The sequence below is a fragment of the Dermacentor albipictus genome, chromosome 6 (genome assembly GCF_038994185.2).
Source record: "Dermacentor albipictus isolate Rhodes 1998 colony chromosome 6, USDA_Dalb.pri_finalv2, whole genome shotgun sequence".
Taxonomy (NCBI): domain Eukaryota; kingdom Metazoa; phylum Arthropoda; class Arachnida; order Ixodida; family Ixodidae; genus Dermacentor; species Dermacentor albipictus.
Window position 1 is genome coordinate 7211197 of NC_091826.1, and position 237227 is coordinate 7448423.

Below are 237227 nucleotides of genomic sequence, written 5' to 3' on the forward strand. Positions count from 1 at the left end.
GGTGCTGTGATCAGTGCGATGCCTCAATATATCGCTAAATGAGAACACGTATAGAGCTGCACTCAAATTTTGCATTAGGGAGTATCATTATCATAGGTGAATTTTGTTATCTTCTCTACAGAAACTTTCCTCATTTGCAAGTGTGCGTCACCTGGCTGCACATTGGCCCATAGCAGCATGTGACTGTGAAGTGCAGACGGTGCATGCTTAAATTTGCCTCTTTGTTGAAATAACACACACGCATTAAGAAAAATTGGCTATGCTGTTATCAACTTGACCAACTGCCTGGCAGGTGAGGTAGGTTTATGAAGAAAGGGCTTATTCACTCTGGGTATTTAGTAGGATGGCATACAGAGAAAGAACAAGGACTGCAGTAAGTATAAGCAACAGTACAAGACAACAGGTTTACAATTCAAACACGATGCAGTTACTAAATACACTGTGTATAGACAGTACTAAGATGCTAAACATGTTGCTAAGCATGCCATTACGTGCAGAAATCTGGTTTTGCTCATACCAGCATCATCTCATCATTTTCTGTTGTACCTTTATTTTTAAGCTAAGCAGAAACAAAATCAGTGTTCCTCTACAGTCAAGGATGCCTGAATTTTGCTACACTTCATTTTAGTAACTTCCTGAACAGTGAGACTGTCGGCAAGGACACAGCTGCATGACGAGAAAAGGAAGAGACATGATTTATTGGTCGTCACCGCTCGAGTCGCCCGACAGGCCCGTGGACTGTCCCGTAACGCGGCAGCGGTGCAAAATGGCATTCTCGTAGGCCTTCTTGACGGCTTTGCGCTCAGCAGGCTTCTTTGACTCCACCAGCTTCGCCTTGTCTCTGGCCGTGTCGACACCCAGCGGCTCGAGCTTGTTTCTCGGCAGCCACTGCCTGCATTCAAGAATGTAATCGCACTCAGCCAAGTTAATTTTTCAAATGCAGCTGGAAAGCTTCGCTAATGTATATGTAAGTCACTATAAGTTAGGGACTACAATACACAATGATTCTGCACAAATACACTTTGAAATTTCACTCCATTTTCTTCCAGACAGTGCTGAAGGAGGGGGGGGGGGGTGCCTTTTGTTAAATTACTGACTGGAACACTAATGTCTTTCGTAACAATTTCAGGGCAAATATAGCTGAACTGGTGCTAGCCTCAAAATTTCTGCAAATGCCAGAGGATATTAGAAATTGTGCAATTAACTCCGAGTAATGCTCTAAATAAGTTAAATGCACAAGGTATACAACATATGATGTATGATGCAAATGTGGAATTGAATCAGGTGGCATAGGCCGTGGTGGCATAGGCCGCTCTAGTAGTGTCCAATAAGTAGGCATCTGAAGATCAGCTTCAGTTTTGGGACATCTCTCTGCAAACTTGCGGTGAAACTCGCTGGCACACCACTTACTGTTCTCTCGCAAAGTCTTCTTAATAATACATGGGACAAAGCCATGGAGCACCAACATACTTCATCGCACATTTCTGGGAAATATTGAAGCTGGTAGCAGTCTCTGGCTTCCAAACAAAGCGCTGGCCAACTTCAACTGTTAAACTGCAACACAGGCCTTAAAGCAGGTAATAAGTTGATATATTTTTAATTGACGACTTTGTCATCACACATTGTAAATTTCCTATGTTTGCAGGTGTGAGCGTCAACGTTGACCGCTTTCTCTCTCAAAGAAAAAACAAGCAACCTATGCTGATTTGTTTTCAAGGGACTGAAGTCTTAACTGAAGCGTATGGTATAATGAGAGGGAGATGGTGGGGGGTGGGGGCAAGCTTAAATGACGCAGGGAGAGTGTGCCCACCATGTCCGCTTGGTGTCGAAGAACAGCACGAGATAGACGGGCTCCGGGTAGCCTACTCGCAGGTCGAGCACCTCTTCGGGGGGCACAGGGATAGGCACACCATTTTGGGTGAAGCCGCCACGTGGCATCTCGGGGTTGATGATGAGTGCCGGGTACCATGGGTAGCCACGGCACTTGGCCCACACCAGGTCCAGTGGCTCCAGTGGAATCTCCGGCCGATCAGGCCCTGCGGTTTCCCGCCACCCATTCGTCTCTCTGTGTCCGTCCTTCAGGAATCTCCAACAGCTCGTACTACTTCCAAGCAGCCAGAACTTAGTACACTGCAAGCCTCTTATTTTCATGCATGCTATAGAACTTGGGGCAAGGAGTGGATTCTGAGCCAGCAAGGCAATGTGAAACCGATAACGAACTACCAATGGTGACCCTCGCCAAGCCATCAAAAGTCTACAAGGCATGCTTATCATTCAACGTGGCAAATAGCGCAGACAGTGGGACACGTTAACAAACAGGACAGACTCATTGTGCACCTGTTCTACTCATCCACTTGTCCTATCTGAGCTGTTTGCCATGTAAACCGAATAGCCCAATTTAGAACACTCATGCTTATCATGGCAACTTCATCCAAGTCATTCGACATTCCCAGTTTAAGCTCATCCTTCAGTGACTGCGCACAGGAAAAACCCTAACAGCCAGTGCAGTGCTGCTACATAAAGATGCTAGACCAACTACAACGAAATTTCACTTTGGCTAAATGTGTTATGACTCGTATATATCACTAAAGCAATCTTGGCAATGCTGCAGGAGTGGTAATTGTATAGTTTTATTGTGAGCCAACAGCACCTAAGCATACAATGCAGGCACCTGGCGGTTGTTGTGAATGACTCAATACCAGGCACAACACCTCCGGAATTTTTCAACACTGTTGCTGTCTTATCTCGGAGGTCATTCCAAGAAACCGCGCCCTCTGGGTCATGCTTCACTTCCGGCAAGCAGTAATGGCAGTGCTTTTTTTTTTCTTTTCCCCCAGTTTTGATATCAAAAACGGCTATTTTTGCTAGCTTTTAGCAATATTTGCGCTCTTATTCTAGACATCAAATTTTGTACAGAGGCCACTCTATATCTACACTATACTAGGCCTTCTCACACAGTCTACAATTTAGTTGCCATTGACCTTCAAATGCCTCCAGTGACACTTTTTAAGAAAGGTACAGAATAGGCCTGGTGTATAAAAGCATTGCCTTTCGTATCCTTCGCAACAAAATGTTTTTTAAGTATGTATTGTACAAGGGGTGTTATTGGAAATTAAATGTTGCCCCTGACAGACCCTTGTGATGGCACAGACAGACATGCCCATAATGTTATGCACCAGTCTGCAAGTGATTTCTTTTTTTCACCAGGCCTTACTATAACTATAAGCGTAATGCAGCTCATCTCGAATAATGCACACTATCACTGCTGCTAAGCAAGAACCAAGCTGATTGACGCATGAAAAAACTTCCTACTAATGAACAAGCTTTGGGAATGGTGCAAATTTAACTTATCAATAGATGATTCCAAGTTTTTGTGAGTTTCAAAGGTACAAAGGTACCGCAGCACGCAAATGTGCTGGACAGATAAAGTCGGAAACTTTGACCATGTTTACTTTGGAGGCGGTAGTACAATCATCACCACAAGTGCAAAATTGGCCTTTAAGGCTCTTGAGGTGAGAGATATTTATAATTTTTTACTTGACAAACTAGCATTTAACAATGACAGTACTGTGAAGTGGCTTTTGCTCTTGTCAGTGCTGTACTAAGCACTGATCAGTCATGAATTCTATGAAGAAACGGCCAACAGTCATTGTTTTTTTATATGTTGTCATAACAAGCTCGAAAGGTGGCTGGAAACTAAAGATGTTGCAGGGAATGGCAGGTGGTATTCTGCATAAAAATGGTAAGCTCCCTGCTGCGTGCGGAGGAATCGTACTTGGATCAGCCGTCCATGACAGCTTTGCAATCCATCACGCAAAAAATGTGTTGCACATTCTCAACACCTTAGCTTGGGTGTAACAGTAGATTCTTGTGATTGATCCGTAGGAGGTACCCGAATTCTCAAACATTGAAGTTTTGTAAATCCAAAATTTGCTAAAGGAAAGCAAACAGTGGATCATCACTGTGTAACACAGAGCCAGTTCTAAAAGCAGAGTTAAAGGCACACTAAAGACAATTATTAACTCAACATAGACTGTTAAAATACCATTCCAGAAACCTCACAGTGCTTGTTTTGTACCAAAAAAAATAACTTAGTTCCAGAGAAAATCTCGATTGAAGGGGTCAAATTCTTCTAAGGCAACTCAAATCGCCTGCCACAGGTGAAGCGATGGGACTCTGCATACACCATTGCCACCTTTTTACTACCATTGGTGAGTAAAGCTGCGCCCAACAACCAGCACTACGCTGGTTTGTGAAAGGATGTCTAAAAACTAGACTAAAATATGACATCTGTGCATTATTTTCTGCTGCTTGCAGTTAGTACGAGCTGTGCGAACCAGCAAAACCAGTGTAGCACTACACGATACTGAAACTACCAAAAATGTGAGCCATGCTGTGGTGGTTTAGTGGCTATGGCATTGCGCTGCTACGCACAAGGTCGCAAAATAAAATCCCGGCTGCGGCAGCCGCATTTCAGTTAGAGAAAAAATGTTAAAAATGCTTGAGTACTGTGCATTGGGTGCACGTTAAAAGAGGCCCCGAACCACCTCTCAAGCTTGGTGGAATAACAGTCTACGGGTAGCATATGCTGCTGTGAACATCTCAGCCAAGTTTTGCTGTCGTATGTAATGCGTAAAGCTCACAAGTGGATCGCTCATGCACCTTTCTCTCAAACGCTTCTGTTTTCAACAGAAGGCCCTGTCCTCACTCTCTTCTAGACGCATTATTTCATCATCGGACGCACCATTTCGTCATTCCCTCAGACGGCTGCTACTGGTCAATAGCTAACATCAAGCTGCGGTCAGCTACATGGCATAGATTCCGCGGTTGCCGTGGTATGCCACCAGGAGTTCACTGGCTAAGCGCACAGCAACTCGCTGAGGACAACTGTGTTCGGCTTATGTTTAGTGTGTCATAGGCACCAAAGGCTGAAGTCATGGCATCTATGCTAACATCCAAAATGAAATTTGAACTGCACGCCACAGTGACATATAGAAGGCGGAGCGTTGCGGGCATGCTCCACTGCGCCATAGCCTTCGGAGTGCAAGGCATTGAAGAAGAAACGGGAGCATAGAATAGGCTGTGTTTGAGTGCCAATAACTCCGCTTCAGCTGGATGCATTGAAGTACTTTTTGCAGCAAAGTATTTCTGAAATAGCCTATATTCCCTTCAAATGCCTTTCTCCACTTCAATAAAAAGTGGTTCAGGGCCCCTTTAAAGAATCCTATGTAGTGAAAATTAACTTGGAGTCTCCCACTACAATGTGTCTCATAATCAGATGGTAATTTTGGCAGGTAAAACCCCAGAAATTGTTTTTATTTGAGAGTGCAGATAGCGCAGGGTCGAGTGGAAACGAAGCCTTTTGAAGACGTGCAGTCGTTGCCAAGGACAACACCAGCAAGTTCCTTCGTTTTAGGGATGAAACAAAAGTGGACAAGTAGCAGTTTGTTCTGTATCTTAATGCAATGCAGGAACCTTATTATCGGTGTTTGAGTACCAGTGACACAATTATAATTAGGCGTTACAACATATCGGACTAGTATTAGAATGTCCCCGTAGTCTCAAATTGTGTCCTACATTTACCTCAATTTCTCCAATTCTAAAGCTCAGTTCACGATAATATTGAAGCCTTAAAACGTTTTCGAGCATTAATCGATCACTTTAGCTTGACTTCATATTTGGTTTTAATGTCATTTTGATATACAGTGGTTGTTGGCTTGTGCAGTCAGCAAGTCATTGGTGTCATTTTGATGGATTATGGATGTCATCTCAGCTTCTTGAACTAATACACGAGTGGTGCTTACCCTTAGGAGCAAGTTTCACAGTGGCAGTGAATGAAATTGCGTGTTATAGTTCTAGAAACATGCTAGAACCAGGCAAGCTTGACTTCACAGACTTCTGGCAGTAGCTGGACCATGATGGCAGTGCAAGAGAGAGCAATCTGCTGCATGTCAACTTGATCCGCAATGACCAATGGAAGTAATTAGAATAATAATAGTTTATTCACAAATATATGTACATTTTTAGTGTCAGCACTGTGATCAAACCCACTATGGATTCAACAATGGAATGTTACAAATTCTTTACAGCAGGAAAAAAAAAAAAGGGACACCTGTTGTGAATGAGCACAGTCCAATCTAGTTCGAGCACTCCCGCCTTATTTGACCTAGGCTGGCACACACACTTGCTTCTGGCAAGGGCTCTCGTAGGTCAACGAGTTGGTCGTCCGACAGACGGACTCACCAGGGGCCTCGTCTGGCTCGGTGGCTTCGTCCGATGAACTGCTTGATGCTGACTCGGAGGACTCGCTTGACGATTCTCGATCTGAGTCGCTGCCTTGCTCATCTGCATGTGAGAGTAAAGCATACCAATGTTAACAGAAGCAGACAGGAAAAAATGCTTAAGAATTTAGTCACCAAGGCAATCATGGACCATAGCTGGCCCCCCACTGGAGCCGCACTGCCTGAAAGTTACATGTAATTTCACGTAATTTCAGGCATGTAGTTACACGTGCCTGAAAGCGCGTACACATGCCAAGTGGCTTTGCTACTGTTGACAAAGGCTGGAGAGATGCTCACAAACGTTTTGAAAATGGTAAAGCAGCAAAAATGCTCCACATTCTGTTTGCTTTAGATGTTATTGCCTACTTATATGTGATGCTGTCTGGGTGCAGGACATGAAACTGAATGAGTTTCCACTTCAATGCCACACTTGCCATCACACCTATAATGCACCATGTTCTGGGTGCAGGTCAAAGTAACAATAAATTTATTGAGCAATAAATGTGCTTTTACGCTATAGCTCAGAAAATTGTTTTACATAAGTACAAGTGCTCCGTTCAAACAATGGTTGTTGGCCAGTGTTGTGTCTGCATCAGTGACATGCACTCTAAAAAAAGTTTGCACCTGTTTGGTCTTATCTTGTCCCCAAACAGTAACCCTCATTTGTGTGGCGTGCCTTTCCTTCATCTAACTCTGCGCACCCAGTACTTCCAGTTCATGAACGGCATGTTCATTATCGGTGACATAGCATTCTTGACAAGAAAGTAGCGAGTGCCAGGTTTTCAAAAAAGTACACACAAGAAAGACAGGTGATTGTTTGGGGACAAGATGTGCCCCAAAAGATGTAAACTTTTTTTGAAGTGTTTGCCTCTTAATCCCAGAGTTCCTATAGCTTGCATGTATACCCAATACTTGTGTGTACTGGCAAATGTGCTACTCACAGGAGCGATACACCTTGAAGCTGTCCGTCTGTGGTGGGAAGCAACCAAGCGGACCCGGGGAGCTGCCCTGACTCCCTGACCGGCCCCGTTTCCTCGGGCCTGCACACCATCGTGGCACTGTAGGCATTTATACCTTAAAGGTACGCTGAAGGCATGCACTGAATCAATCAAGACTGCCAAGCTGCCCCGATAGAAAACTTGCAATATTTCTTCAATGATTCAGCTACAGAGAAAACCAATGAATGGGCTCGGGTATCTTAGACTGTGCCAATGATGTCTGAGGTCATGCTCTGCAAGTGCTAAAGTTGAACTTTGACAACAGGAACAAATATATAACAAATCACTAAATTTATAGAAGTAAATCTCAAATTTGGTTGGTCATGCTTTAATGCAATGGAGTGTTCTGCTATAACTAAGTAAAAAATGCGATTCAACACAGTATTGGTTATAGCGAAGAAAATTTTTGTTTGCACGTGTATGAAAATATATATTTTGGCAGCAAAAATGTCAAAAAATTGCCAATAAATTTTTTAGACATCCCTGCGGCACTGCCACGTGTCCCTAGCACCAATGTGTAATGGCAATAGCAGAGATTTCGGATGCCGCTCAATGATTTGGGCATCAAGTTTGCTCTTAAAGTCACAAACAAAGTGGCCATGAACTAAGTTGACGCCATGTCAACTAGGCACGAGAACGCAACTTTAGTTGCAAGCTCCTGATGAAGCAATGCTGGTTAAAGGGACCCTAAAGGTTAATATTAAGTCAACGTAGACTGCTGAAATACCATCCCAGAAACCTCGAAACGCTTGTTTCATGTGAAGAAGAGACTTATTTTAAGAGAAAATGAATTCTGAAGCGTCTGCGTACATCTAGCGCAGTTCAAATCGCACGCCCTCCGATTGAGGAGTGGTCGCGTCATTGTCTCATAGTGACATTGCGCCATTGGTGGGTAAAATGGCACCCGCATACGGCGCTACGACTTTTCAGTGCAAAACGCAAACGCGCGGCCAGTAACAGAGCCAAGACAGAGCCAACAGCAGTGCGAAAGCAGAACTATAGTGTCTAGCGAAAGGGAAATCGCGCCATGATAAGCTGGTTCTTTATTTTATGACTCCAACTTCGACGCTCGTTGCAATGGACGACCCTGACAACAACACATTGGCTCGCGATGCTTGGCTCGACTTCAGTGATTTAAGCACTGATGAATGTGACCTCCTGCTGAGAGCTCACGCTGCCGGCGTCATTGCGTACTACTACGACGGCAACTATGTCATGGCTGTACATATTCCCACATTTGTAGCTTTTCCTTCGTGAAAACCAAATGCCGCACTCACCGCCCCGCTTTCGACCTGCAGTTGTTCTTGCGCTTCGGAAAGTGCAGGCAAGACTGACCGAACAGCACTACGGGAAAGCATTGCTTTGAAAGGCACTCCGCACGACTTCAGTAAGTCGGCGTTGAACTCGTAATCCTCTGGACGAAAGTGCATTGTGGCACACTATGCGATTTTTCGGCTATTTGCCAACACGCTGTGGCATAGGTATGGCACTTAACCACTTTGAACAGAGAGGTTCACTCGTTGACACACAGTGATAAGTAACGTTGGATTCGCCGCTGCAACTGCCCTTGGCCAAGTTCCGCGGACCGTTCGCACATCCCACGACATTACATGGACGTAGCATTCTCGCTGCTTGTTCCAAATGCAAGTTTCGCGAGCCAGCAGAACCAGCGTAGCATGACGCGATAACGAAACAACTGAACATCACATGGACGTGGCATTCTCGCTGCTTGTTCCAAATGCAAGTTTCGCGAGCCAGCAGAACCAGCGCAGCACGACGCGATAACGAAACAACTGAAGCTCCAAAAGTGCGTGCGGCACAGAGTCGAGCGAAAACGAACCCTTTTGACCACCCATACCACTCAAGGATAACGTCAAAATGTTATTTTTTCTTAGAATTGAATAGAAGTAGACAAGTAGCATTTTCTTCCGTCTTATAATCTAATGAAATTATCTTTTTAATACGAGTAGTTGAGTACTAGTGACATAAATGATGACGAGGAGTGCCTTCATCATCGGGCTAGTACCGGAATGTCGCTGGGGGGTCTCAAATCGTGTCATGCATTTACCTCAATTCCTCGGTTACTAAAGCTTCGTTCGCGATTATATTGACGCCTTAGACATTCTAGAGCATTGCTTTATCACTTTAACTTGACTTCATAGTAACCTATAGTGTCCCTTTAAGCAGTATGAGCAGCAGAATGGCCGGTGACAAGCCGTTGCGAGAAGATTGTGGTCAGTAGGTTTGCACTCAGACACCTTATAGGCGATCAAGCATGGAATCAGATGCACAGGCTAGACTGATGGCTGAAGTAGCAGAGTACGGATCCACATTCAGTCACCTCCAAAAAATCTGCTGGTTAGCAGTGGTGTTCCGCAAGAGCAACTTGAAATGGCACATATGAAATGCATTTGCATATTTTGGCCAGCTGCTTGGCTAGATTGGACTGCAGTTGGCAAGCCAACGTGCGAATCCCACAGGATAAAACCACTCGCGGAGTGTGTGTATGTAATTTATTTTTACCGTGCCTCATACTGGCACGGGAAGAAGCGTATGAGCCATCAAAATCCACAAGAGACCCATTGCTGGCCCATCTGAGGCACCCATCTTGTGCTTCTTTCGCATATACTTGACCGTCACTTTTTCCACCGCCAATATCACCGTGTATGCTTCCAGAGAACATCTGTTACAATGAAAATATTTTTGTGTCTGACATGACTTTGTATGATGAAATTTAATGGTACTCCTGTAAAATGTGCCAAAAGAGAGGGGCAAAGAGTTAGCATAAGCATGTCTTTATATGAGGAAAACCCAGTAAAATTGGTCAAAGTGCACTGCAATTAAACTTCACGTTATCAGTGATTGACTACAATTTACCTAATATAGAAGCGGCATTATCATACTGGGAGTTGGCACCAAATTTTCACAGTGGCGGTGCCAATTCTGTCCTATGTTCAATTCATTTTCTTGCTCAGATATTTCCATGCCTTAGACAGTACCAATTTTGGTCTGAATAGAGGCATTCAGTATTTGAGAAAAAAAATATACATAGAAAAAGAGTATGATGTACGTTGGAATAAGCACAGTATATTTGACTGACGTTTCAGCTGGTGGACCTGCCTTTGTCAGAGTATATACTGTGCTTATTCAACGTATGTCGTACTCTTTTTCTTCATTTTACTACCGAGGCCAGCGTGATTTCCTCAGCCATATATATATATATATATATATTGTAAGCATTTATGCGGACTTCATCTTCATCTGTACAAAGTCATCATCAATCATCGGCTCGTGTTCGTTTTTGCGTCGGCGCCATTTCTCCTTCTTGGAATAAAGCGTCGTCTCAACCGTGGTATTTCAAGTGGTGGAGGCGCTTTAAGATCCCTTCGACCTCAATCCACTTCAAGATCTCCCCTGGAGCTACGTTCGGGACGCCGCTTACGCCAAGAGGCCGCCATGTCGCAAGACCAGACCGCAGCATCCACCAGCTCGGTTCAAGTGCCAGCCACCCCCAATCCCAGCCCTGCCAACAACCGGTATCGCGACCCTGAAATCTTCTCTGGCTTGCCTGGTGAGGACGTTGAAGACTGGCTCGACAACTACGATCGTGTCAGCGAATACAACAACTGGAACGAGACATCGCGGTTAAACAACGTGCCATTTTACGTCTCTCAAGTAGCCAAGACATGGTTCCTGAATCATGAGAGAGACTTCCGGGATTGGTCGTCTTTCAGGGAGCAGCTACGGCGGATTTTCGGCACGCCCACGGTTCGTTCAGAAGTTGCGAAAAAGAGGCTGTCTGAGCGCGTCCAGCATTATGGCGAATCGTATACCTCGTACACTGAGGACATCCTCGCGCTCTGCCGCCGTGTCGACAGTGCCATGCCAGAACCTGATCGCGTGCGACACCTTCTTAAGGGTATCGGATCTACTGCCTTCAACGCACTCGCCGCTCAAAACCCTTCGACAGTGTCGGACGTCGTCTCCGTCTGTCAGCGCCTCGACGCCCTGCAGTCAATCCGCTTGCAACCGGACTTTTCCGACAACCCCCTGGCAAACAGTATTGAGCTCCGGTCTATCATTCGAGCCATAATTCGTGAGGAATTGCAAGCGCATGGCTCAACCCCTTGCAGCAGCGCTCACGTCCAACCTGCTTCTACTGACCTGCGCGGTATTATTAAGGAGGAATTGGCCTCCCTGCAGACCGCCCAGCTTACCAACGCTTCTCCTTGCCCACAACCGGCTTCTTACGCCCAGATTGCTGCAATGCCAGCCGCGCCGTCTCCAATTACACCATCTGCGCCTGTTCACGATCACCTGGCACCTTTAGTCACCCGAGCTCCGAACCCGCCTTACTACTCTGCCTGGCGTTCGTCGAGGCCTATCTGCTACTACTGCGGCTTTCGAGGACATATCTCCCGGTTTTGCCGACGCCGCCAGCAAGACGAACGTCGTGGTTACGCGGCCTTTGAACGCGATGAGCCACCTCCTCGCGTTTACCGCACTTATGACGATAATCCTCCTGTTCGCCGATCTCCATCTCCAGCCGACTTCTCCCAAACCGCACTCAACACACATGCCTCGAGACGCCGCTCCCCATCGCCGCTCCGACGTTCTGTTTCGCCACTTCGACCTGTCTCCCAACTCCATGTCCAGCGACCGGAAAACTAACCAGTGCAGTTTTTGGAGGGAAAACTGCATCACCGCGAAGTGCTCCAAGTCCTCCTGAACGTCCTTCGAACATGTTATTGGTGTCTGTGGAGGGTGTGCCTTTGTTAGCTCTGATTGACACGGGAGCAACTATATCTGTTATGCGTGCCGACCTGTGCTCTCGTCTGCGGAAAGTGAAGACGCCTTATACTGGATCATCCCTGATTGGGGCTAATGGAGCAATCATTCGACCATCAGCCCAATGTACAGCACGCGTCTTCATTGATGGTATCTGTCATCACATTAAGTTCGCGATTTTATTCCCGTGCGCTCATGAACTAATTTTAGGTTGGGACTTTCTCTCGTCAGCGTCCGCTTTAATCTCTTGCTGTCAACGTGTAGTCCATATGAGCGAGACAGTTCATTGCAGCGGGAGTACCGATGAGACACGACTGCGTTTTCTCACCGCTGCCGATTCTGTACTGCCTCCCGGCCACGAGCAAGTCATAAGTCTCTCTTCTACGGACATCACCAATGGTGACGTGTTCATCACTCCTTACGGTCGCTGTCTTGCCCGTGGGATTGTCTTTGCTTCCTGCATGGTGCGGTTCAAAGAAAGCTCTGCATTAATCATCGCTTTAAATGCGACCACTGAGACAATCCTCCTACCTCAAGGCTCCGCAGTGACCTGTTATGTGGATACCCAACCAGTCTCCCTGCTTCCTCTCGCCGCCTCGCCAGCTCTTCCTCAACAGGACAAATCTGCTTCATCTGCCCTTACTTCCGTGATAAGCCCTGACCTTACTGCTGCTCAACATGAAGCGTTGCTAAAATTGCTTACGAAGCACCAGGCCTCCTTGGATATGGATACTTCATCCCTCGGACAGACTTCCGTTGCCTTCCATCGTATCGACACCGATGGCCAGACTATTGTACGCCGTCGTCCCTACCGAGTCTCTTTGGCTGAACGCAAAATCATCGAGGAGAACGTCGCCGATATGCTGAAAAGAAACGTCATACGTCCCTCCGCCAGTGCTTGGTCATTACCCGTCGTTTTGGTGCAGAAGAAGGATGGATCGGTACGATTTTGTGTTGACTACCGTGCGCTAAACAAGATCACCCGTAAGGATGTATATCCGATGCCCCGTATCGATGATGCCCTTGATTCGTTGCAAGGCGCGCAATATTTCTCCAGCCTTGATCTTCGCTCCGGATATTGGCAAATCCCAATGCACGAAGCGGACAAAGAAAAGACCGCCTTTTCTACTCCGGATGGTCTTTATGAGTTTAATGTAATGCCTTTCGGTCTATGCAATGCTCCCACCACATTTGAAAGAATGATCGACACGGTTCTTCGCGGCCTCAAGTGGAAAACCTGTCTATGTTACCTCGACGACATCGTCGTGTTTTCCTCGACTTTCACTGACCATCTGCGACGCTTAGATGAAGTGCTGACATGCCTTTCTAATGCCGGACTTCAACTAAACACGAGGAAGTGCCGTTTCGCTAGCACAACGATTAAAGTCCTGGGTCATCTCGTTAGCAAAGACGGCATCCAGCCCGATCCGGATAAAATTTCCGCGGTGCTCAACTTTCCACGTCCACTTCGTGCAAAAGAACTGCGCAGCTTCATTGGACTCGCCTCATACTTTCGACGTTTTATCCGGAACTTTGCCAGCATTGCCTCGCCCCTCCACAAGCTCCTTGCTAGTTCCAGTTCCTTCGATTGGAACGATCAGTGTGAAGCCGCGTTCCAAGAACTCAAGTGCGCACTAACATCCCCACCTGTTCTTTGTCATTTTGATGACAAGGCGCCCACATTAGTGCATACTGACGCCAGCGGTCACGGAATTGGTGCCGTACTGCTGCAGCGCGACCACGAATTTCGCGAAAAAGTTGTTGCATATGCAAGCCGCACTGTCACTTCCGCGGAAAAGAAGTACTCGATAACCGAACAAGAGTGTTTGGCTGTTGTCTGGTCCATCCAGAAATTTCGTCCATACCTCCACGGTCGACATTTCACGGTTGTGACCGACCACCATGCCCTATGTTGGTTGTTGACGATCAAAAACTTGTCCGGGCGCCTTGGCCGCTGGATACTCCGATTGCAAGCATATGATTTCAATGTAATATATAAGTCCGGACGGAAGCACCAAGATGCCGATGCTCTTTCACGATGCCCATTACCACCATCATCGGAGCACATCACATCACCTTGTCAAATTGGCCGCACGGAGGACGCTTCGTCTCTTACACCGATTTCTTCCTTGACTTCACCAAACCGCCTTTCAGTGCTTTCCACTCACCAGCGCGCCGATTCCTATTGCCATAGTATCATCAATCGCCTTAGCGGTGTTTCATCTCCACCCAATGCCAGGCTACGGAAACAACTCAAACTGTTCAAGTTTGAAGACGACGTGCTCTACCGGTACATTTTTCACCCAGAAGGCCATCGATGGGTTCCCGTTCTACCGCGCTCTCTTCGCGCTGCAGTTCTGCAGGCCTCACACGATGACCCGACGTCAGGCCACTTGGGTTACAACAAAACACACGAGCGCATACGCAGCCGATTCTATTGGCCAGGCCTTTCCACGAGCATAGCTCGATATGTTGCCTCGTGCACGTTTCTCGCCTGAAGCCCTTTCATATCCGTTCCACTGTCTAATGTGCGGCCAGGCTGGCCGCTTCCGTCCACGGGGGAAATTAGTGTAAGCATTTATGCGGACTTCATCTTCATCTGTACAAAGTCATCATCAATCATCGGCTCGTGTTCGTTTTTGCGTCGGCGCCATTTCTCCTTCTTGGAATAAAGCGTCGTCTCAACCGTGGTATTTCAATATATATATATATGAGTTCAGCGCCTGCACTACTTTAATCTAGTCAGGGCTCCACTGACTAGATTAACCACTTTGAACAGAGAGGTTCACTCGTTGACACACAGTGATAAGTAACGTTGGATTCGCCGCTGCAACTGCCCTTGGCCAAGTTCCGCGGACCGTTCGCACATCCCACGACATTACATGGACGTAGCATTCTCGCTGCTTGTTCCAAATGCAAGTTTCGCGAGCCAGCAGAACCAGCGTAGCATGACGCGATAACGAAACAACTGAACACATATGGACACAACTGAACACACACATCTGTATGGCACATTAAATACCATCACTAGTGTATTTGATCCCAATCATGTTGCATTTGCTGCTTGGTTTTTGCTAAGATTTTACACAGAAGTTATATTTAAATATATAAAATCAGATGCCTGGAAAGGTACAAAAAAAATTTAAAATTTTGGCAAGAAATAAGAGAAGAAAAAAAAAGGCCCACCCATAGAACTATAGCATAAAGCTTAATTAAAGGTGTAGCCCACTTCCTTGTTGCACATTAATTTGGCTTTGTGTTGCTTTCTGCTAGCTAGAGCAAGTAAGCCAGAAAGGCCACTAGTGGGCCACGTGTACCATTACAATCTAGAGGCTTGTTTATATGATGTTTTGCACTCTCCCAGCGTGAACAAACCAAGGTAATGAACGAGAAAACTGTTGAAAGATAAGCAGCACAAATAAGAATAAGCATATGCTGTGAGAATGGTTTGCTTGAAAGTACAGCTTAGGCCATACATGAAATAAGTAGTGCTTAAAGAAAATGCAACATTTAAACCAATGTAAGAAGGCACATTCCAGCTAGTTATCTATATCATTGACGGCAGCAGAGGTTACGAAAATTTGCAGGCATGGCATGGGTTCTCTTAACACTGCACAGATCTTTAAGAGGAGGCCTTTGTCCTACTGCGGACAAGGTGTTGCAGCTGGTTTTCCTTTTCAGTGCAGCAAAGAAAGGCAGAACAACGTGGAAAGAAGTGCAACAAATTCATGACACCCTCACAAAAAAATCATTGGGCTCACCTGGGCCCTGGTTCGGTGTAAGGACAGCAGCGGCACTGGTGGTGGGAGGAGTGCCCTGGTCAGGCATTGGGTTGTCAGCAGCGGTTGAAGACGGGGTCCGACCAAGGCGCCCTCCGCGACCAGCTGGTCCCCTCCCCACCGCGCAGCGTTTTTTGCGAAACAGAACACTTGTTCGCCGATTCACGCCAGAGGGGACTGCAGATGGGACGGCTGCAAGAAAAGAGACACTCATTTCACCCGACCACTGCAATTTGGGACTGCCCTTACATCGCATCAAGGGGAACAAAAACTAAAGTGTGCATTTGCCCTGCATGTTTACCTGCCTACCTCTAGTATTGGTAAGCTGCAATTGCGTAGAGACAATTAGAAAAGGAACAGCTCCTGGTGAGCAGTGAGTGACAAGAGCCTTCTCACTCAAGTGTCTGGTGCTTTGTGGTGCTGGGATTTTAAGTGGCGGCCTTGCAGAAACTCATGAGCAAGAGCCTTCTAAAGTATTCCAATTCTGTATGCATGCCAACTAAGCTGATGGGTTTTATTTAGCAGCAATTACTGAGCACCACTCTTTCTGATCTTCCTGTTCTGTTTGTGCAAACCATGTTCCACTTACTAAGGTCCAAAAACTACAGCACGCAGCTTTCAGATCCTCTCTACTGAGGTGGATTCTCCGTTGAGAACTTCTGGCGAGGCAAACAGATACTGAAGATCACTTCATGTCTGTCTTCGAGGGAGTCTACTGTACATCCCTTCCCGGGTGCTTCTTACTTTGTAAGCACGGTCAGTTTTGATACAGAAGAGATGCTGTACACACACACACACACACACACAGCACTTGCCTTCTGCAGAAAAGTGTCCCCCTAGGTGCATTCCAGGCGAGCATGCCAGTGCTCTGAACATCTGCGTACCGTGGCTAGGGGGCCTGCCCCGACGCGCCAGCCCGGATCCGAGTGGGCGACGACCACCGCGACGATGGCTGCTGGCCCCTCGGCGGAAGCCTTCTTTGGCACTAGTGGATGATGTGGTTTGCAGCACTGCCGACTGGGAACCCAAGGTCGCTGCATCTGCATTACCTTCAGTTCAAGCAAAACCTCTTGTCAGATAAGTGCACACACAGGTGCATGATAGTGCAGCAGTTAACAAGTGGGCAGTCCAGTTGTAATGTAAATAATAAAAATCGTAAGACTAAGGGACTCTGCCAGCTCCAAACTCAATTATCGTGACAGCAATTACTACTGCATCTCCCACTGAACACCAACTTTCAGGAAAACTCCTGCAATATTGTGTGAGTTACCCAAATCTATACAATGAAGAAAACATGGCAGCTACAGTGACGTGACTATGCTGTCATAACAATGATGGCATGATAAGATGGCACTAAGACGATAACTACAGCAGCATAGTGATGATGTGACCAACCATAACCTACACTACTAAATAATTTGTGCATGGATCATGGCACAACAGCAAATGTCACTATGTAATGAAATAGATAGATGGACAGATTAACCCCTGTTTTGAAATTTTGACTGCGGTCACAGTAAGAAGAGAAACACGTTCAAAAGCAAAAGACAGCAGGGAGAATGTGACATCTGTCTCGCAAATAAAGCTGGTCACATTTGAATGGAACCCACATTGTGCAAAATAAAATTTTGTTGGGTTTCTTCTCCATTGCCTTAGTATTCTTATTCTGCAATGATACCATGCGTCCAGCGAAGGACAGATATGTCATAACATCTGAAAGGTGCTCTTTATGATCTCATACAGGCTGAATTACCAGTTATGACCACGGACGGACTACACAATCACATGACCTGCTGACCTTGACTGAACAGCAAACTGGGTGAGTTGGAATGTATCCATTGTATCAGTGTATAGGAAACAACAAACACATCAAAAAGCACGAGACACCATTTACATATTAGTGCTTAACATGACAAAGAGGGCAGCACTGGTAGTGATATAAACCTCAAAAGACAAGTTTTGCAATGTTTCCTTCAAGTGTCTGCTTTCCTTATCTTGATTTGGCAAATGTAACAGTGCTAACACATGCAACCACAAAGGAAGAAAGACGAGACACAAGCACTTGTGTCTTGTCCTTGTTCCTTTGTGGTTGCATATGTTAGTGCGGTTACATTTGTCAAATCAAGTCTGCACCAGCTTGCCCTGACAGAATTTTAAATGAAGTTCCTTATCTGTCCTTCCTGTCAGTTTGTGTGGCAGCCAGGCAGCTTCAATATTTGCCACATGAGTGCTTAATTCGTGTCCATTAATCCGTGAGCATGTTCACTGTTAAAGAATTATGGGATTTTACGTGCCAAAACCTGTGGGGTCTGATGTGGGATATCTCCCACCGTACTCTTGGGACAAAGGAACGACAACACAGTAGTGCAAACAATCACAAGGGCATTTATTGCACCTTTCATACATCAATGCCTGCTAGCCGAGTTGCTATCCACAAAACATGCCGATGGGCGCGCGACAAATCTAGAAGTCCGACTCACCGCGTCCTCGCGAGCGAATATGTTTGCTCCATGCTGGATCCCAATGCCTGGTCGTTCGCGTGTATAGTCACGCGAATCGTGGCGCGTTCGAAGGCGGCCATGCGAGGCGGTCTCGCAGATGCATCGGTCGCCACGCGCGCGGAATGTCCGCGCTGTTCGGCGACCCGCCGGGGAAGAGGGTTGCTGCACGCGCGGCACGTCCCGTGCTGCTCGCTGTCTCCCACCCAAGAGAGAGCGCCTTGTCTTTCCCGAACCCAAGTAACCGCGCAGCGGCGCGACGCTCGCGCCATCTCTCGGACTGCGCTTCAACCACATCGACCGCGCTGACGTCACGCAGGCCACGCGGCGAAGCGGGACCACAGGCGACGCGCTATGCGGAAAAACATCAGGGGAGGCGCGAGGGTCGCGCATCCCCACAAACCATGATCTGATTATGAGGCACACCGTAGTGGGGGACTCCGGAAATTTGGACCACCTGAGGTTCTTTAACGTGCACGTAAATATAAGTACACAGGCGTTCTCGCATTTTGCCCCCATTGAAAAGTGGCCACCGTGGCCGGGATTCGATCCCGCAATGTCCTGCTTAGCAGCCCAAGACCACAGGCACTAAGCAACCATGGCGGGTTTTTAGCCTGTTCGTATAATCACTTACACAGTACTGGAGGTGTAGACGTGAGCGGTAGCGCTGACAGGGACATTTTGTCACTCTACATTCAACAAAAAGCACGCTGAACTAGCTTTGCGATGACTGGCTATGTTTTACTTGGTCACTGTCCTAAAAGTGTTGGCAACAATATAAATGTACAGGAGCAATGAAACAAGTCGAAAATGTTTTAAATGTGTCATGTTTGGACAGATGATAAAATCTAATTACTAGCACTGCTGCTGCTGCTGTCTGAGTGTCTGGAATTTGAGTATTCCGTAAGTGATAACCGTGTATGAATGAGCTAACCCTTTCTATTGACAGGGAACAATGTTCCAGTAAAGCAATCAAGAGGGATCCCTACAATTAAGAGGAAGTTTCAGTGCTTAGCTTCTCTGTTCAAACACAGTGTTTTCAAATAAACTGGTCCAGCTGTTGCCAAGCAGGAGCAGTTGTGCTTTGAATGGGCAATTGCTGAACCATATTAAATATCTGTTGCATTAAAATAAATAAAAAATATTCTGAAGGCTGCAGGTAACAAGTTTGTTAATCAGGTTTTCAAGATTTAAATAAAAAATTATGAAAATTAGAATTGAAGAAAGACTGAAGCATGATGTTTCGAACATTATTTAATGCACCTAAAAGAAGCCAGCACTTATTGTATTAAATGTAGTGGTGTGCGAATACTTGAATATCACTGAATCGAATATCTACAATTCAGGGGGGCAGGGGGTAGCCCTTCAAACTGTGAGTGTGACCCTCCAAATTGACTTTCCAAATTTCAGATTCTTTGACAGGTGGAAAATCACGCCGAACTTAACAATGAAATGGCGTGGACAGTGCCTGCTCTTTACTGTCGGCGCCAGCTACGTGCAGAGCGGTGATCGCGTCAGGTGACACGGGGTCCTTTCGTCTGTCACGCAGATTAACCTTACGATAACCCAACTGCCATTATATACAGACCTTCATATGCTAGAACTGAGCAGTCATCAGTGCTGGCACACTAATTTGGTGTTCCCTTTAATAAGAGTAGACCATACAGCATATCTTGATTTCTATATGTCCCTAATTTAATGATAGCTCGCAACATTCTTGTTATGCATGGCTAGGAGACTGCCAAGCTTGTGCAGCACCACATTTTTTTGCACGAAATTTATAAGCAACATATTTTGTGAAAACTTTTTTTGATATTTGTGATTATTTTTTTATACGATTCAACATTCAATTCGATATTCAATTAAATAGCTACTATTTGGTATTAGCACACCTCTAATTGAAAGCTTACACAAAATTTAACAGACACTTTTCAATGTGCAATGACAGCAATTCAATGGTGGCAGTCCATGGTGAGCCACACATGTGCATACAGTTTTTCCAAAGCTGAGAGAACCCTGAACTTGGGCCTACTCACCTGTTGTTGGGGGTGGCTGGCTGGTCGCGGGGCGCTTAGGTGGCCTTCCACGACGGCCTTTGACAGGTACTGCAGGAGCTGTCACTGCAGCAGAAGGCGGCCCCCATATAACACAGCGTTAATGCCAAAAGAACACATGATGCTTCACAAATGTTATGCTTAAAGATGCCAAGTGCTCTCAGCACTTCGTGTTTGACGGACCCGCGCCACCACACACAATCATTTGCAAGCATGTGTTTTCTGCCGGTGTGATAATGGCTGTGGTTCTTGCAGACATGCTCTTATAATTACGTGTATGAAACCGTGGCATACATGCCAGGAATGTTGCATGTCTTTCATGTAGGTTCAGCTGGTGCTCAACTGCACACCCACAGTAGCAAGACTCGGAAGACACAATGTTCATAAAAGGAAATAGCTGTTAAGTTCATTACACAGTTGCAAGTTCATTACACAGTTTTTGGATTCTCTGCATGTACATGTGTAAACAATACGTATCACCAAGTACACCACCTTTAGGATTGGTCCAGTGCGCTGCTTGCAGAAGTCGATAGGGCCAGGATGGGAGGGCATTAGGTTACAGGCACATGTTTCCAGCAAAATTTCTACCACATTTTCATACGATTTAAAGTGTCTGCAAGCCAACACAGAAAATTTTGACAAAGATGCACAGTATACTAATTATGTGATTATAGCACGTGCTATTGTGCAAGGTTTCACATAATTTCAGAAGAATGCACACAAACGGAGGGAACACACCTACCTGTTATGTATTAATCGGTAAGCACTGACATGCGCACAAATCTGGAAGGTGGTTCTTTTTTTTTTTTTCTTTTCATCACCCTCAAGTGAAATGACGATGCTGAGAAGTTTTCCATTAAAACAGTTAAGCTAGTAATCGTTCCAGCTTTTGAACATACAAACTACAGCATCATTAGCAGCAGTGACGGTGGGTTGAAACTCGACCAGTTTATTGTGGCCCCTTCCAGCCTGACTTGTGTTTATCTCTGTCCTCACTTAAGGTATTGCAATCTCTGCTTCGTTTTCTATAGATCTTGCTACCTAAGCACAAACCACGTGGTTCTGGTCGCTGAAAACGCATCCCAGTCCGCTTTCCGTTCTGTAGCCCGTTCAGAAAGCTCACTACCGTGGCAGTGGTGAGAGAAGCACAAATCACTTACATGTGTTTTCGGGAAGGTGCATGCCAGTTATTGTGTCGTAACCACAGCGGTCTGCCGCAGCTCTAGCATGACTGATCACGGAATTTCCCTGCAAGCAGACACAACACAAGTCACATTGCCATGAATGACACATGCACACACTGTGGCATAAAAACCAGTACATATCAACAAAGGAGCAATAACATTTGTACTTTAGGCTGTGCAATGTGTACATTTCTGCCCCTACAGATTTTATCAAAGGCTAAAAAAAAAAAAAAATCATTGCCTTGACTGATGGTGAGCCACATGATGATACAAGGTTTGATGTAAGTTAAAAGAAATTTCAAGCGGTTAGGACAACTATATCTATGCATCTGTACATTAACATGTTTTGGAAGAGGCGAAGAAGCAAACACTGCCGAAAGTTAAGACCAAACTCTTTATTGGCCGAACTTGTACACAGAAAGATAAGTGACATTCAAATCACTATAACAGTGGCAAATACAGTTGTCTTCAAATCTAAACTTCATAAGGCAATACTGCTCACTATGTGTACAACTATACATTCCACAGTAATTGCTTGTGCTTACATTCGAGAATGTGCAACACTACTCACATAATATGCACTATCTGATTATACAAGACTCTTGCTATAGAATACGCAACAACATTCAAGAAATCTCGGACAGTAGGCGCATCTTGCGCTCTCAATAATGGAAAAAATCAGTCACCGGCAAAAAGCAAAGCAATTTATGCAAGATCATCACCATCACCATTATTGTCAATAAAATTAAGTCCAATGCAGGACAAACATCTTTCTTAGAGATCTCAACTACATCAGCTGTGAAAATAATGTGGATATTAGCTCTAAAATCAGCTGCAGCCAGAAAGAACGATGCAGTATAAGAGCTGAAAGCTGCTTGCCAGCTTATATGCTCACCTGCTCGCGCATTTTGACAGCTGCTTTGTAGTAGAGCGTGTCACGCGAGTTGTACGTCGTACAGTTGTCAACGATTAGGTGGAAGTCAGCTTCAAATTCTTCCAAGTTGGAGTACTCATGTTGCTTCAACTTCTGCTCCATTGTCCAGAAGTCCATGGGTTTTTTAATGTAGTTTAGGTAGTCAGGGACCTGTGAAAATCCAAGAACAAATCCCTCCTTTTTACACTGAAGACAGTTGAGAGCCTGCATGCGTTTACTCGTACCAGACTACAGCTAAGATTGCCACAATGAAGAGGCCATTTCAGCCTGCCCAAACCAAATGTCCAACACTTCAAGAGCAATCCCAGGCCAGACACAGAACTATTTCAACAGTGCTCACAATGTACACAAACATACACGGCGTGCAAGCCCAAAACCCCCACCAAAAAAGCTGCAGCAGGCGCCATGCCAACAACAGAAGTTTCAGGAGCGACATCAATGGGGCTTGCAGATCTTTTGTCACACTCTCAGCACAATGATGGAGGTATCCCTGAATGCTTCCAGCAAGAGCACAGAGCTCTGAATGAACTAGATGAAAGTATTCTGAGCACTTAATTTCAATCAGCAAAATGTAAAGCGTGTTGCGAGAGTGCTCAAGAACAACCAGCTGAATGTAGTACCACTTTTTTCTTTCCTTCTTAGTAGCACTTTGCCTCTGCCAAAGGCACCCTAAAAGCCCTGCTGTTTTATGTCTGTACGAGAGCGGTGTTAGATAACACCCTCTTACTGAGTTGAATAAAACAGTATGTTCCTTCTTGCATTAATACTACCACTTCAATTTTGAAACTCTCACTAAATGCAACAAATCTTTTGAGTCTAATGGATATATGGACAGAGCCTTCTTCCCCATCTGTGCCGAGTGCACCTCCACATCACAAAAATAAATAAATAAATAAATAAATAAATAAATAAATAAATAAATAAATAGGCATGAGGGCAGGGGTGCATAACCTCACAGTAAGTGGAGGGCTGTAACTGAACTATTTGTTGACATTAGTATTTGACTACAATTTACCAATTCTAAAAGAGGCCTCATACATTATATTAGCTGGTACCATAATTCCACAGAGACAGCTCACATCCTGTCATATATTTACGTTGTCTTCTCATTCCCAAAAGTTCTGTTGTTCTCAGCTGTGGTGCTTAGGTCACTTCTTGGATCACTTATCTGTCACTCTAACCTGACTTTATGCTTGCCCCTTGAAAGAGCTGCTCACCAGGCCCCATACGAAATACTTTTTTTACACTCGAAACTGTGATGTGCTGTCCAGGGAGCCTTCCACTGCAAGGATTTTTCAAAAGGGAAGGCATTTTCCCTGCACCAAATGTTCTTTCTCATTGCCTTGCTCGGCCCCCAAAAATGCCGTTCCTCCCATTTTCTCCCTTATTGAAGTTGAAAGTCCACTTCATGCCTATCTTGCAAGCCCAGCCTTTTTATCTGTCTCTCTCACTTACTTTCTTGCTGCATGGCCTTTCTGTTGGCAGTTTTGCACATTCTTCCTTTCGGGACTTGTGTTGCACATAGGTAGCAATCTTTTGCAGACACAATCATTACAGTGTGACCTATGCACTAGGCTTGCTTGTTTGCAATGGCTAAACCTGGTGAGGGGCCCTTTAAGCACCTCCACTTCTTATATCCACTCCCTTGTTGCCCAGTACTTAGCCATAACATCATACAATGTTGTCTGGACATCTGCTGTCTTGCTGCTTACCTCACTAAGGTTGACTGGCTGCGCAAAGATGTCCGTGGGATCAAGCTCACGCAGCTGGGCGAGCAGGCGCCGCAGCAGCACGTCGCGCGGGCACAGCAGCAACTCGGTGGCCAGCTGATGGAGGCGCAGCTGCTCGCGCTTGAGCTTCTCGCGCTTGCGCATCAGCTCGACGAGGAGGCGCGCACGCTCCAGATCCTGTCGCAGCCGCTGCCAGAATTTGAGCTGCTCGCGCAGCCCACCACCGGCATCATCGGCGTCGCGAAGCTCCCCTCCCCGCCGCCCACCACCAGGGTGTGCCATCTGCAACCGCCGCAGCAGGGGCACGCCATTGCGCGACTGCCGCTTGAGGGTCCAATAGCCCAGCAGGCGTTCGAGGAATGCCTGCTTGCGTGCCAGTGTCGTGAGCGTGGCTATCTTGGCCAGCCGATCGCTGGGCAGTGTCGGGATTGATACCACGGGCACGGCTGATCGCTTTTCGGCCAGGATCTTACGCGCCTTGCGCATCTTCTCCCGCGACTGTGCCTTGGCCTGGGCCTTGCGCACCACGTCCGCCTTGTCACCACTCTCAGAACCCTGCAATGGATTCATGGAGGCAAGAAATTACATGGTGCAATAGGCCTCTGCATTACAGTGGAGTGCCATGTTGACCGTTCAGGTTCATTTCTTTGAAATGGGTCCCAAAATTGGAAAAGTGGGTTCAATGCAAATGTTATGCCGCTATACATTCTAAAATAAGTGGAGCGAAGACTTCTAATGTAAGCCCGTATTAGAGAGTTGCTCCAAACAAATGCTTGGCACTTCAATGGAACAATGATTAAATACACTGTCATATTTTTGAGAAATTCAAATGCGAAACTGATGATACATAAACCGTCCCTAAAGCATGAATTAAATATGGACACCAAAATTATGTTTTCCTTTTCTGAGCAGTGCATCTTGATTCCACGAAGGCTCTATGCTAAACTGATGGTGGTCGCATTTTTCTTCCATTCAGGGGTGCTGCAAAGTTGCTTTGAACATGACAAATAAGCCTGCCCAGTTACTTGACAATGCTATCATGAACAAATCAGCTAAATATTATTCCTGTACACTTAGCAGAGGGCCTATAATTTTGCTGAGGAGTACTTCTGTTTGGGTAAGTTGGCAGCAACATGTTGCAAGTTAGACAGCTTGCTAAGACTGAAAAGACAAATGGGAGAGCTGGTCTTGCATCTACTGTCTTCTCTTTGTGCTGTCTAACTTGCAGCCTATAATTTCACTTGAAAGACCAGTTGCCCTTCCCAGCAGCTTGTTGAAACCCTTACCTTTTGTACCTATAGACCCCTCCTAGGATACATCACATAGCGCCGGCGACGTCACATAGCATCGGCGACGTCACAGTGTGACGTCATGAACGCACATGCAGTGACCCTGGTTGGCAAAACACAGCCGCTGCTGGCTTTCTGTGTGGTGCAGAGACGCAGTGCTTGGTGTAGGTGGGCACCAAATGGATGCGTGTTTTTCTTTCTTTTATGCGTTGCATATTGCAATCACTCAGTTCAGCCCTTGGGCACGGCCGGGCAGCCACCATTGAGGGTATGAGCCATTGTTCATTGCTGCGCGTCTCATATGTGGGTCTATTCTCTTTTAAGTTTGCTATGTTTGTTATTAAGTTGCTTCTATTTTTATGCGTTGCATATTGCAATCACTTAGTTCAGCCCTTGGGCGCGGCCGGGCAGCCACCATTGACCTTTAGTGCAACCACGTGACGTGACGTCACAACAGCCGGAGGAAAAGCTGGGCCCCAACTCGCGCAATATGCAACGCATTCTTGGCTTAACCAAGCTAAGCCTGGCCATTTTTTTTACGTGAACCTCCACAATTCTCTTGCCAGCCAGATTAACACTATCGTGTGTCAGAGAACATTGGTGGGTGGTAAACTGCGTGATGAAAATCTGGCGACCTCAGCCTTTTTTACTTGCAAACATGAACCACGTGGTAGTCTCTGATGGATTGTGCAATGAAGAATATCAGTTTTTCATGGAAGTATGCCACATTTGTTGTGGTAAAGTGTGCGGCGAAAAACAGCGACAATATTGCCCCATCTTTGTGTAGGGAAATGAACTACATTATGTGCTTGCGTATGTGTGGTGTACTACACGACTATAGAAATACATCTTGCTTCCGAGACTGGATGCGTGTTGCATGTAATAAGGCCTGTCATAGTGATCAGGTGCTGACAGAACTTCAGGACCCATAATTCTTAAACAGGTGGGAATAAATGAGATGTGATGATTTGTCAACGTACGTGTCTCAGGGCCATCTGTGCTGTGTGTAGAAAAGAAACAGAAGGAAGAAACCATCTTCTTCCTCATCACCACCATCATCATCATCAGCCTGTTTTACGTCTACTGCAGGACGAAGGCCTCTCCCTGCAATCTCTAATTACCCCTGTTCTGCGCCAACCAATTCTAACTAGCGCTTTCGAATTTCCTAATTTCATGGCTCCGCCTTGTCTTCTGCGATCCTCGACTGTGTTTCCCTTCTCTTGGTACCCATTCTGTAACCCTAATGGTCCAACAGTGATCTAACTGGCACATTACATGACCTGCCTAGCTCCATTTTTTTCTCTTAATGTCAATTAGGATAGTGGCTATACCCATTTGCTCTCTGATCCAAACTGCTCTTTTTCAGCCTCTTAACGTTATGCCTAGCAATCTTCGTTCCATTGCTCTTTGCGCAGTCCTTAACTTGTTCTCAAGCTTCTTTGTCAATCTCCAAGTCTCTGCCCCATATGTCAGCACTGGTAAAATGCACTGATTGCACACCTTCCTTTTCAATGATAATGTCAGGAGCTTCCAGTCAGGAGCTGGCAATGTCTACCGTATGCGATCCAACCCATTTTTATTCTTCTATGAATTTCCTTCTCATGATCAGGGTTCCTCGTGATTAATTGACCTTGGTAAACATACTCCTTCACCGACTCTAGAGGCTGACTGGCGATCTTGAACTCTTGTTCCCTTGCCTGGCTATTCATCATTATCTTTGTATTCTGCATATTAATCTTCAGCCCCACTCTCACAATCTCTGTTAAGGTCCTCAATCATTTGTTGTAATTCATCTGCATTGTTGCTGAATAGAACAATGTCATCGGTGAACCAAAGGTTGCCGAGATATTCGACGTGTATCCTTACTCCTAAGCTTTCCCAGTTTAATAGCTTGAATACTTATTCCAAGCATGCAGTGAACAGCATTGGAGAGATTGTGTCTCCCTGTCTGACCCCTTTCTTTATAGGTATCTTCCTGCTTTTCTTGTGTAGAATTAAGGTAGCTCTGGAACCTATGTAGATATTTTCCAAGGTATTTATGTAAGTGGTCTGTACACCTTGATTACGTATTGCCTCTATGACTGCTGTTATCTCTACTGAATCAAATGCCTTTTCGTAATCTATGAAAGCCATGTAGAGAGGCTTATTGTACTCTGCGGAGTTCTTGATAACCTGATTAATGACATGGATGTGATCTATTGTAGAGTATCCCTTCCTGAAACCTGCCTGTTCCCTTGGTTGAATAAAGTCCAGTGTTACCCTTATTCTAATGGAGATTATTTTAGTAAATATTTTATATAATACTGGGAGTAAGCTAATGGGCCTATAATTTTTCAGTTAACGTCCCTCTTTTTGAGGATTAGTATTATGTTTGCATTCTTCCAGTTTTCTGGGACCCTTGAAGTCGATAGACATTTCGTATAAAGAGCCACCAGTTTTCCGAGCATTGATTTTATCTTTGACTAAATAGACTATTATTCCATCTTCTCCTGCCACTCTTCCTTGTTTCATGTCTTGCAAGGCCCTTCTGATCTCATCGCTGGTTATAGGAGGAGTTTCTGTATCCTGTTCTTTACAGTTTCTAATTGAGGTATCCCGACTCCTCTGCGTACTGTACAGGTCAGTATAGAATTCTTCCGCTGCTTTTACTATATCTTCGAGATTGCTGATGATATTGCTCTGCTTATCTTTCAGTGCATACACCTTGGTTTGTCCTATGCCAAGTTTCCTTCCCACTGATTTCAGGCTGCGTCCATTTTTTACCGCTTCTTCAATCTTTCTCACCTAAGTTTTGAATATCACTTATTTTAACCTTGTTGATCAGTTTTGAGGAAGAAGAAACCTTCGTTTGAGCATAATCTATTAACTGAAAGGTATGACTATAAATGAGCTCCTAGCACGTTTTGACCACTGCTGAAGCTGCGTGTATTCATTTCACCACAGACGATGCCCCCAAAGGCAAACCAGTGAAATTATTGAGTTTTAATGCAGATCTCGCAGGTCTGAAGTAAAACTGAACATTCTTTTTTTTTTTCATTTGTTATACTCACCTTTCTAGCAAGGGCTTTACGCTGTGATGATGCACATAAACAAGAAAAATTTGGGTCTCATAAGGTTGATCAAAGGGAGGCAGCAGATACAGCGAAGTTGCCGTGCAACAGATTATGTGCTTATGTACACGTTTGCTTTGTTCCTTCACATGACCATGACTATTAAATACAAAATTAAGGTGCTGTAACATTCCTAAGCTGTACAGTGGCCTATGGGGGACACGGTAAGGAAAGGCTCCAGAATAATTTTGAACGCCTGGCGTATCTTAACGTGCTCCTAAAGCAGGGTAACAAGTGTTTCTGCATTTCTCCCTCATCTGAATTTAGGCGCCGCCACTTGGTACGGCTCCACAAAGCCACCATAATGGGTATGGCTGATAGTTGTGGACGAAGCTCACCTTGCATAGTGTTTAAAGATACGATGTAAATGGGACGTAAACGGGTACCTTCACGACAATGTATTACAAGTTTCTGAAGACCAGTCATTTCAGTGAAGTATCATTCCGGCACCATGAAAACGTGAATAATCTGTGATAAAATGTTCGCTTTCCAAGAGTTGTAAATTTTTGTGGTTGTTAGATCTACAGAAGAGGCACACTCTTATGAAATCACTACATGCTTACTTAAGGGAACCATACACTCAGCAAAAATGCTACGTTGTTATGCCAGTAAAACGGGAATCATTATATTTCCTAAGCACAGTTTGTAAATGCTGTCACTTAAAAAAATAGATAGGCCTGAATTACAATCACGGCAATTCATATACTAGCAGCACTCGTATGCAGAGAGAACAGGTCGCATGAACATTTTCTGCCAACTAGCGCCCACTTCAGAGGTGCGGCAGATGGGAGGGGCACTCATCGTGACGTCACGCTGTTTGCAAACAGGGATAGGTCTATCATGACAGTATTCAACACACACTCAAAGGGCACCAGAATTCTTTGATTAGACAGTGCCTCTGGTAAAAGCAATAACATCCTTAGCAATATTATTGTTCAATACAACTTTGCTAAATTTGAGTAGTAAATGTTCATCTTAATGTGCACAATAATTTCATTATTTTTCAGCAAGAATCAGTTTCGCTACTTCTTCCTTAGCAGTGCAATGCTATCATCACTGAGGTTTCACTTCTGTCTGTTGTTTTCATGCCCCAGTGCCTTCTGTGCCCGTGTGCGCCGTGGAGCTGTCTGCACATAGGCTGAGGTGTTGCAGCTCACTATTCCCTTGGCACATCTTATGTGCACTTATGCATAGTGTTCTTACTTGGGGTTGAGCAAAACACAGGTAATGTTCTTAATTTGGTTTGGCAACTAGAAATGCTTGCAGCAGTAATCTGCACTTCATGTAAAATCAGCTAAAACATGCCGACAGTTACAGTGAGGCTAGAAAAAAGAAAATACGAACAAGGCTCATCACTAGTGAAATGGTGGAAGGGAACTGAGCACCAATGCACCAATACCATAGTAAAGAAGCATTTTTTTGTGCTGCCGCTACTCTCAGAACACTGAAAATGACAAAAATGAGGCAAAACTTACAGCATGTTTGATTGCCAGTAACTATGATCATACAAAGCACATAAAAAAAAAAAATTGTGGAAACAGTTTGGAGACAGAAACCAAGAAAACCAGGCAAATACCACGATTTTCTAAAAAGGTGTTGCAAAGCCCCCTAAAGCCATATGATTTAAGAAGTGCAAGCTAGCTCCAAAATGACATTTTGCGCTCATATGGGTCTGCCTGCAGAACATCAGAAATCTTTTCCAATTTTGAGGCCACTTCCAAAGGCCCACTTGACATGCCACACCAATGCAGAGTGAGGATCAGTGCATGGGGGGAGGGGGGGGGGGGGGGGGTAGTGCCAGCAGGGTTAGCGCTGCATGCAGCAAAAGCAGGACTGAGGGCAAGGGTTACCGGGCAGTGGGGGCTTGCTGGCAGGCGGTGCGGGGGGGTGGTCGGCGGCGGCGAGCTACTCACAGGCGCGGCGGGCGCGTGCACGTCGCAGTAAGCCGCCTTGCGCACGTGCAGGCCTGTGGCTTCCTCGAGGCGCATGTAGAGGCCTGCCTGCTGGGCACAGGTCACGTGAAAGGCAGTGTAGCAGTTTGCACGGTGACACTGGATGCATGCACCGACGCCACGCTGCTTGCAGATGTAGCAGGTGAGCTTCCAGCGAGCAGCCGGAATGTTGCCCAAGCTGTCAATGGGCTCAAGGAAAACGGTATTCGCAAAGCACACCTCGGGCACCCAGAGAGCACACACTACATGCGCCCAGCGACCGTCATCTGTCTGCTTGAAGGCACCGCCTTTGTTGGGGCAGAGCACACAGTCCACGGCGCGTGATGGTGACTGCAGACACCGGCGGCACAGCCACTGGCCCTCGGGTATGTAGGGCACACCGTAGCACTCTTGGTGTACTGCCAGGTTGCACATGTCGCAGAACAGGATGGCATTTGAGTTTTGGCACTCGCCATCACTACAGATGGCACACACAGCATCCTCATCAATGGGCGGCCCAAGGTCACGGCCACTTGTCTGGCTCTGGAAGTAGGACTCCTTCTCGAGGCGGTCCATGAGGAGCTCAAAGGTGTCACAGCTCACTTCACCAAGGCCCTCAGCACGCCGCCGGCTGTTCATCAGCTGCAGCCAGGCACAGTCCTCCTCGTCCATGTCGTACTCCACTGCCTCATCGAGTTCCTCGACAGAACGCTCCATAAAGCGATAGTACGAAGCGGGCCTCGGGGGTGCATCAGGGGGGTCATAGTCCGGCACCAGTCGGAAGGATGCCTCAGGCAGTTTGGCCTTCCCACTACCTGTTGCACCGGCTGCGGGCTCTGGCTCACTTGCAGCCCCCGCCTCAGGCTCTGCAGCCACCAAGTCGAGTGGCTCACAGATGTTGATGCGGTGCAGGCAGCCATCGAGGTCCACCTCCACGATCTTCTGCAGGGCACCGCAAAGCACCGCGTTACTAGGCGAGCTTACAGGAGAGGACTGACCGCGCATGGAAACAAAAGATAGGAAGGAAATACACCATAAAGGAACAGACAAATACAAAGCAAATCACGACATACGCTTTCTCTCATGGCCTCATCCCACTGTCTTGCTGCACATGCTAATGTTCAAGCAATATATGTATGAATAATGTATAGACACAATGTCCTTACTGAAGCAACGCAGACAAAAACAGAGAGAACAGTCCAGCAATGGGCCAGAAATTCAAATCCCCCCCAAAAGAGACCATGAAGGCTGAAGAATATAGCTTTAAAATAACACACTAAACAGAGACTATATTGTGGACTGTGCACTTCCGCGGATACTTTTGCATAATGTAGCGTCTGGCATGTATTTCACTAGAGTAACAGGCAATCTGCACATTACTAAGCTGTTCAGCTTATGGGGAAAGTGATTGGCCAAGAATACTTCTCCAGGAAGGTTAATGCTTATACCCAGCGAAATGAATGAAACGATACAGTGATAAAGTAAAAAAGAAAAGTACTAACAGAATGGCTTTAGAAAAAGATTTGTAATGAGAAAAACAGACCATAGTAAAAGAAAAAACAACAGCAGTGTTTGGAGTCATGCCGCTTTGAACCACAGTTGATAGTCTGTCAAAACATGGGATTCACACTGTCATGGAAACAATGTGGACCAGCTTAACCCAAGATAAGTGTTAAACATAACTAAGGTTACCTGCTAGATGGCCACACTGATTCCTGCAGTTTTGGCCAACACAGTTTCGGTTAACACGGTGGCAGTGATGGCCTACATCATGTAATATGCGTCCATAGATACCTACACCCTCCAGGGTGTAACGCACTTGCACCTTGGAATGCCACTGCAATTACTGTGAGCTTTACCAAGGCACTCTTAATCCATTAACAGTAATAAAACAATGCTCAAAACACAGGACACAGAAAGGTGCACACTGAACGGGAGTGCACTCATCCCTTGTCCACCTCTCTGGGTCTTCTGTTTTGCACGATGTTTCATTGTTTCTAATGAATCCATTTACTGCAGTTCTCCAATGCTCTCAGCCTTCCTCCGGGACACTGGGCTGGCTTTGCCAGACACTTAACTACTTTCAAATATGTTTGCTTGTTTATGTTATATATGCATGCGAGTCTATTTGCATATAAGCGAATTAATACTCATTTGATCCGTTGCGGATCTTACACTGCAAGACTAGCCGCAATCGTTCCTTACGTCTGCGCCCTGTCCACACTGTCCAAGTGAATGTGGTGGGGCATTGGCAACGGCGGTAGTTAGTACAGGCGGCCGTGGTGCGACGAGAGAGGGCAAAATAGTGGGAAGGGGAAATGGGAAAGAGTTAAAGCAGGCTGAGAAAGCTCACCGCTGAGCCGAGAGCACACCGCCGCGACACGCAATTTACATGCTGCACATCAGTTCCCAAGCTCAAACTGTCGAGTGCGCGGTTCTGCCGCGTACGGCGCGTTGCATATGCGCAGCGGTTGGTCTCGGATAGGCGTGAAGCTGCGCGAATGTGCTCACCTGCGCCTCTGCGTATGTGAGCGCCTCGCGCGCGGCCGGTATCAGCCCCGGCGGCGGTGTCGGAGAGCGCCGATTCTGCCGGTGGTGCCAGCGTCCGCGCTTGTTCTTCTTGCTGCTCGGCGGTGCGCTACCACTACTGCTACTGCCGTCGTGCTCGAAGTTGTACAGGTGGAACTGGATGCCCGAGTAGGTCTTGTAGATTCGCCCGCAGTTGGACAGCGGACACTCGTACGGAGGCTTGGTCGCGCGTAGGTTTTGGCAGAAAGCGCGCACGTCGAAACTACTGTTATTCACCAACATGGCGCTCGCCTCCCGGAGTCCGCAGCACTGGCGGTCCCCGCGATGAGTCGTCCGCACTGTTCACGCCACGGTCGGAGACGCGGCCGCCAAAAGCGATGTAGCTGTCGTAGTGGCGGCGGCAGGCGATGCTGCTGCAGGCCGCCACCGCGCTGCCCCGGCGCTGGGACGTCGATCGCGGCGGCGCATTCCTGCCGCCACTCCACGGACAGGGCTTCGTCGACCAACGCTGCGCGAATCGTTTTCTTCCGGCCAGTTGTAATCAGCGTCGACGCCGGCAAGAAAAGCAAAAAATAAAAGAGAGAGAAAGCACACGCACAGACTATCTGTATGTCGGCCCTTGTTGATCGACTGACATGGCTACTCAAGGTTGCCGCGTTGCCGTATGCCTACAGGCCCAACAAGGAAGAGTCGCTCTCACCCAACGTTACTAGATTATGTGAATGTTGGTTGTTTTGTGATGTAGCTGCGATATAGCTGCGGTTGCTTACAGCCGCTTACAGCAGAACAACATACACAAAGTACAGTACAGCTCAAAATTTGTGTAATTTTCCGTCAAACACGAACAACCGACCATCGGCATGGCATACCACATGGGACGGGATTTTTCTTTGCAAATAACGCGGTTACGTATGAAATCCTTAACTAAGAGTAAAAGCAGTGGTATATCACGTTATAGCTTAATTTCGGAACAACTCTCGCCTTGCTTCTGACGCTATATTTTGGCGCCCTTTTTGAATTTCATTAGAACGACGTCGCAATGCTTTGCTCGGTCGCAGTGTACAAAATCAACCAAATGCGAGCCGTAGTGATAAAGAGTACTCCAATGATCGTGCGCAGTGTAAACAACAAGGCAACAGCTCGTTATCATCAGTCGCGTTTAAAGTGAGCTTGCACTGGTGTGTCTTGTCTAAAGCTGTCTAAGCTGTCACTGTATAAGTTTTTCGGTAGCCCTCTCATGTGGATATATGCGACTACAGTTTCTAGCTTCGTCTCAAATGCATGAGCACTTATAGCTCCTCTGTTTATATATATGCTGTTGTGAAGTTTTATGATTCAATACAGCTGGAAGGGGGCTATACAAACAGTAGAGAGCATATGGTCCACAGCTTTTCCACTCCAGATGTACTCGGGAGGTGTAACGTTCCTCGGCCTTTACCGTGTAAAGTCACCAAAGCTATGTGTGATGATTATCATAAAAACGTAGACATTAAATTCCCTTTCAATTCTAATGTTTGCTTTACTTCCAGTCGTGCCTAACAGAAACCCGCTGGAACCACGGAAAACAAAACGCAGGTCAAACTGTTTGCCATATCTGCAAATTTCTCTCGGCACAGTTTTTCTTAAAGTGAGTCTACTGTGCTCTGTATTCATATCAACGATATACTTTCTCTACATAAGTGACAAATAGGGTGCAGCTCACAAGTACAACATCCACTGCACCTAATAGCATCCTAATAGAAATTTATAAGCCCTAGCAAGCACTAAATACATGAGCGTACATACCACTGCCATTTGGGCAAAAGCCTTGGGCAACTCCTGTTCTGTCCCAAATAGCCTACCCTACTACTTAGTCCTTTCGCACATATACATGGTTGCTGACGAGAGCAGGCAGTGCCATGTTTGTACATGTGCTTTACTGAGCTCCTGTGCTTGTCCTCTTTAGCAACATGGGCAGTAGTTTAAAACCAAGGAGGTTTTAACCTATATTTATAAAGTGGAGACAGTGTCCCAAAAGTGAAGCCAGACCACCGGCACCTTAACATAGACACAAAAAAATGTTAGTGTGTGGTGGAGAGTATAGGAAGCGCATTTTATACTTCAAGCAGGTTTAAGATGACTAATTTTACCACATAGATCCTGCTTAATGCGTAACTTTGTGTCACTGGTTTTAGGTTGAAACTTGAATATTGCAAATTTTATGGGAGTTCAGAAACAAGATTTTTAGTTTTCAATTATGCTAGCATTTACACTCAAAGGGCAAGAACACTTGAAATGTGAGTGAACTCCAGGTTGCGCAGTTCCCTTTCAAGGGTGATGTAGAGAAAAGTGCTGACCTCAACTACGCCAGTATGAAGCTGCAGGGGCTCAACAGACGTAAAACAACAAATTGGTTGCTGCTAACCATTTCAACACATATTTGCTGCCGAAGAATGAGTCAAAGTAACATATACTAACTCTATACTGTTTTGCTCTTTAAACAGTAGCAAGCAGATACCTGTCTGAAGTTGCAAGAAGTGTTCCAAACACATAAATTTCGTCCTTACATTTTGCATAAGCACTGTCGTTCACTGCCACTGATACGTGATCAGAGATTTAGTAGTAATTAATGAAGTTTTACATCCATAGTGGATGGTTGCAGTCATTTTCACAAGCTGGGTATCCTTGGAATTTTCATAATGCCATAAAATATTTCTGATCTCATTTTTGTCCTGTGATCCTATTGCAATGCAGCTGCCATATACACAAAGTATGCTAGCAACCTCACACAAATCAACAATATGCCACAACTGCTAAACCATGCACTTTTCAGCAAGGCATTACTTGCACTGGTGGACATAAATAATTAAGCAATAATTACTTATCCCTTTAATTATCTGAAATTTACTAACCAATTCAAGAGTACGTGTTGAAACTGTGAGATCAAAGCAAGTTAGCCATTAAGCCTCGTCCGTCCACTTGGTAGGCATATTGAGACACAGGTTTCAAGATATCCATCTGCAGAATTGCAACAAGGTGCATTGGGAATTCTACTTACTTTTTTCCTTATAAAGCCTTTCTAATGAATTGCAGCATTGAACTCTGTGGGACATATATCTAAAGAATGGTGGCTATTCAGGATTTCTACTAAGTGTACATGGCCTGAACAATGAGCACCTTCAAGCCTACAATTGTAACATTTGTCTACAGTAACTAATTCGTATATTACTAAATGTTAGTTCACTGAAGCATTATTATACATTGCTCATGATTGCTGGTGCAAATAATGAATTGACACAAAAACCTATGTCAACCCACTTTTTTTTTCATAAATTAGTTCAGTTCCACTGAAACACCAAGCACATCCACAAAATGTACTTGAGCTTTCAAATACTGCCAATTGTGCAGCAAGGACATGCATGGACCCTCATGTTGTGAATCCCATGTGAATCACATGGAAAAAGTATGTGACCAATTTTAACTACCTTGTTCATAAATCCGATTGAATTAAGCCACCAGTGTTGGCCTCATGAAAGTAACCGATAGATTACAATAAATGTAATCTGTCCTTTCAACAATGTTAGAAACGAACATGACAGTATGAATTTTTTCATATTATTTGTTGTTATTGCTGAAACTTCACCAAACTATTGCTCTTGAAAGTTTTCAATATATATATATATATATATATATATATATATATATATATATATATATATATATATATATATTTCAGGTTTATTCTGACGAAGGCCGGACCCCCAAAACATCAAAAATGCAATTTTCGTAAGTGTGCGCCTTTGTTTCTTCAACTACCTATGCACGGGAAGTACAGAACATTTCCTTGAATTTATATATATTTACTTTTACAATAGCGCAGGAAATGCTTGCAATGTGTGCACTGGGACTGTGCTTAATATTTCACTACATTTTCATGGTATAATGGTATTCACTAGCTTTTCACTGCTCTCTGTATTGCCCATGTAAATATTTTTTAATGGCATGTGCTTAGGTTAACATGTTTGGATGTGAGGTTCCTGCACAAAACAGGCATCCACAAAAGGAATACGCACAAATATGTGTTTGTGTGCATTCCTTTTGCAGTGGTCTGTCTCATCCAAGGGACTATAGGTATTTACTGTCACGCATGAACCAGGCAATGACTAGCCCAGCACCATATTCTCCTTATGCTTGGGTATGGTTATACAGGTTTCGCTGCCATTTACATGAATTTTCGATCAGGAGAGAAACAATACATTGACAGTGTTGGCGAATAAGTTTGTGAAGCTGTAGTGCTTTTTACTTGCTTCTTAATTATGTAACAAGTGATAATTTATAGCAAATAACCTTCCACTAACATTACTGCTTAGGAAAAGCAATTCATCACCTGTGCGATAAAAATGTAGCTGTTTAGTAATAAGTGCATTGTAATGCATACAAGTATCATCATGTTACATAGCGCTACAAGTTGATTATAATGTGTCAAAGATATAAGGAAGGGGTAAATTAATTTGAGCTTTTTATGGGAGTAGAATATGCATGTCTTCTTTACACCATCAAAGTCTTTTATTCCGCAATATCTATAATATACTGCAAAGCCAGCTTACAAGAAGAAAGCCAAGCTTGCACTTTCTATGCTGTACACCAGGCATGTGACTATCACTGCTTAAACAGCACTGGCAAAATAAATTGTGCTTGCTCAATCTCCTCAGCTACGTGTCCATCCGTGTGTTTGGCTGTAAATGAAAGACATGTCTACGATCGAAGGTGCACGCTTTGTCACTTGGGCGTGCTGCTCCGACTGCTGTCGTTGCTAGCTAGAGAAACCAGAAAGTAATCGAATCACCGTGGATATTTCAATTCCAACACAGTAGCGTGAAAAACCTGCTCCTTGCGGGGCAGCTTAAAATATGCGCTGAACACCATTCTTAACGGCAACAGACTTATAACGTCAGAAAGGCTTGTTTTGAGACTGCACGAACTTTCTTGAGTTGCTCCACGCTGGATACGTGAAATGTCCCGCGGTTAGGGTCTTCGAACAACCGAACCGCGCATCGTCTGCACCGTGGCGGGGGCTACGACAACGTCTTTCCTAGAACGCTCGCCGTGGCATCGTTCAAGGCGCGACCTACGACTGTTGTGGGTTCGACGCTGTTCGCCGAAGTCGCCTTGGCGGGTTCGGTTTTGCCTGGCGCGGTAGCCTTCGTATCGGAGCTTCCAACCTGCGCAGGTTTCAATTTGGCGCCGCTGACCACAGCGGCATCTCCAGGTGGCGATGACGGGGGTGGCGGCGGTGGTTTCGGCGGTGGTGCAACGACAAATGTGCCGGCCAGCCTGGTCAGGTGCTTGATCTGCGCCTCCTGCTGCTCGACGCGCAGCTGCAGTTCCTTGACTTCGCATTCGAGGCAGAGCTGCTTCTCCTCCTTGGCGTTCTCGCGTAGCCGCTCGTTGCGCGCCTGGCGCAGGTACTCGGCAACCAGCGTGGCGGCGGCCGAGGCGAAGATGATCATCTCGCCGAGCAGCTCGGCGCCCAGCTCGATGGCCATCGCTTCGTTGAGCGGGGGCACTTCGGAGGGCTTGCCCAGGTTCAGAATGCGCATCTTAACGTTTACCTCGACCCAGTGGTACAGCTGCGCCGGCGGCATGCACACGTAGGTACGGAAAAAGGGGCTGCTCTTCGCCCCCTGCTTGATTCGGTTGGCCAGTGGCTTGCTCAGCTGCCGGAAGGCCAGAGCGGCCAGCTTAGCGATCGGGAATGCGGCCACCACCATGACGGTGCGCCGCTGGTCATGCCACACGAACCAACGTTACTTGACACGAACGAAGCAGCTTGTTCTTTTTTCTTTTTTTTTTTTTCAGCTGCCCCGAAGAGGGCTGCTTGAACACCACTTGCACACACGAGTCTCACCTCCGCAAGTGGGGAGAGGTCACAGCAGTCACAGCTAGTCACAGCACAGCACTTGGATTGGACTGGATTGACCGCGCCGCATCCTTTGATGATGATAAGAAAGTTGTCATTGCACGTGTTTGGTTAGCGAACAAACAATGCAAAAGTTCCAATGTGATCTGCTTGAGAGACGCAGTGCTTAGGCTAGCCTTCTTCGCAATTCCTGGAATAGCAAGGTTTACTTATCAATAAGCGAGAGCGAGCGACGAGATGGCGGGCGCCATAATCATCACAAAACAAAGTCTTCACCGCCATTTTTGGAGCACCCCTGAAAGAAGCCGTTATATATTTTTGCAGGAATTGCGGAATCCAGAGTTCACGGCAACCTCTCTTAGTGCCATATAGAGCTTTTTTTTTATAACTCAGTTCATGGTCTAATTTTTCTGCATCTATGGTTCAGTGTAATAAATTTGTTCAAATGATCAAGGCGTTCGAATCCGCATATTTGTCCGTGCTCTTTCAAAATTTGGTAATCCGGATTCAGAATCACAAGATGGTCACGTGAACGGCGCTCGCCTTACGGAATATCCGGTGGCGCCGCGACTCTCACTCATACGGACAATGGCTGCCGCCTGCAAAGTTGGGCCCCGAGAAAGTGACGCTGGCGCTGCTCTTGATGTTCCCGCGAGAGCCTCCGCGAGTGAATCGGCCCGAGCGAGTCAACAAAGCGTCCAGGCAGCGGCAACATCGGCGCGCGCCCATTGTACAGTCGAGTGAGCATGTCGTCGCTGTTGTCGCTGGAACCGCGCACCGAAGCAGTCGAAGGACGCCAAGCGTAGCTGCCGACGGGCTCTCCCCATTTCCTGCGGCGGATGCGACAGCTCCCGCGGCCCATTTCCTGCCCGACACGCCCGCGATCCTGACCCCGTCATGACGGCCGACTACAAGAAGTCGGCCGGCAAGCGAGAGCTGCTGGGCCTCTTCGAACAGCAGGTCAAAGGTGGGTGTGCGTTCTCGCTTCGACAGCAGCGGGTCCGGACCCCTGACACGGACTCCCTTTGTCCTCGCCCCGTGACAGTGATCGGCGCTAGCGCGGGTGGATAAGCGGGCCTTGCTTTGCCCGACGAACCAGTCAACTGCTTGTCTGGGTCATTCCTGTAGACAAAAGGGTAAATTCTTGGGCATGTCCGCGCTACTTCCTTGCTTACACCGCAGTCACAGTTTGTTGTCCTCGTGCTCCCGGGATTAGCAAACAAAACATAAATGAAACGTGAATATATGGCAGCGGCGTGCCTCTGGTAGCACCACCTGGATTGCGCTCGCCGCGAAACAAAAAATTGTGGAACGCTTTGGCCACTTTCAAGCGCCGTTCACTGTAATCGCTCAACCTCAGAGGGGGCAAAAAAAAGTTTGGGATGCGTGTCTTGACAAATTAAGCAGCAACACCCGCGTTTTACTCGCCGCGCGGTCCCGCATATGTCGTGCGCTCGGCGCGCTATTTGTGTGTAGCGCTTGTTGCGCCGCGTGGGTCAAAAATCTCTCTCCGGACGATCCAGAGCTCCGAGTCGGGGGCTGTTGCGCCATGGGGAGGGGTTCGCTGCCGCCTTGTGAGGACACGACTGGGTTCTATGTGACCGGCATGCGAAGACCCTGAAGATGCGAACATTGTTTTGCAGGGAATCGCTGAAAGTCGCCAAAACTCGGAGAGAAAGGACAAAAAATAATGCCGATTGATGTGGTTTCGCTGTGCAGACAGGACATGGCGTGCATTTCAAATGTATTCCCCCTAAAAAATTAAAATGCCAGAAAAAGTAATAATTTGGTGTCATCTCCAAGAGCTGTTCCAAAAGAGAAACCAGAAATATAATTTGTACGACGCTTGCTTGACGTGTGGTGTATTCTTGTGAAAAAAATGCTTTACTTCCAAAGCTTTTCTTTTTGGAGCGTGAAGAGGAGCTCCTGTCTGATTATTTGAGAGAACAGATAAATATTTAGGTCGGCATCCGCTGAACTAAATTATTATTATAACCATAATGTGTTGTTATTAACTGAGGGTCCCACTACAGTTCTTTCACTTTGGGACCCTCGTCTGTATATTTGTAATGTTGTAACCACTTCTTTTTTTCAACCAATAAATCTGAATCGGAACCTATTTTGATAAGATTTGTTGTATTTAAAAGAAAGGTAAATTTACCAAACGTTAGGAGCAGGTTCCTTTTGTAGTCCATACATTTTTTAATTGCCAAAAATCTAAATAAAAATAAATATGTGAAGTTTAAACTATTCAACTAAGCAATAAAAAAAAAGCATTTCTGTAAACTCCATCTATTAGGATTGTTCCAGTATTGGTATGTCACCCTGAATTGTACCACTCATTAATAAATGGGACTTTGAAAAATCATGTAAACAAAGTAACGATTTCGCAGAAGCTGTAAAATAATATTTTTATTTGTCCGCTTTAGACAAATTAACAGTGCAGTTAATAAAATTGTGAGCTCTGTTATTGGTGCAGATTTATGGTGTTGTTTACTTTCTGCTTTAATTTTAGGAAAATTAGGCAATGTTTGGAATTTTTATTCACCTATTGGGATCCTGGGTAAAAATTCTAACAATGTACACAATTTAGCAGATGCCATGCTGCATATTTTATTACGATTAGTTCATCATTTGCACAATGCAAACATTTATATGTTTCACATGTATTTCAGTAAGAAAATCAGAGTTGGCCACAAGCTAAAGCTTGCTCTTAAAGGATTCCAACTTATAACCAATAGTCTTGAGCTCCTGTTTTGACTTCCCTCATGAGATGTGGTTCTGGACCATCAAAAGAATTTCTTCATCGGAACAGCATAGTCGTGAGCAAAAGGGGACTACAGATGTGCAGACATTTTTTTTTTTTTTTTTTCACAGCCTAGGTGTGCCAGTTGAAATCTTGTGGCACAGCCTACATGTACCTGTTTGATCAGTGTAACGCATTGAGAAAATTGCACATTTTACAGCTGTGCTAGAATTTCTTGCTGATGCTGTGATCTCTAGACTTTTGCTCCTGACTGTATAGCGATTGTCATGTCTAAGAGAGTCATCTCACAACAGTCTCAAACAACGAGCCTTGTGTACAGTGTGAGCATAAAACTCTAGTGCCGAAGGGTAATGATATGGTATGCTTAAAAATAGAACTCTGCACTTAAACCATGTTTGCACTGGTGCGCCCCAATGTGCCATTTCATTCAATAATCGTTGCCCTAGGGCACCCCGGTGTGCACCGGTACATTTGTCGAATTCACCATTAGTATGGTGCACCATGTGGTACAATCCGCCTCTCGATGGATGGATGGATGAATGAGGCTCAACCCTCTGAATCGGGCGGCGGCGGCGTGCCACCTAGCCTTTAATGGTATTATATGCACGCATACCTATGTATTTACTCCTTTACTTTTGCATTGATATTATCCACCAATAGATACCCATTATCATCCCCCATTGTGACCCTTTTTCTTCCCCTTCCCTTACGTAGAGTAGCAGGCCAGATGCTCCATTATCCGGCCGACCTCTCTACATCTTCCATTCATTAAAATACTTCTTCTTCTTCAGATAGCCTCCATTTAGTTATTTCTACCTGTTCAAAGTCTATTTTACCATCACTGTCCTTAAAACCCGAAGCTTTGAATAGTTCCCCATTACGTTCACCTGCATGGTGAAGTCGTTTACAAGAAAGTAAACCCTTTCCTCCTCCACTCCACACACCCCGCACAACAAGTCTATCTCCTGGTATTTGACTCGGTATGTTTTAGTCCGCAGTACACCTTTCCTGGCCTCAAACAACAATGAGCTTCCCTTACAGTTATCGTAAATATTTTTTGGGGCTATTTCTTGTTTAAACGTCCTGTATGTCTCTAATGCTGATTTGGTTTGCATCTCTGTTTTCCACATGCCCCCTCTCTGTCTCCTTAACCTTCTTCTTGACAGATGATTCCTTACCTGTCTTTCATGTACCTGTGCTGCCCTCTGACGCACGCTGCTGGACATGTTTTGGAAGTGTGCCGGGGATTTCGCCAGTTGATTTATATCCCTGCGCCCATGTTGAGTGTACGTCGGTTGTGCATTTTGTGGATCGTGATTGATTGTTGATGGTTTCTCCAGGGCAGCATGTCGTTCACCCATCGTCTATACTGGGGGAACAGGCCCGAGTGCGCTGTTGTGGCAACAGTGCGGCCGATAAAGGCACGCTGAGTTCCGTCTGCAGATGCGGCTGTCTTAGAGTTCGTTGTTGCTGATTTCTATGCTTGGACATCGCTTTCTGTATTCATTTTACACATTCACTAAACATTTTGCATATTCAAGAAGCCTTCGAGCGCAGCTTTCCACGTCACATTTCCCAAAGCAGTGCATTTGTTTACATCAACATTTACAGCTTTGGATTGCTATTAGCTTCGGATATTGTAGAAACGGTGCATCGCTGATTCTCAAAACGTAGCAAAACATACATATTTGCGCATATTAGTCATATTCTTCTACCCTGAGACGACTCAGTATGAGCAGCCGGGCCATTTAAACAACTGCAACTGTGATCCAGACACATATATATTACGGGCTGTTACTGCTGATTCTCGCTTTTGTTTAACTTCATCATACTTACAGTTTGCGCGTACCATAAAGTATTAGAGAAAACTGTGCTCGGCTTGAGCCCTCGCTTGTAGGCCGTGTAGTTATCTCGCGAAAACGCGGATGCCATTGTTGACACCATTGTTAACTGAGCGAGTTTATGCTGCTGTACTGAATGCACTGTCTCTTCTTTTCTGTTTCATGTAGAGATAAAAAGTGCTTCTCTGGAATTAAGAAATGTGTCAGCATAACAACACACAGAGACCCACCATCCACGCGAATGCGACCGGCATCGTCGGGAATGGTGACCAAAGTAAAAGATGCTGGCACAGCACTGTGTCGTATCGCTGCTTGCCGCTTATTGTGTCGTGCGAAGTGAAGAGTAGCTGTCAAATCCCACAACTGAACTATAAGAGCGGTTTCCTTCATCCTGACTGCTTAATTTAAGTTCAGGTCCACGGGAAGCGGGTGCACGAACTCGATGGGGTGAGGCCTAACCCAACCTTCGCTAAACAGGATCAACATTGGCTCAAATTTCACGTGCGCGGCTTGAGATGACTGAAGCTTGTGCATTTCAACTTCGAAGGCATGTCGACACATTCTAAGCATGAATAATTATATATACAAGTGAATGAGCTGCAGCTGTTGCATTGTTGGTTCGACAGCTGATCACGTAGTGTTCCGTCAAGCTATCATGGTCGGCACGCTGATTTTGTTGGGGCCGTGGACAAGAAAGCCTGTCGCGCTGTATGACAACTCGCACCTGTCTGTTGCGTTGTTCTCGGCCTGTTATGATCAAATGGCCTCAGTGACACTGTGCTGAATAGTTGTCCAATCGTCGGCGTCAGCGTGTTGTTGGTTTCGTACCGACCCAGTATTACCATGCCTTAAATGAGTACGTGAAGTTGGGCATGCGCTGCCACCCCCAGCAAGAGTGGGCTGACTGTGCAAGAAGGCTGTGTCAGCAACATGTTTTTGAAGCGTCGCCCAAGTGTAACGCAGGGATTTATTGATAAATGTGACAGCCGTCAATGCAGGGCGGTAACTACGTGATTCACGGTGCAGTTGCAGTCTTACGCTGCGCACGTTTTCGGCACCGCACCAACGTCGAGCTACCAGTAGAGTTTCAATGCGGTACGCAGCACAAGTGTTCACTGCAGTGAGCGTCCGTGCGATTTTTTTTTTTTTTCCGGGGTAGTTTCCTTCTCGATATCTGGCCGCGCAGCTGCATGAGTGTCCCTTCCAAAATGTTTTGCGACTAATGCGTTAGGGCGGAGCGCATGCGCGGTCGCGCCGTAAAAAAGGTGGATTGTTAGCGTAGCCTCTGAGATTGGCTGGCGTACAGTGTGTCCTTGCGTGCGCCGCTGGCTCTTGGGGGCCATACTTTGAGTGGCTTAGTACGCTCAGCGGTACACTCTGCAGAGGCTTCCAAACTGTAGCTGCAGATATTTCCGAGGCAGTGCCTATGAAGTATATGTCAGTCTGGATAAAATTATGTACTATTAGACAGAGCTCTTGTCATTTGGAATCCTGCCATGTGCCTGTACAGTCTGTCCATTGTACTGCCTCTGCTGTGGGTCACTGATTTCTCTTCTGTCTGCTTTCCCCCAGAGAAGTTGGGTAGGTTTATTCACTGCTTTCTTTTTATTCTATTGTGTCATGTTGTGCATGGCTAAAAACAACATCGCACTGAAAACGAAGACAAAGGAAGACGTAGATACACCACAAGGGCTGTGCAATAGAGGATAAATGAGATGCGGCTGATCTTTAGGTCTGCTTGCTTCTTTTTGTGTTTGTTTGCATGAGCAACTTCACAAAATCCCTGATCCCCTCGCATGGTAACATCAGCCCAAACAACATGCGATGAAATTAACAAATGGTAATGCAAGAAAAGGTCAAATTAATAATAATTTATTGCATATAAACACATCAAATAAATGCACATTGAAAAACCATTTACTAATAAACACTACAAACTGTTTACATAGGTAAGAAAAGCAAGAAATGAAGGATTAGTTTTAATACAGCAATGAAATAGTAGTTGAAAATGATTTCTTTCTTTTCGTGACTTGTCACAAATTAGGAAATCAAAAGAAAGTGAATGAATAAATCATTTTAAGGAACTACAAAAGGGCCACACTGAGCATTCTCAAGACAAAAAAAAGATACTGTAACAAACATTCAGCATCCAGCTTGCAACAATGTTACCTACATCATGATAGCTTTTGGTTAGCGGGGTCTTTTATATTGTTCTTTCAAATGAATTCAGTGATTTTGCCATGATGTGTAATGACATAGATTTCATTGGTAGGTATGCTGTCTTTTATCAACTCATGAAGCTGCCTACTAGGATAACTAGCTTGTTAGCAAATATTTTAGAACCCGCTGCGGTTGCTTAGTGGCTATGGTGTTGGGCTGCTAATGCTAAGCACGAGGTCGCAGGATCGAATCTCGGTCACGGTGGCCGCCTTTTGATGGGGCCACCGGGTACTTAACAACCATGTACTTAGATTTAGGTGCACAGCTTTTTCTTTCATCCATGTGCTTCTGCGCTACTGTCTAAATAAAGTCCTTTTGAACCCCGTGGTCCAAATTTTTGGAGTCCCACTACTGCGTGCTTCATAATTAAATTGTAGTTTTGGGACGTAAAACCCCATAATTTCTATCAAATATTTTAGACCATGAACTGAAGACAGTTAAATACTCCCTGCTTTTACATCGGTGTGTGCGGTATTGATGGCACCTGCTGTCCTGACTGGGAGCTTACCGTTATCATTGAAAAGGAAAGTATATAATCAGTGCATTTTACCGGTGCTGACATATGGCGCAGAGACTTGGAGACTGACAAGGAGGCTTTAGAACAAGTTAAGGACCGCTCAGAGAGCGATGGAATCAAGAATGCTAGACATAACTTTAGGAGACTGAAAGAGAGCGGTTTGGATCAGAGAGCAAACGAGTATAGACGGTATTCTAATCGACATTAAGAGAAAGAAATGGTGCTGGGCAGGTCATGTTATGCGCAGATTAGATAACCGTTGGACCATTAGGGTGACAGAACGGGTACCAAGAGAAGGGAAGCGCAGTAGAGGTTGGCAAAGGACAGGGGTAATTGGAGATCGCAGGGAGAGGCCTTCGTCCTGCAGTGGACATGGATAGGCTGATGATGATGATGCTCATTCAGAGAAAGGGTGAATGAGCAAGCTAGTTTTTTTCTTGTATCTAAAAAAGATATAAAAAAGACATCATGGCACCTCCTGTTTTCAAGCCCACACCATCTCAGTTTCTCAGCAATTCTACTACGCCATGTCTCTGATCTTCTAGCAAATCTTAAGTTATCCTTATGTTACCTACTGCTAACTTGGACAACACATTGTAGCCACACAAAGTATTTACTATGGTGCAGTTCACTGAAAAGTGCATTTGAAAAATTGACTGGTTGCACTGTTATGGCAAATCTGTCAAGATATTGACCGTGTACTTGTTTGTCTTTGTCGGGCGACACGTTTCACTGCCTAACAAATGTTATTGCACAGCGCAGGATGCACCTGCATGTATCGGAAGTTTCTGGAATGTTATCGATGGTTCCATCCGCTGCCTGTGGCCGAACCTTGTGTAATCTGATTGCATATGTGCGCAACGGGAATAATGTAGAACTTTGTGGAAGGCACGCAGGTCCCAGCAATTACGCTGGAACATTTGACTACTGATGTATAAAAGCCGATGCGCTTGACCCGCTGATCAGATTTTGGACGATCGCCGACTGTGGTCACCGTTTTTGTTGAGCATTGAGTGTAGCCTGTTTTTTTCTAGGCACAGGTTCGCCCAATAAAGTTAGTTTTGCCATTCACAGTTTTGTTGCTGTGTCCTCAACTGTCACTACCACGTGACAGTATTCAAACGCAGCAACAAAAAGGTAAGAGTGCAATGGCAAATAAAGAGGAAATTAGCGAATGGAAAGATTTTTACCGCCACCACTTTTCCTTTTTTTTTGCCATGTGTTAATTTGTGTGTAGCATGGAAAAAATTTACAAGGCAGTAAATGAAAAGGAAGCAAGGTAAACGTTCTTGTAGTGAATTGCTTAAATTTTGTCCTCAATTGATTTATGTAGTCAAAAGTTTGTGGCCATTACTTGGATGTGCCACAGGTAAAGGTGAGCGTGGTACACAAGTGTGAGAGAAGTAGTAGCTGAAGGCAGGGTGTCAGTTGCCACTCCATTTTTGTGGCTACCAGAATGAGTCTAACAGATATCCATAATGGTCTTCTTGTTTGATTTGATGTACATGCAGGGTGTTCTGGTCCCAATCAGAATCTCCTGTCTGGATTGGTAAAAGCTGGCTCGGAGAGAGAAAGCCCTGTAATGAAAGGCAGAGATTTTAGCCGGGCGTATAGACCACTGACATGCTACTCTGCGTGGGGAAGGGAATTGGGGAGAAAAAGAAAGTTAGAGAGTCGCAGAAAAAAAAAAGGAATAAGCTAAAGATAAGCTGGCTCAGTACAGTGCAGTAGCCATTTGGTATAACCAAATTCATCTACCCAGGTTGATTTGCACACTTACTGCAAAGCACAGATGCGTAACCGTCTGACAAGTTGCTGCGTCAAAGCGTTTGCTCGATTCAGAATAACGTGCACGGCAGCACAAATGAAAAGCTGCATGTGGTGCCAGCTATGGTGTAACGGGTTGCACCCACTCACTGCAAGGTTCAACGGTGCACTGCACCGCGGCGGCGCCTTGGCTTGCAGCCCGTTCACTCGAGCACGAGGGTGCACCGCTGCACCTCGGGGAATCGAAAGCCTAGGTGAAGTGCACCATTAATAGGTGCAGAGAAACTGCAGGCCACGTTGTCTGAAACTGCTATGCCACAGCATGCTTGTGTGCCATGCCACTGCTTTTGTTAACGTAATTGGCTGTGCCTTTAGAATTTTGCATGTTCTGAAGCTTTCATCACGATCACTCTCGCACCTCGTACATCGTTCACGTTTTGCAGCCCACCTCCGTTTCGTTTGAAAACACAAACATAATAATAGCGGATATTTTCGTCCCGGATTGAAAAGGTAAACTGCCTTTCATCGCTCGTAATCGGCGCGGCTTATCGAGCAGACGACGGCTTTAGGCAACGCGCGGTATTTTCGCACGCCCGATCCGTACTCAAAAGCTTGGCGAAGCAATAAAGCCCGACTATTATTAGTTCCGCTCGCCGGCGGGGCCGTTCGTTTATCCGGCCGTCCTTTTCGCAGCGCCGTTAAAAAGCGCGACGCCTTTTGAGCAACGCGGTTTTGACGCGCAGAGGTGAAACACTGTCGAAAGGCCTGTCAGCGGACGGCGGTGCGCGCGCCGTCGAACAAAAATGGTGGGCGCAGCGATGCGTGCGAAAGTTCGCGGCGCCTTCTTCCTCTTTGCTGGGCCCGGGGGCTCGACGAGTGTCGCTCCATGGCTAGCCGCGTCGCGGTGGTTTCCCTCTCGTGGCCTGCGCGCAAGCCGAAGGGCGGGGTGCGCCCGTTAGCCGCGTAGCTCTCTGCTGGGGGTTGATGGCTGGGTGGCGCGGCGGGACGTTGTGACTCGCCCGACTTTGCTCAGCCGTCGCGGGGTGCGTCTCGGGCGAGGGACCTTACTCGGGCGGATGTCGAGTGTCTCGTGGCCCCGCGAGGGTCCAGCAACGCGCGTAATATCGCCCTCGGATGTGTCCCATCTGGGGCGCGATGCGTGTCGACCCTAGCAGGAAGGAGCGCTCGGCAAAATAAAAAGTAAGTGGTGGGATGCGGTTACTTGCGGTGGACAAGATACGGAAAGCCGACATGCAGGTGCACATTTATGCGTCCTTCTGTTGGCCTTTCTTTTTTATGTGCCTAATTTCAATCATCAAGCTTATAGACTTGGCTCTCTTTTTACACCCAAAGAAATCAGTCAATTTGATGGAGAGTTTTTCGACGCATTAAGCGTTGGTTTTAGAATTATTCCACAAGCAACAACACATACTGTACGAAATGAACAATGCATTTTAAATATTGGTTAAATTTAACTATTTTTGCCACATTGGCAGGAGGGGGGGTCTGGAAAGAAGTTCAACAGGAGATGTGGTTGCAAGTAGCCTCTGGCAATGGTTGCACGTCCCCTATAAAACAATGCAGAATTTGTGATTTGGTTGACTGGGCAACATTATTTTTAAAAGAGCAGCAGTGAGGACACGGAAGCTTCCATCGCATTATCTAATTTTCTGATACATCTATGCTGTTTTAAGAATGACTTAATAATTGGTACATGCTCAGGTGTGCAGGTTGTTTTGATCATTGCATTCAACTAATATCAAGTGCAACATTATGTTTCCCACTGTGGGTTCCCTTTATCCATCAGCGTTTCGACAGTGTATGCACAGCATATTAGGAGCAATTTTTCCTGCTTGTGGAGTTTTCACTCACACAAGAGCATACGGTCAATTTGAGAGTGACATTTCACAGAAGCTTGATTTATGCCCTTATTTATTGCTGTACAGTACTGCACTACAAGTACTGTACGAAGCGTGTGAAGGGTCTAGTGCTAGTCCAACGTGCACAACTAGGGCAGCTTGCTTGCACACAAAAGCTGATGGAACATAATAATCAAGTATGGGGAGAGGCTTGTGCATGCTTCTCAACCTGACAACCATTGCCTCGAGAGCCCAAAGAAGGAGTAAAAATTGAACCAGCTGTTGGCTACAATGGGTAAACACAAATGCTCCGTGCACCATAGGTGCTTACTTGCTAGTGCATTTGTAAGTAAAGCCCTGGCTCACTCAAGGGTGTCACCATGGCTAATATTTATGCCACCCAATCTGCATAATAATTTTTTTGCATGGTCTCACTTGCAGAAGCTGGAAACTAGGAACAGGGCGCATATATTGTGTATTTAATTTTTCTTTTTTTTTACTCTTGGTACTTATACTACAAACAGCAAATTAATACTGTCAATCTTGCTTCTTAAGGTACTTCTTTGAAATTTTCCATAAGAATTCTCAAAATCTCTTTGAGCAATTATTTCTGCTTTACTTCTATTTAAAACACGAGTGATCAGGATACAATTTAATTAAGAGTAAGTGATTGTCTGAAGTTTGAATAGGTTTTGAATATTACACACTAACTATTCGTATTTGTACTATTCAGTATTTTTGAACATTGAAACTAACCAAATATTTCACGACAAAACCGTTGGTTAAAGTCGGGTTACTGTTCTCTGTCTGCTAAACAAACCATCGCAACTTATCAAAAGTAAAACAAGCACAAAAGTTTTCGAAGTAATGTAGAAACAGTGGTAATGCAAGCTCTGTTCTCTATTTCGTGCCAAAACCTTACATGAAAAGCTTATTTTTGCTTGTTGTCTAATTCAATGTTTCATGCAGTCTAGTCATGTGGCAGTTTTTTTTCTTTTATGCTGCAACGAGTGAAGTTTTACTTGAAATCAGCACTCTTATGTGTGTCTATGGCACACAAGTTCTTCAGCAGTTCTTTCGTTTCTTTTTCCACAGCTTGTGATTTTTTTTTTAACAACCGTTCGTTTAGAGTATTTGGAAAGCTAGTCATACAACAACCATTCATTCTTGGAAATATTGCGTGTAACGAGACTCTAATGATGTTGAGAAGCAATTGCTGCAGTTAATGTATGTACAATTGAGGATCTTGTGTTTGACAGTGATCCTAATTGTCTGTGATAGTTGGCTGTCTTTTTTTTTTTTTCACTAGTCAGTGCAAGCGTGGCACCTAACTGTACCGAAATATTTGTGCTATAAATATATGTGTATACATTTGACTATTCTATGTTTGATGCTTATTATTTGTATTCTATTTGTATTCGAAAAGTTTGATATTCACCGACCTCTGAATTTAATGTATCTAAGTTGTGATTAATACGTCTGGAAATAAAACCTTAAAACATGAAAACATAAAAAATGAGCACCTTTCGAGCGGTAAGGATGGTGTGAAAGGATGCCAAGTGAGTGGGGTCTTTTCTGGAACCCGTCTTGCATTTATTGGGCAAAAAAGTGTGATTGAATTGAAGGCTTAACTTTCCATTTTAATTTTCATGCCCAAGTGTCGGCGCCAGTATATTTAATGAGAAGTTGCAAATTCTTTTGCGAGAAAACGTCCACAAAAGCTGCCTGGTTGACTATAGTTTTACTATTGAATTATATATGTAAACTTTTTTTTATTAACAAACAAATAATTGCTTTCATCCAAAGTGCACCTCAATCTTTAATGTTGTGTGAGAGTGTTTTGCTAAAGAAAGCTGCGCCACACGAAGAATAGTAGATGGCACATGCTTCCGTTTTGTAAGAGCGGTTGCTATTGGATCAGCCTTCGATGTTCAAACACATTGTGATAACTATTGTCTTGAAATGTCTAGTTTTGTGAAAAATAATAGGCACGAAAAAAGCATTTCAAACCCTAATTGTTGTAAAGAAGCCAAGCTTCCCTACATCTTTACGACTACTTCATTATTAAAAAAAGAAATGGTGGGGGGAGAAGAGCACAAGCTTTTCCTGATGCACCTTGTGCCACAGCAATGACTTGTAAGTGGACTGGGTAATCTTGGATGCTTCTTACCATTCCTGTGTTGAGTGGACCTCGTCCTTGACATATCTTTCAAAAATGCTGTGGGTAATTAAATTAAGAGAGTGTAAATACTTGCTTCACAATGTACAGAGCATGCAATTGTTAAAAGATTACATTCACATGCCTAATCCATCCTGGTTGGGGACAACTCCAAGATCTTTCTTTTGCATGTTTGCTTCATGTCAATGTACCTTTGGTGAAGTGCTCGCCTGTCTCAACATGCATTATTTAGATTAACCTTTAATTTCACGATGGCTTTTTACAGTTTGATTGTGCTCTAGCCATGTTGAATAAGGTTTTGAGGAAAGTAGGCACTGGCTGTTTTGTTGAGAGAAAAGGATTCTAGAACGCCTGAGGCAACAGTGTGAAGTGCTACAGAAACAACAATAAGAACAGGAGGTTGACAAACTGGGAAAATCGGGAATTCTCAGGAATTCTTAATAGTCTGGAAGTACTCAGGGAAAACTAGGGAATTTGTGCTTCTATCAGGGACACAAGTAAGTTTATGGAGTGCAATATGTAATAGTGCAATGACCTAGCCCATGCAACTAACAGTGCTTTCAAAAGTGACGGTTGGCTTTCTTAATTTGCTTGTTTAGGAGAGGAAAAACATTATGTTGCTATTTACTCTCATTGTCTATCTCAAATGTTCTCATTTTCTTTTTGCAGCCATGTTTTCTTAATATTGTTTCTCATAGCTTTTATTAAAAGACTGTACTGTTGGAGCTTAGATTAATTTGCTCAGTAGAAATGCATTAACTTAACAATCATACAGCAAGTTCATGGCATCATTTCTTGAGGTCTTGAGCATGGTTGCTGTGCAAGTGCCTAAACAAAAGTGCAAGTGCCAGAGCTTCTGTGCACAGTGTCAGAGTATGCAGGTCGCTGAGGTCGACACTAGAGTAAACCTTTACCTATGCATTGTGGCTATTGTAGCATTTCAAAGCTCAGATAAGCAAGCCCCCTGCCTCTCATGATCTCCAGGGTTTACATCACAGGAAATACAGTAGGAGCCTTGAACCAGCTACGTCCATGTGTACAGTAGGCTATATAGTTCCGACAAAGATTAGCCACAACGCAATCACAATACTGCTAGTCCTTTTTTCACAGTACAATTATATACTGCAAGTATAGAGCAGAGGGCATGCTTTCAGGCTAGAAAAGTGCAATGTTCTATGTGACTGTAGCCAATATTCAAGAGAAGAGTCTCTGAAGGATTTGTTGTAATTGTATCACTACTCTAGCAGAAAAACTGTAGGATATTCTTGACCTGTGCAGGAAAACTGCTTGCATACTGAGTGAAGCAAGAATGCTTCTAATATTTTTGAGAACCTTGACAGACTTTATGAGCAGGTTGAGTTTGTGTGGATGTATGTGTGGTCACTGTGTACTACCTACCCAACATCTGAAGTAGTATACCAAGCATCTATCAATCAGGCAAACAGCTTTCATTAAGGAATTAAGGACAGCACTCCTCAGGCCAAAAAGAAGCTCCCACTTAGGTGTCAATGTTGGGGTTTATAGTGACTTCTATTGTGTGTAGTGGAACGTGCACTTTGTGCCCCTTGATAGAAAAGCATCCTTGCTGAGTAGTTTGGGGCAGAAAGCTGTCACGGGGTTGTCTTTCATCCAAGTTTACTCGCGTGTGTTTTCTCGACATGCAGATATCCGGCAGCAGCTCGGGGAGCAGCTCAAGTGCCTGGATGTGCGGCTGGAGACGCAGCTGGCACTAGTGTCCGAGATGCAAGATTACTTCCGGCGCCGTGCTGAGGTGGAGTTGGAATATTCACGTACCCTGGACAAGATGGCGCGTGCTATTGCAGTACGCCACCGGTCTGAGCGACCTCGGCGTGAGCTCTGGCCGCTTTTCTCGTCACACGGTTGCTGGGAGCAGCTGGTGACCAACGCACGCCGCCAGAGTCGCGACCATGCTGCCCTGGCTGAGGTGTATGGCGCAACACTCGTGGCTCAGCTGGCGCACCTGCTTGAGGACGTACAGCGCATCTACCGCAAGTGCCGTGGAATAGGGGCTCAACAGCATGAAGAGCTGCTCAAAGTGGGTGCTTCTTGTACAGCTTCCTTTCAAGTCATCTGGAGCTTACACCCTTTTTATTACTGTAAAGCTTGCTTTCCAATTGGGCAAGCAAATGGTAGAGTAGTCATTTTTACATTTAACAGGTACAGGTGCCGTTTGCTTCTCTTATAACATGGGAAATGTCAACGTGTCTCTCGTAACAGAATTATGCACAAATAGTGTAGCCCATCACTGCCAGTTTTGACTGTTTAATACTTAGTAGGCAGTACTTTCTACTTCATTGACCCTGGTCATTGTTGACACTTTGTTGCACTCTATTGTAACACAACACATGTTTTCTATTTTGTAACTATGTGCCAGCATTGTATAATCAACTAACCTGTATTGCCATTTTGTTGGCCATTGTTGATATCAGCGCATTATAGTTAAATGTGACATAAATCATGAACCTGTTGAAGTCTGTTAGATTTTCTTTATTTTCTCACTTGTCAAGTGTATCCAATGTATTAAAGAAGGTAGAAGAAAAGAAAAAAGAAATCAGTGCGTTGTTTTGCTCAGGTATTGCATGAGCTGCAAGCGGCCATGAAGACGTACCACATGTACTGCACATCAGAGGAGCAGGCACGGGCCAAGATGGAGTTGGTGGCTGGCCAGAAGCGGCGGCTTGAGGCAGTCGTGGCTCGGGAGAAGCTGGAGCGCAGCAAGCGCTTCCGGGTGGTGGCCAAGGAGCTGGCCAAGCGGGCCGCCAAGCACCGGGAGACGCGCCTGCAGTGCCTCAAAGCCCGCAACGAGTACCTGCTTGCCCTTGGCGCTGCCAATGCAGCCGTCCACAAGTACTTCGCCGAGGACCTTTCAGACCTGGTCGATGTGAGTGGACTGTCCCAGCAGATCCACGGGCATGCACCCAGAACGGATTCAGAGGATGTACTAATTGCACTGTGAAAGGGCATGCTCAAGTGTGTAGCCTCCCGTTAAGACAAACTCACTTAAGATGAACCCTCAGTTAAGATGAACAGTAGAAGTCGTTTGTTTGGTTTCCCATAGAGTCAGCGCAAAAAAAAATCCGCTTAATATGAACTCTGCACACGCGCTAATCGGTTAAGATGAACTTTCACAGCCGGCTGCGCCTTACCCGCGCAACTTTACTCCACCATCCAAGCAGCACTTTTGGAGAAAGAAAGAAAAAGAAAGACAAAAATGAAAGATTTTCTGCGCCGTCGACCATCTGTGTGACGCGAGGAGATGAGAAGACCTAACCACCTCGATGTTCCTGCGAAGGTTCCGCTGCTCCTCCACTCCTCCTCTCCCACCCTTCCTCACTCACTCCTCTGTCTCCTCCCGGCCGGTTACAATAATTAGCTGTGCCCTCAAGTTCATTCTCTCCTTTGCCTCCCCATCGCCGAACTCTCCCCCTCTGCCCTGCATAGTGCCAATGCTATGAGCCCTTCATACGAGGCATTTTCAGCGCTGTGCTACTCCCCTCCCCCCCCACCGCAGCACTTCCCACAATGATCTCTCCTCTTTATCGCCGCAGCAGGTTCGCGTCGCGCTGGCTTTCTCCGAACTTGCAGACTGCAGGGAGGAAACAGGACGCAGAAAGAGAGAGAGAGAGACTAAGCGCGGGCTGGCCAGTAAAGCCAGCGAAACTCGGGGAAAAAAAAAATGTGAAGAGAAATAGGGAGAAGGAAAAGCAGTCAATGCTATTTCCCAATAGTGATCACGTGATAGTGCCGTCATGCCGGTGCTACCAACCTCCGTGCGTTTGCTGACCGCTGTAGGGGTTGAGGGACGGACTCCGGGATGAAAAGCCAAACTTGGGAGTATTTATTTTACATTATATACAAGAGGTGAGACGTCAATGAACAGTCGTACTGTCATTACGGGCCGGCAGCAACTCGGACGCTGCGGCCCGCGGCAAGAAGTTCGAGAGAGGTGAATCAGGGAATCAGGGAATATCCTGGTCTCTCTGGAAGGCTTCTTATAAACCCTTCGAGCACTGTAAGTCACGTCATGTTTGACCAATAGGAGAGTCCGCTCCGATGACGCCATTTTCAGCCAACGGTAGGCGCCCGGGCGATGGTGTCATACCCGGCGAAGAGGGTCTGCGCCTGGTCCTCCTCTCTTGATCACTTGATCCCGGTGCTGCGGCCCCTCAGCGGTAGCAATTGTCTTCTTCAAAGGCGATGAAGAGGTACGGTTGGGCCTTCCCGGCACGTCTGGCTGTCACGGCGCATTACCGCCGTCTTGGTTTGCACCTGTCTTGTGGCCTTCAACTTGTTTGCACTTGTCTGGTGCTCCTCTGGAATGTGCTTTCCTGCTTCTGCATTCCTCAATTAGCTGTGCTGCGATTCGAAGTGGTTTGGGGAACTCGAAGTAGGCGCAGGAAACAGCTCCATATCTAACACCGCCAACTACGCAGTAGGCATATCCCTTCTTTGTGGCATGCGGTCCTCGTGGGCGCAAATATAACTGGGACTGACAAACTAAGGTTGCTGGTGATTGGGAAGTCTAAAGCACCACGCTGCTTTAAAAACATAAAAAGGCTGCCGGTGACGTACATGGCTAACTTGAAAGCGTAGATGATGCAAGTGCTTTTCGAGCAGTGGCTTCAGGAGATCGAGCATCGCTTCCAGAGAGAGAAGAGAAAAGTTCTCTTTGTTGTTGATAACTGTCCCGGACACGGTCACGTCGCCGGACTTTCTGCTATCCGTCTGGAGTTTCTACCAGCAAATACAACTGCGAAGCTACAGCCCATAGGCCAGGGAGTAATCACCAGCTTGAAGAGGCACTATCGTCGCTCTCTGTTGCAGAGGATGCTAATTTGCATGGAGAGCAGTAAAGAGTACACAGTGAACCTGTTAAGTGCTGTCCACTTACTAACAAGTGCCTGGGGACAGGTTACTGAAGTGACCATTGCCAATGCCTTCGACCATGCGGGGTTTATGGCGCCTAGTGACAGCTCCAGCGCAGAATGACTGTAATATTATGAGTGAGGACTTTACTGTGAACTTGGAGGAGAGCAGCATTGTTTCTACGCTGAGCAGTAAGGGTGTCTCCATTGACATGAGTGCGTATATCAGCATTAATGAAGGTGTGCAAACATGTTGGGCTGACACACTGGAAGCTTTAATTGAAGAGGTGCTCGACCTGCCATCACAAACTGCTGCTGACAATGACAGCATGGATGTTGTGCCTGAATCTGCACAAGTGACCTGCAATGTAGCTGATGCTTGCCTGGATACTTCAGTGAAGTTTTTCGAACAATGCGAGGGCACTGTTGAATATCTTAGAAAATTAAGTGAGATGTCTGCATTTGCAGTAGCCAGGCGATTTTCTCGACAGGCACAAGAAAAATAAATAAATAATAGACTGGGTAACAGCAGTGCCTGATGCCTTACTAGGGCAATGTGTAGTATACCACTAGTAGTGCAATAAATGCTTATATTGCAGTTATTTTTTTCCCTGAAAGGCCATTTCATTCATTTGTTCTCATATACGAGGTATTTGGACACACACTGCATGCTCAAACATAATTTTTAGAAGCACTCCTGATTAGACGAACTTCTGATAAGACGAACACTTTTCATGATCCCTTGGAGTTCGTCTTAAAGGGAGTCTACTGTAGTTTCTTACAGTACTACCGAGAAGGAAATAATGCGTGACAAAGACTTGCACACTCAAAAAGCATTTTATCACATTTGCAAATAACATTTAGAGCAGGCTAGCTAGCCGTACAATCATGAGAGCCTCCTTGAAGAGAATATGCTAGGTTTACTTACCCTTCCAGTGCACAAACAATTATGGGATGTTTTCTTTGTGTCTATGCTTCTGACAAGGGCCCACTCGCATGACATGAGGCTTTGACGTGCAGGGAAAACAGCTGCCTTTGGGGACTAGGAATCCCACAAGTGCTGTCAGAATGAGTTTCTTTAGTGAAGCCACAACAATTCCAGGATATGAGAGGCTTGGCTTGTCTTGAACGTGACTTGGGCCTACAGCATGGTCAAGGCTGAGCAAATGAAGCTTTTTTAGAATTTACTTTTTGTGAGTCTTGCTTCTCCTGCATTATAAATGCAGTTATGTTTGCTCACATGTAGAATATGACAAGTAAACAAAGAAAAGAGAAACATGTAATTGGTACCGATGCACAGCAAATAAAGAGAAAGAAAACACTAAAGTAAATGCAGATTTCTGCCGGCGTGTACGTCACCATCTACATGCTACCTTTCATAGAGAACGGGATTGAAGACTGAGAGGCCTTAAGATGAGCAGAAAGGTGGGGAAAGGAAAACCAGAAAATATACTATCAAACGTGCACACAACCTCAGACGGCCTTGTTGAGGAGCATCGGCCGCGGCTGTGGGAGGCAAGTGCTGCCTTGTACATTCTTTCCATCTTCATGGGCACTGATAACATTGAAGTTTTTAATGTGTTCAAAATATGTAATGTGTAATAAAAAAACAAGTAAACAAGAGAAGATAAAACACTGTAGTAAAAACAAATAAAGAAAGGAAAGAAAAGAAAAGCAAGAAAAGGTGCCTACCGGTAAAAGAGGTGCAAGCGCGCTCCCTGCCTGGTGCTTGTCTTTTGTGGGACCACAGCACTTGGAAAGGAGTGTATTTTCCCCAACCCGAAGACGTCCTCACCTCTATAGGTGCATTTGAGGCACCACATGAAAAAATTGACACCATGGAAGTGACCCAAACCTCCTTGTCAAATTCAGTCAGAAATAACTTGTGTTGTTCAGCCATGGGTGCTGCAATGAAGGGTCCATACCAAGGAGGTTAAAGAAATACTGCTGGAATGGAGGGAACGCCCGTCAAGTGAAGCTGCTGCGTTGCCATCTTGCGGGAGCCAAAAGCATGCCAGTCGTCACAGCTTACGTGTTTCGGGTCGTCGTATCTTGCCCTGCACGGTGCAGTGCGGATCCCAAAATGTGCTAGCGCACTCGGGTGCTTCTAGGAAAGTTGGTGCGCAAGCAGTTCACATGTTAGCATTACCCTTCTCATTTAACTTCACTAAGTCCAAACACCTGTTCACATAGTAGAAAGTTAAAACACCTTTCTTCACATTTATTTCTGGCCATGGAGAGCATACCGGTTCAAAGAAATCAGTGAAACAATAAATAACTAAAATCAAATAGTATGGTAATTAATTACTACATGATTTGCTGACCTATTTATTAGTGAAAACTCTTTGGCATATCAGAAATGCTAGAGTGAGCTCTAATTGAGTTTCCAGCGTTTAAAGCAGAGTTTTTAGGCATCGAACTCAGTGTATCAAAAATGATATATTGGGCTTTGTGTAGTAAATAAAGTTGCAGGTTAGAATTGCCTTGCTCTAGAATAAAGGAAAATTTTATGTTCAGGATTACAGGAGACGGCCACCACCAAAGTTCAGAGACCTTCCATGCTATGAGGATGCTAAAGCACTGGCTACACTTGATGATAATGTAGATAATAAATACTTATGCTTGTTGCATATGTGCTGCTATTTCTCATGCTACATTTTAGTTTTCAATTGCTTTTTGTTCTGACAGCTTTCATGGTTGATTAATTTCTACACTACACTGAAGGTGAATAAACACTAATTATTGCAGAATTGTATTTTTCTACTTTTTGGCAGCTGCACATTGATGCCAATAATATGAAAAAATGCCCTAGTACTCGGATATATGTGATCCAGAGACCTCCAATATGACTCACCTCAAAGCCCACAGTGTTGCATTAGAACTTGAAAATCCGTTAAACAAATAAAAACCACTGGAAAATTATGCGAACAGCGCTGCGAAGCTTTTGGCAGGCTGCTTTTTGCCTCCCGCAAAATCGCCCCTGCCAGCTTCACCTGGGCCTATAGGCCGGTATAGGCGACTTCAACTACAGCAGTTTTTCTTTAGCCTTCTTGGTCCATACTCACATACATTGCAAACCACAAGGACAAATGAGACATGGTACACCAAAGTGTCGAGGACCAGGATGGCTTCTCGAATCTCGGCGCTGATAGTACTGTTCACGAGCTTTGAGGAGTGGTAGTAAATTCTGGAACTCCTGCTCATACTTCGCAATCTTGCTCAAGAATGCCGAGCGAAAAAGGTAGGGACCAAGGCAGGTGACTTGAATGAGGTGATTGTTCCCATCGTGAGGAGTTCCTAAGATATAAAGCCGACTCTTGGCATCCTCTAGGCTACTCTGTGACGAAGAGGCTAGGAAGTCCAATGACTCCTGTGGCAGCTGGACTGACTGGAATGACTCCCCGCACCACATGGTTGGGCAGCGGCCTCAAAATTTCCATGGATGCCTTTTCCTTTTTGTTAACAGTTATGTCAGAGCTTCTTGCCGAGTTCAAACTCTGGAATCTAATTAGGTGAATCATGAGTGAAATGCACCTAGACGTGCACTATGGAATGTTTCCCAGTCGCAGGCGAGACAAAGGTGATGGTGTTGGAGGATGCAGAGCAAGCTCTGAGCTTTCTCCAGGTCTTTTCTCTGATATATTTTCTCCAAGTTTAGCAGCCCGCCAGTGGTAATGTTCATATTTGATACAGCTCTATGGTCTAGCATTAGTGGCACACTTCTGCTAAAAAATTAATCCAGAACATTGATCATTGGTGATGCTTTCGGGGTGCTCCGCTCTCCAGTGATGATGCCAGCCTGAAGCACTGGCTTCCCAGCTCTTGAATGCATGCGTACAGTAACACCACAGCACTAATTTTCCCTTTAGGTAATGGTGAGAACGTGTAGCTCATGCACCATTACTTACAGAAGCACAGCTGTTGAAATCGAAAGCATGGTGAGCAAGTTGAAGGAATTGTGTTCTCGCGCTGGCATGCTCTCCATGTTGGTCTTTTCACCTGTGTTGACAATGGCATGCATTATGTTGCTGTGATTATTTTTGAATCAACGTTTAACTTGCAATTTGATACATTGATGCCCATCACAGTGTGATGTTGTTCTGTTTGTCATTGCTGCTTCAATGGGCATGTTTATTTAGGTTCTTGTGTTCAAGCTAGTGATTGCAGTCTGATGATACAGAGCTCAACTTTAAATAAGGTGTTGTATTTTGACCATGAGTGTTCTTGAAGTAACTGGTTGAAGGAGATCCGTGCTACGTGTATGATCGGTAGAGCACATATACAGGGCATTATTGGGCAGCCTTTAGTTGAAGCAAAATAAGCTTCACAGAAATATTGGCTGCAAACTAATTGAACCTTACTGAGTCACCTGACTGGTCAGGGTAAGCAAGCTTGTGCTCGGAATAAACAAGGCACTTGCATATTCCTAGGCCATTATCAGGCGTAGCAGCAAGAATGTGGTGGCTGTTCTTAGTTCAATACAGAGAAAAGCGATGATAGTGTCCACCCACACGTGCAGTGCATGGACTTTGGCTTCCACATGTGCCTGTCGCGGGCTCTACGCACCAGCTGCAGTGCGGAGGAGTGCTTGCAGCGGTCACTGCAGCAGGGATGCCAGGCACTGGCACAGCGCGTCTCCGACCTGGACTCTCGTGCTGACAAGCAGCGCTTTCTCGAGGGGCACCACAATGCCTTCATGGTTCCCCGTCGATTTGCCTTCCAGCCCCACCGTGCCGACACAGAGGTAAGCCTCCTGAAGGAGGAGTGAGCCTTTTTAAAATACAATGCATATTTATAATGGTCACATTGTCTCCTATGTGGAAGCCTTAATTTTCGTAGTTGTTTATGCCTAGTAGCTCCTCAATAATGGAAACTCTGCATGCTCCGAGTCAGGACATGATCCAGAAAGGTTAAAATAACAAACTTCTATGGGGAATAGGGGCACTGCTTAGTGCAATACTTTTCCACAGCATGGTTTGCAGTGGGGCTGTCTGCATTCACGCATATCCTGGCACAAAGTAGACAGATTCACTCTTCTTGTAAGTGTGGACCAGTCAGTGCTCTTAAATCAAGTAAAAAGTAGTAGTTCGTTTGGCAAACAGATACTTTCAACTGCTAATTAATGTGTGCTGTTGTCAGACACACTAAACATTGAGCTACTGCACACGTAATGACAGGCATCTTTTACAAGTGGAGAAGGATGGCCAGGAACGCTGCTGGTGAATGAAAAAAAGCAAGCAGATTGTCCTTTGTTTTGAAATAAAATAGCAAAAGGGAAAGAAAGCCACGGACAGGACAGGGAACAGCACAAGCTTTTAATTTATTCTGTATCATAAATCGACTTGGCCCAACAACACATCTTGTTAAGTTGTCCCTTGTGTTGTGGCTTTCACAGTCCCAGCAGGTGAGCTTAGAGCACCCAATGGAGGAGGAATTAGAGCAGCGGCTGAGCCAACTGAACAAGCGCCTCACTTCCCTCTGCACTGAGAACGACGAGGTGTGGAAGACGCTGGAGACAGCCGAGAGCTCACTCCTCGACATGATGGCAGCACGTGAGATTGACTGCCGGCCTGTGTTTGAGGATAGTCCAGCTGCACGACCCCCGCCCCAACCTGAGACACTGGCGCTGAAACTGCGGGCCGACAAGCAGGAGACCGAGGACTTCTATCTCGAGGTTAGAGGGTCATTAAGTTGTGATGTGTAATATACTGGTAGTGCCTGAAGTGTCTCGAAGGCTAAACAGTTTGCGGAGGATGCATTCTGTTTGGGACTTGCACTGTTACTGTTTACAGTCTTTTAAGATTTGCAGGGATTACTGAATTAACAAATGACACTTCCAGAGGTATTGAGCCTGTCCCTGCCAAATGCTGGCATTTCTGAACAGCAGTCATGTAGAAAGTGGGCAGTGTAGATTTTGTTTTCTATATTCACTGTGTTTCCTACATGCCACAAGCACGTGTGTACATTTATTGTTTGTGCTGCGATTGAAAGTGGCATGCAGTTAACTTTATCATTATTATTGTAATGGAATCTCATTATTCCAAGCTCCTTTGATTCGAACTTCCAGTTTTTTTTAACTGACGCTGTGGTCCTGCCAACATTATCTGTATTTCAATGTGCAAAGACTCCTCGTAATTAGCTTGTGACGGTTAATGTGAACCTACTGGGGCGGCACTTCTGCCCCGGCAGTGCAGCCACGCACCAGCTGCTGGTTCCATCTCTCATTGCAAGCATTGTACTTTGGTGTGTATAACCCGCACCAAGCATTTTTTAAAGGTTACAGTGAAGTCGGGGTGCGGGTTATATGCAAATTTTGCCTAGAAGTGGCTTCTTAGCAGCCCATGGTACGCTGCCCTGAAGTCGCACTTTCGGAACTCGTCACTTATGTGTTAGCTTTGTGCATAAAGCACCGCCTAACGCAGCGTCGCATGCAAGTCCACGATTCAATAGAGCTTCCTTTAATTCGAACCCCATTTAATTCAGACAATTTTTTGGGCCCCTTCGATTTCGAATTATCGAGATTCGTCTGTGTTATTATTGTTTAAGGGATTGGCCACAAGTCATATTTGGTAAGAAAGGTGAATGGAAAGGAGCATAATATGTACATGCAGCTTTGTATGATGCAGGTTCTGCAGCAATGAGTTTGTGAGTTGGTCATGCAGTTAAATGTTGCACTTGTTGTTACACTGGGCCTAAATGCACAGGCAGGCTGACCACATAAGTGCGGGTGAAGGTTGGGGGGGGGGAACACCTTATGGGACTGCTAATTATTCTCGTAAGACATCCACAGCATCCCAGAGAACTTTGTGCTGTGATTATTATGTGATAATTCAAACTTGCATAATTCAATATTCCTGTTACTTGAAGGTAATCTCACTATGTCAGTTGGGTGTGTTCTCATAGCATCCAGTGCCTGTGCTTTCAAGCCACACAATTGTGTTGAGCCTTACAATTATTCCAGTGTAGAAAAGTAGAAACATACGTATAAAGAAATGGGTCAGGCAAGGAGCCACAATCTCTCCAATGCTATTCACTGCATGCTTGTAAGGAACTATTCAAGCTATTAAACTGGGTAGGCTTAGGAGTGAGGATTAGCGTCGAATGTCTCAGCAACCTTCAGTTTGTAGATGACATACTCCTGTTCAACAACACTGGAACAAATTACAACAAATACTTGAGGACCTTAACAGTGAAAGTGTAAGAGTTGGGTTAAAGATTAATATGCAGAAGACAAAGATAATGATCATTAGCCTGGCAAGGGAACAAGAGTTCAGGATTGCCAATCTGCCTCTAGAGTCGGTGAAGGAGTATGTTTATCTAGGTCAATTACTCACAGGGGACCCTGATCAAGAGAAGGAAATTTACAAGAGAATAAGAATGAATTGTAGTGCATACGGCAGGCATTACCAGATTCTGACTGGGAGCTTACCACTATCATAGCAAAGAAAGGTGGACAATCACTGCATTCTACTGGTGCCAACATATGGGGCAGAAACTTGGAGGTTGACAAAGAAGCTTGAGAACAAGTTAAGGACTGCACAAAGAGTGATGAAACAAAAAATTTTAGGCGTAACAATAAGAGACAGGAAGAGAGCAGTGTGGATCAGAGAGCAAACAGGGATAGTCCTTACTCTAATTGACATTGAGAGAAAAAAATGGAGCTGGGCAGGCCATGTAATGCGTTGGATGGACAACCAGTGGACCATTAGAGTTACAGAATGTGTGCCAAGAGAAGGGAAACATAGTCGAGGACAGCAGAGAACTAGGTGGGGTGATGAAATTAGGAAATTTGCCGGTGCAAGTTGGAATCAGTTGGCGCAGGACAGGGGTAACTGAAGCTCGCAGGGAGAGGCCTTCGTCCTGCAGCGAACATAAAAATAGGCTGCTGCTGCTGCTGATGATGATGATGAAATCAAGTAAATGCTAGACGCATTTTTTTTTCCTCGTGTGGCCTGCAGAAGTTCAGAACGTACAGCCTAGGCTGCAGTGTGGCGGCACGGCTGGAAGCTAAGGCGGAGCTGCTGCGGGCAGCCCTGCAGCGTGAGGGGCTCGATACAAAGACAGAGACGTTGCAGCCTCACTCACGGCCTGCTGCCCGCAAGAAGCGCATTGGCCGCCAAGCTGCCTTAGCAGCCAGACATGGTGGCCAGCCTCGGCTGTTCGAAGGGAGCCTTGAGGAGTACCTGGAGGTAGGTGGACCAGCACACACACCGGCATCTTTTCAGCACTTGTTGCTGCCACAATGTACATTCAGTGAAAACTGAAAAGTGCAGTCACCGCAGTGTAGGGCATTTCGCAAAGTACATTTATCAATATGCGACTTTGGCTACAGCTCTCAGTGATACAATGTGAACTAACCTGTCATTTAGCGGTCTGCAAATACAGTGTGCTTCTGTTAAGCTGACTCTGATGGGACTTACAATATTGTTTGTTTACGGGCAGGTCTAATTAAACAAGATAATAAATAAATAAATAAAAAGATGCAGAAAAAAATTTCACAACGCACTGCTGATTCATTTGGCAGTATTCACCCTATTTTAAAACATCCCTGAATCAAACGCACTCCCACTTACAATAGAGACCTTTAGCATGTCCGGTAATCGGGATAAGCGCGGGCGGGTTTCCGGTTTAGCGGGGGCGTCAAGCGGAGCGACCAGATCGGTGGCGCCAGCTGGTGGCGCAAAGCTCAACCACACAAACACAGAGCTAATTACTATGTTCTGCTTAGCTGCTGGCGTAAATTTTCGACAGTGGCGTAATTGTGTTCACAATTACGCCGCTGCCAAAAATTTGCACGAGTGGCGAAGCAGGATATGGTGAGCTACTGCAGTTTTAGCTCTGCGTTTGTCTGGTTGAGCTCTACAACACCAGGCGGCTTCACCGCTCACGTTTACGCCCCGACCATCCAGTAATCCGCCCAAACCGCTCCCGTTTACCGGAATAGCGTACAAGCTAAACGTCTCTAATATGTCCAAAGTAGAAAACTAACTTAGAAGTAAAATTAAAGCTCCTAAACAAAGCAGACATTTAACACATGCCCCATTTTCTTTCTTTTTTTTTTTTCAAAAAGAATGGGCAAGGATGCGTATTGCACAGTGGCGGCGAGTTTCCTAAAATCAGTTTCACGGCATAGTTTTGCTTTAAAGCCAGCTTTGCTGCAATATGGCTACATTCAACACTCTCTCGTGGAACAAACATGTTGACATTGTCACGGCAAACTGCCTTCGAAAACTATTTTTCCTAAGACGCTCTCTAAAATTCGCTACGCCTCCTGTGCGGTTTCTTTCTTACAATACCATCATTCGACCAATGTTGGAATACGCAATTGTCATATGGGATCCCTTTACTAAAAGAAACATTACTAAACTAGAAAAAGTTCAAAAAAGGGCAGTACGATTCATATACAATTCGTATGGTCGCACTTCAGTTACGGAGCTTCTCAGGAGAAGTGGATTGCCACCTGTAACACAAAGGAATCAAACATGCCGTTTAAAGTTTTTATTTCAGCTCATAAAGGGGCACTACAACATTGATACATCACGATTTATCACTTTCTCTACTGGTTATGCTACACGTCATCGACACTCACAGACAATAACACCATTAATTACTAAAAAGAATTGCTTCAAATTTTCCTTTTTCCCCAGAACTATTGTTGAATGGAATAATCTTACTAATGACGTTGTAACTCAATGCTCATTGCCATTATTTGAATCGCACCTATGTTTATGTAGCGAGTGATTTACTGTGTTATTCAGTAACTGCTTGCATTTGTACATCGCGAGTGACCTATGTTATGTATCGCTGTATATTTACTTGGATGTTTTTCACTTTGTATCCACCCTGCTAAGGTCCTGGTAACAGGACCGCAGTATCAATAAATAAATAAATAAATAAATAAATAAATAAATAAATTATGCGTCAAAGTGCAAGATCGTCATGAATGCGGTTTTTCGCTCAATTTTTTTAGGGAATGGTGCTCATTGGAATTGCTTAAATAATTAATGGGGTAAGTACTGTTATTACTTGAATACCCTACTAGGGCAGGCAAAAAACGGGCGTTTTCAACATGAAATAACGTGTTTCACACATTCACTGTCCCCTAAGCACTGCCCAGACAGGCGCTACCGGTGAAGTGGTCACTTTTGGGGTCACCATATAGGGGTCGTGCGTGGGCACGCTGACTGGTGAAGTTCAAATTATCCGGCGAAGGCCAATCTTAGGAGCGATATAACGAAAATTTGGGCCCATTAAAGATGCACAGACACCGGCCGGGACCTTTGGTCGGCATCAAATTAACTGGAGTCGAATTAATGAAGGTCTGCTGTAATAAGGAGATTTTGACTGCACAAAGCCTTAATCACATCAGGTTTATATGGCAGTACGCATCAACTGGAACATCAGGCGTGAGTTTATGAGTGCAAACATGACCAATAACGTGGCATGGATAGACGAGTTTATGCGTTAAAAAGTGACTCATGGGTTCATGTTCTCATGCAGGCCACCAACCAAGAGGTTCCGCTGGTCATTCGAAGCTGTGTGCGGGTGATCAACCTGTACGGTGAGCCGTGCTAACAGCATGTTTAGCAGCACAGGTAGTTGTAGACAGCAGCTGAGTTTTCTGATGTGCCTTTTACAGGACTACACCATCAGGGTGTGTTCCGTGTGTCAGGCTCTCAAGTCGAGATCAACCACTTCAGAGATTGCTTCGAACGAGGTGCGGTACTTTTCCAGCTTTTACTTTGCCACTGCTGCTACTGGCTGCTCTGTGACAAAAGCATCTTTAGTGCATGAGCTTTCAAAGCTCATGCACTAAAGCAGAGCAGTATGTTGGGTAATTTGCTAAGTTGTGTTGCTTAATCAAGCAGTGCTTGTAACGAAGTCTATTTGCTGTCTTTATGACTCTGTTATAACGAAGGTTTACTTACTCCTTTGTGTTGTTGAATGTTCTTGCACATTGTTTTATTTTGTGCATGGAAAGTGCAATGAGGCTTTGCCACTGTGGGGAACTTGTTGGTGGCGGTGCATATTCAGTCCCTGCTTGGTGGTGCAGGGGAAGACCCATTGGCGGACGTGTCAGATGCAAGCGACATCAACTCTGTGGCTGGTGTGCTTAAGCTGTACCTGCGCGAGCTCCGTGAACCACTGTTCCCCATCTTCTACTTTGACCAGCTCATGGAGATTAGTCGTGAGTCACGCTCCTTTGACAGTGACTGCTACACATGCTTTCATGAGACCTCTCTTGCTGGCTGCACACTGCACAGTTGTAACTGGAAGAGCCCTTTTCAGCATGTGCAACAACTGTGTTATGTTCCCAGAATTGATAAGCTATCCCATTAGTGCAAGAACAGGCATCCTGTGTGTGTGTGTGTGTGTGTGTGTGTGTGTGTGTGTGTGTGTGTGTGTGTGTGTGTGTGTGTTTGCTTGGCAAAATCAGGGCAGTGTTGCATGTTAGTGTGTCTGCCTGATAACAAAAGTACAGTATGGTTCGCAGAAGAACAGTGATTTATCATACAGAGTGCCCCAACTATCATGCAGCAAGATTTGCTTGGCAAAATCAGGGCAGTGTTGCATGTTAGTGTGTCTGCCTGATAACAAAAGTACAGTATGGTTCGCAGAAGAACAATGATTTATCATACAGAGTGCCCCAACTATCATGCAGCAAGATTTAAAAATGGGTAAATGCCAGGTAGCTGGAGTGAACCAAGGTAATGTCTGCCGTTGCTAGGAGATAGTCAGATTATTTTTTGCATTCTGCCTAATTAGATAAGTAGGCTTAATTATCAACTTCTCAATATTATTAATTCTCAATAATTCGATGAAAAGCATCAATGAAAAAATTGTAGAGCAACATGAAAAACTCCCGATACAGGTTTCTGTTGCTCAATACGTGCTACATAAAATTGTTTTTCTAGTGTGAAAGAAGCCCGCTAATACACACAATGTATATCTGTATAATTTTCCTCGGCTTATCCACTCCTGCTACATCGCTTATTTTGCTGCAGTGCGTACAAATAAATAACAAATAAGATGGGCCGTAAGCGGCCAGTCGCATGGCAATTTGAAGTGTACAACCAGTAACTGGAGAATGATGTTTGGAAGACTTGTGCAAACAGCAATTTGATTTTAACTGCAAACTACTGTAAAATTTGAAGCAAGCGCTCCTACTCGTGAAAGCGCGCGCCCCCTACACTTTTGAGGGATTTGAAATACCGAGCATGCGCTTCGTGCATTTCTTCACCTTGTTCACCGCTTCATACATCTTCTCTGGACCGCTTGGCTATGGTTTTATGTCAACTTTTTACGAAATTGCATATTAAATTACAGAAAATTATGCAATTTAGTGAGAAAGAAATTGTTTAGCCCCACTTCTGCCGAGGCCTGGTAGTTCACCACAGCCAGGTATCTGCTTCGTCAGTCACCATTTTGGTAAAATGTGCAAAGTGCCACATGTGAATTAAGCGCAACACACATGGTGCGATCTTGCGTGCAATCCGTCATGCAACGCGTCGGACTTGCTGCATATTACGATTCTGGACACATTTATTTATTTATACTTCGCAGGCCCTGAAGAGCACTGGGTGAGGGGGGGGGGGGGGGGGGCATATCAATAGATATACAGTACAGAAGTAATAAGCCAGAGTAACGGTACAACAGACACATAATCATCATCAGCAGCAGCAGCAGCCTGGTTATGCTCACTGCAGGGCAAAGGCCCCTCCCATACTTCTCCAACTACTCCGGTCATGTACAACAGACACAGTAAAAAACAAATACACAAAGAGAATACAAAGTTGATTAAAAAAAGGTGTAAAAATTGCATGTTAACACGAAGATTAATATGCAAAACAAATGCAAAAATAGCCGAAAGAGATAACCAATTACAAGTGGAACAGTAGTACAAAATAAAACAACATTTAGAACAATACTAAAACGGTAAGTGCAGGCAGAGGTGGTTTTTGAGCTCTCCAGGGTCAGAAAAAGGGATCAAGTTGTCAGGACGATGATTCCAGAGCTCTAGGTAATGCAGATGAACTGATTAAGTTTTTTTCATATCCAGTAAAACCTCGTTATAATGAAGTTGAAGGGGGGGGGGTCATACTTACCTGGTTATAACCATTAGTTCTTTATAGCCACTATCCATTTCTCTCCACAATTGGCAAGCGAGAGAGGATGTATTCACCACCAAATCTCACAGCAGCCCGCCACGCGAAAAAGAAAATGGCCGTCGCATGAAAAAAAAACAAGCGAAAAAAAGACAGCAAGGAATTGCTACTTTATTCATGTAAACAGCTCATCACTGATCGATCAACAGCACACCAGCTGGCAGCTCACTTCGCATAAAAAAAGTCCTTGATAAATTTTTGCCTCGCTTTCTTCAGGCGAATGATGGCTTTTTCAGCTGTAGCCGCTATTTCGAGTCTGTCCTCGTCGTCATCATGAGCTCCGAAATAGCGGCGCAGCAGGTTTGCCGCATCCAGTGATTGTGCGGGCATTGGTACGTCGGGTTCGCCAATACAGTAGAACCCCGCTGTTACGTTCCTCACTGCTGCGTTTTCCCGGCTGCTACATCGTTTTCATCCGGTCCCGGCATAGCTTCCATAGGATCCAATGTATAAGGAACCCCGCTGTTACATAGTAGCTGTGAAAATGTTCTTGCATGATACGTCGCAACTTAGCACCCCGAACCCTCCTGGGCTAAAGTATGGCCACCATAGCTAAAGTAGGCAACGCGATCCAACCGCCATTTTGGCTTTTGATGAGTTTTGGCTGGGCTTGGCCGGGCTTGGCTATGGAACTGGCTGCAAGAAGCCACACGCCAGTTCGAGAGGCCGCCACTAAGTGGCCATTCGTGAAGAATGCTCTCACTATCATCACTGTGATTATGGTCACGGCATAATTGTTGGACAGGTCGACTCACGGAGGAAGGAAACTCAGGAGAGGCTCTGACGTCGCTCTTTGTGAAGTTAAAGTGAAACCGGAAGTTGGCGTTGCTCGTGGCGTTGCTCCGCCTATCGGACCAGCTCTCCTGTCTTGTTTACATTTCTCCCACGCCGCGCTGCGCGCAACCGGGCTGCTCGAACGCGCGCGCTCCGCAGCAATGCTTAACAATCGTTAGCATGTTACCATGATTACGCCAAAGAGGGCAAAATTTCGCGCGGATATTCCTTCGTCCGTTGCCATTGCCGTGGCGCGGTGACGACGAGGAGCATGAGCCGCATGATGCCGGGGATTGCCAAATCCTAGCTTTGGAGAAGCTGTCGTGGCTCTGGAGTTGCTCCGCAGGTACGTCGCACCTCACAGCGACGCTGACAGCAATGCGGCCTTCCAGGCTATTGAGAAACATGTGGCGATTTCTAGCGAGCGAAAGAAACGGCAAGCCACCATTCTAGACTTTTTTTTTAGTCCTAAGCGCACTCTGTGGAAATAAATTGTCTATAGTTGAAGCTGCACTTTTTTCATTCATTTTCGGAGTTTTCCTCGCTGGTGCGTTTTCCCGGCTGTTACGTTTTTTTTTCCCTGTCTGGTGAAAAACGTATGAACGGGGTTCCATTGTATTAGGCTCAGGGCTGTTGGCACCTTCGTCACTGTCGTCATTAGGCACCCTCGTCACCGCGCGCACAATTTCTGCCTCCGTTAGCTCTTCCATCGTCACCGCATCAGCATCGGCACTGACGTACGTGCAGTCGCAGTTGGGCACAACGCCGCCGTCAAGGAGAGCGTCCCACGACGCTAGGGCTTGGTCGCCCACAGCACCCTCATTGGCGGCAGCACCGAGATCTTCGCTGTAACTGCCGCTGCTGATGCCAAATGAGGCATGCTGGAAGCAATTGGTAATCGTGCTTGCCGGTACTGCCATCCAAGCAGCCTGTAGCATCTCGATTGCCATGTGCAAGTGGATCGTGGACTCGCAATTCATGCTCATATTGAGCAGAATCTGGTCGATCACACGCTTACGGTAGCCCAGCTTAAAGTTCATGATAAACTCCTTGTTCGAGGGGTTTCACAACTGCAGTGCAGTTTGATGGCAAGAAGCATAGCTCTATGTTTTTGAGCGCGGCGGCAGTGTGATGGGCCACACAGTGGTCCAGTATGAGGCATATCTTCCGGTTCAGCTTGCCCAGCCGCTCGTTCCACTCCCGCAGCCATTGTGCGAAAATTTATCTTGTCATCCAAGCCTTACGGTTGGACACATAACTCACTTGGAGCTTTCGTTTGCCTTTGAAGCATCGTGGGGATGCACTTTTGCCAACCACGAGGGCCGCACCTTTTCTGACCCATCCATGCTGGCACGAAGCAACATGGTTACGTGGACCTTGCTCTGCTTACCGCCCTGGCAGCGTTCACCTTTGACGGCCAAGGTTTTTTGTGGCAGCACCTGGTAGAACAGGGCTGTCTCATCCGCATTGAACAAATCCTTGGCACTGTATTTTTCTAGCAGCTGTCCAACGTTTGTCTCCACACACGCCACTGCAGCTTTGTGGTCGACAGACTGCGCTTCCCCGCTGACGCTGTCGTGACGCTCCTTGAAATGATGCAGCCAGCCGACAGTCGCCACAAAATCATTGTGCCCCATGATGCACGCAAAGTCCCTCGCTTTGCGCTGCAACAGTGCCCCACTCACAGGAGCGTCGCTTGCTCTTGCGTCCAAGAACCACTTGAAGATCGCCTTCTCTACAGCTTCAAAAGTGGGGGTCGCAGCTTCTTTCTGTCGCCTTTTACGTCACGTGCGACAGCTTCTTTGCTGCTCAAAATCGTCGACAGCGAGCTCAACGCTATGCCGAAATCTGCGGCCACTTTTTTCTTCGTCACGCTGGACTCAGCGGCTTTCAGCATAGCCATCTTCTGCTCGATTGATATCGTTTTGCGCTTCTGTTTGCTGTCATCCATCTCCTTTTTGGCGGCGGGAACTCGCACAAACAAACCAATGAAAACACTGATATCGTCGATGCGCACTGAGACAATGACAAATAACAACAAAACCGCAGTCGGCGCCACCCCACGCATGCAACGGAAGAGCGGGCGGGTCCACCAGTTTCACAGGAAAGGGGAGGCTGGGAGACGTGCACGGGAGACGTGAACGTCGCCCGCTATAAGACATTGACCTGACGGGTACCAAAATGGTCGGTAAATGCTCGTGGAAAAAAAGATTCCCGATGATTATGTTACTTCCTAATGAAAAATTTGAGCGTAGCTCTTCAGCTGTTTCAGCTTTTCTATATACTGAGGCAAATCATTCGACCAAGACATGTATGTACAGTTACAACCTCTTATTCTTCACTTCTTCAAGAAACCTTCCACTCCCAGTTTTTGATTGTCATGAAGGTAGCTTTGTGGAGAAATAGTTGGATATATGCTAGATTTGCTGCACCAATGCCTGGTTCGGCTTAGCGCACCTCTGGATTCAGGCGGCGTTGATGCCACTGACGCTGCTAGCAAGTCAACTGAAGGTGGCTTTGCGTTTCGGCTTGGATAGTGCGCACCGTGATCCGCTGGTACGATGTTTTAGCAAATCCAAAAAGATGGGATCGGTTTGTAAGTTATTATCAAGATTAGAATGGAGAGCATGAAGACAGATTGCAAGCTGCGTCTCGCACGACAAGCCTTTTCGAAATCTATGTTCGGACGGAGTGAAAAACCTTATTAAATCTAGATACTGCTTAACCTGACAGTACATGAGGTGCTCCACGATGCTAGTTAGTGAAATGTGTCGGTAGGAGAGTGGTGAATTTTTGTTGCTCGATTTAAGCACAGGAACGACCTTCCCCTCTTCCAGTCTTCTGGGATAACTGTGGCGAGTGATTGAGAAAACAACAAACATAGGAACTTAGAAAAAATGTCCTTGGTATACGTGATAAATTTTGGATTAATTTCGTTCATTCCATGTGATGATGAAATGTTTTAATTTATCAGTTATAAACAAAATGCGACGTTCACGAAAAATGATGGCTGGCATCGCCGACTCAGCAGTAGAAGGCAACGAAGGAAGTGGTTCTTCAGGTTAATTTGTGAATACTGATGAAAATGCTGTGTTGAAAATGTCTACACACACATCATTGTAGACAGTGTCACCGTTATCTTTGTAAAGGTGATGTCGCGCAATTGTTGCAGATTTTTCAATTGCCAGAATTTTCTTGGGTTATTGGTTGTCATTTTGGGTAAGCCTTGGTGCAGCAGTTTCCATAGGGAGGGTCAGAAAATTGTAAATACACTGAAATGTGTTTGTTATAACTGATAGATTGATACATCTGGGATCGTTATAAGTGGGTTCGACTGTATTTTTAACATTAGTATTGGATTCTTAATCTAGGCATTTGAAAATTTTCGAATATTCGGTTTGTTATGAGTACAGTAGAAGCTCATTCATACCTTGTGGAATAAAACGTGAGAAAACACTTACTAACTGGGAAAACATAACATCCAAAGTCACTAAAAAATGTGACACTCAACTGTAGTTGACATCCATGAAAAGCGAAGCGTCACACCAGTGACGCAGAGCTGGTGGGGCCTGAGCGTCCAAGACGCAAGTGGTCATTTTTGCAGCTTCAACAAGCTGACATTAGTGCTCCTAGAATTCGGCCAAGGTTAGCAGTGGGCCTCTTCAGTTTTTTCTCTCTACCGGTGAGCTGTCGTAGCCAGCCAGAGCGCCTTCATTTTTCTCGGGGTGCTTTTTCCGCCGTGCGTTTGTTTTACTTGGGCTGGATGGTCCTGGCTACCCGCGAGCTGCCAGAACCAGCCAGGACAATTTTGGTCTGGCTGCTCTCTGGAAGTTCTCTGGCTAGCAGACGACAAAAAGAGGCGATGGTCACTCGTTGCCATCTTTGTGGGGACTTCACGAATCGTAATGCGGGCACTTGAGGACTTTACCTCGCTCAGCCTGGCTGCCGTAACCTTCGGATTTCATTACTTCTAGTGTTATCTTCTAAGGTTCTAATGCACCGTTCTGCCTGGTGAGGCGGTGCGATACGAGCAGTGGCGAACCATATGAAGCTTTTTTTTTTTTTTCGTGTGTTTGTGCGTGCATGTGCGACATGAAGGCTTCTTCCCGGTTGGGAAAGTGTGCCTTGCTCTCATGCATGCATGCTACATCTGCATTGTGTCCCGCACAAGCTATAAACGCTGAAATCTACACATTGCGGCGCCTTTTCGGTTCATCTTCTTTGGTGGTATTCCTTTTCACATCTTTCGCATATATGCGTTGATATCTCCCTTTTCTGTAGTTAGTGAAGGCATCGAAGGTAGCCATTGTTTGCTCCATCTCTTCGTCGTATATTTGGGTGGCAGCTCGAAACTGGTATGTCCTAACTAGGCCGTTGATGCCAAAAGAATGCACTGGTTGAGTAATGGCCACACGTACATTATCTTATTGTTCTCATTATCGACCAATACAGTTTCTCGTGTGAAACTTCTCGCTAGTCACAGGCGGCGTGCATTTTCATGCGCCAGTCGCAGCCGCAGCTCCTTCACCACAAGGGCAAAAAAAAAGCACCACCAGCCGAAACAAACTTTCTGAAAATGAAGCCCAAGCAGGTCAGCATGAAATTTTATGTGTATGAGACATACCCAAGGCATGCCCAATATGTAACCTGCTTCTTCGTGTCTTGTCGAATGATGACAAAATGCCAGCTCACCAATGTTGCCAGTGGGTGTCATTGATTGAGCAGGCATCCTGAAGTGATTGCTTTTAGGGTGCGCACAGTTTCGCGTCTTCACATCGGATGCATTGGAGGCTGTTTGTTGCTCTGTGCAAAGTTAAAGTGGCCCAGTGCGCATGCTGTGCCAAGTCTCGCGAAAGTAATCATGTCCTCAAATGCAACTACGTATATATTCTCAAGGTGGTACCGCATAAATGGGCCGACTATGCCGAGCACGTGCCGACCCCGTTGGCCGCTGCCATGCTGGTAGCTTGTTTACGTTTATCCCTTGGCCAGGTGTCCTGGCGCTCGATTTTACAAACTTCGGGCAGCTTCGGGTTGTCTTGGGATCCCAACCCACCTGACTTCCTATCAGGACCGCGACTGGCTGGCTGCCGTCCAGCTGCCAGCAGGCTACTAGAAATCCAAAAATCAAAGAGGCCCAGTGTTTCTTCGAGCGCAGAATTGTGGCCAAGTTTCGACATGCCCCACTTTATGTGAATCAACGCGCCATATTGTGCCCCACTGCATTAAGCTCGGGGGGTCGACCTACCCGATACATATGCTGTCGTTTTACTGTTGTGTAGTGTTTTAAGAATGTGATGTCAAACTGAAACAAAAGCTGGTGCATGACGCTGGAATATGATGCCTACAATGCCGGCAGAGCTAAATGTAATGCTCACTTCGCGCCAACTGCAACAAGGAACAGTGGCGCGTTTGAGTTATTGCCTATTAAAAGCATGTTGTACACTTCCAACTTTCCAGTGGCACTGCGCTACAACACATGCTGTGAAACAAATAGTAGGTGAAGATGCTTATCGCAATAGGGTTGGCAGTGATAGCCGTGAATATGGTATGTGGGTGACCCAGGAGCATAGGCGTGGGGAGTTTTCATTTTCCCGGGGGGGGCTGACCAGCAGCCTTCCTAGCTATATGTATATATATATCTTGCACTTGAAGAAACTTTGTATGACCTCGAAGAATTTAGCGCTGAAGTGACGTCATTATATGAGTACAAGACCTCATAGTAGGAGACAGTTCGATTTCACAGCCCAAGCCCTCTCAGTAGTGTAACCTTCCTAAGTGTAATTGTCGTATACTTCGCTATCACTAATACTGCGTTGCCTTTCCAGTGAAACTGCAGCCACTCTTTTTTTTTTTTTTTTTCTGTGAGTCCAAGTATAAGCGCTGCTGCGCATAACTGCTTTTCATTCTGATTTCGAGCGAATCCAGCTTGGCCTCATTTTGGTTACTGAGTGAATTATACAGTGTTCCCCAACTATCATGCGCCAAGACTTAAAAAAAAGAGCAGTTGCGTTACTCAAAGCAAACCTAGTGCATAGTTTTTCCAGTACAGTGGAGTAGCTGCCAGTAATTCTTTCGTTACTGAGATTTAAAGGGACACTAAAGGCAAATACTAAGTCGACGCTGACTGTTTAAGTACAATTCCAGAAACCTCGGAACGCTTGTTTGGCACTAAGACTTAGTTTACGAGAAAATTGCACCTGAGGCTTCTGAATGCCATTTTAGAAATTCAAATCTCCCGCTACTCAACTGGAGGAGTGGTGACATTGCATGTGCCATGTAAAACCCCGCCCGACAGACGGCGCTATCGAGCCAAGACAGAGTTGTGGATTTGCCGCTGCAGCTGCTTTTTGGTAAAGAGGCATAGATCTTTCAGGCATCCGGCGACATAACATGGAACTTGAATTCTTTGCTACTTGCAGTTTATGCGAGTTTCGCGAGCCAGCAAAACCAGCGCGGCACTACGCGATAACAAAAGTAGTAAAACGCGAAAGCGTGGGCAGCGCAGAGTCGAGCAAAAATGAAACCTTTCGACTGCCCGCATCGTTAAGGGTAATTTCAATCAGTTCTCTTCTTTTTTTCTCAAAATATGAAATGAGTTGTACAAGTAGCATTTTATTTCGTCTTATAATGCACAGGATGTCTACCAACCGGGAAAACAGGGAAAACCTGGAATTCTCAGGGATTTTGAGTAGTCTGGAAAAACTCAGGGAAAACTCAGGGAATTTGTGCCTCATCAGGGAAAATTAGTTGTAATTTTATTGAAAGGGTCCAAAGTTGCAGTAATGCTGGCTCTAGTAACAGACAGGGATCGTAATGAATCATCTTTGACGCCCTGTCATTGGCTGTCGGAGTTGCCAGTGTACAGTCAACGACCGACTTTCCGGATTCCCGATAATTTGGACGGCTTTCGTACACCATAGAGTCAGTGCATCAGAACGTCTGAAATTTCGGCAAGAACTCTTCGCCGTCTGACTTTCGGGACATTTTGCCGGGACCGTATGTCCGAAACGGCATTAATCAAAGTCACCATCGCTGCCATTTTGATTACCTCACCGCCTTGAACCGGCGCTCTCGCACGCAGAGCCACTGGCAGCCGTAGCCACCACTGCGGCAACGCTAGGCCTAGCTGCTTCGATGTTCGCTATAAAGCTTCTTGCCATTGGGTGCTGTGTTCTTTATTGAAAGAATTCGCCTCTGTCAGCGATGGCACGGACTCCGCTTTTGTAGTCCTCGTAATTGGCTTATAAGCTTGGAAAGCACATGGCGTTGCATAATGCCAGTTCCTGAAAGTCAGCTTCCTCTCTGTATAGAACTGTTACTTGCAGCATACGCAAAAGTATTGCAGTGAAGCATAAGAAGCGTAGGCAGGGGCTATGCCACGGAACACAACATTTTAGGATAGAGTGATGGCCGATCTACTACCGCAAAATGCGCCCGAGCGAAACCTGGGACTTGCAGTACAGATCTTGCAGGCGGTAGGTGTACCACAAAGGGCGTTGTGATGATGATCGCGGTCTCCTAAAAGGCGTCATTCTAAATGAGTGTGGATTCATTACACATTTTTACTTCTATTTATAATCAAACATTTCTTTTTCATGCAGTCAAGTTGCCCTCTCCCTTCTTCCTGTAGTGTAGTGTATATAGTATATCGCATTATATTGGTGGTTGCACTATAATCTTGCGAATGCCGTACCTAAACAACAGTCAATCAATCTGATGTCTCACACTGAAGGAAAACAGCAGACGGGGCTTGTTGCACAAGCTGTGCTGCAGAAATCCTCCTTGCATGTGGAGCGAAACATAGGAAATAGAAAAGACAATGTTCATAAAGTTCTTTTTTAGGCAACGGTCATCCAAACAGTACAGCCTCACCTTGTTTTGGTTGGGTATGAGCATAGCTTTTGCCTTCCTCATTTGTTACTTATACAGCACCACGCCCAACCCTGAGCTTATTGCTTGACAGCAAATGCGATGAGTAATGGCTCATACAGGGTAAAATGTCTTTGAGTTTATAGGCATTTGATGTTTTATGAGGCACAACTTGGCAAGAGCAGACCACTAACGGGAATTTAAAAAATTTCCAAGTTAAAGTCATCCAAATACAGTTACACCTTGATATAATGAACTTCAATATAACGAAGTATTTAACTTTTCATAACCTATTTTCCATAGAACACCGTGTATTTAGGACCTCAATTTAACAAAGTGTGTTTGTATGTGATTTCAATATAACTAAATTTTGGCTCTGCTGCAAGGGAATGCCGAGGCAGTAAATGGAAACTTCTGGACGCAGATGGTCAAATGGTTGAATTACAAGCGGCTGCTTGTAAATGGACCTCTCCAATCGCGCGCTGTGGGACAAGAGCAACTGCCGAAGTGGAGCCGCATCATGTTCCATATAAAGTCCAAGTGCGATAAGATCCTATCGCGCCCCGCGTACTTACTGCTTTAGAGACAAGGGAAAGTGTACTTGCGTGAGACAAGAAAGATGGTGGCTTCTCGAGGGCCACTTTCCCACGCAAGCAAAGGGGAAGAGATGGGTCGAGCTTGCAGTAATGCGACCAAGCACGCGCGAAGGGTGGGGGAAAAGGGGCTAAGCTGGCGCACACCTCAGCCGTGGCTGCACATGGCTGTAAGCGCGGCTGAGCGCATTCACATCCGCCCACCCTGCTTTAGAGGTAATCTGCCTTGTGCGCAAATAGTGGGTGTGCCGAGATGGCGTGGCATCATGTAAGCTGTCTTACCGCGCGTATAGGAGGTTGCCTAATCTTGAGTTTCGGTGACCCGTTGGAGGGAGAGGCAGACAAAACATTCGCTCCCTTCTGCCGGCGCTTTTCATGATAGCGTCGTCGACGCTATCAGCCGCGTGAGAGGAGTGCATGCGAAAGTGTGGCTGGCTACTCGTGATTCGTACCGCCACCGATACGATCGTCGACGGGGCATGAAACCGTATCATCGTCGCCAACCCCCAAATTCATCAATATGAGTTGTTGTCTCATTCATATGTGCTTTTTTTTACTGCCTGATAAATAAAAGAACTCTGCAGCCCCTTTCAGTGTAAGAAAAATCTATAGGCGACTGTACTTATTTGCACAAAAGCTCAAATTTAAATACAACTTAAATTCGATATGATGAAGCAAATTGCCAGTTTTACCTACTTCATTATATCGAGGTTTAACAATTGGTATAACGTGTTACTAGTCTAGTTTTCTACTTTTGACAATGTAATTGCGATGTTTCGACATGGTAAAATAACCAAACTTCGTTATAATTGCATGTGCCTTCCATTATGCAATGTTCGAAAGTTTTGATATTCATACACCCCTACTTTTACGCATTTCACATGTAGTACAGTAGAACCTTGTTAATACGATGCTGTTTCTTACAATTTTGCGGTGCCAATGTTTGCGATCGAGGACACAAAAGAGGATCCAATACAGTTAAGCTTCTTTTTTAACAGTTGACATGTTCTCTGAAACACAATGTTTTGGCACCAAGTATATCACCGAACTACGATCATGTGATACGTTTTCCAGCAGCTTGATTCCATGTGAATAAGAAAAGGCGCGAGGCACATGCAATCAAGAGAAGTAGGCGTCCTCCACAGCAGCTTTCTTGCAGTACTCGCCCACCTGTGTCCCATGAAAATGCCAGCATGCATTCAGTTTGCTCTTTTGGTACCAGCAAATCTACTATCGCTGCCAAGACTACTGCTATAAGCATCTTCACCTGTCTGTTTCACAGTGCGTGTGGTATACTGCCATTTGATGCATACTGCATGCTTTTAATATAAAAAAAAAACAAATGTGTGACTGGTCCCTGCTAAAGGCCTGCAATGTGAGCATCATGTTTCGCTCTGGTGGAATTTTATTCCAGTGTCGCCTGTCAGATTGATTTTGTTTCGGTTTCCCATAAACAAATACTGACCAATAGTTTCCCGGTAAAACACTACCCAATAAGAAAACTACACAGTGCGTCTCTGGCTGCTTGGGCCCTACAAGATTGATGTGCATTGACTTTTCTTGCTGCAGTGACTCTTGCTGAGCGACAGCGGTATCTACCGAATCTTTTAGTGACTTTGGATCGTGTTTCCTAGTTAGTTCATATTTTCTCATGTCTTTTTTTCTGAAACATATGAACGACCTTATACTTTATTTGAAATATGGAATCACAGTTGGCCCTGATACAAAGCTTCCTCTTGAGTAATGCGATTCTCTTTGTTCAATCATTTAGAGTTTGTACATGTTGCTTTGCACAGAGCTCGAGTCCAAGGAGGAGTTTGTAGCCAAAGTACGAGATGTTGTCCAGAGCTTCCCAAGACCTGTATTTGTGGTGCTTCGATACCTCTTCGCCTTCCTTAACCAGTAAGTTGCAATACAGGGGCAGGTTGATGCTTGACTGACACCTACAGTGTTGCACCTCTTTGCTGTGGATCATATGTCTAGGCTGAAAAGTGTCTTTGCTATTGATTTACTCCATGAACTTTTGTGGGCAAGCATACTTACTGGTCCTAGTAGGCTAGCAAGGCAAATGTGTCCTCTATGCTACTGCTGTAGGTAAAATACCATCTGTACGAGCTACTTAAAGCCTTCATTTTCTTACTCAAGCAGGTCATGAAATGGGCAGCCGATGATATCCATCAGAGTTGTGTGTCTAAGCAAGCTTGTCCAAAAAATAAAAAGCTCTGGTGTCTGTGCAGCTAGTGTTGTTATTCAGAAACCATTCACAGTACAGGATAATTGTTTCATAGTATTGCTTGCTCTTTTAATTAAACCTTGTGGAATCCATGGCCGTGTGTGAATGCCGTCTGTTTTTTGCAGTTTGTCCGAGTTCAGTGATGAGAACATGATGGACCCCTACAACCTGGCTATCTGCTTTGGCCCAACGCTGATACCCATCCCTGAGGACAAGGACCAAGTCCAGTACCAGAACCTGGTCAATGAGCTTGTCAAGGGCCTCATCGTGCACCAAGAGCAAATCTTTCCCAATGATGGAGGGCTCATCTACGAAAAATACATCAGTGCTGAGGCCCCGGAAGACACGTGAGTTGCATGGTACTTTGGTCCCTTCACTGCCCTGTTAATGGGTGTTGCTTTGGCACACATCATGGTGCGTTCTAATGACTGGTCAGTACACCTTAACTTGCTGTGTTAGCTTTCCCTGTATGCATTTTCTGTTATCTTCTCAGAAAATATTTTTTAAAGAAAGTTTTCAAAAGAAAAAATTGCAAAAGGTGTTTGTTGTGCGAAGACAGAAATTCTAATGTATCATGCAGTTGATACTCTATCTTCCATCTGCAAAACTTTGTTTTCATGACACAGTGTCATATTTTTGTTTCTTTTATGTCATGTTGTGGTTTAATTTTTTTTAGCTCAAGCACCAGTAGCGTTTGTTATAGTAAAGTCAGGGTTTACTAGGGGCTGATAGGTTGTAACCAGCATGTCTGCATGCAGTACCAGAGCAAGAAGTTATACTGGGTGTATGATATCCAGAAAACTGAGACAAACCATAAAATGTGCAAGCTCCAGATGCAGAAGCAGAATTTTCCTAGTTTGGTTGCACAGATTTTGTGTTAGGCAACACTGACCAGCAGTTATGGTGTTAGCTGCTGGCTGACCGATGCTGGAGGCGCACCTGTACCCAGCATTTACTACAAGCAGAAGGTTGGGAGTGGGGCTGATTCTATTGTGTGCCAGTATTGCTTGACAGCTGGCAATATTCCATAAACTTTTTTCAACTTGTTGCTTATTCATGGCTGCTTTGCATATTGTGGTGTGGTGTGAAAAGTACCCAAGGGCGTCACTTTAAGGCTGTTGCCTTATGTGGTGAGGTCATTGAGGTTGTTGGGGCCAAGAGGCTTTGAGGCATATACAGAAAGCAGACGAGATAGGCACCGAATTCAGCAAAGACAGCTGTTTGCCTACCTGAAAAGACAACTGTGCGTCCTAGGGTCATCCAAGTCTAAATTGAACAAAAGTTTTTAACTCATGGGAGCCACCTTTCGATAATTTCAAACATGGTTCAATTTAATGCCAGTGTGACAGTCATGGAAACTAACGGAAGAGGACTGCATTTGAGTGAATGTGGTAACCTGAAACTTTCATTTTTTCTTTTGCCTTCAGAAGTGCATGTGAGACAGTGTTGCACTTTGGTTTGGCTTGGCTTGAGTGGAAGTTCGCTGCAGGGATGATCTGCCTGTGGAACCAGTGGCTGAGCCTGCAGGAGCCTCCCAGAGCTCTGATGAAGGTAAGTGGCCACCTCTACTGTTCCTGCATGCACTGGCATGCTGGCACCTGGCTGCACCATATCAGCCTGCCAAACAGGGAGGACTGCAGAGCTTCTGCAGAGCTGCCTAGAGGGAAGTATGGTACCATTGTCTGTGTAAATTTCTGAACATGAGCTGCGACTTGAATAGGAATGTTGGGATATGGTTAGACTGGCTTGTGTACATCATGGCTCGGCCTAATTCGCTGTCGTGGGTGCAGAAACAAAACTTTTTTCATTATAACTCAAAACAAAATAATTGGACGAGGACAGCCTCTGAACATGTGAAAACTCTACAAGTGGACCTAGGCAACTGGGGTCGTGAATATGCTACAATCAACCAGGCGCATGCGACACGTTGCAGAGAATTCAGTCGCTGATGGATTTTTCGAACTCCAGAAATTCGGACTTGATGGATGTTCTGGACTTTATAAGTGCGCCCTCAGGGTTCCAATAGAGCTAATGCATTTGCGCGACCAACATTTTGGATGAATTTAGGCTTCAGAGTTCGATTTTCCGAACTTTATCGCCCGATCTTGGGGGCCACCATGTTGGACTTTCCGCTGGCTTGTCCAGGCTTGACTTCCAGTGACCTGCTCTATAGCCTACAAGATGGGGATGCACACGCGACATTTTCTAGGCTCTCGGAGGCCATGCCTACTCTTTCTTGGCTGAAAGAACTCTAGGGGACGGCACTTTTTCTTGTTTATTCCTTTTTTCAGTCAGCACGATTGTCCTAATCACTTAATGTGGGATCAATTTTTATTCATTTATTTATTTTAAAGTTCTGGTTGCTATTTTCCCGTGGTTGCTATTTCTCACAGAGCAAGTGTCTCAGACATGACGTTGCATCTTAGTGTGTATTTGTGAGCCTTCACATTTGTGTGATAGGCACCACCTCGTGTGCTTTCACGAAAGCCAAGTGTTGTGAAGAAACGTGGCTCCTTTCTTCGATCTCCATGGTGATCTCCGGCAATGGAGATTGCAAATCGCCAATGCAGTGATGCTCTTGTCAGACTGTACACGGAGACGTCACTCTTGCGAAAATCCAAGCTAATCTGATCGCCTCCAAGCGTAGTGAGGCAGGGCGTTATTAGAGATTTTTTTAAGCCGCTATAAGCCTAATATATATTTTTTTTTCGGGCTGTTCGATTCTTCAGACTATATTTCGGTGCCTGCAATGTCCAGAAAATAGTCGGCGACTGTACGCACACTCTTGCTTGTCCAAAGCAGTGCGTGCACTAGGGCACCTAGTAGACTCTGTTGAGCAAAATATATGCCACTGCTCTCCACAAAGTGCAGCTTCATTCTGACACTCAAGACAAAGGTTAAAGGAGAAGGTTCCATCCCAGCCAGGTGCTGGATGGAGACAACAGGAGAGTCCACAGTGCAGCAAGTGACAAAAAGTGGCTGGCGCAGCTTTGGTTACACCACAGGTTGGGTTTCCCCCAGCTTGCACTTTTGTTAAAACCAGAACACATTGACAGCCGACTTTATTCACTGGCGCACTGTAGCATGGAGAGCTATGTTTTAATAACTAATTCTTACACAGGGTGTTTAGGAAATTTCAAGCGCACATACTGAAGAATGGTAAAAAATTTTATTATTAGATGCTTTACTCGAGACTACATTTACCACAGACATACATTTGAATTTTTAATATGATGAGATAGTAATTAGACAATTAAGAAAATTGGACTAATTCATTTTTTACTGAAATCATCAGACAGTTTGTTCTAATGCAAGACTTGAAATCCATCATTGAGTGTCCTTATAAAGCCATGATCTCGCTCTGTTCATGCTCAGCCAACAGTGAGGTGTGAATAGTCAAATCACTTCTGGGAATCTGATAAGGGCATGATAGTTGTGCTCCTCGGCAGTTCAGTTTTTGTGTTTTGGATAAAACTGGCCCGATGTCATCACATTGCAGAAATTATCAGTGTCAGCTTTTCTGTATGTCTGGAAATAATTTTGAACTCCTCGGATGACAGACTTGCATTAGGGCCATTTGTCCCACTCTTGGTAAGACACTCAACTAGTCTAACTTTTATAGTTACTCATCTATTTGTTGCTTCAAGTCACAATAAAATATACGCCTTCCTGGTAAAAGCAATCCCGAGGAAATAAATTATTACATGTTCCCTATTTTAAAGGAGATCCAGTGACATTTTCTGAAATGCCCCGTATGATAACATAGACTAAACCTTTGTAATACAATATGATAGGTGCAGTAGTACTGGTTGCCAGATGTCTCTTCAGGATGACTTTGCTCTCCCAAGAAAGATGAAGCTTCACTTCCTGTACGTGCGTTTTTTTTTCTTTGAAGTAAACTGAGAAACTATGGCTTAGACCACACTTGCTTGCCCTTCACACTTAAGCACTAATAAGGTGCCTAGGCAGAAATGACTTGATGTGATTTCACATCCCTGAACTACACTCTGGGCTATGAAAGATGCCATAGCGGTTGACTGTGGAATAATTTTGGCCACCCGGAGGTCCATTCATAACCTGAATCTTAAGTGCATGTGTTTAGTAGACTCCCACGTACTCCGAGGCACAGGTCAGTTGTTGGGTCTCAAACGTGCTCTTGGGACAAATGAACGACAGCACATTAGTGAAAACAATGAAAAGGGCATGTTTTGCACCTTTCATACACTTATGCCAGCTAGCCGTATGAAAACCCACAGAACATGCCAATGGGTTCGCAACAAATCGAGGAAGTCTGACTACCTGCGACCAGATAGCGAGCAAATATGTTTGCTCCCATGCTGAACACCAACGCGACACCGTTCGCATGACTGTACACGCGAACGGTGTTTATCGTGTTTATACATTCCAGTGTCCTGCTCCTGAGCCTTTCGCAAGACTGTCCAGTGAATGGCGGGAGAGCATGCGAAATGTCCGAGCTGCTCCCCAACCCCAAGCCAAAGAGGAATGACCTATTGCCTTTTGCGCTCAAGTAACCCAACCTTTAGGTGGCGCTAGCAGCGCAGCACTCGCTCCGACACTTAGCCACGCGGAGAAAACATCAGGGGACACATGAGAGTCTAGCGTCCTCACACAGTATAGCTTCATATACGTACAGACATACATGTATTATGAACCTTGTTAGGAGCAACAAACTTGATGCCTTGATATTTGCTACATTTCAGATGCCCTGTCGAGTGAGCCTGACATATCCCTGTTTGGAAGTGAGTAACACTCTGCTCTGGTCTGGAGAGACTGACCACAGATATGAGCGAACATGCGTCCTTCGTATCATGCAGGGTCAGATGTTCTGGAAGCAACAGCACAGTACGACTTTGTGGCGCGCTCAGAGCGAGAACTGTCATTTCGGCGGGGTGACAGGTTGATGCTCTACAGCCAGGTATCGGCAGACTGGTGGCGGGGCCACTTTGACGGCAAGGACGGCCTTGTGCCGGACAAATACATCTTGCTCAGCATCAGGTAAGTTTGGCAGCTTGCAATGATGTGGGACTGGAAGCTCTTCTTAAAGGAGCACTAAAGAAAGAGGAGCACTGGATTGGTTTAGGTTGGTAGGTTGTCAGCTTTCAAACGGAGCAGAAAAAAATTTCATGCCTCGAGTGCAGTGCCAACAGCCACAGATTTCAAGTTTTCTTGCATTTGAATCCCTGTGCAGAAAGACAGTCCCAAAGTACTGCCAGGTTCAGCCTTTTCCTACATTTAGAGAGGGAAAGTGATTGTAAAGAGGAAGAAGTGCTATTATCTGCAACCATTTAGGGAGCACGACTCAGTGCCTTGGGAAAGGAGAGGGGAGATATAAAAAAAGAAAGAAGAAAGAGAAGGTTGAGCCGTTCGCAGAGCCATTTCCTGTTAGCAGTAGCAAGGCAGCGGATTCACAAGTTACGTGACAGCCCCGTGTCCTCCAGGAATATGAGACGGCGCCTGAAGGCGGAGCTGTAGTGCCAGCCGGTGAACGGCAGTTGCGATGGTGAGACCGTAGGGAGCCCCAGGCATCGAAATGATGCATAGAGAGAAGACCTCTGTTTGCAGAAAGCGGGGCAGAAAAAAGGAAGATGCTTGATTGTTTTGACCTTGCTGCTTGCTGAGCAGGCTGAGGATGGAGCTAGGCCTTTGCTTTACCTTTGGAATGCCGTCTTGGAGCAGCCAATTCGGAGGCGCAGCAGGAGAGACGGCTTGCCTTGTGAGGCCATGTTCAGGAGAGAGGCACGGGGGTTCGGCGACTGGCAACGCGCCGATCCGGATGGAACGCTGTAAGGTACCGCTGCAACGTTTGCCATGCATAGTCGAAGGCCATTACAGTGGAGATGACTGGTACAGTGGTGTGGTGTGCTGCCTTTACCAGGGCGTCGGCCTCCTCATTGGCCTGGATCCGGATGGGAGAGCTGTCGCTGCCTCTGCAGTGACAGCTTCAAGCCACTCGAAATAAGGATATGAAGCTTTTCCGCACAGCAGGGTGCTTCCATGGTGTGCAGTTGCCATCCAGCACTGTCGGCACTGCTCGACGGCATATGGCCACACTGGGGTGGACGAGGAGGGGTGATACGGAGAGGTCCACTATCAGAAAGTAGGAAACAACTTCCTGCAGAGCTCGCTGCAACCAGGACCGAAGGGCTGGAAGACTCCTAGTGGAACCCTGTGTTTGCAGAGCTACATCATCGGCACCTATGGAAATGTAGACGCGATGCTGGAGGTCAGCTGGAAAAGCAAAATGGAGAGACGCCAGCGCTAAGTTGAAAAGGAAGGGGCTCAGAACCGATCCTTGTGGCACTTCGAAACAGAGTGACCATGGGGAGCTCATAGCCTTTCCCACTCTTCCTCACAAGGCAGCACCTTGTGAGGAAGGCTGTGACAAAATGCCTGAAACATTCTGTAACAACATGGTCATCATCAGAAGTGCTTTCTGCGTCAAGAAGCACAAGGAGTGCCACTTCAGCAGAAGCTCTGGCATCCTCCAGGGATGATGCGATGTCTGCACTTGAGTCGGCAGTACACTGGTGATGGCAGAACCCAGTCTGCTGTTGGGAAGAAGTTGAGAGCTCATGAAATCCACTCGAGGTGCACTAATGCTACAGACTCGAACACTTCCCAGGCCGCTGAGGTGAGAAAGATGGGCCTGTAGGAGGTGAGTGCCTTGGACACGAGAATGTGATCTTTTTGTGTGAAGGCAACCGGCCAATAAACCCACACATGCTACCTGAAGGCATCAATGTTGCCGGATTCGAGACCCTCGTTATTTAATATATGAGAAGAAAAAGGGTTAACCGAGGAGCCCGATTTTTATGAGTCATATCATAAGAAGCCAACAAACACTGACACCAAGGACAACACAGGGAAAATTACTTGTGCTTAATGAATGAATTAAAGAAATTATAAATTAATGTAAATGAAATTGGATGAAAAAACAACTTGCCGCAGGTGGGGAACGATCCCACAACCTTCTCGTGACGCCTGCGGCAGAAAGGATGTTCTACATCCGCCGCCAAGGTCTCTAAGTAGCGGCGCTGGCTAACACTCCTAGGGTTTTGCTAGGAAACATAATTAATAAAAAAAAGTGGATGGGGAAACGGTATCAATTGGTAGAGCATCGCACGCGAAATACGAAGGTTGTGGGATTGTTCCCCACTTAGGGCAAGTTGTTTTTTCATCCACTTTCATTTCCATTAATTCATCATGTCTTTATTTCACTTATTAAGCACAAGTAAGTTCCCTTGTGTTGTCCTCGGTGTCGGTGTTTGTTGGCTTCTTATGATATGACTAACAAAACTCGGGCCCCTCGGTTAACCCCTTTTCTTCTCGTTTATTACATAACGAGAGTCTCAAATCTGGCAACATCGATGCCTTCAGGTAGCATGTGTGGGTATATTGACCGGTTGCCTTCACCCAAAAGGTAACGTTCTCGTGACGCCTGCGGCAGAAACAATGTTATACGTCCGCTGCCAAGGTCTGTGAGTGGTGGCTCTGGCTAACACTCCCAGGGTTCTACTAGGAAACATAAATTTAAAAAAAAAAAAAGTGGATGGGGAAACGGCGCCGTGGTAGCTCAATTAGTGAAGCATCGCGCGCGAAATGCGAAGGTTGTGGGATCGTTCCCCACCTGCGGCAAGTTGTTTCTTCATCCACTTTCATTTCCACTAATTTATCATTTCTTTATTTCATTTATTAAGCACAATTAATTTCCCCTGTGTTGTCCTTGGTGTCAGCGTTTGTTGGCTTCTTATGATATGACCTTCTTGGTAATTGCACATGTCCATTCTGTTTGCATGAGGTGATAAGGCATTTCTACAAAAGTGACACCAGGATAATCCTCTCTGGAGTTTCTCATGAGTGCATGAGTGCTTGTGTGAGCCATAGAAGACTTGCTTTTTTGTTTTTGTTTTAAAGCGTGGATGGACAGATGCTGGTGCAGTATGTCGTAGTGGGAAAGGCTCCTTCCGGATCCTTTCTGCTTGTTACTGTTTATAACATCTGCACGACGTCAGGTCAGTTCATGCTAGTACAGTTACACCTCAATATAATGAACTTCAGCATAATGAAAATCTCGATATAGCAAGGTATTTAACCTTTTATTATTGTCCATGGAACACCATGTATTTAGAATATCAGTATAACGAAGTGTTTATAAGGAATTTCAATATAACGAAATTCTACTGCCACTGGGACGGAATACGGAGACAATAAATGGAAACATTCGCAAATGCAGATATTCAAATAGTTCAATTAGAAGTGGCTCCTTGCGAATGCACCTCTCAGACTGCGCTGTGCGACTAAGAGTGACCAGAGCAGCATCATGTTCCATATAAAGTCAAAGTGCAATAAGACCCTATTGTGCCCTGCTTTCTGCGGGTGCGAGTGAAAGCGTGCGACGGTGAGCCGACAAGGATAGTGGCGTGATGTGCACAGTCTTCCTGTGCAAGCAAGAGGAAAGGCGGGGAGCAGAGCAAGCTTGTGGTAATGCGATCAAGTGTGTGCGGGTCAAAGGCAGGTTGGTGCATACCTTCTTTTCTAGCGCACACGCAGCCTGTACACCTTGTTTTAGAGGTAATCTGCAGCATATGCCATGGGTGGGCATGCCAAGATGACGTGGCATCATGTTGCCTGTCTTTCCATGCAGTTAGTACTGTAGGTTGCATAATCTAGAGTTTCAGGGACGCATTGAAGCAAGAGGCAGAGGAAGTCTTTGGTCCCCACTGCCGGCCGCTTTTCATGATAGCATCGTCTCACTGCGGGAGGCACTATCAGCCAAAGTAGCAGAGTGGTCGCGAAAATGTGGCTAGCCTCGCTTCGTGCTGTCAATGTTCATTTTTTTTTCTTCCGTGTACTGATTCTATAGCTTGCTTAATGTGCTTGTTTAAAAATATGCTTTTGCATCAGTACATGAGTGTAACACTTGTTTAAAGGGTTACCAGCGGTATTTATATGTTTTTATCTCTCAAGGTTTCATTTTTCTTTAATTTTTGTTTGCCCTGCTAAGTGGTGTGTCACCTGGTGGGAAGGGTCTTTGACACTTTGTCAGGCACTAGTCTGCCTTTTTGTCAATTACCTTGACAGCTATGTATTCGTTGTCTAAATAAACTTGTATTGTATTGTGACGATATTGTCAACACGGCATGAAAGTGCATGTTTCCTTGCCAACTCTCAAGTTCAACAAAGTTAACTTTTTTCATTCAAACCCTTTCTTCTGATTGCCCCAAAATTAGGGAAACTTGGAATGCCTTCCGTGTAAGAAGAATGCAAGAGAAACTATACTGTTTGCATAAAACGTCAAATTTCAATACAATGAAATTTCAGTATAACGAAGCAAATTGCTAATTTTGCCGACTTTGATATATCGAGGTGTAAGTGTATGACTAGAGGCAAGTCCTACTTGTCCAGACCACAGTGCGAAATTTTTCCCTTTGTTGAAGCCAACCACTATAACTTCTTTTCAGGCTGTGAGCGCTAAATCTTTTTTTTTTTTTCATTGTCTTTGTGATGTCTTTACTCTGTCATTCCCTGTCAGTTTATTGTGTGCTGTGATCGAATAGACATGTATGACCAACTAGCCCACCAGTTTGTCCTGATTAAATCAACTTGTTTTGTGGTTTGCACTCCTTTCATTATCACATGTGTCATTAGCTTTATAGCTAATACCCATTGTGCTGGAGAAAAGCCTTTTTCTCAGTGAGGTATCCCTTCTTTTATAAATTGGGTGAATGTCAATATATTCTTACATGTATTATGATGTTTGAAGCATGCCAACATTTTATTTTTGAGGCAAGGAGGGAGGGTGGGGTGTGCACTGCAGTCTCATTAGAGAGAAAATTATCTTTATACAAGCACTTTTGCAGCCATAGGAATGCTATCACCAGAGCCAAGGCTTGAACCGATGGCATCGCAGTCAGTAGCTCAATGCCGCAGTTAGTCGGCCACTACCATAGTGGATCAAAACTGAAATGGTCCATGGTATGCGCAGATATATGGTGCTCATCATGGAGAATGTGCCTGGCATGCAGCTGCGCTCGCATCACATTAGCCATCAACTGTTTCACTGCCCACTAGTTTGGCCCGTGAATACATCTGGCAATAACTTGTCCATTGATTATGCCAACCACCAGTGCGAGGCACGCATCATGCACAGAGCCACAACTGTGGGGACTGCTTCATGCATGCAATGTGTGCCAAGCAAGTTCTTCTGCTTGCAGCTCTTCAGCGAGTACTAATAGCCACAGTATAAAAAAGGGCACCTAGGCAAGTGTCATGATGATCAAAGGAAATTAAAGGGCCCCTAACCTCTCTGAGCTCAAGGATTTGATATATAGTGGTAGTTGTGTACCAGTCCACAATGAACATACAGCCAGAAGAATTTTTGAAAATAATGGTCTTGTAACAGCGTTACAGGTGTCGTATGAATTACGGCAGGTGTTGTAGCACCTGCCGCAATTTCTGGCTTGGTTTGCTACACTCCCCATGGGCACTCCCTACTCTCCACTGCATAATTCTTTAAACTCTGCTTCACTGACTTCACACAGTGCAGCAAAAGCTACAGCTAGCGTCAATGACCCAGGGTAGGTAACCAGAAGACAGCTCCTTCATTGTTTATCTCTGGTTGCCCCCTATGCGATGTTGACTGAACGAAAGCTTCACAGAGCAGGGTTTGTACGTAACAGGACATCAAGGATGACAAATGCCCAATTTCAAGGAGGGGGAAACAAACTTTATTCGTGCATGTACAATGGAAAATAGTGAAATCTCATTCATCTTAGCTGAAGTTTCTTGGAGTTGCCGAGTACGACTCGCGTTTCGAGCTCTTCAAGTGGCTTTTCAAACTTTAGTTTCCCATTGTAATGATTTCAGTCGGCTTATAGCCTGACAGCTAATAGTTTCCGGCTTCAGCAAAAGATACTCATCATGTTAAAGCCAAATGGCACACCCTTACTTTTCGCCAGGAATTTCTAGAGCCTAGCACTCGAAAATGGAGCTATGATGACTGCAGTGTGAACCAGCTAGCAAAACAAAAAAAAAATATTGGTACAGCTTGGTCACTTGATCTGGCTTTGTCTAGCTCCACGATGACAATGGCAATTTAAACACACCTGTCATTGGTGGCTGGGGACACGCCACATTGCATAGCTTGGCGACACTTGGGAAAGAAAATATCCAAGAATGTTTCCTGATAGACAATGCCGGTGGTGCAGAATTTGTTACTTTAAATGTTTGGAAGTTGCCCCCAACCCCAGTTTTCAGGGAATTCAAGGAGCACCTTTATTCTCAAGGATCAAGGAGTTTTAAGGGATTTCAAGGAGGTGTGCAAGCCCCGACAGAAGGATCAGTGATACACAATGGGAAACTCCCTCCTCTCATCTCTGAATGCACAGCCGGCGCTTGCATCCCTTGTGGATGGACCATACAACCACTCTTACATCACACCCTACTGGTGTCATGACGTGCAAGTAAGGGATCTGAAAAGCTCAAAGAGGAGTTCAGGATATAACTGTACATATACATTTTTTTATTTGTAGCTTCTCCGCAATGCCCGAGGTGAATTCCCGGCCTTTTGCACATCGTGTGCATATTTGTTTAAAATGTATTGAAAATTACTAAGCTGGTTTAGGAGACATTAAAGCTGACTGAAAATGTGCTGCAGTTAGCCATCTCATAGCCACACTTGACAGCTGTCGTCAATTTCTCGTCACAGTTGTAGTTCAAAATACAGAAATAGACCAGCCATTGTGTGTACGTCTACTAGCAGGAACTGGTTGTGGTCAGTGAAAGGGGGAAATTGGCAGAAAGTAGTGTCCTACATTGTCATGGTGCTTCAGATTTCTGATGTATTGAAGAACGTCCTTGTAAACACAGTTTGTGATAGACACAAAATGGTTACTGCTACAGTGCAAGGAAATATCACCATCATATTCCAGTTGATGTTCCACTTCAGAATATTTCTGAGAAGAGCCCTGTAAGGTAACTGCTCGAGCCAAGCTGCTCCGAAAGTGTTGTTCTTTTTGTACAGGCAGGCCGGCTGACACAGTGTCCTCAATATACGTTGGACTGCTGGGGGCCTCTGTGGTTAGTAGATTTTGTAATTGTTGGTTGTGACGGAGGTTCTGGGCCAGCCTGCCTTAACCTTTTCTGCATTCTCATATTGCGCTGCGAGACTATTCTTCATGCTCAGAGCAGTGTGAAACAACGGATAAGCTAGTTGCTTTAGGGCATCCGTGGAATATTCTTATCAAGTTACTCTGGTTGATAATTACATTGAACTTTGCAAGAGTAGGAACTATAGTTATCCAAAAGAGGGAAGGAGTTCACTTTCATTCCAGACATGTTTATTTGCAAACTGAAGGCAAGATGAGAAATTCTTGCCAACAAAAAAAGCAACTGTTCTTGCAAGTTTGCTCAAACACCCATTTAAAGAAAAGTAAGTCTACTAGGAATGGACAGGGTTGTCCGTTTCTTAATTGATGACAGCTGTAGTGATATAATTGCAGACTCGCACTGGGGACGATCACTTTCGGCGATACTATTTCTTCGGCTATCAGGCACATGCTGATTGGCTGGTCGAGCACCATGTCATGTGAACGCGATAGTGTCACCGAAAGCGAGTGTCCAAGAATACATCCCCTGATATCCTATGTTTTTGCCACTGTTTCTGCGTGATGCCTTACCAAGAAATAATGTGCACTTTGGAACTTTATTCACACATTCATCATTTCAAACTTGCAGAAATCTGCACTTCAACAATCACCTGTTAAAATGCGAAGTGCAGGAGTAAATGTTTTTCATTTGTCTCAGGGCCTCGCCTGCTATCATGTCCACCACTGTTGTCATGCACCAACATCAGTGTGCAGATGGCACTTTTTTCACTGGGCTCTGAAGAGTGCGCAAATGTGTAGGAATTCCTTGCCGCCTCACCACTTGCAACGCCGTGCTGTTCTGCAGAAAAAGTCTGATGCAGTTGACGCTCTCATGGCAACAAGGCGAATTTGGCCATTGATAATAACCAGCAGTTGGCTTTTATTTTGTGGCAGAAAGGGGCTGCTATCTCTGGAAGTGCTCTGGCAATGGAGTTGAAAGAGCCAACTACGTAAATGTGCCGCTTGCAGTGCGAAATTGTGTGAAAGCCCCGTGTCAGGGGTTATTGCTAGACTTCAAAGGGGCCTTAGCTGGCATAGTTTCCTGTCAATGTCAAGCCATAGAAAGTATTGCTTGCGGTCCTCAACATTTTGTCGAAATAAAGTTCATGGAATATTACCAGAAAAAAATCTGGCACTGAGGCCACTCTACCACTAAGGGAACGATGGTAGGATATGAATTAGTGTACAATTTGGCATGGCTTACACTGTGGCTCCGCCACATGGCATGCCTTTGAGTAGTAAAGTGTTCTGTGTAAACTGGTATACTTCATGTCATGAAATTACAGCAAATGGTAGAAATGAGTTCAAATATGCTCTCCTGCAATGATCAGCACAAGTTAAGTGACAATTCTATTATCGTAAAACCGAAAACCAGAAGTTCATTATTGTGAAGTTTACATGATTGCCATGCTGTGTGAAGCATTGTACAAGCAAACTAGTACCAGATTTCTCTTTACTATTTTAAAACTTCATCTGTTACCAGAGGCTGCCCAACCATAGACAAACTTGAAGCATATTACATTGGAATCTGCAAATAGAGCTGGATTTTTGTTTTTTCATGCTCTCTTGTTGAAACAGAGTGTGGGTGTAGGCCAGTTGGGAAGTTACTGCAAGTGATATACCACACTTGAAGAAAGGGACAACACAACTGCTTCGTGTTGGTGTATTGCTTGTGGTAACTCCCCAAAATCTTGTTGAAAGTTGGTGTCCTTAAGTGGACTCCAAGCAGGTGGTCCACGGCAGAAAGCAAGCCTGCCTCATGTAATGCAGGGACGAGGATGCTCCGCCCACACCAGCCATGGATGCAGTGGCTAGCCTGGACGCCTATGACATCAGCCAGGAGTCATCAAACCAGGAGCTGGCACGCGACCTCGACAATGCATTGGCACGGGTGCATGTGTCTATTGACAGCATAGAGCGCAGCCACGCACCAGACTTGGTGCAGGATCTGCCCGATGACATGACAGCAGCGGAGCGCTTTGCCCTGTCAAACCAGTGCACACTGAAGAAAGGTCCCGCTGCCAGTGCCAGCAGTGCCTTGCGAGAATGAACTTTTAAAATGTGCCACCTTTATTTTTTATTGGGCTTCAGCCATGCACCTCCGCGAGCGGGGGCGGCGTCACGTCAAACGCCGCCCCCGCGCCCTGCCCTGGAGTTGTTCCGCACGAGTCCGGCTGTGGCTGCTGCACAGCAGTGCCCAGGTGACGAGCCAGGTTATTCCAGAAGGACATGCCCTGCAGCTGTGCCCTGCAGAAGCAGCAAGCGAAGAGAACGACTGACCACAGGCCACAAGTCCACAGCAAGTCACTGGCACCGATGCTGAACCACAATAATGCAACACAGAGAGAATGTGCAGTAAAAGCAATCAGGGAACATCACAGGCCACGATGCTGCTTACGCACAGTGCTTTCCACTCTTTGGAAGTGAACAGAAATGTATTTGGACTACATAACATTGCAATTGAGGTTTGCAAGACTGACGAGATGTTTCTCTTTATATACATTATTGTGTAATGAATAAATTGTCTTAGTACAACACTTCTCCCACCATTTCAGGCTTATCAAAACTCAATAATTCTGGGTTCCTAGGGCTTATTAAATCTTGCACAGCTGCCCAGTATTCTGCTAGCAGATACGCAAGACTGTCGTTTCAATCATTTCTTGTAGTCAACATCAATGGGTGTGCACAGATGTTAGCACTTCTGTAGTCACTATGTTGCCTGTAACTTCAGCTTACACGACTTTTTAGGCCCAAACTTGATGCATTACTGTTCAAAGCTGTACCGTAGGCAGATAAGCTAAAAGGGAGAGGACAACAGCAGGCTGAAATGGTTTACACTGACCATTCCGTGGCCACTCTAAACCAAGGAGATATAATAGTCTCGTGTTGCTGATGCACAACACTTCCTATTTGCAAGCTACTAATGTTGAGAAGTCAATGGCAAGTCGCACCAGGTATTAATTCTAGAGCACAAAAAACTTGGGAATATCTGCAACATTTCACTGCTAATATGTAGCACAGAAGTAGTGTAAAAAGAGACAAATGCTCTCCTCTTCCAAATTCTCATTGCATTATCTTTTTTCTTCATAATACAAACATCCCACGCATTGCATCATTTCTAGCAAAAATTTGACAAAATTTGGCTTCACAGGCATGGATCAGAAATCATTCACCATGCAAGGCCACTGTAACTGGCCTCAAATGCTACCGTGTTATGTAGTTTACTCACATGGCGGAGTATGTCAGCATGTATTTGACCTCTGGTGCTTGGAAGCCATTGAAGTTTGATGCAGCGCACAGTGTGTAGGCACCCATGTTCTCAAAGACGACCCAGTCGCCCGGCTGAAGTTCCGGTAGCAGCGCGTCCTCCAACACCATATCCATGGAGTCGCACGTTGGTCCCCAAAGGGAGCAGAGGCGCAGGGGGCCATCGCTGCTGTTCAGTGCAAAGGGCACTGGCTCAGCATGGTCAAAGACTGTGCAGTTGAAGGAGCCGTAGACGCCGTCATTGAGGTAGTACATGGGTCGACCACCAGCCTCGCGCTTGGCAATCACAGTTGTATAGAGTGTGAATGCCGACGACACAAAAAAGCGGCCGGGCTCTGCAATCACTCGCACTCCACTCTCCTCGGGGAAGTGCTCCGCCAAACTGGTGTTGATGGTGTGCGCAATCTGAAATGATGGTGAAGGGACAGAAAAAAAGCACAATGACAAGTGCTTGCATGGCAATGAATTTCGTGCGAGCCAGAGTATCAAAACAAAGCACTACTGCATAAAGCAGCTGAATTGTCGTACATTAGTAGCCTTACAAAATACTGTAGTCTACAACATGATGGGGAATATCGAATCGGCATGTAAGGAAGAATTTTGTCGATGGCTACAATTATGTTCCTAGTTGAAACGCCATGCACTTGATACTCAACAACTGTACATGTAAAGTGAATATAAAGTTGCTTTTCAATTTTTAATGACAACTAGATAGGCAATGTTGTACTCTGGGACACTTACCATATTCTTGAGCTTATAACCAACTTAAAAATGCAATAAATAACAGTAAAGTTGGGGTGCGAGTTATATGCAAATTTCTAATTGGAGCGTGGCTTCATGGTAGCATGGCCTGCGCTGTTAAAGGGCCCCTCACCAGGCCCCATAGCAAATTTTGGTTATACGCTGGAAGTTACGAGTCCTCTAGGGAGCGTTCTGCAGAACATTAATAATCGAGATAAGATTATTTCAGTGCCATGAACCTATGATTTCAGCAGGTGTACTGCACTGCCAAGCGAAACTCTCCACTAGCTCCATCTAGTCCCTGCATTCTCCCATACTGGACCTCGAGGATCGCATGACTCGTACGTCACAGGCCCTGCCTTTTCTTTTTCCCGCACTGTGCACCTTCCCTGATGGCGTTGCACGCGAGCTGTTGATTGTCTCGTTTCGCGCAGCACACGATTTTGCATGCTGTGCACAAGGACACATGACTAGCGGTATAATTCAGTGCTACACGAATACTGAGGCAGACACAAGCAGATCACAGAGCATGATCATGCTCTAGAACACGGTAGGAAATGGCATAGTTTCGGTACCAACGCATGTGACTGCACGACCGTGGGAACAAGCAGACGAAGCGAAAGTACATCTGTCTTGCTTCGGTGCGAAGTAAAACAAGAAGCACACAGACATTCCGTTTGACATAATAGTTCAGTGGAAACCCACAAGTCGGACAGAAGTAATTAATACAGGGAAAATCAGACATCCATTCGCTCCTAGCAATTGCTACAAAGGAAACCCATACAGGTTCCTCAAAAGAAAAGCCTCGCAGTTGAAGAGTCCTGGTCAGGGGCTCCAACTCAGGAGCACCGCCTTTCTGGAGCAGCCGCTCTACCATCTGAGCTAACCACGCGGCTAGCAGATGGCAGGGTGAAGTCAAATTTGTCAACAACTCGAAGCAAAGGCAAGGGTTCGACATAGTAGTTCTGCAGAAACCCGCAAGGTGGAGAGAAGTAATTAATAAAGGGAAAAATCAGGCATGCACCCGCTTGTAGCAATTACTACAAAGGAAACCCATACAGGTTGCTCGTAAGAAAAGCCTCGCAGTTGAAGAAAAATTCATCCTGGTCTGGGACTCGAACCCGGGATCACAGCCTTTCCGGGGCAGCCACTCTACCGTCTGAGCTTCTGTTTGTGCGTTTTATTATTTGTCTAAACTTCAATTCATCAGTTCAAGCAACAGATCACACAAATAACGGATGTTGCCTTGAATAATTCTCAGTCTCGTGCCTCGATGACAGACATCACACTGCGAACACGAGTACCTAGGCGCAGGGACACTTATACGTCACTGTCTGGCTTGGAACGCAGTCGCCGCAAGGGAAAGGGGAAATGGCCTTCGGATTGAAATTTCACACCGGCACGTAGCGATGTAATACTTTGCAAACACGATTGTTAGTGCACATTGTATGCTGTGTGCTTGTCAGTTCAACATAGCCAGATCATGCGAGGTGCCCTTAAGGTTGTCACCTTGAGACGAAGCTTTAGCTCGGGTGCTCCTATCTAAATACATGTAAAAGGAGAACTTGTTTTTCTCTACAACCACTGCACCAAACTTGACGAGGTTTGTTGCATTTAAAAGAAAAATTTTAAATATAGTGACTGTTGCTTCTGAATTTTTTATTTAGATTGTCAATTTTTTACTAAAAGTTGACAAAAAGCACAAATTTTCAGAAAACAAAACTGAAGTTTACAATTCCGTAACTCAGCAATGAAAAATGATATCACAATAATGTGAATAATGTGAATAATGTGAATCTAAAGCGAACAAAAGTGATATTTTACGTGATATTAAAAAAATTTAGCTATACGAAGAGAACAGCTTTTGCAGAAGCCTTGTACACAACGTAACAAATTCACATAAGATATAAACTCGCATATTGAATTTGTCTGCTTTCAATGATCTAATGGGTGGCGTTTACAAAACTGCGATATCTGTTAGTGATGCAGACCTATTAATTTGTAAACTCTGTGCTTCTAGCTTTTTCAAACTTTTGACTTTTTGAAGGTTGTGGGGTTTCCGGTTCTCGCGGTGGTTGTGTAAAGCCGTTGCGTTGTGTTGCCGGGGGCTCCGTGTCCCTCTCCTCCTTGCCTGGACGGGGTGGCAGCGGGTCATAAAACACTGTCACTCTGCTGTCATCCCGCCCACGCGAAGGTCAACAGGCTTTCGCCATTGGCTAAGATTTTGGCGGGATTCGGGCCCGGCTTGCGTGCACTCCGGGTAAGCGCGCGCAAGACGGGTCCCGGGGAGACCACATCGGGGCGTCGGAAGGTGCGTACGTGTTCCTCTCTGCTGGCGGCGGCCCCCTTTGTCCGCCGCCGGCCGGTGGTTACTCCGGCTCGTCGGGGTCCCGGCCTCGGCGGGCGTGCGCGCACTCTTCCGTCGTCTCGATGTCCCGAGGCAGCGTCTGCCGATCGTGCCCCCGTCTGTTCGTCTGTCGTTTCTCTCTATTTCCCCTTTTCTCTGCTGTGGGGCGCACGATGGCAGGCGCTGACCGAAGGATAGGCAAATTCTTACTGCTGGGGGGTCTTTGTTCTTTGTTCTCTCTCTGTCGCGGTGCGCCATTCTAGCGGCCACCGGCGACCATTCGGCTATGTTTTGTCTAATCAGATTCATATTCGGACGTGACCTTAAAACGTGTATTTGTATTGACTCCCAGTGTAATAAATGTACTTTGTCTTCTCGAGAGAAGGTCTATTACAAAATTCAGGCCCTAAATCAAAATTCCACTTCCAACAATCACTAGAAGTTAGCTCTTTCAAATGCAACAAATTTCATTAAAATCGGTCCAGGGGTTATGTCAGAACGTTTTTGAGTTTTACATGGATTTGAATAGGCTGCGTCAGAGTTGGGCCCAAGCTGAAGCTTCCTCTTGAGGCAAGATTCTCCGCCGTTAGTTTTGCTATATCTCCTAGGGAACCACACCCTTTCCCCATCCTTGCGCGTTGAAGCCCTCCTCCACAGTCGTGCACTCACCTCTTTACGGATTGCCATTTTGTGTTGAGTAGTTAGCAAACAGTGTGTGTGGCAAACGAACTAGGATCATGATAAGCTGCATGCAACAGCCTGCCTAGCGCAGCACAAGCTGATGATCTTTTACACGATGGAGCGAAACGTCATTAGAACTTGTGGATTGCTTATCACGTAATCATACATAGTCACTCATGCCCACGGTGCTTCCTCTGTCCACGCAAAGCGATACAGCTCGGTTGCCTTTGCTTCGTTGCCATTGCCCATGCGAGTACTGCTCTGTCTGCACTGTCATCCTTTGTTATGCGAATGCTGACCAAGTTATCCAATTCACGTAGCATGACACGGACAAATCACGACTGATTTGTCCGTGATCACGTCCATTGGTTGAATTCAGCTTTATCAGCAGCGCCAAAGAAGGTGGGGGGGGAGTCGCTGGCCGAAGGTATGAGAGACTTTTTGCAAGGATTTTAGCATAGTATGAAACAATTTTCGTGGGTTTTATGCACAAATCTTTCTTTTTGGATTGTTGCAATTGGGGTTGCGGGTTATACGCATAAGAATACAGTATAGTTTTTAAAGAATGTCAACACTAGACTATGAAGGGAAAAAAGAAAAAGTATCGAGGGCTGCCAATACATTCGGTAAGAAGCATCGGTGACAGTCATTCCTAAATTATTAAATTGCTATAGCACACAAAGCACTTGCTGGATTCATTTACTTTGATGATTACTACACTAATGTGCACACACTTGCAAATTGAAGTGCCAAGGAGCCAGACAATCTTGTAGAAGCTTCGTGGAACCTTGTCAAACTGCAGAAAGCCACAACCTCGCAACTATTTTCCTTAGATAATGCTATGATAAAGCACCCGCAATGCAACAAGAAAAATGGCGAGATACAGGTTCCCTCTGCTGCAGACAGATTATGCCAGGACTGTGGCAATGTCATAATCTTTGGCAGCTTTCTTTTATTCCTCTAGTGCATTGTCAGATTCAAAGTGTCACACTACTCATCTGATGTTAGAGGTGAAAAATAAGAACAGACCATAAACACTAAAAAATTCCATGGAATAACATTTGGTGCATAACATGTCCAATACAAACCCATAACGCTAGATTGTAATGCATTTTCCTGCACTGAAGTTGTAATCACCTGCCGAGTATGCACATTAGTCTGGCAAAATTAAAACCCGCTGCTTAAGCATACTGGAGCAAAAGGACAGCAGTGTTTACTCCGTCATTCTAACATCGTCAGCTTCCCATGTTTCATACAAGCTACATGGCTAGTTCTGTGCATACCAGGGCATAACGCTGCAAGGACTGCCATTACTCTTTACTGACTCTTTCTGCATTGTAGGAACTGACATGCATGCAGCCATGCATTTAATACAGGTGTTGAAGCAGCCTATGTTAAATGTGAACTACACAAAATGTTACTGACATTCACTAGTGCCTAAAACTGCAGCTAGAATCAATCTCACAAGTATAGTTGCACTGCGAGGTATTCTACCTCATGGCACTAAGCTGGCATGAGTGCAGGTTAGTGTCGGTACAGCAGAAGCAAGTTCACACGAGTACGAGTGGGTACGAGTGAGTGTTGCGTACGAGTAAAAACATGGGGAAGTGCCGACGAGTGTGAGCGAGTATGTATAACGCAGCCCACAAAAATATTGGCATGCGAGATGAGCAAGTACCCACTTGTTCTATGCTCGTGACTCGGCCATAGAGAAAGGGCATGCTACTGACATAGCTCTTTTCTTCTGCAACAAAGGGTGCAGTGGCCCACCTGGTCGAAGAGCTTCTGGAAGCCTTGGTCACCTGGATAGCCACCTCCAATGTCAAGCAGAGTCATAGGAAAGCCCAGAGTCAGGCCTTGGTCGAACACCCGACGAGCACTTTCAATAGCACGTGCAAATGAGTGCGGCTCACGGCTGTTGCTGCCCACATGGAAGCTGCGAAGTGACGCATAAAGTAAGAACACGCACATGTCAGGAGGTGAATGTGAGCCCCGGATGCAGGTGGCCGACAAACAACTGCTCTCAAGTGACTGAATGAAGCGACAAGGCAAGCTTCACTAATGGTGGCCTTCCCTAATAGTCATTCGATGTGAAACGTTCCAGGCACCTAAAGTGACCATTGTCGATTCTCCTAGAAAAAAATCGGGCTATATGGCGATTGAGATCACGCCAAAGCATATTCAAAGAAAAATATTTGGGTGATGTAAGCACTCTTTGGTGTTACAGTGGAGTTACTTTTTAAATAGGCCATATGCACCAACCTTTCATCTTGTGGTCTAGAAATTGTGATTCGTGTAAATTTTGTTTGATCAAGGGAAAAATGTTTGGGTTGGTTGTGGACCTCAAAAAATGGTTTTCTTGCTTCAAACAAAATTTACTCTAAGAAGTTCTAGATCACAAGCTGAAAGGCGGGTGCGTATAATAAGCTACCTCACACTTATCTGGAGGGCCTTAATGCTTAATTTATGTCTGAACATAAGAACGCCATTTTTTGCGAAACTTGGAACTAAATTTCTGGAGAAATAGTTGATTCCATAGTGTAACATTATTTTTAGCATGAAATATAGCAACAAGAAAATACAGTAAGAAAATGTGGCTAAAAGCTTGAAGAGGTTTATGCGAAAAAATCCTGAATGCGCACAATACTCTTGCTTTTTAACAGAGCCAATTAAACACAAAAAATTAACGAATGTGCTAACTTACAACATCACATGAAAGAGCCACGCCTGTAGAATGTTTAAAAAAAGATGCGTCATTGCACCGAGTTTCACACTTAAAAAAAATTTACCTCAAGCCAACTTTTGCTTCTTTGCAGAAATTTCCGAACACTTCCATCACCAAAAGAATTAGTAAAAAATATACTTTGTTGAAGTCTCATTCACACAATCACCAACAAACCCAATTTTCTCCAAGAGAATCGGTGGTCACTTTTGGGGTCTGAGACAATACGTTTTGTGTGGAATGGCCCCTAACAGATTGCAGGTGTTTCTTATTAGACAGCAGGACTGGAATGCAGACCACTCGCCAGGGGGTGTTGCCAGAAAACCCCCACTGCCATCTCCAAGAAAAACAGTATCTCTGCAATGGAAACCTTATGGCAAATGATATTGTCACGTGGTAGTGATTGTGATGAACACAGTAGCAAAACTAAATGGCCCTCAAATGCAGGCTACCCTCAAAGAACAGCGACAGTGGCGTACACAGTCGGTGATCATCAAAAATCTGATCAGCAGGTTAAGCGCATCGGCTTTTATACATCAGTCATCGAAAGTGCCAGAGTAATCGCTGGTGCCCGCTTGCCTTCCAGAAAGTTCTACACCATTCGAGTTGTGCAATGAAATAGGTTTACACAAGGTTCGGTGACAACAAACAGCAGATAGAACCATCGATAATTTTCTAGAAACTTCCGATACATGCAGGCACGTCCTGCACTGTGCGATAACATTTGTTGGGTGTTGAAACGTGGTCGCCTGATAAAAATAAACTACACGTCAATGTTTACAATGTGACAGGACATGTGCCAAGACAAGAATGCACCAAAAGTAGCTCAATCTATAAACCTAAAATAGTGGCACAGAGATACAGGAGTGGCATTCTCAGGCAATCAGTTTCAGAGATAGTTTCACTTTAATGAGATTTCGCGCAACTCCGCATTGGAGGTATCCATGTACTATAGGGCCAACGAACCATCTTCATGCAATGCAGCTAGCACTGTCAGCTGCAGACCTCAGCGTGTCCAGAGCCTAGTCTCTTGAAAGTGAAGCTATCTCCAAAAGTGATCATCCAAGAATACCGTCCCAGAATATTCTAACGCACCAGAGCCATCAACAATATGGCGATACTGGCGATGCTGAAAAAGTGCAATTGTAATGTGCTGTGCTAGCTTTAATCTCATCTCAAGAACTGCAATGTCTTCCAACAGATATGAACATTAATCCTTCCTACAAAGTATTGACATTACCATTTGGTCAGTGGCCAAGTAAGAACCAATTAATCCATATTGCAGAAATATATTGTCAAAATGGCAAACTGCCCAAATACATTACCAAGACAACCCACAGGTGAGACTTGTACATATCCCTCAAGTATAGCCGTCTGAATAAGTTAAGGAAACCGAGAACAAGCACCGTGCAACAAGAAGAAAAAAATAAAGGAAAGGCTTCAACATGAACAGAAATAAAAACCTGTGATGCATAAACAGCAGCAGCAACTTCAAGACGGCAAGTGTGTCTTTACCCAATGAGTGAGCAATATGTGGTTTGAGGTCACATTCCGATTCCACCAGCTTTGAAGATAGCTTTTAGCACTTAAGCCGCAGGAAAAGGATTTTTGCTTTTTACTAACCATCAGTCACATCACATAGCAATTCTGATTAATGTCTGGGATGATGGGCATGACCTTTCTTTCCTTTTTTGTATTTTGCAGGCATCGCAAGATGAAAAGGAAAGGCATTTTTCGTAGTAAATACAGCTTGCATAGCTGCAGCCAGTCCTATAGCAAGGACTGACATCTCAGCAATGATTTCATGTGACCTGAAGTGGCAGAGGAGGAAACAGATTGACGTGTCATTCACAAACACGAAGGTAGGGATGACGATGCAGCTGTAAGTGTTCATATTTCTAGTGAAAACGTTCTATGCTTAGTCGAAGTGCCTTCTCACGTGTGCAAGTCCTCGTATTTAGCCATTTCTCCCATTGGCTGAACAAAATTGAAAAGACCAACATGGTAGTCCTCAAGTGTTATACAATCTTCATGCATGTGCTTCTCACAGTGAACAGAACTTGCATTTCCAAAACGTATAGAACACTGTAGTGTATACAGAGTGCTCACTTCACAAGGTAGTACAGAACCAGAGGTGTCATATTGGTAACCTTGTTGAACTAGTATCAAATCCCTACAATATTTTTAGAGAGAAGCTCCTAAATGTGCCTGCCATAATGCAGTAAATGACAGCATGTTGAAGAGCATGCAACATACATTCACATTATATGAAAAAAATATACATATATTTGCAACGGAAGCTCCAGTGCAGCACGACTCTACTGGAGCTTCCTGTACTTGCTTCCATGCAAAAGCCCATGCCAGTACTACATCTTTATATTTATGTTTCTACATTCTTAACATTTGTTGCTGTGTTAAAAACATTTTCATAGCTAAATCAATCTTGAAGACTGAACTGATGCATTGGTTTGACTGCACTCAAACTAAGCTCGTACCAAACGTTTTGCCCAGTCCTAATCGATTTGCCATAGAGAAGTCCCAGTGTGGGCAACGAACACTGTGGCTGTGTGGGGCCTGCAAATGCTACAAAATTTTAAACCATGTAAAAAGCCTAGTTTCAGATATTGTAGATATATATAGAAGCCTCCGAGCAAAGCAAAATTTTACTTTTAAAATGCAAGTGAATACGTCTGGAAAAATAGACGTCAAATGTTGCCATTCACTGGAAGAAACGCAGCATTTAGGATGTCTGAAACAGCTTGTTAGCATGACCACCGAGTTTATGTGGCACCCACAGCATAGTGAAAAAATCTCCGATCACACCTGCCCCATTTGACAGCCCTCAGAAAACATGCCTACCTGACGCCCACGACAGAAAGGCCGAGGGAGCGAGCCACAGACAGGAGATGCGGCGCGTCGTCCACTTCACAGCCAAACTTGAGGCCCAGCTGGCAGACTGAACCAGAGTCGTCGACGCGCAGGCGCAGAACCAGGCGTGCCGTCGGGTACAGCTCGTGTACTTTGTACAGCTCCAGTTCATTGTCAAAGGTCATGAGGTCAACACCAACGCCAGCAGCATGCTTGATGAATGAGCGAGTCTTGCACGGGTTGGCATAGATGATGCGGCTGCTTGCCACTCCCACTGCCCGAATGGTGTCAATCTCAGCCTTGCTGGCACAATCAAAGCCCAGGCCCAGGCCAGCCAGAAGTTCCAGCACCGCTGGATCTCCATTGCACTTTACAGCTGCGATACAGTTGAATAATAATGTAGCATGGCGCTTGTGGTCATTACGTAGATCATCGGAAAAAGGTTAATTCGGGCACAAATCAATTTCTGTGTCCACTATCAATCAGCAACATGATAAACGGATTTTGTTACAGTATTACCTAAAGGAAAGTCTGGTGCTATCGTCTATGCGAGTTTTCTAACAGGTGCTGCGCACCCGAGAATATAAGTATGCAAGGCTTTGGCTCGAACCTGCCTTGGCTTAAAACATGGTGATGGCTACACAGCTGAAGTTTTCTTAGTGTAAGCTGCAAGATGTTTTAATTCATTTGTACATCTTTTAATATTTTCTCACCTACAGTGATAAGCAAGTGAGCAGAAACAAGAACAGATGAGAAGCTGTCACACAGAGAGCAGAGACTTGTCGCCTCTCCTCCAACTTCGGTGGCCCACCATTTTTTTAAGCTTTATATAGTTATACATCCACGCTTCATGATTGTATAGCAATGTTATTGTGCAATATATATATAAAAAAATTATTACACAGCAGAAAATGATCCATTGTGAAAAGGGAATGGTGCCAGTCAGGCATGCCTTCAAGGTGTCCTCGTTCTCCGAGAATGATGCCAATTCGAAGCCACCACATCCCGCCATTCCTATGCAACAGCAGCACAGTGCCAGTTTTCCCTCTAGGTAATATTGCAAGAAATTTTATGGATAAACCACGGAGAAGGAAACACTGGTTGCCAACATGCAGGGAATAGATAGCTTATGCCGGTCTTCACTATGTCACATACCGAAACTGTTAACCGTGTTTGTTCACTATGAATTCAGCATGTTTTTTGTATTTCCACAGCTGCAAAAAGAGACCACACATTGTCTTTAGGGTGCCCCTTCTTTGAATTGTATCTTTACACAATACCCTGTGCAACATAGATGTTTAGTTTGTGTCAAAATGCATTGCCAGTTAGCCATTCTTGTAAGAAAGAGCATGAATTAAGCATTCACTATTGGTTAAAATAGCTCGAAGATGAGCTTTAGTTAGGACTGTAGCTCAGTAAAGTGTAAACTTAGATTTTCTACCCGTGCGCATTTGGTTTATTCACGCATTTGCACTAACTGCAGCAGTGGAGAAAGCTCCCTCACCGTAGAAAGGCTCGACGCGCGGGATCTTCAGTTTCCAGACTTTCACCTTGTACAGAATGTCACCCACATCAACGACGAAGAAGGGTTGATCATTGTCCTGAAATTGAGTACCACACCAGCGTTAGCTTGTGCACAAAACAGTTTTCGCACCGAGGCTGCAACACTGTCGTTTTCATACGTAACAAGCGCCTGTTTCACACAAAATGGGTCGCCTGCCGTTTCAAGTGCTCGCAGCTGTGGCGAACGTGGCGAACTGCCAACTACTACCGTTGCCTAACCAATCGTTACATGTGCGCGACTGCTTGTCCGCGCTATCTGGGTGTTCCGATGGTCTGTACGCGCGGACTGCAATTTCGGGATCAGAGTACGCATGACCTTTTGCCTCTGACGATTGGGTTTATATATATATATATATATATATATATATATATATATATATATATATATATATCTTTATCGCAATCCGTGATCGGCGCTGAAGCGTTGTCGCTACAGCAGCAGCTGCGTTCGGAAGTCAAGACGCGCGACCTACGCTCTCGCATTTCCCCGTACGAACGATACGCAGTTTTCGCCGCATAGCCATTGTCCGCGCACAGGCTCTGCCCGGGCAAGCATCGCGGGCACTGTGTGAACAGCAGTGGTTGGCCTACCGGGTTTGATGTGATGGAACGAACCATGCCGACGTCCCCCACCATGGGGTCCACAACCTCGCACGTCTTCATGGTCTCAGCTCTCGTCCCAAGGCGGTCCGCTCCCGCTAACGCGGATCTTGGGCAGGCGGACCCGTGCGGTCAGGCCCCCCTGCAGCAGGCAGAACACGCCACAATGTCGTCCGCGGTCGATAGTGCACTGTGGCGTCTTATCATAGCAGCAGCTAGGCCCGACAGACATTTTTTTCTTTTTTTCCGCTCCCCACCCAGCACCGGCGCCGGACTCTCGACACAAATGTTCGAGCCGAAGAAATAAGTTATAGAAAGCCATCACTGCGCAGGCCTCAAATTGCATGGTTCCCTACCTTGGGAGAAGCGTCCCAGCCGCCGGAGATGGTTAGGGACGGAATGGTTGGATTTTGGGTGGCAACAACGATGAAATACCGTGCTCGCGGAAAGACTCAGGACGGGCGCAGGAACAGTTGGCAGGGGCCGCAGAAATGGCGAGGCGGCCTCTTTTATAGTGTCGTAGCGAGGAGGGGTTGGTCACGTGACCGTGCGTCAGAGGAGGCGCGATGCGTCGCGGCTGTCTCGCTGCGTCGACGGTGATGGTCCGGACGGCGCGGGTTTTTGAGTGCTCGCGCGCGCGCGCGTGGGTTTATCGATCACAAGAGCGCGCACGTGCACGTCAGCCACCAGCGTGCAGAGATAAGAGCAACCGCCGTCGCTGCTGATTCACATGGTAGCCGGCGCGCGCCGGCATTTTACAGGGCCTAGTGGCAGAGGCCGCCGAGGCCGGTCCAAGCGGAAGTGGACTGTTGCAACTGTTGCAACCGCGGGTACAACCACGCGCTCACTCCACAACTGCGTCCTTCGCCGTCCCGTTTTTACGCACGCCATTCGTCGTCGTCGTCGTATACTGCTTCGCCTTGACTGTCGCATCAGTGGCCAACCAGGGGCCCAGCTTGTCGGGAATTTCTCGAACGCAGAGTTCGTGATATATGCCGACGCCGTGGCAATATCACTGCCTGCCGCCACATCTATCACCGCTTATCGCAATCGGCCAACGTTCGAACTGCCTTTAGGCACCCGTGCTTTCTGAATTTGGCACCTCACTTACGGACTGACGCCAGCGTTAGGCTTCGCGGTGCTGCACCGTATTAGAGGTGCGCAAGCATATATTCTGTTGGTGTGCCAGGCGCGTGCTCGTATACTCTAGATTGAGACAACGGCCTGCTGGACTTTCGTCCTGACGCGGTAGTCTGCATCTATTTCCCCACGCGAGACTACTAAACTTAACCGCCGTCGTGGGCGATAGCGCGCCTCGATGACTTGCAATAGCGCCCACGGCCATTCAGCGAACGCGTGCGTCGGGAAAAAGTATACGTGCAAACCATTAGCGCGTGGCAATACTTAATTGGCTTGAAAATCTAGCGGGTCCCGGTACACGTGTGTTGATTGAAATGCTGACCTATATGCTAAATATTAACGCGATAGCGTTAAGGGCCCAGTGTCAAAGAAAATCCGGCGTGCAGCGTCGGTAGTCGCTTCGGCAAAAAGAATTTCGAACCAAATTCCGAACCGCGCATACCCAACCACTCTTCTACCACCAAAGTTGCTCATACCTGAGGTCTTTCATTTTTTTACAAAGTTATTGCTCGGAATTTTGAGGACGGTAGCCCACAAACAAATGTAATGAAAAAAAAGAAAAGCGTTTGCCTTCGCGCATAGCTTTCGCCACCAGCGTTTCCCGGTCAGCATTATGGTTAGATACGCTGCAGTTACCCGGAAGCGTGAGAAGCAGTCAGGGATCTTTGAATGCTATCGCGTTCCATTCTTAAAGGCGAAGCTTAAGCGTCCTCCAAGCTTTTTTTTTTTTTTTTTCGTTGATCAGGTTCGCCTTGAAAACGTATATCTCATTTGTCAAGTATAGTCGTGAGCAGCTGCAAGAAATTCATTCACGTGGCAATACATTCGATCGGAATTAAATAGTAACGGTAACATCAAATAGAAGGCGGCATGTTACATATGCCAGTTTATATCATTGGATGCAAATGGATCACACCCCAGCAGATTTGCTGAGGTGCCTTTGCATGTAGTCGTGCTTGGAAGTTTCGGTCGCGCTTTGAGTATTAGGTATGTAGACATCGAGATGAGCCAGAGGTCGCTCGATCAACAGTCGTGTAGTCACTCTGCAGGAGCCAACTTTGTGAGGACGAAGGCATACCTCGTCGAAACGTCATTGGCCCCAGCGCTTGTTCGACAAGTAATGTACAGGTAAGTGTAAGTGACAGGAACTTACACATTTGTCAGTTTTAATGGCACAGAGCCGTTCTGGCTCGTCGTATACCGAATGCGTCGCGCTGCGGTACTATCGATGTCGCGCTGCACTGTGTAGGCCAGGTTCATGTCCGCGTTAAGAACAGGGCTTTAAACAGCGTGTGTTTTCGTCGGCGGAAAGTATAAGTTGGTGCTTATTCACGTTAGCCACGCGGTCGTTGACCTTTATTTATTACAAGTGCGACAAACGCGCGCCGGGAGGAACGCCCGATGTTACGCTGGTAAAGTTACAGTTCCCGTAAGCTACCGCACGTAATGCGAACCCGGATATAATTACTGGGGTCCAGCGTATACGCGAATACGGCGATGTCTGGGCGAGGCTCGTCCCCACGTCGTCATATTCCTGCGCTCTTCCCCCGTGAGCGTGATCGATGAAGCAGTGATTTTTCAGGGGCAACCACGGAAAGTGTGGACGCAATCGGAGCCAGAAGGCCCTGCATTCGCGCCATTCAGGTGTTATGTGGACATTCGTTAGTCATCTGGGTTTGCTTTGTTTATCGTCTGGGTTTGCTTTGTTTGTCCACGTGTACCAAGTATACGTGGACATAATTCGTTCAGTTCAATATTACACGGGCTTTTATTTTATGACACGGAATAAAATATCGCGCAGTAAGTAGAAAAAAAAATGCTGAATCGGGTGTCGCTGTGCGGCTTTCTCAATTATTATTTTATTCTAAAGATTTGATGAGTCCAGAGTTGGTAAGCTGCTGAATTAAACTGACAAATTGTGTGATCAGACAATGAAAAAGAAATTTTAAAAAAGAAGTTTGACTTGCTCGATCCACAGAGTAACCGAACCCGCAAGCCATCTGCGTCTCTCTCTCTCTAAATATATGGGAATCTAAGCTTAATGTTGCATTAAAACGCGTCAGTGACAATTATTTTTGTAATTAACAGATCTCCTTATCAATCACACATGCATACCGATTAGGGACCAGTAAATTATACTAATTTTCTTTGCAAGAGAAGCAAGTGCTCCTCTCTAGTAAATAGGTCTGTGCACTGCGAAATTACCTCGCTCTCAGAACAAGCTACTCAGCTGCTTACATCTTTTGATGTTTCCAGCCACAAAATTGTGCCACCGAAATATTCAGTCATTCGCAAAGATCGGGGTTCACGTTGCGGTGGCGTTGCCTTCATGATAAAGAAAAGCCTCCGATTTGTTCTACTGCCAGATGTGTCAGGTGCTGAAAGCGTGTTTTGCAGGCTTCTTTGTAACAATACTACTATTTGTGTGGGTTGCTTCAAGTGATGAGAGCATTTCTGCCATTCATGAGTTTCTACACCGATATGTTGACAACTCTAGAATTATCCTTATGGGAGACTTTAACCTTCCGGACGTGGACTGGATAACTATGCATCACACATCATCTTATTCAGAAATTGTTTTTGCCCTAATGTTATCGTTTATTCTTCACCAAATATTACTATAACCGATGCATAAGCAAAGTTCAGCAAACAATATCCTTGATCTTATACTAATCAGTGATCACTTTTCAGAGCACCAAGCACAGACAGAAATTATTGAAGGCATTTCTGATCACAGCATACTGCTATGCTTGTTGCCTCTAGGCTGCTCGATAAAAACGTGTTGTAATGCATCTATACTACTCAACTTCGAGAAGGCAGATGACGCCAGCACATTAACCTACCTTGCACAAGAATTTCAAGCCTTTACTGAAATAACCTCGGACCCGTCAATCGATGTGAACACAGGCTGGCTTCATATTAAGAATATGTTTTCCCTACTGCGTAACCGACTATGTTCTGTTAAAGAACAAGCGACCACAAAGAACAAGCCCATGGATAACTCGGGAAGTCATCCACGCAAAGCATCATGTAAAAAGGATACGTAACGCTACTAAAAATCACGGATCATGTCCATCCAAAATTAACAGACTATAGCATGCGCAGTAGCACATTTTAGACAGACAGCCAAAGAGGCCAAGCAACATTATTTTCAAGTAACGCTGCCTAACTTTCTGAGAAACAGCCCTCATCGATACTTGAACCATTTCCGCCCTACTAAAGACACGTTATCGGACTTGTCTCCTGATGAAAAACTAACAACGCTAATGCGTACAATAACTATTTTCACTCGAACTTCACAGAAGATGACCGCAGCCTTTCAGACTTTGGTAGCAGTTCAACATCGCGCATCGATCCTTTAATCATATCTTACGCGGGTATCCTTAACATGTTGCTCACCCTTGACCCTAAAAAAAACATGCGGGCCGGATGACATTCCAAACCATTTCCTAAAGAGACACGCAGAGTGGTGCAGCTGATATACTTGCGCCTGATATTTCGAAAATCCCTATCGCAATCACCTTACCCGACGACTGGAAAAATGCGAAGATTATCCCAATACACAAAACAGGAGATACCTCACTGCCCTATAATTATCGACCAATATATCTCACTAGCAAAGCTTGCAAGATTCTCGAGCATATCATCCTTAAGCGCCTAACAAACTTTCTTGGCGCTCACAACCTTTTAACCAGCACGGATTCCGCCATGGATTGTCAACCGTCGCACAGCTTACGGAAGTTGTGCATGATCTAGCATTTAACATCAACAACTGTAGCCAGACTGATATAATATTACTAGACCTTTCGAAAGCATTTGATCGCGTATGCTACAGTAAATTAGTAGAAAAATTACGAGGTTTTGTTGAGGATGGGGAGATTTTAGACTGGGTAACATATTTTTTTTTACAAACCGGACACAATTCGTACTATTTCAGCGTATGGAATCTTCGACAGTGTCTGTCACATCAGGCGTCTCCCAATAATCCGTGTTGGGGCCACTGCTATATTTAATTTTCATTAACGACATAACCAGAAATGTTGACCGTAACATCAAACTGTTTGCTGATGACTGAATTATCTACCAAACAATTAACACCTACGAAGGTCATGTTTCGCTTAGCAATTCACTAGACCAGCTAAACGAATGGTGCAAAAAATGGCAAATGACGATAAACACAACTAAATCAGTTTGCATGACGGTAATTAACAAGAAAAAAAACGACCTTATGATTTTCGGTACTTTATTAATGGCACAATGCTAACAAAAGCTCGCCAACATAAATACTTAGGCATCACACTAACTTCTGACCTGGGATGGGACGCGCACATTGCCGACGTGACCTCGAAGGCATTACGCAAGCTATGTCCGAAGATGTCTCCGCCTCGCGCCCACGTCGACTATAAGCTTCTCGCATATATACTATACTTTCGTTAGACCGGTTTTGAAGTACGCTAACACAGTTCGGTTTCCCCACTCAGTAACTAATATAACGAAACTGGAAAAAGTACAGTGGAAAGCGGTGCGGTTTATTTACAGCGCACAGATTCACCTACTCACCTTGCGGCCATTTCGGATTTAGCGACACGAGAGCGAAACAAGCACGGCTCAAATTTTTATTTAACTCGACTCACGACTATTGTAAGATAGACCTAGCAAAATGCATTTGTTTTTCGCAGTCACGATCATCGAGGCATAAACATGTAGACGCTATGACAGAATATTCATGCCATAATGACACATTTCCCCGTCGTGATAAGGGAATGGAATCGCCTCGACCCTTCAATCATTTCCGCAGACTCATTATCTCAATTCGCATCACGGTTAGAATCTATATCAAGTAATCAGAAACGCAGTCTTATTCATGTAATATGCTTTTCAACTCTTGTAAGCTATGCTGATTATCGTGAAGGTGTTTGCTGTTATTTCTGTTCCCGTTTGCTATCCTTTTCATGATGTATTCACTGTATTGCTGCGCATATCTCCTAGACATGTGATACCTACATTTTTTTTATATGTATTGTTACCTTGTTCTTTTGTGTTTCTTGTTTGGCTTATTGACGCGCAATGTGTACGTGCACATTTATTACCGTGTATTTCACTTTTGCATGCCCATCTGCTATGGTCCCTGATGGGACAGGCAGTATTGAAAATAAATAAATAAAGCTCTCAAGGCGTGAAATGAACGGATGGATCACGTTCCATCCTCCTCCTGGCTACTTCGACTTGCGCTAGTGTTTTGTGTGCCTACCTCGACGCCCCTTCCCGTGGAGCGTGCAGATCTGTTAACGATGTCATTCTGGCCACGGCGGCCGCGTTTCGATGGCGGCAGAATGCGAAGAATGCTCGCGTGCTTACATTTCAGCTGGTCACTCAGCGTTTGAGCAAATCACGTAATGAGCAGACGAGCGTTGATCTCCTCGTAGCAGCAGTGCGAGTGCAGCCTGCATGGTTAACCTATCCTTTATTTATTCCTCGTGTGCCTATCTGTGTAACCGTAGACTCGTTTGCACGTAGTATACCAGCGTTTGCTCACCCGGGGCTGTAGGGCCGTGATCTCTCGAGCCGAGGTCACCGTGCTGCCACATGTGCAGTGTGCCTGTCAGGCACGCGCGTGCGTGACGCGAGAGAAGCAGTGCGCAGCGGGACGAGCGGCGCCGCACGTGCGTGCCCGAATGCGCTTCAAGTTGGGCAGCTATGCGCTAGCTTGACGCCTTGGTTCTTGCAAAATGCAATGTAACCCTTGTTTGTCGATAAGCAGAACTGCGCAGACGCTCGCTGAATTACGGCGAGCTATAGTGCGTGAGCTTCCGGGCGTTCTCAAAACGTTACGTCCTTGTTAAACGGCGAACACCCTTGCCTTTAAAGAAAACATGTCACTGTACACGACAACGAGCTCAAACTGCAGCTTCGATGACAGAAGTCAAAGTTCAAAACTGGGTACTTTATAATTCTGACCACGTGAGCCGCGCTGAAATGTCTGACACGAAAGTCTAACAACGATAGCCAAAGTTAGCTTCACACTGCTTTCGCGTATCGCACCCCTTATCGTATCGTGTTTACTTGCCATGAAAAGTCGCCAGAAAAGAAAATATCGTTTGTCCCCATCAGCGATTCCATCGTATAACCTTGAAGAGACTAACAATCGATTTTTCTGGCACCCGTATTTTTATTGCAACGGAAAGATTGCTGGTCTGTGCTTTCATTTAATGCGAAAAACGCCGTGGAACATTTTTTTATCATAGTTTTCTTATCTGCATTGAGGATACAGTCATGCTCAAGAAACATGCTGAAACAGTGATAGGCGAGGGTGATAGCGGTTATACGCCAGCAGTGGTGAGAAGCGGACGACGAGTGCAGCTGTAAGAAAGTGCATATTTGCGGAAGCATAGTGTGGCTCATGAGGCGCAAAATCCGGCGTTGGTGTGACCACACGATGGTCCTAAAAGGCTACGAACCCTCGACCTTTAGTGTTGATTGAGGCACAGTTAATTAAGGCACTCGAACACAGGACATGTGGTGGGAGTCGCACCAGCGTCCTTTGTTGTTAATTAAGGTACATTTAATTAAAGGGCCCCTCACCTGATCTGGCCATATTTAGCTGACAAGCGCGGAGCATACATTGCGTGATAACGATCGTGTCTGCAAAGTATTGCATCGCTACGCGCCGCGGAAAGATCTGAAATTACAAACCGAACGCCGCTTTTCCTTCTAATCGCGGCCGCCGCGCTCCAAGCTGGAGGATGACGTATTCGCGTCCCTGCGCCTACGTAGTCGTGTCCGCAGGTGACACGTGACTTCGAGAATTATTCAAGGCACCATATGTTATTTGTGTGATCTCTTCTTGAATTGACGAACTGAAGTTTAGAGAAATAATAAAACACAAAGACGGGAATGTCTGCATGTTTTTTTGCTTTACTTCGCACCGAAGCAAAAGAGATGTACTTCCGCTTCGTCTGCTTGTTCCCATGGTCGTGCGGTCGCGTGCGCAGGTACCGAAACTATGCCATTTTCTACCGTGTTCCAGCGCGTGATCATGCTCTGCGATTCGCTTGTTCTGCCTCAGTATTCGTGTAGCACTGAATTATACCGCTAGTCATGTGTCCTTGTGCACAGAACGCAAAATCGTGCGCTTCGCGAAACGATAACAGCTCGCGCGCAACGCCGCCAATGCGCATCGTTGGAAAAAAAAAGCCAGGAGAAAAAAAAAAAGGAAGTGTAGGCGGGACTCGTGACGTATGTCTCACGCGATCCTCGAGGTCCGGCATAGGAGAACGCAGGGAAGGAATTTCTCTTGCGGAGGCGAGACGGAGCTAGTGGAGAGAGTCTAAGGCGTCAATATAATCGTGAACAGAGCTTTAGTAACCGAGAAATTGAGGTAAATGCATGACACGATTGACACGATGTTCGGGGTAAACGTCGGAAGAGCGTGTGATAAACAAAGCACGAAGAAATTAAACTATCAGTTCTTCGGGATCTTGCATTAGGCTGCTCTTTGCATCACCTACCACTCGGGCCGAACAGTTCTTTAAAGGGACACTAAAGGTTACCAGAAACTCAAGTTAAAGTGGTAGAGCAATGTTCTAGAACGTCTAATGGAGCCCGCCTGCTGAAATTATGGGTTCGCGGCGCTGAAATATTTTTACCTCGGCTATTAATAGGCCGACTTGAAAAATTTTTGCGACAGAACGCTCCCTAGGGGACACGTAAGATCTTCCAGCGTATAACCAAAATTTGGTATGGGGCCTGGTGAGGGGCCCTTCAAGGTAGAGGTAATTAAGGCACTCAAACGCACGACATTTGGTGGTAGTCGAACCCACGACCTTTGGTGTTAATTAAGGCTCATTTAATTAAGGCACAGTTAACTAAGGCATTCCAACACACGACATTTGGTGGTAGTCGAATCCACTACCTTTGTTAAGAGCTGCGCTCTAAAAAAAAACAAAAACATGCACGCTATACATCATCATCAGCCTGGTTGCGCCCACTGCAGGGCAAAGGCCTCTCCCATAGTTCTCTAACTACCCCGGCCATGTACTAATTGTGGCCATGTTGTCCCTGCAAACTTCTTAATCTCATCCGCCCACCTAACTTTCCGCCGCCCCTTGCTACGCTTCCCTTCCCTGGAATCCAGTCCGTAACCTTTAATGAGCATCTGTTATCTTCCCTCCTCATTACATGTCCTGCCCATGCCCATTTCTTTTTCTTGATTTCAACTAAGATGTCATTAACTCCCGTTTGTTCCCTCACCCAATCTGCTCTTTTCTTATCCCTTAACGTTACACCCATCATTCTTCTTTCCATAGCTCGTTGCGTCGTCCTCAATTTAAGTAGAATCCTTTTCGTAAGCCTCCAGGTTTCTGCCCCGTAAGTGGGGACTGGTAAGACGCAGCTGTTATACACCTTTTTCTTGAGGGATAATGGCAACCTGCTGTTCATGATCTGAGAATGTCTGCCAAGCGCAACCCAGCCGATTCTTATTCTTCTGATTATTTAAGTCTCATGATACGCTATACACGTTGCAACGCTATACAGCCGCCGCCAAATTGAGGCGCTCACATCTCCACTGGCTGCACGTCACATCTTCAATCACATCTTCACATCGTCAATAAAGCATCTGGTTACATGTAATCGGTTACTGAAAAAAAGTAATCGATCAGTTACAAAGCTACCTAACAATTTTATTCATTGCAAGTAATTAATTACATTTCATTCGTTACGTATAAGTCTGATTGACGCATATGCCGTACTCAGTGAACGCACGGGTTCGTCACCAATGCTCCCTCGACAACCGTCACACCTCGGCTTCGTCCTTGTGACGTCACTGCGTCTGAATCGGTGCCTGCATTTCGGCATAGCTCCTGAGCGATGCAGTGCATAAACAGAAACATTGCACGGCACTAAAGCTGTGGCATATATGCGATGCATATAGGCATAGACATTGCACGAGATGGCACGTTACAGTTTAGGACGAAATTAAACGCAATTGCGCGCACCGCATTTATTTGTGCAGCGTTTAACGGACCGCTTCACATTGGTTCCGACACACGAATTGGATCTGTTCTGCCTTTCTTTTTCTGCTCTCTTTGTTTTCTTTTTCTTTTCTTTTTTTTGTGAACACGTTCCGAACGTATTACAACGGACGACTGTGGAGATATTCAAGCCGGTTAATCAAAAGCTCATTATGACGACTGTCGCTCCAAAGGTTCTCTTTATTTTTAATCTTTATCTACGCCCCAAAACGCCGATGATGCTGAACAAAATGAGAGATTCCACGATGTCCCAGCGAGTGACTTATGCCGAAAGCTGCCACACACTGCGTTTCCCTTCGCAGCATAGACGACTGTACAACGGAGCTATAGGGTATACAGGGCACCGACTCGCAGCTCTTGTGTGTCGTTTGCTCTGAAGGGAGGTACGAGCAAGACGGAAAGGAAAAAAAAAGACAGCATGATAACAGTCTGCACAATAGACAAGACAATTGAAAGAGATTTAAAAAAAGAAAGACACTTACTTATGTCGGCACATTCATCGCCTTCTCTTCCCCGTCATTGTTGGAAGTCTAGCGCGTAGGTTCCGTCGCAGTGAGAAGCCATTGTGAGCTACAATTGAGCGCCTTGCCTATCTTTGCTCAGTGGCCAATCCATATGCAAGACGGCGCCATGCAGTCTTACTTTATTTAATGAGAGAAAGGCACATCGATCGGGACAGGCATTTACTTGCGGAGTGGGTGGACGTCGGGCACCGCCAGTGTGGACGTTTTGCTTTTCACACTCAAAACACCAAGTTGGCGCACGATGAGTGGGTAATGCATTCGCTTGGCGTTTATCCGCGCTGTCAGTATTTACTCGAGGCTGAAAGGTGGAGCTGCCAAGTAGGGGCAACGAGATGGTTGCATTAACAATTATTGCTCAGCATAGCAACTTTTGTTAACTATCGCTGTAAACTTGAACACCAAGTACAATTCTTCAATTTGTTTGTAGCAAATGTGCATCTTTTATGTGCGCTGTACTGCTGCTATACTGAGTGGGATGAGAGACCTAGCTCTATGAGGCACTCATTACTCTTGACCCTGTATCACCTTGAGATTTTATATAGTTGCAAGAAACAAATCCAAGTTCAAATAATTTTCCGGGCCCCCATGGTTCACCATCTGTGATTCAGAAATAGGTCTATGTCTTTTCAATATAAAAATGACTGACAGACGCATTTCCAGGCTCTTTCACTTATTGTAATAGTAATTCGCAGTATACATACAGGGTGTCCCAACTATCGTGCACTAAAGTATGCAAATTCCACGTAGCTGGACAGAACTAAGGTAATGTTGTTTGCCGTCGCATGGAGATACTCAGATTATTTTTTGCATTCCGCCTGATTGCATAATTAGTCTTAATTAATTAATCAACTTGCGTGTTCAGCCAGCACGCTTGTTGCACGTGCTTGCTGCTGACATCATGGTTGCGCTGTTTTAATATTTTGCAGAAATCGCCAGTTTCACCGATGTGCACGTGTTCACAACCAGCGCAAGGACACGACACCCGGGAACTTCTCTTTCAGTGTTACCATTGCGCGTAGGGACATGTGCGACGTCGACTTCGTACGACCGAAAGATTCGGGGCATGTTTTCGCCTACGCTGGGGACGTATGGCATCGGAATCGTTTTAACGCGATAGCGTTAAGGAGCTCGTGTCGCAGAAAAGCCGGTGTCGTCGGCGTCGGCGTCCGCGGCGTTGACCGTGAGCGATAAATAACGGCAGGCACTTCATAAATACAAAGCAACTTCCAAGATGGGCTGGGTGGGAATCGAACCAAGGTCTCCGGAGTGTGAGACGGAGACGCTACCACTCAGCCACGAGTTTGATGCTTCCAAGCGGTATAAACGCGCCTCTAGTGAATGCGGTGTTGCCTTCGAAACGAGCCGTGGAAAGTTATACTGCAGTGTATATAGGTAATTATGAACATGTAACTTACAGAAGTCGCAATTACATGAGTAGCGAAGTGCGTTTCCGCTGCATTTGTTCTGCGCTTTCGGCACATGCAGAGCCATCTTGCGGCAAACACAGAAGACCCCCTCCTCTCCATGTAGGGCGCTGCCTCGACAGATGGCGCGCCACGCGCGTATTGGAGCTGTGGAAGGACCGGTGCGAGGGGGGTCGTTGCCCGGACTCTCTCTCCCCTGACAACGCTTCCCCTTGCTGCCTCTGCAGAATCAAGCGTCCTTCCTTTCTTTAGATCACTATCTGTCTATCTCTCTGCCCGTGCCGATCACGATGTTTGGCTGGCGTGCATCATTTCCCCCTCCGAGATACCGAGTTCTTTGGTTCGTTCCGCTTGCTCAGGCGCACGTTTCGTTGCTGCGCCGAACGCCGCGTTGCTCGACCATATGGCTCGACGCTCACCGCGTCCGATGCGGGGCGCCTCGTAAGTGATGGCTGCCCTGTAGCCCATTGTCTTACACCCCTTGGCGGGTCGACGGGAACGCTGTCGCGTTCCACTCTTGAAGGCGAAGCTTAAGCGTCCTCCAATTTTTCTTTTTCTCTTGTCGTTGGGGCTGTGGTGACGCCGGATGAGCCAAGCGGTTTGCGACAGTTTGGATGAACGAGCTGTGGTGGCTCGAAGGCGACAGGTCGCGGCGCGAGGCAGCTGCAGGTCGTCCGCTCGGTCCGCCGGGGTTGAGCCGGGTTTTTCTGCACGGCGTGTACGAGCGAGGCGACCACCGGTTTCGTGCGACAGGTCGGGTGCACGACACTGAAGTTGAGCTACTACACATGCCGGTGTGCGTGTCCTTTCTGAATACGCTGAACGATATCCTATTACCGTCCCGTTTTACAGTAGGGTGTCCAGAAAAGGCAAGCGCCCGTCGGCTTCTTCCTCTGCCGTGAACTGTATGGCCGGTTCTATGCTGTTGAGATGCAAAGGAAATGTGTTGAAAGCCGTTTTTTTTAGTCACGGAGAAGCAATCGTTCACGTACTAAAGGAAGATCTTTGGACGTGGTGTGAAGTTGGAGAGGGCGCGAGACTAGTGACTCCATTGTCAAGTTCGCTGCGATGACTGAAATCGAAGCAGCCATTGCCGTTCCATGGACCTGCTTAAATATGTTCTTCTAGAACTTGAAATATGTATTGCCCAGACAGATCTGCAGAAGTTTGCGTAAGTCTGCAACGTCGATTGGGGTTTTTTCCGGTAGAGTTGGGTCTGATTCGAGCGCATCTGTGCAAACCTTCATGGCGAGCTCTGTTGGCACGCTCGTGAAAAGCGATTTCGCATCAAAGGACATCAGGATTTCGTCGTCGTCGTCGTCGAGAACTGTGTCGCGAACTTTTTTCGACGAAGTGGTACGAGTTCTGTACGTGCGTTTCACTTTTGCCGACTAAAGAGGAGATATGTGCGGTGAAGGCAATTCGACAACTTGTGCATGAGGCGAGCGGGTGAAGTCGATGATTGTGCGCATCGCATGAAGGAAGGAAAAAGATAGGAGGGAGCATGTCGCAACGCGATTGAAGCGAAACCCGGTGGACCAACACGTGATTGCACGTCAAAGTACGCGGTTGGTTTTAGTGTTTCCGCTCCGCAGACAGAGCCACGGCAGGGCAGCTCAACAAGCGCGCACCGAATAAATAATAAACAAATAATAGCTACTGGGAACCAAACGTCTCAGCAAATCTCGATTCTTGCACCGTGATCTTGACGCAAGAGGTCACGTGCTGGGCCACCACTGTGGCTTCACGGAGCGTTCACTTGCCAAGGCTGGCTGCGTGACGTAATGCTCCCTCCTATATTTTCTCCTTCCTTCACGGCGCATCGGGACGCCTGCTTTCTGTATCTTGGGTAATCCATACAGAGCGGGCGCGGAACCGTTGTTGGACACAATGAAAAAGTAAAGGGACTTCCGCTGTGGAGGAACAAAGTGGAACACGTCAGCCAATAGTTTCGGCAAGTCTCTTTGCAGTTTTAGAGTGGGATCACGATTCAGGGGGATGTATACGTTCCTTCGTCCTCAAGCATACTTCGCTTCTTGTTTTGCTATATAGTCCCGTTTGTCCAAGGCGACCGTCCGCGGGAAGTTTTACGATGTCCTCGTTGCTCTTTTCAGAGCCTTTCGTTCTTCAGGCATCAGCGGATCCCGTCTCTGCACGCTGACGACGCGGCTGCGTGCTTCTTCGGGGCGGGCCGGCTCGACACCGCATTTTCCGCGGATCCCTTTTTCGCGTCCGGCTTTTGAGCCAAGTTGTAGTTGAGACAGCTCGCCCAGTTTGTGTGCCCGCAAGGTTGGACACAGAACTGCGGTGAGGAACCTTAGAAGGATCCTTACGATGAGGTAGAACCCTTTGACGCTTGTTTTCATGCACCGCTCCATCATGCCACATTTAAGTTCCCTGTGTATTTTAATCACTTCCAATCATGGTTGCGTGGCTGCTCTGGGTAGTGTACAGGTCCATGAAGAAATCATGTGCTGCCTTTGCAATATCACATACATTTACCTCACCCTGCCTGTCTTTCAGTGCATATACCTCCCGCTCTTTCCTCTGCCAAGCGTCCATCTTGTTGACTGCACGCTGCCCCCATTTTTCACTGCTTCATAAATTGCTCTATGTAGTACATATACTCTACTACATAAGCATGCGCCACGCCCAGTTGGAGTCTGGAACCTATACGCCTGTAAAAACTGTATGGAGGTCGGTAAACAAACGTTATCGCGTTTCTGTACTTCTAGTTCTGTGGCAGCTGTAGCCGGGCGCTGCTGTGCATGTGTCGGGACAGTCCTTGGACAACGCCTGGCGGGAGTGGGTCCTCGATAAACGCGACCGTTGCTTGGGCAACACTCGCTGCACTGGATACCGCGGAAAGCGGGTCTTCCAAACGCAGAGCTACGCATATGCAGCGTGTCCGATATATGTATACTCTCATCGGTAATATATAGTGTGTCGTCTGAACTATAGGGCCGACTCAGTTCAACTACGTTGCACGTGGCCGATCGGAAGGTGTGTGCTGCAAATCCAGAGGCACCGTTGTGTATATACAGAACAGGCGCCAAGTAATATGACAAGCTCCTTTTAAAGAGAAAATTACTTGAGTTGTATTAATTAGCTTTCTACAATATCAGCAAGAGAGGTACTCTTACAGTGAAAAGAGGCTTGGTAAGCAGAAAAATACGCAAGAACCTTGAGACAGTGGCGATGCCACATTGAACTTAAGCAGGGAAGAAGTTTGGGCGTGTTGGTGAGATACATACAGACTCGGAAACAGCGCAAAAAAATGACACAGGGACAAGCAGGAACACAGGACGAGCGCTCGTCCTGTGTTCCTGCTTGTCCCTGTGTCATTTTTTGCGCTATGTTTCCGAGTCTGTAAGCCACATTGAAGTTACCGCACGAGTTCGTCGTGACGTCATAGATTTTGACGGCGACTGCTCAGGAGTAATTTTTTTTTTTACGTAAAGGTGAACCGTCGGCTTTTCGAACACGTACAAGATAGCGGCCCTGTACGTTGTGTTCTGAAAGTGCCAAGGTCTGAACGTAGCAAGTTTTGAAAAAAAACATTTACTGAGCCACCATACGGCCCGAGTGCTACACCACACACACGGCTCGATATTGTTAATCATGACCGTATAAAGCCAACTTTCTCCATAGTCCCTTGGCTATTGGGGGCGAGCTCCGCCACTGGAAGAGCTGGCGCCACCGTCGGCGTGACGTGGCATGAGGGATCACGTGGACACAGCGGCCGCGTCGGCTGCTTCGGAAGCGCCGAAGCGAACTGAAAACGAAAGTTTATAGTCCTACCTGCGCTGCGGTTCTAATTAAGCGGTGAGGCTTTCCCGCCTTGGGTGTCTGCTTGACAACATTTGAAATCACTATAATAGGAAGTGGCTGCCTTTGGAGGCGTGCAGCATGGTAGGTTGCTGCTCGGTGCCGCAGCGCCGGACGTACGCAACGGAGCCCGGTGTCAGCCTTATTCATACGTAGCCGCAGGACGAAGCTCCGTGAAGCTTGGCTCGCGAAACTTAGAACCGGCAAACAGCAATCGGCTACAACTCGGGTATGCAGCAAGCACAGACGCGAGGAATATTTCTGCTACGGCGCCGGGATTTCGATGTTCGGTGAGCAGCAGAAAACGCGCACTGAGACGTTCGCCCGCGCTCCCTGCCTGGCTAATGTCACGACGCTTCGGTCTATGAACTTGTTGATGCTAGACACTGGCAAGTTCACTGGAATGAAAAGGGAGTGGCAAGAAGCACATTAAATAAAGGCATGGCATATGGTCATGTTTGTGTTATGAATGAACGCACTGGATTACGAAAAAGAAGCGGCGCGAAATCGCTCGCTGACTGCATACAGTGCGACGCAACTTTATAAATAATATTGAAACGTTTAAGAATTTAGAAGAAAAAAATATTGAATCGTCGCGACGGCACATCAGAGTCGTCTAGGCGTCGAAGTCCCTTGTTTCAACGAAATTGTGTTTGAACAGCTCTGATAACGTCCAAGCAACAATGGTTGCTTGTGGACTGTTAAATGCTTATATGCTGCGGCCTAAAGCTCACAGCTCGGTGCGGAAATGCTCTCAGTGAAAGCGAAACATTGTGCGCGGACATGCAGACGCGCAGTCGGTCGCCGCAAACCCGTGTAATCGCTGCGTGCATTGAGGCTTCGTTCTATTATGCGCCATTTGGTTATACAGACCGCCCACTGTAAGTACATATCTCACATAGCTTGCGCTCAGCGATTGCCGACCTTTCAGGCAAGAAGCCGGTTCGGGAGATTACATCGTGGCGACCGCGCGCAGTGGCTTTCACTGTACGTATTCGGTATAGAGATATATCGTCTGTAAACGATTCTGTGCTTTCAGTCTGCCCCATGTTATTATTTCGACAGTAATAAAGTTCCCTCCTTCTGAGAGCACTTGCAGAAATGTACAGGAGGGCTGCCGCGTGGTGTTTTTATTAAGCGCCGTAAGCCAAACCTATGAGGAGCGCGGCGCGTGATTCCTCATATACTATACGCAAGGGAGGCGCTTCCGACAGATGGCGACTCCGTAAGTCCTCGCCCCAGCATATATATATATATATATATATATATATATATATATATATATAGCTCAAATTTTTTTTGAAGTTTTAATGTTTTAAAAATGAAAGAGACACCGAACGCGAGTTGAACCGAATGCATAATGTTGGCACTGGCCTAGAGTTATTCCGGCTATTTTTATTTTCCCCGTAACTAACGGATTAGTTATGTTTAATTATTCAACTTTTTAAGTACTGAATGCATGCTCTAAGTGTGATACGCAAAGTTGTAGAGCACCTTGAGAAACCTCTCAATAAATTGTTTCCAGCGCGATATATCTCGCGTGGTCCTTTTTTTTTCCGCGTTCCAAAGAAAGCCCGCGAAATGTGAAAAAATGCCACCAGACGGGGCGCTTGCGCACTGTTATCGGGCTGCTCTCAAATGTGCGATGGATGAACAAGGTCGGCTGCAGCGAGACTGGCCCGCGACAGGGCGTTGTGCCTGGTGTAGGTATCAAATCAAATCTAATAAAATCATATTTTATTCTCCAGCAAGTATCTGGATGGTCACCTGGGCTAAAAGCTGTACGAACAGCTTGACGAAGGCCCAGGAAACCATTACATGGCAGCAGCAGACAGAACGAAACAATAGCAATACAGAAGTAGTCATCAAATCAAATGCACGGTAAGCAATCAAGTACAGCATCAAATCAAGTACAGCAATAACACAGAAGTTTTCTTAAACGACATATGAATGAATACGGATTACATGTGCACGAAGTATGTTCTTAGTTGTTTTCGACTAAAACCAGCAGTATGTTTATGTTTATTGAGAAAAAATGGCAGATTGTGAGCCAAGGATTGCAGCTTGTAATCGGTTCTAAACTGTGGTAAGGACCAAGTGTCAGTACAACGAGTGTTAACTATTGGTGTACGATATTCAAGGGAAGCAAGTTGTGTCAGGAAATTACTCATACCTGTGGAAGGAAAGTATGTTATTTGTAATAAACGAAATTCATATATATTATCTACACGGATCAAATTGAATGATGCTATTGCGAGATTAACACTCGACGTTAGTTCAATGTTAATGATAAGGCGAATAATTTTCCTCTGCAATACAAGAAGCTTGTTCATATTTCTTTTGGTTGTTGTTTCCCATACCAGTGTACAATAGTTAATGTGAGAAAGAAATAGGGCGTAATATATTTGTAGTTGAGCGCTTGTGGGAAGAAGTGTGCGGCAGCGTGAGATTACACCTGTAACTGCAGACAGTTTTCTGGAAACGTAAACAACATGAGCGTCCCATTTTAGATGGGCAGAAAAATACACACCGAGAACCTTGTGCTCGGTGACTATTTCTATATGCTGGTCTTGAAAACTGAATGAATTCACCGGAGAAACTGCTTTATTTTGAGCACGAAAAATAACTGCTTTGGATTTAGTTGGGTTTACTTTGATTTGACTTACTCTAGTCCATGCTGATAGTTTAGTAAGGATATCATTGCATTTTAGCTCTAGTGTGCTAATATTACTCCCAGAAATAAGTAAGGTGCTATCATCAGCATTGCTAGATTACAAATTTTACTGTGGTGTCGATATTTACGATATCATTGATAAACGTATTAAATAAAAGGGGCCCCAATATACTTCCTTGTGGCACGCCACATGCAATTGGTAAGCATGATGATCTTTGGTTGTTAATATACACGCACTGGTACCTATTTTCTAAGTAGGATTTAACTAAGGCCAAAGCTGTACCACGAATTCCATATGATGAAAGCTTACTAATGAGAATACTGTGATCAATGGAGTCAAATGCTTTACTAAAACCGAGGAAAATTCCGGCTGGCAGAAAATTATTATTAATATTTTCCAAAATAATTTCCTTGAGGGCTAACAAGGCGGCTTCAGTCGACCACCCCTTCCGAAAACCATACTGTGAGTTTGTCAAAATACTGTGCTTATCATAAAAGTTTGTAATGCGAAAAAAAATAATTTTTTCCAGTCCCTTCGAAAAAACTGGGAGGACGGAAATGGGACGGTAATTAGACGCAAGGTTGTGATCATCGCCTTTGTACAATGCAGATACCCTTGCACATTTCATGGAAGTTGGAAATATACCTGTCGCAAGGACAAGATTAAAAATATGAGCAAGGGCAGACGTTAACAATTCTAATACATACTTAACAGGTTTAATTTGAATATCGTTTGTATCCAATAATCTACTGTTTTCTTAGGCTCATGAATGTGCTGCATATTTCATTTTCATCTGTAGGAGCAAAAAATATGCTTTCAGCACAGCTATAAGCTAGGGTAACTGTATCCAAGGGAATACTAATCGGTCTTGCAGCGTTTACAAAATAATGATTGAAGTATTCAGGTATGTCGCGATCTCCAAGTTCACGGCCATTAATAGTTATCTTTCTCGGAATTGAACGCGAGTCATCCTGTCCAAGGACATTGTTTATAACTTTCCATGCAGCACCAGGTCGTTGCCTATTTATATCTGCAAACAGTTTCTGGTAATATGCAGTCTTTGCACGTTTAATCTCCGCATTTACTTGATGCCTTGTTTTCTTAAATTCCTTCAGTGCGGTTTCGGAACGTGAACGAAGAAAATCATGATAAAGGCGGTTTTTCATTCTAATCAATTTGAGGTGTTCCCGGTTTATCCATGGTTTTCTCGTTTTCTTTGATGACTTAAGTGTGATCAATGGGAAGTGCTTTGCGTACTTGTCCATAAAGATTTTAATAAACTCCCCATATGCATCATTCGGATTTGTTTTGTTCAGAACTGTTGACCAATCACAGGCCAATAAATCTTGTTTGAACATTTCCAAAGTGTCCTGCGTGATGGATTGAATTATGATGGGTTCTTTGGGCTCCCTTGTTTGAGAGCAGTTCGTTTGATAGGTCATGAATACAGGGCAATGGTCGCTTATGTCAGAAGTTAGAGTACCACATGTACGAACTTTGGTATTAATATTTGTCAAAATAAAGTCGAGTGCGGATTGCGTAGTGACTGTAACTCGTGTAGATGTTTTGATTAGGTTCAGGAAACCAGAGGAATGCAACACAGTGTTTAATTGTCGAGTAGTGTTGGTATCGTCAAGTACGTTTATGTTAAAATCGCCACCGCAGACAAGGGTGAAGTTGTTGCTGCATACATATATTCCAGCAACGACTCAAAAAACTCCATGAAAGATTTTACGTTACCTGCTGGAGGACGATATACAACACAGATGGTTTCATTTTTGCATTGTACGGTGAGTATTTCGAAATCGGAGGTTACTTTGCTCAAGTCAGCACGATTCACAGTTCTTGTGCACTTTTACATGAACTGAAACACCACCGCCTCGTCTGCCAGTACGATTTAAAAAGAAATTCTTATAACCTGGTAATCTTAACATATTACATCGGTCGTGATACCACGTCTCTGACAACATCACGATACTACATTTAAACCCAAAATCATCCAGAAATGAGGTAAGAACATCTTCTTTTCCACTCACAGACCGTGCATTAATATGCAGAACAGATTCGCAAGATTTTGCAGGAGGTTCAACATCTTTAGGAAGAATGAATTCTTGGTACTTCATAGAAGAATCCATGATGTGCTAGTTAATCTGCGTTATTATCGGAAACAAGTCCTATGTCGACTGACAAAATATCCTTTCAAGATCACTTTCATGTGCTATCAGCACGGCAGAGCTGCCATCCGATTTCCTTGCGTAGATTTTGCCGCTGTATGCCCAAACTGACTTCCATTTGTGTTCGTGTTTCTTTTTTACAGTCATCGCAAGTAGTTTTTTGAGCGCGGGACAGAGGTGCTCGTTTACAAAAACAGGTGCTGTATCGTCAAGGCCGAGGTCGTCATTTGTCAGCCGTGCTTTCTTGGCTTTCTTCAAGACAGCATCCCGTTTTGTGCGCGTCTTGAACTGCACGACAATGCTTTTGGTCTTATCAGCCTTTCGTGTGGACACTCGACGGCAGGCTTCAATGTCATTTACTGTTATTGGTTCTTTCACAACACTGCCAATCCTAAGAAGCAAATCTGTCACGCTTTCATTTTCTTTCTGAATGACGCCTTGAATTTCGATGTTTGCCCTTCGCGAGTACTGCTCTGAAGACACGATACGATCTTCAAGATCTTGAATTTTACTTTCTGCTGCTAGGCATTTCTTGCGGAGGGCTTCATTTTCTGTTGCAAAACATTCTTTTTTCAAGATTTCTGATTCCAGTTTTTGCTTTAGTTCATTAATACTGCCATGAGCAAAGTCAAGGCTCTGCACAAGATTCCTTTGTTCAGCTTTCAAATCCCTGATGTCATTGCGCAAATCCCTCCCTAGTGATTCGCGAAACACTTTAAGCTCTTGCCTTATTTCATCTTTGAATTTGAGAAAGTCGGCCTCTTTAATCGACATATTGCATGTGGCAGGTGTAACAAACAGGTGTAACAAACAGGATAAACGCTGAGAATTATTATCTGGGCATGCGGCTCTTATCGCATGACGGTGCAAGTGCATGCTGCTGGCCGTGCGTTGCCGAAGCGATAAAGCGTCTAAGGCCACGTGAAAGAAAAGACGAAGGCAGCATTTTGATTCTGCTTGAAAGAAGGAAAGGGCGAAGCGCGTGGGAACGATGGAAGGCGATGACGGCTGCTACAATTTTGCCTTTGTGCACAAATGACCTTGTAGTTTTCGAATCGTACGATGATGCTACAACTTTAAATCTTAGGGCTCGAGTAACAGCGGATAAATAACACGGGTACAAAACTAACTAATGGTAAAAAAAAAAAACATTGGCTATATTCAAAGGAAGATTACGCATGTCTTCTTCAGACGATGACTCTTTTCGCACTGGCCCCGTCTGCTCTCCTTCTCGCACTTACTGTCTACCAGACGTTTTTTTTAATCTCGAACCCCGCACGTGCGCATCGCTTCATGGTCGCATCATGGTGGCAGTATCGGGTGGCCGCGTCTGTCTTCACACTTGTGCACTGGCGCGTCAGTCTCTGAGAGAGTGCGACCGCAGGCTGTTCCAGGTTACGGGATGTAGATCATACCTTATGTACCTCGTTTAAACCAATCCCAGCGAAGTGCAATATATCCAGTGCTCCTCAGGCGCCCGTATCCCTGCGTGTTATATCCACAGCAACGCTATTTGACTGTGACCAAGGTTGAGCAGCAGACATGGCTTACTCCAATGAGGAAAGAGCAGATATGGTTTTGGCTCTATAGGTGCGTCAAGTGGACATAGAAGGCGCACAGTCAGTGACGTAGCTAGGTCGTCTGGCACCCGGGGCCCATAGCTGGTATTCAGGAAGGCGAGGACATCGAACATTTACAGGGAGTGGGGGGTGATGTTTCAGCACCAGTACAGTTGCCTTGGACTCCCCGCCAATCCGCTTTCGTTACAAGAGATCGCTAATGTAGTATTTATACAGGCTGTTTTATTTTCCGCGGCAAATAGCACAGGGTGCTGCACTGATAACTTGTGATAGGCGCATTAGCACATCTGCTGTCAGCCTGTAAGGCTTGGCAACCAATACAGATAAAGTTTTAATTAGCAATATTAGAGGCGGTATTGCATTTGCGAAATTGAAGCCCGACAGTCATATGTTGCCCAACAAAAACTTCACAAAAATCGTCGTAGGTACTACGGCGTGCAGTATTTTGGCTGTCGCCAGCCCTGAACCCAAACGAAAATTAAGTAGTGTGTCAGTGACGCTGATCTCTCCGCCCTATCAGAAAACGCCAGCTGCTTCGAAGCAGCTGGCGTTAATTCCATGACAATCACGAGTTCTCTTCATTCTGATCCATAACGCCTTTCTTTATTTGCTTCTATTGGAAAATATGGTCATCCGAACTGCGGTTCCGCCACAAGATTGGAAACGGAATAGAGCACGCGTCGCGTCGATTCCTGGCATCACCATGCAAAAAAATACAAGGCCACCATTAGGCCCGTGCCAGCGAAAGCTTGTGCTACTGTTGTGGTCTGCACTCGCAATGGAGAGGATAGAGAGATCGACGTCCCTGATGCACTATTTCATATTTCTTTCGCTACTGCCATACTGGGCCGCCCGCAGTGCCAAAATACTGCACGCTCTAGCACCCAATACGATTTTGTTTAGAGAAGTTTTTGTTGAGTTCATGATATGAATTTAGGTCCTCAATTCCCGGATAACAATGTTTACTCTATAATTGCTAATTAAGCTGTTATTTAAGATATCCTTATTAATAATCTTGCATATTTTGCACTATGCCGAGTTCTTATTGGTTACAAAGGCACATAACCTGGTAGAATACCGGGAGATATCCTCACAAAATTCACATTTTTGTGAAATTCCGTGTAGCTGAAACAGGACACTGTATTTGTGACCTGATGTCACACAACAACAACAGAAGGAGGAGGAGGGGAAAAAAGAAGGAAGGAAAGACAAGCAGACGCACGTCCAGTTTGCTACCCTAGAAAGGGCAAGGTGTTTAAGGGAAGAAGAGAAATGAGACGGAGGGAAGCAGGTACTATCAGTGTGAGTACGTGCGCATGTCCATATCTTCGCGCCTATAATCGGCCACTGGGCCAGTCGCTTTCATGAAACGTAGCGGTGCCCGCGTCGCTTTGTGAGCCTGCGACGCATGGTGCCATGGTCCAAAAATCTTAGACTCTGAAGATGGTCTGCTATCTAATCGGTTTGACACCGTCCGAAGAACGTCGCGTTCGATCTCATAGAGATTATAAAAACGCAACGCGTGCTTAATTGTTTCTTCACATTTGCACGAGTAAAAAATCAGTGCGTCAGTCATTCCAATAAGGGATGAGTAGGCTTTCGTAAAAGCCACTCCTAACCGGAGGCGGCACAGCAAAGTTGCATCACGGCGGAAGAAGTTCGATGGAATCTGCAACCTCAATGTAGGATCCAGCCAGTGGAGACGCCAGTTGGAGATAATCGGGGGTGTTCCACAATGTTTCAGTCTTTGTTTGAGCAAGTAAACGACCCCTCGCAGCGTCTGTCATTGATAAGGGTATAGGAAGTATCACTTTTTCTTTACGAACTGGCCGGGCGGCATCATCAGCAAGGTCATTTCCAGCGATGCCACAGCACCCCGGAAGCCATTGGAAGATGATGTCGTGTGCGTTTATGGTGGCTTGATGGAAAACCTCTCTGGTCTCGAAGACCACTAGTTTATCGGTCTTGCGTCGTAAGACTGACCTGCAGACTTTGAAGAGCTGCCTTGGAGTCACAAAAGAACGACCCAGTTTCGAGGTTTCTCTTGTGCGATGTAATTAACAGCGGCGCGTAGAGCGGAAAGTTCTGTTGCCGTAGAGGTCGTTATATCGGACACTTTCAATGTAATTTTGACTTGTAAGACCGGGATGATAGCAGCGCCTGTGGAGCTGGTGGCTGAGACAGATCAATCAGTGTAAATCTGTGCTCTTTGTTCACATGTCTAGTTCAGTGATGACAGTGTGAACTGACGTAAAGACACCGTTGATTGACGGGTCTTCTTCGTTATTCCCGGAACCGTGAGGCGTACTTGTGGCTGTCGTAGGCACCACAGGGATAACAGTGGTCTTGCTGCTGGCTAAAGCCCGACGGAAGGTAGCCTTGATGTGCCACAACAAGTTTGGAAAATGTGGCTTGAGGTGTTTGTTCTGGCAAAGCAGCAAAATAGTGACTTGGCAATGTGTGCTTTAAGGCTGTCAATCGTTATAAATGTTGGAACCGAGTGGTCTCTAATAAGCATGAGTGTTGCGTGAGTCGAGGCGCATTGTGGCAGTCCAAGATTACCGTATAGAGCGTGGCCTTGCGAACTTTTGAGGGTACCAATGTTTGTTTTACATGTGTTCGCCAAAACAAGGCAAGCTGTACCGTAAAGAGCCAGGAATGATGCTCTGTACAGCTGCAGCATGGACCGTACTGACGTGTCCCAGGTTTTTCCATACATGAACCTGATTATATGTGCAATCGAAATTAGCCTCCGCTTCAGGTAGATGCAGTGGGGGCTCCATGAAAGGTCTCTGTCAATAATCACACCTAAGAAGTGGTGATACTTCTGGTGTTTGATACCCTTGCCATTGAGAGAAACAGGGTATGGTGCCATAAGTTTGCGCGTAAACGCGATTAACGCGCATTTTTCGATGAACACGCCAAGGCATTGTTTGCAGAGATACGAACAAGTTCGGGTGGCTCTGCCCGCTGAATTCTTGCGCGCAGTTCAAGACAAGTAACCGCAGAAGACCAATGACAGCTATAATCAGCGTACATTGGTAGCCGAATTGTCTTGGGTAATATTTCAGCAAGGCCAACCATAGTTAGGTTAAAGAGAATAGGGCTGAATACCCCGCCCTGTGGGACGCCACCGTTACAACAACAAAATGACAAAGAGATAGCAGACAGTATTTTTATTAAATGCCGCGAAACTGATACAAAACTAATACAAACGATGCAAAACTGATAAATGGCACACTACTCAACCATGGTGGGACATGAGCGCACCGCACCAGCGCCCCCCCCCCCCCCCCCCGTTACTACGCCACTGCGCGCAGTTGAAGCTGCAGCCACTTCACGGTATTGGGATTGGAGCGGTCGTAGTTGTAGAGAGGACCTTGGGACGACAGGGCTAGGCGAGCAGGAATTATTGGCAGTATTTACATTTGAAACATGAGGTACATCGACAGTCTAGCGTGACTCCCATATGGAGCCCGCAAGATTAACAGCAAACAGCTTACGAGCACACAGCTCACTAGTACATTTCTAGCATGACAACGAGCACTCAGCTCCCTACGACGAGCACGCCCTAGCAGCAGGCAACCGCTGCTTATAAGCCCTTGGTCCCCCCTTGAGTCCCAGTCGACGGAAACGTTCGTCCAGTCATCGTTCGACGTCACCGTAGATGACCCGCCCTTTTGGAGGAGGGCGAGAGCTGTTGGAGGAGGAGGATGACTCACATACACGTGCCGCACATACACACAGGTGAAAAGGGCCGCAGCCGACGTCAGATGGCTTCGTAGAACTCTGCTTTGTCCCGGGTAGCGCGGTCGAGTACCACGAGTACCACGTGGCTGCCGGTCATCCGCAGTTCTCTGAAGTGCGCCCCGTCTGGTGGGATTGGAACACGTGCAGCGGGCTGAAAGCTGGCACGTTGCCACCCCGTACGGCCATTCCTAACAACTTCTCCATGGCCCGGAAAATCTCGCCTGGCCAGTGCTGGCAACCGCTGGGCAGGAAGAGAATGGCTGGCGAGCAAGACGATGGCTTTGCTCTCTGCAACCCCTGCGTACTTGGAATGCCTTCAACCATCTTACAACAGCTGGCACAGAAGAGTCGACCCGGCAACACAATACCGTTCAGCGTTCAAACACCCGGAATTGGCTGTTAACCCACCAGGCCTTCTATCAAAATTTCAGTGCAAGTCACTCAACTGGGAAACCCCAAATTTTGCCCCCAAATTTTGTGCCGCCAAAACGAGCGTTCACGTTCTTCTTGAGTTAGACCAAAGCCGACCGTCGCGCTGCACAAGAGTAAAGGTTTACGCAGAATTAAACCGAAGGCTCTCAAATACCAATACCCAAACATAACTTAAGCAGCCTAAGTTCACGAACAGTCTGTTCTTAACCTATCACAGTGGCGTACTTATCGCACTTACTTGTGCCACTGAACAGTCTGGTCAACTCCACAGGTACCTAAATACAATCGCGCTAGCTTTGTGGTCCCTATTCCGAACACGTGCTTGCGTCATACACAAAGTTTTTATCACGCTTACCCACATGCGTTCCTTTAGTCCATACAGGACACGTTCCTTAAACGAGCAACTAAACTTGCGTAACTTACGCAACACAGAGGAACCTTTCAACAAATGTGCCTTCTACTAACTAGCTCTACGCACGCGTACTAGAGGAGTCAGAATACGGCTGCCCTCAACACACACGAGCAACCCAGTCCTAAACCGTCTGCTTCCCTCCGTCCGCACAGGACACGCGCTAATGGACCTAAGAGCTCTTCTCAGTGCAAATTACGCACTTACCACAAACCTACGCGCTTAACCTTAGAAAATAAAAAAAACCACAAAGAAAAAGAAGGTTAGCTAATAAACACGCGCGTTACCATAGGCCTCTCAACGATAACCTTGTCCTTCAGGTTACTCGCTCACAAAAAAAAAAAAGAAAGCCTATCTATACTTATTAATGAACACCTCGCGATCCTACATGTTTACAAAAAAACGCGTCTTTCAAATCTCGAGCTTCTCAAACAAGACATTAACAAAGCTCATGCCTTACACATTGAAAGAAATTATTATTCTCAAATCGCGACAATTATCCGATGCTCAAAAAATAAAACAAAACACGTTCCACTTCTACGGAAGCTCTCTTGGCCTCCCGTTCCAAACGCTTACGTCTGACTCATACTTTGAGCAGTACCCGAGGTGGTCGCGGTCCGAAAGCTACTCTGGCTACCGAGGAACAACAAAAGGGCTGACTCACTATCAGCTCCCCCAAGACGTTACAGTCCCCTGCCAATTTGCGTCCTGGCGCCCCGCTTTCATCACGACCTCGATTGACCGCGTCGCTACTCCCCACCTTAGCAAGCTTTATCTGGTTTTGTTCGGTTCAGCGCTTAACGTAAACAAAGTCTCAAAAGCGCTCCATTGATCCGTTTGCACACATATGTCATCTCATCTAAGACTGTGATTTCGCGGTGTCTTTGTCCAGATATCCCAATCCATCGACATTGACAGCAGAAACTGGATGCTTCCATGATATATCAAGTGTGGGCTCGCGTCATTCAACCATCGTGTGCTCTTATATAAAAATAAATAAATATAAAGAATTTAAAAAAATTATAGCAAGAACGTTTTCGTGCATTTGATACGGCGTATTTGTAGATTTGAATTTACTTAAAGGTGGTTCCTGTCCATAAGATAGGTAATGTACATCTTCCCGATAATTGCAGACCCATACGCTTACAAGCATCCCGTGTAAGTTTCTTGAGCACGTTATTTATTCTCAGTTAATCAAATTTCTAGAGGAAAATTCGTTCTTCACTAACTCCCTGCATGGTTTCAGGAAAATGTATTCCTGTGAAACGCAGCTATTATCTTTTACTAATGATCTCTTTATAAATAACGACGTCAGCTTTGACACTGATTGCATATTCTTGGATTTCACTAAAGCTTTTGATGGGGTGGCGCATGACTTACTTACTTCTTAAATTAAATAAACTTAACTTAGACACCAAGGTATTCCGCTGGATTAAAAGTTTTCTTTCTGGCCGCACCCAATTTGTGACTGCTAGCAACTGTTCATCTACTCTTTCGCCTGTCTCATCCGGTATCCCACAAGGATCACTGTTGGGACCCTTGCTCTTTCTTATTTACATTAACGACCTCTTTGACTGCATCACTTTTTTATCAATAAACCTTTTTTGCCGACGATTGCGTACTCTATAAAGAAACTCGCACAACCCTCTGATCAGCATGAACTTCAAGAAGACCTTAACCACTTGTCCTCGTGGTGCAATAAATGAATGATGCAGCTAAACACCACGAAGTGTAAAAGCACGCGAATACCTCGACGGGGCCACACTATTAGCAGCGCGTATTTTCTTGACGGCATCCTACTAGATCCTGCGACTTCATACAAGTATACATCGACATTCACATCAGTTCTGATCTTTCTTGGCGCATACATGTTCACTATGTTACTAACAGCGCAAACCGCATGCTGGGATACTTGCGACACAATTTTTCCCGAGCACCTTCGTCAGTAAAACTGCATCTACATAAAACTCTTGTTCGACCTAAGTTAGATTACGCATGCGCTATTTGGGACCCCAGAAACACCACACTTTCAGACATTATTGAATTCGTCCAGAATCGCGTGGCACGTTTCATTTTATGAAATTACTGTCAGCATGCCAGCGTATAATCAACGAAAGCAACACTTGCCTTGCCTGAACTATCTTCGCGCCGTAAATGCTCTCGCCTTTCATTGTTCCACAAAATCTATCGTTATAATCCGGTTTTAAAAGACGTCCTTTTTTCCGGTCCCGTCTATGTGTCATCGCGTTGAGACCGTAACTACAAAGTTGGTGCGCCATCTTGTCGGACTAATATACCTACAGCGAATCTTTCATTCCCAAGACTAGCAAAGAATGGAACCACTATCCCGCTTCCATCGCCGCCATCACCGACATCAACAGCTTCAAGACTGCCATACATGAAACCTTTTGCTAACATGTTTTTCTTAACTTGTTATAACTGTATATTTTTCTCTGTTTTACTGTGCGAATATTTGTATTCACCACTCCTTCTTGTAATGCCCTCGGGCCTTGGAAGTATGCTAAGTGAATAAATAAATAAATAAATAAATAAATAAATAAATAAATAAATAAATAAATAAATAAATAAATAAATAGCTAACTTTTCTACGCGCATTTCTTTATTGTTGTGGCCTCTTTAATCGTTCTCCATATACGAGTAATTTCCAACTAAAGCTCGGTTAGAGTGCAGAGCTGCGCGCGTAGCATAATTTTGTCGTGGTTTATTAACCGCGTGTGGCATCTAACCTACGTAAAATATAAAGAACACGGTAAGAAATACGATTTTAACACCTAGGGTGATCGATTGTCAGACCGCTGACGACAGAGCACCGTAGGTATTATAATTGTGCGTTTTCTAAATCTTTTTTTTTTTTTCCCTTGAGCAGCTTGGCTAACGTTAGCAACTCCCGGGGCACAGGGCGTATATGCGGCGACCACGAAATCATGCGTCCCGATATGCCTCTCGTAGTGCGTCGAGTCAGTGGCGATCGTGTGCCGTATCTGCCGCGCTGCGCAATCAGTTCTCGCGTAGCGATAAGCGGGGCCCTTTGGGGCGAAGGTCGCACGCGAGCTCCGTCGCACGCTTGTCTCGGTGCAGGTGCTGCGCTATTTATTGACCAGTCGGGCGTCACGTAACATGGCTGGCGCCGATTCCTTTCGTCGGCGGCGCTGTGTGACGGAATATCATTCTGCGGGCGACGGAGCACGCCAGCGTTAGCCCCTTTTCTTGTTGCTATCTTCGGCTAATCTTCCTACAGACTGGCTAACTGCACGTTTCGTTCCTATACCGAAAAAAAGGTGACAATTAAAACCCTAGTAACTAGTTATCGTCCGATATCATTAACTTCATCGTGTTGCAAATTAATCGAACATATTATAGCTAATGAAATAACCAAATTCCTAAGTGACAACAACGTACTGTCTCCTCATCAGCATGGTTTCCGGGAGGGTTTCTCTACTGTGACACAATTAACCACAATTATTCACAACTTTGCAAGTGCTCTTGACAAATCAAGCCAAATTTACGTAATATCTTTAGATTTTAAGAAAGCGTTTGACCTTGTTCCTCACAATAAACTTATAGAAAAACTACAGTCGGATAGACCTTCCAGCATATATTATTAACTGGGTGGCGGCTTATCTGTCTAATCGCAAGCAGTTTGTTTCAATTGATAATTACTCTTCTAACGAACTTTCAGTAACCTCTGGAGTACCTCAAAAAAGCGTGCTAGGACCTTTACTATTTCTATTATACATAAACGACATCACTAACGAAATTTCTCATCCTGTTCAAGTTGGACTATTTGCTGCCTTTCCTTGAGATTTACGTGCACTGTTTTGTAAGATTGTGTGGTGCGACGTCCTTACGTTGTTGAAACGTGCCTATTGAGTTCTCGCCGGTCTATTGAGAGGCAGAAGGTATTGTAGAACGACAGCATCGACTAGGACTGTCTGTCATAACAGTGGGCCGGCACGGCCTTGCATGTGGTCGGGCTCCCCGGCTCGCCAGTCCATCGTTAGGCACAAGATGTGACGAATTTTTTTCACGCGGAAAAGCAGTCGCTGCGGACCCTGGACGCTCGTTTGAGCGCATGCGCATGTTCGCAGAGTCGGAATACACCGTATTGTTGCCCAGAGTACGGCCACAAACGCGACGAATCGCTGTCGAGATGGCGGCTTGGTTGCCTTCACACGTTTGCAGGGCGAAGGGTTTCCTCGTTTCCCTGCAACCGCCCAGAAACGCGACCAGTCGTCTGTTACGTGGTCGTCGCGGGTTGTTGGGCATAATGCCGACGCCTTCGTTCAGTATGGGTTCAGTGCTTTAACTGGCTGACATAACACAGACCCGACTGATTCACACACTTGAATTCCTTCACTCAACCTCGGCGTTCGTTTGCCACGCCGACTATGTACGCATATTCCAAAACCCCCGCTGCAGACGTCGCAGACGCAACCAAACCGATACTACCGCTTGCCTATCACGTGAGGGCATGGAGGAAGAAAACTGAATTTCCCTTCATCCCATTTTTTTATGACTAGGCTTCAAAATTGTCACGTGACGTTCACTCCTAGTCGTGGAGGAAGGAAAACTCCATGCTCCTAGTATTTTTCTTCCTCCATGTTTCCGTGGTCGTGAGAGCATAGAGTTTCATAAAATATTTGTACGAAACTCTATGCGTGAGAGGCGTGGCATGGGTGGATGGATTTGAGCGTCTCCGTTGAAGCTGGGCGGTGGGTTGCGCCACCAAGCCCTTGTTATTATTTTGTGTAATGTCCTACCTCGAGAAAACATGCGCGTGCGCACGCACACACACACACACACACACACACACACACACACACACACACACACACACACACACACACACACACACACACACACACACACACACACACACACACACACACACAAGTAATTTCCAGAAACCTCTGGAAAACTATGGTTTTGTATGCCTTCGTTGTTTGTGGCCTTCCTACTTCTCTGCCACCAAACTTCCAATCCCCTCTTACTAATTTCTGTTGCTGATATGTTGACTTTCCCCCTGCTATCGCTGAACCCAAAGGCTTCAAGGAGGCCAGAGGAACCTAAACCGACGAACCCAAACATGTAGCATCATGGAGGAGTTTTCCTTCCTCCATGTGTACCATCGTTTCCCTAGCTTTATCGCGGCAAGCACATGCGTATTCTTTCTTGTACCTCGCTTCACAAGTACGCTTTCTAAGGCATCCTGATCTTGCTTCGTAAAGTAAAGTGTTTCCCTTTGAGTTATCATAAATTGTTTCTTTCCCAGATTTAGTTTCCTTCTCTCAGGTAGTTATTCATAGCCAGGCCATACCGGGCGCTTAGCAGGCACATGGATGGGTGGATGGATGTTATGAGCGTCCCTTTTGGAATGGGGCGGTGGCTTGCGCCACCAAGCTCTTGCTACTATGCTGCCTAATATCCTACCTAGGTTAACCCATGAGAAAAAAAAATGAGCCGCAACACGAGCGCCCTCACGGTGCGATAAACATGGCGCTCGGCCTCGAAGCTGAGGCTGAGCTCATAGACAAATCTGCAAGCATTTGCTAAACCATGTCTCAGGGGCTTAAATTTCCCCCATTTCTTCTGTCTTGCGGCCCTTCAAAGGACGTGCTGCAAGCCTGGACAGGTGAGGCTACTTCGTGCGCCGCGCGAAAGGGGTTCATTTGGCTTTCAATACGTGCACTGGGGCGATGCCCGCGCGGTAGCAAATATTTCTGCGATCGCCGGGGGCGCCTCAAACAGGAGACCCAGGGCAACATCCAGCCCTAGACAAAGATTTGTGGCGCTTCGAAGCTGGGCACGAGCTACCTTTAGTATACGTTGTGTTTGTAGTCAAGGGCACCATGAACTCGCGGTGCAGGGCCCACCATGACCGATGCCTCGGTGAACACCGACGCGCCGTTGCGCATGTTTAAGCGTAGTTGGGACTCTGCAAGAAAACAGTTCACCACTAGTACGACACGTTTCTTTTGCCGCTTTTCTTCCTTGATCCATTGGGTGGAATTTGTTCATCCCCAGACACCAAAAGTATGCGCTTACTAGGAATAACTCCGCCCCTGTTGTAAACATCGTCGAAAGGAAATTGCCCACGAAGACGTGGTTGCACTTGAGGCAGAGCGAAGCTAAGTTGCACTTTTACCTCAGTCGAGTGGCGTGTGATAGTTTCGCACTCTGGGCGTTCAAAAAAAGTGCAGCATTTAGTTTTGTATGTGCAGAATGGTTATTTTTACCTTGTGCCGAGAACTGTTGCCGTCCGATAACCCCGTGCAGGTCCGCACCGCCGCTGGAACAGCTGTCATTTGCGGGCGGCACAGGGTCGTTGTTCTCGTTAGATTTCTAAACGATTCTTTACTCTTGTGACTGTTTCGTGACAGCACGTATAACATTTTCTTGGCGTAAATTACATCTAAAGTGCTCAGCGGAAAATGAGACTATCGAAAAAGGCTAAGCGACATATTTGATCTTGGCAGAAGTCCCACACGCAAGTTTTCGTGCTGACAATAACTACTTTTAATGATCTGCCTGCAGTTAATCGGCTGCCCGCTGCAGCCTGATCACCCTGAATGGCTGAAGGCAAGGCATCAGACTTCTGAACCAATTTGCAGTAAGTGCCTGCCAAATAATGCATGGTATTTACTCCTTGTATTTGTATACGGTTCAGATTTAGAAAACATAACATAGGTCTGATGTCTTCGATCAGTAAAAAGTGTACTTGCTGTAGCTTGGTCATCTCGTGCATTGCTAATTGTCATTCTGGAACCCTGACTTTTTAGCACTATTGAGGTTCCCAGCATTTCGTACATGTACATACAGGCAACCAGACAAGACATGCCATATTTTTTCGTGTTTTGTAACCACTGGAATGTTCATTGAATGGTCCATTTTACGTTGTGAATTGGTTGAGGCACAGGCACATGCCGTACTACAGGCATGCACCATATTTTTAGTGACACCACCGCGGATACTAGTGCTCAGATGCGTAAAACTACGTAACCTGAAATCGGAAACACTTGCACCCGCTAAGGTTGATGCTAGAAATTAATCTCTTCATTTTGTTAGCTGCATGCGTTACGTGTATATGTTTCAGTTTAACCAAACTGCAAATTATTATTACTATTTTTTTTTCATTTCGTTTCACTCTTATGGCTGTCGGTAAATCACAAACTTCTTGGTTAATATTAAATTTTGGGGACAGCTCAGGTTAAAATGATAAGACTATTCAGTCCTCTGTAAAGACAAAAATTTTCTTTATTTTTTGAGACAACACAGCCACAGGTTTGTATGACATACAAGCTTTTCTGACCAATGTATGTTGGTTATTACCTGGAATTGGCATTCCAGTCTGAGCGCATTGGCAGCGGTTTGAGAGTGTCGTGTCTTGTTGTTCATCTTATAATTTTACCACTGTGCTCTTGTCTTCTTCCGATGCAGTCAGTTAAAATTATTTCTCAGTAGAGTTGTGCACATAGCAGACTGCAAAATATTATGTTCATAAGTGTGTAGATAGTAGTTCCGCCAGTTTGCAGTGTGATGCCATCACAGTTCCTTTGGCATTGGTCAGGCTCTTCATATATAGAAGAATGCCTTGAACTCATTGTGCACCTTCGTAAACTTGTGTTGAGTATTCACATTTTGTCCTTCGTGTCTACATGTCCTTCTTGAAGTAGAAAAATCTCCCTGTCCCCATGCTCCTTCTCTCCAAGCGTGCCACTTTATTATTATTATTATTATTATTATTATTATTATTATTATTATTATTATTATTATTATTATTATTATTATTTCCTGTGCCCTTTAGGCTCAGCGATGCCGCTACATGCAAGGTATATGCTAAGGTTTGGCAACTTGCAGTCCGTGAGGCAGCATCATGTCACCCTTGTCACATCTGATGATGTTTTATCGCTGCTTTATGATTTATTGCATTGTCAAACTAACCTAACTGAAACAGTTTTGAAATATTACAATAGGTTGTTGCATGCCACAAACTAAGCATGTTGTTACATTTGTATATCAATGTTACCCATGTGTAAGTTCTTAAGCTCTTCTGTGTGTCATGGTGCCTTGCCAACTGTTGCCTCCAAGGCTTCTTTTTGTCTACTCAGCTCATTGATTTAAACCAGAGGTCTTCATACTACGGCCCGTAGGCCGAATCCGGCCTGTGGAAGCCGGTGGCAGTCCTGCCAAGGATGGCTGGCCCACAGGTGGGCCGTTCTCCACAAAGCCTCTGTTTTTCCATAACATAGTTTTGATAATTATACATAAAACTGCAAATTAGCTCCTATCTAGAGCCTGCCAAGCTGCACAGTTGGATGATAACTATGTGCAATGAAAGGCCTTATCTTGGGGGCTTGACAAATTGGTCATATATAACTATAGAGCAGTTTGTTAAAGGCTTTGTTGCAATTCATCTTTCAGCGAGGTTAATTGGTAAATGTGCTAAAAAAATTGACCTTAGCGTGCCACTCAGAAAGACCTCTGCGCACCTGAAGGTATCTCTTGATGGAACTCGTCTTAAGGAGCAAGCCATTGTGTGTGGCAATAATTATTCAGAAATTGCACACCACATCTTAGATTGGAATTAAGGCTGCATGGCTGCAGTTACACAGAATGGAAAGAAAACATGGGCCGGCTTTTGAAACGCGAAGCCATGCAACATGTTTGTCTCGTTTTATGAAAATAATTCTATTCTCTAACCTAAATGAGTCGTCATTTCTTGCAACTCTTGAAAGACAACCATTGCCGAGGATAAAATAGTAATACACAAAGGACGGATAGCAAAACGAAACAACAGAAGTGCTCTTTGTCCTACAATTCTACACTACTGAAACGTAAACATTATGCACAAAAGTCAACATGCATTTGTAGAAATACTAACGTTGTGGTAATGACACACTAGCGAAACAAAGGGCCTGATGTAAGGAATGATGATGTGTCCCAGACCATTATAATGTCTTGTTGATATCAGCTTACACAATGACAAAAAAGCAAAAAAAAGAAAGAAAAAGAAAAGAAGAAAAATATGCGTGCTACCGGGAAACATGAGCAAACTTCCTCGCCACTACTAGTGCTTAATGTTATTTCAAATCGCTGTCCTCACAGAGACTTGGCGGTTCAAGCAAAATTTGAATCCTGAAATAGCTATTTCGCTCCATTTATGGACATTATGCCAGAAGGTTGACACAATTAATTAAAATAAGAAATTATTTGAGTAACACACATCACTTAATTGGAATGAAAATTTTAGCCTATGCTGAGTACTGTTACATATGTTTAAAGATTTATTGCCACTAATATTCATTTAAATAATTGTCTGACCCACGACACTGCCACTCGTTGCCAATCTAGCCCTCTGCCCAAAAAGTTTGGAGACCCCTGGTCTAAACGATTGCCAACCCCTGGTCGACACAATTAGGGCAGCAAGGTGCAACTCTGTTCTGATGCAAGTGCAATAACGAGCAGAAAAATGAACAGTGGCCACTTGTAAGGCTGCTTACATATTGCCACCGGCGATTGTGACAAACCGATGATGCCAGGGTCAGGGTGGTCAGCAGTGGCGTAGCAACAGGGGGGGCCGGGGGGCCGTGGGCCCCGGGTGCAAGAGGCCAGGGGGGAGGTGAGGGGGGTGTCATATACGCCTGAAGACACCCCTCTTCCCGCCGGCTTGACTGGGCGAAAATTGCAAAGAATGTTCCAGTATCCAGTAGCCCGAGCTCATGCACCCGATGCGTTGCGCCGCAGAATTGTCGGCTGCAGCTCTATAAACACCCTACGAAATAATTGCACGAATATGCGGGCTAAAGAATTTAATTCGTGAAATGGTCGCTAAACTACTCGCCTTAGCAGAATGTTTCATGTGGAGTGCGCTCGTGCTCTGCGTTTTTGCTGGGAGAAGGATTCGCTAAGCATACAGTGAGCCGTTGTAAGGCATTGGGACTCTTGGGTCCTTCTTCCGTTCAGAATGCGCAGCGAAGACGAACAAAGACAGCAGCAAGAGGGCGTTCAACCAGCGCGACCGGCGCTCGCGTTTATGGTGAAGCGTTCGTTGAGAACGACGTTGCATAAGTGGGGCCGTCAAAAGTCGCGAATGGGATTCTCTGGATCGTCTTCAGGCTCGGTTCCGCCAAAGAGTTTGGCGGCATATGACTCAACAGGCTGTAGTCGCGGGCCCGCCGCGATGTCCGGCTCGCTTTTACTTCCCCTCTCGCGCAGCTCCGAGAAGCTGCTGCGAAACCTGCCGTTATGTTTCACGCTTTCCTTCTTACCCTCGAAAGTTTCAGAAAACTGTTGTTGTTGTGTGACTTCATGTCACAAGTACAGTGTCTGTATCAGCTGCACAGAATTTTATTTTAAAAAAAGGTGAATTTTGTAAGGACATTTCCCGATCGAGATTCTATGAAGTTAGGTCTTTTTGTGATTACTAGGAACTCGGTAGCGCTAAAAATATGGCAGATAAGTAATAACCATATCCTTAATAATCCCATAATTAGTACTTATAGAGGAAGCACTTCAATTCGAGAATTGAGGACTCAAAGTGATATTATTAACTCAACAAAAACTTCTTAAACAAAATCGTTTTGGGTGCTACAACTTACAGTACTTTGGCACTGCGGGCAGTGCCCAGTATATGGCAGCAGCGAAAGAAATATGAAATAGTGGACCAGTGACGTTGATCCCTTAGTCCTCTCCATTGCGAGTGCAGACCAACAGTAGTGCAAGCTTTCGCTGGCACGGGCTTCATCGCGGCCTTTCCTTTCTTTTTTTATGGTGACGCCAAGAATCGACGCAACGCGTGCTCTATTCTGTTCCCAATCTTGTGGTGGTACCGCACCTCGGATAATCACGTTTGTCCGTATAGCAGCAAAGGAAAACAAGGCTTTATTGATCAGAATGAAGAGAACTCGTAATTGTCATAGCATTGGCACCCGCGCAGCGGGGAGGCAGGTGGCGTTTTCTAATAGGGTGGGGAGATGAGCGTCACTGACAAACAATTTAATTTTCGTTTTCGTTCAGGGCTGCCCACAAACAAAATACTGCGTGCCATAGTACCTACGACGATTTTTGTGAAGTTGTTGTTAGGCAAGATATGAATCTCGGGCTTCAATTTTGCAAATGCAATATTGCCGCTAAAATTGGCAATTAAAACTTTATTATAAAGATATTGTTTTTTACTTGTGATGTGAGTCATTTTTTCCACGATGCCGCATTTGTATTGCCTGCCAAGACTTACAGCCTGACAGAAGATTTGCACATGGGCTTATCACACGTTATCAGTGCAGCACCCTGTGTTATTTGGCGCAGGAAAAACAGCGTGTATATCTGCTGCATTCGCGATCTCTGGGAAAGAAAGCGAAGGAGAGGGGGACCCGGGGAACGTGCGCGGTATCCAAGGCAGCTGTACTGATGCTGAAACCCGGAAATTGTTGATATCCTCGCCTTCTTCGACTACATAAGGGGGTGGGGGGGGGGGGGGGGGGAGTTTGCACTTGCTGGTTCTACCCTTGTGGTAGCATGCTACTTGTCTCATTAATATACTCCCTGTTTATAGTTTCTCCCTGTAACAAAATTTACTAATAGTAATGCCTTTATAGCATTGTCACTAATGGGTACAAAGGCTCAGTGGTTAGGGTAGTCTGCTTCTGGTCAGCAGACTGTCAATAATAAGTTTGATTCCTGGTATCCGTGGCTTCATGCTTGTAGTGGCGTAGTGCAAAAATGCTTGTGTACAGTGTTTTTGGTGCACATTAATCTTTTCAGTGTCAGGTTTTATAGGTGACATACTCCAATGTCGAGCTTTCTTCTCGGATATTATAAAATGAAGACAACAGTTTATTTTCGGTTATTCAGAAGGAAAAAAATGATGCAGATAATGGCAAATGCACTCTCAGTATGGTCCTCACTGGAGAGTGGTGAACTTTGGGTACGTCAGTGACACGTTGGGACAGAAACGGTGGTAACGTACCGATACATCAGTGACACTGAAAGGAATAAAGGATCACGGTCCGTTGAAATTAATCCTCCCCTATGGCATTCCTCATGGCTCATTGCTTCGGGGACATTGAAAATACCTCGAATAAACCTCTAAGTCAACCCTGTCCCTGCAAGTCTCTTGTTGTACAGGAAAGTGTGCAAAGCAGTGACGCAGTCCTCTCGTATTCAGGCAGGGTATGGCATCCTCTCCGCTAGTCCTGCGGGTGAAAAGCGCTCAGGGCCAGTTCCGGCTGGACACTCTGAACGTTGACAGCACGGTGGAGGAGCTGCTGGGCTGCCTGTTCAGCCTGACAGGTGTGCCGCCGGCCTCAATGCGCCTGCTGCTGTCGGATGCCCCTCCGCGCCCCTTGGACTGTGCTGACCCGCAGCGCCGCCTGGACGCACTGCCTCTCCGGTCCGGTGACACACTCATTGTCGAGGCTCGTCGTGAACAACCTGCTGTACGTTGTCCCTTGCCATGATCAGGCAGATAAACCCTGTAAATGCACGAACACCGTTCTTTGATAGGGAAAAGTCGCCTTTATTTCTGGCCATGGAAAGTACAATTGCTATAAAAAAAATGAAAAGAAGAAAAGCCAATAAATGTTATTTCAGTAACAACTTTATTAGTAAACTAATTAATTGATTGATTAGGTAGTCATTGCTTTTTTAAACTATCCAAAACTGAAACTTTCATTGCTTTAGTAAAATCTTTATGAGGGCTAGTTGGTTCATGTACTACCAACTGCAAGTTTATTTGAAATTCTCCAGTTATTTTATACCTTTTCCAGCATAGGCATGCGTACACCAGTTGCATGTACATCTACAAAATCAGGAACATCATAATCTTTCATGCAAGAAAGCTATTTCTTTTTGTGAGAAAGCAAGAAACGAGGCGCTTACACATTTATCTCCTTTTCTTCTAATGTGATATGCCTATATTATTTCCCTTTCCCTCTTACATTTTCTTCTCCTATGAATTTTGTTTTTTTCAAATATGGGAGTACAGGGACACTTGTTACGATGCCCTGCTAAATGACTCCCATAGCCATTCTTTATGTTACTGCTGTGCTGACGAGCACTGTCATTGAAACACTGTCGAGTTTATCTTATATAAGTTTTTCCACAGTTCGGTCAGCGGTCTCTGATAGGTAACCTTGCGCCTACAGTCAGTGAAACAAGATTTATGATTGGTGATGCACAGGGGCCCTTCTATCTTTTTCATACGATTGCATATTGAATAAACCTTGCATGGGGCACTGAAAGTAAATTAACATTATGTCTTTTGGAAACTCTCATTAGATTGTGTGACAACTTGTGCAAGTATGGCACCACGTGCGCTGGTCTCTTGTCTTCTTTCTTTTCTTTGTGCGCTGGTTCTGATATTATTTTTTTCTTTCTGCAAGATGGCTTCGTGTACTGAAGTGATAACTGAATGGGGAAAACCTGCATTCTGTAATCATGCTATCTGATTGAAAAAACTTTGCTCACACTCATGCTGATGCAACTTACTTAGTGCTGTCTTAATACACATGGTTGCTATGTTCCTTTTAATCAATTTAGAGTGTGCGCTGTCATAGTGCAACAAGGTTTTCTTAGATCTGGTGTGATATGCCCAGCATACATGCCCATCCAAAGAAAAACAGAAAATAATATAGAGAAACTGAATGTAGTTGTTAACTGGCAATTCTTATGTGAACTTAAGTCCTCTACCCGCCGTGGTTGCTCAGTGGCTATGGTGTTAGGCTGCTGAGCACGAGGTCGCGGGATCGAATCCCGGCCACGGCGGCCGCATTTCGATGGGGGCGAAATGCGAAAACACCCGTGTACTTAGGTTTAGGTGCACGTTAAAGAACCCCAGGTGGTCAAAATTTCCAGAGTCCCCCACTACGGCGTGCCTCATAATCAGAAAGTGGTTTTGGCACGTAAAACCCCACATATTATTATTAAGTCCTCTCGATAAGTTGACCAATATGTCCAAAATATCTTCGACCGCATCATGAAAATGCATACATATTGTGCATACATGTATTGTGCATACATGTACATGTGCAATGCATACATATATATTTCTTCATAACAATTAAGTAGTCGTCAACGTACCTAAACACTTGCGATACAGGCGTGTCCACCAACTTAGCAGAAATTACATTGTCAACCGAGGACAAAAAGAAGTCACACAAAATGGGGGCTATGGCTGATCCTGTTTAGATGCCAGTACGTTGGATGTAGGACTGGCCATCATAATTGATGGCAGCTGAATGAAAATAAAAATCTAAAAGTGTTAAAATATTGCCGCTATTAACACCAACACAATTCTGAAAAATCAGTCATGCAGCACACATCAAACCGTCATGTGGTTCAGAATAATATGTCCTCTACATCTATTGAAAATGCGGCTAGTGCAGTCCCTTGGTCTTCATTAATTGCCCAGGTAACTTGTTTGGAGCTTCTTACCATGCTTGTCTGTGGTATTACAGCGAAACTGTTTATGGCTAGGTTCCTGCGCATCTCGTTTCCGTCGACATAGACCAACAATTTATACTCCTCTCCACCACCGAAGCCTCCTTCCATAGTTGTGTATAATCCTTGCCACGAGCGCTGTCCCTCTCCCAACATTGCGCATTAGGTGGCCACCTGTGTGCCAGGCCATGATTAGTGTAGCCGCGCTATAATAGAATGTCATTGTCACTGCCTACGAATCGTGTATCCTTGCCGCAGCACCCAGTCTGACAACACAGAGTGCTGGCAAAGCTCCTGAAGAAGAGCAACTCGTACTCGTTGAGCGCCGACGTGAGCAAAAGCGTCCGTGTGAGTGGCGCCGTTGAGCGAATAGCACCGATGATGATTGGGCCAGGGAGGCGAAACGCAAGCGCGACTCATACTAAGACCCTGCATATCGCGCAGTGCAAAACGCACAGGATCTTTGAGTAAATGTCTCTTTATTCGCCCAATACGAAACTCATGATAGTCAAATTCAACATAGCAAATCCCCAACATAGCAAAACCAACCATAGTGCCAGCTTTGCTGGATTTCCCGCTTCACAGGGTGGAAGGGCTCTGAATTTTTTTTCTTTCTTCGTGTCCTTGTTTTATTTGCGCCGTTCAACCTCAGTTTTTCCATTGCCTAAATCAGACCTGCTGCCGTGGCATAGTGGCACTGGTGTGCTAAGGGCACTGGATTGAATTACGGCTGTGGCCGCTGCATTTCAATGGGGGTGAAATGCAAGAATGCCTGTGTACCTTGCGTTGACTGCATGTTAAAGAGCTGGAGGTAGTCAAAATTAACTAGAGTCCCCTCCTACAATGTTACTCATAATCATATTGTTGTTTTGGCATGTAAAATCCCAGAATTAATGTGCTTAAGTCAGTATTATGAAGTATCTAACTGTAGCATTAACTATACATAGGGCACTACATAGCTAAACCCAAACGGGAGTATTGAAGCTTCTGCCAGTACTTTCTAATAACTGTTGTGTGTCTGGCTTGCCTGTCTTGTAACTGAACCTGTGTCCACGGCAGAGTCTTCATCTCCTGTGACTGTGTCCTGGTGCTAAAAACATTAGACACAAGATGCTTAGGGAGGCCATACTAAAGCCGAATGTCCCGGAGGACTTTACCCACTGGATAACAGACAACAAAAGTGCAAATTCATTGCTGTAGTACCTGCGGCAAACAGGGCTGCATGCATTTATTTGATGCCTTTTGCCAACTTTTTGTGCACGTGCCTTGCGGCAAGTTCACTGCATTAAAAAAGAAAAGTACTGGATATGTCTTTTTGTCATGGCTCAGTCATGTTCTTTTCCTGCTGCTATGAGCTGTATTTCCCATTTCCTGCTATCCATTTTGTTAAAGTGATACTAAAGGCAAGTATTAAGTCAAGCCAAAGTGATAGGTTAGTGCTCAACGAACTCGAAGGCATCAATATTATCGCGAGCAGAGATTTAATAATAGAGAATTTGAGGTAAATGCAGGACATGGTTAGAGACTCCCCCGGGACATTCAAGTACTTGCCAGATGACGAAAGCACTCCTCAGTCAAATTCTGTCACTAGTACACAACTACTCATAGCAAAAAACATCCCTGTATTGTATTATACGATGAAATTAATGCTGCTTGTCCAGTTCTATTTCATGTCTAGAGAAAGAACTCATTGAAATTACCCTTGACAATGACATGGGTGGTTGAAAGGTTTTGTTTTCGCTGGACTGCGATGGACCACCCGAAATGGGCCCCTCGGTTAAACCCCTTTCTTCATGTTTTGTCTATGTGGTTTCAGTGTGAATGAAAGGTGTGCGGATACCATATAGTAATTTCCAATTGAATATTGAAATGAATTAAGAAAAAGAACACTGACTATTGAATATCAGAAAACTTATAACAAAATTTAATGCTTACAAATTTTGGGCAAGAAAATACGGTGATGCACATGTTTGTGGGTCTGCTAGCATGGCATAACAAGAATGTAGCAAGCTATCAGTAACTTAGGTACATGGAAATCAGGATGTGCACTACGGTCTACTCTTATTAAAAGGAATACTATACAGGGTGTCTCAAATGAAAGCACAGTCCAGTGTATCACGTGACTTGATCACCACTCTGCATGTAGCCATTGTTGGCGCTCTGCGGGTCCACTGTGGTTGGTGCCATTGGGGAAGAGGTGCCTTTTCATTCTTTGCCACCATGCAAAAAATTCTTCAATCTGGAGTGTCATTGCAAGGTTTGCGTAATTCTCTATCTCTCCTTCTTTGTCCATCTGTCTTTCGTGCAAATGTATGCAGCTGGGTGGTCGACGCGCTATAGTCGCACGACACTTTTGTCCACACTGTGTAAATCCGAAGCTAGTCTTGTGATGAGTTGCTCGAAGCTACAAAAACAGGCAGGTATGCGTCTGAAGCGTTGTCGGGAGCAGGGCTGTCGGAGATGTTGTCACAATGATATGGAGGCGAATTGCAACTGTTGCAATCTGTACACTCTCTTGTTTGCAAGGCAGTTTGTCGGCTTTCTGAGTGTAACATGGCTGCTGTGAATAGAGTTGTGTCGATTTGGCACCAAACTGCTGAAACCCGACGAAGCAGCGTTGATTAAGCCCAATTGCCTAGGGAGAGTGTGGTAACAGGCCGCAAGCTGTTGCGAAATGCATGCCGCTATAATATGTGCGTACGGGCGGCTCATCAGTTATATCTAGGTCCTCAGAACATGCGTACGGGTTAGATTGACAGCTGTTGAAGTGGCGTGAAGTTCATCGCCACGTATGTAATACAATCTACACGCTTTTGCATTTCCCAAAATACGCACTGCTTTTGTTGCCGTTCCCTCTCTCTGCGTCACATTATCGTTTCGATCGGTCCTGGCCGATCTGGCTCCATGCAATCCCTGCATTGGACCGACGTAGGGGAGCGCATGTGCTTGGGTGGAACTGCCCACTGAGACAAAGTCCGTGTTAACCGGGGTCACCTGTTTGCGACATACTCGCTTGCATGCTATGAGCACATGGAGCTCTGCGGCACACACGAAACGCAACATGGCGCGGGTGTCTACATCGATTGAATATTTGAAAAATTGAATAATAGCTATGCGACCTGCAAATCGAATTATTCCACTATTCGATTCGACAATATTCGAGCATTCGCACATATTTAGTGTGAACAAATGCCACCTTGCCCAAATTTCCATTATGTCCATTTATGGTTGAGGACCCCCTGCGTGTGAGAGGCACGCAACAAAAACTGTGGCGCCTTCTTGCTCTGCGTTTGACATGCCCTGTGCTTGCAGCACATCAGAGTTATCTTCGTGTGGTGATTGTGCAGGCAACTGCAGGAACACCCAAGAAGAAGAAGGAGCACAAAACGCTGCCACTGCACAACCAGCCAGAGCAGAAGGAGAAGAAACACTCTGAGGAGGAGCCCCTGCCGGGCGTGCTGGTCAAGCGTCCCGTGCCAGCGGACAATTCCTGCCTCTTCACCAGCGTCTACCTGGCCCTCTCGGGTGGCGAGTATGATTCAGGCGCCAGTACTGCTCTTCGCCAGGTGAGCTCCCATCCCTTGGGATATACTGGTGTAAGCGCGCGAGAGGACTGCATTTGAAATAAAGTTTAATTAGAAACTAGCAGTGTTAATGAGTCAATGATGCAAGATAAACAGTACTGTATAAAACTAAACATGCATTAAAATTTTTTTCCCAAGGAAAAAAAAGAATAAGAAACAGCTCAAGTCACCCCTTGTCTTATATAGCGATCTTTAGCACATTCTGAGTCGTCGTCTGGCAACCTGTGGCATCCACATTTGCGAATGCATAGCCACACTTGTATCCACATCTTATCGCGATGTCGGTTCCCGTCGTCATTTCTGTGTTATGTGGTCAGTGTGGCTTTCGTGTACTGTGGCGCATGTCTTTCAATATGAGTAGCGGAACGCATTGTGAATTTTCAGCTGCTTTCAAAGTGAAATTTCTGGAGTTTACTGTACCCACTGGCGACAAGGCAGTTTGTCGTGTTGGAAATGTGCAATGCCTTTGACAGAACTGATGACGACGCTCTGTGGGAAGTGAAGAGCCAGAAGCAGTCATCATCCAATGAAAGTGGAGATAGCTCCGACAAATGAGACGTGTGCCATTCGTATGTGCACTTTTCGTACGGAAACGGTCAAGCAGACTGGAGCTTAGATGACGGATGGGTGATGCAGTAAATAAAAATTGGTATTTGCAACAGTAACACCTATAATAACTATTGTGAGAATAACATATATAAGTGACTTTCAAGAAAAAATTAAGTGCATATATTTTGTTTCAATTGAAAGCGTTGTCATGTCACATATGCGAGTACGTATTTTTGCAGTGCAACCACAAGGCAGTGTTCGTCTATGAATAGTTTATGTGAAACTAGGAATATTTGTTAACATGTGTCAGTTCTTCTACGCCATTTACAGTAGTTTGAAATGTTGTTATTTTCTGCAGCCTCACAAGAAATTGTAAAAGCTTTCCCTTATCACCTTTCTATACTCCACGCCTGCAAAACAGTTTGCTTGGTCAACAGCCTCGCCAAATAAAATATAAAAATAAAGTATCCTCGCTTCTTTCGGTATAGAATTCCCTTTCCCCTTCCCTTTTTTCGTCTTCAAGGTTAGGAGTCGGCTTGTATTTCAGTTTATATGGTAACATTTAGAAAAAAATGATCCACAGTACAGCTGCAGCAATAGCTACAGTGTACTACAGTAACAGCTGTGCACCCTTAGCACCTGTTGTTATTCATGTCCTCTGGGGTGCACCTGTCAAGCTTTAAAGCATTTTTATCATAAAAGGTTGGGTTTTCAGGGTCTGGTACATCATAGCCTTTGGTATTTTTACAATGCTTGCCCATTTGCTCCGTAATCTGTGCAAGTTAATTATCAACGGCTGGACATAAAGAAACTTGGGGCGTGTGACTCTTAAAGTGTTCATTTGAAGGTTTGTACCCGATTGGAAATCTTTAATAAAAAACAGGCAGCAGTGAAGTTTTAGTATTACAAAAAATGTACTACCATATTTACATGATTCTAACGCACCTATGAGATTATAACACACAACAAATTTTTGCAGATTTAAAAATCCTGAACCACCATTTAGGCTTAGTGAAAAAGCACCCCGCTGATCGCGTACGCTGCTGTGAACATCTCGGCGAAATTTTGCAGTCGTGTGTGGCACATGGAGCTCACAAATAAAGCGCAAAGTTAAATTTTTTTCTAAATCTTTTCCACAGAAGCTTTCTCACTCTTTTCGGGTGGCCATATTTCGTCACATAGCAAGTTTCCATATACGGCTGCTAGTGGCCAAATAGCTGACATTCATTAAAAAGCGTGTTTGGATCAGTGCGCTTCTTACTACTGTTATTTTTTATGTTAATTGACGCAATTTAATAAACACGCTGAAGTAAGTGAAAATCTGTTTTGAATTTCAATACGAATTTCATACTTCCTGAACTGTGACTATTGTACTATTGTTGACTATTGTCTGCTAATAACGCTTGGCCACGTATGCCCGCATATGAATTGAACATGAAACATTGAGCATATGAATATGAACTTTGTCCGCACTGCTTATCAGGGTCGTGGCCATCGAGCCTCACTAATTTCTATTAGTTTTGATCACTCAATATGCCTTGAACCATGTGAAACTTAAGGTTAGACCAGATGTACAGTTGCTAGTGCGTGATCACTCCTGGCCGCTCTTGGCTAGATGCCTTAGTAGACTTCGCTTCGTGTTGACCTATTGCACAACATGTGCAATTTGGGTGTGGCTACTATTCGTTGGTCAAGCTGGTGCAGGACAAAGCTGGCCCACACCACATAGCACGGCCACCCTGGAGCAAATGAGCGCGAGCGGGCACTGCAGCCGTGTCGTGCACATAGTTAGCCACCATGGTTGCATGTAGCTGCATCTGCAGCAAAGTGAGATACAGTACTGTGGATGCTGCAAGGTGCCGTGACGAGCGCGCTCACTGAGCTCCTACGGCTCGCTGAGGACAATAGCATGCTATAATGTGGCTCAAGGATCGAGTGCCGAAGCATAGTGAACAGGTCATCTGCTTTCTAATTTGTACACCCTCATAGTGTCTCCATCTTGGTCGAAGCTTGTTACGTTTGAAATCCTTTCAACACAAGTCTGGAGTGTGGCATCCACCCGTTAGCCGATGTGCGCGTTGCAGACATACTTGCATGTGCAAACACAGATGAAGCTTGTTTGACCCTTGGAAATTGTGTGATTGTCGTAGAGATAAGTGTGAAAGGAAACATGCTACTCATGTCACTCGGTGCGAGACATGTAGCAATCTAGTATGCTGTAGCATAGCAAAGGGATGAGACACTGTGAACTCAACCATAAGGTGAGGGTAGCCTCTGAGCTGGGCATGCGTAGGCACCAAAATGGGAAGTAGTGGTGTCCATGTGAACATCCAAAACCAAATTTGAACTGTGCACCTCGATGACGTTGAGTAGGCTGAGTGTTGTGGGCACAATCCAACTTTGCTGTAGCTTTCGCAGTGCTAGGCATTGAAGGAGGAGTAGGAGCACTGCGATAGGGATCACTGGTGCTTGTTATTGCCAATAACTCTGCTTTGGAATTATTACCATTGGTCTACAGCCATTGGTCTACAGCCATTGGTCCACAGCCATTGGTCCACACAGCCATTATTGACCACACAGACAATGTGGTCACCATTGGGTACATAATTAAGGAGACAGGGATGTAGTTCATGTAAACACACATGTTAAACACTGCATCACCAGCTAATGTTCTCCTTACAAACTCCTACTGCAGTTGCAGAATCTTGTCGCTAACATCTTGCATTCTCTGTAAAGAGGCCTACCAACGCATACCTCGCTATGATTTCTGCTCTTAATTTTACTTTGAACTGTGGAAATCAATTGGAACATACAGGGATTACTGGGTATGTGCAAACATTCAGCCTGATGCCTTTGTTCCTCTGTCTGCAGCTAATCGGTATTTACAAATCATTCATATTTTTATGCAGTGTTGCTAGCTAGGCAATAATAGCAACTTTAGCCATTATTCAGGCTTATTCTATAGTCTTTCTGAAAATGCTGCACAAATGCAGCAAAGCAGACACAATGTTCCTGACCGCCCCAATTCCTCAATCCATAGAAACTTTAAAAAATCATTGAGGGAGTTGTGTGTGGGCTCTATAGAAGCATGCACATGTTAGACATGATGCAAATCTCGCTAATGAAGCAGTAACTCGCCAGAGGACCTGCATGTGCTGTATTGAACACGTGTGCTGGCGGTTCCCAGGTGATTGCTGACAGTGTGGCGGCCGACCGAGAGACGTACACGGAAGCATTCCTGGGGCGTCCAAACCGCGAGTACTGCACGTGGATCCTAAATGAGGAGCACTGGGGTGGTGCCATTGAGCTGTCAGTGCTGAGCCGCCACTACAATGTCGAGATGGTTGCTGTAGACGCGCAAAGTGGCCGGCTACATCGTTTCGGGGCTGACAACGGCTTTGACCAGCGGCTGCTGCTGCTCTACGATGGCATCCACTACGACCCGCTTGTACTCGAGCCACTAGAGCCGGGTCGGCCCGTGCGCACGCTCTTCTCGACCCGCGAGGAGGCGCTGCTGGCACTGGCGCTGGAGCTGGCACAGGAGGCCAAGGCCAGTCGCCAGTACACCGACGTGCGCAACTTCACATTGCGCTGCCTCGTATGCGACGTCGGTCTCGTGGGCCAGGAAGCGGCGCGCCGGCATGCCCAGGACACCGGCCATAGCAGCTACGGGGAGGTGTGAGGGTTAATCATGCAGTTAGGCCCCTTTTGGTCGAAGATTCAGTAGGGCCATCTCGGAGAGGTGTGAAAGGGAGGATAAAATTATTGCATGCGCCTGTCTTGGGCCACGTTTGGAGGCATGTCAAGTAATGACTGCAACCGGATGTTTATCCGGTGCACCTAGGGTTACGCAGAAAAAAGTGCGAAAGGTGATTGCATCCAGTTGCTTGCTGGCTGGCCCCTCTACTGCTTGCTCGCATGCGCTGGTTGAGTACATGCTGATCTCTTATTCTTCATGCACTTTATATATGTAGAGAAGGCAGTTGTCGCAACTTCATTTTGCTGCCGGCTGTTGCGGACCCGGTTTTACTCTTACCATGTGCACTTGTGGGACCACCACGGTAATTGTGCTCATGTCGGATGATCATCATTCCTCAGAGTTTGCTAAATTTACCGGTGCGGGTATCTGCAATAATAGCGGCTGTAGCACTCCTGAAAGAGGGAATAAATTGAAAATTCTTTTTTTCCTGACACCCTTGTGTTTGTGTTCTGTTGTGCATAGTTTCATGATTGCGACCATTGAAGAAGAAAAAGAAGCTTACAAGCTTGCACAATGCCTTGCAGTCAACATCAACATTAGCCTTCGCAATTCAACCACTCCTGACACTCCATTCGTCACTCATGGCACCGTCCGCACGTCTATGAGTGCGCCGAGTCATAAAATGGGGAACCAGCCAAATCATGATAAAAGCTGGACGTTTCAGCAGCCACTGGAATGGTAACTGCGCAGTAAATGATGTCGACAAACTCTCGCATCCTTGCACAGATCACGTGACCATGTGTGGTGACCAGAAACTGCCGCTTCCCTAGCACGGTGTTATAAGATGCTTTTTGTGCGTTTGTGGCTGAAGATTGTTTCAATGGAGAAGGCGTTTTAGAAGTGCAGTTCTTGGATGCAGGAAAGTCCCTGCATGGTTAAGCTAGACAAGTGCCATTTAACATGAGCACGTATAAACAGCATGTATAGAAGAACAGCAAGAGAAACTTTTCAAGAATAATATGACCCATAACACTTGCACAAGGAAAGCACTCGAAAGGACTATATTATTCCTTGCAACGATACATCTGATGTACAAAGGGGTACCCAAAAGAAACTGAACTAATTTTTTTTAAACTGATTTATTCACATTTCCAGCACAAACCTTCGATCTCTTTCAAAGTACTTTTCACTTGCATGAATACACTTGTCTAGTCTTCCAGTTTTAAAAACATTGTTTAAGTTTGTCTTTTGTGATGCTTGACAGTGCTTCCGTCATTTTCTTCACCTCAGCAACATGCTTTCCTTTCATGTCTCTTTTCATTCCAAGAAACAAAAAGAAAAGTCGCATAGGGCAAGGTCAGGTGAGTATGGGGGATGAGGAACAAAGGTCATACCATTTTTGGTCAAGAATTGTCGTACATACAGGGCTGTATGAGCAGTGCTATTGTCATGATGAAAAAACCAGTTGCCCGACCCACAAATCGGGCCGCTTCTTCCGCACACTGTTGTGCTATCTTTTCAACATCTCCTAGTTGAAGCCTGGTTAACTGTCGGACCCTGTGGAACAAACTCTAAATGGGCGACACCTCTCAAATAATAATTTTTTAAAAATCGGCACAGTTTTGTTTTGATTTCACCTGACGCACTTTCTTGGGGTGAAGTCTTCCACTGGCTTCACTGTTGCTTTGATTCAGGATTGCAAGCATAGCACCAACTTTCGTCACCTGTGATGACTTTTGAAAAAAAAAAAAAAATTGATCATTTCGGAACTCTTCTTGCAAAGCACAGCATGCTTCCACACGACCTTGTTTTTGTTCAGCAGTCAGAAGTCGTGGCACGAATTTGGCGACCACCCTTTTCATCCCAAAATCTTCTGTCATAATTCGCTGCACTGAACTTGAACTCACTTCTGACAGCTCCACAATTTCTTCAATGGTCTGTCAATTTTTTAATCGGGAAAACCACTCGCACATTTGGGTTTTCCCCATAGCATCACCCTTGTAATCAACTGTACGCAAGACGGTAGAGGAGCGTTGCTCAACTCCTCTAATCTTTATGCATGTTGGAATATGGTCGCTTCCATGTGTTTCTATGTCCGTAAACTATTGGACGCTCGAGGCAAAGCGCCGTAACACCAAAGTTAAGTCCAAGCAGCTACTATAGGTCGTGCCTCGCAGAAATGTAGGGCTGCCGTAATTCACACAGCACAAATTATGGTCGGCAGCAAAGGAGGCAAATAGGCCTTTGGAGTCAATTTTAGTGCTTTCCCATAGCTGGTGATGCTAGTTGAAGTGACCTGTGGTAACCCAGGGGCAATTGTTCATTAGTAATATTTTCTTAAGTCGTTCGCCGTCAAAGTGACCCACTGGGGATATGTAGGCTCCAATTAGTGTAAATGAGACATTCTTCTTTTGGACAGTTAGGCAGACATATTGGTTGTAGTCATGAGGCTCTACCGTGTTAGCGACATATCTTAAGTCTGTGTGAATGTAGATGATTACTTTCGTGCTCGCACCGCATGTGGACGAGACGAAAGATTCGTAACCGGCCAGTCTGAGTGGAGTTGATGTATTTGGTTCTCGAATAACCTGTTTGGGGAAGCGATTTGTAAAAATGAATTGGCGAAAGTCTGCTATACGGGTCCTTAGACCCCTGGCATTCCACTGAAAGATAGAGGCACTTTTAACTTCAGTGCGGAAGGGGACAATTGGTAGAGCCATGATGCCTAAACGATGCTAGCAAGCACTGGATTTAGTGCATCCAGTATTTGCAGAGCACTTCTAGCTGCTGGTGTTTGCAGCTTGTTCAGTATAATGCGCATTGTATTAATTAGCGATTGCAGCATATCAGCCACCTGCTTGTCTTGGTCGCACAAATCGCCGACAGTAGATGTCGGGGGGTTGTCGAGCAAAAGTTTGCTGTGATTCTGTTGGTGAATGCTCTCGTTTCGGTAGAGCCGGCCAAGATTCTGCAGATGTGGTCTTCTCAGTGGTCCTGTTCTTCGCGGTCCTTTCCACAGTGTCTGGCTTGGGCGGCAGAGGAGCAGGTGGTGTTGTAGGAAGTGTTATACGCGTTGCAGAGACAACAGCCTTCCTTGAGGAGCGCCGGCGACGTGAACGTCGCTTCCTGATTTTATCGGCGGCTTCGCGATGAGATGAATGATCTCTCGCCATCTCTTTCAAGATGGCCATTTCCTTCTTATCGATGAAGCTTCATGTGATCCTCAACAGTTTGAGCACTTCATTAGAGTCGCGCCACATTTATCTGCAGCGTGGGGCTCACCGCAGCGGGGGCATGTTGCCCGATTTTCGCAGACGCTGCGCACGTGTCCCGGTTTCATGCATTTGCGGCACTGAAGAGGTTTTGCAATGAAAGGCCGCACTGCATGGCTGAAGTGTCCCACTTCAACATGCGAGGGTATATGTTTACCCTTGAATGCTATTTTCACGCAGCGTGAACTGCCTAGCCGCTTAACATCAACGATGACCTCATCATTGTCTGGCTTGATAAGAATCGGCAAGTCGTTATTAAGGATGGCGACGTCTACGTCGTAGATAACGCCGATGACTACGTCAGATCCCAGAGGGATGTAAGAGCGCACCTGAATGTCATCGAGGTCCGTTATGCTGCGTAGGGTGGTCAAAGCAGCCGCACGCTGGACATCAACCGCCAGTACATTTTTTCGGGTGTTCACTCGAACGTCCGATATTTCATTTGGCACCAGGGCTTCCAGTGAATTCGACACAGGTTGCCTGTTAAGCAGCTTCATGTTGACCACGACCTACTGTAGGTCGTGATGTTGGCGGTGGGAAGCAGGGGCACAGATATGATGGTATTGGCAGTGGCGTAGCTAGGTCGTCTGGCACCCGGGGCCCATAGGTCTTCTGTCACCCCCCTCCCCGAGTGTAGCTGGCGGAAAGAGGGATGTATTCAGACGCATATGACACCCCCCCCCCCCCCTCACTGGCCCCTTGCACCCGGGGCCCACGGCCCCCCGGCCCCCCCTGTTGCTACGCCACTGGGTATTGGCGTCCGGCCTCTGCGTCTGTCTCACTGTTTGCGTGCTTCACGATGAGGACGTCCGGGTGTTCCATCTCTTCGCTCTGTGGCTCTGCACAAGCTGGAAGTCGTCATCGGAAGTGTCCTCACTGCTGAGAGAGTAGGCATGGGTGTCCTCGCGGTCGCTCTGCTGACCGATGCGCTTCCTGGAGGCGGCAGCCGCTGACGCCGCCGTCGCCGGCAGACGCGCGGGGTGATCCACTTGCATCACGATCGAGCAGGGAGCGAGGAACAGCGGATGAACTTAGGTTTTCACAGAAATAAACCGGAGCTAGAAAGGACAGCGCTGTATCAAACCATGCTGGACATATTTGAGTAACTTGTGCTATATTAGTTAAGAAACTTAACACATCTTTATGAATTATGTGCTCTAAAATTTTGCCTGATGTAGATGTCAGTGATAGAGGCCAGTAAGGCTCGACGTGTGCTTCCCAGATCGGCCTCCTCCTAAGCGGAAACATTAGGTCGGATGCACCTATCTAAATACATGTAGAAGGAGAATCCGTTTTTCTGGCCAACCACTGCACGAAATGTGATGAGATTTGTTGCATTTAGAAGAAAAACTTATATTCTAGTGACTGCTTGTTTCGAATTTTCGATTTAGGTCGTCAATATTTTAAATAAAAAGTGGCAAAAATAAAAAAAATTTCAGAAAACGAAACAATGAAGTTTACAACTCTGTAAATCAGCAATGAAATTTGATATCACAATTCTGTGAATTGCACGTAATAGTACATCTACAGCGTACAAAATTGATATGTTACACGTGAGTCTCAAAAAATTAAGTATTATGGAAATACGGCTCTTGCAGAACCCTTGTACATAACATAACCAATTCGCGTAATATACAAATAGACAGATCGAATTTGTCCGCTTTGAATGTTGTAATGGACGCCGTTTACAGAACCGCGATATCAGTTCTTGATGCAGAGCTATTAATTTGTAAACTTCGTCCTTCTATTTTTTTTCAATGTTTCGGATTTTTCAAAATATTTTAATGTTCCGGCCCTAAATCGAAATTCCGCTTGCCACAGACACTAGAATTTATCTTACTGTCTAAAATGCAACAAATTTCATTAGAAGCGATTCAGGAGGTATCTCAGAAAAGCGTTTCTGCGTTTTACATGTATCTGAATAGGCCGTGTCGGAGTTGGGCCCAAGCTAAAGCTTCCTCTTAAACAATTTGCCTAGGGATCAAATACATGAATAATAACTGCATTGCCATTGCCAAAGATGCTACAAACGAATTCTTGAACGCTACGCACTGTCAATACAAATAAAATATGTATGTTTTCATAAAATATTATACTCGTATGTGCCAAAAGTTGTGCTCAACAAAACTGATGTCAATGCTTCCATGTTTTTGTCTATTTAATAAGTGAAGAAAATATCACACGAGCTTTAGAACTACATCAATTCGATATCAGCAAAGCTGTGCATGCCGCTGATATGAAAAATTTAAAGGCCATAAAATGAGCAAGTTGAGCACAAATATGTTAATGGAACTTTGCCATTCAAGATCCTTGTTTAGATTCTTGTACATATGCAACGGCCAGTGAAAAATCTCAATGACGCTGTCATTTGTTCCAACGTATTAAGCAGGAGCAGCTCTCACCGGTCCTGTATCGTGAGTAATTGCACCGAAAGTATAGTCGCAGCAGAGACCACGTATAAAGAGCAGGAGTTCTGCAGAATATACGAGGGCGAGTCAAATGAAAGTGAGCCAATGCGAATATATGACAAACGAGGTACTTTATTTAAAAGTAGCCTCCATGAGCATTTAGACATTTGTCCCATTGACTAACGAGTCGCGTAATTCCCGCCTCATAAAGCTCATTCGGTTGCTGCTTCAAAACGTCTGCAACTGACTTTCACGTCATCGTCCGAGACGAATCTGGTTCCCTTGAGCTGTTTCTTCGGTTGCCTCAAAATGTGGAAGTCGCAAGGCGACAGATCTGAACTGTATGGCGGATGTTGCAGCGTTTCCCACTTGAACATTGCCAATTTTACATTACCCACATCAGCGACGTGGGGACGGGCATTGTCGTGGAACAAGATGACCCCATTCGTCAATTTTTCACGTAGTTTGTTCTTGATTGCGACACGCAGCCGATCCGGCGTTTCACAATATCGGAAACAATTGATAGTCTCTCAAGATTTAGCAAATTCTATCAGCAATGGCCCCTGACGATCGAAAGAGAAAAGTCAACAACACCTTTCCGGCGGAAAGCCTTTGTATTCTTTGTGGGTGGTGAATTCGAATGTTTCCACTGTAAGCTTTGCCGTCGTGTTCCAGGCTCGTAGTAGTGGCACCATGGTTCGCCCCCGATCACAACTGCAGACAAGAAGTCGTCACCCTCATTGTGATACCGGATCAGATGAGTAAAGGCAGCACCGAACTTATCCGTATTCTGGCGGTGGTTCAAAATCCTGGTCATCCATTGCGCACAGAAGAGCCGATAACCGAGATGTTCATGAATTATGGCGTGAACGGTGACGGTGAACCGAAACGTTACTGATGTTCACACACACTGCCAATTCATCGATGCTTATCCACCGTTCTTGGGTCATCAGCTCATCAACCTTTGCAATTTCGTTAGGGGTGATTGCGCGATGGCTTTGGCCAGTCTGAGATCGTCTTTGCAACTTTCGCGTCCTTCTTTGAACCGTTTGTTAAAACGCTTCACAGTGGCCAATGAAATGCAATGTTCAATGTACACGGCAGCCATACGGTGACTAATTTCTTTTTGGGAAACACCTTCAGCTGACAAAAACCTCACGGCACCACGCTGCTCAACTTCTGGAGCGTCCATTACGTCATGCAACCATGTTCAATCCAGTGTATGAGCGCATTAAAGAACATTTATCCTCACAATCTGCGTGCCACTTTTGTAAATGAGAGATGCCTGCGTGCTACGCGCAGGCCTTGCAGATAATGAACAGAAACATAATTGCGCGGGGTGGGTAGACTCACTGTCATTTGACTCGCCCTCGTACATTATAAATGCGAAGATACAATGGAATATACAAATGCGAAGATACAGCTTGATAAAGGGCAAAAAATTGCCACTGGGAACAAAGTTCACTGCACGTATACACAAAACCTCGCAGCAAGATATGCAAACATACGTATAAGTCTCCAATAAATCTACGTATCTAAGAAAAAGTCATGGTATATAATGGGTCAAACAAGGCAAATAAACTTGTTGCGCAATCACAGATTCACAAAATTTCAGATCCCGCCCCAATTCCATCCACTCCGCCCGATGTATCGCGCGCGACGGAATGCGGAGCGCTTGCTCCCCGCTTTTCTCCTTTGCGCACACAAGACTGAGCCACCATCGTCGGCTCACCCATTCCCCCTCACCCCCCACACGCTTTCACTCGCACATACAGCATGCGGCGCGCGGACACGATGTTATCGCCCTTGGACTCTATGCGGAACATGAGGGCGACGGCGACGGCAGGAATGCGCCTAGTCTCCATATAATTGCTATCGCAATAATATAATAATAGTATCCGGTAGCTGAAGTGTCCCATGGAATATTACTTTCCGCAAAAGAAATAACAAAATAGAACTTACACCATGCGATAATTCGCTCCGCCGCAACGTTTCTTTTTTTCTTCCTTTTTTTGGGGCGGGGGAACCGTAATAAAAAAAAAAACGCAAGGTATGTTGGTCCCAATCGAATGACTACTTTGGGCAACTAATGTGGCTATTAAAGGAATATCGAAGAAAACACGAGACGCTTGGTCCACCAAGAACCATGCGCATACGCTCGGTATCCTACACCGGCGAGACAAGACTTTCTGGAGAGGTTGCGATCAAGCGAGCGCGGTGCAATCCGTCGAGTCCCCACAGTGATGGTGACGAGCAACCATTGTTTCTTTTTCTCGTCTGCTAGCTAGAAAGCGTCCAAAACTCTGCCAGGCAAAAATGCACTCGGCCAGAGAAAACCGAACGCGCACCGAAGTGCGCCGCGCGGTGATCGAGGCAACACGAAAAAAACGCATGCGCTCTGGCTGGCTCTGGCAGCCCCCGGGTATACGGGAGCGAGAACAACAAAATTGAAGAGGCTCACTCTGCCCTCCCGATTAAAAGTCAAAGTAGAAAAAATAAATAAGAACGTAGTTACCTTGGCTGGCTTTAGTGTCTTCACTGGATGCTTTGGCGCAGGTGAAAAAAAATGTTGATATTTTTTTATGTGACATGACGGCATGATCGAGTGAACCACCACAATGCTTCGTCCCATCGGGCCTCACTGCGGGCTTTGTCAACTTGTCTGATAGTGTGTTGATTTGGCTTGCCTCGTTGTATGGCCCAATGTACGACTTTGGAACAGTTAATGCACCTTTGGCGTAAAATATTTATGGGGACATTAAACTTACAAAGGTCTGCAATTGAAAATCTAGATCACGCGTTTGGAAATGTCAATGCACCTTTCACATCAAAAGTTTATGAGAACTTTATACGCATAAAGTTTCGAAATTGACATACACCCGCTCCGTAAATTCTATGATAGAGTTAAGATTCCGCGGCCTCCGCGAGAGGCCACGGCGAGCCCGTTTGTCATCAAAACGCCATTGAAACTTTGGGCTCAGATGGGGCTGCTTGCGTTATGTGACTCCTGGTGCATGGGTGTTGCCGCGAAATCCAACCCAATTTCACAATTTTCGCGGTGAAATGGCTTTTCGAGCGTGAAAAAGACCTTCTATACTAAATCCAGAATGATTTCCTGCGCCTGGGGTTGCTTTGGTCGGTGATGCATGGAAAGCACGAAAAAATTTCGGGGGGGGGGGGATGAAGCCCCGTAAGCCCCCCCCCCTCCCCCTGGCTACGCTTCTGGGCATAGACTCTAGGAATAGCAGAGTAGAGTTATTAGTAGACTTCGCAGAACAGAATAAGATGCGGATAATGAATACCTTCTTCCGCAAGCGGGATAATCGAAAGTGGACGTGGAGGAGCCCGAATGGCGAGACTAGAAATGAAATAGACCTTGTACTCTGCGCTAACCCTGGCATCATACAAGATGTGGACGTGCTCGGCAAGGTGCGCTGCAGTGACCATAGGATGGTAAGAACTCCAATTAACCTAGACTTGAGGAGGGAGCGGGAGAAACTGGTACATAAGAAGGCGATCAGTGAGTTAGCGGTAAGAGGGAAAATAGAGGAATTCCGGATCAAGCTACAGAACAGGTATTCGGCTTTAACACAGGAAGAGGACCTTAGTGTTGAAGCAATGAACGACAATCTTATGGGCATCATTAAGGAGTCTGCAATAGAAGTCGGTGGCAACTCCGTTAGACAGGATACCAGTAAGCTATCACAGGAGACGAAAGATCTGATCAAGAAACGCCAATGTATGCTAGAATAGCTAGAATAGAACTGGCAGAATTTTCTAAGTTAATCAATAAGCGTAAGACAGCGGACATAAGGAAGTATAATATGGATAGACTTGAACATGCTCTCAGGAACGGAGGAAGCCTAAAAACAGTGAAGAAGAAACTAGGAATAGGCAAGAATCAGATGTATGCGTTAAGAGACAAAGCCGGCAATATCATTACTAATATGGATGAGATCGTTCAAGTGGCTGAGGAGTTCTATAGAGATTTATACAGTACCAGTGGCACCCACGACGATAATGGAAGAGAGAATAGTCCAGAGGAATTTGAAATCCCACAAGTAACACCGGAAGAAGTAAAGAAAGCCTTGGGAGCTCTGCAAAGGGAGAAGGCAGCTGGGGAGGATCAGGTAACAGCAGATTTGTTGAAGGATGGTGGGCAGATTGTTCTACACTCTAAGAACAGTTTACACCCTTTGGCTTGCCCCTTCTGCCACACAAAAATAATCGTCATCTGCCTTGATGCGTTTCCTTTCTTTATCGCTGCGAGCCCTGAACGTTCCAGTAACGAACGGCACGCGCGTTATCAGCATAGAACAGTTTACACCCTTTGGAGTGCCCCTTCTGATAACGCGCGTGCCGTTCGTCACTGGAAAGTTCCGGGCTTGCAGCGATAAAGAAAGGAAACGCATCAAGGCAGATGACGATTATTTTTGTGTGGCAGAAGGGGCAAGCCAAAGGGTGTAAACTGTTCTTAGAGTGTAGAAAAACTGGCCACCCTGTATACGGAACTCATGACTTCGAGCGTACTGGAATCTTGGAAAAACGCTAACATAATCCTAATCCATAAGAAAGGGGACGCGAAAGACTTGAAAAATTATAGACCGATCAGCTTACTGTCCGTTGCCTACAAAGTATTTACTAAGGTAATTGCAAATAGAATCAGGAACATCTTAGACTTCCGTCAACCAAAAGACCAGGCAGGATTCCGTAAAGGCTACTCAACAATAGACCATATTGACGCTATCAAGCAGGTGATAGAGAAATGTGCGGAATATAACCAACCCTTATATATAGCTTTCATTGATTACGAGAAAGCGTTTGATTCAGTCGAAACCTCAGCAGTCATGGAGGCATTGCGGAATCAGGGTGTAGACGAGCCGTATGTAAAAATACTGAAAAAATATCTATAGCGGCTCCACAGCCATCGTAGTCCTCCATAAAGAAAGCAACAAAATCCCAATAAAGAAAGGCGTCAGGCACGGAGATACGATCTCTCCAATGCTATTCACAACGTGTTTACAGGAGGTATTCAGAGACCTGGATTGGGAAGAATTGGGGATAAGAGTTAATGGAGAATACCTTAATAACTTGAGATTCGCTGATAATATTGCCTTGCTTAGTAACTCAGGGGACCAACTGCAATGCATGCTCACTGACCTGGAGAGGCAAAGCCGAAGAGTGGGTCTAAAAATTAATCTGCAGAAAACTAAAGTAATCTTTAACAGTCTCGCAAGAGAACAGCAGTTTACGATAGGTAGCGAGGCACTGGAAGTGGTAAGGGAATACATCTACTTAGGACAGGTAATGACTGCGGATCCAGATCATGAGACTGAAATAATCAGAAGAATAAGAATGGGCTGGGGTGCGTTTGGCAGGCATTCTCGGATCATGAACAGCAGGTTGCCATTATCCCCCAAGAGAAAAGTATGTAACAGCTGTGTCTTACCAGTACTCACGTACGGGGCAGAAACCTGGAGGCTTACGAAAAGGGTTCTACTTAAATTGAGGACGACGCAACGAGCTATGGAAAGAAGAATTATAGGTGTAACGTTAAGGGATAAGAAAAGAGCAGATTGGATGAGGGAACAAATGCGAGTTAATGACATCTTAGTTGAAATCAAGAAAAAGAAATGCGCATGGGCAGGACATGTAATGAGGAGGGAAAATAACCGATGGTCATTATGTGTTACGGTCTGGATTCCAAGGGAAGGGAAGCGTAGCAGGGGACGCCAGAAAGTTAGGTGGACGGATGAGATCAAGAAGTTTGCAGGCACGACATGGCCACAATTAGTACATGACCGGGGTAGTTGGAGAAGTATGGGAGAGGCCTTTGCCATGCAGTGGGCGTAACCAGGCTGATGATGATGATGATGATGATGATGATGATGATGATGATGATGATGATGAACGAAGAAAGGAGCGTTCCGTAATATTTTTCTTTGTCGCAAATTATTTGATGTTTTAGTTGTTCTGAAGTTTCTCCCCACGATAGACTTTAATGTTACATTGGTTCTTGATTTCATTTTTAACCTTGTAAGCCTTCGCTGCAAGCGTAGCGTCTCACGAGAAATGCATGGGTTACGGTGCACAGAATTTTTCGCAATTTCGAGAACACAACGGTGGATACATTCAGAGACGACTTCTTTAAAGGAAAGCCATAAGTCATTTATATTACAAGTGCCGTTTCTGAAATCATCGAAGCAGAAATCAAGCATATCGAGAATAGATTCGTCATCAGCACGAGAAAAATTGGGAAATAAACGAACACTGTTTTGGCGGCCTAGGTAGACATTTGACAAGCGCAACGGGACAGCTTTGTTTTCAGAAATCTCGTTTGTGATTTCACAGCTTGTCTCATTTCGGATGGCACCACTCACACACAAAAAAAGTCTATAATTGTTCCGACGGCTCCTTGTACTCTCGCGAAATTACGTTTATTGTTTGCAGTGTATGGTCAAACGTGAACACGATATCAAACATTCTGTTGTCTACATTGTGGGCAGAATGCACTGAAGAGGTGTGCCTATCAACGTTTGGTAGATTAAAGTCCCCTGCCAGTAGTTTTCCGCCATCCGATTTCACATGACAGTTTAAATATTCCCTTAAGTTTTCAAGGACCGCAACAGAAGATCTTGGAGGCCTATAAGAAACGCCAGGATAAAGCGGTCTTTGTTGATGTATGCTTTATAAAAGACAGCTTCAGTGCCTTGCGCAGAAGGCACCCTAAAAAGTTTTATTGATGATTGAAACAAAATGGCCACTCCTCCACCTCTTCTGTCGCGGTCGCTGCGAAGTACCTTAAGAACCAATTCGCTATCAAATATTTCGCTGCTCAATCTCCGTAAGCATGGCAACCGTCCGCATAGTGCGACAACAGCATGCCCTCAAGTGCTACAGCTTTATTGGCAACGCTGCGACACTTTATGTTCAGGATTTTTAATGCCGGTCTGATATCTTTCTGGTGCCATTTTTTGGTTCTTCGGGATTTTATATCGTTTGTCTTTTGCACTATTCCTTCGAAACATATTACCACGTTAGTGTTTAACTTATAAAAAAACTCTAGCACCATTACTCTTTTCGTGTGATGCGCTTCCCGATAATTTCTTTGTGACGTCACGAATTCTTCTTGAGTACTCCTCACTGACTGAAAATTCTGAACCTTTCAATTTTGGGCATCCCTTCATTATTGAAGTATTCTCTCGGTAGTCATGTAAATTTATGATGACTTATGATGCAGCGCGAAACGTAATTAGTTTAGAAGAACTTGTTGTTGGGCGAGTTGGTAGATATTAACGAACATTGTTTAACTGCGCGAACAAACGGACCACAAAGACAGCATGGGATGTCCATGTCCCATGCTGTCTTTGTGGTCCGTTTGTTCGCGCAGTTAAACAATGTTCGCGAAACGTAAACACGGACACAAAAAGGCACACGTAAAAAGACAACACACAGCGCTATATACTAGCAACAACGTTTACTCTCAACACCAGCAACGCCAGTGTGTGTCGTATCTTCCTTTTGTGGTCAGTCGTAGGTGTTTGCGCTGTAAGTTTAAGTTCAGGACGCTTATATACCACATGCGTCATAGCAAATGTAGATCACGTTGAAGCACTAAGACACATGCGCGATGAAAGTCACACTATCGAAGCGTATTTATGAGTCGCGATAACCTTCCAGAACAAATTGTCACCGCTTACGCAGGAAACCTAACTCCTTTGGTGACAACGCTATCGACGGCTTGGTAATGTACAATTCAGCAAGTGCATCAACATGCTCTGCCTCAACAATTAATCGGGTGATATTTATATCGACGAACAATGGCAGTTTTAACAAACAAAGCTCGGCAAGGACGTTCTTGGATATGGAGGGCGAGAAACACATCAGACGGCCGCTTTTTTGTTTTATTATTGCGCTCTCTCAACCGCTCATTTAAGCACCTACTGGTTTGGCTGACGTATTGTTTCTCACAGGAGAATGGAATACGATACATCACAAGTGCAACAAGATTCACGAACTTGTTTTTATGCTTTTTTGTACGCCCAACTTTTTCTGTCGTGGACGGATTTCTCTTTACACAGAGCTTTCCAAGCTTAAGGGGTACTGAAAAAAACTCCCTATGATGTTATCGCGGAGCGCCACCTTCTTGAGATTATGTGAAAGTTGGTGAATATAAGGAATTACGGCTGTGATTCTCGTTCCTGCAATTACGCAGTGTTAAGTGTTAGATTGGCCTGAACTTCCGCGAATGTTTTTGAGCTGATTTTCTGCTACAGACACTAAAACGCGGTCTGTTTAGCCTGCTTCCTTCAAGCGTGAAGTCGATCTGATTTTGGAAGATACGCTTCATCAGGTGAGCGCAAGATTTTCTTAATGCGTTGCTGGGACACATTGTCGCAATGTCTCTCTTGGTTAGTTTCGAGTGGTTAGAGTGAAATGGGAATAAAGCCTTGTTAGCCTGTGGATCGCAGCACCAGCATGGCTGGTTGTCGGAACAAACGAGCTTCAAATCCAGAAATATAATGGTTCCGTCAATTGGACATTCAACCGTAACCTGAAGAGGATTAAGACTATCGCGAAACACGTTCAACACTTCCTTGCTCTCGTTTTGAAAATTTTCTCATGAGTCGATAAAAATAAAATCATCAAGAAATATCCAACATTTTTTTTACATTTGTTCCTTCGAGACGATGTGACAAGCTCCTGTCGAGTTCAGCTAAAGAAAGGTTGCTTAACACGTGGAGCCAATGCACACATCCGTTTTTTGCAAAAATATATCCACTCGATAAAAGTCGACTTTAGGTGATATTCCGCCAAAGAAAGGGAATCGTTAACAGAAACTCCCGCTTCTGTCGAAAACTTGACCACGTCGAAATTCATCAATGCTAGTTTCAACGCACTTTAGCTAATGTGCATGCGGGAGGGAACAGTATCTCGACAATCCAATGCCACTTTTATTGTCTGACATTTCGTCTATAAGAATGTGGCAATGATTGCGGTTTCCTGCGTAAGCTGCTTACTTGTTACAGTACAGAGGGAAGCAGGACTCTTCAGTTACAGATAAGTACAGATCTTTCAGTTTGCATGTCTTGACTGTTCACATTATAATTCTTACAATTAAAGCACTTCGGTATTCTTTTAAGCCTTCACTACCATGAACTTTTAAAGCACAGCAGAAGTTCGCGTATGTGCCGTTGCATGGCGCACTGGTTTAACTACGACATGTGAAACAGCTGGGCATAACACGCCACCATGCAGCAGGCACGTCGCAACGTGGGCGCACGCAATGCTAGTCGAAAAATGATTCGCCACTGGTTCCCCTAATACATTCGCCTGAAATCTACGACCCTTGCTGGGAGCAAATGACCTCGCAAACAATTTCAAGGAGACCGCAGCAATGCGGTTGCGTAGCTCACCGATGGCAGAGGTGATTTCAACCAGTATTCGAGGAGCCAAGATCATAGCAACACGACGTTACACGAAAAGCGGAAGCGTTTGGGCGTAGAACAATCACTAAAAATAAAATTTACGCAGATCCCACGTGTAGACCTTGATGTATAAATTATCAATTTCATTAGCGGCTTACTTGTCGTAAAGGAAGCTGACTCGAGCGCGTATCCTTACGATCAACTATGCTACGCAATGTGACCCACGCGGCGATAATTTCAAAAAGCTAGTTGGCACAGGAATGATAAACGTACACCTGCGATTGTGGCCTAATGATTAGAGCGTCTGTCTGCTGTATACTGGGAGACCGAGGCTCTACCGTATACCGTCGGACACGTAATCTAATTTTCTTAACTGCAGGGTATCTGGCGAGACAGCAGCCGCAGCCACGGTCAGGAAAGTCCGGGAGGGTTCGTAAGGAACGCTTCGCCTTAAAAGCACACACAGGGAGAAAATTACGGCCTAACTCGCCTCACAATCACTGTCAGTAGTAAGGGGATTAGCATTCGAGCAACGTAGCGGGACACCGTCATGTTTATTAAACATCTGTAGCGGTATTTCTGAGGCTTCGGCTATATACTTCGGCATCATCCCTCTTTGCTATGCAACTCGCTTGCCAAGGTCGTCCATTAGCATGGCGGCATGACGATGCCTGTATGACGCCCAAGTAAACAACAGAGCGCCAAGTCGTGGTACATCTTTATAACCACGTAAAGAAACGGGGTTTTCGGCCCATTCCAGATTCAAACCGAGCACCTCCCGCATACGACCGGCTGCTCTATCATTTCACGTGCTAACGCCCATTTACGCGATGATAAACAGATAAACAAAGATTATAGCTTTGCCGCAAAGATAGAGGAGCATGTAGCCCGTTACAATGTCGGCGCATCAGGTCTAAATAATTCCCATGGAAAGCACTGTTTCGGCACGTACATCGCGCCCCCTGCTAAAGTATGTGCTGACGCCGGCTTATACGAGACGAATAAAACGGGCTTGTGCAGGCTAAAAGAAAAGATAAGCCAATAGCGCGTTAAAATGTCGCCGGGTCAGGTCCAGCCAATCCTCAGGAAAGCACTGGTTCAGCGAATACGTCACTGCCCCTGCTAATGCAGCTGCTCATGCCGATTTACGAGGTCTATAAACGGAGATGCGCAGGTTGGCTTTCCCGCAAGGAACGGTATAGCCCGTTACAATGTCGGTGCGTCAGGTCCAACGTATTCAATGTAAAACATTGGTTCGGCACATACGTATCTCCCCTTGCTAATGCAGCTGCTCACGCCCATTTACGAGATTGTTAAACGGGCATGCACAGATTGACTTTCGCGCAAAAAAAAAAAAAGGTAAGCATAGAGCCCGTTACAATGTCTGCCCGTTGCAGTGTCTGGAAAGCGGTGGTTCGGCGCATATACCACTCTCCCTGCTATTGCAGCTTCTGTCACCCATTTATGAAATTAATGAACAGACATGCCAAGACTGGCTTTCCCACACAGTTGACACCCATTTACGAGAATAATAAACGAAGATGCGAGGATTGGATTTCCTGTAATGAACAAGGTAGGCCTACATAGCCCGTCACAACATCGGCCCGTTCTCTGAAAAGCGCTGGTTCGGCGCGTGCACGACGCCCGCTGCCCACTGGCGCCGTCTTATGGCGGACGAGGCAAGCGGAGGCGGGTCGGCTGTCCCGCCGAGGAAGGTCGGCACGCCACGACGCCCAATCTCTGGAAAGCGCCGATTCTGCGCATGCATCGCGCCCTCTGCTATAATGAGTGTTGTTGTGCCATTACCACAAGCCCGGATTCCGAATCTGCAAGATGCGGAATCTATCCTGCGAGCGCCATAATTCTCCCTTCACAAGACAAGATGCTGCGCCGTCGTGCGGGAGAAGCCTCGGCGAGCAGCGTGTTTAGACGTGTCCGCGTGTGCCAGACGGCCCGGCGCCGCACCTCCCTTGCCTGGAGGTCACCGCGCGCGCGAACTTTGAACCGGGTGGCCAGCGCGGTCGCTGGTTGGACCCCTCGGACGACCGTCGTGTGCTGACTTTGTATTGGGCCGTTTGAGTGACAATGGGCCTCGGGGATTATAAAAGCAGCGACACGCCGCTCGAAAACAGGATCCGCCAACCCTCCGGGAGAGAGTGTCGCTCCCGACTGGGGTGAGATGTGTAACGCGTTTTCGCCGGACGTCGTCGTGCGAGAACAGTCGCGTTTGTTGTGAGCACTCGGCCCCAGTGCCGACCCGTTCATGTCCTGTATGATAACCTGTATATAATGTATAAAGTCCCTTTTGTTATTCTCATCGACGCCAGGCTCGGAGTCTTCGCTACCAACGCTCTGTCACGAAACGGGTGACGAGCGCTACGGGACCACAAAGCCGTATTACTGGTGGCACCGGTTGGGAGTCCGTAACACTGGATGGCAGCTACGGGATTGACCGGCATCAGCTACCTCGGCGCGGTGAGTGCCTGAAGTTTACCTCAAACACCAGACTTTCTCTGACACAGGTTATAGTAGCTTAGGGAAGGATTTGGTGTTGCATTGTGATAACCTTGAGTGTTTCAAGCCTAGTAAGAGTGTTTTGGAAACCAGGGGATGCTGAGGGGGTAAACAGGGCAGTGTGTGAAATACTTGCATATGTCTTACTAGTAGCATTATAGTAGCGTTCGGCAGGTATATTCAAAAAGGGTAAACAGCAGGAGGACAGTGTGAACGATGGAGAAGTACAAGGTGAAGGAACTTCTCGAAATTTGTGAGGAGTTGGGCATTGAGTTGGGCTCAACCAAAAGAAAGAATGCGATCCTTGAGGTCATGAGGACTGGGGACGTAACGACTGAGGAAGCCGCAGAGGCCTTGGCGGAAATCAATGAACGTCGGGAAAGGGAGGAAAGGAGAGAACAGCAACGTCGCGAGGAGGAAAAGGAGGAAAGGAGAGAGAGGGAGCGACGTGAGCACGAGCTTAAAATGAAAGAGTTGGAGAACCGAAATAACTCGCCGGCGCCTAGTCTCACTTCTAATGTTCCCAGAATACGCGATCAACTTCCACCCTTTGTCGTCGGAGAGGATATGGCCAAATACCTCGTGAAATTTGAGCACGTGTGCGAACGGAATAGCATTGAGCGATCCCTCTGGGCACAGAATCTGTTAGCGTTGCTTCCTGGGGAGGCATCAGACGTAATAACTTGCTTATCGAAAGAGGCGTTTGAGAGCTACAGTGATGTGAAGGAAGCGCTACTGCGGAAGTACAAATTGTCGCCCGAAGCTTTCCGGCAGAGGTTCCGGTATGCAAAAAAGGGTAAGGAGTCGAATGTTGACTTCGCGTTTCGTCTAAAAGCCGACCTGGTGGAATGGCTGAAGGGCGAAGAGGTTTTCGACGACCGCGACAAAATTGTCGAATGCATCGCGTTGGAGCAGTTCTACCGTTGCATTGATGAGGATGTCCGGCTCTGGCTGCAAGATAGGCTAAAGGAGGTTAAGCTAAACAAGGCAGCAGAGTTAGCGGAAGAGTATTATACCCGCCGCAGCTTGCACAGCAAGGCAGTGCGCATAGAAAAAGCAGATAGAAGAGATGGGTTTTACGGGAAGCCCGACGAACGGAAGGAAATCACGCGTGGCGAGTTTCGGGACGACGAGTCCCTTCCCAAAGAAACTGTAAGGGTTGGACAGAATGCATCTCAGAATGATGACGATGGTCCGAAACAGCGAAACGAAATGACGCGTTCTTTTAAAAAACGGAAACCGTTAACCTGCTACAATTGCAAAAAGCAAGGGCACATCGCTGCAAGCTGCCCAGAGAGAATTGCTTTTGCAACGATACAGGAAACTCGCAAAAACATACGTCTATTGGAGCCCTATGTGCAGGAAATTAAGGTAAACGGCAAGAAGTGCCGAGCACTGCGGGACTCTGCAGCAACTATGGACGTTGTTCACCCGTCTTTCGTCTCCTCGAGTGATTTTACGGGAGAGTGCGTTAGGATACGGCAAGTGGCCGAGAAGGAGAGTGTCTGTTTACCGATCGCAACGGTTATCATTGAAGGAGAGTTTGGAAAACTTAACACCGAAGCCGCTGTGTCAGCCGCCCTCCCGGAGCAATTTTCCTACCTCTTCTCAAATAACTCGGAGCAGCTGCTGAGGGATCAGGGCAAATCATTCTTTGCCGACGTGGCGTACATGGCCCCCACGCGATCCAAAGCGCGCCCGCTGTCGAGGGAACTTGACTTAGCGTCGGTGAGCGAAAGGCGGTGCGGCACACGGACCGATCACGGTAACTTGAGTGGCGAGCAGTCACGGGAGAGGCAGAGCTCGGAGGCTGGCCTAGGCGAGCGGGTCCTGGAGGTGAGTGGGAGTGACGCGTGCAGTGCTAGCCGCGATAGAGACGCGACGCCGCAATTAGGCGACGCGGGCTCCACACTCGCTCCGGTTTCCGCCAGCTGGCAGGAGCAGGCTGCAGTTGAAAGGGAAACTCGGATTCGCGAACAACAGGAAGATTGTTCACTAGCCGATCTGAGGAAGAGCGTCAAACGGGGAGTGAAAAAAAAGGAGGTTTCATTTGGCAAGGAATCTGGCTTATTGTACCGCCGCTACACGGATAAGCAGGGTCGCAAATATAAGCAGCTTCGGATTCCGCGAAAATATCGCCGGGAAAAATGAATGACCTCATTTGCTTCCTCAGAAGTATGTTTTCGGTCCAAGTGATTTCAAGGGGACCATTCTATTTGTCATTATTATTGCTGATTATTAATTGTTTCTATTTTGTTGTGTTGTTGATTTGAAAACTGATTGTTTGAGCCTTGTGTGCTAGATCGTACACCTGCCTCTTGTTGCAGCGGGAGCAAAAAGAGGGATAGCAATTTAGTTAGGTTGATTGGAATTATGGCCTTGTCTGGTGTTTGACGGGAGACAGAGGGCACTTGTTCGTGTTGGGTGTTGCCTTTTGCCGGTCGGTTTTGCAAGCTGCAGAACGACCAAGCGGGACCAGTGGCGAGAAGCAAGGTCTTAGCAACGACCCGAGCGGAGCTGGTCAAGGTGCCTTGGCGACGACGTGGTGAGCAGAGCTCCTGTCCTGGCGAGTCGGACCTGGGCACGTGATGTTACCTGGCGTCCCGACACTGGACGTGAACTTGGACGAGCCTGACGAACGTGCGCGCCTGGCATCCGAGCCACGTGGAGGCAGCTCGTCTTCCCGGCGCCTTATCTGAGGGCGGGGATGCTGTTGTGCCATTACCACAAGCCCGGATTCCGAATCTGCAAGATGCGGAATCTATCCTGCGAGCGCCATAATTCTCCCTTCACAAGACAAGATGCTGCGCCGTCGTGCGGGAGAAGCCTCGGCGAGCAGCGTGTTTAGACGTGTCCGCGTGTGCCAGACGGCCCGGCGCCGCACCTCCCTTGCCTGGAGGTCACCGCGCGCGCGAACTTTGAACCGGGTGGCCAGCGCGGTCGCTGGTTGGACCCCTCGGACGACCGTCGTGTGCTGACTTTGTATTGGGCCGTTTGAGTGACAATGGGCCTCGGGGATTATAAAAGCAGCGACACGCCGCTCGAAAACAGGATCCGCCAACCCTCCGGGAGAGAGTGTCGCTCCCGACTGGGGTGAGATGTGTAACGCGTTTTCGCCGGACGTCGTCGTGCGAGAACAGTCGCGTTTGTTGTGAGCACTCGGCCCCAGTGCCGACCCGTTCATGTCCTGTATGATAACCTGTATATAATGTATAAAGTCCCTTTTGTTATTCTCATCGACGCCAGGCTCGGAGTCTTCGCTACCAACGCTCTGTCACGAAACGGGTGACGAGCGCTACGGGACCACAAAGCCGTATTCGTGGTGCAGCGGTGCAAGTTCGTAACAGTGTGCTGACGCTGACTTACGAGTTGAATTAACGGGTACGCGCAGTTTGGTTTTCCCGCTGAAGAAGGTGAGCCCATTACAATGTCTGCACGGCACGTCCAATCAATTCTATGGAAAGCGCTGGTTCGGAGGAAACATCGCCCTTTTCTAATTCTTGTGCTGAAGCCGACTTGCCAGATGAATAAACGGACATACTCCCCCAACAACACACATGCATCCTAGGGGTGTACGGAGGATGTCCCATACGGGATTTTGTGCGCATTCTATGGATGTCCAAGATTAATCCCAAACACAACTCAAGTGAGGCTGGATATACTGGACTGTCACAGAGGGAGAGAAACGAAGAGGGAAAGGTAGGGAGGTTAACCAAGGACATGCCCGCTTGACTACACACACTTGGGGAGAGGGAAAAGGGGAGAACAGATAAGGAGAGAGAAAAATAATAGTGAAGGACTGTAACAGAGGTTTTCAATGCGAGAATGAGGAAGAAGGGCAAGTGTAGAATGTGCACACTGCATATGGTACTTCGCATGTGTGGTGCATGTTTTTATTTCTCGAAAATCGGGCCTGCCACGGAGCCGCCAGATAAAAAACTCGGGAAGAAACACTTTTATTCTGTTCAAAACAGTGAACACAGTTGTTTATGAGACAACTACTGTGAACATCAAAATCAGCTCGCTTAATTTTTAAGTGTTCCCTGTGCTCACACAAAGTGTGGGATATATACATAATTAACGAACGATTCAGATAAAGGTTGCGCAATGTTTCTTTTTTTTTTTGCATTAGAACTGTATAAACGGACAATGAACGAACTGGCAAGCTTTACGTTGCACTAAAAGAAAAAAAAGAATGAGTATTGCAAAAACGATTGTCATACCCTTTACATACCGGTGTCACAAAATGGGTTTCTTCTCGCTGAGTCGGCCTCTGTTCATCTCTGCTGCCTCCCTCTAGGTAGAGTGTCGAAACGATGACATGCCTGCTTTCTCTACGTCTTTCAGGGTGGCGCTGAAGAGTCTGCCACTGGTCGCAGGCTGCCTGCACGCCAACGTTCACTTTTTCTTTTGTTGAAGTCAGCAGGGTATCTTTGGATTGAAAAGAAGAAACTTTCACAACCCTTTGCTGGCTCTTGCTTTCTCAAATTTCATGAATAATGAAGCCCTTGGTAGTCATTTATTATTTACATATTTACATATAAGTCAGTTTTTAATATAGCATACAATATAGACCCAACAGTAATTGCACCCAGTTGTCTCACAGTAACATGTGCATTGTGGGTTACGCACATTGGGCCTTCGCATTCTGCACAAGGATCGCGTGGGTGTGGGCACATGTTGTGTGAAATATCCTCAGGTGATTCGGGAACACTACACACAATGAAACATTAAAAATAAGCTATGAGGAATAAAAGTAATATAAGGCAAAATCTTCCGTAATGAAAAAGAACTTGCTACACACCAACTTGCAGATATTCAGGTCACTGAACTTGTTCCCTTCTGCTCTGAGCCACCTGTACTGTACGGCAACATGCCAAGACAGCAGGCTCTTGAGGATGTGAGACGTTTGTCGCTATGTGCTTTCACCTCCTTCTATGGCCATGTGCTTGAGAAGTACTCCAAAGAGTAACGAATTTAATTATAATAATGTTGGGGGGTCAAAGAAAGCGTCACGAACTTCTCCCAGCAAGATGACGGGTTTAGTGCGTTTTCTTATTTTCACAAGCCTTATTCTTCTTTTGGTTGTTTCCAAGGGCGCACGACCGAAGTGGTATATTGTCACCCAGCTATTAAAATTAAAGCAGTTTACCAACGACAGATTGGCAAAAAAACGTTTACCTTTAGCGATGGCTGGTCCTCGGAGAGCGCGCGCGCAACCACGAACTTAGTCGTTCTCGCCTTAAGGGTCCCGTGTCATCACGTGCGAACTTATTTTGCGTCGATATAAGATACCACTCGACTGTGAAAAAGTTTACATCGGGCAGACGGGGTGCTGTCTAAATGACAGGGTAGCGTTCATCGTCATTAAAGGCCCCGAGCAACGCCGTGCACCTTCCTGTGAACTGCACGGATTGTGGCCGTAAACTCTTGTTCGATAAAACCGGGATTACAAGCAAAGGCAGACTCGAAAGCGAAATCCTCGAAGCTGGTCAGATTCACGCTGACTTTGTATTAGTGCACCGTCAGTGGATCTGGCGGGCAGGGAATTAACGCTCCTCACGCTTGCCACCCCCGATGGTTTCTTTTTTTTTTTTTTTTTTGAAGGATTTCTGTCAGGCCACTTGCACGTGCCGTTGCTGCTGTCACCCACACAAGTTGTCATTACTGACGTAGTGATGTATGCCCCTTCGCTATGCAGCTTTTTATCATTTTTTTTCACAGTGCTCGATGTCAGCGCATGTGCAATAACGTTCCTGGCGGTTTGTTTCAGAAAATAAACGTAGTTGCAAGTGAGCGTCTTTCCTGTCCAGGTCTCCTTTTTTCCCGCAATACTTTTGCGCTCCCCTTTGCAGAATGGAGCGCTGGTTTGACGTATACATCGCCTCTCGTTACTGAATGGGCTGACGCTGACTTCTGAAACGAATAAACTGACATGCGCAAATCGGCTTTCCCCCAAGGATGGGTAAGCTTATAGCCCGTTGTAATGTCGGTGCGTTAGGTCTGGCGTATTCCAACGAAAGCACGGGTTCAGCGCATACATCACTCCCCACGCACCCGCTGACGTATGTTTACGTGGCAGATAAACGAATCAGCTCAGATTAATTTTCTTGTAAAAATGAAAAAAAAGCCTATAGCAACAGAAAATATTGTCTCAGCCAGGTCGAATAAAGTTCTCTCAAAAGCGCTGCCTCGGCGCATGCGCGAGTCCCCCTCACACGCCTGACGCCGGTTTACGCGATAAATATTCAAATATTAATTTTCTCACAAAAAATTAAAAGCAACAGTAGGCATGAAAATATCGTTTGAGCCAGGTCAGCCTATACATTTTCTTCCAAGCGCTGGTTCTTCGCATGCATCCCTCTTCACGCATGCGCCGATACATATTTACGCGATAAGTGAGCGAATAGGTAACAATGCAACCTGTAGGTAAACTCTCCCAAATAATGAAATACCTAATAAAGAAACCGCAAAGAATGAAAGTGTCCAACTCAAGAGATCAGATAGAATTCGCGGAACTGTCAGGACTGATCAACAAGAAAAAAGTAAGAGATTCGAGATTATAGCGTAACAAAGACTAAGGAAGCAGTAAAAAATGGACGTAGCATGAAATCAATAAGAAGAAAACTTCGCAACAGGACAAGCCAAGATGTATGCACTCAATGATTAGCAGGGTAATATCACCAGCAATTTTGAAGATGTAGTAAGAGCAGTCGAAGAATTCTATGCTGACCTGTACAGTACCCAGAGCAGCCACGATACCTCAGTTCGAAGTAGCAATGAACAGGTTACAGCGACTCCTTCTATAACTAGCGATGAAGTTAGGCCTTGCAAGACATAAAATGGGGGAAAGCGGCACGAGAAGATGGACTACCAATCGATTTGATTAAAGATGGTGGAGACATAATGCTTGAAAAACTGGCGGCTCTCTGTACGAAGTATCTCACGACTTCAAGGGTCTCAGAGAACAGGAAGAATGCCAACGTTATACTAATCCACAAAAAGGGAGACGTTAAAGAATTGAAAAATTATAGATCTAGCTTACATACAGCATTGTATAAAATATTCACTAAGATAATCGTCAATAGAATAAGGGCAAGACTTCAGTCAACCAAGAGAACAGGCTGGCTTCAGGAAGGGATACTCTATAATGGCTCACATTCATCTCATCAAACAGGAAATCCAGAAATCTGCAGGGTGCAATTAGCCTCTCTATGCGCCTTTCATAGATTAAGAAAAAGCACTTGCTTCGGTAGAGAAACCAGCAGTCATAGAGGCATTACGTAATAAAGAAGTACAGGAGGCTTATGTAAATATATTTGAAAATATCTACAGCGATTACACAGGTACCTTGATTCTCCACAAGAAAAGTAGAAAGATACATATGACGAAAGGGATCAGGCAAGGAAATAATCTTTCCAATCCTATTCACTGTGTACTTGGAAGAAGTATTCAAGCAATTAAACTGGGAAGGCTTAGGAGTGAAGATCAACGGCAAATATCTCAGCAACCTTCGGTTTGCAGATGACATTGTCTTGTTCAGCAACACTGGGAACGAGTTACAACAAATTATTAAGGGCCTTAACAGAGAAAGCATAACTGTAGGGTTGAAGATTAGTATGCATAAGAGAAAGATAATTATCAAGGGGAAAAGGGTACAGAATCGCCAGTAAGAGGAGTACGTTTACCTAGGTCAATTACTCACAGGGGACCCTAATCCAGAGAAGTAACCTTACAAAAGAATAAAAATGGGTTCGAGCGTATACGGCAGACATTGCCAGCTCCTCACTGGAAGCTTACCATTATCATTGCAAAGGAAGGTGTACAACCAGTGCATTTTACGGGTTCTGACATGGGGGGCAGAAACTAAGAGACTGACTGAGAAGCTTGAGAACAAGTTGGGGACCACGCAAAGCGCTGGAACGAAGAATGCTAGGCATAACGTTAAGCGACAGAAAGAAAGCGCTTTGGATCAGAGAACAAACACGTATAGCCGATATTCTAATTGACATTAAGAGAAAAAATGGAGCCGGGCAGGTCATGTAACGCGTAGGTGAGATAACCGGTGGGCCATTATGGTTACAGAATGAGTGCCAAGAGAAAGGTAGCGCAGTCGAGGACGACACATTACTAGGCGGGGTGATGAAATTGGGAGATTCGCAGGCGCAAGTTGGAATTGCTTGGCGCTGGACAGAGGTAATTGGAGGGCGCCGGGAGAGGCCTCTGTCCTGCTGTGGACATAATAGAAGCTGCTACTGCTGCTGATGATGATGAATCCCCCCCAAAGAAAGAAACGGTAAGCTTATAGCCCATTTATTTAACAGGGAGAGGCGGGTTAGTTGGCGGTCGATATTGGAATGCATCATGTAACCGCGGAAATGACAACGGATGAAGAAGGAAACACACACGACAGGCGCGGAAAGTTTCCTTCTTCGTCCGTTGTGAGAGGACGCTGCTAGCGCGCGACGGCGTAATGCCTGTTTCACATGCTGCGACTGCAACGACGAAAATCGGTGCTGTCGCACGCGTCGCAATGCGATTTTTAGAGGGCTCATTTCACATGATTGCGATTTCACCAATGCGACTGGTGCGACGCCCAGGGTTGCTTACTGCCAGGTTTCGTGACACACGGTGCATAATTCTTTTATTTTAGTGAATAAAACGTTTACACTATAATATTATTGACTTCTCTTGATTAGAAGCAAATAATATGTACGTTTACTAATTTAAAAACGTTAGCTAAGATTTGTCTTGGGGTGCGCGACGGCGGTTTTGTTAGTTCAGTGCAACATCGCGCACGTAAACAGCTGTTCGCAGGTGGTTCAGCCAGCGATTCTTCATTCTATGGTTCAGCGTTGTGTGTTGTCTTATCTACATTCTATGACCGTTTCGTTCTGCTTGCGCTACAACAATCTACAAGATGACCTATCGACAAGTTCATATAGCTACCCTCACCGTATATGCAGTATTCGGAATTCGGCTGCCACGAAGTTGTGTCAGCCCAGCAAGATCCTCGCGCTACTCGTGCTCGGCGTCAGCTTCTGGAGAAACGATGCGTGTATATTGCCCGTCATTGCGCATATGTGGTTTCTGCTCCTAGCCGTATTCTTACGCCAAACGCAACAAGAAGCACCAACCCGAACGCCCGCGTGTGCCCCTGAACGAAGCCTCAAACGATCAGTGTGATTACGACGTGGAATGAAAACTGTGTTGTGAAATTCAACCTTAGCGCTAGCCTGGTTCGTCCATCGCCGTGCTTGCGCTGCGAATGTATATATGGGAGCCCTCTCTAAATATTTCTAAAAGCGCAAAAGCCGACGCATCAAATGTTTCGAGCAGTTACCGTCGCTTTTGTAGAAACCTGTACGTTGTAATATAGCATTCTAAAAGACACGCTTCTCGTCCACTTTGTTGTCCCGTGTCTCGCGCTGGTAGTATACTCGGAACTTCTAACAAGAAGACCGTATCAATACGCGTTATTCATAATGCAGGATCGTAGGCCCACGGCAGGCGCACTTGCCGTAGAATTTTTCAGCTTTCTGCTCAGCCTCGCACGCCTCTCACGGTTAGCCTGTTTTGTGGAAATAAATATTATTATTATATTATTATTGTTATTAGATATTATAGTTTCTTCACTGTAATTTATAGCAATCATCCAGATTTCTTAAGCTAGTCATGCATTTGACCTGTATTAGGTCAACATTGTTATGACATGCTTATGGGAGTCATTTCAAACTAGATTGCTCAGCCAGAGAAAGTACAAATGCAAGCTTCAATATTTATTCCAATTTCGTATTCCTAAAAAAATTATATTGGCAGAATTTTATGCCTGCTTGCATTTCCTGCAATTCAATGTTCAGAGCTGGAAAAACTGATTCCTTTTCTTGCTGTCGAAAGGCTGCTCCAATGTCGATAGCAAGCTATAATTATTCATTTCGAAAGTGTTAAGCAATGACTATATGTCTAAGCTTATCAATGCGTTTTTGTTCCACGAACACAATAAAGTTTTCTCTCTCCCTCTCATTGACAGCCATGGAATGAAACCGTTCACTTTCATAAGTATCAGGATGCAAACATTCTGGAGATTGTCCTGAGCATTTGTCTGCATCCTATAGTGTGCATGTTTGTATTAAGTTCTCGTGTTACAATCGCAGTGATCTACACATATTGTTATATTGCAACAAACTAATTTATTTCACTTTGTTTTCAAATCTACCATGTGGCCATGCAGTAACGACTGCATTAATAAGCAAAAAAGAAAACTGCAGATTCAGTGTACATGTTGGAATCTATGCGAAGTGAAGTTTCTGTCAAGTGGTCAATTAAATGCTGTTAAAGTAACTGCGATATATACAATTTGTCTTATTTTCAACAATCCAACATGTCATCTTTTGCAAGGTTTGCTTATGCACCGCATAGGTCACAACCTTAATGTCATGTAATCTTTATGCATTACACTGTTCACAAACCATACCGAAACGCAAATGGCAGTTAATGTAGATGCACGCTGCGAGACATCAATGCAGTGACGTTTGTTGAGCAAGGAATGGTGCGAGGTGTATGCAGATGAATGAATGACATGCTTATGTACTTATTTATATACCTTGCAGGCTGCAAGGTTGGAGTATTATGCAAGGGGGAATAAAAAAGTTGTTACATAAGGAAGAAGGGCACAACATTAAAAAAAAAACCAGCAAAAAAGCAGTACCAATAAATTACACCAACTAGCCCAACATATTTTACTGGCACAACATTATACAATACTTAACAAACAATAACAGAAAAAGTTACTGCCCATGCACCCTGTACAGACAAACCAGCGAAGCTGAAATATGCAGCCCCAGTATTTATCACTGGGTTAATTCCAATGGTTTATTCAAGTCTTTCTATATTATTGGTTATGTCTGTGTTTCTTAATGAGGTTATGCACATGTTTGGCTTGGGTTTATCACATTGTTTATTTGGAATGCCACACATTGCACTTTGCAAGATCACCATCATGGGAAGTGGAACGAGTGGTTCATTGTGTTAATCCAGCGGGTCCATCAAAGTCTTTCTGAATGCTGTTATGCACTTGTGTTTTGTAATGCGTTAATCATAATGTTTATGACTTAGTTATGCACTGTAGTTACGGAGTGACACACCGGGGCTGCACATTTCATTTAATTAAATACAGGGACACATTTTCGAACATATCGGGAAGTCTGAGAGAGACTGCTGCACGCGTGCTCTGCTTCTAGAGAGAAACGACGTCACTATCGGTCTAGCCAATGGCCCACCACACCTTTGCTGTGAGATAATAATGACATCATGATCTTGTCTTAACCCCATCCCCCTTTGTGTCCCTTCCCTGCAATAATACGCAGATAAATGTATGTTTGAAATGCATAAGCATTTCTATGTCTACCCAACAAGAAATGTCTCCGTCCAACATGCATGACGAATGCAATGGCTCACACCCCCTTAAACAATGGCTCATACCCCTACACTAGGGTTTTTGGGATTAGACCATGAGTGTTTCACATAGGCATATACAGCTTCACTGTAAAAAGAATGAACACCTTTCTGCTAGAGACCGAGACAATCATGAGGTGTATTAACAAATGAAAGTTTATTGAACATGCCGAGTAAATGCTGTTTGACAAGCAATAAATCGAATTTACACAAAAAGCAGAAGCAAGATCTGATGTGTGTCAATACAGATCCCAACAGGAAATGCATCCATCTCTGAAAGTGTAACAGCGGCCATGCTGACATAAGATTCTTCCAGTGTATTTGCATCTACAGCATCCATAATTTCTCTAGGCAGCAGATCTCCACAGAATGCTAGCTTCTTCCTCTACAATGCACTCTCCACATCTGAGCGTGCATTGTAGAGGAAGAAGCTAGCATTCTGTGCAGATCGGCTGCCTAGAGAAGTTACGGAAGCTGTAGATCTAAAAATGCTGGGTTAATCTTGTCAGCACAGCCTCTGTTAGAAATGGATGCATTTCCTGTCAGGAAACGCACATGAATTTTTGCTTCTCCTTTTTGTGCATGTTCAGTCTATTGCTTGTCAGCGAGCATTTACTCGGTGTGTACATTAAACTTTTGGTTGTTAAATCATATCGGTTTTCTTGTTTGTCCTATGTGTTCTCTGGTGCCGTTTGCAGCCAGGCTATTCGTTTTTTTTAGACTGCAACAAGTCACTTTAATGGCCCTCATGATACCTTACAAAATTTTTTATTTGGCCAATGTAGCAAGAATGTACAGTGTGAAGCAGTAAGTACAGGGTATGCTAACTTCTGATTAAAAGGTTTATTGTGAAAATGCAGTGATCTATAAAGGTTACCACGAAGTAGTACAGCAATAAAACCTGATAAAGACTAGCCTCGTGAATTCATTAACTATATTGCAACAGAAATGTGATGGACAGGAACAAAATGAACACGCAGAGCGCTTTGTTCTTGTCTGTTGTCTATCTGTTGCACTTTAGTTAATAATGAATACACACAAACTCATCTAGTTTTCAGTTATTATGTCGGGCTTATAAGCCTGCTTGTGTCCTGGAATATCTGCATGGCTACGTATCTTGCAATTTAATTTCTGGCCATGTGCTTGCAAGTCGCGTGTCAATCACCTGATTTTCCTGACAATCTTGTGTGATGTGCAGGCACAGACAGTTTCTGGTGAATCCATGCAGGGTGTTGTGCAGGGTGTAATCTGCACTACAAGTGCTGCTTTGATTGCTTTCAGTTCAGCTTTTCTAGGTATAAGATGACCTGGAATGGTACTCATTTATATGGGGTTTAGTTTATGTAGTGTCGTACTGCTGTTACACTGCTATTGCCAGATCAGTGTACTATATATGCCTTATGTTTGCTTGCATCTTCATGATTAACAACCTCCTCTATGTGTTTTGCAGTTGCATATAGTCTTCTGGCCTAATTGTTTGCCCCCATATTCCACAGTATGGGCCTGTTGTGTTTCAAGTTCAGGTACTCCCGACGTTGTGTTTCTGAAGGGAGAGGTAGTCGTCTTTGCATCTCATATGCTAGTTGGCATAGTATCTTGGGACGAGGTTCTGAGCTCTTGAGACAAAGAATTTGTGCTGCAGGCTGCAACTCTACTTCATCTAGGTGCTTGTTCGTTACTTTCTCATAGAGGTCTTCAAGCATGGTACAGCTGGAAAGACCTGTTATTACTACCCGATGCCTGTATTCGATGAGTTGTCTTTTTGTGTGCTGCTGGTAATTCATACCGTACGGTACCTTGGACACAAGCACAGCATCTGCGATTTTCTATAGTATCCACTCGTCTACCCCCATTATTTCGAGATTATTCTTTTCACCAGATGTGGAAGTTGCGTCCAGGCACTGCATAATTGTTTCACCCACGTGCTGGCTCTGCCCTCATGGGCTTACACTAGCTGAGGATTTGTGGATGTTGACTTGCGGGCATATTTGTCCAGCTAAGTGGATCACAATATGCAATCTGGGGTAGTTCTTGATTCTAGTCTTTCTTTTTTTCCCGACGTTGATATGAGCTGACTTATCAGAAAGCGAGAGGCCAGACTGGCCAAGAAAGTCTGCAGTGTTGTCGAGGGCTTGTTGCATCATTCTTGATTTCTGTATAAGATAGCTTTCCCATAGACTGTAATACACCATAGGCTGTAGTGTTTCATGTAGTATGCAGTTACTGTTTAAGTGCTCTACCAGAAATGTTTTTGCTCATCGTTCCTCCTATTAGCGCAGCATGAGGCAGTACTGCTGTTAAAAGCCTCTTCACTCTCTTCATAAGCAGTATTACATAATGTCCTGCAATGAAGTTTCTGCTGCTTATGGCCCACTCATATCTGCCAGAAGGGACAACTCTTGAAAAAGGTTTTGTTTGTGCTATGTGTGCGACGTAGTATGAGCATTCATGCCTTGACATTTATACATCTGTAGAACCAGCTTCCTGACAGAGTGCTTGCTATACCTGATCATGCTTATTTGTGCAGTGCTGTTGAACAATACATATTGATGCAATGAATATTTACACACTCAAATTATCATGAAAGATGGTTGTTTTACAATTCTGGCCTTTGCTTTCTACTGGTGTTAGATTTTGCATAAGCATGCCCCCCTATGCAATAGTATTTCGAAGTGTAAGGGTTCAATAAAAGGTGATGAACTAAATCTAAGTGCAAGAGCTTTTTTTCTCACCTATGACTCCCATCGAAATGCGACTTCCATGGCTGGCAAATCAACCCCTCGCCTTGTGTTAGCAGCAGAATGCTATAGCCACAGTGGCAGGTGAACAAATTGAAGAACAATATTTCTGTCTATAATTTTTTTTCTTGCCTGTATGTAAGTAAAGTTTGGAATAAGTTTGTCATTGCAAAAAAGCCCTGTTTGTAGTCTTTTATTGAATAAACCACATATTGTGTATAGTTGAAATGCAGAAATTTGTTCTAAAATCCTCGGGTGATAATGTTCTTGCAAGTAGCATGGTTATTCATTACTTATAAGGATAGTAATCGCAGCGGATATCGTTATATGGGTTTACACACTAATATATGTGATCGCAAGCTTATTAGAAACTTGCTAGAAACATGTAAGGCATGAATGTTTCTGCACACTTGATCATCTGTGAACGTGCAAGAACTGCTTGTACTGGCTGACTTCACTGCACAGTTTTGATTTAATTTTCTTCAGCGTGTCCTTTTATACTGTTTTATCCCCACAAGAACAGGCCGTTTGCCTGCTTTTCGCATTGTTGCATGAGTTCTGCATAATTGTGCAGGAGGGTACGTTGTCACTGTGCCACTATAGCAAGCAATTTATTTAATCTACTAGCTGTACAGTTAATTACCTTGCAGAGCAAGTGTTCATACAGATGCAGTAAGGATACAAAGTCCGCAACATGGTCAATGTTTATTGGTTTCTGTGCAAGAAAAAAAAAATATCTCCAGAGAAGAGGTGCAACTTAACGTGCATGTAATATTTTATTCAAGCCACGGATTTAATGCTATCGTAGCAAATTCATTACGATAGCCTACACTTTTGCTGTGTCAAATTTAATAAGAGGCAAGATAAGCATTCAAGATGCATCAGGAAATTCATGCTTGAAAACCGACAAGAAAATGCAACTGAACGGTACCGCGTTCAGCGCAACGTTGAAACTTCGGGTACTTTGCTGTCTTGTCATTTGCCCTTGCCGAGGTTGAGATAATTCAAGCTGCTCCGTAAGCGCGATTTTTGCATGCTACTCAACAAAAGAAAGTTGTGACGACCTCGTCGTCTGCTGGGGATCGAACACATCCTAGCACTCATAACTCGCAAAGGCGTACGAAGCAAACGTGAAAATGCACTTCATTTGATGTGTAGCGTGCCAAAAAACGCATAGCAATCGGAGAATGCAATCTGCAGTACAAGTTTTTTATTCTCCCTTCGCGTACGTACCGAATTCGACGATCCACGTCTCCGCGCATTGCACTTGTCGTTCGAGACGCCATTTTCCAAAACAAACCATACAAACCGGCGAATTGACAGCTCTCCGCGCAATTTCGACGGAAAATCGCAGCGATCGGTGCGACGGTGCGACTGTGCGACCAACCGGTTGGTCGCAGCCGAAAATCGGGGGGTCGGCACTGCGACTGCGATTTTCATCGCAAACGACGGAAATCGCACTTCCGGTGCGACGAAAATCGCATCATGTGAAACAGGCGTAAGACGTGTGGTGTATCGGCTCCGTCGATTTTCGGCTGGAGTCACGGCTCAATCCTCTCCTCCCCAGCAAGACCGACGTCAATCGACGCAGCAAACCGTCTGGACCACGTGGATACCAATGTTCACCAGGTGGGACCACTTTTGAAGATTTTACGACCGAATTACACCCGCCTACGTGGGCGACGCCGTTAGGCCACACGGCTACGCCGACGCCCGGCGGCGTGGAACCGGCCTCCCGAGGTAAAATGGCGGCTCCCGCGTCATTACTGTGGGGTTACGATCCCGACGCCATGGCTTGGACGACGGTTTTAACATCAGAAGATCAAAACTCCGCTCCTATTCCGACATTTCGGCACCAATCTCTCAATGAAGCGGTCGCGCGTCACTCGCTCGTTCAAGCCAAGACGGCGGCGTCCATCGCCGCCCCGGCCTCCGGCACACCGGCCGGCAAGACGCAGCCTCGCGCACTGCGGGAAGCAAACGCAAGGCCCTTACCAACTGGAAGCCTCGGCCATTTCCAAAATTGGGCCCTGACGACTTCGTGGTCGTGCTCAAGCCACGCGAACATGTGTCGCTGCACCAAGCCTTTTCGGAGAACCGCTACGGTGCCGCCATTACGGCCTACCTCGGGCCTGAGGTGGCAAGGTCTGTTACGGTTCTGCCGTCCCGTGAACAAAACCTGATATTGATCCACACCCCGAACCCAGCGGCAGCAGATCGGCTCCTCGGGGACTTCCCAATCAATACCGACCGTGGGGCGATATTCAGCACCACGGATACCTTAGGAGAGACGGAGGCGATATCTTCCACGGCGTCATCGTCGTCAGCAACTCTGACACCACTGAATCGCTTCGAGATCAGGTGCAATAGAGAGCAGGCACCATTGTCGAGGTGAGGAAATTCGGCTCCTCTAACGAAGCTCGGGTAATCTTCGCCGGTAGGGAGAAACCGCGTTTTGTGCACTATGAGAACATCCCAGTGCAAACCTACTACCGGACAACCCCGGCCTGCGGCCTGTGTGGGGCTGTCGGCCACGGAGCGGATGCTTGTCCCAACACGCAGCAGAACACGTGCGGACTCTGCGGGCAACAAGCCCCGCTTGTGGAGGGGGTGCGCGCCCCACACGAGTGTGTTCCATGGTGCTCTGTTTGTGGCGGTGTACACGCCACAAACTCACGTGAGTGTGCGGCAAAATTCCGCACACACAAGATGGCCGCCCCGAAGGGCGGGACAAAGAGGAAAATGGCGGCCAAGAAGAAGAACCGCCATCTTGGCCTCCCCGGTGAGTCACCGAGCCGGGACGACAGCATGGATGGATGGATGTTATGAGCGTCCCCTTTGGAACGGGGCGGTGGGTTGCGCCACCAAGCTCTTGCTACTATACTGCCTAATATTCTACCTAGGTTAAACAATGAAAAAAGACACACAAAAAATAACCACTATGAACTACCCCGCCCAAATTTTCTGTTCCTCTATTGCGAACAGTGCTTTTGTACGTCTCCGTCTTTTGTCGTTTCCCTACATTTTTTTCGACCAATCCTCCAGTCGCCTCTTACTAATGTCTATTGCGGACATGTTTGCTTTACCACTGCTCCCTCTGATCCAAGGGCTTCAAGGAGGCCAGTGGTGCCTGAATCGACCGCTGGGTAGACTTCTTCACATTCTAATAAAACATGCTCCGTAGTTTCCCTAGCTTTACCACAGCAAGCACATTCTTCTTCTTCCTTCTTATATCTCGCTTTATAGGTGCGTGTTCTAAGGCATCCTGATCTCGCTTCGAAAAGTAATGAGCTTCCCTTTGAGTTATCATAAATGGTTTCTTTCCTGATTTCGTTTTTTCCTCTTAAGTAGTTACTCATGGCAGGTTTCTTTTCCATTGCCGCCACCCATGAGATTAATTCAGCTTCTCTGACTTTCCGCTTGACCTTTGTTGTTGTGTTGTCCACCCTACAGGCCGCATACTTGCTGGTAAGCTTCCTAGTTCTTTTCCTCCACTATGAATCAATGTTTTATCTGTACAGATACCTGAACACTCTCCCAGCCCATTTACTTTCTTCCATATTCCTCAGCTAATCTTCATACTCAATTTTACTGCGAGCTTCCCTCACTTCAAAACTAGTCCAGCCCATATCACCCTGCACAGCTTCATTTGTAGTCTTCCCGTGAGCGCCCAATGCGAGGCGACCCACTGACCTTTGGTTCCCGTCGAGTCCTGATTGTACCCCTGATTTATAGCAAACAATCGCATTTCCAAAAGTAAGTCCTGGAACCATTACACCTTTCCACATACCTCGGAGGACCTCGTACCTATTGTATCCCCATAGCGCTCTGTGCTTCATTATGGCAGCATTTCTCTTCCCCTTTACTGTTATGGTTTTTTCCTGTGTTTCCATATATCCATTGCCTTCGTTTATCCATATACCAAGGTATTTATATTCTGTTACCCAAGGTATTTCTTGGCCGAGAAGCCGGCGCCACCTACCGGAGGAGCCGGCAAGCGACCGCCGACGCAGCCGCCACCACACGGCGGCACTGGAAAGCTGTCGACGACGCCACCACGAGGCGAGGCCAGGGCTTGGGCCAACGCCGTAAAACTCGGAACGCAGGTGAGCGGTACGGGCAGGGCTGCCTCCTCTTCCCCTACCCCCCCCCCCCCCCTTGCGGCACGCAGTGCCGAGCAAGCCAAGATAGCAGCTCTCGAGGGCCAAATTGAGATGCTGCTCAAAAAAATTACGCTCCTGGAATCGCAGTCAAAACAGCCTACCACTCTCCCCTCAACCCCCGCAACTGAGGCTATGGAGAGTGAGCCCGCGGCACCGAATGCAGCACTGAGCGCGGAAGCTGCACTTGAGGCCCGTCTAGAGGCCCGCATAGACGCCCGTTTCAACACCCTAGAAAGTCAAATTTCCGCGGCAATCACCTCCGCCATCGCCAAAATAAGTGAAAACATACCGACAATCGTCGCACAGCACATCGCGCAGTCCTCGCGTGGCGTCCGAAGAACCGGCGGTCTTACCAAAGACGTGTCTGGCCGCTGTCCGAAAACCTCGCGCCGCACCATTGAAACTGAAATAGAAGACAATGACAGCTGCTCGCTCTCCGGACTGGAGAATGCTCCCCTCCCCGCGAGTGCTGGCTCCAAAGCAGCGTCCCTGCAATCGGTCTTTCCCTTCAATGACCATTGCGGACAGCCCTCATATTATGTGCTCTCCCCGTACCAATTCGGCCACCCCCATCCAAATTACCCAATGGAACTGCCGGGGATCCCGCTCCCGCGTCAAGCGGGCGGACCTCCAGCTTTTCCTGTCAACATTCGTTTCACTCCCCGCGGTGCTTGCCCTCCAGGAGCCAGGGAACGGCGCCACCCTTACAATTTATACCACGTTCCAGCAGGACCCCTCTTCCTGTATATGCGTGCACAAAAATTATACAGCCAACCAGGTTGATTTGGAACTCAATACTGATTATTCCTATGTGATGGTCACCCTTCTTCCGCTTAAGAAACAAAACGCACCATTACATATACTCAACATCTGTTGTTCGCCCAAGCTCAAAAATGTAACTTTCGCAGCCCTCTTCAGTCGCGCCCGCATAGACGCTGTGAGCAGGGACCCCTTGGTGATTGTGGGCGATTTCAACGCTCATGGCACACTCTGAGGGTATGTGCATGAAGAAAAGCGCGGGCGCAAGCTAGCGGAACTTGCGTCCACGCTGAGCCTGACTCTTCACACCGACCCTGCACATCCAACGCGGGTGGGTAACTCCGTGACTCGGGACACGTTTCCGGACCTTACCTTCACCAAAAAACATTAGACACGCAGAATGGGCCAACACCGAGGAAACCCTCGGCAGTGACCACTGCATACTCAACACAACCGTTAGAAGCAAACCATTGGCAAGATCCCATGCCCAAGCCCGCCTACGCGACTGGACCAAGTTCCGGCAAAACTACACTAATTCGGCCCCTATCCACGAACAAGGTTACCACGCGCGGTCACAAGAATTGGTTGCACACCTTCGTTCGACGGAAACTCAAGTTCAACTATCGGAGCCCATGCCGGAGGTGGACAACCACCTCCTGCACCTATGGGAGGCGCAGCACCGCCTCGTCCGTAGGTGGCGCCGCCAAAAACGCTATCGGAGGCTCAAAATTCGCATCGCCGAGTTCACCCAACGAGCAGCAGAGTACGCGGCCCAGCTCGCCGACTCGAATTGGGTGGACCGATGCAACACGACCGCTAGACAAATGTCTAGCCGGAGCACTTGACGTCTCTTTCGCGCCTTGATCGATCCGACTCAAGGCAGAGCCGAGACACAAAAACATCTCCAACGGGCTATCCATAGCTTCGATGGAGACATCTCAAAATTAGCATGCAAACTACGCGATCAATACCTTTGTATACAACAGGACCCCCGAGGGCCAGCGTGCTCGTATGCAGGTTCCGAAAACGCGGAGCTGGACCAACCGTTCCAGCTCCACGACCTGAAGGCGGCCCTCACTAAAATGAAGTGAGGAACGGCGCCAGGAAGAGACATATTAACAGTGAAATTACTTGCCAACCTTCCCGACCCGGCCTACGAGGTGCTCCCCGCATACATAAACTCAACCAGGCTCGGTGAGGCAACCCGCCCAATCGAATGGAAGACCGCCCTGGTCACTTTCATTCCGATAGCCGGCAAAGCCATAACCACGGACAACCTCCGCCCCATCTCCCTCACGTCTTGTGCGGGAAAGCTGATGGAGACTATGGTGCGAGATAGGCTGTCCAAGTTTCTGGAAAACCAAAACGTTTTCGCAGACACCATGTTCGGGTTCCGCCCGCACCGGTCCGCGCAAGATGGTCTGCATCAACTATAAACCGCGAATTTCTAAATCCCGTCGAATAACCCCTCAATGACAAGGCAGTACTTGCCCTCGATTTGAAGGGGGCTTTCGACAGTGTCACACACGACATAATTCTGACACACCTCTCCCAAACCAACTGTGGATACAACACGTTTCAATCCGTTAAACAATTTCTCTCCGACCGGCTATCGCACATCCGGATATAAGATGAAGAACACGGCTCCTACCAATTAGGCACCAGAGGTACCCCGCAGGGCGCGGTCCTCTCACCCCTACTATTCAATTTGGCAATGCTGAAACTCCCGGCTCAGCTGGAGAATGTAGAAGGCATACAGAACGCGCTGTATGCCGACAACATCACCATCTGGGCTAAACACGGATCGGTAGGATACATTGAAGTGAACCTGCAGCAAGCGGCGGAGATCGTCGATGCCTAGGCCCCGCTGCGGCCTTCAATGCTCCCCGGCCAAATCGCAATTTGTTCACATTCGCCCCTACCAAATGTACCCATCACAAAACACGATCAGATCAGAGTACTGGGTCTCTTTATTCATAAACACCGCCGAGTCGACACAACACTGGCCAAACTGTGCAAGGTGGGGGCCAGGTGGACCGCATGGTTCGCCGGGTTTCCAATAAACGCGGGGGGTTACGGTGCAAAGACGCTTTGCGGCTGGCGCACGCTTTCGTAACCAATCGAGCGTTGTACTCGACTCCTTACCTCCACCTTCGCAGGTTTGACGAGAACGTCCTCGAGGTGATTCTCCGTAAAATTTACAAGCGTGCTCTCGACCTCCCGATCAACACATCCAACCAGCGCCTCGGCCTGGGAATGGCCAACACCTTCGCGGAACTCCGAGAAGCACACTTGACGAACCACTACACAAGACTCTCAAAGACACCGTCGGGTCGCCGCCTTCTTGCCCGACTACACATCCACCATCCAACACTGACGGAAGAGCGCGTGCGCATCCCGGAAATCTGGAGATACGCCCGGCACGTGGGCCCTCATCCGGCTAACATGACACGAGACGACCACAGTGGCGGGCGCCTCGCGCGGGCGGAAGCATTGGCACGTCGTTATGGGTACAAGCACGGAGTATTCTACGTGGACGCCTCCGGCCCACACCATGGGGGTTGGTATACGGCCGCAGTCGTCCACCAAAACACCGCGCCTTACGTTCAAAGCACAAGACATAACACATGCGGAAGAGGTGGCCATCGCGCTCGCCGCCGCAGATCAGGACTCGCGGGTCATTATTAGCGACTCACGAGGGGCGTGCAGAAACATCGAAAGGGGCTTTATTTCCTATTTGCCGTACCGCTTACTTCAAGGCAGCAATTATCTCGGGGTTCCCGCGTCCCGCACGATAGTATACGGACTCCCGCGCACGAGGGCAACGAAGCGGCCGACGCCGCTGCCCGCGCGCTCACTCTCCGGGCATCGCCCTCGCCTCCCGTCGCTGCGGACTCCGACCCCGATCCGGCATCTACCTTCAAGGAAATAACCCAACACTACCAATACGGCCATGCAATCTAAGCCCTGTAAGGGCCTCACGAAGGCGGAGGAGCGTTTACTCCTTCGCCTCTATAATAAAACACTATTGTGCCCGGCAGTACAAAAACATTTCGACCCTGCGTGCACAGGGAAGTGCCCGCACTGTGAGGAAAAATCTTCGGACATTTTCCACATGGTGTGGGCATGCCAATCAACCGCTCACCTTCCCCCTGTACCCAACCCTACCCGGGAGGACTGGGAGGCGGCCCTGCTCGGCTGCTGCAACCTGGCGAGCCAGAAGGCCCTGGTCGGCCGAGCCCGAGCCGCGGCTACAGCCAATGGGCTCCTGTAATGAGGTGCCCACCTATGTATAAGGAACGGCCCCTTAAGGACTGCTCCACACGCTCCCTGTAAATACTTCCAACAATAAAGTTTTTCAGTCAGTCAGTCGTCCCTTGTCGTTTCCGCGGTTATATGATGCATTCCAATAAAGCCCATGAAAATATCGTTTTAGGGAGGTCCTATAAATTCTCCTACAAACGCTCGTTCTTCGCAAAAATAACTCACCGCGCGTGCGCTCATGCCCATTTACGCGATAAGTAGACGAATTGGCAAAAATTAATTTTCACGGGAAAACAAAACAAAAAAAAAACGTTAAGCCTATAACTAGCCCATGAAAATATCGTTTTAGGGAGGTCCTATAAATTATGCTATAAACGTTCGTTCTTCGCATAAATAACTCCCCGCGCATGCGCCGATGCCCATTTATGCGACAAATAGACGAATGGGCAAAAGTTAATTTTCACGGAAAAATGAAAAAACGGTAAGCCTATAACTAGCCAATGAAAATATCGTTTTAGGGAGGCACATTCGTCTATTTATCGCATAAATGGGCATCAGCGAACTCATGAGGAGCTATTTATACGAAGAACGAGCGTTTGTAGGAGAGTTTAGAGGACCATGCAAATATCAATGCAAGGACCATGCAGTTCTCCGCATGTATAAGCCCCGGGACATGCGGAGATGCCGTTAAACGCGATTAATGAACGATTAGGCAAAGAATAATTTTCCCCCTAAAATTGAAAAAATGGTAAGCCTATAGCCCATTAAAACATCATTTTTTCGACGAAAAATAAAGTGTCTCTAAGGCGCATGTTCTCCGCATGTATCAGTCGCAGGGCACGCGCAGTGGCCGTTTAACGCGTTAAATGAACGATTAGGCAAAGAACAATTTTTCCCCTAAAATTGAAAAAATGGTAAGCCCATGAAAATATCATTTTTTCGACAAAAAAGAATTGGAGGACGCTTAAGCTTCGCCTTCAAGAGTGGAACGCGATAGCTTTATCGCGCCCCGTTCGCACTGCCTACTCAAAAGCGCTACGCCAGCCAAACGTCGTGATCGGCAGAGATAACCGGGCCCCGACGCGCCATGAAGACGGACGCGGTCATGGGGCGAGTGGCGCGCCACGTGTCGGGGCAGCGCCGTACATTGCGAGGAGGGGGTCTTCTGTGCTTGCCGCAAGATGGATCTGTGTGTGCGCAGAGCGCAGAATAAGTTCAGCGGAAACGTACTTCGCTACTCGTGAAACTGCGACTTCTGTAAGTTACAGGTCATAATTACCGATATACACCGCAGTATAACTTTCAACGGCACGTTTCTAAGGCAACACCGCATTCACTAGAAGCGATTTTGTCCCGTTTGGGAGGAACGAACTCGTGGCTGAGTGGTAGCGTCTCCGTCTCACACTCCGGAGACCCTGGTTCGATTCCCACCAGCCCATCTTGCGAGATGTTTTTTTATTTATGACGTGCTTTCTGGGAATTATCGCTCACGGCCAACGCCGTGGACGCCGACGCCGACGACACCGGCTTTTCTGCACCACAAGCTCCTTAACGCTATCGCGTTCATAAAGTGTCTCTAAGGCGCATGTTCTCCGCATGTATCAGTCCCAGGGCACGCGCAGAGGCCGTTTAACGCGGTAAATGAACGATTCGGCAAAGAATAATTTTCCCCCTAAAATTGAAAAAATGGTAAGCCTATAGCCCATGAAAATATCATTTTTTCGACGAAAAATAAAGTGTCTCTAAGGCGCATGTTCTCCGCATGTATCAGTCCCAGGGCACGCGCAGAGGCCGTTTAACGCATTAAATGAACGATTCGGCAAAGAATAATTTTCCCCCTAAAATTGAAAAAACGGTAAGCCTATAGCCCATGAAAATATCATTTTTTCGACGAAAAATAAAGTGTCTCTAAGGCACCGGTTCTCCGCATGTATCAGTCCCAGATCACGCGCAGAGGCCGTTTAAGCGTTAAATGAACGATTCGGCAAAGAATAATTTTCCCCCTAAAATTGAAAAAACGGTAAGCCTATAGCCCATCAAAATATCATTTTTTCGACGAAAAATAAAGTGTCTCTAAGGCGCATGTTCACCGCATGTATCAGTCCCAGGGCACGCGCAGAGGCCGTTTACCGCATTAAATGAACGATTCGGCAAAGAATAATTTTCCCCCTAAAATTGAAAAAACGGTAAGCCTATATCCCATGAAAATATCATTTTTTCGACGAAAAATAAAGTGTCTCTAAGGCGCATGTTCTCCGCATGTATCAGTCCTAGGGCACGCGCAGAGGCCGTTTAACGCGGTAAATGAACGATTCGGCAAAGAATAATTTTCCCCCTAAAATTGAAAAAACGGTAAGCCTATAGCCCATGAAAATATCATTTTTTCGACGAAAAATAAAGTGCCTCTAAGGCGCATGTTCTCCGCATGTATCAGTCCTAGGGCACGCGCAGAGGCAGTTTAACGCGTTAAATGAACGATTCGGCAAAGAATAATTTTCCCTCTAAAATTGAAAAAACGGTAAGCCATGAAAATATCATTTTTTCGACTAAAAATAAAGTGTCTCTAAGGCGCATGTCCTCCGCATGTATCAGTCCCAGGGCACGCGCAGAGGCCGTTTAACGCGTTCAATGAACGATTCGGCAAAGAATAATTTTCCCCCTAAAATTGAAAAAACGGTAAGCCTATAGCCCATGAAAATAACATTTTTTCGACGAAAAATAAAGTGTCTCTAAGGCGCATGTTCTCCGCATGTATCAGTCCCAGGGCACGCGCAGAGGCCGTTTAAGCGTTAAATGAACGATTCGACAAAGAATAATTTTCCCCCTAAAATTGAAAAAACGGTAAGCCTATAGCCCATGAAAATATCATTTTTTCGACGAAAAATAAAGTGTCTCTAAGGCGCCGGTTCTCCGCATGTATCAGTCCCAGGGCACGCGCAGAGGCCGTTTAAGCGTTAAATGAACGATTCGGCAAAGAATAATTTTCCCCCTAAAATTGAAAAAACGGTAAGCCTATAGCCCATGAAAATATCATTTTTTCGACGAAAAATAAAGTGTCTCTAAGGCGCATGTTCTCCGCATGTATCAGTCCTAGGGCACGCGCAGAGGCCGTTTAACGCGGTAAATGAACGATTCGGCAAAGAATAATTTTCCCCCTAAAATTGAAAAAACGGTAAGCCTATAGCCCATGAAAATATCATTTTTTCGACGAAAAATAAAGTGTCTCTAAGGCGCATGTTCTCCGCATGTATCACTCCCAGGGCACGCGCAGAGGCCGTTTAACGCATTAAATGAACGATTCGGCAAAGAATAATTTTCCCCCTAAAATTGAAAAAACGGTAAGCCTATAGCACATGAAAATATCATTTTTTCGACGAAAAATAAAGTGTCTCTAAGGCGCCGGTTCTCCGCATGTATCAGTCCCAGGGCACGCGCAGAGGCCGTTTAACGCGGTAAATGAACGATTCGGCAAAGAATAATTTTCCCCCTAAAATTGAAAAAACGGTAAGCCTATAGCCTATGAAAATATCATTTTTTCGACGAAAAATAAAGTGCCTCTAAGGCGCATGTTCTACGCATGTATCAGTCCTAGGGCACGCGCAGAGGCCGTTTAACGCGTTAAATGAACGATTCGCCAAAGAATAATTTTCCCTCTAAAATTGAAAAAACGGTAAGCCTATAGCCCATGAAAATATCATTTTTTCGACGAAAAATAAAGTGTCTCTAAGGCGCATGTTCTCCGCATGTATCAGTCCCAGGGCACGCGCAGAGGCCGTTTAACGCGTTCAATGAACGATTCGGCAAAGAATAATTTTCCCCCTAAAATTGAAAAAATGGTAAGCCTATAGCCCATGAAAATATCATTGTTTCGACGAAAAATAAAGTGTCTCTAAGGCGCATGTTCTCCGCATGTATCAGTCCCAGGGCACGCGCAGAGGCCGTTTAACGCGTTAAATGAACGATTCGGCAAAGAATAATTTTCCCCCTAAAATTGAAAAAACGGTAAGCCTATAAGCCCATGAAAATATCATTTTTTCGACGAAAAATAAAGTGTCTCTAAGGCGCATGTTCTGCGCATGTATCACTCCCAGGGCACGCGCAGAGGCCGTTTAACGCATTAAATGAACGATTCGGCAAAGAATAATTTACCCCCTAAAATTGAAAAAACGGTAAGCCTATAGCCCATGAAAATATCATTTTTTCGACGAAAAATAAAGTGTCTCTAAGGCGCCGGTTCTCCGCATGTATCAGTCCCAGGGCACGCGCAGAGGCCGTTTAAGCGTTAAATGAACGATTCGGTAAAGAATAATTTTCCCCCTAAAATTGAAAAAACGGTAAGCCTATAACCCATGAAAATATCATTTTTTCGACGAAATATAAAGTGCCTCTAAGGCGCATGTTCTCCGCATGTATCAGTCCCAGGGCACGCGCAGAGGCCGTTTAACGCGTTAAATGAACGATTCGGCAAAGAATAATTTTCCCCCTAAAATTGAAAAAACGGTAAGCCTATAGCCCATTTTTTCGACGAAAAATAAAGTGTCTCTGAGGCGCATGTTCTCCGCATGTATCAGTCCTAGGGCACGCGCAGAGGCCGTTTAACGCGGTAAATGAACGATTCGGCAAAGAATAATTTTCCCCCTAAAATTGAAAAAACGGTAAGCCTATAGCCCATGAAAATATCATTTTTTCGACGAAAAATAAAGTGCCTCTAAGGCGCATGTTCTCCGCATGTATCAGTCCTAGGGCACGCGCAGAGGCCGTTTAACGCGTTAAATGAACGATTCGGCAAAGAATAATTTTCCCTCTAAAATTGAAAAAACGGTAAGCCTATAGCCCATGAAAATATCATTTTTTCGACGAAAAATAAAGTGTCTCTAAGGCGCATGTTCTCCGCATGTATCAGTCCCAGGGCACGCGCAGAGGCCGTTTAACGCGTTCAATGAACGATTCGGCAAAGAATAATTTTCCCCCTAAAATTGAAAAAACGGTAAGCCTATAGCCCATGAAAATAAAATTTTTTCGACGAAAAATAAAGTGTCTCTAAGGCGCATGTTCTCCGCATGTATCAGTCCCAGGGCACGCGCAGAGGCCGTTTAAGCGTTAAATGAACGATTCGGCAAAGAATAATTTTCTCCCTAAAATTGAAAAAACGGTAAGCCTATAGCCGATGAAAATATCATTTTTTCGACGAAAAATAAAGTGTCTCTAAGGCGCATGTTCTCCGCATGTATCAGTCCTAGGGCACGCGCAGAGGCCGGTTAAAGCGGTAAATGAACGATTCGGCAAAGAATAATTTTCCCCCTAAAATTGAAAAAACGGTAAGCCTATAGCCCATGAAAATATCATTTTTTCGACGAAAAATAAAGTGCCTCTAAGGCGCATGTTCTCCGCATGTATCAGTACTAGGGCACGCGCAGAGGCCGTTTAACGCGTTAAATGAACGATTCGGCAAAGAATAATTTTCCCTCTAAAATTGAAAAAACGGTAAGATATAGCCCATGAAAATATCATTTTTTCGACGAAAAATAAAGTGTCTCTAAGGCGCATGTTCTCCGCATGTATCAGTCCCAGGGCACGCGCAGAGGCAGTTTAACGCGTTCAATGAACGATTCGGCAAAGAATAATTTTCCCCCTAAAATTGAAAAAACCCATGAAAATAACATTTTTTCGACGAAAAATAAAGTGTCTCTAAGGCGCATGTTCTCCGCATGTATCAGTCCCAGGGCACGCGCAGAGGCCGTTTAAGCGTTAAATGAACGATTCGGCAAAGAATAATTTTCCCCCTAAAATTGAAAAAACGGTAAGCCTATAGCCCATGAAAATATCATTTTTTCGACGAAAAATAAAGTGTCTCTAAGGCGCCGGTTCTCCGCATGTATCAGTCCCAGGGCACGCGCAGAGGCCGTTTAAGCGTTAAATGAACGATTCGGTAAAGAATAATTTTCCCCCTAAAATTGAAAAAACGGTAAGCCTATAACCCATGAAAATATCATTTTTTCGACGAAATATAAAGTGCCTCTAAGGCGCATGTTCTCCGCATGTATCAGTCCCAGGGCACGCGCAGAGGCCGTTTAACGCGTTAAATGAACGATTCGGCAAAGAATAATTTTCCCCCTAAAATTGAAAAAACGGTAAGCCTATAGCCCATGAAAATATCATTTTTTCGACGAAATATAAAGTGCCTCTAAGGCGCATGTTCTCCGCATGTATCAGTCCCAGGGCACGCGCAGAGGCCGTTTAACGGGTTAAATGAACGATTCGGCAAGGAATAATTTTCCACCTAAAATTGAAAAAACGGTAAGCCTATACTATAGCCCATGAAAATATCATTTTGTCGACGAAAAATAAAGTGTCTCTAAGGCGCATGTTCTCCGCATGTATCAGTCCTAGGGCACGCGCAGAGGCCGTTTAACGCGGTAAATGAACGATTCGGCAAAGAATAATTTTCCCCCTAAAATTGAAAAAAAACGGTAAGCCTATAGCCCATGAAAATATCATTTTTTCGACGAAAAATAAAGTGTCTCTAAGGCGCATGTTCTCCGCATGTATCACTCCCAGGGCACGCGCAGAGGCCGTTTAACGCATTAAATGAACGATTCGGCAAAGAATAATTTTCCCCCTAAAATTGAAAAAATGGTAAGCCTATAGCCCATGAAAATATCATTTTTTCGACGAAAAATAAAGTGTCTCTAAGGCGCCGGTTCTCCGCATGTATCAGTCCCAGGGCACGCGCAGAGGCCGTTTAAGCGTTAAATGAATGATTCGGCAAAGAATAATTTTCCCCCTAAAATTGAAAAAACGGTAAGCCTATAGCCCATGAAAATATAATTTTTTCGACGAAATATAAAGTGCCTCTAAGGCGCATGTTCTCCGCATATATCAGTCCCAGGGCACGCGCAGAGGCCGTTTAACGCGTTAAATGAACGATTCGGCAAAGAATAATTTTCCCCCTAAAATTGAAAAAACGGTAAGCCTATAGCCCATGAAAATATCATTTTTTCGACGAAAAATAAAGTGCCCCTAAGGCGCATGTTCTCCGCATGTATCAGTCCCAGGGCACGCGCAGAGGCCGTTTAAGCGTTAAATGAACGATTCGGCAAAGAATAATTTTCCCCCTAAAATTGAAAAAACGGTAAGCCTATAGCCCATGAAAATATCATTTTTTCGACGAAAAATAAAGTGTCTCTAAGGCGCCGGTTCTCCGCATGTATCAGTCCCAGGGCACGCGCAGAGGCCGTTTAAGCGTTAAATGAACGATTCGGCAAAGAATAATTTTCTCCATAAAATTGAAAAAACGGTAAGCCTATAGCCCATGAAAATATCATTTTTTCGACGAAAAATAAAGTGCCCCTAAGGCGCATGTTCTCCGCATGTATCAGTCCCAGGGCACGCGCAGAGGCCGTTTAAGCGTTAAATGAACGATTCGGCAAAGAATAATTTTCCCCCTAAAATTGAAAAAACGGTAAGCCTATAGCCCATGAAAATATCATTTTTTCGACGAAAAATAAAGTGTCTCTAAGGCGCCGGTTCTCCGCATGTATCAGTCCCAGGGCACGCGCAGAGCCCGTTTAAGCGTTAAATGAACGATTCGGCAAAGAGTAATTTTCTCCCTAAAATTGAAAAAACGGTGAGCCTATAGCCCATGAAAATATCATTTTTTCGACGAAAAATAAAGTGCCCCTAAGGCGCATATTCTCCGCATGTATCAGTCCCAGGGCACGCGCAGAGGCCGTTTAAGCGTTAAATGAACGATTCGGCAAAGAATAATTTTCTCCCTAAAATTGAAAAAACGGTAAGCCTATAGCCCATGAAAATATCATTTTTTCGACGAAAAATAAAGTGTCTCTAAGGCGCATGTTCTCCGCATGTATCAGTCCTAGGGCACGCGCAGAGGCCGTTTAACGCGGTAAATGAACGATTCGGCAAAGAATAATTTTCCCCCTAAAATTGAAAAAACGGTAAGCCTATAGCCCATGAAAATATCATTTTTTCGACTAAAAATAAAGTGCCTCTAAGGCGCATGTTCTCCGCATGTATCAGTCCTAGGGCACGCGCAGAGGCCGTTTAACGCGTTAAATGAACGATTCGGCAAAGAATAATTTTCCCTCTATAATTGAAAAAACGGTAAGCCTATAGCCCATGAAAATATCATTTTTTCGACGAAAAATAAAGTGTCTCTAAGGCGCATGTTCTCCGCATGTATCAGTCCCAGGGCACGCGCAGAGGCCGTTTAACGCGTTCAATGAACGATTCGGCGAAGAATAATTTTCCCCTTAAAATTGAAAAAATGGTAAGCCTATAGCCCATGAAAATATCATTGTTTCGACGAAAAATAAAGTGTCTCTAAGGCGCATGTTCTCCGCATGTATCAGTCCCAGGGCACGCGCAGAGGCCGTTTAACGCGTTAAATGAACGATTCGGCAAAGAATAATTTTCCCCCTAAAATTGAAAAAACGGTAAGCCTATAGCCCATGAAAATATCATTTTTTCGACGAAAAATAAAGTGTCTCTAAGGCGCCGGTTCTCCGCATGTATCAGTCCCAGGGCACGCGCAGAGGCCGTTTAAGCGTTAAATGAACGATTCGGCAAAGAATAATTTTCCCCCTAAAATTGAAAAAACGGTAAGCCTATAGCCCATGAAAATATCATTTTTTCGACGAAAAATAAAGTGCCCCTAAGGCGCATGTTCTCCGCATGTATCAGTCCCAGGGCACGCGCAGAGGCAGTTTAAGCGTTAAATGAACGATTCGGCAAAGAATAATTTTCCCCCTAAAATTGAAAAAACGGTAAGCCTATAGCCCATGAAAATATCATTTTTTCGACGAAAAATAAAGTGTCTCTAAGGCGCCGGTTCTCCGCATGTATAAGTCCCAGGGCACGCGCAGAGGCCGTTTAAGCGTTAAATGAACGATTCGGCAAAGAATAATTTTCTCCCTAAAATTGAAAAAACGGTAAGCCTATAGCCCATGAAAATATCATTTTTTCGACGAAAAATAAAGTGCCCCTAAGGCGCATGTTCTCCGCATGTATCAGTCCCAGGGCACGCGCAGAGGCCGTTTAAGCGTTAAATGAACGATTCGGCAAAGAATAATTTTCCCCCTAAAATTGAAAAAACGGTAAGCCTATGGCCCATGAAAATATCATTTTTTCGACGAAAAATAAAGTGTCTCTAAGGCGCCGGTTCTCCGCATGTATCAGTCCCAGGGCACGCGCAGAGGCCGTTCAAGCGTTAAATGAACGATTCGGCAAAGAATAATTTTCTCCCTAAAATTGAAAAAACGGTAAGCCTATAGCCCATGAAAATATCATTTTTTCGACGAAAAATAAAGTGTCTCTGAGGCGCATGTTCTCCGCATGTATCAGTCCTAGGGCACGCGCAGAGGCCGTTTAACGCGGTAAATGAACGATTCGGCAAAGAATAATTTTCCCCCTAAAATTGAAAAAACGGTAAGCCTATAGCCCATGAAAATATCATTTTTTCGACGAAAAATAAAGTGCCTCTAAGGCGCATGTTCTCCGCATGTATCAGTCCTAGGGCACGCGCAGAGGCCGTTTAACGCGTTAAATGAACGATTCGGCAAAGAATAATTTTCCCTCTAAAATTGAAAAAACGGTAAGCCTATAGCCCATGAAAATATCATTTTTTCGACGAAAAATAAAGTGTCTCTAAGGCGCATGTTCTCCGCATTTATCAGTCCCAGGGCACGCGCAGAGGCCGTTTAACGCGTTCAATGAACGATTCGGCAAAGAATAATTTTCCCCCTAAAATTGAAAAAACGGTAAGCCTATAGCCCATGAAAATAACATTTTTTCGACGAAAAATAAAGTGTCTCTAAGGCGCATGTTCTCCGCATGTATCAGTCCCAGGGCACGCGCAGAGGCCGTTTAACGCGTTAAATGAACGATTCGGCAAAGAATAATTTTCCCTCTAAAATTGAAAAAACGGTAAGCCTATAGCCCATGAAAATATCATTTTTTCGACGAAAAATAAAGTGTCTCTAAGGCGCATGTTCTCCGCATGTATCAGTCCCAGGGCACGCGCAGAGGCCGTTTAACGCGTTCAATGAACGATTCGCCGAAGAATAATTTTCCCCTTAAAATTGAAAAAATGGTAAGCCTATAGCCCATGAAAATATCATTGTTTCGACGAAAAATAAAGTGTCTCTAAGGCGCATGTTCTCCGCATGTATCAGTCCCAGGGCACGCGCAGAGGCCGTTTAACGCGTTAAATGAACGATTCGGCAAAGAATAATTTTCCCCCTAAAATTGAAAAAACGGTAAGCCTATAGCCCATGAAAATATCATTTTTTCGACGAAAAATAAAGTGTCTCTAAGGCGCCGGTTCTCCGCATGTATCAGTCCCAGGGCACGCGCAGAGGCCGTTTAACGGGTTAAATGAACGATTCGGCAAGGAATAATTTTCCCCCTAAAATTGAAAAAAACGGTAAGCCTATAGCCCATGAAAATATCAATTTTTCGACGAAAAATAAAGTGCCCCTAAGGCGCATGTTCTCCGCATGTATCAGTCCCAGGGCACGCGCAGAGGCAGTTTAAGCGTTAAATGAACGATTCGGCAAAGAATAATTTTCCCCCTAAAATTGAAAAAACGGTAAGCCTATAGCCCATGAAAATATCATTTTTTTCGACGAAAAATAAAGTGTCTCTAAGGCGCCGGTTCTCCGCATGTATCAGTCCCAGGGCACGCGCAGAGGCCGTTTAAGCGTTAAATGAACGATTCGGCAAAGAATAATTTTCTCCCTAAAATTGAAAAAACGGTAAGCCTATAGCCCATGAAAATATCATTTTTTCGACGAAAAATAAAGTGCCCCTAAGGCGCATGTTCTCCGCATGTATCAGTCCCAGGGCACGCGCAGAGGCCGTTTAAGCGTTAAATGAACGATTCGGCAAAGAATAATTTTCCCCCTAAAATTGAAAAAACGGTAAGCCTATAGCCCATGAAAATATCATTTTTTCGACGAAAAATAAAGTGTCTCTAAGGCGCCGGTTCTCCGCATGTATCAGTCCCAGGGCACGCGCAGAGGCTGTTTAAGCGTTAAATGAACGATTCGGCAAAGAATAATTTTCCCCCTAAAATTGAAAAAACGGTAAGCCTATAGCCCATGAAAATATCATTTTTTCGACGAAAAATACAGTGTCTCTAAGGCGCCGGTTCTCCGCATGTATCAGTCCCAGGGCACGCGCAGACGCTGTTTAAGCGTTAAATGAACGATTCGGCAAAGAATAATTTTCTCCCTAAAATTGAAAAAACGGTAAGCCTATAGCCCATGAAAATATCATTTTTTCGACGAAAAATAAAGTGTCTCTGAGGCGCATGTTCTCCGCATGTATCAGTCCTAGGGCACGCGCAGAGGCCGTTTACCGCGGTAAATGAACGATTCGGCAAAGAATAATTTTCCCCCTAAAATTGAAAAAACGGTAAGCCTATAGCCCATGAAAATATCATTTTTTCGACGAAAAATAAAGTGCCTCTAAGGCGCATGTTCTCCGCATGTATCAGTCCTAGGGCACGCGCAGAGGCCGTTTAACGCGTTAAATGAACGATTCGGCAAAGAATAATTTTCCCTCTAAAATTGAAAAAACGGTAAGCCTATAGCCCATGAAAATATCATTTTTTCGACGAAAAATAAAGTGTCTCTAAGGCGCATGTTCTCCGCATGTATCAGTCCCAGGGCACGCGCAGAGGCCGTTTAACGCGTTCAATGAACGATTCGGCAAAGAATAATTTTCCCCCTAAAATTGAAAAAAACGGTAAGCCTATAGCCCATGAAAATATCATTTTTTCGACGAAAAATAAAGTGTCTCTAAGGCGCCGGTTCTCCGCATGTATCAGTCCCAGGGCACGCGCAGAGGCCGTTTAACGCGTTCAATGAACGATTCGGCAAAGAATAATTTTCCCCCTAAAATTGAAAAAACGGTAAGCCTATAGCCCATGAAAATATCATTTTTTCGACGAAAAATAAAGTGTCTCTAAAGTGCCGGTTCTCCGCATGTATCAGTCCCAGGGCACGCGCAGAGGCCGTTTAAGCGTTAAATGAATGATTCGGCAAAGAATAATTTTTCCCCTAAAATTGAAAAAACGGTAAGCCTATAGCCCATGAAAATATCATTTTTTCGACGAAATATAAAGTGCCTCTAAGGCGCATGTTCTCCGCATGTATCAGTCCCAGGGCACGCGCAGAGGCCGTTTAACGCGGTAAATGAACGATTCGGCAAAGAATAATTTTCCCCCTAAAATTGAAAAAACGGTAAGCCTATAGCCCATGAAAATATCATTTTTTCGACTAAAAATAAAGTGCCTCTAAGGCGCATGTTCTCCGCATGTATCAGTCCTAGGGCACGTGCAGAGGCCGTTTAACGCGTTAAATGAACGATTCGGCAAAGAATAATTTTCCCTCTAAAATTGAAAAAACGGTAAGCCTATAGCCCATGAAAATATCATTTTTTCGACGAAAAATAAAGTGTCTCTAAGGCGCATGTTCTCCGCATGTATCAGTCCCAGGGCACGCGCAGAGGCCGTTTAACGGGTTAAATGAACGATTCGGCAAGGAATAATTTTCCCCCTAAAATTGAAAAAAACGGTAAGCCTATAGCCCATGAAAATATCATTTTTTCGACGAAAAATAAAGTGCCCCTAAGGCGCGTGTTCTCCGCATGTATCAGTCCCAGGGCACGCGCAGAGGCCGTTTAAGCGTTAAATGAACGATTCGGCAAAGAATAATTTTCCCCCTTTAATTTAAAAAACGGTAAGCCTATAGCCCATGAAAATATCATTTTTTCGACGAAAAATAAAGTCTCTAAGGCGCCGGTTATCCGCATGTATCAGTCCCAGGGCACGCGCAGAGGCCGTTTAAGCGTTAAATGAACGATTCGGCAAAGAATAATTTTCTCCCTAAAATTGAAAAAACGGTAAGCCTATAGCCCATGAAAATATCATTTTTTCGACGAAAAATAAAGTGTCTCTAAGGCGCATGTTCTCCGCATGTATCAGTCCTAGGGCACGCGCAGAGGCCGTTTAACGCGGTAAATGAAGGATTCGGCAAAGAATAATTTTCCCCCTAAAATTGAAAAAACGGTAAGCCTATAGCCCATGAAAATATCATTTTTTCGACGAAAAATAAAGTGTCTCTAAGGCGCATGTTCTCCGCATGTATCAGTCCTAGGGCACGCGCAGAGGCCGTTTAACGCGTTAAATGAACGATTCGGCAAAGAATAATTTTCCCTCTAAAATTGAAAAAACGGTAAGCCTATAGCCCATGAAAATATCATTTTTTCGACGAAAAATAAAGTGTCTCTAAGGCGCATGTTCTCCGCATGTATCAGTCCCAGGGCACGCGCAGAGGCCGTTTAACGCGTTCAATGAACGATTCGGCAAAGAATAATTTTCCCCCTAAAATTGAAAAAACGGTAAGCCTATAGCCCATGAAAATAACATTTTTTCGACGAAAAATAAAGTGTCTCTAAGGCGCATGTTCTCCGCATGTATCAGTCCCAGGGCACGCGCAGAGGCCGTTTAAGCGTTAAATGAACGATTCGGCAAAGAATAATTTTCCCCCTAAAATTGAAAAAACGGTAAGCCTATAGCCCATGAAAATATCATTTTTTCGACGAAAAATAAAGTGTCTCTAAGGCGCCGGTTCTCCGCATGTATCAGTCCCAGGGCACGCGCAGAGGCCGTTTAAGCGTTAAATGAACGATTCGGCAAAGAATAATTTTCCCCCTAAAATTGAAAAAACGGTAAGCCTATAGCCCATGAAAATATCATTTTTTCGACGAAATATAAAGTGCCTCTAAGGCGCATGTTCTCCGCATGTATCAGTCCCAGGGCACGCGCAGGGGCCGTTTAAGCGTTAAATGAACGATTCGGCAAAGAATAATTTTCCCCCTAAAATTGAAAAAACGGTAAGCCTATAGCCCATGAAAATATCATTTTTACGACGAAATATAAAGTGCCTCTAAGGCGCATGTTCTCCGCATGTATCAGTCCCAGGGCACGCGCAGAGGCCGTTTAACGGGTTAAATGAACGATTCGGCAAGGAATAATTTTCCCCCTAAAATTGAAAAAACGGTAAGCCTATAGCCCATGAAAATATCATTTTTTCGACGAAAAATAAAGTGTCTCTAAGGCGCATGTTCTCCGCATGTATCAGTCCTAGGGCACGCGCAGAGGCCGTTTAACGCGGTAAATGAACGATTCGGCAAAGAATAATTTTCCCCCTAAAATTGAAAAAACGGTAAGCCTATAGCCCATGAAAATATCATTTTTTCGACGAAAAATAAAGTGTCTCTAAGGCGCATGTTCTCCGCATGTATCAGTCCCAGGGCACGCGCAGAGGCCGTTTAAGCGTTAAATGAACGATTCGGCAAAGAATAATTTTCCCCCTAAAATTGAAAAAACGGTAAGCCTATAGCCCATGAAAATATCATTTTTTCGACGAAATATAAAGTGCCTCTAAGGCGCATGTTCTCCGCATGTATCAGTCCCAGGGCACGCGCAGGGGCCGTTTAAGCGTTAAATGAACGATTCGGCAAAGAATAATTTTCCCCCTAAAATTGAAAAAACGGTAAGCCTATAGCCCATGAAAATATCATTTTTTCGACGAAAAATAAAGTGCCCCTAAGGCGCATGTTCTCCGCATGTATCAGTCCCAGGGCACGCGCAGAGGCCGTTTAAGCGTTAAATGAACGATTCGGCAAACAATAATTTTCCCCCTAAAATTGAAAAAACGGTAAGCCTATAGCCCATGAAAATATCATTTTTTCGACGAAAAATAAAGTGTCTCTAAGGCGCCGGTTCTCCGCATGTATCAGTCCCAGGGCAGGCGCAGAGGCCGTTTAAGCGTTAAATGAACGATTCGGCAAAGAATAATTTTCTCCCTAAAACTGAAAAAACGGTGAGCCTATAGCCCATGAAAATATCATTTTTTCGACGAAAAATAAAGTGTCTCTAAGGCGCATGTTCTCCGCATGTATCAGTCCTAGGGCACGCGCAGAGGCCGTTTAACGCGGTAAATGAACGATTCGGCAAAGAATAATTTTCCCCCTAAAATTGAAAAAACGGTAAGCCTATAGCCCATGAAAATATCATTTTTTCGACGAAAAATAAAGTGCCTCTAAGGCGCATGTTCTCCGCATGTATCAGTCCTAGGGCACGCGCAGTGGCCGTTTAACGCGTTAAATGAACGATTCGGCAAAGAATAATTTTCCCTCTAAAATTGAAAAAACGGTAAGCCTATAGCCCATGAAAATATCATTTTTTCGACGAAAAATAAAGTGTCTCTAAGGCGCATGTTCTCCGCATGTATCAGTCCCAGGGCACGCGCAGAGGCCGTTTAACGCGTTCAATGAACGATTCGGCAAAGAATAATTTTCCCCCTAAAATTGAAAAAACGGTAAGCCTATAGCCCATGAAAATAACATTTTTTCGACGAAAAATAAAGTGTCTCTAAGGCGCATGTTCTCCGCATGTATCAGTCCCAGGGCACGCGCAGAGGCCGTTTAAGCGTTAAATGAACGATTCGGCAAAGAATAATTTTCCCCCTAAAATTGAAAAAACGGTAAGCCTATAGCCCATGAAAATAACATTTTTTCGACGAAAAATAAAGTGTCTCTAAGGCGCATGTTCTCCGCATGTATCAGTCCCAGGGCACGCGCAGAGGCCGTTTAAGCGTTAAATGAACGATTCGGCAAAGAATAATTTTCCCCCTAAAATTGAAAAAACGGTAAGCCTATAGCCCATGAAAATATCATTTTTTCGACGAAAAATAAAGTGTCTCTAAGGCGCCGGTTCTCCGCATGTATCAGTCCCAGGGCACGCGCAGAGGCCGTTTAAGCGTTAAATGAACGATTCGGCAAAGAATAATTTTCTCCCTAAAATTGAAAAAGTGGTAAGCCTATAGCCCATGAAAATATCATTTTTTCGACGAAAAATAAAGTGCCTCTAAGGCGCATGTTCTCCGCATGTATCAGTCCTAGGGCACGCGCAGAGGCCGTTTAACGCGTTAAATGAACGATTCGGCAAAGAATAATTTTCCCCCTAAAATTGAAAAAACGGTAAGCCCATGAAAATATCATTTTTTCGACGAAATATAAAGTGCCTCTAAGGCGCATGTTCTCCGCATGTATCAGTCCCAGGGCACGCGCAGAGGCCGTTTAACGGGTTAAATGAACGATTCGGCAAGGGATAATTTTCCCCCTAAAATTGAAAAAAACGCTAAGCCTATAGCCCATGAAAATATCATTTTTTCGACGAAAAATAAAGTGCCCCTAAGGCGCATGTTCTCCGCATGTATCAGTCCCAGGGCACGCGCAGAGGCCGTTTAAGCGTTAAATGAACGATTCGGCAAAGAATAATTTTCCCCCTAAAATTGAAAAAACGGTAAGCCTATTGCCCATGAAAATATCATTTTTTCGACGAAAAATAAAGTGTCTCTAAGGCGCCGGTTCTCCGCATGTATCAGTCCCAGGGCACGCGCAGAGGCCGTTTAAGCGTTAAATGAACGATTCGGCAAAGAATAATTTTCTCCCTAAAATTGAAAAAACGGTGAGCCTATAGCCCATGAAAATATCATTTTTTCGACGAAAAATAAAGTGTCTCTAAGGCGCATGTTCTCCGCATGTATCAGTCCTAGGGCACGCGCAGAGGCCGTTTAACGCGGTAAATGAACGATTCGGCAAAGAATAATTTTCCCCCTAAAATTGAAAAAACGGTAAGCCTATAGCCCATGAAAATATCATTTTTTCGACGAAAAATAAAGTGCCTCTAAGGCGCATGTTCTCCGCATGTATCAGTCCTAGGGCACGCGCAGTGGCCGTTTAACGCGTTAAATGAACGATTCGGCAAAGAATAATTTTCCCTCTAAAATTGAAAAAACGGTAAGCCTATAGCCCATGAAAATATCATTTTTTCGACGAAAAATAAAGTGTCTCTAAGGCGCATGTTCTCCGCATGTATCAGTCCCAGGGCACGCGCAGAGGCCGTTTAACGCGTTCAATGAACGATTCGGCAAAGAATAATTTTCCCCCTAAAATTGAAAAAACGGTAAGCCTATAGCCCATGAAAATATCATTTTTTCGACGAAAAATAAAGTGTCTCTAAGGCGCCGGTTCTCCGCATGTATCAGTCCCAGGGCACGCGCAGAGGCCGTTTAAGCGTTAAATGAACGATTCGGCAAAGAATAATTTTCTCCCTAAAATTGAAAAAGTGGTAAGCCTATAGCCCATGAAAATATCATTTTTTCGACGAAAAATAAAGTGCCTCTAAGTCGCATGTTCTCCGCATGTATCAGTCCTAGGGCACGCGCAGAGGCCGTTTAACGCGTTAAATGAACGATTCGGCAAAGAATAATTTTCCCCCTAAAATTGAAAAAACGGTAAGCCTATAGCCCATGAAAATATCATTTTTTCGACGAAAAATAAAGTGTCTCTAAGGCGCCGGTTCTCCGCATGTATCAGTCCCAGGGCACGCGCAGAGGCCGTTTAAGCGTTAAATGAATGATTCGGCAAAGAATAATTTCCCCCTAAAATTGAAAAAACGGTAAGCCTATAGCCCATGAAAATATCATTTTTTCGACGAAATATAAAGTGCCTCTAAGGCGCATGTTCTCCGCATGTATCAGTCCCAGGGCACGTGCAGAGGCCGTTTAACGCGGTAAATGAACGATTCGGCAAAGAATAATTTTCCCCCTAAAATTGAAAAAACGGTAAGCCTATAGCCCATGAAAATATCATTTTTTCGACTAAAAATAAAGTGCCTCTAAGGCGCATGTTCTCCGCATGTATCAGTCCTAGGGCACGCGCAGAGGCCGTTTAACGCGGTAAATGAACGATTCGGCAAAGAATAATTTTCCCCCTAAAATTGAAAAAACGGTAAGCCTATAGCCCATGAAAATATCATTTTTTCGACGAAAAATAAAGTGTCTCTAAGGCGCATGTTCTCCGCTTGTATCACTCCCAGGGCACGCGCAGAGGCCGTTTAACGCATTAAATGAACGATTCGGCAAAGAATAATTTTCCCCCTAAAATTGAAAAAACGGTAAGCCTATAGCCCATGAAAATATCATTTTTTCGACGAAAAATAAAGTGTCTCTAAGGCGCCGGTTCTCCGCATGTATCAGTCCCAGGGCACGCGCAGAGGCCGTTTAAGCGTTAAATGAACGATTCGGCAAAGAATAATTTTCCCCCTAAAATTGAAAAAACGCTAAGCCTTTAGCCCATGAAAATATCATTTTTTCGACGAAATATAAAGTGCCTCTAAGGCGCATGTTCTCCGCATGTATCAGTCCCAGGGCACGCGCAGAGGCCGTTTAACGCGTTAAATGAACGATTCGGCAAAGAATAATTTTCCCCCTAAAATTGAAAAAAACGGTAAGCCTATAGCCCATGAAAATATCATTTTTTCGACGAAAAATAAAGTGCCCCTAAGGCGCTTGTTCTCCGCATGTATCAGTCCCAGGGCACGCGCAGAGGCCGTTTAAGCGTTAAATGAACGATTCGGCAAAGAATAATTTTCCCCCTAAAATTGAAAAAACGGTACGCCTATAGCCCATGAAAATATCATTTTTTCGACGAAAAATAGTGTCTCTAAGGCGCCGGTTCTCCGCATGTATCAGTCCCAGGGCACGCGCAGAGGCCGTTTAAGCGTTAAATGAACGATTCGGCAAAGAATAATTTTCTCCCTAAAATTGAAAAAACGGTAAGCCTATAGCCCATGAAAATATCATTTTTTCGACGAAAAATAAAGTGTCTCTAAGGCGCATGTTCTCCGCATGTTTCAGTCCTAGGGCACGCGCAGAGGCCGTTTAACGCGGTAAATGAACGATTCGGCAAAGAATAATTTTCCCCCTAAAATTGAAAAAACGGTAAGCCTATAGCCCATGAAAATATCATTTTTTCGACGAAAAATAAAGTGCCTCTAAGGCGCATATTCTCCGCATGTATCAGTCCTAGGGCACGCGCAGAGGCCGTTTAACGCGTTAAATGAACGATTCGGCAAAGAATAATTTTCCCTCTAAAATTGAAAAAACGGTAAGCCCATGAAAATATCATTTTTTCGACGAAAAATAAAGTGTCTCTAAGGCGCATGTTCTCCGCATGTATCAGTCCCAGGGCACGCGCAGAGGCCGTTTAACGCGGTAAATGAACGATTCGGCAAAGAATAATTTTCCCCCTAAAATTGAAAAAATGGTAAGCCTATAGCCCATGAAAATATCATTGTTTCGACGAAAAATAAAGTGTCTCTAAGGCGCATGTTCTCCGCATGTATCAGTCCCAGGGCACGCGCAGAGGCCGTTTAACGCGTTAAATGAACGATTCGGCAAAGAATAATTTCCCCCTAAAATTGAAAAAACGGTAAGCCTATAGCCCATGAAAATATCATTTTTTCGACGAAAAATAAAGTGCCTCTAAGGCGCATGTTCTCCGCATGTATCAGTCCTAGGGCACGCGCAGAGGCCGTTTAACGCGTTAAATGAACGATTCGGCAAAGAATAATTTTCCCTCTAAAATTGAAAAAACGGTAAGCCTATAGCCCATGAAAATATCATTTTTTCGACGAAAAATAAAGTGTCTCTAAGGCGCATGTTCTCCGCATGTATCAGTCCCAGGGCACGCTCAGAGGCCGTTTAACGCGTTCAATGAACGATTCGGCAAAGAATAATTTTCCCCCTAAAATTGAAAAAACGGTAAGCCTATAGCCCATGAAAATAACATTTTTTCGACGAAAAGTAAAGTGTCTCTAAGGCGCATGTTCTCCGCATGTATCAGTCCCAGGGCACGCGCAGAGGCCGTTTAACGCGGTAAATGAACGATTCGGCAAAGAATAATTTTCCCCCTAAAATTGAAAAAACGGTAAGCCTATAGCCCATGAAAATATCATTTTTTCGACGAAAAATAAAGTGTCTCTAAGGCGTCGGTTCTCCGCATGTATCAGTCCCAGGGCACGCGCAGAGGCCGTTTAAGCGTTAAATGAACGATTCGGCAAAGAATAATTTTCTCCCTAAAATTGAAAAAGTGGTAAGCCTATAGCCCATGAAAATATCATTTTTTCGACGAAAAATAAAGTGCCTCTAAGGCGCATGTTCTCCGCATGTATCAGTCCTAGGGCACGCGCAGAGGCCGTTTAACGCGTTAAATGAACGATTCGGCAAAGAATAATTTTCCCCCTAAAATTGAAAAAACGGTAAGCCTATAGCCCATGAAAATATCATTTTGTCGACGAAAAATAAAGCGTCTCTAAGGCGCATGTTCTCCGCATGTATCAGTCCTAGGGCACGCGCAGAGGCCGTTTAACGCGGTAAATGAACGATTCGGCAAAGAATAATTTTCCCCCTAAAATTGAAAAAACGGTAAGCCTATAGCCCATGAAAATATCATTTTTTCGACGAAAAATAAAGTGTCTCTAAGGCGCCGGTTCTCCGCATGTATCAGTCCCAGGGCACGCGCAGAGGCCGTTTAAGCGTTAAATGAATGATTCGGCAAAGAATAATTTTCCCCCTAAAATTGAAAAAACGGTAAGCCTATAGCCCATGAAAATATCATTTTTTCGACGAAATATAAAGTGCCTCTAAGGCGCATGTTCTCCGCATGTATCAGTCCCAGGGCACGCGCAGAGGCCGTTTAACGCGTTGAATGAACGATTCGGCAAAGAATAATTTTTCCCCTAAAATTGAAAAAAACGGTAAGCCTATAGCCCATGAAAATATCATTTTTTCGACTAAAAATAAAGTGCCTCTAAGGCGCATGTTCTCCGCATGTATCAGTCCTAGGGCACGCGCAGAGGCCGTTTAACGCGTTAAATGAACGATTCGGCAAAGAATAATTTTCCCTCTAAAATTGAAAAAACGGTAAGCCTATAGCCCATGAAAATATCATTTTTTCGACGAAAAATAAAGTGTCTCTAAGGCGCATGTTCTCCGCATGTATCAGTCCCAGGGCACGCGCAGAGGCCGTTTAACGCGTTCAATGAACGATTCGGCAAAGAATAATTTTCCCCCTAAAATTGAAAAAACGGTAAGCCTATAGCCCATGAAAATGTCATTTTTTCGACGAAAAATAAAGTGTCTCTAAGGCGCCGGTTCTCCGCATGTATCAGTCCCAGGGCACGCGCAGAGGCCGTTTAAGCGTTAAATGAATGATTCGGCAAAGAATAATTTTTCCCCTAAAATTGAAAAAACGGTAAGCCTATAGCCCATGAAAATATCATTTTTTCGACGAAATATAAAGTGCCTCTAAGGCGCATGTTCTCCGCATGTATCAGTCCCAGGGCACGCGCAGAGGCCGTTTAACGCGGTAAATGAACGATTCGGCAAAGAATAATTTTCCCCCTAAAATTGAAAAAACGGTAAGCCTATAGCCCATGAAAATATCATTTTTTCGACTAAAAATAAAGTGCCTCTAAGGCGCATGTTCTCCGCATGTATCAGTCCTAGGGCACGTGCAGAGGCCGTTTAACGCGTTAAATGAACGATTCGGCAAAGAATAATTTTCCCTCTAAAACTGAAAAAACGGTAAGCCTATAGCCCATGAAAATATCATTTTTTCGACGAAAAATAAAGTGTCTCTAAGGCGCATGTTCTCCGCATGTATCAGTCCCAGGGCACGCGCAGAGGCCGTTTAACGCGTTCAATGAACGATTCGGCAAAGAATAATTTTCCCCCTAAAATTGAAAAAATGGTAAGCCTATAGCCCATGAAAATATCATTGTTTCGACGAAAAATAAAGTGTCTCTAAGGCGCCGGTTCTCCGCATGTATCAGTCCCAGGGCACGCGCAGAGGCCGTTTAAGCGTTAAATGAACGATTCGGCAAAGAATAATTTTCCCTCTAAAATTGAAAAAACGGTAAGCCCATGAAAATATCATTTTTTCGACGAAAAATAAAGTGTCTCTAAGGCGCATGTTCTCCGCATGTATCAGTCCCAGGGCACGCGCAGAGGCCGTTTAACGCGGTAAATGAACGATTCGGCAAAGAATAATTTTCCCCCTAAAATTGAAAAAACGGTAAGCCTATAGCCCATGAAAATATCATTTTTTCGACTAAAAATAAAGTGCCTCTAAGGCGCATGTTCTCCGCATGTATCAGTCCCAGGGCACGCGCAGAGGCCGTTTAACGCGGTAAATGAACGATTCGGCAAAGAATAATTTTCCCCCTAAAATTGAAAAAACGGTAAGCCTATAGCCCATGAAAATATCATTTTTTCGACTAAAAATAAAGTGCCTCTAAGGCGCATGTTCTCCGCATGTATCAGTCCCAGGGCACGCGCAGAGGCCGTTTAACGGGTTAAATGAACGATTCGGCAAGGAATAATTTTCCCCCTAAAATTGAAAAAAACGGTAAGCCTATAGCCCATGAAAATATCATTTCTTCGACGAAAAATAAAGTGCCCCTAAGGCGCATGTTCTCCGCATGTATCAGTCCCAGGGCACGCGCAGAGGCCGTTTAAGCGTTAAATGAACGATTCGGCAAAGAATAATTTTCCCCCTAAATTTGAAAAAACGGTAAGCCTATAGCCCATGAAAATATCATTTTTTCGACGAAAAATAAAGTCTCTAAGGCGCCGGTTATCCGCATGTATCAGTCCCAGGGCACGCGCAGAGGCCGTTTAAGCGTTAAATGAACGATTCGGCAAAGAATAATTTTCTCCCTAAAATTGAAAAAACGGTAAGCCTATATATAGCCCATGAAAATATCATTTTTTCGACGAAAAATAAAGTGTCTCTAAGGCGCATGTTCTCCGCATGTATCAGTCCTAGGGCACGCGCAGAGGCCGTTTAACGCGGTAAATGAACGATTCGGCAAAGAATAATTTTCCCCCTAAAATTGAAAAAACGGTAAGCCTATAGCCCATGAAAATATCATTTTTTCGACGAAAAATAAAGTGCCTCTAAGGCGCATGTTCTCCGCATGTATCAGTCCTAGGGCACGCGCAGAGGCCGTTTAACGCGTTAAATGAACGATTCGGCAAAGAATAATTTTCCCTCTAAAATTGAAAAAACGGTAAGCCTATAGCCCATGAAAATATCATTTTTTCGACGAAAAATAAAGTGTCTCTAAGGCGCATGTTCTCCGCATGTATCAGTCCCAGGGCACGCGCAGAGGCCGTTTAACGTGTTCAATGAACGATTCCGCAAAGAATAATTTTCCCCCTAAAATTGAAAAAACGGTAAGCCTATAGCCCATGAAAATAACATTTTTTCGACGAAAAATAAAGTGTCTCTAAGGCGCATGTTCTCCGCATGTATCAGTCCCAGGGCACGCGCAGAGGCCGTTTAAGCGTTAAATGAACGATTCGGCAAAGAATAATTTTTTCCTAAAATTGAAAAAACGGTAAGCCTATAGCCCATGAAAATATCATTTTTTCGACGAAAAATAAAGTGTCTCTAAGGCGCCGGTTCTCCGCATGTATCAGTCCCAGGGCACGCGCAGAGGCCGTTTAAGCGTTAAATGAACGATTCGGCAAAGAATAATTTTTCCCCTAAAATTGAAAAACGGTAAGCCTATAGCCCATGAAAATATCATTTTTTCGACGAAAAATAAAGTGTCTCTAAGGCGCCGGTTCTCCGCATGTATCAGTCCCAGGGCACGCGCAGAGGCCGTTTAAGCGTTAAATGAACGATTCGGCAAAGAATAATTTTCCCCCTAAAATTGAAAAAACGGTAAGCCTATAGCCCATGAAAATATCATTTTTTCGACGAAATATAAAGTGCCTCTAAGGCGCATGTTCTCCGCATGTATCAGTCCCAGGGCACGCGCAGAGGCCGTTTAACGGGTTAAATGAACGATTCGGCAAGGAATAATTTTCCCCCTAAAATTGAAAAAAACGGTAAGCCTATAGCCCATGAAAATATCATTTTTTCGACGAAAAATAAAGTGCCCCTAAGGCGCATGTTCTCCGCATGTATCAGTCCCAGGGCACGCGCAGAGGCCGTTTAAGCGTTAAATGAACGATTCGGCAAAGAATAATTTTCCCCCTAAAATTGAAAAAACGGTAAGCCTATAGCCCATGAAAATATCATTTTTTCGACGAAAAATAAAGTGTCTCTAAGGCGCCGGTTCTCCGCATGTATCAGTCCCAGGGCACGCGCAGAGGCCGTTTAAGCGTTAAATGAACGATTCGGCAAAGAATAATTTTCTCCCTAAAATTGAAAAAACGGTAAGCCTATAGCCCATGAAAATATCATTTTTTCGACGAAAAATAAGTGTCTCTAAGGCGCATGTTCTCCGCATGTATCAGTCCTAGGGCACGCGCAGAGGCCGTTTAACGCGGTAAATGAACGATTCGGCAAAGAATAATTTTCCCCCTAAAATTGAAAAAACGGTAAGCCTATAGCCCATGAAAATATCATTTTTTCGACGAAAAATAAAGTGTCTCTAAGGCGCATGTTCTCCGCATGTATCAGTCCCAGGGCACGCGCAGAGGCCGTTTAACGCGTTCAATGAACGATTCGGCAAAGAATAATTTTCCCCCTAAAATTGAAAAAACGGTAAGCCTATAGCCCATGAAAATAACATTTTTTCGACGAAAAATAAAGTGTCTCTAAGGCGCATGTTCTCCGCATGTATCAGTCCCAGGGCACGCGCAGAGGCCGTTTAAGCGTTAAATGAACGATTCGGCAAAGAATAATTTTCCCCCTAAAATTGAAAAACGGTAAGCCTATAGCCCATGAAAATAACATTTTTTCGACGAAAAATAAAGTGTCTCTAAGGCGCATGTTCTCCGCATGTATCAGTCCCAGGGCACGCGCAGAGGCCGTTTAAGCGTTAAATGAACGATTCGGCAAAGAATAATTTTCCCCCTAAAATTGAAAAACGGTAAGCCTATAGCCCATGAAAATATCATTTTTTCGACGAAAAATAAAGTGTCTCTAAGGCGCCGGTTCTCCGCATGTATCAGTCCCAGGGCACGCGCAGAGGCCGTTTAAGCGTTAAATGAACGATTCGGCAAAGAATAATTTTCTCCCTAAAATTGAAAAAGTGGTAAGCCTATAGCCCATGAAAATATCATTTTTTCGACGAAAAATAAAGTGCCTCTAAGGCGCATGTTCTCCACATGTATCAGTCCTAGGGCACGCGCAGAGGCCGTTTAACGCGTTAAATGAACGATTCGGCAAAGAATAATTTTCCCCCTAAAATTGAAAAACGGTAAGCCTATAGCCCATGAAAATATCATTTTTTCGACGAAAAATAAAGTGTCTCTAAGGCGCCGGTTCTCCGCATGTATCATTCCCAGGGCACGCGCAGAGGCCGTTTAAGCGTTAAATGAATGATTCGGCAAAGAATAATTTTCCCCCTAAAATTGAAAAAACGGTAAGCCTATAGCCCATGAAAATATCATTTTTTCGACGAAATATAAAGTGCCTCTAAGGCGCATGTTCTCCGCATGTATCAGTCCCAGGGCACGCGCAGAGGCCGTTTAACGCGGTAAATGAACGATTCGGCAAAGAATAATTTTCCCCCTAGAATTGAAAAAACGGTAAGCCTATAGCCCATGAAAATATCATTTTTTCGACTAAAAATAAGTGCCTCTAAGGCGCATGTTCTCCGCATGTATCAGTCCTAGGGCACGCGCAGAGGCCGTTTAACGCGGTAAATGAACGATTCGGCAAAGAATAATTTTCCCCCTAAAATTAAAAAACGGTAAGCCTATAGCCCATGAAAATATCATTTTTTCGACGAAAAATAAAGTGTCTCTAAGGCGCATGTTCTCCGCATGTATCACTCCCAGGGCACGCGCAGAGGCCGTTTAACGCATTAAATGAACGATTCGGCAAAGAATAATTTTCCCCCTAAAATTGAAAAAACGGTAAGCCTATAGCCCATGAAAATATCATTTTTTCGACGAAAAATAAAGTGTCTCTAAGGCGCCGGTTCTCCGCATGTATCAGTCCCAGGGCACGCGCAGAGGCCGTTTAAGCGTTAAATGAACGATTCGGCAAAGAATAATTTTCCCCCTAAAATTGAAAAAACGGTAAGCCTATAGCCCATGAAAATATCATTTTTCGACGAAATATAAAGTGCCTCTAAGGCGCCGGTTCTCCGCATGTATCAGTCCCAGGGTACGCGCAGAGGCCGTTTAACGCGTTAAATGAACGATTCGGCAAAGAATAATTTTCCCCCTAAAATTGAAAAAACGGTAAGCCTATAGCCCATGAAAATATCATTTTTTCGACGAAAAATAAAGTGCCCCTAAGGCGCATGTTCTCCGCATGTATCAGTCCCAGGGCACGCGCAGAGGCCGTTTAAGCGTTAAATGAACGATTCGGCAAAGAATAATTTTCCCCCTAAAATTGAAAAAACGGTACGCCTATAGCCCATGAAAATATCATTTTTTCGACGAAAAATAAAGTGTCTCTAAGGCGCCGGTTCTCCGCATGTATCAGTCCCAGGGCACGCGCAGAGGCCGTTTTAAGCGTTAAATGAACGATTCGGCAAAGAATAATTTTCTCCCTAAAATTGAAAAAACGGTAAGCCTATAGCCCATGAAAATATCATTTTTTCGACGAAAAATAAAGTGTCTCTAAGGCGCATGTTCTCCGCATGTTTCAGTCCTAGGGCACGCGCAGAGGCCGTTTAACGCGGTAAATGAACGATTCGGCAAAGAATAATTTTCCCCCTAAAATTGAAAAAAACGGTAAGCCTATAGCCCATGAAAATTATCATTTTTTCGACGAAAAATAAAGTGCCTCTAAGGCGCATGTTCTCCGCATGTATCAGTCCTAGGGCACGCGCGGAGGCCGTTTAACGCGGTAAATGAACGATTCGGCAAAGAATAATTTTCCCTCTAAAATTGAAAAAACGGTAAGCCCATGAAAATATCATTTTTTCGACGAAAAATAAAGTGTCTCTAAGGCGCATGTTCTCCGCATGTATCAGTCCCAGGGCACGCGCAGAGGCCGTTTAACGCGTTCAATGAACGATTCGGCAAAGAATAATTTCCCCTAAAATTGAAAAAATGGTAAGCCTATAGCCCATGAAAATATCATTTTTTCGACGAAAAATAAAGTGCCTCTAAGGCGCCGGTTCTCCGCATGTATCAGTCCCAGGGCACGCGCAGAGGCCGTTTAACGCGTTAAATGAACGATTCGGCAAAGAATAATTTTCCCCCTAAAATTGAAAAAACGGTAAGCCTATATCCCATGAAAATATCATTTTTTCGACGAAAAATAAAGTGTCTCTAAGGCGCCGGTTCTCCGCATGTGTCAGTCCCAGGGCACGCGCAGAGGCCGTTTAAGCGTTAAATGAATGATTCGGCAAAGAATAATTTTCCCCCTAAAATTGAAAAAACGGTAAGCCTATAGCCCATGAAAATATCATTTTTTCGACGAAAAATAAAGTGTCTCTAAGGCGCATGTTCTCCGCATGTATCAGTCCTAGGGCACGCGCAGAGGCCGTTTAACGCGGTAAATGAACGATTCGGCAAAGAATAATTTTCCCCCTAAAATTGAAAAAACGGTAAGCCTATAGCCCATGAAAATATCATTTTTTCGACGAAAAATAAAGTGCCCCTAAGGCGCATGTTCTCCGCATGTATCAGTCCCAGGGCACGCGCGGAGGCCGTTTAAGCGTTAAATGAACGATTCGGCAAAGAATAATTTTCCCCCTAAAATTGAAAAAACGGTAAGCCTATAGCCCATGAAAATATCATTTTTTCGACGAAAAATAAAGTGTCTCTAAGGCGCCGGTTCTCCGCATGTATCAGTCCCAGGGCACGCGCAGAGGCCGTTTAACGCGGTAAATGAACGATTCGGCAAAGAATAATTTTCCCCCTAAAATTGAAAAAACGGTAAGCCTATAGCCCATGAAAATATCATTGTTTCGACGAAAAATAAAGTGTCTCTAAGGCGCCGGTTCTCCGCATGTATCAGTCCCAGGGCACGCGCAGAGGCCGTTTAACGCGTTCAATGAACGATTCGGCAAAGAATAATTTTCCCCCTAAAATTGAAAAAATGGTAAGCCTATAGCCCATGAAAATATCATTGTTTCGACGAAAAATAAAGTGTCTCTAAGGCGCATGTTCTCCGCATGTATCAGTCCCAGGGCACGCGCAGAGGCCGTTTAACGCGTTAAATGAACGATTCGGCAAAGAATAATTTCCCCCTGAAATTGAAAAAACGGTAAGCCTATAGCCCATGAAAATATCATTTTTTCGACGAAAAATAAAGTGCCTCTAAGGCGCATGTTCTCCGCATGTATCAGTCCTAGGGCACGCGCAGAGGCCGTTTAACGCGTTAAATGAACGATTCGGCAAAGAATAATTTTCCCTCTAAAATTGAAAAAACGGTAAGCCTATAGCCCATGAAAATATCATTTTTTCGACGAAAAATAAAGTGTCTCTAAGGCGCATGTTCTCCGCATGTATCAGTCCCAGGGCACGCGCAGAGGCCGTTTAACGCGTTCAATGAACGATTCGGCAAAGAATAATTTTCCCCCTAAAATTGAAAAAACGGTAAGCCTATAGCCCATGAAAATAACATTTTTTCGACGAAAAGTAAAGTGTCTCTAAGGCGCATGTTCTCCGCATGTATCAGTCCCAGGGCACGCGCAGAGGCCGTTTAAGCGTTAAATGAACGATTCGGCAAAGAATAATTTTCTCCCTAAAATTGAAAAAACGGTAAGCCTATAGCCCATGAAAATATCATTTTTTCGACGAAAAATAAAGTGTCTCTAAGGCGCATGTTCTCCGCATGTATCAGTCCTAGGGCACGCGCAGAGGCCGTTTAACGCGGTAAATGAACGATTCGGCAAAGAATAATTTTCCCCCTAAAATTGAAAAAACGGTAAGCCTATAGCCCATGAAAATATCATTTTTTCGACGAAAAATAAAGTGTCTCTAAGGCGTCGGTTCTCCGCATGTATCAGTCCCAGGGCACGCGCAGAGGCCGTTTAAGCGTTAAATGAACGATTCGGCAAAGAATAATTTTCTCCCTAAAATTGAAAAAGTGGTAAGCCTATAGCCCATGAAAATATCATTTTTTCGACGAAAAATAAAGTGCCTCTAAGGCGCATGTTCTCCGCATGTATCAGTCCTAGGGCACGCGCAGAGGCCGTTTAACGCGTTAAATGAACGATTCGGCAAAGAATAATTTTCCCCCTAAAATTGAAAAAACGGTAAGCCTATAGCCCATGAAAATATCATTTTGTCGACGAAAAATAAAGCGTCTCTAAGGCGCATGTTCTCCGCATGTATCAGTCCTAGGGCACGCGCAGAGGCCGTTTAACGCGGTAAATGAACGATTCGGCAAAGAATAATTTTCCCCCTAAAATTGAAAAAACGGTAAGCCTATAGCCCATGAAAATATCATTTTTTCGACGAAAAATAAAGTGTCTCTAAGGCGCCGGTTCTCCGCATGTATCAGTCCCAGGGCACGCGCAGAGGCCGTTTAAGCGTTAAATGAATGATTCGGCAAAGAATAATTTTCCCCCTAAAATTGAAAAAACGGTAAGCCTATAGCCCATGAAAATATCATTTTTTCGACGAAATATAAAGTGCCTCTAAGGCGCATGTTCTCCGCATGTATCAGTCCCAGGGCACGCGCAGAGGCCGTTTAACGCGTTGAATGAACGATTCGGCAAAGAATAATTTTTCCCCTAAAATTGAAAAAAACGGTAAGCCTATAGCCCATGAAAATATCATTTTTTCGACTAAAAATAAAGTGCCTCTAAGGCGCATGTTCTCCGCATGTATCAGTCCTAGGGCACGCGCAGAGGCCGTTTAACGCGTTAAATGAACGATTCGGCAAAGAATAATTTTCCCTCTAAAATTGAAAAAACGGTAAGCCTATAGCCCATGAAAATATCATTTTTTCGACGAAAAATAAAGTGTCTCTAAGGCGCATGTTCTCCGCATGTATCAGTCCCAGGGCACGCGCAGAGGCCGTTTAACGCGTTCAATGAACGATTCGGCAAAGAATAATTTTCCCCCTAAAATTGAAAAAACGGTAAGCCTATAGCCCATGAAAATATCATTTTTTCGACGAAAAATAAAGTGTCTCTAAGGAGCCGGTTCTCCGCATGTATCAGTCCCAGGGCACGCGCAGAGGCCGTTTAAGCGTTAAATGAATGATTCGGCAAAGAATAATTTTTCCCCTAAAATTGAAAAAACGGTAAGCCTATAGCCCATGAAAATATCATTTTTTCGACGAAATATAAAGTGCCTCTAAGGCGCATGTTCTCCGCATGTATCAGTCCCAGGGCACGCGCAGAGGCCGTTTAACGCGGTAAATGAACGATTCGGCAAAGAATAATTTTCCCCCTAAAATTGAAAAAACGGTAAGCCTATAGCCCATGAAAATATCATTTTTTCGACTAAAAATAAAGTGCCTCTAAGGCGCATGTTCTCCGCATGTATCAGTCCTAGGGCACGTGCAGAGGCCGTTTAACGCGTTAAATGAACGATTCGGCAAAGAATAATTTTCCCTCTAAAACTGAAAAAACGGTAAGCCTATAGCCCATGAAAATATCATTTTTTCGACGAAAAATAAAGTGTCTCTAAGGCGCATGTTCTCCGCATGTATCAGTCCCAGGGCACGCGCAGAGGCCGTTTAACGCGTTCAATGAACGATTCGGCAAAGAATAATTTTCCCCCTAAAATTGAAAAAATGGTAAGCCTATAGCCCATGAAAATATCATTGTTTCGACGAAAAATAAAGTGTCTCTAAGGCGCCGGTTCTCCGCATGTATCAGTCCCAGGGCACGCGCAGAGGCCGTTTAAGCGTTAAATGAACGATTCGGCAAAGAATAATTTTCCCTCTAAAATTGAAAAAACGGTAAGCCCATGAAAATATCATTTTTTCGACGAAAAATAAAGTGTCTCTAAGGCGCATGTTCTCCGCATGTATCAGTCCCAGGGCACGCGCAGAGGCCGTTTAACGCGGTAAATGAACGATTCGGCAAAGAATAATTTTCCCCCTAAAATTGAAAAAACGGTAAGCCTATAGCCCATGAAAATATCATTTTTTCGACTAAAAATAAAGTGCCTCTAAGGCGCATGTTCTCCGCATGTATCAGTCCCAGGACACGCGCAGAGGCCGTTTAACGCGGTAAATGAACGATTCGGCAAAGAATAATTTTCCCCCTAAAATTGAAAAAACGGTAAGCCTATAGCCCATGAAAATATCATTTTTTCGACTAAAAATAAAGTGCCTCTAAGGCGCATGTTCTCCGCATGTATCAGTCCCAGGGCACGCGCAGAGGCCGTTTAACGGGTTAAATGAACGATTCGGCAAGGAATAATTTTCCCCCTAAAATTGAAAAAAACGGTAAGCCTATAGCCCATGAAAATATCATTTCTTCGACGAAAAATAAAGTGCCCCTAAGGCGCATGTTCTCCGCATGTATCAGTCCCAGGGCACGCGCAGAGGCCGTTTAAGCGTTAAATGAACGATTCGGCAAAGAATAATTTTCCCCCTAAAATTGAAAAAACGGTAAGCCTATAGCCCATGAAAATATCATTTTTTCGACGAAAAATAAAGTCTCTAAGGCGCCGGTTATCCGCATGTATCAGTCCCAGGGCACGCGCAGAGGCCGTTTAAGCGTTAAATGAACGATTCGGCAAAGAATAATTTTCTCCCTAAAATTGAAAAAACGGTAAGCCTATATATAGCCCATGAAAATATCATTTTTTCGACGAAAAATAAAGTGTCTCTAAGGCGCATGTTCTCCGCATGTATCAGTCCTAGGGCACGCGCAGAGGCCGTTTAACGCGGTAAATGAACGATTCGGCAAAGAATAATTTTCCCCCTAAAATTGAAAAAACGGTAAGCCTATAGCCCATGAAAATATCATTTTTTCGACGAAAAATAAAGTGCCTCTAAGGCGCATGTTCTCCGCATGTATCAGTCCTAGGGCACGCGCAGAGGCCGTTTAACGCGTTAAATGAACGATTCGGCAAAGAATAATTTTCCCTCTAAAATTGAAAAAACGGTAAGCCTATAGCCCATGAAAATATCATTTTTTCGACGAAAAATAAAGTGTCTCTAAGGCGCATGTTCTCCGCATGTATCAGTCCCAGGGCACGCGCAGAGGCCGTTTAACGTGTTCAATGAACGATTCCGCAAAGAATAATTTTCCCCCTAAAATTGAAAAAACGGTAAGCCTATAGCCCATGAAAATAACATTTTTTCGACGAAAAATAAAGTGTCTCTAAGGCGCATGTTCTCCGCATGTATCAGTCCCAGGGCACGCGCAGAGGCCGTTTAAGCGTTAAATGAACGATTCGGCAAAGAATAATTTTTTCCTAAAATTGAAAAAACGGTAAGCCTATAGCCCATGAAAATATCATTTTTTCGACGAAAAATAAAGTGTCTCTAAGGCGCCGGTTCTCCGCATGTATCAGTCCCAGGGCACGCGCAGAGGCCGTTTAAGCGTTAAATGAACGATTCGGCAAAGAATAATTTTTCCCCTAAAATTGAAAAAACGGTAAGCCTATAGCCCATGAAAATATCATTTTTTCGACGAAAAATAAAGTGTCTCTAAGGCGCCGGTTCTCCGCATGTATCAGTCCCAGGGCACGCGCAGAGGCCGTTTAAGCGTTAAATGAACGATTCGGCAAAGAATAATTTTCCCCCTAAAATTGAAAAAACGGTAAGCCTATAGCCCATGAAAATATCATTTTTTCGACGAAATATAAAGTGCCTCTAAGGCGCATGTTCTCCGCATGTATCAGTCCCAGGGCACGCGCAGAGGCCGTTTAACGCGGTAAATGAACGATTCGGCAAAGAATAATTTTCCCCCTAGAATTGAAAAAACGGTAAGCCTATAGCCCATGAAAATATCATTTTTTCGACTAAAAATAAAGTGCCTCTAAGGCGCATGTTCTCCGCATGTATCAGTCCTAGGGCACGCGCAGAGGCCGTTTAACGCGGTAAATGAACGATTCGGCAAAGAATAATTTTCCCCCTAAAATTGAAAAAACGGTAAGCCTATAGCCCATGAAAATATCATTTTTTCGACGAAAAATAAAGTGTCTCTAAGGCGCATGTTCTCCGCATGTATCACTCCCAGGGCACGCGCAGAGGCCGTTTAACGCATTAAATGAACGATTCGGCAAAGAATAATTTTCCCCCTAAAATTGAAAAAACGGTAAGCCTATAGCCCATGAAAATATCATTTTTTCGACGAAAAATAAAGTGTCTCTAAGGCGCCGGTTCTCCGCATGTATCAGTCCCAGGGCACGCGCAGAGGCCGTTTAAGCGTTAAATGAACGATTCGGCAAAGAATAATTTTCCCCCTAAAATTGAAAAAACGGTAAGCCTATAACCCATGAAAATATCATTTTTTCGACGAAATATAAAGTGCCTCTAAGGCGCATGTTCTCCGCATGTATCAGTCCCAGGGCACGCGCAGAGGCCGTTTAACGCGTTAAATGAACGATTCGGCAAAGAATAATTTTCCCCCTAAAATTGAAAAAAAACGGTAAGCCTATAGCCCATGAAAATATCATTTTTTCGACGAAAAATAAAGTGCCCCTAAGGCGCATGTTCTCCGCATGTATCAGTCCCAGGGCACGCGCAGAGGCCGTTTAAGCGTTAAATGAACGATTCGGCAAAGAATAATTTTCCCCCTAAAATTGAAAAAACGGTACGCCTATAGCCCATGAAAATATCATTTTTTCGACGAAAAATAAAGTGTCTCTAAGGCGCCGGTTCTCCGCATGTATCAGTCCCAGGGCACGCGCAGAGGCCGTTTAAGCGTTAAATGAACGATTCGGCAAAGAATAATTTTCTCCCTAAAATTGAAAAAACGGTAAGCCTATAGCCCATGAAAATATCATTTTTTCGACGAAAAATAAAGTGTCTCTAAGGCGCATGTTCTCCGCATGTTTCAGTCCTAGGGCACGCGCAGAGGCCGTTTAACGCGGTAAATGAACGATTCGGCAAAGAATAATTTTCCCCCTAAAATTGAAAAAACGGTAAGCCTATAGCCCATGAAAATATCATTTTTTCGACGAAAAATAAAGTGCCTCTAAGGCGCATGTTCTCCGCATGTATCAGTCCTAGGGCACGCGCGGAGGCCGTTTAACGCGGTAAATGAACGATTCGGCAAAGAATAATTTTCCCTCTAAAATTGAAAAAACGGTAAGCCCATGAAAATATCATTTTTTCGACGAAAAATAAAGTGTCTCTAAGGCGCATGTTCTCCGCATGTATCAGTCCCAGGGCACGCGCAGAGGCCGTTTAACGCGTTCAATGAACGATTCGGCAAAGAATAATTTTCCCCCTAAAATTGAAAAAATGGTAAGCCTATAGCCCATGAAAATATCATTGTTTCGACGAAAAATAAAGTGTCTCTAAGGCGCATGTTCTCCGCATGTATCAGTCCCAGGGCACGCGCAGAGGCCGTTTAACGCGTTAAATGAACGATTCGGCAAAGAATAATTTTTCCCCTAAAATTGAAAAAATGGTAAGCCTATAGCCCATGAAAATATCATTTTTTCGACGAAAAATAAAGTGCCTCTAAGGCGCCGGTTCTCCGCATGTATCAGTCCCAGGGCACGCGCAGAGGCCGTTTAACGCGTTAAATGAACGATTCGGCAAAGAATAATTTTCCCCCTAAAATTGAAAAAACGGTAAGCCTATATCCCATGAAAATATCATTTTTTCGACGAAAAATAAAGTGTCTCTAAGGCGCCGGTTCTCCGCATGTGTCAGTCCCAGGGCACGCGCAGAGGCCGTTTAAGCGTTAAATGAATGATTCGGCAAAGAATAATTTTCCCCCTAAAATTGAAAAAACGGTAAGCCTATAGCCCATGAAAATATCATTTTTTCGACGAAAAATAAAGTGTCTCTAAGGCGCATGTTCTCCGCATGTATCAGTCCTAGGGCACGCGCAGAGGCCGTTTAACGCGGTAAATGAACGATTCGGCAAAGAATAATTTTCCCCCTAAAATTGAAAAAACGGTAAGCCTATAGCCCATGAAAATATCATTTTTTCGACGAAAAATAAAGTGCCCCTAAGGCGCATGTTCTCCGCATGTATCAGTCCCAGGGCACGCGCGGAGGCCGTTTAAGCGTTAAATGAACGATTCGGCAAAGAATAATTTTCCCCCTAAAATTGAAAAAACGGTAAGCCTATAGCCCATGAAAATATCATTTTTTCGACGAAAAATAAAGTGTCTCTAAGGCGCCGGTTCTCCGCATGTATCAGTCCCAGGGCACGCGCAGAGGCCGTTTAACGCGGTAAATGAACGATTCGGCAAATAATAATTTTCCCCCTAAAATTGAAAAAACGGTAAGCCTATAGCCCATGAAAATATCATTGTTTCGACGAAAAATAAAGTGTCTCTAAGGCGCCGGTTCTCCGCATGTATCAGTCCCAGGGCACGCGCAGAGGCCGTTTAACGCGTTAAATGAACGATTAGGCAAAAATAATTTTTCCCCTAAAATTGAAAAAATATAGTTTTGGGCGGTCCTCTAAATTCTCCTACAAACGCTCCGTCTTCGATTAAATAAGTCCTGACGCGTGCGCTGATGCCCATTGACGCGATAAATAGACAAATGGGCAAGAATTAATTTTCACGGAAAAATTAAAAAAACGGTAAGCCTATAGCCCGTGAAAATATCGTTTTAGGGAGATGCTATAAATTCTCTGATAAACGCCCGTTGTTCGCATAAATAACTCCTCACGCATGCATGATGATTACTTAGGCAAATATTAATTTCCTCGCAAAAAACAAATGCCGACCGAGGGCTGAGCTCGATGCTCGACCCGCGGCTTGACGGGGGTCTCCGCTTCTCATCCATTTCGGACGTTCATAATATAAAGATGCAGTCACTGCGATTCGAACCACCGTCCTCACGGGTGCGTGCTCAACACTCCACCCACTCGGCTACCTGTGTGGCAGAGCAACCGCTGCTGCTTTGTCGACCGTTATCGCGAACTACGTTCTCACAGTTCAGCCTTTCGATGAGCATGACGTTGCTTAGTGCCGCGAAATCGTAATATGCGCTTGAATTACATGTTAATCTACGCATCCATGAAAGGTCACACGGTGATGTGACATTACGGAAATTAACAGGGCACATTACAGAACCTGAAGTGGTCAAGGTTATTCCCGAATATGGGACGCCTCATAACTAGATCGTGGTTTTAAATAATTACTACTATTAACAACGACAATAATAGTATTTATTTACCATTAATACAGGTGCATCATCATCAGCCTATTTCATGTCTGCTGCAGGACGAAATGCTCTGCCACCGATCTCGAGTTACCCCTGTTTCGCAGTGATTTCATCAGCCCTACCTAATTTGCTGCGATCCTCGACTTAATTCTTGAGACACCCATTCTGTAACTCCCATGGTCCATCCGTTGTCCGCCCTACGCATTACATGGCCTGCTTGGTTCTACTTTTTTCTCCTAATGTCAACAAGAATATCGGTTATCGCTTTTCGCTTTTTAATCGACACCGATCTCTTCCTGACTCCTGGTGGTACGCCGAGCTTTTTTCGTTCCGTCTCTTTTTACGCAGTCCTTAACTTGTTCTGGAGTTTCTTTGTTAATCTAGACGATGAGCCAACATTTCGACAAGTGTACTTGTCTGCTTCAAGGCGACATTTGCTTTCTTTTCTTCTAGAGGGGAGAGGGTGTAAGGCGGTGGTTGCGGCAATGAGCGAAGGTGTGTTAGCGTGTTGAATTGACAATAAAGGAGTGCTATGCACAAGGCCAGAAGCCCGGCCGTCTGTCAATCATGTGTCAACGCCCGCGTGTTAGCCGGCGTGTCAACGGCGCCTGACGCGCCCCCTGGGAAAAAAAGAATAGGAAAAAAAAACGCTATCAAACCAAACTAAGTGTTGTTTCCAATATCTTGAAATTTATCATAGAGAATAGAGTCTAAAGCTCTCTTTGAAACGTTTATGCCTATTGGTTGCAATGTCTAGAACTATGAATGCCTTGAAGGTATGATTCTCTGTATTTTCTTTCTCGTTCAGAACAGAAATTTGACTGTAAAACGTAGTGCTTAAGTTCATCAATGTTATGACCTGGTTGGTTGAAATGCTCGGCGACGGCTTTGGGAAGCTTTTTAGCTGTGTCTGCGCGATGTCCATTTAATCTGACGTTCATTTATTGTCCTGTTTAATGTACCTATTTTGGATCTATATGTCAGCATGGGTCGAATGCAGTGATTGTACAGTTTTCTTTTCGATGACAGTGTTAACCAACCTGTCAAGATTTGGCGATACCTACCGTATGCTTTCCAACTCTACTTATTCTTCTGCAAATTTACTCCTCTTGATCAATGTCCCCTATGAGTAACTCACCTTGGTAAACGTACTCCTGCATGGATTCTGGAACCAGACTGGCGATCACGAATTCTTGTTCCCTTGCCAGGTTATTGAACATTACCCTTGCCTCCTACATATTAGTCCGCACTCGTGCACTTTCTCGGTTAAGGTCTTCGATCATTTGCCCTGTTCTACAACACTGGAAATCAATTGCAATAAGGCCGTCTGCAAACCGAAGGTTGCCGAGACGTTCGCCGTAGATCCTAAGCCTTATCCAGCCTAATAGCTTCTATACTACTTCTAAGCATGTAGAGAATAGCATTGTCTCCTTGCCCGACCCCTTTCTTGGTGGATGACTTTCTGCTTTTCCTGTGAACTAAGGTAACTGCGGAATCTTTGCAGATATTTCCCAATGTATTCACGTATGCCTCCTGCACTCCTTGATTACACAACACCTCCATGACTGCTGCTATTTGTATTGAATCAAATTCCTTTTCATAACCTATGAAAGCCATAGAGAGAGATTGATTATACTTTTCAGATTTCTCAATTACCTGATGACATAAATGTGATCTATTGTAGAATATCGCTTCTTGATGCCAGCCTATTTTCTTGGTTGATTGAAGTGTTGCCCTGATTCTATTGGAATTATCTTGAATATTTTATACCATACCGAAAGCAAGCTATAGTGGGCCTATATTTATTCAATTATTTAACAACTCCGTTATTATGGCTTCGTATAATGTTGGCATTTTTTCAGCTCTCTGGTACGCTTGAAATCGTGAGGCATTGCGTACCGTTAATAGAAGGCGTAATACTAAAAAGGGAGAAACGTTTGACGTGGGACTCACCTTTTACAACAGGAAAAGGATGACAAATTCACACATTTTACACTCCTAATAACACAGAACTTGTCTTTATTCAAGAGAGAGAGATATACCAAAGAGAAGAAAGGCAGGGAGGTCAACCAAACGAGCGTCCAGTTTGCTACCCTTCACTGAGGGTGAGGGAAATGGGGAATAGAAAGAAGAAAAGAGGAAGGGAGTGGTCACTATGTGCGGTGAAGCATCGTGACACCAAAGTGGAGTTCCATAGGTGGTGATTTGTGTCGGTCAGATCTGGGACGACCAAAGGGCTGCAGTGGTCGTTGCACGAATAGGAGGCTGCGGGTGAGCTATGGGACTTACTCGAGAGTTGCAAGCACTGCATGGACTAAGAGCATCCAGTACTTGCGCTGCACTTCGCGCTGACGGAGTACGCAACTTGCTGAAAAGTACACGAAGGTTATTATGAGGGACCGAAGCATCACAACCATTTGCTGGTCTAATTCGGACAATTTGTCGGGAGTCGGCGCTGTGGACTCTTCTACCGCGGTGCGCTGTGTCCTTTGATGTGAATGTGGCTCCGGCTGTGGCACCGGCTGTGGCATCGGTCGTGTCTCCGGCTGTGGCATCGGTCGTGGCTCCGGTCGTGGCTCCGGTCGTGGCTCCGGTCGTGTCTTCGGCTGTGGCTCCGGCTGTGGCTCCGGCTGTGGCCCCGGCTGTGGCCCCGGCTGTGGCCCCGGCTGTGGCCCCGGTTGTGGCCCCAGCTGTGGCCCCAGCTGTTTCTTCGGCTGTGGCTTCAGTTGTGGCGGGGGCTGCCACTTTGGTAGCGCGGGCCAAGCTTCAGTATTGGTGTTGTGCGGCCCGACCTTAGACCCTACTCCGCCAGGTCTAGGAGTCAGAGGAGGAGGAGTTGTCGGTTATGGCACGCTCTTTAAGGAGGCATCTGTGTTCTTTGAAGTCCGACGGCGTCGGGAGCGTCGCTTTCTAACGTCCGCAACAGCTTCCCGACGAGATGAACGGTCTCTCGCCATCTGCTCTAAGACTTCCCGTTCATTCTTCATTTTGGGACAGTCCTTTGACGTAGCATTATGGGACCCAAAGCAATTGGGACATTTGAGAACAGTGACTACACAGGAATCTGCAGCGTGGGGCTCTGCGCAGCGCGAGCAAACTCTCGTGTTCTCGCACACAGCACTTACGTGCCCCAGCCTCATGCAATTGCGGCATTTGAGTGGCCTTCGGATGAATAGTCGTACGTGGTGTCTAAAGTGGCC

General features: G+C 45.3%; 5 protein-coding genes and 1 pseudogene across 14 annotated transcripts; 3 read left to right on the forward strand and 3 right to left on the reverse strand.

Moving 5' to 3' along the window:
- Nucleotides 1–671: 671 nt before the first annotated feature.
- On the reverse strand, nt 672–33943 carry Br140 (bromodomain-containing protein 140). Of its 5 annotated transcripts, none has more exons than XM_065431163.2 (12): nt 33088–33943; nt 30496–31569; nt 24229–24801; nt 22478–22666; nt 21559–21646; nt 20381–20464; nt 16731–16895; nt 15829–16038; nt 7223–7339; nt 6244–6345; nt 1811–2036; nt 672–892 (listed from the first exon to the last, which is right to left on the reverse strand). In XM_065431163.2, the coding sequence occupies exons 1-12, from the start codon at nt 33385–33387 to the stop codon at nt 697–699; spliced, it is 3324 nt and encodes a 1107-aa protein (XP_065287235.2). In that variant the 5' UTR covers nt 33388–33943; the 3' UTR covers nt 672–696. The 5 variants fall into 5 exon arrangements, with proteins under 5 accessions (XP_065287235.2, XP_065287233.2, XP_065287230.2 ...); XM_065431161.2 differs by having other exon boundaries at nt 16662–16895; nt 30559–31569; nt 33088–33942; XM_065431158.2 differs by having other exon boundaries at nt 16662–16895; nt 33088–33942.
- Nucleotides 33944–37626: 3683 nt separating this feature from the next.
- On the reverse strand, nt 37627–39007 carry LOC135901401 (optic atrophy 3 protein homolog). The gene has a single exon (XM_065431157.2). The coding sequence runs from the start codon at nt 38853–38855 to the stop codon at nt 38160–38162; it is 696 nt and encodes a 231-aa protein (XP_065287229.2). The 5' UTR covers nt 38856–39007; the 3' UTR covers nt 37627–38159.
- Nucleotides 39008–39581: 574 nt separating this feature from the next.
- Nucleotides 39582–96394, forward strand: LOC135901398 (SLIT-ROBO Rho GTPase-activating protein 1-like). 3 transcript variants are annotated; one of them, XM_065431151.2, is made up of 16 exons: nt 39582–39971; nt 53819–54210; nt 54748–55056; nt 61560–61784; nt 62436–62714; nt 64999–65229; nt 67541–67601; nt 67680–67757; nt 68094–68228; nt 81242–81347; nt 81804–82025; nt 83168–83229; nt 86400–86438; nt 86514–86694; nt 93722–93777; nt 95616–95700. In XM_065431151.2, exons 1-15 carry the CDS (start codon nt 39902–39904, stop codon nt 93732–93734), a joined length of 2403 nt encoding a protein of 800 aa, XP_065287223.2. In that variant the 5' UTR covers nt 39582–39901; the 3' UTR covers nt 93735–93777; nt 95616–95700. The 3 variants fall into 3 exon arrangements, with proteins under 3 accessions (XP_065287223.2, XP_065287221.2, XP_065287222.1); XM_065431149.2 differs by lacking the exon at nt 93722–93777 and having other exon boundaries at nt 39584–39971; nt 95616–96394; XM_065431150.2 differs by lacking the exons at nt 39582–39971; nt 93722–93777 and adding an exon at nt 48997–49316 and having other exon boundaries at nt 95616–96394.
- LOC135901399 (ornithine decarboxylase-like) lies at nt 95893–109227 on the reverse strand. Of its 2 annotated transcripts, none has more exons than XM_065431153.2 (7): nt 109070–109227; nt 108626–108776; nt 107976–108072; nt 106463–106847; nt 102652–102817; nt 97075–97517; nt 95893–96092 (listed from the first exon to the last, which is right to left on the reverse strand). In XM_065431153.2, the coding sequence occupies exons 2-7, from the start codon at nt 108695–108697 to the stop codon at nt 95933–95935; spliced, it is 1323 nt and encodes a 440-aa protein (XP_065287225.2). In that variant the 5' UTR covers nt 108698–108776; nt 109070–109227; the 3' UTR covers nt 95893–95932. The 2 variants fall into 2 exon arrangements, with proteins under 2 accessions (XP_065287225.2, XP_065287224.2); XM_065431152.2 differs by having other exon boundaries at nt 108991–109204.
- Nucleotides 109228–110762: 1535 nt separating this feature from the next.
- Nucleotides 110763–158383, forward strand: Yod1 (Yod1 deubiquitinase). Of its 3 annotated transcripts, XM_065431155.2 has the most exons (5): nt 141079–141255; nt 142158–142233; nt 147787–148057; nt 153407–153625; nt 157380–158383. In XM_065431155.2, exons 3-5 carry the CDS (start codon nt 147794–147796, stop codon nt 157872–157874), a joined length of 978 nt encoding a protein of 325 aa, XP_065287227.2. In that variant the 5' UTR covers nt 141079–141255; nt 142158–142233; nt 147787–147793; the 3' UTR covers nt 157875–158383. The 3 variants fall into 3 exon arrangements, with proteins under 3 accessions (XP_065287226.2, XP_065287227.2, XP_065287228.2); XM_065431154.2 differs by lacking the exons at nt 141079–141255; nt 142158–142233 and adding an exon at nt 110763–110902; XM_065431156.2 differs by lacking the exon at nt 142158–142233.
- Nucleotides 158384–191451: 33068 nt separating this feature from the next.
- LOC135901455 (uncharacterized) lies at nt 191452–197902 on the forward strand (annotated as a pseudogene).
- The last annotated feature ends 39325 nt before the right edge of the window (nt 197903–237227 follow it).

Bases quoted from the DNA above. Each gene is read 5' to 3' on its own strand.
- Br140 (XM_065431158.2), bottom strand. From the start codon at position 33,387: ATGTTGGTGAATAACAGTAGTTTCGACGTGCGCGCTTTCTGCCAAAAC. The intron at 16,896-20,380 runs GTGAGTAGGCCC...CTTGAACTGAAG, and splicing joins CCAGCCACCCCCAACAACAG to GTAATGCAGATGCAGCGACC. The intron at 6,346-7,222 runs GTGAGTAGCACA...TCTCACATGCAG, and splicing joins CTTCAAGGTGTATCGCTCCT to ATGAGCAAGGCAGCGACTCA.
- LOC135901401 (XM_065431157.2), bottom strand. From the start codon at position 38,855: ATGGTGGTGGCCGCATTCCCGATCGCTAAGCTGGCCGCTCTGGCCTTC.
- LOC135901398 (XM_065431149.2), top strand. From the start codon at position 39,902: ATGACGGCCGACTACAAGAAGTCGGCCGGCAAGCGAGAGCTGCTGGGC. The intron at 61,785-62,435 runs GTAAGCCTCCTG...TGGCTTTCACAG, and splicing joins CCCACCGTGCCGACACAGAG to TCCCAGCAGGTGAGCTTAGA. The intron at 62,715-64,998 runs GTTAGAGGGTCA...TGTGGCCTGCAG, and splicing joins CCGAGGACTTCTATCTCGAG to AAGTTCAGAACGTACAGCCT.
- LOC135901399 (XM_065431153.2), bottom strand. From the start codon at position 108,697: ATGAAGACGTGCGAGGTTGTGGACCCCATGGTGGGGGACGTCGGCATG. The intron at 108,073-108,625 runs GTAGGCCAACCA...ACTCAATTTCAG, and splicing joins GTTCCATCACATCAAACCCG to GACAATGATCAACCCTTCTT. The intron at 106,848-107,975 runs GTGAGGGAGCTT...ACTGTATCGCAG, and splicing joins GCGCGTCGAGCCTTTCTACG to CTGTAAAGTGCAATGGAGAT.
- Yod1 (XM_065431154.2), top strand. From the start codon at position 110,778: ATGAGCCAGAGGTCGCTCGATCAACAGTCGTGTAGTCACTCTGCAGGA. The intron at 110,903-147,786 runs GTAAGTGTAAGT...TCTCGTATTCAG, and splicing joins GTTCGACAAGTAATGTACAG to GCAGGGTATGGCATCCTCTC. The intron at 148,058-153,406 runs GTACGTTGTCCC...GTGATTGTGCAG, and splicing joins CTCGTCGTGAACAACCTGCT to GCAACTGCAGGAACACCCAA.